The 288,358-nt window shown below is 34.5% G+C and overlaps 13 protein-coding genes and 2 long non-coding RNA genes across 28 annotated transcripts; 4 read left to right on the top strand and 11 right to left on the bottom strand.

Annotated features, from left to right (window-relative positions):
- Window positions 1–46,331: 46,331 nt before the first annotated feature.
- On the bottom strand, window positions 46,332–50,709 carry LOC110785382 (uncharacterized). The gene is made up of 2 exons (XM_021989812.2): window positions 50,303–50,709; window positions 46,332–47,064 (listed from the first exon to the last, which is right to left on the bottom strand). The coding sequence occupies exons 1-2, from the start codon at window positions 50,326–50,328 to the stop codon at window positions 46,497–46,499; spliced, it is 594 nt and encodes a 197-aa protein (XP_021845504.1). The 5' UTR covers window positions 50,329–50,709; the 3' UTR covers window positions 46,332–46,496.
- A 5,438-nt stretch (window positions 50,710–56,147) lies between these two features.
- LOC130469532 (uncharacterized mitochondrial protein AtMg00810-like) lies at window positions 56,148–57,317 on the bottom strand. The gene has a single exon (XM_056838881.1). It carries the CDS (start codon window positions 57,315–57,317, stop codon window positions 56,148–56,150), a length of 1,170 nt encoding a protein of 389 aa, XP_056694859.1.
- A 7,095-nt stretch (window positions 57,318–64,412) lies between these two features.
- Window positions 64,413–72,761, bottom strand: LOC110785406 (uncharacterized). The gene is made up of 6 exons (XM_021989835.2): window positions 72,546–72,761; window positions 70,622–71,020; window positions 68,804–69,111; window positions 68,638–68,694; window positions 65,304–65,740; window positions 64,413–65,113 (listed from the first exon to the last, which is right to left on the bottom strand). Exons 2-6 carry the CDS (start codon window positions 70,981–70,983, stop codon window positions 64,802–64,804), a joined length of 1,476 nt encoding a protein of 491 aa, XP_021845527.2. The 5' UTR covers window positions 70,984–71,020; window positions 72,546–72,761; the 3' UTR covers window positions 64,413–64,801.
- A 739-nt stretch (window positions 72,762–73,500) lies between these two features.
- LOC130470696 (uncharacterized) lies at window positions 73,501–75,683 on the bottom strand. The gene is made up of 2 exons (XR_008931422.1): window positions 75,080–75,683; window positions 73,501–73,836 (listed from the first exon to the last, which is right to left on the bottom strand). It is a non-coding gene; the product is annotated as an uncharacterized lncRNA (long non-coding RNA).
- A 787-nt stretch (window positions 75,684–76,470) lies between these two features.
- On the bottom strand, window positions 76,471–81,754 carry LOC110785407 (NADPH-dependent aldo-keto reductase, chloroplastic). Its single transcript, XM_021989836.2, has 8 exons — window positions 81,413–81,754; window positions 80,170–80,331; window positions 79,945–79,995; window positions 79,609–79,685; window positions 78,287–78,374; window positions 77,727–77,999; window positions 76,934–77,176; window positions 76,471–76,765 (listed from the first exon to the last, which is right to left on the bottom strand). The coding sequence occupies exons 2-8, from the start codon at window positions 80,299–80,301 to the stop codon at window positions 76,682–76,684; spliced, it is 948 nt and encodes a 315-aa protein (XP_021845528.1). The 5' UTR covers window positions 80,302–80,331; window positions 81,413–81,754; the 3' UTR covers window positions 76,471–76,681.
- Window positions 81,755–83,892: 2,138 nt separating this feature from the next.
- LOC110785408 (BAG-associated GRAM protein 1) lies at window positions 83,893–98,632 on the top strand. Of its 2 annotated transcripts, none has more exons than XM_021989837.2 (18): window positions 83,893–84,325; window positions 85,616–85,666; window positions 86,291–86,388; window positions 87,489–87,564; window positions 90,369–90,497; window positions 90,582–90,622; window positions 91,399–91,540; window positions 91,926–92,042; window positions 92,946–92,975; window positions 93,068–93,167; window positions 93,320–93,426; window positions 94,116–94,262; window positions 94,405–94,509; window positions 96,067–96,213; window positions 96,309–96,362; window positions 96,453–96,516; window positions 97,995–98,056; window positions 98,179–98,632. In XM_021989837.2, exons 1-18 carry the CDS (start codon window positions 84,131–84,133, stop codon window positions 98,305–98,307), a joined length of 1,794 nt encoding a protein of 597 aa, XP_021845529.1. In that variant the 5' UTR covers window positions 83,893–84,130; the 3' UTR covers window positions 98,308–98,632. The 2 variants fall into 2 exon arrangements, with proteins under 2 accessions (XP_021845529.1, XP_056695376.1); XM_056839398.1 differs by having other exon boundaries at window positions 84,187–84,325; window positions 85,597–85,666.
- A 1,056-nt stretch (window positions 98,633–99,688) lies between these two features.
- On the bottom strand, window positions 99,689–102,537 carry LOC130470695 (uncharacterized). Its single transcript, XR_008931421.1, has 5 exons — window positions 102,392–102,537; window positions 102,250–102,309; window positions 102,055–102,148; window positions 101,476–101,540; window positions 99,689–100,516 (listed from the first exon to the last, which is right to left on the bottom strand). It is a non-coding gene; the product is annotated as an uncharacterized lncRNA (long non-coding RNA).
- Window positions 102,538–125,958: 23,421 nt separating this feature from the next.
- On the top strand, window positions 125,959–126,671 carry LOC110785383 (auxin-binding protein ABP19b-like). The gene has a single exon (XM_021989813.2). It carries the CDS (start codon window positions 125,997–125,999, stop codon window positions 126,636–126,638), a length of 642 nt encoding a protein of 213 aa, XP_021845505.2. The 5' UTR covers window positions 125,959–125,996; the 3' UTR covers window positions 126,639–126,671.
- An 11,079-nt stretch (window positions 126,672–137,750) lies between these two features.
- On the bottom strand, window positions 137,751–143,358 carry LOC110800772 (uncharacterized). The gene is made up of 3 exons (XM_056839385.1): window positions 142,878–143,358; window positions 142,051–142,218; window positions 137,751–137,885 (listed from the first exon to the last, which is right to left on the bottom strand). The coding sequence occupies exons 1-2, from the start codon at window positions 143,181–143,183 to the stop codon at window positions 142,057–142,059; spliced, it is 468 nt and encodes a 155-aa protein (XP_056695363.1). The 5' UTR covers window positions 143,184–143,358; the 3' UTR covers window positions 137,751–137,885; window positions 142,051–142,056.
- On the top strand, window positions 137,780–139,426 carry LOC130469531 (uncharacterized). The gene has a single exon (XM_056838880.1). It carries the CDS (start codon window positions 137,780–137,782, stop codon window positions 139,424–139,426), a length of 1,647 nt encoding a protein of 548 aa, XP_056694858.1.
- Window positions 143,359–146,413: 3,055 nt separating the features above from the next.
- On the bottom strand, window positions 146,414–176,166 carry LOC110785409 (transcription initiation factor TFIID subunit 1). 7 transcript variants are annotated; one of them, XM_021989840.2, is made up of 22 exons: window positions 175,923–176,166; window positions 175,413–175,783; window positions 174,581–174,728; window positions 173,873–173,935; window positions 173,737–173,788; window positions 172,926–173,264; window positions 171,842–171,954; window positions 169,503–169,671; window positions 168,091–169,165; window positions 165,766–165,968; window positions 165,362–165,599; window positions 163,387–163,723; window positions 163,013–163,222; window positions 162,793–162,885; window positions 158,264–158,488; window positions 157,218–157,421; window positions 152,244–152,730; window positions 151,883–152,082; window positions 151,618–151,737; window positions 148,229–148,285; window positions 147,133–148,152; window positions 146,414–146,991 (listed from the first exon to the last, which is right to left on the bottom strand). In XM_021989840.2, the coding sequence occupies exons 3-22, from the start codon at window positions 174,725–174,727 to the stop codon at window positions 146,638–146,640; spliced, it is 5,706 nt and encodes a 1,901-aa protein (XP_021845532.1). In that variant the 5' UTR covers window position 174,728; window positions 175,413–175,783; window positions 175,923–176,166; the 3' UTR covers window positions 146,414–146,637. The 7 variants fall into 7 exon arrangements, with proteins under 7 accessions (XP_021845532.1, XP_021845535.1, XP_021845536.1 ...); XM_021989843.2 differs by having other exon boundaries at window positions 175,413–175,759; XM_021989844.2 differs by having other exon boundaries at window positions 175,413–175,744.
- Window positions 176,167–209,673: 33,507 nt separating this feature from the next.
- Window positions 209,674–214,723, bottom strand: LOC110785410 (uncharacterized). The gene is made up of 4 exons (XM_021989847.2): window positions 214,400–214,723; window positions 212,320–212,378; window positions 211,660–211,841; window positions 209,674–209,918 (listed from the first exon to the last, which is right to left on the bottom strand). Exons 1-4 carry the CDS (start codon window positions 214,566–214,568, stop codon window positions 209,849–209,851), a joined length of 480 nt encoding a protein of 159 aa, XP_021845539.1. The 5' UTR covers window positions 214,569–214,723; the 3' UTR covers window positions 209,674–209,848.
- Window positions 214,724–227,178: 12,455 nt separating this feature from the next.
- On the top strand, window positions 227,179–229,263 carry LOC110785411 (protein IRX15-LIKE). Its single transcript, XM_021989848.2, has 2 exons — window positions 227,179–227,723; window positions 228,531–229,263. Exons 1-2 carry the CDS (start codon window positions 227,236–227,238, stop codon window positions 229,027–229,029), a joined length of 987 nt encoding a protein of 328 aa, XP_021845540.1. The 5' UTR covers window positions 227,179–227,235; the 3' UTR covers window positions 229,030–229,263.
- A 3,897-nt stretch (window positions 229,264–233,160) lies between these two features.
- LOC110785413 (transcription factor bHLH153) lies at window positions 233,161–240,168 on the bottom strand. 7 transcript variants are annotated; one of them, XM_021989849.2, is made up of 6 exons: window positions 239,738–240,168; window positions 235,771–235,878; window positions 235,518–235,583; window positions 235,318–235,383; window positions 234,364–234,411; window positions 233,161–233,685 (listed from the first exon to the last, which is right to left on the bottom strand). In XM_021989849.2, exons 1-6 carry the CDS (start codon window positions 239,756–239,758, stop codon window positions 233,551–233,553), a joined length of 444 nt encoding a protein of 147 aa, XP_021845541.1. In that variant the 5' UTR covers window positions 239,759–240,168; the 3' UTR covers window positions 233,161–233,550. The 7 variants fall into 7 exon arrangements, with proteins under 7 accessions (XP_021845541.1, XP_021845544.1, XP_021845543.1 ...); XM_021989852.2 differs by having other exon boundaries at window positions 235,771–235,885; window positions 239,738–240,167; XM_021989851.2 differs by having other exon boundaries at window positions 235,771–235,888; window positions 239,738–240,160.
- Window positions 240,169–276,872: 36,704 nt separating this feature from the next.
- LOC110785414 (uncharacterized) lies at window positions 276,873–282,695 on the bottom strand. The gene is made up of 7 exons (XM_021989854.2): window positions 282,257–282,695; window positions 280,619–280,690; window positions 280,456–280,520; window positions 279,284–279,431; window positions 279,089–279,172; window positions 278,382–278,477; window positions 276,873–277,321 (listed from the first exon to the last, which is right to left on the bottom strand). The coding sequence occupies exons 1-7, from the start codon at window positions 282,518–282,520 to the stop codon at window positions 277,316–277,318; spliced, it is 735 nt and encodes a 244-aa protein (XP_021845546.1). The 5' UTR covers window positions 282,521–282,695; the 3' UTR covers window positions 276,873–277,315.
- Window positions 282,696–288,358: the final 5,663 nt, after the last annotated feature.

Genomic DNA, 288,358 nt, shown 5'->3' with positions numbered 1-288,358 from the left:
TTAAAACTATGCATATTAGTCATGTAATAAGAATCAAATGAGTCCTTAGGTTCTTTAGTTCAAAGTTGGGAGCGGAAATGTCATTTTAGCTCTAAACATGACCTATAACGACCTAATGAGCCTTAAATGTGCATAAATAGATTCGAATGAGTTTTAGAAAGTTAAAACTATGCAAATTAGTCATGTAATAAGAATCAAATGAGTCCTTAGGTTCTTTAATTCAAAGTTGGGAGCGGAAATGTCATTTTAGCTCTAAATATGACCTATAACGACCCAATGAGCCTTAAATGTGCATAAATAGATTAGAATGAGTTTTAGAAAGTTAAAACTATGCATATTAGTCATGTAATAAGAATCAAATGAGTCCTTAGGTTCTTTAGTTCAAAGTTGGGAGCGGAAATGTCATTTTAGCTCTAAATATGACCTATAACGACCCAATGAGCCTTAAATGTGCATACGTAGATTAGAATGAGTTTTAGAAAGTTAACAATATGCATATTAGTCATGTAATAAGAATCAAATGAGTCCTTAGGTTCTTTAGTTCAAAGTTGAGAGCGGAAATGTCATTTTAGCTCTAAACATGACCTATAACGACCTAATGAGCCTTAAATGTGCATAAATAGATTCGAATGAGTTTTAGAAAGTTAAAACTATGCATATTAGTCATGTAATAAGAATCAAATGAGTCCTTAGGTTCTTTAGTTCAAAGTTGGGAGCGGAAATGTCATTTTAGCTCTAAACATGACCTATAACGACCTAATGAGCCTTAAATGTGCATAAATAGATTCGAATGAGTTTTAGAAAGTTAAAACTATGCATATTAGTCATGTAATAAGAATCAAATGAGTCCTTAGGTTCTTTAATTCAACGTTGGGAGCGGAAATGTCATTTTAGCTCTATATATGACCTATAACGACCCAATGAGCCTTAAATGTGCATAAATAGATTAGAATGAGTTTTAGAAAGTTAAAACTATGCATATTAGTCATGTAATAAGAATCAAATGAATCCTTAGGTTCTTTAGTTCAAAGTTGGGAGCGGAAATGTCATTTTAGCTCTAAATATGACCTATAACGACCAATGAGCCTTAAATGTGCATAAATAGATTCGAATGAGTTTTAGAAAGTTAAAATAATGCATATTAGTCATGTAATAAGAATCAAATGAATCCTTAGGTTGTTTAGTTCAAAGTTGGGAGCGGAAATGTCATTTTAGCTCTAAATTGTGTTCTTTCACTTAGTTCTTAATGCTAAAATCAGAATAAGTGTCTATATTTTTAGATGCACAGATGTATGCTTGGATTTCATGGAAATTCCTGATAATCATCCATGTCTCAGGAACTAACACCGCCAGGTTAAATAAACATATTGTCGATCTGCTGATTCCTAGAAAGTGACAGACGTTTAAGTGAAACAATTCCAAATATTAACCAGGCAATGAAAGATAGTTTGAAGCTGCTGTTGGTTGGCTTCTTGTTCGTGAACAAGGGACCACCCATGAAGGAAGTGAATGTATTTACACTCATAGTAAACTGCAAACTGAGGCATTAGCAGTATTGAAGGGCTTAACTTATGCTAGGCAACATCAGGTGGATAACATAGTTGTTAAAACGGGCAGCAGCAAACTGGTTCAAGCTTTGAAGAATTTCCCAAATAGGCCAAATGATTACATACAGAGCAGCAACAGAAGCAAACATAGGAGAAACACACAGCAGCAAGCAGAATTGCAGCAGTCATTAATAGCATAATATTCATACACATCAATAGATTCACAGCAGCAGCAAGACCAGCATATTAGTATTCAAAGCAATAAATTAGCAAATCCAGCAGACTTGTAATTATGGAAAAATTAAAGAACTTTACCAAATCCATGAAGATATAAACGCTTCCATCTTTGTGTCTAAACAACCTAAGTAAATAAATACTCGGTTGTAAAAAACTTAGCCCATTGCTCACGAACCACATCTATTTCCTCATCGGTATAAGGCGCATTTCTTGGAGTGTAAGCCTGAAATAATTAAGTAACATGATAAGTAATGCTACTTGTAAATTAAGAATTCTACTACGTACAAGTACTAGTATTAGTAGTTCAACTAACATATGGTAAAAGAACGAACATTATCTAACCGCTCATCAGAGTTATGGTGTAACGTGACTATTTCATGCATGAACTTCATAACGTAATAGCCACACTCGCGGGCGCCGACTTGTTGAGCACACTGATTTGGAAACAAATCATAAATTATATATCCAAGTAGTTACCCAAAAAAAGTAAAGCTAATTAGTAAGCATGATACCTTGAAAAGTAATTGGACTTTTCATCGTCCCTACTGTTTCAAGATAACCCATATCTTTTTCCCCAATCGTTTCTTAACAGTAATAGCACTCAAGATATCTTGAGTTAGTGGTTACTGGATTCGAAAAAAAATCTACTCATTACTTTCTTTAGCTTCCCAAAGTTTTCATTTTACATGCAATTCTATTGGCGGTTTTGCTATCCTTCGCCGTCTATAAATTAATTAGCCTATTTCCAAAGCGTCTTCAGTACACATCTCTTCAACTTCTTTCTTTTCTTTCTCAATCTTTTTCCTTTTAAATTTTCTTCAACCATTAATGGCTAATCAAAATCATAATTAGAATGGGGGTATGCACCAAGATCATCAAAATGGGCATGCCCGGGTAATCGTAATTGTGGTCAAAACCAACCATATAGAATAGGTCCGCTAATTGAACCGCCACCAAATTTCACTATGGTGTGGAGAATCAATTTCAATTCAAGTGCAGCAGGTCGATTTGTAGGGGGTAATCCACCACCTCTTACCTTTGTTCATCATATAGTCCGATCCAAATGGATGAGATGCTTAGCACTTTTCCAGCTTGCACCTCCATTGAAGCAGAAGACAAACCCATAATGTGATCTGAAATCATCCTTGTCGGTTTGGAAACATGCGTCCGTATAGCCTTTAACAATTAATTAATCATCTCCACCATAGACCAGGAAATCATCTTTGTGCCTTTTTAGGTACTTCAGAATATTCTTGGCAGCAGTCTAATGTGCCTCTCCTGGGTCTGACTGGTATCTGCTTGTAGCACTGAGTGCATACGCAACATCCGGGCGCGTAAATATTATAGCTGAAGGAAATAATGCCCTTGGTCCAAGTATGCATTCTATGTTAAGTCTAATAAATGCGGTTCAGTATTAATTAACAAGTTAATAATTCAGTGAGATCAAGTGAGCTGAATGCCTAGCTAGAGGCCGCTTCAGTTCAAGTGGAATTAATGATATTAATCCACAGCTTACTCTTGACTGAACCCGTAGGGTCACACAAATAGTACGTAAACGGATCAAGTATTTAATGGCATTAAATACTCCATCTATGAATATTCGGAACCGACGGATCTTGGTTTCAGTGGGAGCTAAGATCGTCACAGGCAAGAAATGAATACTCCGGAAACGATGATATTGCCGGAAACGGAAATATGGATCGTATCGGAAATATAAATATTATCCAAGTCGTAGATGTTGCCGGAAACGGAAACATGGTACGTATCTGAAAATATTATCGGAAATGGAAATATTGCCAGAATCGGAAATATTGCCGGAAACGGAAATATTGTCAGAATCAGAAATATTACCGGAATCGGAAAATAATTCCGGAAACGGAAATATTAAATATTTGTTCGAAACGGAAATTAATTCCGGAATCGGAAATATTAAATATTGTTCGTATCGGAAATGAATTCCGGAATCGGAAAATTTAATCGGAAGCGCATCGTACGAATAAGCATCGGACGAGGCCTGCCGGACGAGGCCCAGCACGAAGCCAGGCCATCGCCCAGCAAGCCAAGCGCGCCGCACAAACAGCCACGCCAGGCCCAGCGCAAGGCCAGACCCAGCAGGCTGCGCAGCGCGCACAGCGCGCACAGCACGCGCAGCGCGCAGCGCGCGCGGGCGCTGCGTGGGCTGCTGCTCGCGCGCACGCATGGGGGCCCATCGTGGCTGCCGTGCGTGTGTGTGCAAGTGTTTGTGTTCGTGCACGTTTCCTAAAACATGCAGAGTTCGGTTAATGATTAAATTCCTAATTCTATTTGATAAATTAATTAAATTAGAGTTCTTGTAGGATTCTAGGTTTAATTAATTTGTATCTGAATAGGATTTCGATTCCCTTTCCATACCCCTATAAATATGAGGCTAGGGCTCACAATTTATAACAAGTTTCAAAGTATTCAAAAGTGAGTTTTTTGAGAGAAAATCAAAACACACATCTTGCTCATAAAAGTGCCGAAATTTTCTACTACCTTAAGGGCGATTCTAGTTGGTCAATCTTAAGGCGGATCCGGACGTGCTGTGGACTATCTACGGAGGGACGACACTTGGAGTCCTAAAGACTTGTTCTTGTTCGGTTCGGGCGCAGCTAGGGAGGGCACGCAACAAAGAGTATGCATCTAAATTATGCTATATGATTATGTGTAAATAATATGTTGTCCTGGGTTAATGGTTGTTTCCGCATGATCTATGTAATGTCATATGTATCATAACCTAACAGTGGTATCACGAGCCCCTTATTATTTTCATAATCTAAATTGCATGAACATGGTTAAATATTACAAATTTGCAAGAATTAAAAGGGGTGATTAATTTTCGTAATTGTTAATTAATTGCAAATTGCGTTTATTTAATTATACGTACGCAGTTTTTCGGCAGTTTCTTCGTTACTCATCCGAATTGAGTGATTTTTGTGTCAATTCCGCATGTAAAAGGCATTCTAAAATTTTGACAAAAATAATATTTTTCTGCCGAACCCAGAATTCTCAAATTCGAAGCCTAACTATGACTTTTCGAAGGTTTTAGTTTTTCGAATGCAAAATTTCGTAAATTTAAGATGTTAAATTAAATATTTGCGATTCTTGTTGATAAATCTTGAATTTTTGATTGACCTACTGCATATGTTTAACAAGTTTGAATGCCTAGTCTTGTTAATTATGCAATCTAATTTGTAATTATGATTAATTTGTTGAAAATTAGAATAATTTAGAATTAATTTGATTTTCATAATTAATTGTAATTTAATTAGAAACCTATGATTAAAAACCACCATAAAAATTGTAAATTTATGATAAATTTTAAATTTTTATGACCTAGACTTGAATCCATAACAATCGGAAATCAATTGGATAATAAATTTTCGATTTTTTCGCCCTAAAATTATGAAATTAATATTATTTATTAATTTGTCATTAATTTTAAATATAAATTTTAAATTTTTATGCGATTCGTTCATAAAACTTGCACGCACGAAGCAATGGACGCTTCGTGTTACCCTTAAGGGGTGTTGTATAATGCGGGCATGCGACGACGAGCAAGGGAGCTCGTCGCCCGTGCGGCACGAATGCGATGAGCAAGGGCGTAGTGCATGAGCACAAGGCAGCAGCCCTGCCTTGTGTCGTGTGCCACGAGCAATGGACGAATGGGCACGGGCGAAGGGCGAGCCAAGGCAGTCGCGTGTGGGCAGCAAGCGAGCTGCGCCACAACGCGCGCTGCCTCGCACAAGAGCGCGCAGCCTCGCGCGCAGCGAGCGCAAGCTCGCGTGCCACGAGCGCTGCGCCCAGCATTGCTTGCGCGTACAACGAGCGAGGACTCGCGCGCACAGCCAGCATTGCTCGCGCGCACAGCGAGCGATGTCGCGCGCCCAGCGAGCGATGTCGCGCGCGCACTGCGAGCGATAGCTCGCGTGCGATGAGCGCTGGCGCGCGCAGCGAGCACCAATGCGTGCGGAGGCTTGCGATGGGGATGCAGCAGCTATGCGACGAGCGCATGGGCTGCGCGCACATGGCCAGCAATGGCTGTGTGCGTGCGGCCCATGGGCGTGCAACGCGTAGGGTGTTTGCGTTACGATTAAAGATCGTTTTGAATGTTTAATTTGAAAATTTCAGTTCACGTAATTTTAATTAATTTTAAAATTAATAATTTAAATTATTTTCTTGGATTTTAATTTTGAATATTGTAATTATAATAAATGTTATTTATTCTAATTATTTTACTAAAATTAAAATCATGAATTAATTTAAATACGACTGAAATTAAATTAAACTTTTTGGATTCAATTATAAATTGATATGAGCTTTAAATTTTAATTAAATTTGTATGTTTCCGGTTGGACTAGAAATACATTTTTATGTTTAAAGTTAGTAAAGCATATAAATTTATTGGTTTAAGTGGGAGCGCTTTTAGTCATAAACTCTTGATTAGGTCTACAAATCCTTAAGGTTAAAACAACTTGATTAGAATTAATAAGGACTGAATAATTGGTAGATTATTGGTGCCCTTGATTAATTGCTGCAAATGTTTACGTGATGCATAATGTGTTTTACTAACCAGCTATGTGGGCCATTCATGATAATGAATGGGTGAATGGTATATATTGTATATGTACTGTTTTGCAGGTTATGGAGTGACTAGTATGGCCCAAATAGGATAGAAAATATGGTCTGCGTACCATTAATTTGAATGTAATTGGTCTAAAGTACCAAAGTTATTTTTCAATTCAAATATGGTCTGCGTACCATCAAATAGTTGTAATTAGTTATAACTTATCCTATTTGAAGAAAATGGTGCCTCCCACGGAGATTTTCAAGACGGACTTTGAAGTCAAAGCTTCAAGATGAAGTCGGGCCATACTAGATCACATTTATCTTATGCATGTTTTAAGTTATTTATTGTTTTAAATATGTCTTAAAATGCATGAGATCAAAAGCTTGATTATGTTGCATGATTAAGGATTTTAGTTCACTTAAAATCTAACCAACATAGTAAGAGCCTTAAGTTCCAAACTTAAAAATTGAGTTAAAAGGTGCCATGCCAAAATATACACTTGCTTGGATATCCTTTACATCAATCTAGTAATAGTTTTCGCTCAGCGAGGTGTTACTTATTGGTCCTAAAGGGGCAAGGTACACAAATAATTGTGAGTACATGTTAGTTTTGGTGAAACTCAACGATATAAGTAAGGAGTCCTTTTATGTCGTGGCAAATTCGATAGGTTTACCTAATAAGTTCTTAGACGTACCTATCAACCAAGAATAGTTTCTATACTATTAGCAAAAGGCTTTTGCTTACCTAAGATGTTCTAGGATTAAGTCGACAAACTGTGCTTAGTTCTTCAATGATTTTAGGATCTTGGAATCATTTTATTCACACCTGCCGGAACACATAACTTGAATAAAATGCTTAATAAACATTGAATTATGCATGTATGCTAGAATTTAAGTTTATTAAGAGAAACTGTGAATGGTTATTTATTTGTTTATTCTTTTCAATTGTAGTTTTAATATGGCAAACAACAATCAAAACATCATCATGGGTTCTGAGCTTATGGTCAAGCTGAACCTGGCAAATTTTCTTGAATGGGAAGCTAAGCTAGTTGAAATAGTCAAACTCAATCGACTTGAGTATGTACTGTCTCATCCCATGCCAAGCTACTATGCCAGAGACATGACCCCTGAGAGATTTTACGCCTGGGATGCGGATCTCAAAAAGGTTATGAGTCTCATGCTGAACAATATCCCTGATGATTGGGCTAAAAGGTTTGTAGCCTATGAACCTTTTACGCTCATCAAGAATCTGAGGGATATCTGTCGTGGAAGCACGGAGGACAGGGACCTGAACGTCCATGAGTTGATTGAATCAATGTCTGGTCTAAAGGTTAGTTCTCCCAACAGGTGTTATAGGATGGAAGTCCAAGAAACACATGTTCAGCTCCTTCGCACTAAACAGAGGGTAGGCGTCCCACTGAGGTTCCATGTGGATCTTATGCGTTCATACTTTGATCGCCTAAGTCTACTAAGAACACCAATAAGCGAAAGGATGGCAGTCTCTATCTTGCTCAATTCACTACACAGTGGGTTTGGTCGCTTCAAGCAACTATACCTAAGTGAACCAAGAGAAGAAACAGTTGCAGAATTTGTTCACCTTGTCAGAAAGGCTGAAATAATACTAGACTGTGAAGCCAAAGATTTACTCAAGGCTAGAAGGAGACCGTTCAAGAAAGGTGGAAAGTCCAAGGGCAATGCTAAATCAAAGCAGGACAAGTCCACATCAAGCTGTCTTTATTGTGATGGAATAGGCCATTACAAAAGAGAATGTCCAAAGCTAAAGGAAGATCAGAAGAACGGAACAGTCGTTCCATCTTCAGGTATTTTCGTTATAGACTGTATACTTGCTAATTCAACTTCTTGGGTATTAGATACAGGTTGTGGCTCACACTTATGTTCCAATCCACAGGGACTAAGAAGAAGTAGAAAGTTAAGCAAGGGTGAAGTCGACCTACGAGTGGGAAATGGAGCACGGATTGCTGCATTAGCCGTAGGAACTTACTATTTGTCGTTGCCCTCCGGGCTAGTTTTGGAACTGGAAGAATGTTTCCATGTTCCAAGTCTTACTAAAAACATCATTTCAGTTTCTTGCTTAGATGCTAAGGGATTTTCCTTTTTAATAAAAGACAATAGTTGTTCGTTTTATTTTAAAGAGATGTTTTATGGATCTGCTAGATTAGTCAATGGACTTTATTTATTAGATCACGACAAACAAGTATATAACATAAATACCAAAAAGGCCAAAAAGGATGATTCAGATCTTACCTATCCGTGGCATTGTCGATTAGGCCATATAAACTTGAAACGCTTAGAAAGACTTCAAAAGGAAGGAATTCTAGAACCATTTGACTTAGAGGATTATGGTAAATGAGAATCATGTTTACTTGGCAAAATGACAAAGCAACCTTTCTCTAAAGTTGGAGAAAGAGCAAATGAACTATTGGGTTTAATCCATACAGATGTATGTGGACCAATGAGTACAAATGCTAGAGGTGGTTTCAGCTACTTTATCACTTTCACTGATGACTTCAGTAGGTATGGTTATGTCTACCTAATGAAGCATAAGTCTGAATCCTTTGACAAATTCAAGGAATTTCAGAGTGAAGTAGAGAATCAATTAGGCAAGAAGATTAAGGCACTGCGGTCTGATAGAGGCGGTGAATATCTGAGCTATGAATTTGATGACCATCTGAAAGAATGTGGAATTCTATCAGAATTGACTCCTCCTGGAACACCACAATGGAACGGTGTGTCAGAACGGAGGAACAGAACCTTGCTAGACATGGTCAGGTCAATAATGGGTCAGACCGAACTTCCATTAGAATTTTGGGGACATGCACTAAATACAGCTGCACTCACTATAAATAGAGCTCCGTCTAAAGCTGTCGAAAAGACTCCATACGAATTATGGTTTGGAAAGCCTCCAAATGTGTTTTTTCTTAAGATTTGGGGATGTGAAGTATACGTCAAACGATTAATTTCAGACAAACTTCATCCAAAATCTGACAAATGTATCCTTGTGGGCTATCCAAAGGAAACAAAGGGGTATTACTTCTACAATACATCTGAGAACAAAGTGTTTGTTGCTCGAGATGGTGTCTTTTTGGAGAAGGATCACATTTCCAAAATGACAAGTGGGAGAAAAATAGACCTCGAAGAAATTCGAGTCGAACAACAAACTCTAGAGAATGCTCAAGATGACATTCAGGATGAAACTCAGAGATCTTTAGAAGAATCTGGTGAGAATCATGGTCAATCTAGAAATGTTACCCCGCGTAGATCGCAAAGATATAGATCTCAACCGGAAAGGTACTTAGGTATTTTGACGAACGAGAGCTATGACGTTCTATTACTTGAAAGTGATGAACCTGCGACTTACAAGCAAGCTATGACGAGCCCTAGCTCCAAGCAGTGGCAAGAAGCCATGCAATCTGAATTAGACTCCATGTCTGAAAACCAAGTATGGGATTTGGTCGATTTGCCAGATGGCTACCAAGCCATTGGAAGCAAATGGGTTTTCAAACTGAAGAAGGACAAGGATGGGAAACTTGAAGTTTTCAAAGCTAGATTGGTTGCAAAAGGTTACAGGCAAGTCCACGGTGTGGATTACGATGAAACCTTTTCACCAGTTGCAATGCTAAAGTCTATTCGAATAATGTTAGCAATCGCTGCATATTACGATTACGAAATATGGCAGATGGATGTCAAAACTGCTTTCTTAAACGGCGTTTTAACAGAAACTGTGTTTATGACACAGCCTGAAGGTTTTGAGGATCCAAAGAATGCTAAAAAGGTATGCAAGCTAAAGAAGTCAATCTACGGATTGAAGCAGGCATCCAGGAGCTGGAATATACGTTTTGATGAAGCAGTCAGTGACTTTGGTTTCATCAAGAACGCGGACGAATCATGTGTATACAAGAAGGTCAGTGGGAGCAAAATTGCTTTCCTAGTATTATATGTCGACGACATATTGCTTATCGGAAATGACATTCCTATGTTGAACTCTGTCAAGATTTGGCTTGGGAAATGTTTTTCGATGAAGGATCTAGGAGAAGCACAGTACATATTGGGCATCAAGATTTACAAAGATAGATCTAAAAAGATGATTGGACTTAGTCAAAGCACTTATATCAATAAGGTGCTTGATAGGTTCAAGATGGCGGACTCCAAGCGAGGCTACCTACCCATGTCTCATGGAATGACTCTAAGCAAAACTCAGTGCCCAAAAACACTTGATGAGCGTAGACGAATGAATGGGATTCCATATGCATCATTGATTGGTTCAATAATGTATGCTATGATATGTACACGCCCGGATGTTGCGTACGCACTCAGTGCTACGAGCAGATACCAGTCAGACCCAGGAGAGGCGCATTGGACTGCTGCCAAGAATATTCTGAAGTACCTGAAAAGGCACAAAGATGACTTCCTGGTCTATGGTGGAGATGATGAATTAATTGTTAAAGGCTATACGGACGCAAGTTTCCAAACCGACAAAGATGATTTTAGATCACAGTCTGGGTTTGTCTTCTGCCTCAACGGAGGAGCAGTAAGCTGGAAAAGTGCTAAGCAAAGCACCATTGCGGATTCTACAACTGAAGCGGAGTACATTGCTGCACATGAAGCAGCAAAGGAAGCTATATGGCTAAGGAAGTTCATAGGAGAACTTGGTGTAGTCCCCTCCATTAAAGGACCAATAGCCCTGTATTGTGATAATAACGGAGCTATTGCACAGGCAAAAGAGCCTAGACACCACCAGAGAGTCAAGCATGTACTTCGTAGATTTCACCTTCTACGAGAGTTCGTTGAAAGAAAAGAAGTCGAGATAAGCAAAATTGGAACTGATGACAACATATCAGATCCATTAACTAAACCTCTGCCGCAGGCGAAGCACAACTCGCACACTGCAGCTATGGGAATCAAGCATATTGGAGAATGGCTTTGATGTCTCTGTTTAATGTTTTAAAGTTTTAGAGTTTAAATCTTTGTAAAACATTATTGGTTAATCATTCACAATAAATGAAATGAATTCATTTTACCATTTAATTTGTGGTTTATTAAATGATGAGTCCCTTCAATTTGACGATATATTCAAGATAGACTGTCAGGACCAGTCCTGTGACTAAGAAATGTCTATCAAGTGAACTTGAATGTCAAAGGTTGAAAATGGTCCCTAATCGGAGTTTTCTATAAAATTGGACGCATAGAAAACGTTAGACGATTAGAATGCAAGATAACTAGTAGTTCTGTTTCTTGAACTATGTGGACATGGCAATGTCATAATCATTTGCATAGATACTTACTTTGGGAAGACTAGTATCGGACAAGACCTATGAAACTTTACTGTAAGAGATGAAAATCTGTCATGAGTAAATTTCATTAAATTATTAGACACTAAATCCTCTATACCTGAGTGATTTGAGATTACTTGTTTGAGAACTGGTTGCTTTGACGTTGACCAACCGTCGCACCGTAAAAGGAGGCTATAAAGGCAACGCTCAGGTAATCACCTATCAAACGAAGTCTAATCTCAAGATCGCAAGATTGGGATTGTCCTCCCATAAATCGGGATGAGATGCTTAAAAGTTGTGCAAGGCCACTCGGAGAGCTAGAAACTGTGAAATGCATGGCCGTGCTCGGATGAATCATAGGCTATGATTATCTGTTTATTTGATCAGTTGAACTCTGAAACCGAGGAACACCTCTGGACGTAATAAGGATGACAACTCTTACCTTATGTTCAAGAGCAAGCATCGAGCGACAAAGGAATTAGGAAATGCACACTTGTCCCTAAGGACAAGTGGGAGACTGAAGGAAATAATGCCCTTGGTCCAAGTATGCATTCTATGTTAAGTCTAATAAATGCGGTTCAGTATTAATTAACAAGTTAATAATTCAGTGAGATCAAGTGAGCTGAATGCCTAGCTAGAGGCCGCTTCAGTTCAAGTGGAATTAATGATATTAATCCACAGCTTACTCTTGACTGAACCCGTAGGGTCACACAAATAGTACGTAAACGGATCAAGTATTTAATGGCATTAAATACTCCATCTATGAATATTCGGAACCGACGGATCTTGATTTCAGTGGGAGCTAAGATCGTCACAGGCAAGAAATGAATACTCCGGAAACGATGATATTGCCGGAAACGGAAATATGGATCGTATCGGAAATATAAATATTATCCAAGTCGTAGATGTTGCCGGAAACGGAAACATGGTACGTATCGGAAAATATTATCGGAAATGGAAATATTGCCAGAATCGGAAATATTGCCGGAAACGGAAATATTGTCAGAATCGGAAATATTACCGGAATCGGAAAATAATTCCGGAAACGGAAATATTAAATATTTGTTCGAAACGGAAATTAATTCCGGAATCGGAAATATTAAATATTGTTCGTATCGGAAATGAATTCCGGAATCGGAAAATTTAATCGGAAGCGCATCGTACGAATAAGCATCGGACGAGGCCCAGCACGAAGCCAGGCCATCGCCCAACAAGCCAAGCGCGCCGCACAAACAGCCACGCCAGGCCCAGCGCAAGGCCAGGCCCAGCAGGCTGCGCAGCGCGCACAGCGCGCACAGCACGCGCAGCGCGCGCGGGCGCTGCGTGGGCTGCTGCTCGCGCGCACGCATGGGGGCCCATCGTGGCTGCCGTGCGTGTGTGTGCAAGTGTTTGTGTTCGTGCACGTTTCCTAAAACATGCAGAGTTCGGTTAATGATTAAATTCCTAATTCTATTTGATAAATTAATTAAATTAGAGTTCTTGTAGGATTCTAGGTTTAATTAATTTGTATCTGAATAGGATTTCGATTCCCTTTCCATACCCCTATAAATATGAGGCTAGGGCTCACAATTTATAACAAGTTTCAAAGTATTCAAAAGTGAGTTTTTTGAGAGAAAATCAAAACACACATCTTGCTCATAAAAGTGCCGAAATTTTCTAGTACCTTAAGGGCGATTCTAGTTGGTCAATCTTAAGGCGGATCCGGACGTGCTGTGGACTATCTACGGAGGGACGACACTTGGAGTCCTAAAGACTTGTTCTTGTTCGGTTCGGGCGCAGCTAGGGAGGGCACGCAACAAAGAGTATGCATCTAAATTATGCTATATGATTATGTGTAAATAATATGTTGTCCTGGGTTAATGGTTGTTTCCGCATGATCTATGTAATGTCATATGTATCATAACCTAACAATAGAATACATTATTGAACCAATCAATGATGCATATGGAATCCCATTCATTCGTCTATGCTCATCTAGTGTTTTTGGGCACTGAGTCTTGCTTAGAGTCATTCCATGAGACATGGGTAGGTAGCCTCGCTTGGAGTCTGCCATCTTAAACCTTTCAAGCACCTTATTGATATAAGTGCTTTGACTAAGTACAATCATCCTTTTAGATCTATCTTTGTAGATCTTGATGCCTAGTATGTACTGTGCTTCTCCTAGATCCTTCATCGAAAAGCATTTCCCAAGCCAAATCTTGACAGAGTTCAACATAGGAATGTCATTTCCGATGAGTAATATGTCGTCGACATATAATACTAGAAAAGCAGTTTTGCTCCCACTGACCTTCTTGTATACACAAGATTCGTCTGCGTTCTTGACGAAGCCAAAGTCACTGACTGCTTGATGCTTACTTCAATCCATAAATGGGTTCCTTAAGCTTGCATACGTTTTTAGCATTCTTTGGATCCTCAAAACCCTCAGGCTGTGTTATAAACACAGTTTCTGTTAAACTGCCGTTTGAGAAAGCGGTTTTGACATCCATCTGCCTTATTTCGTAATCGTAATATGCAGCGATTGCTAACATTATCAGGATAGACTTTAGCATTGCAACTGGTGAAAAGGTTTCATCGTAATCCACACCGTGGACTTGCCTGTAACCTTTTGCAACCAATCTAGATTTGAAAACTTCTAGTTTCCCATCCTTGTCCTTTTTCAGTTTGAAAACCAATTTTCTTCCTATGGCTTGGTAGCCATCTGGTAAATCGACCAAATCCCACACTTGGTTTTCAGACATGGAGTCTAATTCAGATTGCATGGCTTCTTTCCATTGCTTGGAGGTAGGGCTCGTCATAGCTTGTTTGTAAGTCGCAGGTTCATCGCTTTCCAGCAATAAAACTTCATGGCTCTCGTTCGTCAAAATACCTAAGTATCTTTCCGGTTGAGACCTATATCTCTGCGATCTACGCAGGGTTACATTTCTAGTTGGTTCTTGATTCTCACCAGATACTTCTAAAGATATTTGAGTTTCAACCTGAATGTCATCTTGAGCATTGTCTAGATCTTGTTGTTCGACTCGAATTTCTTTGAGGTCTACTTTTCTCCCACTTGTCATTTTGGAAATGTGATCTCTTTCCAAAAAGATACCATCTCGAGCAACAAACACCTTGTTCTCAGATGTATTATAGAAGTAATACCCCTTTGTTTCCTTTGGGTAGCCCACAAGGATACATTTGTCTGATTTCGGTTGAAGTTTGTCTGAAATTAATCGTTTGACGTATACTTCACACCCCCAAATCTTAAGAAAAGACACATTTGGAGACTTTCCAAACCATAACTCATATGGAGTCTTTTCGACAGCTTTAGACGGAGCTCTATTTAGTGGGAGTGCAGTTGTGTTTAGTGCACGTCCCCAAAATTCTATTGGAAGTTCGGCCTGAGCCATCATTGATCAAACCATGTCTAGCAAGCTCCTGTTCCTCCGTTCTGACACACCATTCCATTGAGGTGTTCCGGGAGGAGTCAATTCTGATAGAATTCCACATTCTTTTAGATGGTCATCAAATTCATAGCTCAGATATTCACCTCCTCTATCAGACCGCAGTGCTTTAATCTTCTTGTGTAACTGATTCTCTACTTCACTATGAAATTCCTTGAATTTGTCAAAGGACTCAGACTTATGCTTCATTAGGTAGACATAACCATATCTACTGAAGTCATCAGTGAAAGTGATAAAGTAGCTGAAACCACCTCTAGCATTTGAACTCATTGGTCCACATACATCTGTTAGGTTATGATACATATAACTGAATATAAATCATGCGGAAAAACCATTAAGGTCAGGAATCCAAATTAATTGCCACATAACGATTAGCATAATTTAGGATGCATACTCTTTGTAGCGTGCCCTCCCTTGCTGCGCCCGAACCGAACAAGAACAAGTCTTTAGGACTCCAAGTGCCGTCCCTCCGTAGAAAGTCCACAGCACGTCCGGATCCGCCTTAGGTTTGACTAACTAGAATCGCCCCAAAGGTACTATGTTTTTCTGCTATTATGAGGCAAATAAGTGACTGGATTTTATGCCTAAAATTCACTTTGAATACTTGAAAACTCGTTATGAATTGTTAGCATTAATTACCTATTTATAGGGTATGAAAAAGGTATTGGAATTCTACTAGGAAACGAATTAATTAATTTAAATTTAATTTAAACTCTATTAATTAATTTATCTAGTAGAAATAGGATTTAATCTTTAAACGAATCCTACACGATTTAGGTTTCGTACGCAAGCACAAACACACACACGAGCATGACCCGCTTGCGCGCAGGCCATGCCCGCGCAAAAGCCCACGAAGCTGCCGCAGCCTAGGCGCGCATTGGGCCTGGCTTGCGCGGGGCCTGGCGTGGCCTTCAGTTGTTTGTGAGGCGCGCCACGCTTGCTGGATGTGGGCCTGGCTTCGCGTTGGGCCTTCGTCTAGCAAGCTCGTCCGATGCTAATTCGTACGACGCGCTTCCGATTAATTTCCCGATTCCGGAATTCATTTGCGATACGAACAATATTTAACATTTCCGATTCCGGAATTAATTTCCGTTTCGAACAAATATTTAATATTTCCGTTTCCGGAATTATTTTCCGATTCCGATAATAGTTCCGATTCCGACAATATTTCCGTTTCCGGCAATATTTCAGATTCCGGCAATATTTCCATTTCCGATAATATTTTTCGACACGTACCATGTTTCCGTTTCCGGCAACATCTACGACTTGGATAATATTTATATTTCCGATACGATCCATATTTCCGTTTCCGGCAATATCATCGTTTCCGGAGTATTCATTTATTTGCCTTTGACGATCTCAGCTCCCACTGAAACCAAGATCCGTCGATTTCGAATATCCATAGATGGAGTATTTAATGCCATTAAATACTTGATCCGTTTACGTACTATTTGTGTGACCCTACGGGTTCAGTCAAGAGTAAGCTGTGGATTAATATCATTAATCCACTTGAAGTGAAGCGGCCTTCTAGCTAGGCATACAGTTCACTTGATCTCACTGAATTATTAACTTGTATAATTAATACTGAACCGCATTTATTAGACTTAGCATTGAATGCATACTTGGACCAAGGGCATTATATCCTTCAGTCTCCCACTTGTCCTTAGGGACAAGTGTGCATTTCCTAATTCCTTTGTCGCTCGATGCTTGCTCTTGAACATAAGGTAAGAGTTGTCATCCTTATTATGTCCAGAGGTGTTTCTCGGTTTTAGAGTTCAACTGATCAAATAAACAGATAATCATAGCCTATGATTCATCTGAGCACGGCCATGCATTTTACAGTTTCTAGCTCTCCGAGTGGCCTTGTACAACTTTCAGCATCTCATCCCAATTTATGGGAGGACAATCCCAATCTTGCGATCTTGAGATTAGACTTCGTTTCATAGGTGATTACCCGAGTGTTGCCTTTATAGCCTCCTTTTACGGTGCGACGGTTGACAACGTCAAAGTAAGAAGTTCTCAAACAAGTAATCTCAAATCACTCAGGTATTGAGGATTAGTGTCTAATAATTTTAATGAAATTTACTTATGACAGATTTTCATCTCTTACAGTAAAGTTTTATAGGCTGTCCGATACTAGTCTTCCCAAAGTAAGTATCTATGCAAATGATTGCGACATTGCCATGTCCACATAGTTCAAGAAACAGAACTACTAGTCATCTTGCATTCTAGTCGTCTAACGTTTTCTATGCGTCCATCTTTATAGAAAACTCCAACCAGGGACCATTTTCAACTTTTGACATTCACGTTCACTTGATAGACATTTCTTAGTCACAGGATTGGTCCTGACAGTCTATCTTGAATATATCGTCAAATTGAAGGGACTCATCATTTAATAAACCACAAATTAAATGGAAAAATGAATTCTATTCATTAATGTGAATGGTTAACCAATAATGTTTTACAAAGTATTAAACTCTAAAACATTAAAACATTAAATAAGGACATCAAACCCATTCTCCAACATGCTTGATTCCTATAGCTGCAGTGTGCGAGTTGTGCTTCGCCTGCAGCAGAGGTTTAGTTAATCGATTTGAGATGTTATCATCAGTTCCAATCGTGCTTATCTCGACTTCTTTTCTTTCAACGAACTCCCGTAGAAGGTGAAATCTACGAAGTACATGCTTGACTCTCTGGTGGTGTCTAGGCTCCTTTGCCTGTGCAATAGCTCCATTATTATCACAATACAGAGCTATTGGTCCTTTAATGGAGGGGACTACACCAAGTTCACCTATGAACTTCCTTAACCATATAGCTTCCTTTGCTGCTTCATGTGCATCAATGTACTCCGCTTTAGTTGTAGAATCTGCAATGGTGCTTTTCTTAGCACTTTTCCAGCTTACTGCACCTCCGTTGAGGCAGAAGACAAACCCAGACTGTTATCTGAAATCATCTTTGTCGGTTTGGAAACTTGCGTCCGTATAGCCTTTAACAATTAATTCATCATCTCCACCATAGACCAGGAAATCATCTTTGTGCCTTTTCAGGTACTTCAGAATATTCTTGGCAGCAGTCCAATGTGCCTCTCCCGGGTCTGACTGGTATCTGCTCGTAGCACTGAGTGCATACACAACATCCCGGCGTGTACATATCATAGCATACATTATTGAACCAATCAATGATTCATATGGAATCCCATTCATTCGTCCATGCTCATCTAGTGTTTTTGGGCACTGAGTCTTGCTTAGAGTCATTCCATGAGACATGGGTAGGTAGCCTCGTTGGAGTCTGCCATATTAAACCTTTCAAGCACCTTATTGATATAAGTGCTTTGACTGAGTCCAATCCTCTTCTTAGATCTATCTCTGTAAATCTTGATGCCCAGTATGTACTGTGCTTCTCCTAGATCCTTCATCGAAAAACATTTCCCAAGCCAAATCTTGACATAGTTTAACATAGGAATGTCATTTCCGATAAGTAATATGTCGTCGACATATAATACTAGAAAAGAAATTTTGCTCCCACTGACCTTCTTGTATACACAAGGTTCGTCTGCGTTCTTGATGAAACCAAAGCCACTGACTGCTTCATCAAAACATATATTCCAGCTCCTTGATGCTTGCTTCAATCCGTAGATTGATTTCTTAAGCTTGCATACCTTTTTAGCATTCTTTGGATCCTCAAAAGCCTCAGGTTGTGTCATAAACACAGTTTCTGTTAAAACGCTGTTTAAGAAAGCGGTTTTGACATCCATCTGCCATATTTTGTAATCGTAATATGCAGCGATTGCTAACATTATCCGAATAGACTTTAGCATTGCAACTGGTGAAAAGGTTTCATCGTAATCCACACCGTGGACTTGCCTATAACATTTTGCAACCAATCTAGCTTTGAAAACTTCAAGTTTCCCATCCTTGTCCTTTTTCAGTTTGAAAACACATTTACTTCCTATGGTTTGGTAGCCATCTGGCAAATCGACCAAATCCCAAAATTCAGATTGCATGGCTTCTTGCCATTGCTTGGAGCTATGGCTCGTCATAGCTTGTTTGTAAGTCGCAGGTTCATCACTTTCAAGTAATAGAACTTCATAGCTCTCGTTCGTCAAAATACCTAAGTACCTTTCCGGTTGAGTTCTATATCTCTGCGATCTACGCAGGGTTACATTTCTAGATGGTCCTTGATTCTCACAAGATACTTCTAAATATCTCTGAGTTTCATCCTAAATGGCATCTTGAGCATTCTCTAGAGTTTGTTGTTCGACTCGAATTTCTTCGAGGTCTACTTTTCTCCCACTTGTCATTTTGGAAATGTGTTCTCTTTCCAAAAAGATACCATCTCGAGCAAAAAACAACTTGTTCTCAGATGTATTGTAGAAGTAATACCCCTTTGTTTCCTTTGGATAGCCCACCAGGATACATTTGTCAGATTTTGGATGAAGTTTGTCTGAAATTAATCGTTTGACGTATACTTCACATCCCCAAATCTTAAGAAAAGACACTTTTGGAGGCTTTCCAAACCATAACTCATATGAAGTCTTTTCAACAGCTTTAGACGAGCTCTATTTATAGTGAATGCAGCTATATTTAGTGCATGTCCCCAAAATTCTATTGGAAGTTCGGCCTGACCCATCATTGATCTAACCATGTCTAGCAAGGTTCTATTCCTCCGTTCTGACACACCGTTCCATTGAGGTGTTCCAGGAGGAGTCAATTCTGATAGAATTCCATATTCTTTTAGATGGTCATAAAATTCATAGCTCAGATATTCACCGCCTCTGTTTGACCGCAGTGCCTTAATCTTCTTGCCTAATTGATTCTCTACTTCACTCTGAAATTCCTTGAATTTGACAAAGGATTCAGACTTATGCTTCATTAGATAGACATAACCATATCTACTGAGGTCATCAGTGAAAGTGATATAGTAGCTGAAACCACCTCTATCATTTGTACTCATTGGTCCACATACATCTGTATGGATTAAACCCAACAGTTCATTTTCTCTTTCTCTAACTTTAGAGAAAGGTTGCTTTGTCATTTTTCCAAGTAAACATGATTCGCACTTACCATAATCCTCCAAGTCAAATGGTTCTAGAATTCCTTCCTTTTGAAGTCTTTCTATGCGTTTCAAGTTAATATGGCCTAATCGTCAATGCCACAGATAGGTGAGATTTGAATCATTCTTTTTGGCCTTTTGGTATTTATTTTATAAACTTTTTTGTCGTGATCTAATAAATAAAGTTCATTGACTAATCTAGCAGATCCATAAAACATCTCTTTAAAATAAAACGAACAACTATTGTCTTTTATTAAAAAGGAAAATCCCTTAGCATCTAAGCAAGAAACAAAAATGATGTTTTTAGTAGGACTTGGAACATGGAAACAATCTTCCAGTTCCAAAACTAGCCCAGAGGGCAACGACAAATAATAAGTTCCTACAGCTAATGCACCAATCCGTGCTCCATTTCCCACTCGTAGGTCGACTTCACCCTTGCTTAACCTTCTACTTCTTCTTAGTCCCTGTGAATGGGAACATAAGTGTGAGCCACAACCTGTATCTAATACCCAAGAAGTTGAATTAGCAAGTATACAGTCTATAACGAAAATACCTGAAGATGGAACGACTGTTCCGTTCTTCTGATCTTCCTTAAGCTTCAAGCAATCTCTCTTCCAATGCCCCTTCTTCTTGCAGTAGAAGCATTCAGATTCAGAAGTGGGTTGGCTCACCTTCTTCTTTTCAGATTTGGTGCCGCCTGGTTTCTTAGTCTGGCTGGCCTTGTTTCCACCTTTCTTAGCATTCCTCTTCTTGCCAGATTTCTTGAACTTGCCCCCACGCACCATAAGCACATCTTGCTTATCACTTTTGAGCGTCTTTTCAGCGGTTTTTAGCATACCGCGAAGCTTAGTGAGCGTTTTTTCCAGACTATTCATACTGTAGTTCAGCTTGAACTGATCATACCCGCTTTGAAGAGAATGGAGGATGGTGTCTACAGCCATTTCATGAGAGAATTGCTGATCTAGCCGACTCATATTCTCAATGAGTCCAATCATTTTGAGAACATGTGGACTTACGGGCTCACCTTTCTTAAGCTTGGTCTCAAGAATTTGCCTATGAGTCTCGAATCTTTAGACTCGTGCCAGATCTTGGAACATGTTCTTTAACTCACTGATGATCGTGAAAGCATCTGAGTTTGATGAACGTTTTATGTAGATCTGCACTCATGGTTGCAAGTATTAGACATTTCACATCCTTGTTGGCATCAATCCAACGATTGAGGGCTGCCTGAGTGACCCCTTCGCCCGCGGCTTCGGGCATCGCCTCTTCCAGGACATACTCCTTTTCTTCCTGCATAAGAACTATTTGCAAGTTCCTTTGCCAGTCAAGGAAGTTTTTCCCGTTCAACTTCTCCTTTTCGAGAATTGATCGGATGTTGAATTAATTGTTGTTTGCCATTGTTAAAACTACAATTGAAAAAGAATAAACAAATAAATAACCATTCACAGTTTCTCTTAATAAAATTTAAATTCTAGCATACATGCATAATTTATCATTTATTAAGCATTTTATTCAAGTTATGTGTTCCGGCAGGTGTGAATAAAATGATTCCAAGATCCTTAAATCATTGAAGAATTAAGCACATTATGTATTTAGACTCAATTCTAAAATATTTTAGGTAAGCAAAGCCTTTGCTAATAGTCTAGAAACTACTCTTGGTTGATAGGTACGTCTAAGAACTTATAAGGTAAACCTATCCCACTTGCCACGACATAAAGGGACTCCTTACTTATATCGTTGAGTTTCACCAAAACTAACATGTACTCACAATTATTTGTGTACCTTACCCCTTTAGAATCAATAAGTAACACCTCGCTATGGCGGAAAACTATTACTAAGATTGATGTAAAGGTTATCCAAGAAAATGTTATTTTGGCATGGCACCTTTTAACTCAATTTTTAAAGTTTGGAACTTAAGGCTCTTACCAATTATTCAATCCTTATTAATTCTAATCAACTTGTTTTAACCTTAAAGGAATGTAGACCTAATCAAGAGTTTATGACAAAAAGGCTCCCACTTAAACCAATAAATTTACATGCTTTACTAATTTTAAACATAAAAATGTATTTCCTAGTCTAACCGGAAACATAGAAATTTGATTAAAATTTAAAGCTCATATAAATTTATAATTGAATCCTTTTAATTTATTTTTAGTTGAATTAAATAAATGAATTTAAATTAACTCAAGGTTTTAATTTTAGTAAAATAATTAGTATAAATTAGAATTTAAAATAATTAGATTATTCAAAATTAAATTCCGAGAAAACAATTTAAATTACGAATTTTAAAGTTAATTAAAATCGTTTCAGAACTGAAAATTCAAAATTAAATTCAAAACGCATCAATTGTAACACGACGAGATACTTGGGCTTGCGCCCAAGCCCCATCGAGTCATGAGGCATGCGCGCCCCATCGACTGATCGCTAGGCTTGCACGAGCAGGCCACACGCATCGCAGCCATGCTAGCCCACGCTGCGCGCAGCCCGCATTGCACAACGCTACTGCCCTGCTCGCTAGGCGAGGCAGCGCGCGCTGTGGCGCAGCACGCTCGCTGCCCACACGCGACTGCTCCCTTGGCACCCGCATTGCCCATCGCCCCATCGCCCATCGAGCCACACACGCCCAGCTCCCTTGCTTCGCGCGCGCCTCTTGCTTGTTGCTCGTTGCATTCGTACCGCATGGGCGACGAGCTCCTTTGCTCGTCGTCGCATGTCCGCACTATACAACACCCCTTAAGGGTAACACGTAGAGTCCTTTGCTTTGTGCGTGCAACAATTATGAGCGAATTTCATAAAAATTAAAACTTTGTAATTCAAATTTATTGACAAATTAATAAAACATATTAATTTCATAAATTTAGGGCGAAAATCGAAAATTTATTAATCAATTAATTTCCGATTATCATGGATTCAAATCTAGGTCATAAAAATTTAAAATTTATCAAAAATTAACAATTTTTATGGTGGTATTTAATCATGGATACCTAATTAAATCGTCAATTAATTATGAAAATCAAATCAATTCTAAATTATTCGAATTTCAACAAATTAATTACAATTACAAATTAGGTTTGTATAATTAAGAAGCTTAGGCATTCAAATTTCTTAAACGTATACATTTGGTCAATCAAAAATTCAAGATTTAACAACAAGAATCGCAAATATTTAAATTTAACATCTTAAAATTACAAACTTTGCATTCGAAAAACTAAAACCTCTGAAAGTCATAGTTAGGCTTCGAATTTGGGAATTCTGGGTTCGGCCGAAAAACATTATTTTTGTCAAACTTTTAGAATGCCTTTTACATGCGGAATTGACACAAAAATCATTCGATTTCGTTGAGAAACGAAGAAACTGCCGAAAAACTGCGTACATATCCTAACACTTATAAAGCCTTGAACTTCTATTACTATTCACCCAATAGTGCACTTACTATTTTGCCCTCATTTTTGTGCCTTAATATTTTTTTGTCTTATTCTTATCAATAGTGTTGGGACAATTACACTCTTGGTCATATTGCTACCATTTGTCTCCTTTTTTTTTTTTTTTCTCTTTTGCCTTTTTTTTCTCTTTTGCCTTTTTTTTCTTTTGCCTTTTTCTCTTTCTTTTGCCTTGTCTTCTCCCTTTTGCTGGCAACCCAATAACCCTTCCATCGAATTTCTCCCGTCACTCTATCTAACCTATCTTTTCTCCGCCCGCTCGTCTCTCCTATCAATGTTGCTTGTGGAATGCTACAATATCAATGACAAAAATATTGTAAACATATGTATGATTTCATATTATTAATTACATGCAAATCGAACTATAGCATCGCGTTTCTAGCATTATATTTAATGTAAATTTGTAAATGTCAGTATTTTACGTAACATTTCTGCAAATAAATTTGTATACCTTGGGGGATCGTGCGCACTAGCGCACGGTCCACCAACTAGTAATTAAATAAACACAAATTTGCAATTAATTACAATTACGAAAATTAATCACCCCTTTTAATTCCTTGCAAATTTATAAAATTTAACCATGTTAAGCAATTATTATGGAATTAATTAGAGGCTCGTGATACCACTGTTAGGTAATGATACATATAACTGAATATAAATCATGCAGAAAAACCATTAAAGCCAGGAATCCAAATTAATTGCCACATAACAATTAGCATAATTTAGGATGCATACTCTTTGTAGCGTGCCCTCCCTTGCTGCACCCGAACCGAACAAGAACATGTCTTTAGGACTCCAAGTGTCGAACCTCCGTAGAAAGTCCACAGCACGTCCGGATCCGCCTTAGGTTTGACTAACTAGAATCGCCCCAAAGGTACTATGTTTTTCGGCTATTATGAGGCAAATAAGTGACTGAATTTTATGCCTAAAATTCACTTTGAATACTTGAAAACTCGTTATAAATTGTGAGCATTAATCACCTATTTATAGGGTATGGAAAAGGTTCTACTAGGAAACAAATTAATTAATTTGAATTTAATTTAAACTCTATTAATTAATTTATCTAGTAGAAATAGGAATTTAATCTTTAAACGAATCCTACACGATTTAGGTTTCGTACGCAAGCACAAACACACACACGAGCATGACCCGCATGCGCGCAGGCCATGCCCGCGCAAAAGCCCACGAATCTGCCACAGCCTAGGCGCGCGCTGGGCCTGGCGTGGCCTTGGGCTGTTTATGAGGCGCACCACGCTTGCTGGACGTGGGCCTGGCTTCGCGTTGGGGCTTCATCTAGCAAGCTCGTCCGATGCTAATTCGTACGACGCGCTTCCGATTAATTTCCCGATTCCGGAATTCATTTCCGATACGAACAATATTTAACATTTCCGATTCCGGAATTAATTTTCGTTTCGAACAAATATTTAATATTTCCGTTTCTTGAATTATTTTCTGATTCCGATAATAGTTCCGATTTCTACAATATTTCCGTTTCCGGCAATATTTCAGATTCCGGCAATATTTCCATTTTCGATAATATTTTCTGACACGTACCATGTTTCCGTTTCCGGCAACATCTACGACTTGGATAATATTTATATTTCCGATACGATCCATATTTCCGTTTCCGGCAATATCATCGTTTCCGGAGTATTCATTTATTTGCCTTTGACGATCTCAGCTCCCACTGAAACCAAGATCCGTCGATTCCGAATATCCATAGATGGAGTACTTAATGCCATTAAATACTTGATCCGTTTACGTACTATTTTTTTGACCCTACGGGTTCAGTCAAGAGTAAGCTGTGGATTAATATCATTAATCCACTTGAACTGAAGCGGCCCTCTAGCTAGGCATACAGTTCACTTGATCTCACTGAATTATTAACTTCTATAATTAATACTGAACCGCATTTATTAGACTTAGCATTGAATGCATACTTGGACGAAGGGCATTATATCCTTCAACATCTGCATGGATTAAACCCAATGGATCAGTTGCTCTTTCTCCAACTTTAGAGAAAGGTTGCTTTGTCATTTTGCCAAGTAAGCATGATTCGCACTTACCATAATCCTCTAAGTCAAATGGTCCTAGAATTCCTTCCTTTTGAAGTTTTTCTATGCGCTTCATGTTTATATGGCCTAATCGACAATGCCACAAATAGGTGAGATATGAATCATTCTTTTTGGCCTTTTTGGTATTTATGTTATAAACTTGTTTGTCGTGATCTAGTAAATAAAGTCCATTGACTAATCTAGCAGATCCATAAAACATCTCTTTAAAATAAAACAAGCAACTATTGTCTTTTATTATAAAGGTAAATCCCTTAGCATCTAAGCAAGAAACATAAATGATGTTTTTAGTAAGACTTGGAACATGGAAACATTCTTCCAGTTCCAAAACTAGCCCAGAGGGCAACGACAAATAATAAGTTCCTACAGCTAATGCAGCAATCCTTGCTCCATTTCTCACTCGTAGGTCGACTTCACCCTTGCTTAATCTTCTACTTCTTCCTTAGTCCCTGTGAATTGGAACATAAGTATGAGCCACAACCTGTATCTAATACCCGAGAAGTTGAATTAGCAAGTATACAGTCTATAACGAAAATACCTGAAGATGGAACGAGTGTTCCTTTCTTCTGATCTTCCTTATATTTTGGACATTCTCTCTTGTAACGGCCAATTCCATCACAATAAAGACAACTTGATGTGGACTTGTCCTGCTTTGTCTTCTTTCTGGGAAATGACTCAGCATTGCCCTTGGACTTTCCACCTTTCTTTAAGGGTTTCCCTTTAGCCTTGAGTAAATCCTTGGCTTCACAGTCGAGTATTATTTCTGCCTTTTTTACTAGACGAACAAACTCTTCAACTGTTTCTTCACTCATGTATAGTTTCTTAAAGTGACCAAACCCACTGTGGAGTGAATTGAGCAAGATTGAGACTGCCATCCTTTCGCTTATTGGTGTTCCTAGTAGACTTAAGCGTTTAAATAATGAAAGCATAAAGTTCACATGAAACCTTAGTGGAACACCAACCCTTTGTTTAGTGCGAAGGACCTAAACATGTGTTTCTTGGATTGCCATCCCAAAACATCTGTTATGAGAATCAACCTTCAGGCTTGACATTGACTGGATCAACTCATGCACATTCAGGTCTCTTTCCTCCGTGTTTCTACGACAGATATCCCTCAGATTCTTGATGAGCATAAAAGGTTCGTAAGATACAAACCTCCTAGCCCAATCATCAGGGATATTGTTCAGCATGAGACTCATAACCTTCTTGAGATCTGCATCCCAGGCGGCACGTCTTTCAGGGGTTATGTCTCTGGCATAGTAGCTTGGCATGGGATTGAACAGTACATACTAAAATCAATTGAGTCTTACTACTTCAACCAGCTTAGCTTCCCATTCAAGAAAATTTGTTAGGTTCAACTTGATCATAAGTTCAGAACCCATGATGATGTTTTGATTGTTGTTTGCCATAGTTAAACTACAATTGAAAAAGAATAAACAAGTAAATAACCATTCACACTTTCTCTTAATAAACTTAAATTCTAGCATTCATGCATAATTCAATATTTATTAAGCATTTTATTCAAGTTATGTGTTCTGGAAGGTGTGAATAAAATGATTCCAAGATCCTTAAATCATTGAAGAAATAAGCACATTATGTATTTAGACTCAATTCTAAAATATTTTAGGTAAGCAAATCCTTTGCTAATAGTCTAGAAACTACTCTTGGTTGATAGGTACATCTAAGAACTTATTAGGTAAACCTATCCCATTTTCCACGCCATAAAAGGACTCCTTACTTATATCGTTGAGTTTCACCAAAACTAACATGTACTCACAATTATTTGTGTACCTTACCCCTTTAGGATCAATAAGTAACACCTCGCTATGGCGGAAAACTATTACTAAGATTGATGTAAAGGTTATCCAAGAAAGTGTTATTTTTGGCATGGCACCTTTTAATTCAATTTTTAAAGTTTGGAACTTAAGGCTCTTACTATGTTGGTTAGATTTTAAGTGAACTAAAATCCTTAATCATGCAACATAATCAAGCCATAATCTCATGCATAATTAAGACATATTTAAAGCAATAAATAACTTAAAGCATGCATAAGATATAAATGTGATCTAGTCTGGCCCGACTTCATCTTGAAGCTTCAACTTCAAACTACGTCTTGAAAATGGATTGGAAACTCCGTCTTGAATTTCACCATGGGAGGCGCCATTTTCTTCAAATAGGATAAGCTATAATTGAAACTAATTAAAACTATTTGATAGTACGAAGACCATATTTAAAATAAAAACTTGGGTGCATTAGACCAATTTTACATTCAAATTAATGGTACGCAGACCATATTTTCTATCCTATTTGGGTCATACTAGTCACTTTCCATAACCTGCAAAATAGTACATTTACAATATACCATTCACCCATTCATTTATCAATGAATGGCCCACATAGCAAGTTAGTAGAACATATTATGCATCACATAAATATTTGCAACAACTAATTAAAGCTTCCAATAATCTACAAATTATTCAATCCTTATTAGTTCTAATCGAGTTGTTTTAACCTTAAAGGAATGTAGACCTAATCAAGAGTTAATGACTAACATCTCCCACTAAAACCAAGAAATTTACATGCTTTACAAATTTTAAACATAAAATTGTATTTCCTAGTCCAACAGGAAACTTACAAATTTAATTAAAATTTAAAGCTCACATAAAATATAATTTAAATCCTTTTATTTTATTTTCAGTTGACTAAAATTAATTAATTTAAATTTTATCCAGGTTTTAATTTTAGTAAAATAATTAGTATAAATAAATTAATCAAAATTAAATTAATCAAAATTAAATTCTGAGAAAAATTAAATTACGAAATTAAACTTAATTAAAATCGTTTTCAACCGAAAAATTAAAACGAACCAACGGGCTAAGGCAAAGCCATAGGCTTGCGCCCATGCCTCGTCGAAGCCTTGTAGTAGCAGCGCCCATGGCCTGCTACTTGCGATGGTCGTAGCACAAGTGTCGAGCAGGCCACACATGGCACGCAGCAAGCATCGCTCGCTGGGACGAGCCAGGGCTCGCTGGTAGAACCAGCGCTCGCTGGAGCGTACCAGCGCTCGCTGCTCGCGCGCACGGCCTGTGTTGCTTGTTGCCTTCGTCTCGTCTCTCGCTCACAAGCGCACAACACATACCGCACAGGAGCGTAGCCCCGCACGCGTGCCCGTGCCTTGCTCGCTGCCTAGTACCGTATGGGTGACGAGCTCCCTTGCTCGTCGTCGCATGCCCGCACTATTGCAACACCCCTTAAGGGTAACACTTAGCTTCCATTGTTTCGTGCGTGCAAGATTATGAACGATATACATAAACATTGAAACTTATATAATTAAATTTATTGACAAATTAATAGCTCATATTAATTTCTTAAATTTGGGGGAAAAAATCGAAAATTTATTATTCAAATTAATTTTCGATTACATGTATTTTTAGGGATTTAAATCTAGGTCATAAAATTTTAAAACTTTTTTCAATTTCAACAAATTTTATGGTGGTTTTTAATCATAGGATCCTAATTAAATTCCTAATTAATTATGAAAATCAAAACAAATTCTAAATTATTCGAATTTCAACAAATTAATTACAATTACAAATTAGGTTGTATAATTAACAAGATTAGGCTTTAAAATTGTTAAACATATACAGTAGGTCAATCATAGATTCAAGATTTACATAAAAGATTCGCAAATATTTAATTTAACATCATAAAAATTACAAATTTTGCGTTCGAAAAACTAAAACTTCCGAAAAGTCACAGTTAGCCTTCGAATTTGGGATTTCTGGGTTCGGCGTCAAATCTTTGATTTTTGTCAAAATTTTAAAAAGTCCTTTACATGCGAAATTCACTATAAAATTATAAGGTTCTGACCATTATTGACAAAACTGCCAAAAAATCCTGCGAACATTGTAAGGGGGTCGAAAAAGCACGGGGCTAATGCGTGACCTCGTCCCTCGTGGGCGTGACGTTGTCAGATCAAGTGTAGTTAGATTTCCTGTGAGTTTACACCCAATCGACTAGTAATATAGGAGTCGTCATTCAGTTTTTAACGACAATGAGAAAAACTGACAAAACCCGGTTATCGTGACAACAAGGGAGTGCAATTATGTTCGACCACGACGGCCATAGGTTCCCTTGTGATCCCTGGTGTGGGGATCGCTCAACGTACACCCGCAGGGCAGAGATTGAGAGTTCGGGGGACTGTAACTACCGAGAGGAGTGCTCATCGATAACTCCAGAGGCAGGTTATCCTTACTAGCTCAGCATAAATAATTGAAGGGACATGCGTTTAAACTATTAAACTACTCTGAATTGATTTTAGCAATATGCAACACATAATACTAAATCGACCGTGATTATCTTATTTAGATTGATTTAAGGTGCCTAGCATGATAATTCAATTGTCCAAGGTATTATCTTATTAGGCGTGATAGATCAATCAAGTTAATAGTTTGACAATTTTATAAAAGGGTGATGAAAGCGATTAAATCATATGAGGGACACATTACAACGCACCCTTGAGAGGTGCGTCACGGTTCTCAGAAAACTAACCACTTGGCTTTGCTATCTCTCCTTTTATTTAACGAATCTCGGGTTTCCAAGCAATGTTCCAGTATTTAGGCTTAAATCATCAGCTACAAGGGGCAGGGTGCGTTCTGTTTGACTTTTGGGTCGATTGCGACAGAACGCCAGATCAATTTCGCAGCGTGAGGCTAGGCTTAAGGCTAGAGTCAATACTCAGGTTATGGAATTGTGTGTTCTGTGTTCACGTTAGTTTTTAGGCTATATTTATAGGGAAAGAGTTTGTGGAAAGATAGATCTTTTAGAATACGAATACGAAACGGATTAGGAAAAGAATCCGTCCCAGGTATTTTTGGCACCCAGCACTGGGTGTCAAAGATTTCGGCGCCCAGGGCTGGGCGTTGAAAATAGGATCTGGGCAGAATTCTTTGTCGGATTGGACTCTAGAGTACGGAGTCCATTAAGAGACTTAATCCGAGTTATTTGGTGCGTATCAATTTACGACGGAATGTGTTTGGGCCCTTTACGAACTCTAGGTTCGTTATGAGTTTAATTAATACGTTAACTCTTTTATCGAATTGCGATAGGAATAGAATTCCTTTTACAATTTCTATCTCTTTTAGGATTTATGTTGGAGTGAAACACCTATTTCTGACAGGTTTCTATCTTTTTATTCTTACTACTTTTAGCAATTACCTTTTACGGCAGCTATTATTTTTAGCAGGTTTCTATAAATGGAAGCTTTGGCTGAAATGAAAGGGTGATTTGAGATTCGTTATTTTATAATAGATGCGTTGCCAAGTGGAGATTAATGTTCTCATCATCGAACCTTCCAAGTACTGGACGGAGTGCGTCATACAAGCCATGGTGTATGTGACCTGTTTTGCGAGGGTCTCACGAGCCCCCGAGTGATAACATTTGACTTAAGGGTCATCACTTGAAGTGTTAACACATTCCTCACGTGTCATTGGAATTTGTCAAGTATAGAAACTCCCTCACTTTGTCATTGGAAGTACCTACAGATGTATAGAAACTCCCTCACTTTGTCATTGGAAGTATCTACAGATGTTTTCGAAATCAAAGCTATAAAGTGTAACCAGGCCTGGCCAAGCCCAATCATGAGGTAAAAATGTTTTTAAAGATTCTCATTTTCAGGGTTAGCTAAACGAGAAAACCCCCTTGTTTTTATAGGACGTAAAACGAAGGAAAATCCAGCACATCACTCTTTTTTGGAAAAGCGGAAAACCAATCCTTTGATTTTTGGAAAAGGGAAACCATCCTTTGATTTTTGGAAAAGGGAAACCATCTTTTGAATTTTGGAAAAAGATAAACCATCTTTTGATTTTTGGAAAAAGATAAACCATCTTTTGATTTTTGGAAAAAGATAAACCATCCTTTGATGTTTGGAAAAGGATAAACCGGGAAAAGTTATTGCTGCAATGACTAAGGACCTGCGCGGTTAGTGGCGCAGACCCCACCCGCTGAAGGTGGGCGAGCCTGTCCTGCTGAGGGTGGACGCCCCGTCCGATAGAAGTGGACGAATCTGTTTTGGTGTTTTGAAAATAAGGACCTACGCGGTTAGTGACGCAGACCCCGCCGGCTGAAGATGGCGAGCCTGTTTTGTGTTTTTAAGAAGAATTTGTTTTCTTTCGAGAGATGCTCGGATTTAGTTATAACCTGAATGTGGGTTGACAACGTGCTTAGACAAACCATTGTCTCGTGGTCATCATCTTTCATGGTTTTGAGCTAGTCTTTACGGCTCAATTTTTCCACTACTCGGGTCCTTGATTAGGGGACTATGTATAAGTATCAACGGCGACCTTTTTCTTGAGGTCGTAATCTGGTTTTATCTTTTGAGATTATCCAAACACGGGACTTCGTACAGCGTAGTCTGGGAATATTGTTTTAACTTTGCATACTCTCTTTTGAAATATATATTTTCTTTCGAGCCCCCAAGCACTCGTACTTGACGGTCATTTCTTGTCAAAGAGGTTCCTTGAGGATACGCATATTGTAATGTCCTTGATCGTGTTTGGGATCATGCTCGTAAGTGCGAGCGATCTTTGTAGTGGTGTGCTACTCTTAACAAAGTCGTGAGGTGCGACTTTCAGTAAAGAAATCGGCAATTTTCGAGTCGAATGGATATGGCAGGGCCCTATAGAAGTCAGGGTTTCTTTTGGGGCCTGGGCTCATTTTCGGCGCCCAGGCCTGGGCGTTGAAATAATTCACGCCCAGGTGGGGCGTTGAAAATATTGTTTGGGCTGGTCTTTTGATGACACAATTGGCCTCTTTTTTACTTGGAAATTCTACGTATTCTCTTCTCTTTTGTTTTTCTTTATTTTTTGGAACGTAGAATTTTATTAGAAATCACAATGAGTCAAGTGATCGTGATGGTTTCTCGAGAAGCCGTAGCCGATTGGTGGACTACGGTGTTTGTCGCTTTGGGGGCGATTATTTAAAGGAACTGCTGCTCTTAAGGCGTACAGTTATTGCAATAGTTGGGCGAGTCTATACGGCCCGAGGAACGTATCTTGAGGCGTAAGACTTTAATCGCTCTTGTTGTTATTTTGAACGTATATTTTTTACTTTTTGAACGCGTTTGTGAATGTTCGATACGTAGGATGATGATACGTATGTGCGGATAAAATGACGAGCACTTCTGGGTAAACTTCGGCAAGCAGAGAGTTTCAACGCCCAAACTGGGGCGTTAATGATTTCGGCGCCCAGCTCTGGGCGCTGAAAATGATTTCTGGCCGGGGTGATTTTTGGGCGTGTTGCTTCACATGTTTCTTGCTTTTATTTCTTTTTCTTTGTTTTGTTTTACTTTTTATTTGTCAGAAGTCAATTTTGACACTATTTCGGAAGCTTTTTGGACTGTTAGCGTGAGATGCATTTTCGTCCGGATTAATTTTTTCTATTCGTGACTCAAAACGGCTTTGAAAATGGAGTCAGGGTGCGAAAGATGTGAAGATCTTTGTGTAGGCCTTTTGGGTGGGTCGAGGTGCGTGTTGCTAATGATGTGGATAAAGGGGTTATGTTTTTTTTGAGCAACATTTGCATTGTTTGGACTTGATTTCTTTTGGGTTTCTTTGGGTCGCACGGGCTTCACCCTTACGTCTTGGAAATATGGAGGGGATGGTATGGTTTATTTTGTGGACTTCGGGAATTGGTTTCGATGTCACGATTCAAGACCGAGTGGCCTTGTTATTGGGCCTAGAGTGGGCCACTTCCTTTGCAAGTATGATCAGTGCTTATTTAATGTTAGAATAAAAGTTTTTAGGAGAAATTTTACGCCTTTATTAATTTGGAAAGTAAGGAAAACACACTGAAATAAATTAGCCTATATTCTAAGAGGTATTAGGACTATCTCTAGAGCTTTATTTTTCTATCATCTAAAGAACTACTAGGCGTTTTTCTAAAGTGCTCTCTATGGCTCAAGCCTTGGGTTTAGTCTCGTAGAACTTTAGTCCTTCGCCTGTACTCATCTTGAATTCTATTCCCTTTGCATTGACCCACTGATATGTCTTCACCCATCCGTTCTCGGTCTCTTCTGGTGTTGATGTAGGAGTGATTAACCGGGTTGGATTGAAACCTTTATCTTGCAGGGCTAGGGTGGTTATTACAGTCTCGTCCTCCATAGGCCTCGATTCGTTAAACAATGTCCATAGAGCTTGGTTGTCTAATATTTCAGTTGTTTCAGTCTTGGTGAGGTGGGGTGCCTCATCCATAGTATGACAGTCATGGAAAATCTCAAATCCGGGTTTTAGTAGGCCATTCTGAACAAAGGGTTCAGGGAAGTCGCAGCATGGGTGCCCTCGACCCAGTATTTATGGAGGGTCGGGTGTGGGACCTATGGGCCTTAGTTTTCCTTGTTTGGTTAGTCTTTGGAAGGCTTGTACTAGAGTCGACCCGAGTGGGGCAAACTTCCGGTCTCGGGTCCACCTTCCGGGGCTCCTTCGGGTTGGGGTTTCTTCTACGGCGTGGACCTCTTGGGCTTGAGGCGTGTGGCCCCTGTTGTAGGTATTACTTTTGTATGCAGGCTTGCTTTGTACTGTTTTTGTGAGGTCATCCTCGATCTTTATTCCTACATCGTAAACCCTCTTGAAGGTGTCAAGGCCCAAGTATCTAAGATGTTGTTTATAAGCTGGGTCTAGGTTGTCAATGAATTTTTGGACCAATTCAGTTTCAGGAGGCCTATTGATTAGTTGGGCCGCTTGGTCCCTCCATCTAGCGAAGTAGGTCGTGAAACCTTCATTTTTCTTTTGGAAGAGGACTTCCAGCTCGCGCATGGTGATTTGAAAATCCATGTTCGACGAGTATTGCTTGATGAAGACATTGACAAAGTCCTCCCAAGTGGGGAAGAGCTTAGGGTCCTGGTGGTAGTACCATTTGAGGGGCACAGGTTCCAAGGACAAAGGAAAGGCAGGCAGATACATGGACTTGTCCACACCTTTCAAGTTCATGGCATTCACAAAGCTCAAGAGATGATCACGGAGATTGTCCGTGGCTTTGAAATTTGGTAAGTCGGATGAACTAAACTTTTCCGGTAGTTTGCCGGGAAAAGGTTCAGGATCGAGGGAGAAATACTTTCTCCCCATAGTTTGCTGCAGAACCATTTTTTCGATCTTCTTCTCGTTATCGAGGTCATGTTTGGCTTGCGCAGCCGCTAAGGATTCGTTTTCCATTTTCAGTTGATTCATAAGTAGGGTCATTTGGGCCATTTGGTCCCGCAGCTCTTCTATGGACATGTTTGAGGGTGCGAATTGAGGTTGGGGAATCGGAGATCCTTGAAAGGGGGAGTGGCGAATGGAGCTTGGAGTTGCTAAACCTTGTGTTGGTGATGTATCTTCGAGACGTACTAACCTTTGATTTTCAGATCGACGCCAAGTGGCAGAACCGGCCGTATGCATAAGACAAGCTAAAGTTTAGGCCCAAAGTTAAGCATTACTTAGTCTAGACTTTTGACTCTTCTATCGGTTTTCTATTCTCACTCTTGTTGGTATATTTTGGCTTTTCTTTTGGTCATTCTTTAGATTTTCGAAACACTTGCCCGCGTGACATTCAAAGTTACATTAATTGGCATGCTTGGTTTTGGTGCCGAACATTGTCATCATAGGAGGCCTAATGACGACGCAAGGAGTTATTTATTTTATAAGTCGTTTTTAGAATTGAGTGCCTTTTGCATACGCCCTCGTAGAAAATTTATTACGAATTTTTTTATTGCTACGTATATTTTGTGCGTGGGCACCGAGGCTGCGGTGCCTGGCCAAAAGGCCAAGCAGAAACTTCAGCGCCCAGCAGGGGCGATGAAATAATTGGAGCCCAGCCAGGGGCGCTGAAAATGCGTCCCTGACTGGTACTCGTATTATGTTCGTCTATATTTTTTTTTTGTACATACGACTTAATTTTGCGTGCTTGCCCAATAACGTCCTTTGCGCGTTATGCAGAGTCGTGGGATCCGTTACAGGCCGTCCTGGGCGTCGCTTATTTTTGTGGCGATCGCTCGGGACTGCGGAACACGTATTTAGGTATAACTCTTTCGCCAATTGGTGTTTATGAATGTTTGGGCAACTTTTAGGGTCGTTGGTTTTCTAGCGTTATTTGTCACACACAATCACAACATAAGCACGTAATTCGCTACACATAACTAACATTACAACATGAAGCAAAATAATATGTCACGTAGTTTATGATAGGCTTCTATGGGTAATATTTGCGCCTGGCTTGGTACCGCTTCTATCGTAGATCCAACACATGCCCCGGTCGAGGTAGTGCATTCAACAGAAGAATTTCGTCCAAGAGGCCAATCACGATGTAAGCCAAGGGGGCATGCACCAATGAGAGGGACCTTACTGGGCGAGCGATTGGGTTTGGGACGGGTGTACTACTAGCGAAAAGTGCCGAGTGGACAACATTCGAAGCGTATGCACCCCCCGGTTGGCGATGGGTATCCTTAGTCCCAACTCTCGAGATGAAACATGCCAAGGGAGCCGAGATTCGTTATGCGGTTCTGTCCGTTCACATTAATATGATGATTTTCAGGTCGTCCCAACTTGATAAAGAAATAAACGCGGAGTAGGATCGTTTCACCCTTCGGCTATTTTGATTACCTACGAGCACGAGTATTTCATTAACGTTCCCCAGTGGAGTCGCCACTGTGAGGGGGTCGAAAAAGCACGGGGCTAATGCGTGACCTCGTCCCTCGTGGGCGTGACGTTGTCAGATCAAGTGTAGTTAGATTTCCTGTGAGTTTACACCCAATCGACTAGTAATATAGTAGTCGCCATTCAGTTTTTAACGACAATGAGAAAAACTGACAAAACCCGGTTATCGTGACATAAAGGGAGTGCAATTATGTTCGACCACGACGGCCATAGGTTCCCTTGTGATCCCTGGTGTGGGGATCGCTCAACGTACACTCGCAGGGCAGAGATTGAGAGTTCGGGGGACTGTAACTACCGAGAGGAGTGCTCATCGATAACTCCAGAGGCAGGTTATCCTTACTAGCTCAGCATAAATAATTGAAGGGACATGCGTTTAAACTATTAAACTACTCTGAATTGATTTTAGCAATATGCAACACATAATACTAAATCGATCGTGATTATCTTATTTAGATTGATTTAAGGTGCCTAGCATGATAATTCAATTGTCCAAGGTATTATCTTATTAGGCGTGATAGATCAATCAAGTTAATAGTTTGACAATTTTATAAAAGGGTGATGAAAACGATTAAATCATATGAGGGACACATTACAACGCACCCTTGAGAGGTGCGTCATGGTTCTCAGAAAACTAACAACTTGACTTTGCTATTTCTCCTTTTATTTAACGAATCTCGGGTTTCCAAGCAATGCTCCAGTATTTAGGCTTAAATCATCAGCTACAAGGGGCAGGGTGCGTTCTGTTCGACTTTTGGGTCGATTGCGACAGAACGCCGGATCAATTTGCAGCGTGAGGCTAGGCTTAAGGCTAGAGTCAATACTCAGGTTATGGAATTGTGTGTTCTGTGTTCACGTCGGTTTTTAGGCTATATTTATAGGGAAAGAGTTTTTGGAAAGATAGATCTTTTAGAATACGAATACGAAACGGATTAGGAAAAGAATCTGTCCTAGGTATTTTCGGCGCCCAGCACTGGGCGTCAAAGATTTTGGCGCCCAGGGCTGGGCGTTGAAAATAGGATCTGGGCAGAATTCTTTGTCAGATTGGACTCTAGAGTACGAGTCCATTAAGAGACTTAATCCGAGTTATTTGGTGCGTATCAATTTACGACGGAATGCGTCTGGGCCCTTTACGAACTCTAGGTTCGTTATGAGTTTAATTAATACGTTAACTCTTTTATCGAATTGCGATAGGAATAGAATTCCTTTTACAATTTCTATCTCTTTTAGGATTTATGTTGGAGTGAAACACCTATTTCTGACAGGTTTCTATCTTTTTATTCTTACTACTTTTAGCAATTAGCTTTTACGGCAGCTACTATTTTTAGCAGGTTTCTATAAATGGAAGCTTTGGTTGAAATTAAAGGGTGATTTGAGATTCGTTATTTTATAGGAGATGCGTTGCCAAGTGGAGATTAATGTTCTCATCATCGAACCTTCCCTTTCGGGAATGGGGACAAAAGTAGGTGTCTACAAACATATAATCAAATAATCGCACGAATTTGCAATTAATTACATACACAAAATTAATCACCCCTTTAATTCATTGCAAATTTATAAAATTTATCCATGTTAACTATAATTGATTATGGAATTAATTAGAGGCTCGTGATACCACTGTTAGGTTATGACAAATATAAATCATACTTCGTATATTTCATGCGGAAAAACCATAAAGCCAGGAATCCAAATTAATTGCCACATAGTCAATTAGCAAAATTTAGGATACATACATGTGATGTGTGCCTTCCCTAGGTGCTCGCGAACCGAACAAGAACAAGTTTACGACTCAAAATGTCGCCCCTCCATAGATAGTCCACAACACGTTCGGATCCGCCTTAGATTCAACCAACTAGGATATTCTCTAAGGTATTATGTTTATTCGGAAAGGTTAATTATTAATTTAGAAAAATTATTAAATTCCCAATTGAACTTAATCTATATGAATACTTATTGAATTGTTGTGTATAAATTGTGATTATGAACCACGTATTTATAGGGTGAAAATAACGGACTTAGATTTCTACTAGGATTCAAATAACTAAATCAATTAAGATTCTAGTTAAATTAATCCATTAGAATTTAATGTTTAATCAAACACCTAAGTGTTTCAGATTTAACAAACATTCAAATCGAGTAGGATTAGGAAAACGATGCAAGCAGTCGTCCTAGACGACCAAGGACTTGGTCGTACGAAGCCTCGCAGCCACGCAGCCCATAAGGGCGCTAGTGCTCGGCTCGGCCCAAGGCGGGGCGCTGGCAGCACGCGGCCCATCGTGGGCGCTGCTTCGCTGGGCCTGCCTTGCTCGCTGGCGCGCGCTGGGCCTGCCTTGCTCGTTGGCGCGCGCTGGGCCTGCCTTGCTGCTCGCTGGCGCGTGGGGTTCGCTAGGCGTTGGGCCTGGCTTCGTGCTGGGCCTTGCGTCTAGCAAGCTCGTCCGTCGATCGTTTCGTACGTCGCGCTTCCGATTCGTATTCTGATTCCGGAATTCATTTCCGATCCGAACAACATTTAATATTTCCGATTCCGAAATTTATTTCCGATTCCGACAATATTTCCGATTCCGACAATATTTCCGTTTCCGACAATATTTCTGATTCCGGCAATATTTCTATTTCTGATAATATTTTCCGATACGTACCATGTTTCCGTTTTCGGCAACATCTACGACTTGGATAATATTTATATTTCCGTTATGATCCATATTTCCGTCTCCGGCAATATCAACATTTCCGAAGTATTCATATTTTGCCTTTTGACGAGTTCAGCTCCCATTGGAACCGAGATCCGTCGATTCCGAATATTCATAATAGAGTATTTCATTCACTTAAATACTTGATCCGTTCACGTACTATTTGTGTGACGCTACGGGTTCAGTCAAGAGTAAGATGTGGATTAATATTATTAATTCCACTTGAACTGAAGCTGCCTCTAGCTAGGCATTCTGCTCACTTGATCTCACTGAATTATTAACTTGTTTAATTAATTAATACTGAACCGCATTTATTAGACTTAGAATTGTATGCATACGTGGACCAAGGGCATTATTTCCTCCTGGTCCTGCAGGAAGAAACTGACCACGGAGTTCAACAAATGCAGACACATTTGGGAGCTTTGATTGAGACTGTGTTCAGAACCTGCAAACTAATCTTCAACACTACTCTGATCAAGCCAATGCTACTCGAACTTCCATTCTTTCAAAGATCAACCATCTGGAGACAGTTGGGGAAACAGTAGCGGAAGAAACAGCAGCTTATGAGTCTCTTCCTCAAGCCTAAACACACTCTTGCCTACTTCTTTCCTATTTAATGATTATGGAACAATTTGTTTTTTTTTTATGTATAATTAAACTCGGGGAATCTCCCTTTTTGGCTTGGATTTTTCAACTTGCTTTGGTCAAGGTCTCAAAATTTTCTAGCTTATTTGACTATTGCTTCTCGAATTAAAATGTTGTGTGAGCAGGTACAATACTTTGAGGCTATTTTGACTTTCCAAACGTTGATCGTGGGGCACTGTGTTTGGAATATCTGTATTTTGTGCTATTCTTTTTGTTAATGCCAACAGGGGGAAAATCATTTGCAAACTTCTTAAGGCGATCAAACTTGGTTTCATGCTCACTATCTCGTGTTTTCTTTTCTATAAGTCTCTAAATTAATTAATAGTTTTATATAATTAGTAATTTTAGTATAGAAACATCATCCATTCTTAGTATATGTTAATCTCTGGTTATGAAAAGTTTGCTTGTGTTTTCATCACCAAAAAGGAGGAATATTGTTGACCCTAGTTTTGGTTGATGACAAAAAGAAAACTTCCTAATGTTATTTATTGATGGTTACAGTAAAGTGCTCGAGTTCCTGAGAGGAACTAAGGATAGCTGCTGGAGTTCCTAAGTTGGAAATGGCAATGCCGGAGCAACCAAGCTGATACAAACCAGAGGAACAATTGCATTCGGAACATTTCCATATGTGACAAAGAATGGTGAAGTACCTAAGTTATGAGTTCATCTATACTAAACGAGGAACTCACCTGTTCCGGAGTAGGAACAACTAAAGCTCCTAAGTTGAAAGCTCCAGTAAAGGGAAGACACGAAGACTAGGTAGTTTGGTACACTTAGAGTTTGTGTAAAGTATTAATATTGGTTAAAGATATATTATGGACCTTAAGGAACTTATTTAATAAAAAAAAATTATCAAATATATGGTAGCAAGTTTTAAGGAATAAAATTAAATAAAAAAACTATTGTTTTTGCTTAAATTAAATAAAGTCGGATTTTCTTTTATTCATCTCCAAGTAAAACAGTTTTACTATTCCTAAAACTTCTCCTAATATTTGGTTAAAATAACAAACTGCTTTTTTTTGGAAAATCTTGAGTGTTTGAGTTGGTCTAAGCCACATCCAGCAATTGTGGAAGTTACGTGGGAAGTAGTCTTCCCTTGTTCCTCAAGGCAAGGGACGTGGAGACCAAGGAGTATTATTGTTGGCAGTTGAGATTTGAGGGGAACAAACCCTAATGACCAATCTCTATAAAAGGATGTACGTTTTCTGATAAAATTACACAAACCTTCGAAGAGTCATTTATTTCCTAAAAACGTTTTAAAGAGTTTTCATAAAATAGTTTGTGTCCTAGTTAAATTCAAGTTCCTAAGCTCCTAATATATCTAAGCTTTATTAATACTAAGTGTTCTCATAAAAATATTGTATTTTTGAGTGTGAAAGGATTTAGTGATCCTTGTAAAGACTTAGAGTTAAGTCCGAGAGAAAGAGAGGAAGAAGAGTACATATAATCGAAGTAGAATACTGTAAGGAACTCGAGTTGTAGTATTATTGTAATTGAGGTATTACTTTAATATAAAGAGTGTTTGTGGTTTTTCCTTCTTGGTTAGTATCAAGAAATTTCCTCAATTGTTTATCTTTCGCCTCCTTGTTCTCAATTCCTTTGTTGTTTCTAAGTTCCGCAAGAAACTTCACTAAAAGTTCGAAATACAATTCAACCCCCCCCCCCCCCCCACCACCACCACTCTTGTACTTGTTTCTACTGGTATATCACAAACGCAATGTAAAATCAAGATCCTAACTTTCTAATTAGCTTTTAAGAACAAATGTTATTAGGTTATTGGTATGTCTCAATTAAAATTTAAATATATCAAAATTTTATCATTTTCCCAAAAACAAAAAGCGAAAGTGTCGTAGATTTGTTATTCCAAAGGTACTTTTTTTACGGGGAATACAATATCATTAATAATCAACCATACAATATCTACAAAGATAAACTAGATCTGTAAACAACATATTGAAATAAAAGACAATTGTTACAATCGAAGCAATATCCTAAGCACAACTCGTATTCCACCGCTTGTAGCTTGAAGCGAGCGGTGATTTTTGATGTTATCGCAGCTTTTAATTGGATCCCCTTCGCAATCTGTGCACGGATTATTCTGATTAAAGTTTATGACAAACCCCTAAATCAATACGAATCCATATTACCTTCCCAGTTATTGAAACCTAAAAAATATTATCATGCATAAATGAGAATCAAGAATCTAACTAAACTTAGAAAAACCCAGATAAATAGTGAACAACAACAAAAATAGGAAACAAAACAAGAAAAAAATCGAAATTGAAAGGAAAACAAAGAAAGAAATTCGGAAATAGTCTAATTTCTGGCCTACACGGCCAATAAAACTGAAACGAAACAAATGAGAGTGAAGAGAGGAGGGGGAAAAAAGAAACTTTTCGTCCAAGTAAAACAAGTAAACATTGCTAAAATCCAAAACGGGGTAAATGTGGTCAAAGTATATGTTGCAAATTTCCAATAAAAGAAAACAAAAGTCACTAACCGTAGTATAATAATTGAAGATCCTAACTTTTCTATTAAGCTTTTGAAAACAAATGTTATTAAGTAAAATGTTTCTATTTCCGATAATATTTTCCGATACGATCCATGTTTCCGTTTCCGGCAACATCTACCACTTGGATAACATTAATATTTCCGTTATGAACTCTATTTCCGTTTCCGGCAATATCTTCATTTTCGGAATATTCTTTACTTTGCCTTTTGACGATTTCAGCTTCCACTGGAACCGAGATTCGTCATTTCCGAATGATCATAAATAGAGTACTTAATGAATAATATATTCACTTAAATACTTGATCCGTTCACGTACTATTTGTGTGACCCTACGGGTTCAGTCAAGAGTAAGTTGTGGATTAATATTATTAATTCTACTTGAACTGAAACGGCCTCTAGCTAGGCATTCAGTTCACTTGCTCTCACTGAATTATTAACTTGTTAATTAATACTGAACCGCATTTATTAGACTTAGCATTAAATGCAAACTTGGAACAAGGGCATTATTTCCTTCACGGTGATGCTCACAGGGCATTGTTAGAGTGTAGGTTCACAATGGAAGATATTAAAGTAGTGTTGTGGTCCATTCCTAACCATAAGGCACCTGGCCTAGATGGTTCCAACAGTCAGTTTTTCAAAGCTGTATGGCACATTATTAAAGATGATTTACATAAAGTTGTAGCAGATTTCTTCACTACAGGCAAGATTCTAAAGGAACTTAATGTGACCTCAATCACTCTGATTCAAAAAGTGTCAGTCCCTGCTTCTGTTGGAGATTTCAGACCCATTGCTTGTTGCAATGTCATTTACAAATGTATCTCAAAACTCATTTGTAGTAAGTTAAGTCAGGTTCTTCCTGGTTTGTTTTCTCATAACGAAGGTGCATTTGTTTCTGGTAGGTCCATATTACACAATGTCCTCATCTGCCAAGATCTCATCAAAATGTACAACCACTCTCAAACTCAACCTTGTTGCCTAATGAAGGTGGATATTAGGAAATCTTATGACACTGTTGAATGGACCTTCATTGAGGAAGTCATGCCGGATTTAGGTTTTCCTCCCTTTTTTGTCTAACTCATTATGACTTGCCTTTCTACTACAAGATACTATATCCTAATCAATGGTGAGCCAACTGAACTTATCCAGCTAAGGAGGGATTAAGGCAAGGGGATCCCCTCTCACCCTTTCTCTTTACCCTCTGCATGGAGTATTTTTCCAGATCCATGAAAACAGTAGGACAATGTTCTGAATTTAAGTTCCACGCTAGATGTAGATCCCTATAATTGAACCACTTGTGTTTTGCTGATGATCTTTTGATGTTCTGCAAAGGTAATCTACACTTTGTTGCTCTTCTACTGGAGGGGTTTCAGGTTTTCTCCAACACCACTGGCCTCAAAGCTAACCCAAGTAAGTCTTCAGTGTACTGTTGTGGTGTTGATGAGCTCACCAAGCATGACATTGGTACAATTTCTGGCTTCTCTTTTGGCACTCTCCCCTTTAAGTACCTTGGTGTTCCTATCAGCACAAGGAAACTTCACACTGGTGAGTGTGATCATCTTGTGGATAAGATGGTTTCCTGGAGTTCAAGACACCTTATCCTTTGCAGGGAGGATTCAACTTGTTAACTCAGTTCTGATGAGCATTAGCATCTATTGGGGGCAGATTTTCATCGTCCCCAAGCCTGTTATCAAGAAGATAAATGCAGTGTGTAGAGATTATTTATGGTATGGAACCTATGATGACAGTAGGCCATGTCCTATGGCATGGCATATTCTTTGTGGTTCAAAAGCTCAAGGGGGGCTTGGTTTCCGAAATTTAGCTCATTCGACCTAAGCTGCAGTAGGAAAACTAGCTTGGGCCATAGCTCAGAAGCAAGACAACCTGTGGGTTAGGTGGGTCCATGTAGTCTATGTCAAACACGTGAGTTGGCTGGAGTATGGTCCATCTGTGGCTGCCAGTTGGGCTATGAAATATATCTGCAAGGTGAAAAAGGAATGCTCTGATAGATTACATTCCACAAATTGGCTCAATGCCCCTAGTTTCTCCATTAGGGTTGTTTATCACCAACTGTGTGATCAGCTCCCAAAGGTAAGCTGACATCCTTTTGTGTGGAATAGATTTACCCTCCCTAAGAATAGAGTCACTCTTTGGCTTGCTCTGCAGGATAAGCTTAAGACCAAAGACAGACTTTACATATATGTTGTTACCACTAATGATACTTGTGCTCTATATGGACCTGGTACTGAATCAAGTGCTCATTTATTCTTCAGCTGTCACTTTAGCAAGGAATACAGCTCCCTGGTGTTGGCTTGGCTTGGTTTTCACAATTCCAGGAACAACCTCTACATGTTTTTGAAGTGGGTACAAAGATACTGCAAAAACTCTTTCACCAGAAGAGTTACCTATGCTGTTGTAGCTTGTATAGTGTACCAGGTTTGGAAGGCTAGGAATCTAGCTATTTGGGAACAATCTGTTCCATCCATAGCTTGTACTGTCAAATGTATCCAGTATACTATTAAACATAGGATAATGAGCATCCTTAGTCAGAAAGTTAGAGCTAGAGATAGGAATTGGTTAATGTCCTTGTAACTACCTAGTCTGCTGCTCTCTTTTGAGCTCATGTGTTCCTCAGTTGGGCTTGAGGGAGTCCTTCCTAGAAGGTTTGCCTCTCTCCATTATGAGTTGTATTGTTGGTGTTAATATATGAAATAGCTTCTTCTTGCTTGCTAAAAAAAGTAAACATTGCTAAAATCCAAAATTGGGTAAATATGGTCAAAGTATATGTTGCAAATTTGCAATAAAAGAAAACAAAAGTCACTAACAGTAGTATAACAGTTGAAGATCCTAACTTTCTATTAAGCTTTCGAAAACAAATGTTATTAAGGCTCCGTTTGGTAGGGCGTAAAACGTTTTCATTGTAAAATGATTTTTCATGGAAAACGTTTTTCAAGGGAAAACACAATTCCAAACTAGTTTTCCTTTGTTTGGTACCTTAAAGGAAAATGGGAGAAGATGGAGAAGATTGAGGGGAAGAAAGGAGAGGGGGGTAAGGAGGAAAGAAACAAAAGTGGTTTCCCTCCCTTTCAAATGGAAAAGGGTTTTCCATGTTTGAGGGAGTCATAGAAAAATATTTTCCATTCCTTACCCAACCAAACAACGTAAAATGATTGAAAAAGTGAAAATCGATTTCCATGAAAATGTTTTACGCCCTACCAAACGGAGCCTAAGTAAAATGTCATTTAGAAAAAAGGTATTGGGTTGTTTCAATATAAAATTTCAATATATCAAAATTTTATCAATTTTCAAAAGAAAAAGCGAAACCATCGCTCGTAGGAGCGAAAAAACTATCCGGTCACTCAAACATCGTGATATTAGTTAGTGTTTAAGGGGTTGTGTTTTTCATAGGATTTGAATCATGTACACACTATGCATTTTCAAACTTTTGCCTCTTGCTCTTTACAAACTAAGCTATGCGTTGGATGACGAAATTGACTACTATATAAATTTATGGAATATTACGTATTACGTAGTACTTTCTCCATTTTTTTATTATTGCACCATTTGGGTTGGGCACAAGATTTAAAAATGGGGGTTAAAAGGTGATAAATGACAAATATACCCATGTGATCTAAGTACAAATGTGATTTAACACATGATGATAAGGATAGAAATGTCATTTTATGTGGATAAACTTATCAAAAAAGGAAATGGTGCAATTAATATGCAACTTCCGAAAAAGGAAAACGGTGCAATTATAAAAAAAATGGAGGAAGTATATAATTTATACTACATAGTAATAATCAAGTTATGTGTTGACTAACATAAAAGTCAAAACGGGTACAACTATTTTGGATACTATCAAGTATTTCCTCCGATTCTTTTTAGTTGCAACATTTTGCTCTTCACGTTTGCCAATACATATTAAACGATTAATATATTTAGTTACGAATAAGTAAAAAAAATAATTAAAAAAAAAATTCGCAAAATATATATTAAGATGAATCTAACAAAATCTTACATGAATATATTTTTCCTAAAGTATAGATCATCCAAAATAAACAAATTAGATTATGTGAATAGTGAAGAAAACAAAGTGTTGCGATTATTTTGAATCGGAGGAAGTGTATAACACATGAGTTGCATGCTAATAATAGTTGTTGATCATGGCAGTTCAAAATGTACAAATTAGACTAAGAGGTGAAGAAAGATATCCAAAAAAAAACATGGAAGAACACAAGATCACATGTAAGAAAGCAAAAAAAATCATCCTTCTCATTTCCCCCTTTTTGTTTAATGGGTAAATTAATCAAAGCATTCTTGATCATTTTCAGCAAGTACCATCCTACTTAGAGGGCTAGGTCCAAGCTTTTTCCTCCTTAAAGAAGCTCTTCTTCTAATAATTTCCATCTCATTTCTCCTCCTAACTTGCATCATTGCCTCCTCTTCAACTACAAATCTCCTCATTAGTACATCATCTGTCAACGATTTTCCTCGAAAGACTCTCCTTCCCTCGGTGCTATGCCTCGCGCTTGGAATCCTCCAATCTTGTGCGGCCGTTGGAGGTGGTTGTGGTGGTGGTGGAGTAAAGGGTTTTGACCTCGGGTAAGTGTAGCTTCTCCTAGGAGGAACATCAGCACTAAAGACCTCATTGTAGGAAGAAATAGGAGCACATAGGCATACTCTTGTGAAAGTAGTGGCAACTTTTAAAGAAGTGCATTTTCTAAGCTTTTGTTTGCTAGGATTTGTTGTTGTTGGATGGATTTCTGTTGATTTAATTGTTTTCCATAGTGCTGAATTCGCGGTTGTTGGTGATTTTACGATTATTTTCCACAAGGTTGTCATCTCTATGGCTTTTCGATACCAAGGCTTCCTGAAAAAAACAAGTAGAAATAGAGTAAATGAAGAAATAAAACAGTATGTAGAAATCTAACACCACGTAACAACGTTATCCTCTCAAAAGTCGAAACTTCCTTAAAAATACTGAATACACATGATAGCCCGTACTTAAATCCTACAAGGTCTTATAAGTTGTACGGAGTAACTAGGAACCTACAATAGAAATTGGAGATTGGGATTGTTAATTAATAAAACCAACAAAGTCTTATATTAGTGGTTGTAATTTGAATCAATAAATTGGCATAATTTTACAAAATAGTTTGGGTGGACCATGATGAATTTGAAATGAATTTCACAGATATTGGTGGTCGTAATGATACCTTTAATTACGACACAGATGGTCAAAACAACGAAAATCTTAAACAAAAGACGTACTTCATGCCTTATCATAATTAAATATTCATAGTATTTTACGCTTTTTCTGTTTCATAATGATGTTCTAGTTTCTAATTTATGTTGTCAATGTACATTTTATTATAATTTTAAAATTTTAAAATATAAATATATATATATATATATATATATATATATATATATATATATATATATATATATATATATATATAAAAAGTAATCAAACAAAACCTCGCGCGAATATGTTTTTTCTGCTACTACATATTGGAAAGAATTGAGAATTATTTTTTAATTATAAATTGTGTCAAAATTTTAAATTTTAACATCCCTATAGAACGAAGGGAGTAAATGACATTTTATATCGTTTATTAAAACAGTTAATTTTAATACAAACAAGGGGTAAACCGGGCCCGGCGGCCCCAAACAAAAGTACATAAGTAAACGTGGCAACGCCAGACCAAGTCACCAACCATATACTAATAGTGAAGGATGCCATTTAAACATTAGACATGACAAGTGTACCGTATAACATTATACTCGCTCTTACAAGAACTTTGAGATTGCATGTCCAAGTTTCATGTGACATCGATCACCTTAATTATTGGTAGCTTGGTTAGAAATCGATGTAAAGTTTTTAGCACATTCAATACAATTTGTTTTTTATTGTTGAAAATATTTACTACTACCTCCGTTTCAGAAAGTTCTTTACGCTTTGAAAAATGTGTCTAAAGTATAAAAACTTTGACCGTAAATTCTCACCATTATATACATCAAAATGTTACATGTAAGATCTTGTTAGATTGGTCTCGGGATGAATTTTCAAAATATCAAACTTTTATGATTTTTTCACATACGAAATTGAATCTATTAATAGTTAAATATTGCATTGGACTCCGTGCATATAGTAACTGTAAAGATCTTTTTGAAACGGAGGTAGTACTTACTTAGAAACTTGTTGTATACCATATAATTCACTTTAATTCTCGCTATTCCTTGAGGATTTTCATATACAACCGGCCTCAAAATTATTCTTTTGTCCACTTATTTACAATATATATCATACAAAATACTTGGAAGAAAATAAATTTGAATTAGGCAAAACTCCGATCATCAGCACAAATGAATTACACACATGCACTATTACGTGGACCTTTGTTCTATTATGGAGTACTTGATTGTATTTATCCATTTAGACAATACGGAGTATGTATGTGAATGTGCATCATATCATTATCAAGGTACAAGTAGGACCGACAAGCAACGGACAAATTTGAAAAATAAAAAACAATTTTGTTACATGAACTGATGTGTGACCTCCAAAAAACAAAAGATGTGTCATCACTCATCAGTGATCTCCAAAAAGTTATAGAACGTTTACTAACTGTTATTTACTGTCCTCAAAATATACCATATTATTCAACTTCATCCGAAATTAGTTATGACATAATAATTCTAACGCCTTATAATAAAGTATGTAAGAAAGAAAGATTTATTTATAATCAATCGAGGGACTCTTGTTATGCTCTGACATCACTTAATCTAGAATGACACAATTTCAGTTGAAACTAATTATCCCACATTAAAGCTAAAAAAAAGAAGTAATAGGGCGAATTGGTTACAGAAGCTGATCGTGCACCAGATTAGTCACCAATTAAGGTGTTCATTGGGAAAGAAATCGGAAATTCTTATGCAGCCTCCAAAGGTTTTTCAAGCCGTTTTATTGGAAGATATTAATAGAGGATAGTAAGGATATACTCGTAATTGTACTCATATACGATATTATGATATATATGAGTCCCGGCCTCCCAGGCACCCGGATTAGTGGACTTGTTCGGTCGAAGATGGTGCCGGAGTCCTCAGACAAGTGTAGTTAGGACTAGGAGTGGTTAGAATTGAATAATGTAGTGTAGACGTGTTGTTGCTGTTTGTTTTTGTTTTTGCTTTCTGTTTGTGTGCTTTCCCTTTCGTTGTTGCTGTTTCAGTTCTTTTTAGTTATTTTTGTTTTTTTTCCACATAGGTGGTGATTCACTCCAATTATTATCAATTGATGTTCTGATGGAACTTTGGTTATTAGACTTGTATGTCGTCAGACTCTTAATGCCGTATTAGGCGGCTGATTGAAGAATTATCGAGTAAACTAATCACAAATCATTTTTGTATGTACAATAATTGGATTTCATTAATTGAAATTAGAGATACAACACCAAGCTAGCTGCCTAACAACACCTGAAGAAACAATCATGGAAGGAAAAAACTGACACTTGTCTGGAAACAGTTTTGGTTTGGGATTAGTGACGAAAATGAAACCATAATTATCAACTGGGGTTACTGAATTTATTAGTGACGCAATCAGGGGAGGCTTGAAAATACAAAATCTACTCAATTAAGCATGATTTGTAGGAAATTAGTGGACTAAATCATCTTAATTAATCTGGTAATTCTCATGTTCAAATTTCTGATGACAGAAATGTTATTTTTGGAATGTCCAAATGAAATACACTTCTTTTTTAACGGAGTAGCGGAATCATAATGTATCCTTAACTAATTATGTGGTATGTATTATGGATTTCATGACGACAATGTGACAATTAATTCCGAATTGTGTAACTATATTCTATGGAGTATTCTAATGTGGTTGCTAACTTGCTATGTTTATGATTTTAAGTTTGTAACAAATATCATTACAAAAAGTTCAAATTTTCAAGCATTAAAATGCCAAACAAGAAAGTATTCCTTAAGTTTGAATCAGTTGTCACGCTGATAATGTAATTTAAACCGGTGATGCATGTGACACCAAACAACAAAAGCACGCAATCAACAAAGCATTATGATGGAAAGGATTAAGGGTGAGTAAGTACCTTGTTGAGGTCTTGGGATCTTGCATGAACAAAGCACCCAGAAGAAGAAAGAAGAAGCAGAGTTTGATGACAGAGCAAGTTCATTTGTTTCAGAAAACACACAAAATTAGACAAGCTAATAAGAAGTAAATAGAGAAACTTTTAACTTCAAAATTTTGAAGAATGGGTTGGCAACTTTGCAATGTGACCTTCCTTTCTTTATTCACTTTTTTTTAATAAATAAAATATTTTATAAAAAACATAAAAATAAAACAGCTTCTTTAAATTATTATGGCAGGCTCCAATGTTATTCAGAGTGATTCAAAATGGCCCGAAAGGAAAGGAAGAAAAAGTAAAGTTCTTAAACTTCTTTTTTCTTTTTTTATTACTTTTTAAAATAAAAATAAAAGGAATTATGAATGTATATTAGCAATAATACCTTGTTGAAGGTGTGGAAAGTATTCATACCCTTGGTTAGTAATCATGTTTTAGCCTATCTTTGTCCATTTATTATGATTATGGGCATGTAATTCTTCTTCTTATGATGGGACCATTGTATTTTTTTTTCTTTTCAAATATTTAATATGGTTTCCCATGTGATCATGATCATATGGTATCAAGGATAATAAACTCCTTCAAATCTTTCCTAAAACACACCTAGCTAGGCTATATTTAGTTCACCTGAATTTTATGAAAATTATTTTATTTGAACTTATTTTTATTACTCCGTAGAAAGAACTTAATTGTGTGTTTAATTTTCTGGAAAAAAAAAACTTATTTTTGATTATTTTTAAACTTATTTTATCTAAATTATCTGAACATGTTTAAACTTATCTTTTTTTTCTGAACTAAGTCAATATAAGTTAAACAAGTTAAAACAAAAAGACCCTTAGACGTAGAAAATGGTAATTGTACTCTCTCTATTCCATAATGATGTGCCAATTCAGAATGCTAACATTATTCACAATTGAGGAGAATATTCTAATTCTTTCCAATACATAAAATAAATAAATTATGTGGGGTTTTGTTTGATTCGTCTCATAATATTTTAAGAATATCAAAATTTAACTAATTTTAACTAAAGTATAATTATACTCCGTACATAAAAATGATATACGGAGTAAGCTTGTTGACAAACGTGAAAAGTAAACTGAAACATCATTATGAAACGGATGAAGTATGTGGTATTGAATTATGTCATTCGATTGATCTTTGCTTGAAGTGATCACGTAACTTGGTTATTAGTTGGATCGGTTCAATGACTATTTGAATTAGCAGTTTTCACGTCAAAGATGCATACATTTCGTAAGTATTTCCTTAAATGAACTTCACAGCTTTGATCACTACAATACTTGTTAACAAAATTCAACAGTTTACCAACTTTGATGTCTATTGGTTAGCTTACTAGTAGAGTTAGGTGGAAAACTATGCAATCTAGGGAGATTTTAGTAACTTCATGCCTATAAAAAACAGCGTGACAATATACTTAGTTTTAGAGACGGATGGAATATTAATTCACAAAAGACGAAGGAAATGTTTATGAAAAGAGTTTTTTAATAATGCTTAATTGATAAGATATCAACTACAGGTATTACAAATAATTACAAACAAGTTTCAAAAAAAAAAAAAAAAATTACAAACAAGAAACAAATCTTATCATTTTTTAATTGAAAACCTTAAATACTTCTACCCTTGATGTGTTTAGTGTAATCGCTAACTGCTATACCCGGGTACAGCCAGCTCTGGCTGTACCCTCCAAAAACGACGCGCTCATATTATTTGTTCATTCTTGTTGACTGTTTGTTCTTTTTTATTGTACTGTTTGTTCATTCTTATTGTACTGTTTGTTCTTTCTTGTTGTACTGTTTGTTCTTTCATATTGTTTTTTAAATTCATCATCAAATTTTCATAATAGTTGTATTTTTTGTTCTTTCTTCTGGAATTTTATGTTCTTTTTTATATTGTTTGTTTTTTCTTGTTTATTTATTTGTTTATAATAATCATATGGTTAATGATCATAATTAAACTCTTCATTAATCTTTTATTCTTTCTTTTTGTATTGTTTGTTCTTTCTTGTTGTACTGTTTGTTCTTTCTTGTTGTTTTTTAAATTCATTTATCAAGCTTATTGTTGTATTGTTTGTTATTTCATGTTGGATTTAAAATTCATCATAAAATTGTTCATAATTGTTGTATTGTTTGTTCTGTTTTCTGGAATTTTATGTTCTTTTTTATATTGTTTGTTCTTTTTTGTTGAATTATTTGTTCTTTCTTGTTTATTTGTTTGTTCATAATAATTATCTGCTTTATTGTTTGTTCTTTCTTGTTGTATTGTTTGTTCTTTCATGTTGGCTTTAAAATTCATCATAAAATTGTTCATAATTGTTGTATTGTTTGTTCTTTTTTCTGGAATTTTATGTTCATTTTTATATTGTTTGTTCTATTTTGTTGAATTATTTGTTCTTTCTTGTTTATTTGTTTGTTCACAATAAATATATGGTTAATGTTCATAATAAAATTGTTCACTTCATTGGTCTTTTATGTTTTTACAAGCGCCTATATTGTTTATTTCCAAATAAATAAATAAATGTTCATTTCCAAAATAGTAAATGTTCATTCCAAATAAATAAATAAATGTTCATTTCCGAAATAGTAAATGTTCAGTTCCGAAATAGTAAATGTTCATTTTTTTAGTTTATTTCCAAATAAATAAATAAATGTTCATTTCCAAAATAGTAAATGTTCATTCCAAATAAATAAATAAATGTTCATTTTCGAAATAGTAAATGTTCATTTTTGTACCAGTATTTGTTCTTTCTTGTTGTATTGTTTGTTCTTTCATGTTGGCTTTAAAATTCATCTTAAAATTGTTCATAATTGTTGTATTAGTTGTTCTTTTTTCTGGAATTTTATGTTCATTTTTATATTGTTTGTTCTATTTTGTTGAATTATTTGTTCTTTCTTGTTTATTTGTTTGTTCACAATAAATATATGGTTAATGTTCATAATAAAATTGTTCACTTCATTGGTCTTTTATGTTTTTACAAGCGCCTATATTGTTTATTTCCAAATAAATAAATAAATGTTCATTTCCAAAATAGTAAATGTTCATTCCAAATAAATAAATAAATGTTCATTTCCGAAATAGTAAATGTTCATTTTTGTAGTTTATTTCCAAATAAATAAATAAATGTTCATTTCCAAAATAGTAAATGTTCATTCCAAATAAATAAATAAATGTTCATCTCCGAAATAGTAAATGTTCATTTTTGTACCAGTATATCAATGTTCATTTTAAACAACACAAAACGACACCGTTTTGGATGGGGGTACAGCCAGCTTTGGATGTACCCGGATATAGCCAAAAATTTGCGGTGTTTAGTGTCCAACGGTCCATTTTATCTTTAAGTTTTATTTACTCTTTTAAAATTATTATCGTGCATTTTTTTAATTTGTAGTTGTATCATACATCGCATACGGATCGAGTACGTACCCTAATAATAAAGTAATCTACACGAAATATGCAACAATGATTGACCATAAACACACGCACGAAGGTGGGCTGGACACACAATTTCTTCTAAGAGATCAGATTAATACAGCTACAAAATTAATACTCCGTTTTAATTAAAAATAATAAGTAAAATGCAAGGAATTAAAAATGTAGGAGGGTAGCATAATGATTAATTTAGTTGGGTGGTTTAATAATTATTTCCACGAGTTTCAGAAAATATAAAAAGGAAAAAGGCTGATGTGCATACAAAAGGCATTATCATTGACGATGCTGGATCGATCAACGAGATCCATCAAGAGTACACTCATACAGTGCAGTTGAGTAGTACTACCATTAATTTCTAACCAAACTTCGTGACAACGATAACTGGCACTTATGTTACTCCCTAATATGCACGTCTGGGACTCATATATATATAATAATAACAATAACAATAATAATAATAATAATAATAATAAATAAATAATAATAATAATATTTTCTATTGGATAAAGATCATGACCTTCTTTTATTCATTTGTTTTACATCTTAAGTACTAACCTCGATCATTATTGAGATAGATCTACATTCTGCATGTTGTTAAATAGTGACACCAAATGCATACACTAGGTAGCAATTATGTCTTCTAAGTTAACACATGCATTTGTATACTCTAATTCTGTTCCAGAGCTGATCATGGATTGGACTGGTGGAGAAAATTCGGTCTAGCCTAATTTATGAGACATAAACCACTGATTAACGTACACACATCTTTGATCATTAATATATTTTATTGCAGAAAAAATACAATCATTTATGTACTTGATTATCTTAAGGATATCATCTTATAAAATAAAACAATATTTTTATAATAGTAGAATACTGGTTTTTTAAAAAGACCGTCAGATAAACATAGTCTAACAGTTAAGTTAGTGTGTGAAGGTATGATAGGAAACTAGCTAGAAAAATATGATCGATAATCTGTAAATTTTGTGATTTATTTTTACTTTAAAAATACAAATGTTCTGATAAATCATAAAACAAAACAACCAAATGTATTATTTCGGGGTCATGACAAAATAAAGAAAAAAGGGCCATAAATTCAAAAGTATGCCTCGTTTGAATCTTTTATGCTGATATAGTAGTTGAACTTTAGGTTTCAATAGCGAAGTTGCTCCAAAAGACAAATTTGCTTACCAAACTAACAATGACATACGAAGTATGTACTACGGAGTACATAACTAGCTTAATATTTTTAATGTTTACAAGCGAATCGTTTTCTCCAATCATTTGAAGTCACTATTATGTTTAATTACATATAACAAAAATTCCTTGGCATTTTTCCGTGACCAATTAATTCAGGGAAGACAAGTCAAAATTGATGTCAAATTAAGAGCAGGAATCATGCAAAAGGCTGTTCTATTACTAAGAAATATTGTTCATCCAATTTAATCATTTTGCCCCCCCAAAATTTAGGTTAAATCCAACACTTAGTTATATAATTATGTTACTTTTGTTGGTCAAAAGGCAAGAACAAACGTTACTTCAATTTTGATTTTGATCCTTTTGCTTTTTAAAATTTTACTACAATTATTTATGAACCCTAGAAATCATTACCCACTTGGGAAAAAGGAGCTGTTAAACTTCCAATCAAACTTCACCAAAAGATGGAGAATAGAGAAAGTAGTAAAAGTGTAAAACACTACATACCTTTAAGGACTTACGGAGTATCTGTCAGGATTAAAATCTAGGAACGAACCCAACGTAGGGTATAATGTTTTCTTTACGGGTTTACTTATATTTAGCTCCAAGGGTTACTGTAAACAGAAAATGAAGCTTATTTATCTCTTCAAACGTTTTTTATTTGAACTTCTTATACATTTTTTTTTTTTTTTAAAGGAAAGGTACACAGAAGTTAGGATGAACTTCTTATACATATAAAAACATGTGTTAACACTAGGGGTGTGCACAAATTGGTCCGGACCGGAAGCAATCGGTCCGGTTTCCGCATCGAAAAATATCATTTTACAGTCTTCAGTCCGGTCTGATCCGGTCCAAAATTCGATTTTGGATCGAACCGGTTTTTCCTTAATAAAATATAATATAAACTATCTAAAAGTTTAATTCTCTCCTTTTTATATGTTATAAATATTACTATGTTGTGAAGAGTTCGAGCAGAATATCAGAGAATTTGAGCAGAATATCAGAGAGAGAAGAAGAGAATTATATTCAGAATGTAGTAAATGAAAATGAAAACAGAATTCATTACTAGAGAAGCAAGTAGACTAGGGAATATATACAAAGACCCTAACCAACTAATAACAGAAATCAGTTATGGAAAATAGATTAAATAATAATATAAATTATGTATTTCCTATACTCCCCCCTCAAGCTGGACCTTGGATAAGAGACCAAGCTTGGCAGATAATGAATGGTGTTGAGAAGAAGGGAGAGGTTTGGTAAGCAAATCTGCTAATTGCTGAGAACTAGGAACATGAGAAGTATTGATGAAGCCAGCTTCCACCTGTTCTCTGATGTAATGCATTTCTCGTTTGAGATGTTTAGTTTTGTCATGATAAACTGGATTATGTGCAAGATGTTCAGCTGATGTATTATCACAGTAAAGAGTAACAGGCAGCTGAATATGAACTTGAAGATCTTCCAATAATCCTTGTATCCAAACCAGTTCACTAGCAGTTGCAGACATGCTTCTGTATTCTGCTTCAGCAGAAGATTTGCTCACACTCCTTTGCTTTTTAGTTTTCCAAGATATCAGATTAGAACCAAGGAAAACAGCATAGGCACTAAGTGATCTGCTGCTGTATTGACAAGAACTCCAGTCAGCATCACTGTAAGCTGAGATTTGCAAGTCAGAACTGGAAGAGTACCATAAGCCATTGTCCAAAGTTCCTTTGAGATATTTAAGAACATGAAGAGCAGCACGCAAGTGAGGTATTCTTGGAGAGTGTACAAACTGACTTAGATGTTGAACACAGTAAGACAAGTCTGGTCTTGTGATGCCCAAGTACAATAATCTTCCAACAAGCCTTCTGTAAACATCTGGTTCTTCCAGTAGATCACCAGCTTCAGTGGATAATTTCAAACCACAGGACAAAGGAGCAGGAGCAGATTCACAATCAAGCATACCAGCATCAGCAAGTATATCAGTGATATATTTTCTTTGAGAAAGAAAAATACCTTTGTCAGTTCTGTGAATTTCAATCCCCAAGAAATAGGCCAACTGACCTAGATCTTTGATTGTGAATGCCTTATCCAAAGCTGTCTTGACTTCTTGCATTTGAGTTAATGATGTTCCAGTCAACAAAATATCATCAACATAGACTAAGAGAACCAAAAACTCTCCATCTAGATTTCTTGTGAATAGAGAGTAATCCTGTGTTGATTGCTGAAATTTCAACACTTTCAGAAACTTGCTAAGCTCCTTGTTCCATTGTCTGGAAGCTTGTTTCAAGCCATAAAGAGATCTTTTAAGTCTGCAAACCTCACCTGGTTTTGCTTTGGTGTAACCAGCAGGTGGTTTCATGTACACCTCTTCATCCAGAAATCCATGCAAAAAAGCATTATTCACATCCAATTGACACAAATTTCAACCCTTAACAGCTGCTAAGGCAATAACAATTCGAACTGTAGCCAGTTTAGCAACAGGAGAGAAAGTTTGTGTGAAATCCTTGCCCTCAATTTGTTGATAACCAATATCTACCAATCTGGCTTTGTACTTGTCTATGGAGTAATCTGGATTCAGTTTTGTTCTGTACACCCATTTAGAGCCTATTGCCTTTTTGTCCTTGGGTAACAAGGTTAAATCCCAAGTATCATTGCTCTCAAGAGCAATGATTTCTTTCTCCATGGCTTGTATCCAATTGGTATCATCTTTAGCTTGATGATAGGTTTTGGGATCATTGGAAGAAAGACTTACAGAAAAGGCAAGAGAATCCCAAATATCATAACTGTCCAAAGCTAGATTTAATAACCAACTATCATCATCAAAATTATTTGTTTCTGTAGGAATAGAAGAATCAACAGAAAAGGAAAGAGAATCACTAGTCTGTGGTTCTGGTTCATCTCTGTGTGGAACATAGCTTCCAACAAAATTTTTTAAGACAACGGGAGGTTTGATAGGTCTTGTAGATTTCCTTTGAACAGGAATGGCACTCAGATTAGGAACAAGAGGAAGGGGAGAATGAGTAGAGGAGTCAGAAGTAATAGAAGTAGGCATAGATTGTGAAGAATTAGGAGAAGTGGTCTGTATGTAAGGAGTAGGAGAAGTAGGAGGAGAAATATGATCAATGTCATTTGGTGAAGTTAGGGAAATATGGGGTGAAGAATTTAGAGTAGGAGTGGATACAGTGGAAGAAGAAGTGTTTAAGATTGGTGTTTGACAAGAATTAGTGCTTAGATCAATCATAGGAGGAGAAGTAATCATTGGAATATCAGATACAGATGCTAGTTTGTAAGGAAAAACAGTCTCAAAGAATATTACATCCCTTGAAACAAACACTTTGTGTGTGTCAAGATCATATAATTTAAAAGCTTTACATCCAGCTGGATACCCAATGAACAAACACCTTTTAGTTCTTGAGTCAAATTTGTCTCTCTGAATGTGAGAATTGTGAACAAAACACAGAGAGCCAAAAACTCTGAGATTTTCATAAACAGGAGGAGTATTAAACATGATCTCAAAAGGAGTTTTCCCATTTAAGACTTTGGAAGGGATTTTGTTGATCAAATGAGTAGCAGTGAGAACACACTCTCCCCAGAATTTCTTAGGGAGACCTGCATGAAATCTTAGGGCTCTAGCAATTTCCAGCAAGCTTCTATGTTTCCTCTCAACTCTACCATTCTGTTGAGGAACATAAGGCACACTTCTTTCATGTAAAATGCCCTTGCTGGCAAACATGTTTCTACAGGATTCTTTGATTATTTCAGTGCCATTATCAGTTCTAATTTTCTTCACTAGTTGATTAAACTGAGTCTGAACCATAGAGAGGAATTCAGAGATGATTTTCTGAACTTGCAACTTGTTATGAATCAGATAAGTCCAAGTTATTCTGCTATGATCATCAACTATAGTTAAGAAATAAGAAGCTCCATCTAAATTTTTGACTTTGTATGAACCCCAAAGATCAATGTGAATCAGATCAAAACATGCAGCAGCTCTACTGTGACTCACAGAAAAAGGAAATTTATGCTGTTTGGCACTATAACAGATATCACAGTTGTATTCAGTGATTCCTTTGCAACATTCAGCATTCACAAATTTCATTTTTGACAAAGAAGGGTGACCCAATCTAGCATGTAACAAATCCAGAGTATTTCTAGCATCATCCTTAGTCTTAGAAATACTAGTGGAAGTTTTATTTGGCAATCTCATCATATGTACATCAACCATACTATCAACTGTATTGCAGCTAGGTAACTGAGAACTATTACCTTGACAGATATCAACTGGAGTTGTGACAAAATAGTAGAGTCCATTTGTCCTTTTTCCAGCACCAAGTTTCTTGGAATTAGAGGGGTCCTGGAAAATGTATCCAGTTTTGGTAAATGTTACTAGGATTCCAGTATGTTCAATCAATCTCCCAACAGACAGCAAATTATGCCTAAAACCTTTCACTAGTAGCACATTATGTAAGACCAAATCATCACTGAGGACAGTATCCCCAATTTTCTCAACTGTCATCTGAGTTCCATCAGGCAAACCAACTTTGATAGGCTGAATAAGAACTCTTATGTTGGTCAATATATTTTCATCAAAGGTCATATGATCACAAGCACCAGAATCAACAATCCATAAATGATCATGACTTAATTCAGTTGTAGTGCAGTTAAAAGAATGAGAAATAGTACCTGCATAGTTAGCATAAGAACAACTTGCTGCAGAAGTATTTGTATTCTGAGATTGTTGTCCTTTCATCACCTTCATGACTTCTTGACAAATTGCATTAAGCATTGTACTGTTAACCAAACCATTGTCTGCAGCTGTATTATCAAGAGGATCATCACCAGCATCAGTTGCAGAATTTACATTGGCAGCAAATCTAGTGTTGCTTGAGTTACTTCCTTTAGAAGCCTTGATAGAATTGTACCAATCAGGATAACCAATTATCTTGAAACATTGTTCTGCAGTATGACCTTTCCCTTTGCAATGAGTACAAAACCTATTCAACTTCTCTTTCTTAAGCTCTTTCCAATCTTTCTTTCCATGATTTCCATCATTCTTCTGGACCTGATTGCCTTTGTAAAATTGTGCAGCCATGGCACTGCTATTTAGAATGTTATGCTCAACAACAGCATTACTCACTTCCTTCTGTTTTTCAATCTGCTGAGTGATTGAAAACACTCTATTCAAATTAGGCATAGGATCCATAGCTAACACATTAGTGATGGTACTGTCAAAACCTCCATTTAAACCAAGCAAGAACTTCATCATTTTGTCCTCTTCTTCAAACTCAGCCACTTTCTTTAAAAATTGACAACTACATGTCAACATAACACCACAAGTACAAGTAGGAAAGGCTCTTAGAGTCTGCATCTCATCCCATAACTTCTTCAGTTTACTGTAATATGACACTATAGTCATATTTTCTTGAGTCAAATTCTCTATTTCCTTCTTCAATTGATAAATCAATGGACCATTAGACTGTCCAAATCTTTCAGCCAATTCAAGCCATAGGTAAGCAGCATTATCAATATAGCCAAAATCATCAGCTAAATCATGATTCATAGAGCTTAAAATCCAGCTTACTACCATAAAATCAGCTCGTTTCCACTTCAAGTAATCCTTATGATTAACAGTAGGTTTAAGCAATTCACCATTAATGAAACCTTCCTTATTCTTAGCTATTAGAGCTCTTTTAACATTCCTACTCCATCGAACAAAATTCGCACCATTAAAAAGAACAGCAACTAAACTGGAAGTAGGATTGTCTGAGTTTGCTATGAAATAAGGATCAAAATTATTGTTGTTACCTTCAGAATTTGATTGAGAACCTTCACTTTCAGTGTTTCCAATCACCATTGCAGAAGATAGTTTTAGTAAGAATCAATTTCTTCAGTTTTGTGCAAGAAATTTCGCAATCAATCGCAAGAAATTTCGCAGCAAAAATTCCAGCAAGAACTTCAGTGATCAAACACTATTAATTCTGAGAAGATCGAAGAGTAAATCTCAAATTGAGAAACCTCAATCTCTTTATCAGAGATTATTGCTCTGATACCATGAAGAGTTCGAGCAGAATATCAGAGAATTTGAGCAGAATATCAGAGAGAGAAGAAGAGAATTATATTCAGAATGTAGTAAATGAAAATGAAAACAGAATTCATTACTAGAGAAGCAAGTAGACTAGGGAATATATACAAATACCCTAACCAACTAATAACAGAAATCAGTTATGGAAAATAGATTAAATAATAATATAAATTATGTATTTCCTATATGTTGTGATATATTTTATTTTAGCTTCCAAAAAAGCCTTAAATAATTGATTTTTTATATACTTTTATAATAGTCAAAATATATATAGAAATAGGTATAGGTCTACAACGGCTCCAAACCGGTCCGGTTCGGGTTTTGGACCGATTTTTCCTGTTCGGTTCGGGTCCGGTTCAAGCATAATCTGTCCGGTCTTCAGGTCTTGAACTATCGAAATTCCGGTCTTCGGTCTGAGTCGGTCCGGTCCAGTCTGGTCCGGTCCGGGTTAGTACCGATGAACACCCTAATTACCACGTATTAGTAACAACATCAATATGAATATAGTACTCCCTCTGTCCCGTAATACTTGAACTGGTTTGACCGACTCAGAATTTAATACAAAGTAATTGACTTATTATTTAAATAGATGGTAGTTGATAGTGGGTATTTTTTTAATATAGATAAGGGATATGTGTCAACTTTTTAAAGGGGTTAAGGGGTAGGGGGTAAGGTGCATGGGGACCACAAAATGACATGTGAATGGGGTAGTTCCGTAGTTGGTATAATATTAAAAAAAAATATATCATTTATAAAAACGGTGCAAGTAATCTGGGACGGCTTTATAAGAAAAGCGGTGCAAGTATTTCGGGACAGATGGGGTAGTATTCAGAAGAACTTAGTTAAGCTCATGCCAGAGGTCCAAGTCCAGTAACGTTATTCACTTACAAAAAAAAGCGAGGAAGATATGAGGTGGTAAAAATCTGTAATCTGTAGTGACACCCAGACCCAGGCCAGCAGCTTTAAAAATGCAGCAGTGTTTATGTCAGAAATGCATGAGGTTAATAAGCTAATCAAATCTGAGTGTGAGTGTCTGAAATAAGAGCTGATGTATAGTTACATACGTCAGAAATGCAGCTCAACTTGTGGTTGGAGCCTAAACAGCAAAATAGGTAATAGTATCAAATGTGTCGTTTTTGTAATAACACTGTAACTTGGTAATTACTTCGTATTAGAGTAAGGATGCTACATTTTTCGACTTTAAGACACTCTTCCCCCCAACTTCAAAGTACATAACATGTTAATTAACCCCAGACGGATTAACCTGTGCGGGATTTCCACGGATTAACCTTAGTATGTAGGGTGGTTCTTCTTACCTACTTCCTCCGTTTCAAAATGTTTGTTACGTTTGGATTTTGGCACGTTTATTAACGTATAATTATGTTTTTTTTTTAAATTTTAAATGTTCTAGATTCCATCATAAATCTGATTCCATCTTTCCAAATTCTGACATTTATTACTCTTTTTGAATATAGTGCAAATCTGTTTTCATCTTTTATTAAAAAAATAGATCTCAATCCACTAATCATTGAAACGACCAATAAGATTGTTTTATTATCAAAATGAACCAATAATTAAAAATCACACAGATTGCTAACTTGTCATAATGTGACTTTTGGTTTCATGAGATTTATTGAGTTGAAAAGTTGGACCAATTAGAAATAAAAGTTGGCTCAAAAAATAATAATAGTAACAAGTTTATAAATAGAAATATTCTTTATGAAACACTATTAAAGGAATACGTAACAAATATTTTGAAACAGAGGGAGTACCAAACAAAAGAAACTCAAATACTGACAAATTACCCTTTTGTTTTTCAACACGTGACTGTATACTCCTATGTTTGATTTTGTTGTAAAAACAGTCAAATTTATGCAGTCATAATCTGAGGGTATTTAATAGTGAGGCACTGAATCACTGATGCTATTTAAACACCTGACAAGGGTAAATTGACCACAACTATTTTGAGATTCTCATAGTTATAAACTTTAAACCACCAACATTTCTACACTATTTAAACATTAACCAATTTTGATTGCTCACACAGTTTCTAAATAGTGTTCGTATTTGATAATTAGTCGTTAGTTGTACTTAGTTTGTATTATCTGGTTTGACTAACAAGTTAAATTAGTTCTTTTTTTATTTAATTTTTAGATAATATTAGGACAAAATTGTCATTTTACAACAGCTTCTTTAAACCTCTAACGCAAAATGGAGCCTTTTCAAAATCATCTTTTTCATTCAAAACGGTTTTCCAAATATCTCCTCACCATAAACACCTTCATTAGCCTTTTAAAATGGTCCAACATCTCCCCTAAAAGCTCTTTTCCCATAAATATTTCATAAACTAACAACTCAATTTTACGGTGTAAAAATTAGGCTTTGTTTGGTTCTCAACTAAAACAAACTTATTTTTGCTAAACTTATCTAAACATAACTTATATTAACTTTTTTTGAACTTATTTTTGCTCAAATAAGTTAAAACAAACCGATTCTTTCATTGCTTATTCACATTAGACCACTGTTTTTGTGTGTGGAGATAGCCACAAGCTAATAATGTAGATGGAATATATTCATAGAACTTGGTTACCAGAAATGTGTAACTACGTAGCAAAACTTGGCTCATAGGTCTAGTGTTTGATTTTCCTACTCCTAAGTACCTTTTCCTGAACCAAACAAACCGCGAGGGTAGAATTTGATCGGGTTCTTCTCCTTACCTTTAAAAAAGTTTAAATGCCGCTAATAGTTCTGATATCTTGTTGCGAATGTCTACGGGGAAATTCTACATTAGCAGTAAGGCTACGTTTGGTAGGGCGTAAAACGTTTTCATTGTAAAATGATTTTACATGGAAAATATTTTTTAAGGGAAAACACAATTTCAACTAGTTTTGCTTTGTTTGGTACCTTAAAAGAAAATAGGAGAAGAATGTGAAGATTGAGGGGAAAAAAGAAGAAAGAGGTAAGGAGGAAAGAAGGAAAGGTGGTTTTCCTTCCATTCAAATGAAAAAGGGTTTTCCACATTTGAGGGAGTCATGGAAAATTGTTTTTCATCCCTTACCCAACCAAACAACGTAAAATGATTGAAAAGGGGAAAATCGTTTTCCATGAAAATGTTTTACGCCCTACCAAACGGAGCCTAAATGCTACATTTTCACAATGAAGTAGAAATCAAGAGCTTTTTTCGACTGAATATTCTGGAATTAAGGAATTTGAGATCACTGAATTTACTGGCAGAGAACGGCTTGCTGTTGACACCATTATAAACCAAATTCCTATGGATTTTCAGCTACAAGAACGGCATCGAGGTATCAAACTACCATCCCCTTATTTAAGTGGTGGTATCTTATGAAAGGTGATAACTTTTTCTGAACATCCTTAAAATGCAGTATATGATTTATATCTGCACTGCTTAAAAATCCACGACATCCGAACAAAGATTACCAATGAGCAGACACAATTGGGTACGTCTTCCTACTCTTATGTCTAATTCAAAATCCTCATATACAGCTTCAAGGCCTTTTATGGATGACTAAGAACTAAAATATGAAGACAAACTACAAAAGTCGATCCTAGAGGATTATCAAACAACTTTTTTCGCCATTATCACCAGTAGAGGACAGTTGAAATGCACTAGGGAGGGTTACGCTCACCAACAGGCATACTGACTTTATACAGATATAGCTTCCAATTGCAAATTGCTATCAGCTATCAGCAACCCCGCCGTTTCCACATCTACTTATATTCAGAAGAAAAAAGAATACTCAATTGCTATCTGGCTCACCTGCAGATCTCAAGTTCCAACCTCCAGGTCCTGCCTTGCGCTCACCCCGCTTTCTCTTATTCTTAGGAACCGGGACATCTGAAGTTAAACAACACTCCAATCTTACTTTATCCTGATTCATAGCATCTACAGTCACGGCTTCAGGTACTAATGCATTGCTGGCTATGAGACTAGATATATGCTGCTCTTTATTTTCTAGGCTATGATATTCATCTACAGATTGGTCTGTTATTCCAGAAGACATGTGCCCATCTCGAATTCCCCTGTTCCGTACTTGTCTATCATCCAAAATCTGCACATCATCAATATCATCAACTTATCAAATTAAAGCTTTCGAGAAAATTGTTAGATCAGATTTAAACATATGAATGAAATGCAAGGAAAGCACTAAAGAGAAGAGAATCAACAAAACTTCAGATACATGAGCTGGTTTCCGTAAGATCAATTCTGTACTCACCAGACAATTATGAAAGAAGACTTACATTTTCACCTGACTCTAATATCGGCGGCTGATGTATTGTAACATCTGCACCAGAAAGCAAACCTACTGTGCTTTCTATTATGTCAGGAATCCCGTTTCCATAGTCTGAGACCAAGCTATCAGGCAAGTCCAGATCACCAATTTCAAAGTCCCCTAAGTCATGAGGAATATCTATGCCAGCAAAAGACATATTGTCCCCATTACCAGCTGAGAAAGCAGGGCTTTGGGAAGCACTTGTCTGAGCATCAAGAAGACTCAGATTTTCCGAGGAGGGGAACTTCACACCATTTTTTACCATCACCGTATCAAGATGGGTTCTAAGTCTCTGAACTTGAAATTGAACTGTATCAATCTGTCGAAGTATCTGCTCTATGGAATCCTCACCACCTTTTAACCAATCATCATCCATGCCAAAATCCTCATTCTTAGGATTTAAATCTGAAAGCAGCATCAGACAATGTAAAATCATATTTTCTTTCTTAAATTAGAACTTAACACAAATTTAAGATGTTCCTTTTGCTAATACAAAGATTAAGAAGTGTAAACACACTTTCAAAAAATTGCTCATGTTACATGCCAGATATGTGCAAGAAAAGTTGGTAGGTGACTTTTATCTGCACCGTGATATAAGTGTTAACAATTTTGCAAATACACCACATGAGTTACAATATGAAATGTGCAAATTGGTAGGTGAGTTTTATGACACTGTAATTTTTTTGAAAAAGACTAGCCATTGGAGGAGGGCCAGAGGGGTAGTCTGGATAATGCAAATAACTTGGTTACAATTAGCTTGAAGAGGAAGGCATCCGTTAAGTTAGAAAGTACTCATAACGAGAGAAAAATTCAGGTGTTGAATTGAAGAATACCTAAAGGACTACTTCAGGGGATTGCTAAATAGAAGAGATCAATTAGAGAAGGGATAGGAAGAAAACTATTGAGAAGTTTACTTTGCTTTATTTTAGCCTGTAATTGGGAGTGTCCACTGTCCAGCCACTCAAAAGTCTGGATTGTGGCTTCCATTTGATGATTTAGTGGCATCAAATCACAATATACTAGAGTATCAATTTTCTCCCAAATCATATTTTTCTGCCTCATTTCCATAATCCTGATTTTCTATGGTATTAGAGAATTATAGAAACATGACATGTTAGATTAGTTTAATTTTAATTGGATTTTAGAAAAGATTATTTAACGGAAGTGGAAATACTTTATGATTCAATGTTCTATTGTCGCAGTGCCTTTTATTCTTTTATTTCTTTTTTTACTGTTAGATTACTCATTCGTGACTTCTGAGAAATTTTTGGGGCAATGGCTATCAGAGTATCATGTAAAGGATAGTAGGACTGATCCCCTCTAGGAAAAAACAGAAAGACAGAGAGCAGAGAAAAGCAGAGAAGGAGAAGAGAATAGCAGCTGCGACACCCGAATTTGAACTCAGGAACAAGGATTTGCAGTTCTCCTCAATGTAGTTTAGATAGGGAAAAGAAAGTCTATTATATTGTAGGGTAAGGGTGGACTTTCAAATCCAGTTGTTCTTGAAACTCCATGTAGCTTCTTTTGAAAGACCATTCTCATAGAAGAGTCTCCTTGTCCCTAATTTCTAGCTTTCCTGTAATTACTTCATTAGCATCCTTCAAGAAAATTTTAGCCATGTGAGCGCTGATTGGTAGTGCATTTATTTCAATATCTTGCTTATTGGAAGTTGAAGTTTACTTATTTGAACTCTTTCTAACATGAAGGATATGACAACCAGAAGCCACTTTTGTATTCACTGTGACTTTTGTTTTATTACCATTGGGATATTCCTTAGTATCTGTGAGAGATGAATCCTGAGGAAATCTCAAATTTCACAATTTCAACTCCGGTAAGGGAGGGAACATAAACAAACTATATGTGTACATCATAATTCATGGCAGCCTTACTATATGGAAGCAACAAAAACAACAAAACATGAGAAGCTAAGTAAGAACGACAACACAACTGGCTAGCCACTTACTCCTACTTGTGTATTGTAGCCTTGTAGGCATTGGGAGAATTTTTAGCATCCATGATGGACAGTACAGCTTGCTAGCCACATAATGAGTCAGTGAGTGATAATAGCTCACCCAAAAGGCAACACAAACCATGCATGTCCATGTGCAAAGAACAACCAAGTATTCCTACACAGCATAAGAGCCAAAAGGGCTTCTATCTCGCCATCCATTTTCATATCCCAAGGTTTGCAATATTCCCCACGAGAAGGAAGGCATGTCTTTGAATTAAGACTCTTTTTGAACTACCTAGCACATAAAAGCCTCAATCGACTCAGTATTACAAGGAGAGCCATTATCAGGAGTTTCGATAGTAAGCGTATAACGTATTTTTAATAATTTACCAAATGTTATTATATATTCTCGTCCATCCTCACCTCAACCTCCAACAGATCAAAATAAAAGATAAAATATATACCTAGTCTAGAAAAACGAAAACCCCTAATGACACTAGGCCTTTTTCATGCAAACTACCCATTCCCCCCCCCCCCCCCCCCCCCACCCCCCCTCTCGCATCGTTTTCAATTCCTCTATTTTAAATTTTCAGTTTCACATCCCTTTCCCGTTTTAGTTGGAAGAAATCTACTCCCAAATAAAACACTGAAATGTCAAGACAAAGAAATATCACAAAAGCATGTCGAACATATGCCGTGCACACACACACACACACACACACACATAAAAAAGACACGACAACAAATTTATCAAGCCAGAGGTTAATTATCCTATTTAAATAAGGTTTCATGTAGGCCCTCTCTGTAAATAATCTATCTTAGCAAACTTGTCTCATTTAGGTTTATCATTCCATAAAACTTAACATACCCCACCTTATACTGGATCCATAGTGTTAATTGAATAAGGCTTGTACTAAAATAATGAAATAGATGAGTGTTTAAGGCTAAAACCCAACCCTTATAACTCTTGACACTGACTTGCTACACCAACCATTTTGGTCCTTGTTAAACTGCAGCTCCAAAAAATTTAAAAAACAAAATAAATAAAATAAAAATTTGGAAAGGCTGCCTAGGAGTGTTGAAGGCTCCTGCCCACCACTATATTGGCACACAAAACTTTTTAGTTCTTGCTCCTTAAAGCTCAGAACATACGAACATGTGACTAATTTCAAATTAACAAACTAACTCAACGCATAATGTGCCTCGATCGATCACCAGACAAATTGCCAACTAAGAAAACAAAGGTACATATGCAAGACATAGCATCAAGTCAAATCTTGACAACAAATCTGTCATTTCTGCTCATTGTTTATTGATGAACACAAATTTTAACTGAAGTAGGAATTCTTACCTAGATTAACATCATCATCAGCGACTGAAGTGCCATCTGGATCAGACTTTTTATTTTCTGCAATAGGCCAAATACTATCAAAACAGGTGTAGGGTGCTCAACAAGCAATCATGTGGATGATACTTAAAATTCCTAACAATACTACACTCACAAGAGAGAGCTATACCTAGATAGGAGAAAAGCTGGTGATGAGACATATAAGATGAGATATCAGTCACATTCTCCACAAGTTTCCGCTTTCTTCTTTTCATGGGCTTCTTCTTGTCTGATTGGTTGAAAAATGGAAACGATCTCGAACAAAAGTCAGATGTATATTGATGCAGTTCTAACGTTTTTGTTAGTTCATTTGCATCAAGCTCACGGGAGTATTTTAGTGCTTGCAATTCCAACTCCTTTATTCTTAGTTCCGTCCATTTGCACCTCCACATAAGTGGGCGTATAAAACTCCTCCATTGAGGTGCCAATTTTTTTTTCCTGAAATATTGTGGCAAAAGAAGTTCACATATCTGGATACTGATTGCACATGAATTTAGTACAAGACAACTAGACAAGTATAGTTCAACCAATATGTGGTTTAAAACTTTTTAGTAGAAACAGCATTATCCAACATTGAACAGACAGAAAACGAAGATAACGACAGGAATTAAATGGCACTTGATTGCTGATTCAAAAAATACTAGATAAAGAGCTGAATAGAATGTAACACAATAAACCTTATCATTCTAAAGAACAAAGGTGTCTACAGATAATTTCGATTGAGAAAATATGTCATTAATAGAACTGGCTTGATAGATGACTGAGCAGTAAGTAGCACAAGTATGACTGTATGAGATGCAGTTACATATTGACTAGAGAGAACTAGCGGAGAACAAAAGAAATGAGGAAAATGAAGCCTATGAAAAACCTCTAAAATCACCTTTCAGGAACCAAACAGATAATAACATCCAAGTAAATCGCAGTCAAATATGATATGTATTCATCGACTTCTTCTAAACAGACACTACAATCAGAAAGCACTAATTATTTGTTCTTCAATTTGAATGCAAAGTAGGTGTTTATATATGACTTGAATGTAAAGTTGGATAAGCTATAAATTACCCATTATCATGACATATTTCAAATTTTAGAGGGACTCTATCTGTCTTTCAGCACACTACAGTAGCCTAATGATTTAGGCTTGTGAGAGCAGATATGGTTATTTACTTGCAAAATTTATACAAAAAGTGATACTCACATTTAAGTTGATTTCGATAATTGGTGTTAAATGATTATTGGACTCTTGTCAAGATGGTCAATGAACACCTTTTTTATTTAATACATGTTCAGCGACCATTATGCCGCAATTCTAACAAAGATTACCTTATAGTTTGTACTTGTATAAAAATAGTAAATTTCAGCACCAAGAGAATTCCCTAAATAATCAACGCCGCAATTTAAAGAGTTCATACCCCCTTTGACAGTCTAACTGTTAAATGTTTATTGCATAATCTAGAGAGCTTATATATTCTACATAATAGTTAATGAAATTCCAAGTTGTTAATCATTAGAAAAAACCAAATTATCAAAGAGCAAAGCTGGTCTTACAAACAACAAAAAAAGACCCCTTGTCAGAGAATTAGACGCGTTTATGTAGTTAAATGGGTGGTCAGGAAAAGAGAACCTTTGATGCAGGTCTAACCATTATGAATTCCTACAACTGGTCACCGCCTTGATACAAAGCGCTATTATGGAGTACAACAACGATGACAGCACATTATAATGATCCCCGTCATCATGAGTAAAGATGCACAACCTAACAGCACTAACAGCCATACACCACTGTCGGGTGATCTCCAGTGTTAGTAAAAGCAGATAAGAATGTCATAAATCAATCCCAGGTTACTGCTTACTGCTGCCAGCAGAAAAAAATTGAAAGGACTGGCAAGGGGGAGGAAAGAGGAAAGATTTAATACCATATGTCATGTGAATGAAAACAGAATCTAACCTCATTGGGAAAACACTACTATAACTGTCAAATGTAGAAGCCAAACCACTGTCAACACGAAATTCAGACTCCACTTCAGCATCACTAGTTCCAGAAACATTCTCACTTATAGATGTAGTATCAGCAAATGAGCTGGAATTCTCAGTTGCATCTGGATCCTCAGAATCAGGCAGTCGGATGGCAGTCGAACTCGTAGTTTCAGTTATATCCACATAAACCTCGTGAGGATTTTGTGGATTGTCAAGCTTCCCATCCAAGAAAGCTTCCATTTCACGGAGGGTATCCTCATAGCTCATGCACCTCAAACTTTTACTCGGCATCCTCATAGAGCCTCTAGAATCCTTGCGTGCTACGACAGTCATAATTGCATCTGATACCTAGTACATATAGCTTCTAGACCTGTCTCAATATGGATCAAGGGGGGAAATATAAGCTTATTAGTTTCATACAGTAGTTGAATCCAAGTTTGTTAAAATTGGGATATTAACTCATACAATATGACCAAGGTACAACAAATAGAACGAATGAAAGGAATATCTGCTAGTTGATAGTTCAATTATAATAGAGATGTGAATAGGACAGACGCCTAATGCCTTATAGAACATGGCTTGCACAAACTACAACATGCATCGTATCAAACAAAAGTAGCGCATCATTCATTTATGAAAAGTCCTGCGACATAAGCACAGAAAATGACAAGCATCATTCACAGTGGATGTATACAGCTAATTTTAGTGTCCTATAAAAGCCTCATGCATGAAATATGAATTCCCTTAGTATTTGCACATGGCAACAACAAGAAGCATTAGCTAATAAGGGTTCAATCTGTTGTTAACTCACAATCAACCAACTAAAGGTATAGTTCAGCTTTAATATGGATAATGTTGAAACCAACCTAGAACATTTGGATTCTAGGCTAACCTTGCCTGTCAAAATACTAAATTGTTTGCTTCTTGGAATGTTGCAATTCACTTCAAACAAATATGTTCAGCAACAAGAAATATTAAAACCATGAAGTTCTCAGAATGGTAAGAATAACAACGAAATACAATCAGTTGCCATTTGCCACAGAAACAAAGATAAGTCAAAGGGGGATTGGATTTGAGAGGAAAGATACATTATCATTTCACGGAGTGTCAGAAATTATGAAACTACTTGGATGTTATTTCTTAACAAATGTGGTCGTACTCGACCATCAATCTTGGTATTTAATAAAATTGGATTGGCAAAACAACCAAATCGACACCGATTTTCTATCTCAACCCTGAAACAAACACATAAATTTTAAAGTCTCAAGTCAGTCATTTAAGGTTTCTTAAGAAACTAACACCTGCTCAAATAAAACCTTGTTCTACATACAAACTTATGTCAGTTTTCAATCAGATTTCTAAGGTGAGTTGACTTTAGACTGTCTGACAATCTGATTGTCTAGTATTAATAATGACAGCTATCTTACTCAAATTCTTCAAAGTTCAGTACCAATGACATTTCCTCCATGTCGCATTTTACCATAATTAGAGGAACCATATTTCATAAACCTCTGAAGCTACACCCCTCCCCCTTTAACCCACGATAAACACTAAAGGTAATTCTTCTCTGTCCCCGTTTAAAAGTCAGACTCATCTTAGTTAAATTACCATGAACAATGCAGTTTCTTGGCTCAGCTCATTCATACCCCCAATTTCAGCCAAGAAACCAATATTTTGAATTCTTTTGGTCCAACACAGCAAAGTTCTATGTCTTTATGATTTTAAAGTACAATTACGAAGTGGGTATAGACTAATTAGAAACAGAATATATTTAACAACAACAAAATTCATCTTTTGATGCATCATATCAGGCAAAATCCATCATCCACACACGAGAAAAATCGTAAAATGATAAATAGAAAAGTGAAAAAAAAGATGAGGAAAAGAAGCTATACACTGTCGTCAAGCACTGAGAATAGCAGCGGCAGAAAAGAGTAGATGGTTGAAAATCCACAATGGCAGAGGCGCCGCTGACAGAGGTGGTGATACAATAGAACACGGTGGTTTTGTTGAAGAGATTAGCTCGGGTTTAAAGAGGAGGCCGGGGGAGGCGGGAGAGGAAGGAGATGAGACCAATGCGAGTAGGAGTTTGAGGAGTGACAAAATTAATTAGGTTTTTTTTCCTTCTTATTTACTTTTCTTAAGAAATTTATTCCTTTTACCAAACTTAAATTTGCAATACTAGTCAAATAGAAAATTAGATAAAACTTTCCCTTGCTGGCTTGCTGATTGGACTTTCTTATACTTCCTCCGTCCCTCTTTGTTCTTTACGTTTTTTATTTATTGGTGTCTCGAAATATTCTTTACATTTCCTTTTATATTATCACATAAATACTTTAATATTGTATCAAAATTTGTGTCCAATGATTATTTTAACCAATTAAATTCATTAGGTCATTTAATCTTTCACACTTTTCTATTGGGATATTAAATTTTTCTCATTTTCTTAATATCAGAATTTTGACACAATCCCACTTGTATGGACCCGGTCCACGCTATAATTAGCATGGACCAGGGTATTTTTGTAAATTAACTATATCTTCATAATATAGTCATTTCTATAAGAATAACTATTTTATACAAAGAGTAATTATATGTTCTGTAAAGTAACTATATCTTCATAATAGTAACTATGAAAAAAATAATAATATAGCCATTTCGATAAGATAACTATTTTATCTAAAGAGTAACTAAATCATATAGAAAAATAATTTTAACTGTAGAATAATTACTACGAATTATATTTTAAAATAAACAATATAATATAGATGCTTTAGAGGTCATATAGTAACTTTTTCGATTATAGTTACTATTATTTCATATATTTACTGGAAAAAAAAAGTAACTATATCAAAAGTAAGAGTAATTATAACTCTTGAACAATAATTAAGAAAACATTAACTACATGAGTAGTTGTTTTTAGCTACGACATTCTAATTATTTACATCTATTCAATAAGACACATTAAACTCAAATGTTTTTGAACTAAAAAGTACTAATCGCCACGTCCAAGTCCATTCTTTACACCAACACGTCCTCTCCTTCGACGTCCACGCCCTCTCTTTTCTCTACCACGTCCTTGGTTTTCATTGTTGTCAAAATTTTCTTCTTCTTCTCCTGCTTTTGTTTTCCTTGCAGAAGTTTTCTTCGCACGACTTCAATTTTAGATGAATCATCTTTGTATTTCTGAATTAATAATATATAAACTAAGTTAATAATTTAACATTTAAGTGTGAAAAAATGACATATATAGTAACTGTGTAAAACATATAGTTTCTATTATGCATCATACAGTAACTCTTATAATTAATGATGGTAAGATATTCGTAGAATTGCAGATATAGTTATTGTTATAGTCATATAGTTACTGTCATAATAATATAGTCACTCTTATTACTAATAACATAGAGACAAAAAAAACATAAAAAAAAAAACAAAATGATAACATAGTAACTATTAAAAACATATAGTTACTATTATACATGTTATAGTATATTTTAATATTAATAATAGTCATATATTAGCAGAGTTGCATATATAGCAAACGACTAAACACTAGCTTCAACTAAACTAACTTATACCTAACATCTTTAATTTATCCTTGTAATATAATTGTTGATTTCAAGAATTGTAAGTTTCAAGTTTACGTGAAAGGAGGACAATGCGAAGGAGCAAAAGAACGATATTGTCATGCAGACGATCGGCAAGCAACCTAAATGTAGGTGAGAGAAACTTGCTAATATGAAGTTTCGGTGGGTGATTTACTCCACATTTTTGTGAATGGGTCTTTGGTTAATGTGACGACTAGTTCAGGTGTATATTTTGATTTATGATGGAGATTCAATGTTTGTGATGGATTCACCAATTTACGAAGAGGGAGAGAAGATGAGAGATACGAGTATTTACGTAAAATTAACGTTTTGGTAATGATATGATGTCATGGTTGAAATGAAAGCCAAAGTAAAATAGTATCATTAGTAAGTATAAAAATAAAAAGTGACATCATTGGTAAAAGTCAATAGTATAATGGTACCTGTAAGAATTACCCAAAAATAAATACATACAATATAATCATAGTTAGTTCTTAATACATCAAAAAAAGGATAAAGACAACTGAAAATAAAACCATACAATCATACATGTATATAAGGTATGGGGTTTAGAACCCGGGAGAGGTGAATATGAATTATACCAAACCTTTAGGTATCTAATAGAAAGAAAATTTGATATTTCAATTAAACCAAACACAAGTTATCAAGAATCAAGTTCAAATCTTATACAGCTCTGGCTTCATTCTTGATTCTAAAGACATAACACTCTTCAAAGTTCAAACCAATCACCCCCTAACTAAGTTAGTTCCTTGACCATTGATTCCTAACAAAAAAAAAAGGTATCAGATCACAACAAAATCCGACAGTATAATACCTACCTGAGGTGAGGTCTAAGGATCGGAGAAAGTGAAAGTAGGTAGGTTAAACCGCACCGTAGCCGGTGTCGCAGCTGCAGCTAGCATTAGCACTATTAGAGTCACCATTATGAGCAGGTTGAGTGCTAAGACAGCAACACATTAAACCTAACATCATCATAAACGCCCAAGCTGTTGCCAATGCTTGAATAAAGTTTATGTATTGATCTTCCATTTATCTCTCTTCACATTGATCATCTCACATCTCACATCTCACATCTCACATCTCACATCTGCTAGTGCTACATACAACATTACAATATATGTCAAATATATATTAATATAAATAAATAAATGTTAGAGTTTGCTTTTGCTTTGCATTGTTATTCTTTGAGCTGAGCTAGCTGTTTGTATGCTGATAAGGGTAGTGGGGAATATGAGTAGCGCAAGACCAGCACATGCATGCTTCAAAGAGTATGATTAATAAGGGCCAGGGCCAGGGCCAGGGCCAGCCTGTTTGTTGTCCTGTTGGGTTAAGCATGCATCATTTGACACTATACTACTCAAATGTTTGTCTGTCAATTGTGTTCAATCTTTCTGGCTTTTCAAGTACGTCAACCCTTTTTAATTAAAGATGTTTGTCTTCAAAAAAGTCAAACATGTGTTTGTAGTATGTAGTTTGAGAGGGGATGCTACGTACTATCATAAAAGTGAGTTCATGTTAAGGGTGCTTTTTATGTTACAGGCTCGTGGCACACACAGGAGTGTGTTCGGATTATCCTGGTTAAATCAAGATGTTTTAGGAATCAAAACCCTAAGATTTGATGGTTTTGCCCATCATTGAAATGAGACTATCATTACTCCTAAGTTGAGTTTCTTCATTTTTTTCATGTTTGTAGAATTGTGGCATACATAGTGGTATTTTCGGATTATTTTGGTTAAATTAAGTTTTTTAAGGAATAACGCCTATGAGATTGGATGATTTTGCTCATAATTGAAATGAGACTATCATTACTTGTAATTCAAGTTTTTTTGACACTTCATTTGTTAGTGACTAGTACTACGATCAATTATTTTTTGCTTCAAACCTCGAGTTTCAGAACTCTAGTCTCAATACTTGGTGTATAAACTAGAAAGTGGGCGAAGTTGTAAGTTTTATACGGAGTAGTGTCCAAGTTCATGTAAATGGCTGCCGTCAACTGAAAGTTTAAGTTGGAGGGAACAGGGAATGGTCCTTTCTTAACTGTTGTTGGATACGGCTGCAATTGATTGAAGTATATTAAAAAGTTCAAAATGACAGGTTGATAACATGAATTCTGTCTTTTTGATCGAATGGGATTTTTACTTTTCCTTTATAAAGCCAAGTTTTGGAATAAAATTAAAATAAATATGATCCTGATTCCTGGCACAAAAGATGCTCTTCAATCACTTGAATTCGAGACTTACTATAGAAGCATAGGGTTTTATCCATACAGACAGATGAACCTTTTTTCCTTTATGTGACAAGGAAAAGTTTGTCAATAACTCTGAATCAAAAGTTTCAAATAATCGGAGGTCCACAACGATTACTACGAGGGAAGGGAGTATTATAAGAAAAATGGTTAAATCTTAAGATCTTTACTGCCATCATATTTCACCATCCCATAGCTCCTCCACGCTTTTGTAAGGGCCAGTTTCACTAATTGCAAAATCTCCACGAAGAAGCCTCCGCTGTAATTAACAGAAGTGGCAACCATATAAATAACAAAATCACAACTGAAATACTATAGTACGGAGTACAAGATAACCCTGCAATACTAGTGTGTGTGTGTGTGTGTGTGTGTGCGCTTTCTTAATCTCTGCTTTTCTAGAGCATATAATTTTAAGAGGTTTACTGACCTGGTTAATGTTAGAAAACTTGGAGAAGAGCTCTGATGGAATTGACCAGTCAAGAATATCGAGATTCTCTCTGATACGGGACTCATTTACACTCTTAGGAAGGACACTATGACCACTCTGGATGCCCCAGCGAAGGGCTATTTGTGCAGGTGTTTTGTTAAGCTTCTCAGCTATCTCAACCACTACTTGATCCTTCAAGATATCTCCCTTCCAGTTCCCTGGAGATCCCAAGGGAGAGTAAGCCTGCCAGAAACTCATGTTTCAGATTCTCCATCCAACATATTTATGTACTGAACAAGGAATTGAAGCGAACAGCCTTGCCAAGACTTAAACAACTTTAACAGCTTGATATTAGGAATTCAAACCTAAACACAAGTTTATAGCATGCTCCATACAATTAATCAGAAGACTTGAAAAATTAGGAGATGCTAATCTCTTAATATTCTATGGTTTGAATTTCCTACAGCACATAAAATTTAAGTGGGCATCACATCAATCAACAATAAATGGGCAGTTAAATCTAAAATCTAAAGTAGTCTTCGGTTCTTGGTATTTAAGCTTGATTACAAACTTAACTCGAATTTCACTAGGAAAAACTTTAAACTCGATCAGATTCAGAAATAAATATATTGTTTTTAAAAAAGATAATGTAAGTTTGTAATTTCAGAAGTCGGCTATGGCTTATTGTTTTGGCATGAAAGGGGTAAATGAACATCTCATCATCACATAACAACGAATATATAGTACACATAATTATACATGTCGAACAAAGATGTAAGTTAGAGATAATTACAGTCAAGTGAACACCAGTAGAATTGCACAGATTGTGAAGGGCCGGTTGCTGCCATACAGGGTGGCACTCAACCTGGTTCACAGCAGGAGGAACCTTGGCATAACCAAGCAAATTTTCCAGCTTCTTGGTGGAGAAGTTGCTCACGCCAATGGCACGTGCCTGACCAGAAGCATATAAACCCTCCATTGCAGCCCATGTTTCAGGAAGGCACAACGGAACCATAGCATCGCTAATTCCCTGTGAGCCTGGTTTAGTACGAATTGGCCAGTGAATCTGCATTGCACAGTGGCACTATTCAATCAACATACTTTTCCAAGACAAGTTAGAATAACTTTTTGAAATTAACAAAATAAATTCTAATGAATGCTTATCTAGGAAATGAAGCAATTTAGAAAGTCACCCTTAGAGGAGCTACCGAGCTATGAAACATCAGACACGTGGATAAAATAGACACATTAACAGAAAGGATTTAAGTAGCCAAGTAGGTGATGAAATGACTTCGTAATCAAAATTGATTTATACTTAAATTGTCAAACAAAATTTTGAATGGTGAGGCATACAAGATACAGATCAATGTAGTCAAGCTGCAGGTCCTTGAGAGTCTTGCTCAGGGCCTTGGAGACATCTTCTGGGGCCTGATCACTGCACCTGCAGAAATCCATAACAGCCAAACTTTGCATAAGAAAACTGATTTGTGGCATTGTATGGTTGCAACCAAATAGATGGGATGCTCAAAAGTGCTCTTACAGTAACACATAGTTTGTCTTTGGAAGTTCAATTCACAGGTTTTCAATCTTTTCTTTCCTTCAGTGAAGTTCAAAGTGGGGAATGGTTGTCGTGTTCGTTTTTGGGAAGATGTTAAGAGGGGAGAACAGCCTTTATGTGTTCAATTCCCTCGGTTATTTCAGCTGTCTTCACACAGAACGCCCTCGGTTATTTCAGTTGTCTTCACTACACAATGCTCCTGTGTCTTGTTTCTATGGTGATAATGCCTGATATTTACATTGTCGTAGACAACCACATGACAGGGAGTTAGAGAAGCTTTCTTCTTTACTAGGGGTTATGGATTTCAATTAGCTAGAGTGGAGGATGCTAGAGTGTGGACCGGGGATTCAACAGGGTCTTTTCTTGTAAATCTTTTCTGGTTTACTGCCTAAGTTTCCAGCTTTTCCGTTAGCAAATTTCCTTTTGAAGGTGACAGATTAACACTAAAGACATGCTCTAAAAGCGTAGGCTAGGATGCTTACCGGATATGTGCTTGCTTTGCCGAGCTAATGACATGTTGACATGTTTTCTTACATTAAAGGATAGCGAGTTACCTTCAGATTGATTGTTTGCGCTTCATGAAGAATCTTGGGTTTTCCCTTGCAAATTTGTGTTGGAGGGTTTGGTAGGGGTAAGTAGAACAAATTGTTATGGTGCAATGTTTTCAAGGCAATTATTGGTGTGTGTGGTTGGAGAGAAACTCGAGGGTCTTTTCACGAGTTTTGACACCTTCTGAGTTGTTGTGGGACAAGGTAACATATTTAGCATCTTCATGGATAGCCGGTGAGGCTTTTAAGAATTACTAGGTTGGGGAAGTACAACTGTACAAGGAAGTTGGGGCAATCTGTAATTTAGTTTTCAGATTAACTTGTCCTCATTGTTTCTTCTCCTTTTTCCCATAATCTATTTTCTTATCAAAAAAGACAACTGAAATAGTACGAGTGATTGAATTTCATGTTGCCTACATATGATCATGTTTTAAAGACCAACAACAGTAGCAGAAATAGTAGTAGCATTAGTGAAGCTTATTTTATCAAACAAAACTCTGAGGGTTGAGCAATAGGTTGAGAAAAATAATTATTTTCTTCACATTCTTAGGGTTGAATAAAACACTTACCAGAGCTTCGATGTGATCCAGAGTTCCTCGCGTTTCACTATTCCGTTGTTGAATAACTCCTTAAGGGCCTCACCTACCTAAAAAAAACCTGAATTAGGCCTATCTAACCAGTAAAACTTGGCAGCTATACAATACTCCTCTTTCTCAAAATAAATGCCAGATTATTGTCAAAATAAAGTATATAGACTATAGAAATACAACGTCCTAAGTTATAAATTGCATTTCTGTTTCAGGAATTATGGGGTGCTAGTTCAGTATTGCTATTTGCTGGAACAATATAAGTATAAGATAAGAAAGAACTCACTTATGAAGTTATAAAACAAATGGGATATTTACCTCTGGCTCATTACCATAAACAGAAGCACAGTCGATATGTCTATAGCCGGCCTGCAAATGAAAGTATTATGGTAAAAATTCAACATTCGACTCATACAAAACAAAATCAATAAAGATCTAAACCATGACTTAAAATATAATGGTGTGTTCTAACATTATTACAATGACTTAATAGAGAAATATGTACTTCAGCTGCATAAAAGAGAGAATGGAAAACCAACAAACCTTAATAGCATGAATAACAGCTTGGCCAACTTCACCAGGAGCAGCTTTCCAGGTACCAAGACCAACTGATGGAATCTTAGTGCCTGTATTTAATTCAAAATGGGTTGGCCCATTTACAATTTCAGCAGCCATCTTTTACACTTCTTGCCTTGTCGAAATAATCTACCACAACAAGAGAACTGGAATGGTTTAGAAATATGGTGATTGCAACCAAAAGTAAAACAAACAAAAGTTACACAACATCCCCAACTTGATAATCATATAAAGACCTCTAAACAAATCCAGCAATAAATCCAATATAACACAAGGCATTGCCAGTTTGCCACCCATATGGACATATTCACATATCTATCTCCATGAAATAAATACAATGCAACGAAAAACAACGGATGACACAAATGTACAACTCAATCACAATACCAAATAACGCAAGAAAGTATTTAAGCTAATTACAAATATATAAACTCTTTATTATACAACATAAACCATCTGCAGACAATTCTTTATACTAGAAATATCTCCCCGTTAAGTGTTCCTCAAAAAAATCATCACAAACACACTTGATTCTTCAATCGTAGCACACACTGTTGACACAACACATAGCAGTAATCAAGACTCATATGTATTTAATGATCCATTGATCCTAGAATTAATGCATCTACGAAAAATTCAAACAAACCAATAGCATTAAGAGAGAGACTGACAAAAGTTATACGGAGTAACAGTCAGCTCAATAAATAGCAGACAAATAATCCTTCATTGAGAATTTGAGATCAATCTCACCCCTTATGAGCTAAGTAACAAAATCGACCAAAGAAACGATTCTGGGGCACGATCACGGACTAGGTCTAACTCCCAAATAGAATTCAAAACAACTCATCCTACTCAATTTCATACACGATCAACCAATAGGTATTAAAATAAGCAAATAACATCAGTATATAATATATTCATCACAAGACACAATTAATTACGATAATGTATGATCACTCACAAATAAGCATCAATACACACATATATTCAAGGTTTTCAGGCAAAGTCCCTCACGAATCTGCATTCTAATCTTCATTTCAAAAATAATTGGCATATGTATAATAATTGAAAGCATGACGCAAATTTTATTTTCCTGTCAAAACACAACAAAGTTTCTAAATTGATTAAGCAGAAATCAAAACAATCCAATCGAATTATGATAATCTACGAAGTGATGAAATGAAGGGATTAGGGCATAGGAGGAACAAACCGAAGGAGGAGAAGAGGAAAATGGACAGAGGTGATCCACTAGATAGCGAGGGAACGGCGGCGCACCAACAATTTGTGGAGTCGGAGACGGTGGCGCTGAGAGTAAGGCCGAGTGAAGTGGTGACGCAAAACTGAAAATAGTGTAATTGACACACCACGTCGATATTTTCCCGGGTTTGGAGGAATGACAAATTGACAAAAACGGTTTTTAGTGGGATTTCATGTGAACGTTGTTGCATACGTGGTGTAATATTAGCCGGGAATTTCGCTGGGACTTGGGAATTGGGTGCTGCCGTGCTGATCGAGTTGAAAAGTTTACGAGCAACTCAAACTTGAACTCGCCTAACTTGAACTCGCCTAACTTGAACTCGCCTCCGTCAAATTTCAATTTGGGTTGGCTTGACTCGACTAGTAAAACTAACTCTACACAATACACATTTTAGTCATTTTCTTTGGAGAAATTCCGAGTTAATATAAGTGATTGAAAAAAAATTCCAATTAAATTGCATTTTTGTAAATATTTTGCTTGAAAACAGTAAGTGGTATAATGTTAGGTGTTGACTGTATATTTGTAGTTATTGACTATATATTACTTGGCGTTGATTGTATATTACTCGTTGATGACTGTATATTTTATGACTACTAATGAATTACTAAAATGCAATATTATTTAATGGTTAGTGATTGACTGTAGATTTATAGTTGTAGATTGTTTATTAGTAGAAGCTTATTGTATAATGTTAATTGTTGACTGTATATTACATAGTTGTTGATGTATTATGAAAATACATTTATGACATATTTGATGCCATGTGGCTGAAATTAGCCCACATTTAACGGAATTTTCGTTATAAAACATCAATTATTTACGAAAATGCCATTTGATTGGAAAAAATTCCCAATTAATGGGATTAACTCGAAACGGCTCTTTCCTTTGTTTGTCAATGTATACATTGCTTTAATTCACAGGCTTCATTGAAATTGAGTATTCTCTCTATTCTTGAACAATTGCAATAATTTGACTGACACTAATTTGATCGTAATTATACGCAATTAAATATTACTATAAAACTTACAAAAATTGATATTTGAAAAAGAAAAAAATCAATATTAACGGTCCCAACTATGGTCAATTTACTTTAAAAGGTCTCAACTTTTGATTATCTCAAAACGGTCCCAACTATAGCGAGTCCTTTCCAAAAATGGTCTCTTAGTTAATATTAAGTGATATATAACTTAATTAAGACTCATAATTCTCTTGCAAATTGCAATAATCTTATATTTTAATTAAATGAAGTTAATGGAATAGTGTTATATGTTTAAATCAACTTAATTAACAGTTTACTAAGCTAAAGGATATATCATTTTGGGAAAACGCACCTCGAAGTTGGGACCACTCTAGGATAACCAAAAGTTGGGACCTTTTAAAATGAAGTGACCATAGTTGGGACTTTCAGTATTAATTTTTCCTTTGAAAAAATGTCATTAAGACTAATTCAACAACATACTCCTAGTGTCTGTCAAAAAAAAACAACATACTCCTACGTTCTGATTTAGCTTGATACTTTTGATGAATTGATATTTGTCTGATTTAGCTTGGGGGGTGTGCATTCTTCGTGTGTACATAGGTATGATTTATCTTCTTCTCTACCTTCATTCTTGTGTTTAGTTTAGTTTTTTGTGTGTTATTGCTTTCTAGAGTAGCTTTATTGTTTTACCAAGGGGTCGAGCGGAAAAGGGGGGAAAGCTCCAAAAAAAAAATCCAAAAATACGTGTTGATTGATGAGATCGAGACAATTAATTCCCTGTGCCCCTTTGATTCCAAATATTTTGATGTTTCAAGGTGATAAGACAGGTGAGCTAGAACTAATCAAAAGTTGGGTCGGATTTGGGTCGGGTCGAGGCCTTAAAAACTTGTCCATTATATCGGGTCGGGTAGGGCCAAGCTTCAGGCCGATTTTGTGTGCCTAAAACCCGCTATTTTAGGCCAAAAATAACGGGATTTTCGGGCCATTTCAGGTTGAGCCAAATTTATAACTAAAAGTGTGATTTTACATTGTCCAAAACCCGTTGAAATTTTTAAAATTCGAGTCGGGTCGGTCCTATGTTGATCAGCTCTAAGTTGACATTATGGATTGATGGTCTTTGATATGAATTATTGTTGCCACTGACCTTTAAGTATAGCTGTATATAACACACGCGTTGCATTTTGCATTATACTAGGGTCATTACAAAATGACATTAATTTAATTATAGAAAGATTTCATAAGAGTTGATTCCCTACCTTATGGGAACTTGAAAACATTATGCTAATCCACATTCTCACTCCCCCTCACCCCACGCACACCACACCACCTCCATCAAAAGCTCACACTTTTACTATATTACCCCTCTTATTATCCATTTTTTACCATCATTACAAAAACACCAAGGGCAAAATTGTCAAATAAACGGTTACATAAAAAAACCACCTCATTTTCCACGTCGGTATCTCCGACACACAAAAAGGAATTCCAATTTCTCCCTCCAAAGTCCAACCACCCTCAAATCAATTGACCCATTTTCTCTCTCCTAAAATCCTCGCATTTCATCTTCCTCCTTTTCATGGAATTTCTTCGTCAAAATCATCATCGTCGTAATCCTAAAAACCTAGAAATCGATCACTGTGAACTTTGTTTCTGACTAGATTTTACTTCTCCGGCGTGTTGTTGATTTTCCGATGGATTTTCCGGCGAGATTGATGATCCAAATGGCGTTGGATTCACTTGTTCCGTCGTTATGGGAGATTGAAGTCACCTTCGCCGCCGCTGTCTTTGTGATTGCTGCTTACTGGTACTTCACTCTTTGTGATTGCAATAGTCGTGGTTTTAGTCAGAGTCTTGATTCCGCCGATACTATTGAGGAGAGAGATAAAGTATGATTTCTTTCATCTTTTTAATTTGCGGTTTTTTTTATTTTTTATTTTGTGATTGATTATTTTAGTGTTCTAGCGAGTTCTTGAGTTACTATGTTGTTTTGTTGCTTAGTTTGATAGTGGAAATTGAATGTGTAGTAATTTTGATACTTTTCTCAATTTGGTAGTGTAGTACTTTAAACCTCTTTTATGGTGGGAGGTTGCTTTTCCTTATTTGGGTGGTTTATCGTTTTCTCTTTCTGAGTAAGTGCTCTCCTACTTCTTGTAGGATGCAAAGTAAAGGAAATGCTCATTGAATAGGATATGTTTTGGTTTCGAAGTTTGATTGCTGTGGTAGTGAATTGATTTTACTACTCAGTTTTAGTTACAGCCTCGCATTGGCTCGTGTTTTTAATCTTTGGCTCTATTGAGGTTCTTGTCTGATTTCTTAAAAGGGCTGTTTTTAATTTGTTGCTCATTGCCTACTACATCTCTGAATGATCACCAACTATTTTGACTTTTTGAATTAGTTAAGGAAGGTTAACTCGAAAACTGAAAAGGAGATACTTGCTTATATGTATCCAAATGAAATTTATTTGACAAGAACATAAAATTGATTAATGGAATGAAGACAATTGTGATGGGCATTATTAATTGCTATACCTAGGTTATGGAAGATATCAAATTTGAAACAATAGAATTACAAACGATAGGAATGGGTGGAACAATGTATAAGTTGTAAGGAGAACATTGGATATGTGAAGTTATAATTCTTTTTTTCAGTGAATCCATACATTGTGAGCTATAAGCTTGTGAAGGATGATAAGTGAAGTTTTACTGGTCTTTTTTTAAAAATATTTGTTTTAATAAAAAAAATGCCTCTTCAATTTTGGGATTATCCCCTGATTCTCAATTGGTATTTTATCCCCAGCATGGAAGGGATCTATGCGTTTGTCCTTTCTCGAGTTTGAAATGCTGATTATATGCCCTTGCATTGCATTCAAAATCATGTTGCTGCATCATTATATTTTGTATTTTGGGATTATCTCCTATATTCTGTTTGCTTTAATTAGAAAAGTTCTACTAAGACAGTGAAGTTGTAGCCTTGCGTCTAATCAACACTCATGTTTTAGCAATGTGTAGTATTCTTCTTTGGGATCTTTTCCTTGCTCTCTGTGTTTATAGAATGCCATACTTAAAGTATTCTCGGAATTATAAGCTTTATTAGGTGGCATGCTACTTTTGATGCTTGTTTGATATCCTGGAGTAATTCCACCTTTCTTGACATGCAGTTCTGCAATTATTTTGTAGATTGGCCAGCTAAAATATGATACTCATACTCAAGCAGGGTACTTGATCAAGGTATACTAATGATTCAGCAGCATTTTTTCTTGTTCGGTATGCACTGAAGAGTTACACATCTTTACTGCATTTCCTTCATCCCTGCTACTCTAGTAAAGCACATACCAAACATGAATTTTCTAGATTGGTTCAAAATGTAGGTGCTGACATGTTATAAAAAAAGGTAGACTTAGGTTGTAAACTTGTTAGTTTTTATTTTTTACGGTCAATTCGTCTTTTTTTGTGATGCAATGTTTTTTTCATGGCAAAGTTTATAGTTATATTTGAGGGAGACAGTATGACACTCTAAGCCAAAGTGTCAACCTTTATGTGAAGCTTCTTGGATATTCTGTGTTTTCTCTACTGGAAAACTAGAAACTGTTATATATATACCTGAAAATAGATCTAAGCACAATCACTTAGGAGTTATGGCCTCTGGGAATCATAAAACAAACATGTGTGCCTACAAAGTTCAAATGACTTTGGTGAAGCCATTAATGGTAGATCAGAGGAAGATTTCTGGAGATTTCTGGAGTAGACTGTGATACCCCATATCTTGTCCCGTATTCCTACTTGCAGCGAGGCATATATTTTAAATTGTTTTTCTTGTTTAAGCATCAATTTATGGAATCTACGACTCTCCAGGTTGGGCTGTTGGCAGCAAAGAATCTTATTGCTGCAAATCTGAATGGCACATCGGATCCTTATGCCATTGTTACTTGCAGTACAGAGAAAAGATTCAGGTAATCATAAGGCTTAATTTCAATAATTGATATTTTATACCTATTTTAATAGCTTAATATTTTATCATTACTGCAACATGATTTACGCTAAAATTCAACGTAGAACTATTAAGAGAACCTGCTGGAATAGTTTATGAATGGTAACATTGTTTACTAAGAAAAGTAATGTGATATGTTGGTTCAAGGTAGACTTTTCCATTGATGTTTGTTGCTTTTGTTTTCAAATATTATCATATGAGCCCCCACTTTCAGTCACAGAAAGCTACTTCATTTTCTAGAAAGTTACTTCCTTCCTGAAAACTTTTCATCTCGAGCCAGTTTCTTTGACAGCAGTAACTAGAAGCTAATACTTAGGGATTATGCAATCCATTGTCCAACTTTCTACACCCTGCTGCTTGAGAGTTACTGTATTGCTTTCAACTCCGTTCAGAGGACCACAATGGTTCATGAGTTTCCTTAATCATATATTTCCTCCAACCCATAAATATCTCAACAATTACCTTCCATAAATATTGCATCATTTCCCTATAAAGAAATCCAATATCTTCTTTCACGTTGCAAGGAATGTAGGAAGTATTTGTGTAAATGTGATATATCCATTTTACTATGTAACATTGAATCACCATAACTTGTTTTAGTTTCTTATCAATGGTTGGTCCGGTGGAGGTCAGATCTATGAACCGCACAACATATTCTGCCAAAGAGGCATTTATCATAAAATCCCTTTAATATTTGTTAACTTTAATGCATTATATCCTAATATTTACCTCACTCCAAATCGCCAAGAATGCAAGTTTTTCTGCCTTCTCAATGTGGTGTATGTTTTTAGGCTTGAAATGGAAACGTACACAGAATGGTAGTTTTGATTGGGCACTTTATTATTATTTAAATAATATTGTTATGTTATTATTCATACAAGTATACAGTTTACGTTATTTAACAGGGTTCATCTTTTATTTCAATTGTTTATGGATGCAAGAGATGACTTTTGTTGTTGCAATTTCATGGACTTCTTTATCAAGGAACAAGAAAAGCCTTGATATATTCTTGTGTCGTGCGTCTTTGTTGTTGATTTGAGTCTTTCCCTCTTCACACTGCAGTTCAATGGTTCCTGGTTCAAGAAATCCTATGTGGGGAGAAGAGTTTAACTTCGTTGTTGACCAGTTGCCCATCCAGGTAGCTTCTCTGGTGCAACTTAAATGTATACATATTTATGCATCTACAGTATTATGTGATACTTTTTTGTTCGCTATTGCTTCTGCCTCTTCATATGAAAATGGTGATCTATTTGATGAAAGTTCCTTCTCAAGATTTAACTAATTTCAAACTTTTAATTAAGATCGTCTTATGAGTATAAGACTACAATTACACGTTTTGATAAATAGTTCTACTTATAAATAGAAAATTACACTCTTATGGTCAGATACTCTGCTTAGTACTTTTTATACGAATAGTTATCTTCTAATAAATTTTTTTGTTAATAGTACAAGGCTCTTGTTCAATAGTTAGAGTTTTGGGCTAATAGTTATGATTTTGTGTAAATAGTTATAGGTTTCGTGTTAACTATTATATTTTTGTGTTAATAGTTAAGGTTTTCTTGTTAATAGCTAAGTGATATCAGCGATCTAATGAGAATAAGACGGTCTTACAAAAAACTTACTCTTAATCTATACGGAGTAATCACAATTTTCTGTGTGCTGTTTTGAGTGAACATTGCTAGATTATTTCTTTTCTTGAATCATTTTTGCTTTTTCCTTCTTTTGAACCACCTACTCCATCTCTCTCTCCAACCAGAAAAATGCAACATCAACACTTCTGCTACCTATTTTTCCAATCCAAGAAATGTCATCTCTCTTCACTATCTCAGTTATACATACCCACTTGGCATGAAATGAGCCTATACAGTCAAGTATTGGATATGATCCATTTTATGTTGTTAAACATTTGGTTACAAGACTTATTACATTATAACCATACTGATATATTCCCTTTCTATTAGGTCTGGTGATACTTGTAGCCATCCTCTCAGCTTCTAATATTCTATTTAGACCTGTTTCTAACCAACACTGAGCCACAGTAAATGTCAACTTTTCTCTTAGTAACCAGTTAAACTTTATTTCTCTACATCTTCACACAATTTGGATGTACGAAGCTGGGAAAGGGTGAACTGCAAATCATTTGGTAGACTCGATCAGGATGAATTCATTTTCAGTATTTTCAGTCTTTGTTGCTGATCCATGTTATGATCTTGAGATATTGTACTAGTTAATACTATGTGATCGGATCATTTTTGTTGGATTTTGTTAGCATAATCGCAAAGATATAAAACACCTCTCATCTAATACTTTGTTTTTGCTACACGTAAAGGCGTTGTATTGCTATTACTTGGTTCACAGTCAGACCAAGAAAACACTAGAAGAGTGTTCCAGAAACTCTATCCAGATTTCCAGAGACATGGGAAAAGATACACTTCTTAAAATTCCAACAGATTAGTGAGCTCACCAGACTCCTAATCTTGACTATGTTGGTAAAAAAGGATGTTCCAAGAAATCACCAGATCTAAATTTCCAATAAATTGGAATTTCAGTCACTGTGCAAACAAGAGAGATAAATAAGAAGAGGAATTCCATTGGGAAACGGCATCTTCTCTAATCAAGATTTATCTTTTGTGAGCCCTAACTTTATGCCTGACCATGGAAGTGAAGAAATCTGGGAGATAAATTTCCAAGGGCTGGAGCAAGACATTTTATCTCTTTCTCTTTTGCTCATACATGTCCCTGATGATTTAATGCCAAAGGGGATCAGGGTTTATTGATAAGGTGTCATCACCATTTTTATAAAAACTTTTTGGACGCCAAATTTTGGAAAACCTATATTGCCCCCTTCCTACCTCCTACAAACCTTATTTCACCCCAAAAGAGGGTGTTTTTATCTTCACCGCTTAGACCAAAATAAGTTTCTTAGGATCCTTGCTATACTATAGCAACACCACGAGGGAACATAATAGAGTTGGGTTATAAAGAGGGATACTTGATAAATATTACTAAACAGGAATAACATGTCCACTAAGAAGATTTTTTTCCCCCAGCCATCAAGGCACCTAGAAATTTATTACACCAAATGGTCTCAAAAAAATTGTTCTAGGGTTCACCCTTAACAGAATGCCTGAGTAGTTGAGACTTGAGAGTGTTGGTTTTGGGGGGTTACACACAGCAAGAGATGCAAACGGGGAAAGAAAGGAAGGTTTTTCGGGACTTCTCTAGATTAATCCAAGGCCTCGAAGGCTCAAACATCCAAAGAACAGTCAGAACAATGCATAAAGAGGCCTAGGCTTTAGGCGATGTGGGTGAAGTGCCTTAATCTGCCTAGGCGAGGCTATTTCAAAGAGGGGCACCAGGGTGCACTAGATGCATATCAGTCCTTTTTACTTAATTTTTGTTAAAAGTTTTATTAAGTGTGCCTCACTTTAACGAGGCACACCATAGTGCAACAGGATCCCTATCTCCTCGGGTTCCTTGAGCCTTTTTGTACATTGGATTAAAATATTTGACAAATTATCAGGATGGAAGATGATGTGTCATCTGCAAATGCTTGTGAGAAAAAAAAAATACCACCCTTACCCCCACCTTTAGATCCTTAAAAATGCCAACAGCTTCACCAGAAGACTACTAAGCACAATCACCTAGTAATAAATGAGGACGATATTCACCTTAGCAACCTCATTGTGCCTCAAATCACCTCCTAGGCCGTCCATTGAATTGTATCAAAAGACAAACATATAGTGGATACACATGAAATCCACTTTGTTATGGATGACTTAAGTATTAGACAATGAAATATGTGTAAATTATGTTTCTCTTTCTAATATTTCCTTATGCCCTCTCCATTCTTTTATTTTCGTGAACTCAAGTCTTCTGTTTCTTTTACTTCTTTAACCCCCCTCCTAATCATCTTATTTCCTTCTTAAACTTAATGCGCAGATTAAAGTGACAATCTATGACTGGGATATAATATGGAAAAGTGCAGTTCTTGGCTCAGTTACAGTATCTGTGGATTCCGTGGGTGATTCTGGTGCAGTATGGCATCCATTGGATAGCTCTTCAGGAATGGTATTTTCACTGAAACTTTTAATCTATATCAAATTTTTTTCAACTAGCTCTTTTAGCTTGATTCTGACAGGTTTCATTTGTCAGGTTTGTCTTGATATCAAGACTATGCTTTCAAACTCTTCCAGGTACTATTCTGGTTATGCATAAACAAGTTGGTGAACTAAGAATTCTGACTTCTGCAGTTAGATCAGGCCTGCTGAAATTAAGTCCCACATGATATTTTGGATGTCTTAATTAAACATGTTCCTTGTTAAGCTTTCGGTTTATATGTTTCTGGGTAATTATTAGGTGGACGATCAAGTTACTTTCCAGGGGATGTGGCAACAATTTAAGGGAGAAAGGATGTGATCCACCTTCATCCATAGATTGTTGCCTCATCTGCTGAACTTAATAGTTTGCTATTCTTGTTTAGAGTTTAAGAACTTCTCTATTATTGGCATGTTCGGATTGAAATTAATAGTTCTAATTATCTGTCATCAAGTCATCCGGGTACTCTTAATTTTTATAAAGGGTTAGTTTATTCAGGAGGAAGGTAGTATGTTCCAACTTTCAAGTGCTTATTTTGATTTAATAGCAAAAAACTTGCCTAATTTTGCTGATGGGCACATTAAACCTTTTATGGATGACATCATCCAATTGCCGTCCATGTCTGTAAATGTCAGAATACATTTGTTACTACCTCCATCCCACTTTATCAGGCCACATTATAATATTCGATGTTCTGAAATGTTAGGCCACTCTTCATATGTAGTATGTAAACTTTTGAATTTTTCCGTTATTACTACCTTTAGGACTTGATGCTTAAGTATCATTTTCAGATGCGGAGGGTAATTAATAATAATTCAAACTTCAACCAATTCTGTTACAGAGAAAGGTTTTTAACTGAAATTATTTTTCTTAGTGTTTTAAATGGCTATGGTGGAGGAAATGCTCGCAGGAGAGTTTCTCCGGAAAAACAAGGACCAAAAGATAAGCAAGAGGCGATGGTAGTATACCAAAAGCCTGGGCCATTGCAAATGATATTTGATCAACCGGCTGATGAGGTGAATCACTTATCAACTGTAGTACCCTCTGATACCAAAAGTACATGTAATTTGTTTTAATTGGGCTTCCCTGAAGCAAAAGCGACTCCTTGAAAATACTAACATATTGTTGTTGTTTCTCAGTAATTTCCTTCTTCAGGGTGGTTAATAAAATGCACATCTTGAAAGGGTTGCAATTAGTTTGAGTTTGATCTTAGTGATTGTTATTTTGTGGCCTTTAGTAATGTTGCTTTATTGTGTTAACTTTTATATTACCTTGAGAAACTTAAATGAGTAGTGACTGAAAGTTACAGCGTCCTCATCGTTCAAATTACATTTATGCCACTTTCAATTTCAAATTTGGTCACTGCGTGTTTCTACCTGATGTGATGATAATTTACTGCAGGCTGTTGAGCATAGTTATTCTTGCGCATTGGAGAGATCTTTTTTGTATCATGGTCGTATGTATATTTCTGCATGGCACATTTGCTTTCACTCAAATGTGTTTTCTAAGCAAATGAAGGTTAATCTTTTTCCCTCTTAAGTACTTTTTACTTAAATAGAAGATTTATTATAGTAATGGGTGATTTTTATTCCCATTTGTTACTGTAAATAGAAAGAAGGCTCTCTTGCCTGAACACCATAGACCCCAATTTCAAGTAGAAACAAAATTTAGCTCTCAATACACTTTAATAAATCACGAATCAACTCTTGTATTTTAATCAATCATAAACTAATTATCTAGTATCTTCATCAATCATATAATAATCATCTAGTAAATCTTACATGTCCCCCTTTTCATAGATTTACTTGTAAATTTGTCATAATTTGATGGTGGAAAAGAAATAGAATAGAGGGAAAAAAAAGGTGAGTGGCACACACCCTTTTCAATGATCCGGAAAACATGGTCTATTAGTTTCAGAGCTCTTTTTTATGTAATAACCAATTTGTTGCTGGAGGTTATTTGTTTTGCCAAAGTTAAAAGGCACTTAAATTCCAGGAAAAATGGGCCTATATAGCACCAGGGCTCTATTTCTAACAACCATTATGTCACTGAAGTTTTCTTGTTACCAATGTGACAAATGGCACTTTAATTCGAGAAGGATATCAGATCAGGAAAACTTATTTTATTTAGGAGATATTTGCATGAGGTAACTAACTATTATAGAACTTAAATGATAATTTCTTCTGGGTGAATTGCGTACAGTATGTTCTTTGTGGGGGACCCCTAGTCCCCTACTGATGATCTCACTCTGTGGCTCATTGTTGGTTTGGTTTGGATTATATCATGCTCAACTAAATTTAAGATTAGACATTAGAGATGCATGGTGCTATGTGACTATGCTGGTTGTATTTTGTTCGAACATACTGCTAATCCTTGTGGAAAACTTAGATTTCTCACTCCGTGTACATGTCCAATTTACAGGTGATTATTCCCTTTGAGGACATAGATGAAGTGAGTTCTCCTGTTCAATGTCTCATTATTGTCCTTTCAATGTGGATGGCATGGCGTAAAGGTTCATATAACTCATATTTTTCTCATTGTAGATTCGAAGAAGTCAGCATGCCGTAATTAACCCTGCTATCACAATCATCCTTCGGCTTGGTGCTGGTGGCTTAGGTGTACCACCTTTGGGAAGTTCAGACGGTGAGTGAGCAATTGTTTTCTAGCTAGACCTGATGACACGAATTTTTGCGTTTACTATCAACTCGGATCCTTTTGACTTCCCTAGTTGTTTGCGTCTAGCTGTTTTAGATGATTTTGTGGACAACTGGACATAATTTGTTTGTTCATTGCAGGAAGAGTTAGGTACAAATTTGCATCGTTTTGGAATAGGAATCATGCCTTGAAGATATTGCAGCGTTCTGCTAAAAACTTTCTTGTAATGCTAGAAGCTGAAAAGAAGGTTGTTTTTTGGTGAATATTTCTTTAAGTTGTGTCTCTCATTAGCTGCTGGGAATTTCCTTGCATTTACTTTGATGCAATGTTTAAGAGCTGAGTTTAGATTTAAATCACGTTTTGTGCATTTTTATAAAGTATCTAGTGCCTCACCTCTCACGATCAGTGTCTTGTTTGGATGTGTGTCAACTGTCAAGTTAGCAGTTAGACACGGAATGCCTTTTGATGTAAATTTTATCCAACTTTGAGGGTTCAAAGTGTCAAACAATAACTATTTTAGGGAAGGTAAAATGTAATTTGGAGAGTAGCTTTGCAGAGTCTCTCTCTTGGCCTTTTCTTCTACAGCTACTTTAAGAACTTGATATGATATTTGAATACCTGTACTGTTAACATTGATATAAGAGCCTCTTTGTGATGGTAGACTTTTGATTGTCCTGGTTTGGATGTAGGGGTATATGTATTAATTTTCTTCTTTTACTTTTATATTTACCGATGTAGTTATGTTGGTGTAGATTTTTAGCTCATACATTTTCTCTATCTCTTCTGTTTGGGATGCTTTTGAGTTTTGATTTTCATGAATTTGATCAAGAATTCTTTTTGCTGAATGGCTGGTTAATTAATGATTCATGTAATTTTTGCCTTCTCTTCCCAATCTATTCGAAGCCTGAATGCCATTTTCATTATCTTGATTAACAGGCTAAGGCATTGTCAGAACTTCGTGCGCACAGTAGTTCCAAACTGGCGGGTCAGCAGAAGTCTGAAAAAGTTCTTGAAGAAATCATTCCCAAGACTGATAAGTTTCAACCATTCGTCAAGGATGAGGCCCTTGTCAGTATATATAATGTATGGGACAACACATCTTTTCCAAGTGCATATCTCTTTGGTTATATTACTTGTCAAAAGATCTAAGAAATTAATATAATGGAGAAAATTCTTTTGGCTATGTGATTTTGCTAATTGTCAAATCCACTGAACTCTTTCTCAGGATAAATTTCCATGCACTGCTGAGCAATTTTTTAATTTATTGTTGAGTGATGAGTCGAACTATATAAATGAGTTTCGTTCAGCACGGAAGGATACTAATGTTATTGTAAGTCACTTTTCTGAATTAATGTTTTTGTTGTCAGTTACCGATATTAGTAGAATCATATATACATTGACTTGTCAATATGCCGTAGAGTTTAGTAAAATGTATGTTACAATGTAGTTTACTATTCTTTTCGTTAGGGAGCGATGTTCCCAGTATCTACCGCCTACTTTTTAAAGCGTTTTTCTGGACATTACTGTTTTGCAATATGATTTGCATTTGCGGATCTAATGTTCTTCCAGCGTCGATTGTGCCTGTTTATTTTGAATAAGCATGGGCTCAGGATTATGTATACTGATTAACAGTAAACATGGTGCAGTTAAACTAGGCACTGAAACATGTTGGAACTTGGAAGCGCACTGTCATTAGTGTGCCAATAAGAAACTTTCTAGAAAGAGACTTCTGGGTCATTTTAGAATCAATGCTTGAAAATGTAATTTCCTGATTCCATGCATTTTACTTATTGGGTTTAACAATTTGGCTTTGCTGGGAAATTAGTCTCTTTCTTATAATATTATCAAAGTGCAAGTATTGTTTATGTCGCAATGGTTAGGATGCTCAAAGTTGTCTTCAGGAAATTTGCTTTCATGTTTTGTCTTTTTTCCACAGCTTGGTAAGGTTCAATTTAGGGAGGAACACCCTCTTTTGGAAAGTAGCCTTTTTTGCATTAGCTAGTTGCTACCCACGTTTATTCAGTTTATGTTCACTTCACGACTCCAAGTGTCATGGTTTTATTACGGAAGTGCGTGGGATTTACATTTCAGGAGACAGTCACATATTCTAGAGTTAGAGGAGTTTAGGAAATCGTGTGATGATTGTGACCACTTGGCTGTTCAGTTAAAGGAGTGAAGTACTCCAGGGTAACTGATGGAGGATTAATCAGGAGTGTTTTCTTTTAAATCCTTCCTTCATTGTTTGGTTAGATCTCCTAAATATCCAGCCTCCCTATAGCAAATTTAATCTGGAAGGCGAAGATTTCTCTTAAGGTAAGAGATTTTTTGTGGACGTTTAGCTTTGGGATTGATCAACTCAAGTGATATTCTCCTGAATAGGCCAGGGATGGCAATCTTACATGTTTTATTAACTAGTAGTTGGCATGTACCTGCGGTATGTGGAGAGGAATTTCCGTAGCAATGTAATAAATTGAGTGTGTTCTCTGAATATAAACGAGTGGTTACAAATTCGGGGTTTGGAAGGCTGAAGGAGGACTTTCTGGAGAAAAGTTATGATGGCTATGCCCAGAATTTTCAGGAGTAGATGTTTTTAGTGACTTATTTTTTTAAAATAATTAGTTTGTTAGCATTCACATGGACTAATGTAGCTGACTAGCTGGGGTATTAAATACGAAGTATTATTTAGCTGGGCCTGACATAGAATCTGGGCTAACTAGTACTTGTAATCTTGTATTAGTTTCCTGTGTTTCTCCAAGAGGACACCTCACCTTGCTGTATTTCTTTGTATTTGGTTCTGATATTATTTTTTCCTAAATTTAAAAAGTGTATTGCGTAAACATTGGTCTGAGATTTTTTTTTTTATTTGTATCTGTTGCTCTGTTTTCAGATAGGACAGTGGCATGCGACAGATGAGTATGAGGGTTTAGTCAGAGAATTGACTTTTCGCTCTTTATGCAAGAGCCCCATGTGCCCCCCAGACACAGCAATGACAGAGTGGCAGCATGTAGTTTTATCTCCAGATAAGACAGTACTGGTGTGACTTTGTACATCATATTCCTACTTTTTCGAGATTGCTTTCGTTTTTTGCTCCTCTTATTGGACTAATAACTGTGAATCCTCTGATTCTAGGTTTTTGAAACAGTGCAACAGGCACATGATGTCCCATTCGGGTCCTATTTTGAGGTATGCATTTACACCATATTTTGTGATTGAATATTAGCATATAGCCTCAGAAAATTTTAATTGAATTCTACGTTCGGCATTGTACAATAGGTGCATTGTAAGTGGCATCTTGAAACTTGTTCCGAGTCATCTTCTACCATAGGCGTAAAAGCTGGTAATTCTTAATTTTCTTTAATGCTCCTTTTTTTTGCTGTTTCTAGCTGTGATACTGTTTAATGTGAACCTTATACAACAAATTGAATGATGTTGCTTTATACAAGTCTTCAGTGGTTGAATTTGTTACCAGATTAATTAGTTCTATATTTCCTTTATTTTCTCTTACTTTGTGTGGTTACTGGAGACATACTGACAGTTCATACTTCATATCACCCCTAACCCTGGTTTACCCTTTATCTGTTGCAGTGAATGCTTGAACTTTGTATATTCTTGGAGCTCGTCTTAGGCATAGCAGATTTTAATATAATTTCTGAATTAGACTGTTGGGGAGTAATTGAATATTTTGCCCATTATTTGTTGTAGTCTTTATCATCTGTTTCGGTAGACATTCCCCCCAAAAAAATTGTTATTTGTTTCACTTTCCAAGTTTGTTCTTGAGTTCAGTTCTCTATCTCTTTTCTAATTCTTCCAAAAACATCAAATTATACATCAGTCAGCAAGTAATTTTAAAAGCTACAACAAGAGTCTTAGAGCCTATGGGCTGTAAAACAATAGCAGTATTACACTTTAAAAAAGACTACCATAAGTAAGAGTTTTTATTCAGGTGACTGGGATTGAGCTGCTATAGCTAGTAAATATCCTCAACCAAATGCTCGACATTAAACCCAGGTTTGGTGGCTAAACAATTTTGATGCCTTCTGCCGGGCGTCTTTTCTTCATCTTTTGTTTTCAAAATCCACTCAAGTCTCTTAGATTTCCATTAAGTGAACTTGCTACTTCGGCATTCAACCAGTTTGAAGTCTTAAGTTAATTTTTAGTGACATTTAGTTGTTTTGGTCTGTTATGTTTTGCAATTTTCGGTTTCAATTATCATTGCCCAGGTTATAGCGTTAGGTTATTTGTGTAGATTCTAATGAGGGAGGAATTTATGATTTGTGTTTTATGAGCATAAAGTTACCTTTTCTACTGAACATTTTACATAGGAGTATCGAGTTATTTTTTGGGTGTTCTACACTTCAGTTGCGGTAACATTGAGGTATTAATAGTAAATGGGCTATGAAATAACAACATTTGTCTATATTCATATCAGTTTCAAAATGTGAATTTTTGCAGGAATATAGAATATATGATAGGACATGCACCTCTTTTGGCTTTTCTAATAATATGCTTTACACATAACTATTCAAGTAAAATGTTTAATGATCGAACATAACTCATAGGTTAAATACCTAACTGCTAGATTTCAGATAATATAAGGATCATGTATAATATGGATTATGGTCATGCTTTTCCAATAAAATATCTCCACCTGCACCAGTCCACCAGGGACACTTTCCCCCCCTTGTATCCACTATTCCTTCTAGAAAAGTCTTTGCTACAGCTTGACTTGCTAGGGATGATGGAATTTCTTTCATGTTAATCACTTTATCGTTGCGCAAGTATTCTACTGTTGACATTTATATCAATCTTCAATAGGTGCTCACTTTAAGAAATGGTGTATCATGTCATCGAAAATTAAGTCTGGGGCTGTGGATGAGGTACATCTCCTCCCCTTTTTATTTTTATTTTTGCTGTCTCTTGAAAAGGGAGATATCATGGTTTGATGCAGATATTCCAAGAGAAGTTTGATACTTAAAAATTTGTTATTTCTTTAATGCAGTACAAGCATGAGGTGCGGTTGATGACAGAGGCAGCTTGCTCTTACATTAAGTCTAGGAGTAGCTTCTCCATTGCAGGCAATGCAGATGATAGTGGCCAAATGTCTACTGATATACAAGAAAGTGAGTGAGTGGAAGCAACTTTACATGACTGGTTTCTTCAGTTTTGATCATATGGTGCCTTGTTTGTGCATAGTGTTTGTATTTACACCCTTGTTAATTGTTTTTCAAATGTTGTCATTGTTTTTTCAACATAAGGTTTCGTTTGAAATCGCCCTGTTTCATTAGCAATAAAGCTTAATGGTGGCGGCGGTGGTGGTTCCCCTTGTAATACCCCTTACCTTGTATGTAGTCTTAGGAATTATTATTATTATTGTTCTGTTGTATTTAGGGCTATGGTATGCTGTAATGTTAACAACTTTATCTCTTTCTCTATTCTATAAGTCTATTCTTGAAGAGTTTGGTGTCCACCTAAATTGTCTAATTGTTATAAAAGTATTTAGGGCGAGGCGAGGCTAGGCCAGGCAGCTACCTCTTATCATGTGCATGAGATTGTCATAGCAGTCAGCAACACACCCTGTTGCATTGCAAGCGGCACCATTATATTAGGCCAAGCAGCAATGCAGCACCATAGACCCCTGTTACTCTGTTGTTTATTTTTATGAATATGTTATTGAAATTGTTGAGCTTAAACAATAATTTTGTTTTTGCATTATAAGAGTGAGCTTTTGGATCTTGTACTCCCGTACATATAGAGTTAGGTGCATCGTGTATTCAAAATGCATTGTTTTGCTCATTTTAAAAGAGTTAAATGAGCAAAAAACCTTTATAGGTGTAAACGGATACAAGATGAATTTGTTTATGAATAGATTTAACTTATTTGATCGTATCTTAATTTAATTGAACTTATTCGAACTTAACTAGACTTATTTTTGCTAAAAAGAAAACTTACTTGTATGTTTTAGTTATTCGTAAAAACTAATTTTGTTATATAAGTTAAATTAAGTTTAAATAAGTAGAAACAAATCGACCCTAACAGTGGTTGACGATCAAATGACAAACTGCATAATCTTGGACCTCAAGCCTTAATACTTTTTTTTGAAAATAAATTGAAGGACCGAATTGAGTTGATACTTCGCACAAGTAAATCTTCATCTCCCAAAATCCCCTAGTGAGGGTTTGATCCTATAACCTTAAGGTTATGAAGCCTTTACTACTAGGTCAAGCCTTGTTTGTTTCAAGCCTTACTACGTAGCATGGCCAATTATAAGGGTGCGTTCTGTTCAACTTATTTGGCTTGAACTTATCTTATCTGAATTTATCTGAACTTATTGGAACTTATTGGAATTATCTGAACTTATTGAAACTTCTTGAAACTTATTATTAATAATATTAACAATAATAACAATTATAATAATAAATAATAAGTGATAAGTGATAAGTGATAAGTGATAAGTAATAAGTGATGAGTAATGAATAATAAATAATAAATAATAAATAATAAATAATAAATAATAAATAATAAATAATAAATAATAAATAATAAATAATAAATAATAAATAATAAATAATAAATAATAAATAATAAATAATAAATAATAAATAATAAATAATAAATAATAAATAATAAATAATAAATAATAAATAATAAATAATGAATAATGTGAATAGTAAATAGTAAATAGTAAATAGTAAATAGTAAATAGTAAATAGTAAATAGTAAATAGTAAATAGTAAATAGTAAATAGTAAATAACAAATAACAAATAACAAATAACAAATAACAAATAACAAATAACAAATAACAAATAACAAATAACAAATAACAAATAACAAATAATAAATAATAAATAATAAATAATAAATAATAAATAATAAATATAAATAATAACAATAAAAAATAAACAATAAATAATACTAAAGAATGGCCTTAGACTAAATAATACTACGTACTAAATAACTAGATTATATCCCGTGCACGCACGGATATTCTAAATGTAACACCCCGACAATACTCTCTTTTCTAAAATAACTTTTTAATATAATACGTAGAGAATTATCAAGGCATTATCGCCCGTGTGAAAACGTAACGGCTTATTCAGAATTTTGCAGCGGAAAACATAAAACTAACTTTTAGGTTTATAAATAATCGATTACATATTAAGTTCAAAAACCAATTAACGAAAATAAGGAAATACGAATAGTACGACAAATTTCAAGTCCAAATTAACAAACCAAATCACTTAGCAAAACAAATCTAAATACAAGCTCTCTAATCCCGATCCCAATGATGCATCATCTTCAAACCTGTAGATGGGCAACGCTTATTGATCCTTAGAGACTGCTCACCAAAGATGGGTCATCACAGGATCAATAAGGCAACACACACAAACAAAGCACGTAATCAGCAAAGCTGAGTACTACATACTAAAACAACAATAATCCTAACATGATACTATTAAACGATCAATCCTAGCATGATACTAATGAACATAAGTAAGGGCAGACAAAGCATGATAATTTGACGACCACACTTAACTAGACTAGGCTAGACTGGACTAGACTTTTGTAACAATAATATTATTTTAATTGAAATAGACAATGAACCGAGTTTTCTAGCTAGAGGCTTCACTAAGGAAGACGAGGTACGGGCGCGACTCCGTAACCTCAGTGACCTGCGATATCGAGGAACGTTTGAATAAAAATAGGACACGGTGATCAATCCGGTCCGAATAAAAGGCTACCACCATGAACCCCAACTCCTGTTTGTCCGTCACTTTAGACGTGCACAGTCTAAAGCTATTGCTACTCAGTTTCACTTTACATGATTTACAAATTGAAACCCTGTTATGACTCAACAATCACATAAGGCATACAATCCACATTCATTCACAACTGTTTTTATCTTGGAATTAAGTAAGTGATCACAAAGGCATCAAACAAGACTCATTCCAATTAAATCCAACCTTTCCTTTAATACTGATCAACCCCTCTATATGGGTATAAGGTTTCAACTTACTAAACAAGGTCCACGGCCCTCATAAAGTAGTGAAAAGCTAAAAGGGAACAACGATCAATCGATCTGAATCAATATATATAAAACAATCTAGTGTTCCCAATCAAACATGTTTGCATCAATCGTCTACTAACATGTTATTATTCTCATAATGAAATATATATGTTCAACATGTCCATCCAACAATATTAAACATGAAATTCTAACATAATCAAGTCCATCAACAAATTTCAACTTGGTTTCAACAGATAACACACATTCCAAGCACACAGGTATGTACGTACCTTGTGTAAACAAACTAATAGGCCACTTTAACACTTTCAAAAGTCGCCTAGAGAGAATTCTCCGCCTAAAACAACCAATAAAGATTCCCAATCAACTTCTAATAACTCACAACAATAACAAAGCATTCTAAATACATCCTAAACATATTTAGAACATTCCCTAACATTAAAACTTGAACATTTGATTTTCTAGCATCATAATTATTGAATTAGAGATTGAAATTCGTTGAAAACTCTTTGCAAACATCGTACTTAAATTTTCAGCAACATAAATTTGTTTAACAGCTTTTCAAACACAAAATTATCATGCTTAGAGTATAAAAATAATGGTTTAAATCATTCCTAATCATTCTACCACGATTCAACACCATTAAAAACTTAGAATTTCCGCTTTAACAAATTCCAATTCTCGTTTCACTCAAATTATGAAATCTGAAAATTAATAGTTTAGTCATACAATGTTAAAATCTGAAATAAATACATAAATCATAAAAATCATAATTTTAATTCAATTCAGCAATATTTAAATTAATACATATGATAAAAGAATTAGCTTTGGGATTTTAGGAGTAAACCGACAAGGGAGGACGACGGTGGCAGGTGGTGAGGCGCGGCCGAAGGTGACAGCACTCCTCGACGGCAGCGAGAGGGAGGGTGGCGCGGCTCGGTGGTGCTGCGCGAAAACAGAACGAGAGAGAAGGGAAGCAATCACGATACAACCGATAGGAGAGGACGAAAGAGAGAAAGAACCACGGGGAGGGGAGAGAGTGTTACCGGCGGAGGAGACCGGTGTCGGGTGGTGGCTTGGTCGCCGGCAGGAAACAATGGTGGCAGCTGTGAGAACCGAAACGGGTGAGGAGGAGAATGACAAGAAATTCGAAAGAACAAAGAACAAACAGAGGGGAGAGGGTGTTACCGTCGGCGGCGGTGAGATCAAGGCGGCGCGGCAAGGGGACGCAGCAATCGCGTGCAGGTGGTGGTGGTGCGCTGTTGGTGGTGGCTGAGCAAAGAGAGGAGCAGTTCTTAGGTTTCCTGGTTCACGTGAGTTTGGCAAGGGGAGGGTTTTGGTTTTGAGTTTTTACGTGAAATAGAAGAAGGGAAAGATTGGGTTTTGGTTTTGTTGTTTGGGATTTGCCAAGTGGGCCTAGAATTAGGATTTAGTTTTAGGATTTCAATCCAAAACCAATTAGGATCGTTTTCTAAATTCAATCGATTTTCTTAATTCGATTTCTTTTCAACGCAAAATTCTAAAATTACTTTTGATTTCATAAATTCTTAAAATATTTAAAATGCATTTGAATAAATAAATATACATTAAAACTAAACTTCACCAATGTAATTTAAATATAATTAATTATACGTAAAACTATATTAATAAACTTTATAAATATACGGGGGATTACACTAAAATTATTATTTGACCGTATTTTTAATAAAATATTTATCCACTTAAAGCTAATGCATAATTAATAAATCTTGAGCATACTCATTTAATCATCTAATATAAATTTTTTGTCCTACTTCGTATTTTATATGCTTAATACTCCGTATGGTAATAATTATTGAGTAATATATTTTACATTATTGATATACCGAATTGACTAAAATATTACCAGAGGTATATATTATTGTCATATTCTGTAATCCAATATTTTTTTTCCATACATAAACCATTTATTAAACAAAATAGAAAAATTATATTAATAAACAAAGTAGACATATTTTAGGAAATAGATTTTTGGCGGGAAAAAATTGCACCTGGAAATGACATGTGTCATTCCTGGTTTCTGTTTTAGTATAAAGTAATAGATACTAGAGAATGACCCAAAATTTTACTTCATTTTTTTTGTTAGTTCAAAAGAGGAATGGAATAGCACCTGATCGCTATTTTGTGCACCCTAAAGAATGGCCCTAGACTTTCAATAAAAAATCTGGGTTCGTACTCGGATAAAAGCTTAATGAGACGAGCCTTAAGGCAATTTGAAACTTGTTAAATAATTAACTTTAATCCCTATAAATAAAATAAAAAATTAACTTTAATAATTACTTTGACCCGTACAATGAACAAGAGCAGTATTTTATATATAAAGTGTGAAAAACATACACCACTCGACATACAATTTTTAGGTATAATAAAATATAATTTTTTTTATATTACATTCACAAATATTTGGTTAGTGTAAGATATAAATAAATAGAAAAACTTTATGTGATATTTTACCCCAGTACCTCCGTTTCTTAAAGTTCTTTACCCTTTTAAAAATGTGTCCAAAGTATGAAAACTTTGACCGTAAATTCTCGTTATTATATACGTCAAAACGTTACATGTAAGATCTTGTTAGATTGGTCTCGATATGTATTTTCAGAATATCAACTTTTTATAATTTTTTCACATACGAAATTAGATAAATTAGTAGTTAAATATTGCATTGGAGTCCGTGCAAATAGTAATTGTAAAGAACTTTAAGAAACGAAGGTAATAATATAATTATAAAATCAGCCTAAACAAAATAATAAATAGAAACACTTTATGTGATATACTCTTTTTCTGCTTAAAGGTTATTATAAAATCAGCCTAAACAAAATTCAGGAGTAACAATCAACGACAATGATAATGTGATATACAATACTCCCTCCGTATTTATTTAAGAGATACACTTGGCCGGGCACGAGTATTAAGAAAAATAATTGAATGAAATAAAGAAATAAAACAAGTGGGGTTAGGTAGATATTTTAATAAGTAAAATAAGTGGGGACCATGTCATTTTAGGGGATGTGGGGGGTGGGGGTGGGATGTAGATAGATTATTTAATTAGATGGTGGGGTTGATAAGTTACTAAAAATGGCAAGTATATCTCTTAAATAAATACGGTCGAAAAAGACAAATGTATCCCTTAAATAAATACAGAGGGAGTATAATTTAAGACGTAATCAGAGAAAAAATATAAAATACATAAAATAAAAGCATATTACCTCTTAAAATGTATGTTGACTAGTCTTATATGCACGCGATGCGTGCGAGATTATATAAAAAACTAAAAGTTGTGTTATTACAACTATTCATGCTAAATAATAGGCCAAAAAACATATATATTTAACTACTCATGCTCATGCTCTTATATGACATATATCTAATAGTGAACATGATTTAAAATTGTTGACATATATGACTCTGCTCCGTCACCGCCGCCGCTGCCACTGCTGTTGTTATTGTGGTTCTCGGTCCTGCTATTGCTGAATTCCCTTCTTGCCTTTCCATTTAAATTTAAGGGTATACCTCAAGCTCAAATTTCCTCTCATTTATTTTAATTCATCATCTTTATGGAAACCCTTTCAGTTATTTAAATCAAGTATTTTTATTTTTATTCAATTGAACAATTCAAAATATTATTTCTTTTTCTAAATGATTACAATGTAACTAAGACTTCATGGTTTGATTTGATTTGATTGATTGAGTAATATTTATAAAGTATATTATTAAGTTACTATTGAACCATATGGTTTTCAATTATAGTTATGTTTAGAAATTCAATTTGGTATAATTTGAATAAATTATGTATTATGTTCGTCTCTAAAATAAGTTTTTGAAATTCGATTGCGTTTTCTAAAAAGGAATTCAATTGGGTTGTCGTTAGTTTAAAGTAAAATGTGGAGGGTTTGTTGGAATTTAATTATAATTCGAATTCTGTGAGTAGTTATTAATCCATTCTTTTGTACATCAAGATAGATGATTGGAGAAAGGTTAAGGAGATTTGAATCGTGGATTTAAGCAGAGAGTGGTACTCAAATGAGACTTGAGATTTATGTGTGGTGATTCGAGGTACACATCGTCCAACCATCTTCAATGTTGAAATCATATTTTAAGTCTAAGTATTATGTGTATATATGTATATGTATAGATTCTGAATTGTGCTTTGCAAATTTAATTATGCTTTGGAAATTGAATCGTGTTTTGCAAATCGAATTGCGCTTTAAAAATTTAAGTTTGTTTTATGAATTGAACTATGTCTTGCAAATTGAATTGCGCTTTACGAATTTAAGTATGTTTTATGAATTGAACTATGTCTTGCAAACTGAATTGCGCTTTACGAATTTAAGTATGTTTTATGAATTGAACTATATATATGTCTCACAAATTGAATTGTAATGATTTAAGAATCTTTATTCTTCTAAATGAATATTGGTGCTATTGGGAATCCAAGTAAGAGATGGCAAGGTTGAGAGGTTTTGCGACTAGAGTAATTGAGTTCAACAAGGGTTCTTGAGTTGAATTTGGGAATAAATTAGTGTCATGGTTAATCATGAGGCATGTGAATGAGTCAAAAGGTTAAGGGTGTCTTCAATAAGAGTTAATCAAAAGTGAATACGTTAATGATCAGATAAAAGCCCTTGCATAATGGAAGTAGTCCTACATGAGTTTCTAAGGAATTCAGGTCTTAGTGTTAAACTATATAAGAGATCCTAAAGTAAGATTTAGTGGAACCAAAGACATCGCTTTTAATTGTAAGTTCTTGTTTGCAATAAAGTTTTATGTTTTCTCTCAACTGGCTCATACTTGTTTTTAATTCTTAAAGGACATATGTTTATCTTAATCAAGGGTTAATAATAAAAGGATTCTTTTAATATAGTAAATGAGAAATCTCTAAAGTATTTTAAGTGTAACAAAAGCCGAGTCTTTAATGATTCTTTAGTGATTCTTGGATGAGTCGTTTCAAGGGTTTGTAATCTTTCCTAACAAGCTATATTTATTTTGGAATTTCATAAAAGTCACATGTTTCTCCAAAAACTATGAATTATGGAACTTAAACTAGCTTTGAACAATATTAAAGTGTTTAATGAACTTAAGAGTTGAAACAATAAACTAAAGATGTTTCTGTTTTGTTTTAAGTTCTTAAAATACATATAGTTGCAAATAAGTAAATATTTGACAAGTTTTATAAAAGAAATTATTGTAAAGAATAACGATATACTTTAAAATAAATAATCAAGTTTTCATATTTTTGAAACCTATTAGTTAAGATATAACTAGTGGGCATTTGTATGAATAATAAAGTTTAGTTTGAGTAATTGAGTTTTATATAAACGTTTTTAAAACACATTTCAGGCACACTAAGCTTTTATATAATTTAACCTTTATAATTAAATCATACTACGAGGTTATTTAATATTCAATTAGACTAGCTCTCTGATGGACTGTAGTTAAGGATGTTACCCTTTTGAGGTCAAATTATGAGTTTGTTGGTTAAGAAGTTTAATCAAAGAAATAAATCAATAAGAGTGAATTCATGGGTTAACTAGATCTTTAAGATGTGAGTGGTGTAAGTTCAAAGAGTCAACGAGTCTCGAGGATGAGTTATTTATTAGTTAAGGATTTATTATGAAAAAGAAATTAAGTTGAAATATAATGAGAATGAAGCTAATACATGAGTAAGGGAATGCGAATGATATTTTGAGAATAAAATTGCATAAATTGGAATAAAATGCTTAAGTAGGGGAAAGTAGCCGTGTATGTGTTGCATAGTGCTCACATGTATCGATGATGAAAAACATTGGAAGTGAGTGCTACATCAGTAGACTCGTGGTAAATGGGCTTGACCCATAGTTCGGCGGGATAGACCCGTTAAAGCGGCTTGGCCGTAAAGCGAGTGCTACAAAAGTAGACTCGTAGAGGCGGGATAGACCCGTAATTAGGGACATGTCCTAGTTGAGTCTTGCAAGCGTATGTTTATCAGGAGGGTGACGACCCCCACCAAATAGAGACAGCTGGTTGAATAACCCCTCTCTATTCGTGTTCACTTTCCCCAACAGTAAGCTAATATGTTGTGACTGTGTAACTATTATGCTGAGTTTGAGTTGTATGTTTTGGCAACGAGTTATGAATTTCTTATGAATGTCTATAGCTGCATTTGAATTGTTCTGAGAGCTTTATGAAGAGAATTATGTCTTTGGAAATGTTGTACCAATGAGTTTCCCCTTTCAGTTAGGAATATGTGTATGTATTGAGTTCCACCTTGCGTCATAACTGATGGTTTGGGAAGAATTTATCTCTATGATTAATTGTCAAATAAGCTATGGAATGAAAACAATTAAGAGTATGAGAGTAATGAAGAATCTTAGTTGTGAGCCTATTTATGTTGATATAAATGTGAATTAAGAAACTTTGTGAGACGATAGTAAGGTGTGAAGCTTTTGCAAGTAAAACTATTGTAACGTTTTACCATGTAATGTTTTCGAAGCAAGTTTGATAAGCAAAATTGCTTTTCAAAACAAATTATAAAACTAAAACTAAAACTATTTTGAGCCACCTATCAAATGCATTTCAAGTTGGATGTGTGTACTCAGATTTCCGTTGATTTTGTTCTTTGAACCTGTCCTGGTGGGGGCAGAGTTAAAGTGTTTTGCAGGTAGCAAGAGTTAGATCTCAGTTCAGATTCAAGGTTCGTAGAGTTCTCAAATGGCCTTATGTGTCCAAGGTTGGATTGTGGATTCACCAAATGTAATTTAGTTCCTAGAGTTTGTTAATGGGCTGTATAATTTCTTCTTAAAGTTTTTTTGTTATAATTTATGGGTTATCTATCCGTATTGGAGTCATAGTTAAAGTTAAGTTTCTTTGGTTTAAGGTTAAGTGTGCTTAGAAGTAGCTCATTAAGTGTAGGTTGTTACAGTGACACCCTGGTGATGTTTTGGAATATGTTATATGTTGGAATGATGTCATTGAAGCAGGTTAAAGAGAATTTGACGTAATTTCCTAAATATTATTTTAGGTTGTCCATGTTTAGGGGAAGTGCTGCCGAATTTTTTTTTAATAACTAATTAAGTTTATGGGTCTTGATTAGTGTCTTTGAGATAGGCTAAATCGTGATTAAATCTTTGAAGTTGTTTGAAGAGTTAAAGTTTGTTTAGCAAGGTTTAAAGTTGTAATTACATTGAGTTTTGTTTAAACTAAGACTAAGTGTGTTTAGAAAGCAGCTCGTTAAGGGCGGGCTGTTACAGAAAACTTTGTTACCGAAGGTTGATAATGCATTTTCCATGCCCCGACTACGTCTATTAGACTACATAAACGTAAATTTTTTAATTTTAAATACAACATGAGCTAATTATTATAACTTTTTTTTATACGAACTACATCATTTCACCAAATTACCTATATAAGTATATATAAACCAAAATATTCTTTTAAAAAAGATGACAATCTATTACATTACATTATACTAAAATAGACACCAGGAATGACACGTGTCACTTTCTGGTGCAAAATTTTCCCGCCAAAAAATGTTTCCTAAATAATATCTTCTTTACTTTATTTGTTTTTCTACCTATTTAATTAAAATAACTATATGCCACATAATAATTTGCTAAAAATAACTTTTGGTAATATTTTAGTCAAACCGTTATACTAATAGTCGAAAATATATTTACTTAATATTTTGATCAAATATATTAGTATATCGAATATTTTGGTCAAATCGGCTTATCAAACATTTAAAATATGTACTCCGTAATATTTATTAGGACGAAAATTGTATTAGATAATTAAATGAAATATTAAAGATTTATTAATGATGCAATATTTTTAGGTAGAGAAATATTTCAGTCAAATAATTTAAGAATATCCGTGTATACACGGGACCTAATCTAGTACTCAATATTACCATAACCATTTTCACAATACTGGTTATAAGCTCGGTAACTGATCAGGAATTAATTCAAAGTACTCCGTATCAAAGCCTTAATTGCCAACTATAAAAAGTTAAAGCCCATTATAATTGCCTTAATTCTAACTCTTATCAAAACATCATCCACACTTTCCGGATTACATAATGCGTTAATTACCATAATTTCCATAATGCGTTACATTTTTAGATTACAACTAGTTAGTACCCCGGCCGATGCCCCGGATAGTAGAAAAATGGATTAATTAGATTATTATATAACTCGTTTTGAATCTAATTTAATTTGTTACATTACAATATATCTTGCTTTGAGTATGTTTTAATAAATTTTAACATGTAAGGATTACTAACTCGTAAAAGTACTGACTAATTAGTAATGCGATCGAGACTATTAATAAATAATTCAGATCATTTTTCCCATTATATTGACTTAATATAATTGTGCACGTACAAGAAACAACAAAATGAATTGTGGCGTAGTGGTTAAAATATGTCTCTAACAAATGAGAGGTCGCAGGTTCGAAACCTATAACTAACATTTTTCGTGATCAAGAAAATTATATGAGATGCATGATATGTCAAAGACGACGATGTGGCATGTCATCGATAATAGGAAGCGACATGTGGCAAGATGGCATTCCTTGCCTTGGAGTTTTAATAGTAGTATAGATGAATTTTATACATGTATGTAGAGGGTAGTTTAGTAATCCAATGGGGACACCAAAAGCGTGATTACGAAAATAACCCTCCCCTCTTGGCTTATATAATAGAGCAATATAGTTGATTGTGTGAGTGATACAACGAAAAATTGTTGATAGTCAAATTTATTTATAAGGGGGGACATGGGAGATGAGAGATTGATAGTTTATGGGAAAAAATATATAGTTTTCTTGTACTCTTTTTATTTTCTGAAGTTAAGAATTTAGGAAGACTATTAAGTTATATGTATTAATGCTTATTGATTTGTTATTATTATCCCTATGTTTTTATTTTATTTTATATCGATGTCTTTGGATTATTCTTGTGTGAACCTGGTCCACAATAATATTAGTGTGGACTCCAGGCCCGGCCCAACGAAAATGGGGGCCCTGTGCTAATATTACAAGTTGGCCCCTATAAAAAATAAAATTAATGCACCATTGTTTTTAAAATCTGCAAATAACAAGTTAAACAAAACAAAAAACGAAATATGGTCCTTGTAGAGTGAAAAAAAAACAAATAGTACTCTTATAAAGTAAGTGGAGGCCCCACTGACTTTTCCCTTCCTTGGAAAAGTAAAAGAATCAGACAAAATTTGCTTAATATGCCACCTGCTTTTACTTTCGTCCTCTTACATGTTTCCTTCTTTGCTTTTTTTGTTTTACTACCAGTTAAGAATTTCAGCAAATATTGGGCCCTCCTCAATATGAGGCCCTGTTCCATGTATCATGTTAGACATGTTAAAGGCCGGGCCTGGTGGACTCAAAACCAATAATTTTCTTTATAATAGCACTCATTTTACGTAAATAGGAACTTTATTTTTCATATAATAGCTATACTCCCTCCGTTCTTAAATATTAGTCCCCTTTTGAATTTTTCATCCGTTTCAACTCCATATTTAAATGTGAATATCTCCAAATACGGACGTTAAAGAAATATAAAAAATTAATATTGTTAAACTACACATTGAGACGAACAAAACAAGATCTCACATGAATATATTTTGAAATATGTATTGAAAAAAATTAGAAGATTCTCTTCAATTGTAAATAGTGACAAGATTCCAAAAAGGACTAATAATCAAGAACGGAGGGAGTAATAAATTAGACACCAAATTTCTTAGATATAGTAACTAGCTTTTGAATAATAGTAATCATATGCATGTTTTTGAAGTGGATTGTGACTTAGATCACATTATTTAAACACTATATGTATCAACGACACCAATTTGATATTTTTTTTTCATAATAATCCTAATAAACATGTCAAAATAAATTAGGAACAAGTTGTTAACCTTTTTTTAAATATGGTCCACAATAAATTTAGTTTGGACCAGGTCAATTTAAGAACTGGTCAGTGGGTGTCTTTTGAGTTGTCTTTTTTCTTTTCATATATAAGGGTGTCTTTTTAGTTTTCACAATTTTAAACAAGTATTATTATTTAATAACATTTTAATGAGTGTAGACACCTAATTTGTGTCTCACCAAGAGTCAAATGATGATACCACCAATAGATTTGGGCGGTTAATTTCTAAGTGCAATCTACCAGTTGTAAAGGACATAATTCAATTCAATTTCGAGCTTTCGTTCAAAACTCAAGTACAATTTCCAAAGAAAACACAATTATAATCCAAAAACATTATAATTCCAAAAATCCAACTCCAATTCATAATTCAAAGCCATACAAATTCAATCCCCAAGTTCCAATTCTATTCCAAACTTCTAATTCAAAGATACAAACCTTGGGTCCATATCCTAACTTCGGGCTCCAATTCAAGCTTAAACACATTTTCAAAATACACTTTCAAAATAAAAGTTCAATCTCAAGAAATGGATTCCACCATAATTCTCCATGGTATGTTTCCACTCAAAATCATATAAGACAAGTCAAATTCGGGCGCCAACCCCAAAATCGAGCTTCTCGGGCGCCGACCCGTAAAACCGAGTGAAACCCGTACCAATAAGCAATCCAGAGAGACTCCTAAAAATGTAACTTTCAAGACGTAAAAATTACATGCCTTAATCTGCAAGCAAAAGGACGGAGAAGGTACACAAAGCATCTTTTGTAAACCGCCAAAAGCGCAAGCGGACAAGCAGTTTTCATGTGCCAGCAGAACTTGCGCCTGGCAAGGAAGGTGCGCCCAGCGCAGCAGCTGCGACTGGAGAAGCCCCCAGATAGATTCCAAAATATTTTCCTATAAAACCCCTCTTTTTCCACGAAGAAACGGAGGCAAAATGACCCAATTCCGAGCAGCGAAGCTCTACCTATTTCGAAACTCTTCAATATTCAATCTTCAAATCCTTGAATATTCAAGCTTCAAATATTTCAATATTCAACCTACAATCTCTACAAAATACTCTCATACAAACACTCCTCAAATACAAGTTCAATGTTCTAATGTCCAAAGCAATTTGGGAGTCCAAGCTTGGAAATTAATCAACACCTAAATCTAGATAAATTTTTGAGGACTCTTCAAATCTATTTTTCTACCTTTCTTATTTCAAGTTTACTAATCCTATGATGTTCATGTGATATTCATACTCATTTAAAATAGGAAATGCATAAAAAAGAAGTAATCTTTGAGGGGATTTCATACTTGAAACCCCCCTCAAATGATCTTCCATACTCCATTTACAAGTTTCAAGTTTCATTCTTTATGCTTTGTTTTCAAAAAACACGAGTAATAAGTTGAGGCTTTCATTCTTGAAAGTGTTCCTTAAAAAAATCATCATCCAAATATTCAAAAAAACCTTAGGCCCTGTTCGGTATCGTGTTTTTATTTTTATTATTTTTTTTTTCCAGTTTTCCGTTTTATACAAAACTAAAAACCAAAATATGAAAACCACAAAAGTAGTTTCCAGCTTTTTATTGTCAGTTTTCAAATCAAATGATTACTATAAGTATGAATAATTTTTAGTTCATAATATGACTTTCAAAACCAAAATACTGAAAAATTACAGTGATACCGAACGAGTCCTTAGTTTTATACAAGTCCAACGGTGTTTGAAAAAGTGCAAACCCTTTTCCAAACAAGAACACATGAACATCAAAGTTTCATGATTCAAAATGCAATTTCTATATTCAATATTCAATGATGTTTAAATGAGATCAACTTCTGTTTAAACTAGAATCAATTTCAAGTCACGGAGCTTATTAAAAATGAGACTTTTTAGCATAGAAGTTCTAATATTTAAGAGTTTAGCCTCCTAATTTCAACATTCAAGTTCTATATTCAAGTTCAAGTTCAATATTCAAGCTTTATTTCAATGTTCGAATACAAAATTGATGATACTTTTAAATGAAAAAACTCATTTCAAAGTTAGATTCTTTCCAAGTTGAATCCATGAGGAGACAAATCACTTTTGAGGAAGTGTTTCTCGTTTGGATTTCCAACATCATTCATACAAGTTCTATTGTTGCATTTCTATTCTTTATGCTTAATTTCTTACTATATTTCTTATTTCAATATTGCAAATTTCAATTCCGCACCTATACTATTTATTCTATTTTACACGCCTAGTCCTTCTAGGCGATTTGGTTTACACCTAATCCTTTTTCTAGGTGGTGATGTATAATCTTTACATTTCAGTACTTTATTTTCTATTGTGATGCCTCCGCTCCATTTGTTATTGCTTTCATAACCTAACATGCTAAATCAACAATCTACAAAGTTCTAATCACGCTTAACAAAGAGAATTTTCGGACAACCGGACTAGGTTCCCTAAATTGGACTTAAAGCAAAGTGATCACATACAGAGTAGTAATTTCAATGTTCTAAAAATGCATGCTCACCGACCTAAACTTAGTGTCATGATTAGGATTATGCACGAAAATGATTCTTGTCTTGTGTGACCTAACTCGTCAAATCAACCAAAATAAGTGTCTCGTTCCCTTACCCGAGTCTCAATCGGTTTCTAGTCCTAGTCTTATCCCGAGTCATTTTTGGTCTTTCCAAATCGGACCCATAAACTCGTTTGGTGGCGACTCCGTCGAAACCTAATATTCGATAACCATAGGGGTTGTTTCTAGCATATCCCGCTTACTTTGGTTTCCGATTTTTTAAATGTTCTAATCAATTTCTATCACCAAGTTCAACCTTGGAATTCGACTCTCCTTTATGCGGTGGGATTGCGAAAATCAAGTCGAATCCAAGTGTTGGGTTTCTTGATTTTATTGACCAAGTTTGAGCTCTTGGCATGTCTTAAATGGGACTTATCAACGTCCCAAAACTTGCATTTACAAAATCCGAAATACGAAAGAAGCAAGACACATATACAAAAAAAAAAAAAAAAAAAAAAAACCCTACAATGAGCCAATTAAATTAAAAAGAAAAAACAAAGGAAAAAATATGGAGATGATGGAGTAGTGGACATATGTTTAGGGGTGGCAATCAGATCAGGTTGGGTCGGGTTCGTGTTCGGGTTGACTACCCCCAGACCCGAACCTGATCTATTTAAGAATTCGGGTTGAAAACCTAAACCTGAACCTGATCTGTTAATTATCGGGTCAACCTGAACCTGATCTGTTTTGACCCGAAAATTTTAAAATTTTTAAAATCACAAAAAAACCTAAATTGAACCTGCTGTTTTCAGGTTGGGTTGACCTGAACCTGCTATTTTTAGGTTGGGTTAACCTGAACCTGATCTGTTTTCAGGCCAACCCAAACAACAAATTCAAAAATCTGATCACAAATGCAATGCTGCTAACCTGTACAAACAATTTCGAAAATAATATTTTAAAATTATGCCTCTAATGGCAGCAGCTCCTGATAAGAAATACCTGAATATCTCACACAAAATATAACAAGTCTAGGAGTTAAGTTTGCACACCCTAATAAGTTGGAACGAAGTATTAAGTTTTACAGGCCAAATAAAGTTGCCTCGAAGGCACAAATTACAGAAACTAGAGTTTGTTAAAACAATAACATAACATTAGATATTGTTGGAGGAGGATGGCCGATGAGCCTCAATCGGTGGCGACATTGGCAATGGACTCTCATCACCTTCTACATTCACACTCAAATTCATGACGGATCCACACAAAGCCTCAAGTTGTGGCTCCAAAGTCACTACATTATAACAAAACACCCAAATTAATTATTAAAAGACGCAAATAGAACACGCAAATAGAGTAAGTAATAAACAATAAAATTTGATGTCTTACCCACTCCAAAAGTCCAATCCTTTAGACAAATGATCGACTCAACAGTTGTTGTACTCAATGAGCTTCTAACACAATCAAGAACACGACTTCCGGTACTAAAAACAGATTCCGAAGCAACCGTAGAAACAGGGACAGCAAGAACATCTTTGGCAAGTGTAGAAAGTATTGGATAACGTACCGCACATGTTCTCCAATGATTCAATATATCAAGCTTGTTAGCACGGGGAATAAGTGGCTCCTCATAGTACATCTGAATCTCAGATTTTACAGCCACATTTGATTGCTCATTGTACAGCTATCAAAATCCTACAAATAAATTAAACAACCAAAAGAAAAAACAGCAGTTTATACTTTAAAGAAACACATCAAAACCTAATAAACAACGTAATATTAACAAAAATAATATAAACTACAAAAGGAATAAGTTATTTACCATCAACTCATCACAATTGCCACTAGAAGCATCCACAGCACGCCCACCTTCTCCTTGGACAGCAGAACCAGAATTGTGTGATGAAGAATATGAGGCCACATAAGCCTCATATAACGTCTTAATAGCATCTTTCACCTTAGAAAACTCTACCTCAAACTCCAAACCTTCCCCATAAACCTTCTTGAAACTCCACTCAACAAATTGAATCTTGAAGCGTGGATCCAATACCACCGCAACAACCATAAAAGTATTAAATTGTGACCAATATTTCCCAAATTTTTCATTTATTTTAGTAGCCATTCTTTGCATAAACAAGTAAGAACTTCTCATTTCCTCTTTTAACAACAACCTAATCCTAAACACATTAGGAAAATATAGGTTGGCAGTAGGGTAATGGGATCCGGAAAAAGCAAGGGTTACTTCATAAAAGACTTTCAAAAACTTAAAAATCTTTTCTATTCTAACCCACTCTTCCGTTGATGGACAATTAACATATTTTGCATCAATTTTCTGAAAATGAATCAAAGCCTTTTTGTAGTACAAAGCACTCTCAAGCATAAGATAGGTGGAATTCCATCTAGTGGGGACATCTTGCTGTAAACCTTTATCAGACTTAAGTTCCACATGAGCTACACAACCTAAAAACCTTTGTTTCCTAGCTTGAGACCCCTTACAATATTTGACACTCTCCCTAACCTTAATCACAGCAGCATCAATCTCTTTTAAACCATCCTGGACAACTAAATTCAGAATATGAGCACAACACCTCACATGGAAAAAATCCCCCCACAAATCAAATCAAGCTCCCCTTTAAGATTTTCAGCAAAAACATCATTTGAGGAAGCATTATCTAAAGTAATAGAGAAGATTTTCTTTTGAATACCCCACTCCTTCAACAAACCATAAATATGATCACACAAATGAACACCCGTATGAGGAGGGGCTATGTAACTAAATTTCAGAATTCTCTTTTGCAAACACCAATGCTTATCAACATAATGGGCATTCAAAGAGATATAGCCATTAGTGGTTAAAGAAGTCCAACAATCAGAAGTGAGTGCAATTCTACCGGAAACTAAACCCAACTCTAGTTTTAGTTTCTCCTTCTCCTTCTTATACATCTTAAGAACATCATATTTGATTGTGTTTCGGGAAACAGTTTTAAAATCAGGATGCAAATAACCAAAACACCTCCTAACTCCATCATACTCTACAAACTGAAAAGGCAGATCATGTCTAACAATTGCAAGACACACCAACTCACGAAAATAATTAGCATCATAAACAGGCAGCCTATGCTCCAAACCAGATGAAGTTCTCTCTAAAATCATTTGACCAACATCACGAAATTTACTCATTTCGCAATTTTTAACATGACGAATTAAATTTCCAGTTCCTTGTTTACTATCAGCATTATAAGTTTGACCACACTTTTTGCACTTACAAAGCAGATTACCATTCTCATCAGGCACATCAAGAAAATCGAAATGCACCGAAACATTAGAAGTGAGCCTGCGTTGGCGTTTCTTACCGGTAAGAAGAACACGCGGCACAGGAGAAGCCCTCTCCTCCCCTATGTTATCCTTATGAGAATGAACCTCCTGCTCCTCTCCCTCTGATGAAAGATTTATTTGATCAGCCCCTTCAGCCATTTCACTGCAACACTAAAAAAAAACATAAAGTTAGCAAAAATCGAAAATAAATTAGAATAAAACACAATAAAATCGAAATAAACAAAAAATAAAATTGAAAAAATAAAAATTAAATCGAAAAATTAAATCGAAATTAACAAAAAATATCGAAAAATATATCTGAAATAAATAAAATCGAAAAAAACCCTAAAAAAACTAATAAATTGAAAATAAATTCAAAAAGTTTAAAAACATTAGCATAATATAATGAAATAGTTGTATGCAATTTAATGCGAGCCACTCAAGATCCGTGCAACGCACGGATATTATTAAATTTATTTACGGAGTATTATTAATTACTCGTAAATAATAATTTTATTATTGCAAAATATTTTTAATGAAATAAAATTTATTTTTATTTGTTAGGCGTTTTTTACAAAATAAAAATAAAAATGATGAATAGTAAAATCTTAAATTTGTGTAAAACACAATTAGTTAAATTAACCAAATAAACATGGTGTACGTTGTATTATGTACGTACAAAACACATATATAACTTGTTATTTTCAACATTTTCCACCTTTTTCGGAAAATTTGGAGAGAACTTATGTTTAAGAAAAATAAATTAAATTTAGGAACATTAGCAACATCCAAACTTATAAACTTCTCATTTTACGAGTTACCACATCAAAATTTGTTAATTACAACCAAAAATTTAACCGCAAATGAATGATTTTGGGTTAAGTGTACCGTGCTTCATCTAGACGAGTTGGGTAATGTATAAGATGATAGAATCAAAATCATCAATATACACAATTCTTCTTTAGTGTGTTTCGTTAGTAACATAGGAGAAGGTGATAATTGTGGAATTTGTGATGTGATACGATATGCACATTACCCAACAGAAGAACATGCAACTTTGCATGTTCTATAACAGCAACGAGCTGAGAATCTTTCACTATTTCCATTGGCATTGGCTTGTTTTTTGGTACGTTCTCTTGTTTGAGGACGAGATGAAAGTAAAATGACCAAATTACTTTCGGTGATGTGCTTTGTGTGTCAAGGCACAGAAGAAACTTTTGGAGAAAAAGGAGAAGCATTGGAGATTGAGACTCTCCAATTAACCTTTTGAGGTACGAAGATACAATCTTAACTACTCTACTATTCTATATATCATTAATTTTGTTTTAAAATTCTTAATAAATACATTGCAGATTCAAGACTGCAAAAATGTAATTAGAGAGGAAAGACAATTATGAGAAACGAAGGGTAACGTAAGATTAGCTGGAGTGGATTTGCACTTGGGACACGTAGGACTTTGTTTTACGGGTCAGCCTGTAGAAGACTTTATTCTCAAGCATATAAAGCTTTTCACAAGATTATCTAGAGATTCTGGCGGACAACGAGAAGGACTCTTACTCTTCATCACTTTCTTCAATCATCATCCTCTTCGTCCTCCTCATCGTCATAAGAGATTTATCTGCTACCCGAGTTCCCTTGCTGAGGAGTGCATTTTGCATGTTGATTTTGATAGTTTTTAAGTTCCTTTTATTTGGAATTTCATTTGTTATCTGTTTCATCTAAAAATTAGAGTTTTAATACTAATTAGCTTCAAGTGACTGACATGTAGTCAGATTTCAATCGTTTTATTCGTTTCGACTTTGTATATGGTTGATTATGAAGTTTTTAGTGTTTTTGTTAGAAACAAGCCTGATCGACTGTGTAGTTCCTGAAGTTGACTTTAAGGAAGAATTCAAAGAAATAACACATTTTTCAAACTAGTTGTTGGACCGCGTGTGGTCCTCCAAGATATTGGAATCAATTAGCAAAATGAACCGAATAAATAGGTTGAATAATTTGATGAGTAGTAATGATTTATCAAATGTTAATAATATGTTATGGTTTCTAATAATATATGCAGATAAAAGAGTATGATAATTCAATTGTTACGTAAATACATAATCCACGCTTACAAAGATATAATTCCTCTGTTTAGAAATAGTTGCACTGCTTTCACTTTATGTACTATTCATATTTTCACTTTGACTCTCTTTTCACACAAATATGAAAAATAAATATTATCCTATAAAAAAATGGTTGGATTAGTCTCAATGTCTACTTTACAATTTTCAAAAAAATTATTTTTATTAATAAATAATTAAACAAATTAACGGTCAAAGTTGTGCATTGACAAACTTGAAAGTGAAAGTGGTGCAACTATTTTCAAAAGGAAGGAAGTATAACTTATTGAAAAGAACGAAAACATGATGACTCTTAAGAACATTAATAGAAAATCAGTGAGTAAATGATTGAAAAACAATTAACCTAAACATCATGACATCAGAACTATATGATCGAGTTGTTATTAAGTAAAAAAAAAAGAACAAATGAAATTATTTTAATAATAAAATAAACATAAATAAAAACAGAGCTCGCCGTTGAAAGGTTTCAAAGGGGAGACCTCTTCGACACCATGGGAAGACCTCGAAAGCAAGTGAGCAAACACAACAATGGTGGGAAGACTTCGACGAATGTAACAGTGACAAAGCCGGTAACCCGAGCACAGGCCAAAGGCTCCCCTAGCACTCCATTAGGGGTGCGTTCTGTTCAACTTATTTGACCTGAACTGATCTGAACTGATCTGAACTTATCTGAACTTATTGGAACTTATTGAAACTTAAGTAATAAGTAATAAGTAATAAGTAATATGTAATAAATAATAAATAATAAATAATAAATAATAAATAATAAATAATAAATAATAAATAATAAATAATAAATAATAAATAATAAATAATAAATAATAAATAATAAATTAATAAATTAATAAATTAATAATTAATAAATTAATAAATTAATAAATTAATAAATTAATAAATTAATAAATTAATAAATTAATAAATTAATAAATTAATAAATTAATAAATTAATAAATTAATAAATTAATAAATTAATAAATTAATAAATTAATAAATTAATAAATTAATAAATTAATAAATTAATAAAATTAATAAATTCATAAAATTCATAAAATTAATAAAATTCATAAATTAATAAATTCATAAATTAATAAATTCATAAATTAATAAATTAGTAAATTAGTAAATTAATAAATTAATAAATTAATAAATTAATAAATTAATAAATTAATAAATTAATAAATTAATAAATTAAAAATTAAAAATTAAAAATTAATAAATTAATAAATTAATAAATTAATAAATTATAAATTAATAAATTAATAAATTAATAAATTAATAAATTAATAAATTGATAAATTGATAAATTGATAAATTGATAAATTGATAAATTGATAAATTGATAAATTGATAAATTGATAAATTGATAAATTGATAAATTGATAAATTGATAAATTGATACATTGATACATTGATACATTGATACATTGATAAATTAATAAATTAATAAATTAATAAATTAATAAATTAATAATTAATAAATTAAAAATTAATAAATTAATAAATTAATAAATTAATAAATTAATAAATTAATAAATTAATAAATTAATAAATTAATAAATTAATAAATTAATAAATTAATAAATTAATAAATTAATAAATTAATAAATTAATAAATTAATAAATTAATAAATTAATAAATTAATAAATTAATAAATTAATAAATTAATAAATTAATAAATTAATAAATTAATAAATTAATAAATTAATAAATTAATAAATTAATAAATTAATAAATTAATAAATTAATAAATTAATAAATTAATAAATTAATAAATTAATAAATTAATAAATTAATAAATTAATAAATTAATAAATTAATAAATTAATAAATTAATAAATTAATAAATTAATAAATTAATAATTAATAAATTAATAAATTAATAAATTAATAAATTAATAAATTAATAAATTAATAAATTAATAAATTAATAAATTAATAAATTAATAAATTAATAAATTAATAAATTAATAAATTAATAAATTAATAAATTAATAAATTAATAAATTAATAAATTATAAATTAATAAATTAATAAATTATAATTGATAAATGAATAAATTGATAAATTGATAAATTGATAAATTGATAAATTGATAATTGATAAATTGATAAATTGATAAATTGATAAATTGATAAATTGATAAATTGATAAATTGATAAATTGATAAATTGATAAATTGATAAATTGATAAATTGATAAATTGATAAATTGATAAATTGATAAATTGATAAATTGATAAATTGATAAATTGATAAATTGATAAATTGATAAATTGATAAATTGATAAATTGATAAATTGATAAATTGATAAATTGATAAATTGATAAATTGATAAATTGATAAATTGATAAATTGATAAATTGATAAATTGATAAATTGATAAATTGATAAATTGATAAATTGATAAATTGATAAATTGATAAATTAATAAATTAATAAATTAATAAATTAATAAATTAATAAATTAATAAATTAATAAATTAATAATTAATAATTAATAAATTAATAAATTAATAAATTAATAAATTAATAAATTAATAAATTAATAAATTAATAAATTAATAAATTAATAAATTAATAAATTAATAAATTAATAAATTAATAAATTAATAAATTAATAAATTAATAAATTAATAAATTAATAAATTAATAAATTAATAAATTAATAAATTAATAAATTAATAAATTAATAAATTAATAAATTAATAAATTAATAAATTAATAAATTAATAAATTAATAAATTAATAAATTAATAAATTAATAAATTAATAAATTAATAAATTAATAAATTAATAAATTAATAAATTAATAAATTAATAAATTAATAAATTAATAAATTAATAAATTAATAAATTAATAAATTAATAAATTAATAAATTAATAAATTAATAAATTAATAAATTAATAAATTAATAAATTAATAAATTAATAAATTAATAAATTAATAAATTAATAAATTAATAAATTAATAAATTAATAAATTAATAAATTAATAAATTAATAAATTAATAAATTAATAAATTAATAAATTAATAAATTAATAAATTAATAAATTAATAAATTAATAAATTAATAAATTAATAAATTAATAAATTAATAAATTAATAAATTAATAAATTAATAAATTAATAAATTAATAAATTAATAAATTAATAAATTAATAAATTAATAAATTAATAAATTAATAATTAATAAATTAATAAATTAATAAATTAATAAATTAATAAATTAATAATTAATAATTAATAAATTAATAAATTAATAAATTAATAAATTAATAATTAATAATTAATAAATTGATAAATTGATAAATTAATAAATTATAAATTGATAAATTGATAAATTGATAAATTGATAAATTGATAAATTGATAAATTGATAAATTGATAAATTGATAAATTGATAAATTGATAATTGATAAATTGATAAATTGATAATTGATAAATTGATAAATTGATAATTGATAAATTGATAAATTGATAAATTGATAAATTGATAAATTGATAAATTGATAAATTGATAAATTGATAAATTGATAAATTGATAATTGATAAATTGATAAATTGATAAATTGATAAATTGATAAATTGATAAATTAATAAATTAATAAATTAATAAATTAATAAATTAATAAATTAATAAATTAATAAATTAATAAATTAATAAATTAATAAATTAATAAATTAATAAATTAATAAATTAATAAATTAATAAATTAATAAATTAATAAATTAATAAATTAATAAATTAATAAATTAATAATTAATAAATTAATAAATTAATAAATTAATAAATTAATAAATTAATAAATTAATAAATTAATAAATTAATAAATTAATAAATTAATAAATTAATAAATTAATAAATTAATAAATTAATAAATTAATAAATTAATAAATTAATAAATTAATAAATTAATAAATTAATAAATTAATAAATTAATAATTAATAAATTAATAAATTAATAATTAATAAATTAATAAATTAATAAATTAATAAATTAATAAATTAATAAATTAATAAATTAATAAATTAATAAATTAATAAATTAATAAATTAATAAATTAATAAATTAATAAATTAATAAATTAATAAATTAATAAATTAATAAATTAATAATTAATAAATTAATAAATTAATAAATTAATAAATTAATAAATTAATAAATTAATAAATTAATAAATTAATAAATTAATAAATTAATAAATTAATAATTAATAAATTAATAAATTAATAAATTAATAAATTAATAAATTAATAAATTAATAAATTAATAAATTAATAAATTAATAAATTAATAAATTAATAAATTAATAAATTAATAAATTAATAAATTAATAAATTAATAAATTAATAAATTAATAAATTAATAAATTAATAAATTAATAAATTAATAAATTAATAAATTAATAAATTAATAAATAATAATTATTATTATAATTATTATATTAATAACTATTATAAAAATTATAATATTAATAATAATAAATAATAATATTATTAATATTGAAACTTATTGGAACTTATCGGAACTTATCGGAACTTATCTGAACTTATCTGAACTTATTGGAACATATTGAAACTTATTGGAACTTATTGGAACTTATCTGAACTTATTGGACCTAAAACTTATTTTTTTAAGGTGAACAGAACGCACCCTAAGAGGGTCGTCATATACACATTGGACATAAACCCTAGCCTCCGATCCATTGGTAATTTTTGAGGGGCTTCCATCGGGTTTTACCGGTGGAAAGCCTCATTTCTTTGTTTTATTGTGTTTTTTCCTTTCGTTTTTGTTTTTCTAGGTCTAATAATGTGTCCTCCTGCAGAGAGGAACAATTCTCCCTTGAAAGACAGGGTTTTTTCTCCTTCCTTTTCGAAAGGTTTTCTGCTTTTGTGTGAGTATCGAGTCGAGGGGTGTTGTTTGTGTATTTCATGGTGGAAATTGTGTTGTTTCTATGATGTATGCACTTTGAAGATCAAGATCAATCCGGAATATGAAGCAGATTCAATTTTCAAGATGACAATAACGTTTATAACGAGGTCCTCCATACAACGAAAAGATGCTTTGACATCGAAGTTATTTTATGGCTACACATATACCATGGTTCCGGAGGCGTTCTTCAGTATTTGCTCATTTAGTTATTTGGAAAAAAGAATTTGTTATTGTATTTTAGATTTGTTCTTGTTCTTGTTTAGGGAAAAATTTGATTGTAGATGCCGTATGGCTTTATTTTAATGAAAATTTTCCTTACCCGTCAAAATAAAAAATAAAAAATACACATTGGACATAAAACCTCTATAGAATTACCAAAAGGTCTTGTACGCACAAGTTGTATAATAAATTTATTGTACACCAAGATACCACGTAACTTTTATCCAATTTTTTTTTGTAAATTTTACCTAATTGGTTGTAACTTTTAATATTTTTAATTAACTATTATATTTATAAAAAAAAGGTTGATGGATAAATATTTTAAAGGGTTAAAGTTTAATTTTATACATTATCAGTGATTTTGAAAAATAAATTTTATTAAAATGAACAATTTATCACTGAAAAGTAGATAACTTTGACATATATAAAGATAACTCTTTTTTTTTTATAGAACATATATAAAGATAACTTCTAAACATTTTAAGTTAATTTTTATTTGTAAATAATAATATGTGTAAAATTACGGGGAAATTGTGGTTTAAGATAACAAAGGTGATGGTTGTAACTTGTGACTTGTGAGCATATAATTTTGTTGGATACGGAGTATTGGGTAAAAAGTTAAAAACGTATTTAATACTTTGTATATCTTAAAATTTGAAATTTTAGATATAATAAGGGGATTTTTTTTTCTCGAAAACAATATTATTTTGGCAAATTTGGTGTTCTTAATATCTTTGTAATTGATTACATCTATGTTAGTAAGGTTGACCAATCAATGAAAATAGATTGATTAAGAATTTTTCAAAGTTGAGATTTTTACTGCCAAATTACACACTGATCACATATCCTTGTAATTAATTTTAAGTTGTTTTTGACAAATTTGAGAAATCTTAAACTAACCGTTATCGCCCAACACGTCCTACATGATGAAAATTAGCAAACAGTAGAAGAACTCATGTCAGAAGCAAAAAATATATATCTTCCAAACAAAGTTGATGTAAATGAGTTGAATACAAATAACAATATATTAAAAGATAGCTATGGCCCCGTCAAAAAAAAAAGATAGTTATGACGGTATGGATTTTAAGTGTTTAACTCATTTCTCGGTGGTTTCGAGTTCTAACTTTATACGGAGTATAAAAGCATTTTTATTTTATTAAAAATATTTACAATTAAGTAGATAACGTGCAAGTTTCTAATGGCTAATGCTAGAGGGAGGGGGTACATGAATCTTTGTAATTGATCATATATTAGTAAGTTGACAATCAGTAAAAAGATTGATTAAGAATTTCTCAAACTTGACATTTTAATTCCAAATTACACTCACATATCTTTGTAATTAATTTTAAGTTGTATTTTCTCTCTCTTTTTTTTGATAAAGAACTCAAAAGGTTGACTAAGGTTTTCTCAAATTTGGAATCCTAGCTAGACGGAGATATAATTTTTTTTGGCAATAATTAATTTTAAGTTTGTAAGGTTAGATAAATTATGAAAAGTTTGACTAATTTTTTCTCAAATTTGGCAAACTATACACTAGCTATACGTTATCAAAATCAAATCATTTAAAAAAGGTAATTTTGAAAACTTAGTCAATGCATTTTCAATATGAAAATCCGGAAATAACATCACATAATTAATGAAAGATTGTAGGTTATAGAAAATATTACCCTCCTCAGTCCTCAGTATATTCTCCTAGTATATAAAGGAACACAAGTACACCACTCTAAGCACATCCAACACTCATTTCAAAGAAGAAAAAAAAAACACTCATTTGAAAACTTTCATGCAAATCATGGACGCACAAAAAGTTATCATCATCTTTTCCCTCTTTATTTCTCTATCATGTGCTACCAATGTGGTTGATTTTTGCGTAGCGGATCTCAGTTTTCCCGTTGGACCAACGGGATACCCTTGTAGAAATCCAGCTAAACTTACTGGAGATGATTTTGTTTATTCTGGTCTAACTGTTGCAGGTAACGGGTCAAACATTTTCAAACTCGCAACAAACGTAGCATTTGATGTGACATTCCCGGCTTTGAATGGTCAAGGGCTTTCCATGCTCCGAGCAGATATTGGTGTAGGTGGAGTTGTCCCACTCCACTCACATAGAGTAACGGAACTAATATATATGGTGGAAGGTACAATGATATCCGGTTTTATAAACTCGGATAACAAACCGTACTTTAAGACGTTGAATAAGGGAGATATTATGGTGATACCACAAGGATCTTACCATTTTGCCATTAACACCGGCAAAACTCCGGCAATTGCAACGGCTACATTTAGTAGTGCAAATCCAGGGATTCATGTTGTAACCACATCAATAGCTGGCAGCAACTTACGCACGGATGTTATTCAGAAGATCACTTTGTTAGATGCTAGGCAAATCCTTCAGTTGAAAAAGATCTTTGGTGGCTCCAATTAATTAATTTAGTTATTAAACATGTGCTGCTGACACACGAGTTGTATTTCATCTATTTCATTTAATAATAATAATATGATTTAAGTTGATAAACATATGTTTTTGTTTTTTTAATTACTGTGTTTTTTGATTCGGAGTATATGGATGATTATTATTACCTTAATTTCACGACATTTTCCATGCATGTACGGAGTAGTACTTGTATCGTGTAGTTTTGTGCTTCGGATTTTGGAATTTTGTACTTGGATGTTAGTGTAATCTCATTTCTTTTGTGAGTTCCTTATTCTGCAATTTAAGAGAATATATGTTTCTTAAATATTCTTGTGTTGTTCTAAAATTGATAGATGTGTCATGGATCGGAGAAGTGAGGGTTATAAATTATAATGTTGGGATGGGTTGTTGTCTGTAGAGTGTAGACTGAAACAATTACGGTAGTTTATTATACAGATTCTTATATTTTGAAAGCATCATATGGACAATACAACAGATTGGAAGGAAGCAAAAGATCATTGGTTTTGTTCCATGTACAAGGTCGACAAGGAAAGAGAACGATCTTGCAAAGATGGATGGCTGTGTTCCTCTTGTAATGGGTTTCTCTAATTTTTTTGAAAAATATTGATGTTGCCATTTTAAACTTGGTGTTACTGATTCGTCATGGGCAAAATGGTTGCTGCACTTTTCCTATCTATATAATATACTAAAAGAGAGGAAATCAATGTGGTGATGACAAATATCACTCCATAATTTGCCTCTCTTTTAATTTAAATAATATATTTTTAAATTCATCTCTATTACTCCGTACAAACAAGGTTAATTATAATATATAATTTGATCCCAAGTATAATAATGGTAACTATAATTAATGAATATAAAAAACATATATTTATGTTTCATAGTCAACGATATTAGTATCAAATGTATGTTAATTATGCACGTAGTTACCTTATATATCTCTACTCTTTAAAAGTGGGAGATAAAACACTGTAGCTTATGAACAGTATCTACATGTGTTATCTCCCACGTGTGAGTACTCCTCGGTCTTCTCTTACCCATTAGTTCATCACTACAACATCATACCATCCCTGCCTTGCCTCACCAGCGACAACAACAACATTAACACCTCTTTTTTATTTCATTTTTTGTTTTGTTTTAATTATTTTTCATTTTATTTTCTTTCTTTTATCTCACAATTAGGAGCATATATAATTATATACCCCCATTCTGGATCATGAGGGTGAAGATTAAAGCGTTACAACTTTGTTAATGCCCTGTAAAGAGGTAGTTTATTCTTGATTTGATATTGAATAAGTGTCAATTGCTCACTATCTAAGAGGCATGGTGAAATATAGAGAAATTAATAGATCTAGCTCTATATGGATTTCAAGAATAGGTTTTGGTTTGTGTTGAAGGGGTGTTAAGGGAATCCATTTACTGAGTGATGTTGAATCAATGTATTAATTGTTGTGAAATAACTCTCGAATTTATCCACATATTCCTTTAATTTGTATATAAACAACATTTGACAAGAAAATGGCTTTAAAAGCTTATTTACTTATTTATTATTCAAGTTAAAGAGTTTGAAAATGATATTTGTTGTTATGTCAAGATTAAGAATTGCTCTTTCTACTATACACAAACCATGGAATACAAATATTATTTACTACTCCCTCCATTTCTTTTTGATCTTCCTGTTTCTATAAATGTCGTTCCTATTTGATCTTCCTGTTTCTATTTTAGGACATGACTTTTTACCATAAATTTTCCCACCATCCCTTATTTAATTCATTCACATTTCTCTATTCACCCACCCAACCCCACTTTTATGATTTTTTATTACTTTCATAAAAATATCTTCTCTCTCCTTCATTTCTTTATTACTTTATTCATTTATTTATTATTTTCTCTTACACCCAATCATTACTCTTACACCCAATCATTAAAAGATTCCAGTTTCTTAATTTCCACCCAAAACTCCAAACAGGAAGATAAAAATGAAACGGAGGGAGTATATGTTAAAGTAAACTCTTTGTATTGTAACAAAGACTAATCTAGCATTATTCTATTTTAACTAAATAGATAACCAAATCCAATTTCTACACCTTTTTTTCTCCCAAAAAAATTAATAACATAACAAACGTCATAGCATTTATTGTGCAATAAGAATTAAATCAAAGTCGGTACAACTTGTCATTCCACATATTATGTAATAGTACAAAATATATATAGAGCATTAGAACAAAGTTGATACCAAAATAGTTATTCCTAAGCATACCGCGCGCAACGCATGCGGCCCCCAACCACTAGTTTGACAAAAAAAATCTCCTAACCACATGACATTTGTTAAGAAGGTGACATGTATACATGTTAACTTTTTTAATTAACACAATTCTATTGCAACTTTCATCTAATATCACGCCTAACGTAATTCTATCTAATACTCCGTATATTTGTATATTACGTATAAATTAATTAATAGATAAATTATGGTCATATTTAGCTGATTGTATTTCATGATAACAATGACTTATAAAATCTGAACATGAAATATATTTTTCCCCCTTCCCTCCTCCACTGTGGGTGATGTGATCAAGAATATATTTGTCGTGGGTGACAAGGGATGATGAATTTTAAATTGGAATCGTCTCCCTCTCTTATCATTCATCTAATTGATACTCCCTCCGTATTTAAATAGCATATACATTTGACCTGACACGAGTATTAAGGAAGAATAGTTGAATGAAATATAATAATAAAGCAAGAGGGTTTAGGGTAAATATTTTGATCAAGTAAAATAAGAGGGGATCATTAAATTTTGGATGGGTGTGGGGTGGAGGTGTATAAAATTAATTGTTTAATGTCGTAGTTGGTCATAGGGTAAATTAGATATATTATTTAACTAGATGGTGGGGTTGAAAATTTACTAAAAATGTCAAGTGTATCTCCTATTTAAATACGGCCGAAAATGCTAAGTGTATCTCCTATTTAAATACGGAGTGAGTAATAAATATATCAAGATTTTTTTCTTACTACTCAGGAGTGACTCTCGTGCGGAGAGGCTCCTAAGTATATTCTCCTTATCTTTCAAAAAAAAAAAAAAAAAAAAACCTACATATTATAATGTTTTGTTTGTTTACTTAATTACTCTGATAGACAATTGAATTGCCAAAGACTCTATAATTGAGTTTTAAAATTCAAAACTCTTTTACCAAAAAAAAAAAGTTTTGAGTCTAGAGGCGGGTTTGAGGCGGGTGTTAATACACGGGTGGGTGATGGAGTGGGAATTGGAAGGGGGGTACCGTCCCTAACATTAGTGTTGGGGATGGGGATGAGAATTTTAGGCGGGTACGGGTTGGAGACTCTGCTTCGCCTCAAAGCTATCTTAACTGAGAATAATGGTGGGGAAGGTGTTAAGTGATCAGGTAATGAGGTAGATGAGACGAGTATTAAGTGAGTATGACTATCAAAGTGAATGGTGGATGAATATTTTTATGCTTGATACAAATGTTTTTTAGGGATGAAAATAATTTTGTATATGTACCCTTATTTGTTAGGAAAATTTGTTAATATTAATCCAACCTTTGGCCGATTTTCTTTTATAAGCCCACCTATGACATATTTTTCAATAATCTCACCTTTACTACCAATTACTTTTATTGGGCCTAACCGACCGGTTACTGGATAAAAATTCAACTTTTCTAATTTATTTATTTTTAATTTACTTATTTTTCTTTTTTAAGGTTTAGAGAAGAAAGAGAAAGAGTACTGACACGTAAGGATATATTACCGCCTACGACAGGTTTATGACATGTTATAGGTCCAATAAAAATAGTTGGGTAGTAAAGGTGGGATTATTAAAAAAGTATGTCATGATTGGACTTAATAAATGAAAATCGGCCAAAGATTGGAATAATATTAACAATTTTTCCTTTTTTTTTTTATAAATAAGAAATCAAATGGAGTTACAACATGTCCATCATCGATTTTAATTACGAGAGTATCTATAAGCTATATTTTGATGATAATTTTATACCATTGTAGTTCAGATTTCATATAAATTTATATTTATATTGTACACAGTGCATAAAATTCCCGAGTATATAGATATTTTTGTTTCAATGCTAATTTTATGTCAATATGCTCAGAAGTGGGTTTATACACTTACATAAATTGGTATGTAGGTAGTGGAGTAAATAACAAAACATGTTATGATTATAGTGGTAGATATGATGAAGGAATGATGTACGTGATAATTGAATTTTATACCTAACAAAGGCAATGGGAGAAAAATGATAATGAAAATAACTATTTATCTTGTACTTTCTTTGTTTCCTTTTTAAATTGTAAAATAGATAAATGACACACAATTGAAAGAGGTTAAAAAATGATAAATGATTCATTTAAAAGTTAAGCACGAATAAGAAGTAGTTATAACATGTCCATCATTGATTTTAATTACGAACTAGAGTATCTATAAGCTATATTTTGATGATAATTTTGTACCATTGTAGTTCAGATTTCATATAAATTTATATTTATTTTATACACCGTGCATAAAATTCCCGAGTACATAGATATTGTTGTTTCAATACTAAATTTATGTCAATATGCTCAAAAGTGGGTTTATACACTTATATAAATTGGTATGTAGGTAGTGGATTAGATAACAAAATGGGTTATGATTGTAGTGGTATATATGATGATGGAATGATGTGATAATTGAATTTTATACCTAACAAAGACAACGGAAGAAAAATGAGAATGTGAATAACTATTTATCTTGTACTTTCTTTGTTTCTTTTTTAAATTGTAAAATAGATACATGACACACAATTGAAAGAGGTTAAAAAAGGATAAATTAATCATTTAAAAGTGAAACACGAATAAGAAGTAGTTGTGTGATTTAGGTTTAATTTAATTAAATTGTCCTTTAACCTTCTTTATATCCCTCCTTAAGTTGTGTATCACAAAACAATGTTGCAAATAAAAAAGAAGTACCATAAAAGAGATTGAAAAAGAAATAGAGGAAATATCATATAGTGAATTCCTTTTTAAATTTCTTTTTGGTTGTAAAACATAAATTGCTAAAAAAGATATAACAGTTCTTGATATGACCTATTATCCATATAAATTTTTTTGAAACCCCTATTTTGAATTTTTTTTTTTAATTGAAGACGAATCAAAAAAGGCCTTACATGAATACATTAAGTAGTACTCTATACTCCCTCCGTCCCGGAATACTTGACATGTTTTCCTTATCGGGCCGTCCCTTAATACTTGACCTGTTTCTAAAAATGAAAATATTCTAACAATATTATATTATTTCTCACTCCACCCCTATTAACCCACCTACCCCCTACTCCATACAAAAAATAATTAAAAATTCAACCCCTACTCTCCCCCAACCCCACCTCTTAACCCACCTCCCACTAACTACATTAAAATAATACCTCACTATCAACTACTACCTATTAAATTAAATAAGTCAATTCAAGTCCCTTAAACTCTGTGTCGGTCAAATCGGATCGAGTATTCCGGGACGGAGGGAGTATATATTATCAGTATTTTAATATATTTCATTTGGGTTGGAAACATTGAAGATTCCAAACAGATATTACAAACACTTAGAATCAGAGGGAGTATGTGTGTGTGTAGAAGATTCAACATCTCTTCATGACATAAGCCATATGACTATATGAGGCGATGGGATAAAATAAGAGAACATGGAGAAGAAAAACCTAGCTTACTCGAACCACATATCTAACTAAATTCATGTATTCACCATTAAACCTACATACGTAACAAAATGCAATTTTTTGAGAGTCCGTATTTAATTGGTAATTAATATTACCATAATAATGATTAATATATATGTTAATTTAAAGATGTCCTCTCCTACTCATTAAATTATACTCCTTGTGTAGTTTAAATCTATGTAAAACTATTATTATAATTAGTAAACCGTGCATCGCACGGGTACTATAATAGACCTTTCAAAATCTAAATATAATATTATACTATGGAATGATTCGCCCTATAATACTATACTAAATATATAAGTTATGCATCGCACGGTACTATTAAGCATCGCCCCATAATTTATACCTTTCAAAATACCTGTCAACATAATGTGACCTCAAAAAGAAAAATTGTGTATAACGAATACATGGGAATCTATCTATCTATATAATATACTAAAAGAGAGGAAATCAATGTGGTGATGACAAATGTCACTTATTGATTCGCCTCTCTTTTAATTAAAAAATTAATTAAAATTATTGGTCAAAATTACTTTGCTGTATTTAAGGAAAACATGCACAAATAAAATATTATTGATTATCATTATAAATCTTAAAGATTATGTGGATAATAAACATCCTAAAAATATTACGAAAAAATATAAATTACCAATTTTTTTTGATTCCGTGGATAATAAACATTCTAATAATATTACGAAAAAATATAAATTACCAAAAATTTCATCTACACCAGCTCGGTGAACTCATGTTGATAAACTAAAAAAATGATAACATTAGCTATGTGATTGGAAATGATTATACAAACGGAAATTATTAAGTCACATAGCTAATGTTAATGATTTCCATTCATATGATTTTCCTTGATGATAAACATAAAAAATTGATAACTTTAGCTATGTACGTGAACGGAAAAATATTTATTGTCGTCGATTAATTTTTCTACACTTATCTATCTAACTAACTGTTTATATATGTCTATACTATAATAAAATAAAGGACGTTAATGTGGTGGTGACAAATGTCACTCTATGATTCGCCTCTCTTTTAATATAAATAATTAAATTTAATATAAAAGTAATTAAACATCACATATTTTAATTACTAGATGTGATAAAATTCTCCCAAAAATAGTCCTACGTATGCTTATTCTATGGTAACAAAAACTGACATGGAAAAATCTATAAGAATAATAGATTCATCAATTATTTTTCTAAGGCCCCGTTCGATATTGTTTTTAGTTTTTAGTTTCTGTTTTTACAAAACTAAAAACCAAAATATGAAAACCAGTAAAAGTAGTTTCCAGTTTTTTGTTGTCAGTTTTCAAAATAAATATGATTACTATAACTATGACTATTTTTTAATTCATGATTGAATCTAAACCACGTGACTTTTATAACCAGAAAATCAAAAACTGAAAAGTGATAGTGATACCAAACGAGCCCTAACTTATATGGAGAATCCCTATATATGTAAAATGAATATCCTATAAATCTATATATCTATGTCTATTCTATCTATCCATGTATATTTTGTACTATACTTTTTGGCAGGACACTAACTGTTAGGCAAAGCATGTCCGTAAGAAATCTTATGTAGCCTTGACATACTCAATACCTCCATTTAATATATTCGTATATATAAATTCAATTTCTATCTATCTATCTATCTATCTATCTATCTATCTATCTATCTATCCAATTATCTATCTATATACTATATTAAAAGAGAGAGTACCTCAATGTGGTGCTAACACGTGACATTTTTTTTACTTTATATTTTTAATTTCTAAATGTATATCATTTGTACTACTTACTAAATACACAATCTATATTATTGAATGTACCGTATAAAATAATCTCTATTTACTAAATTAAAGAAACTATTTATTTTAAATATACTATTGACTTCTATTGTTTATCACAAAGATATTATGGAATATATTTATTGATAGAATATATGTAGAGTACCAGAATAATATACTCATTTGACTTCTTTATACAGTAACGAACAAGATACTTAACAAAAGTTTATTACTAAATTAATTTATGAAATACATATGCTCGATACTAGAATGTATGTTTATTTAGTTGCTCAAAAAGTATATTTTTTTAATTTTTCTTAACGTGAAGTTATAACCAAAATAAATATACTAGAGTGTATGTTTGTTCCAAATGGATATGCATGCGTACTAAGGGATACATACAGGGGCGTAGTAATTTTTTTTATGCTAATGAATAATTAGGGATTTAAATAATTCAAATTGGAATATCATTATGGAACGGGTAGAGTATAATATCATTATGGAACGGGTAGAGTATAATATAAGAATTTCAACTATTATTTACAAATTTTAATATACTTCGTATAAAATAGTATTTTTCTCCATTTATTTTCATTTGCATCAGTTCCCTAAAACAGAAAAATCACAATACTTGTAACATACTATCAATGGAAAACTATTTTGTATGATTTGACATTTGCGTAAGTGTTAAATAATGATCGAGTAACGTGGTAAAGGGTGGGGCAAGTACTAGGTGGGTATGACTATCGAAATAAAGGGTATACGAGAATAACTTTACGTTTGACACGGATGATGAAAGGGAATGGAAATAATTTTATCTACGTACCCTTTTTTTGTTTTTTTATTCTTTCAATAAAATAAGATATGGAATGGGGCAATAACGAATTAAATCCATCATTAATTTTAAAGAACGGACACTTTGTAGTTGTTTAAATGTCTTCTAAAGTCCTAACTTTGTATAGGGCTTGTGATTTTAGTGGGAATACATAATTTAATTAGAGGTAAAAATTGAAGGTTGAAAAATACATATAAATTATATTAAATAGTGATTTAATATTGAGTGTTAAGGAGGCAAAGAGGGGGTGGAGTGAAAGATGTTGAATGAATATATGAATTAAATGGTAAATTGATTTTGAATGTGGAAGATGAAGTGGAACAGACGTTATCATGTGTCGTAAAATATAGCAAACAGTTGAAGGAACAATTGAAAAAAAAAAACAAATTGATGGAGGAAAAGAGAAGATGTCACGTGTCACATATTCATTTACGGTTTTGCTTTTTTAAATACTCGGTATAAATTAGAAGACTATCTAAAGGCTCTATTTTGGTTGATTGTCTACAAATATAGTTTAGAATTCATGAAAGTTTGATATTTATATTGTGAACCGTGCATCGCACGGGTATTACACTAGTAATATATTAAAAGAGAGGAAATCAATGTGGTGATGACAAATGTCACTCATTGATTGGCCTCTCTTATAGATATAAAAAAATTATAAAAAAAATAAAATACTTAATTCTATAATTATTTTATTAATATTTACCTCAAAAATATATTTGATTCTCTTTTCCTCAAAATAATAAAAGTTTTCATTCTATATATAGGGAATATATTTTTAAATTATATATCTTTTCTATATATTTGGTAACAAATATAACCAAAATAAGATTATCTTTTTATAAAAAAGTAATCCATTATACGGAGTACGTAGGAGTATGATTTTTATAAAAATTCAAGAGTAGTCTACTTATTTGGATTTCATACTTACATAATCCGAACACAAATAAATTAGAAAATCAATCAAGTATGAATAAGAGTGTATAAAAATATTACAATACGATAATTATAAAAAGTCGTTTATATATTATATTAAAAGAGAGAAAAACGATGTGGTGATGACAAATGTCACTCATTGATCACCCTCTTTTATAGATACAAAAAAAAATTAAAAAAAAACTCCACTCTATAATTATTTAGTAACATTTACCTCAAAAATATATTTGATTCTCTTTTCCTCAAAAAAAAATCATTCTAAATATAGGGAGTATTTTTTAAAATTATATATATTTTCTATATTTGGTAACAAATATAACCAAAATAAGATTATTTTTGTGTTCAAAAAATCAATCCATTATACGGAGTACTTAGTATGATTTTTATAACAATTTAAGAGTAGTCTACTTATTTGTATTTCTTACTTACATAATTCGAACACAAATAAATTAGAAAATCAATCAAGTATGAATAAGAGGTATAAAAAAATAACAATAATACTCTAAAATATTTTAACAGCTAAATGCGTCAATTATAAAAAGTCGTTGATTGTACTATTTATTCATATATAGTGTATTTAGCAACTAAATGAGATAATTATAACCGTCATTGATTGTACTATTTTATACGTAAGTATATTTAGCAACTAAATTCGTTAATTATTATCGCCATTGATAGTAAGATATAGTTAACTTATATTCGTTATACACAATTTTTCTTTTTTGAGGGTAAATATTTTATGTCAAATAATAATTTTTTTCTTTAAATCAAAAGTGATCTTAATATAATTTTTTTGACTAAATATAACGATACAAGGAAGAAACTAAACGGAAAAAAAAAAACATAAAATCAATCATTCCCTATATAGTACATTCAAGGGCTTTATTAAGTCCAATTGTCCAAGTGATCTTAATATAATCTTGCAATAAACTAGAATATGTCATTCCCTAATCCCTATATATAACTATACTACATTCGAAATGTATTATAGTCTTACAAACTAATTAATATAGCCTTGTTCACATCCTATTAAAACTATTAGTCTAAATTTTAAAAAGTGTATCGTGTGCACGAGTCTTATACTTCCCAAGATCCATAAATTTAAAATTTTTGACCATAATTGGTAGTTTAAATATTATTAAAATAAAACATTAACTTGTGTGATCTTATTTGATTCATTTCAATGCAAATTTTTCAAATATCAAATTTTTATAATTTTTACTAATACCTAATTGATGATATTAATACTTAAAGTAGTACTCCCTCCATTTCTAAATGTTGTATCCATTTGGAATCTTGGGGGGTTTTTAAGAAAAATAGAATCTTGGTTTGTATGGGTATAAGTGTAATGATTGGGTGTAAGAGAAATGATTGTGTGTAAGAATGTGTAAGAGATTCTTTTTTAAAGATTAAAGTAAGGAGAGAGAAAATATTAAAGAATTATGGGAAAGGGGATATTTTCATTTAATTAATCAAAAATCAGAAAAAATCTGATTGAAGTGGGGACCAAAGTACATGAGGTGGATTTATTTCATCCAATGAGATTACAGCAACAGAAAAAAACGGAGGGAAAACTTCCCAAATTGGGAAAGTCCACTTCCCTTTTTACACTTTCCTCCAAAAACAGAAATTTACCAAAAAGTTTTCCCTCCAAACTTTTTCCCTCCAAACTTTATACATTTACCACCCTTTATAAATAGGGGACAATTTCTACCCAAAAACCCTCATAAATTCCAACTGTTTTAATATCAGTTACAACAACAAAAAACCAAAGGCAATAAATGCACTACAATTAATCAGCAAGGGGACATTAATGGCTTCAGATCAAGAGGAGGACGAGTTCCTCGGTTTTTCCGATGATGAAGGAGACGGGACGAACTCTGATTCAGATTATGATGATGATGAAGCAACCCAAAATGCTGTAAGTGAAGTAAATGCTCATCAAATAGGGGACTTTGAGCAAAATCAACAATTGCCAGATCTGAATGAAGTGGGACAAGAATATGCACAAGAATGTGAAGTGGGACCACAGCATACATCAGGTATATCAGATAACCACTCAGTTCCATTTTTGTTTGATTTGAACATGCCAACACAACAAGAGTTCCCACCATCTCCAATTCATCAAACAGAAACAGAGCAAAATCATCATAAGCCTAGAACCCCAAGGATTAACAACGAATTAAGGTTGGAAATCTTGTTGTTCCTTCTCTTAAGAAAAGAAAAGCATTCAGATGAACTCATTCATGGGACAAATAGGCAGGCTGTTATAAAGTTTGGTTACACAAGGAAGACAATTAGACTAATATGGCAGAGAGCATTGGCACATAAGGCAGCCATGGATTCGTATTTCTATGATAGCAAATATCACAACTGTGGGAGAAAGAGAATTCAAGTAACATATGAGTCTATAGCCTCCATAGCCATGGGGGATAGAACAACCATTATTGATCTAGCAAGGATGCTCAATTTGAGTCCCACAACAGTTTGGAGAATGGTGAAAAGAAAACAGATAAAACCACATTCAAGTCCATTGAATCCAGGCATTTCAGAAGAATGCAAGATGGCAAGGATGAAGTGGGTACTTGGTCTCTTAATGGACTACTCAATACCAAATGATCCCACATATTACAGCATGTATGATTTCATTCACATCGATGAGAAATGGTTCTATCTTACACAAAAAAGTCAAAGAGTTTATTTAGCAAACAATGAACCATTTCCACACAGGAAGGGAAAATCAAGAACTAAGATTCCAAAGTTCATGTTTATGGCAGCAGTAGCAAGGCCAAGGTGGGGACAAGATGGGCAGTGTGAGTGGGATGGGAAACTTGGTATATTTCCATTCACAGATGCAGTGGCAGCAAAGAGAACATCCAAAAATAGAGTCAAGGGGACAATTGAGACTAAACCAATCAAGTCAGTTAATCAGATTGCAACTAGGGCCATGCTAATCAACTACCTAATCCCAGCAATTAAAGAGAAATGGCCACCACATGAGGGGGAAAGGGTGATATACATCATTCAAGACAATGCAAAGGCACACATTTTGCAAAATGATCAAGAATGGCAGCAACATTACAAGCAAGATGGCTTCACATTGATATTGACTCAGCAGCCAGCAAACAGTCCAGATTGTAACATATTAGACTTGGGGTTCTTTAGGTCAATTCAATCACTAATGCACAAAAAGATGCCTAAAACAGTTGAAGATTTAAGTGGTGCTGTGACTGAGGCATATAATGAACTGCATGCAAAGACTCTATCTAATGTGTGGATGTCACTTCAATATGTTGGAAATGAAATTTTGAAACACAAGGGGGACAATGACTACCAACTCCCACACAACAAGAAAAAGATTTTAGAAGATGAGGGGAATCTGCCAGAACAAGTTAAGGCCCCAAGGTGGGCTGTGAATGAATGCAAACAACTTGTTGATGAATGGAGAGCAAATCAGTGAAGTATAGAGCAAGAACGAGAGATTACTTTTTGTGTTTTGGGAACATGTTTTAAAAATTACAAGAGCAAACAAAATGTCACTTTTGTAAGCTTGAATGAAAGCATCACATGTATTTAAAACATTTTGAAAGCAACATATCAACTGGAAGAATGAATGAATCAATTTGTTGTTGTTAATCTTTAGTTTTTGTTCATCATACTCACATATTTGTAGTTATTCATGTACATTGCATATTAACATATGATTTCAGGATTATTCAAAATCATAAGGGAACATGTACATTGCATATTAACATATGATTTCAGGATAAGTCAAAATCATAAGGCAACAATGCACCAATTTAATGAGTCAGCCATTCCTTAAACCATTAAGGGGACAACTTTATGTTTTCAAGGCAACACATGAATTCATTTTCAAGGCAAGGCAAAGCATGGGGACATGTTGTTCTCAGTTTGTATGTGTTCATCATCATTGAATCCTAAACTTTAATATCCTCCTCCCAAATGGAGTGAATGACTAACACAAACAGAAATGGGATAGAAAAGTCACTCCATTTGACAGAGGATACTAAAAGTGTAGGAAACTCAGGACATGCAAAATCACAACTCTAAACACATCAGCTTCAAAATGGAAAGAATGAATATCACATCATTTTCAGATGGAATTTATTCCCATTTTGAAACCGATGCGTCAAAAGATGTAATATTCGAGTTACTAAATCATTTCATCATTGAACAACTCAAAAAAACAAGGCCATGAGCAAGGCAGCAAAGGCAAGGTATTTACTTACAACATACTTAGAAAGTCATATGCAAAATCACTTCTCTAAACACATCGGCATCTAAGTGGAAAGAATGCATATCACATCATTTTCAGATGGAAAATCTTACCACCTAGATACCGATGCGTCAACAAAAGTAAAATTCGATATGCTTAAACCAATTCATCATTGAACAAAGCATGAAGAAGAAGGCATCAAGTACATAGAAGCAAGTACACACAACCATCTCAGAATGTCCCCAAGCATCCCTCACACAAACCCCATCCACCAACACTTAGCTCCCGAGAAGCATTATTCATGCTAATGGCGCATGAGTGTTAATGGAATATAGGGTTTGAGTGTCAGCAAATGAAAACTCATCATAGATGACTCAAAACAAATAACAAGGCAGCAATGGACAAGGCACAACAATCTCAGTTAGGTTGATTTACAGCATATATGTAGTATGTTTCTAAATTTTAACAACCTCATCACCCTTTCACAAAAGGGATTACATGATCACTTGTTTGTTTTTGAAATGAAATTTATCCCCTTTTGTAAAAGGGGACGAGGGAATATGTTAGAAACCAAAATCTAAGATAATCAACAATTACATCACAGATCACAATGATCAAACTCACACATGGGACATTAGCAAACATTAGGGTTCCAATCTCAGAGTTGTTGAATAGCATCATTGATCTATTGTATCAATATTTTCTCAACTTTAACATCCTTTTGCCGAATGGAATGATTGATATTCACTACTGATCATGTGAAATGACAATCACTCCATTAGACAAAAGGAGTTAAAGGACAAGTATTGAAACATAAATCTCAGGATATCAACCTTTAACATCATTGATTATCATTAACACCACAATCAAACATGTTGTTTAAGTGTCATGGTGGTCCTTCCAAAGGGAATTGACAAATTGTGAACTATCGCATTGGATATTTAAAAATAAGTCAATCCCCTTTGAAGGACCACCTAACTAACAAAAGTAAAACATGCATGACATCAAAATTCATCTCAGATGTCCCCAAGCATCATTGAAACAAATTCAACCTACACACACTTAGCGCCTGAGAAGCATCATCACTGATACTAATGGCAGCACGAGTGAGTGTAGGTAACTTGAATTGTTTCTCAGCATATGAAAGACTCATCATCGATGTAACTTGAAAAAACACATCAGCATATGAAAGACTCTGCATATGAAAGACTCATCATCATGTTAAATTTGGTCTCAGATGTCCCCAAGCTTCATTGAACCACACCATGTTCACAAACCATTAGCACACAAAAGCCTCATACAGCCTACGGCTGGATGCTAATGGCGCACTGTGGTTTATGAAACATGGATAGTTTCTCAGCACTGAAAGACTCATCATAGACCTCATTCAAACCCTAACATCACAGACCAAGCATTCAGGAAAGACAAACAATAAGAGGGGACTTTAATGAAACTGTTTTTTTCCAATCACATGTTAAAATTTTATTCATAAACCCATCCCATATGCTTTCACCCCTCTCAAGGCAACACTAATCAACCAGCAAACATATGACAGTTTCAACAGGCAACATTATTAAATCAGCAAGCACACAAGGCAACATTCATCAATCAACAAGGCAACATTCATCAATCAACAAGGCAACATTCATCAATCAACAAGGCAACATGTTTCAAGCAACAAGGCAATAATAGAGGACATGAATACACTCCAAACCCTATCACATCATCAACAAAACAACAACACCCCTTGCCAACAACAGATCACAGTTGTTGGCTACTCCACCTTATGTCTCCACAGCTAACCAGCAATCCAAATATAATTAAAAGAGGGTTTATAGAAGACACACTTATCTCTAAGCATCATCAACACCCTTAGGTGGCTTTTTTTTTATTTCATCTTCCTTCACGTTTGGGGACGAAACCGAACATTGCCCATCAGAAACCTCTGGACCAGCAGTTGTGTTCTCACACTCACCCACATAGTATAGGTCGAATGAATCAGAGTGATTGGGTTCCTTGCAATAAAGAGGGGACATAAAATATGTTTAATATATTTCACATCAACTTAACAAGATCAAAGAACAACATCATCAAAGTAATCATGGAATTGAACATCCAAATCAACCAAAACAGACCAACATTCATGGTATTCAACATGCAATTTAAATAAACTCATAAAAATCGAGAAAAATCAAGGGATCTCTAACATGCAATTCATGAACTTCATCATTTAACCAAAAAAATCAAGGGATCTCTGACATGCAATTCGAAAATTTATCATTTAACAAAATAAATCAAGGGATCTCTTACATGCAATTAGAAAACTTCATCATTTAACAAAAATTATCAACGAATCTCTGACATGCAATTCGAAAACTTCATCATTTAACACAAAAATCAAACATTTATGGGACATGCATGATCACAAAAAATGAACCAATGTTAAATCTAAAACAATTCACAAAAATCATCAACAAATGAAAAAAATTCATTAAAATTCACAAAAAATCTCAAAAAATCAGAACATGCAGAGTAACCCTAATTTTATTAGAAAACCTACGTTTCAACCAAAAATCACAGATTTTCTCCAAGAAACACAAAAAATCCCAAAAACAGAGTAAACCCTAATTAACTCGAAAAATCAGGAAAAAAACCCAAAAATAAGGAAATATACCTCATCAGATTCGTCTCCTCCAAAGAATCTCAGATCTGCTGGTGTGGGGACTCGATCGTCGTATTTGGACTCCACCTCTTCACCAGGCTCCACTTCCATTTTCTCAAACCAAGCTTTGAGATAATTTCGGGTACTCGTGTTCTCCTTCTGGGCCAACCTCAAATTATTCAGATACTCGCCAGAATACGAGTGCTCGTTGTTGGGACAAATGCATTTCGAGCCCCAATCACAGTTTGAGTCAGGAATTCGTTGCCCAGAAGTACCAACCGAATAAGTCGGAAGATATTTGGAGGAAGAGGATCCCATTAAGAAATTAATAAAACCCTAATAAAACTCCGATTTTATCCCCAAAAAAATTTCACCAGAGAATCGATTACCAACCGGGATTTGGGACGACAAAGGGGACAAAACTAGAGGGGATCTCACCGGAATGTCGTTCCGGTTAAAGTTTGAGAACAATTTTGAGCGAAAACCCCAAAGATCTGAGATATCTCACCAAAAAAAAACGAAGAACAGGGGCGGAGAAGGTTAGGGTTTTTAGAGAAACAGAGAGATTTCTTGAGGAGAGAGAGGGAGACAGGAGGAGAGAGGGATCCGAAGAGAATGAGGAGAGAGAGGGTGAGAGGGACGGGTTATAAGGAGAGAGAGGTGAGAGTGACGTTAGGGTTTTATTAATTTAATAAGGGAGGTGGGTGGGTTAAATGAATAAAATATTATGGGTGGGGAAAATTAGGTGGGAATATGGGTAGATTCTTTAGGTTTTTTGGTTATTAGATTGAAATATAAGGGTATTTTAGGAAAAAAAGTATGTCCAAAAATGGAAAGATTCTAAGTGGATACAACATTATGAAACGACTAAAAAGGAAACGGATACAACAAAAAGAAACGGAGGGAGTACAATGGAGAACACACGTAATGAAAAAGTGGGAAGTTTATGGAATGAAGGCGTACTGAAATGAGGGAGTACTAGACAAAAGTATTTTTTAAAAGAAAAATTATTTCTTTTAACAAATCATTTTTTGAAAATAATAAAAATCATTTATTTGAAATTATTCAATAGATAAGTGATAATTTAACTCGGAAAAAATAGATGACGAAGGTTGGAGAAAATTCTCAGTATTATATGATGAATTATTGAAAACACGAGGGTATTTGATGAATATTTGTAAACCTAAAGGGTACATGGTGAAAAAATAGTCGATGAAAAGGATATTGGGATTGGAAAAAAGAAGTCTTTATTGAGATGTGATCAATATTTACTAAAATAAATAAATATTTATTTATTTTGGTTTTAGGATGACAAGAAAATTGAATCTTCGATTTTTAAGGTCAAAATTAAATATAGAGTATGTCCTCATTTTTAGTAAGTGTCAATTTTTATTATATATTTTGAAAAATATTGACTCCTGTTCGTGGTTATTGCGAAGAGTGGGAAACCCGGCCACCGAAATATGGGACAAAAAGCTCTACTAAAGCGAAAAACATAATTAAAAGTCACATGCTTAAAAATCAGGAAAAATTGACTTTTACCACCTACAAAAATTGATAAATTATATTTTACCTCCTAAAAAACTCGATATTATATTTTACCACCTAGAAATTAAAAAAAATATTTTTATACCACCTCTTAATCGGAAAGATGGACGGAAACGTTATGCGGGCCCATTTCATTGACTATATTTTTTTTATTTCCTTCTCTTCTTCCGTGATTTACATTTATATAAGTATTTAACTATTTAAGCTACCATTTTTCTTTGCTTCCCATTAATTCACATAATTTGGTAATATTTCTCAAATAATAGAGGCATGCTTCCTTTCCTAATTTGCAAACGAGAATCAAGTTGCTTTAAGGTATGATTTTATGTCTGATATGCGTCAAAAAAAAAATCTCACATAACGTTTCTGTCCATCTTGCAGTTAAGAGGGGGTAATTTTTTTTTATTAGTTGGTAAAAAAATAAATTTTTAGTCTTTTTAAGTGGTAAAAGTCAATTTACCTAAAAATAAACAAGAAATCAAAGCTTACCATCACTAGCAAAGATGTAGATGACACCGCTAGACAAAGAGAAAAAATTAGGGGTTTTAAGGGAAGAACATTGAGGCGATGGGTTATTTTGATCGAAAGTCGGTGTTTAATTTGGAGGCCAATAATCGTACTCCATCGGTCCTAAATTAGTTTAACACTTATTAGGACACATAGTTTTAGAAGATAAGTTGTTGTTTGGTATGAAATATTATTTTATTGGAAAAATAGATGTGAAAAGAGATAGTGGGCATTATTTTATTGAAAAGTAGATGTGATAGAAGATACTGGAGTATTTTTTTTTAATTAAATGTGAGAGAGTGTGAGAGCCAAATTTTTTGGAAGTGGAAATAAATATGTATTAAAATAATTGTGGGGTCTTTTCCAAAATAGAAGTGTAAAAACTAATATGGGACGGTTAAAAGTAGAAAGTGCGAAAACTAATCTGGGACAAAGATAATTTTTGTAATGTTAGATGACCACTATTACTCACTAAAGATATAGTTTAAATCGTGTAAAATTAATGTTAAAACTTATAAGTCGTGCATCGCATGGGTGCTATACTAGTATAACACTAATCTTATACGCACGCGATGCGTGCGAATATAAGAAACAAATTTGTGTTATTATATTTAAACCTGAAATAACATGTAAAAAATATAATATAAATGCGATGTGTGCGAATACAAAAAACATATAAGGTAGATAGATCCGAACGCATGTAAACAGATTTATTAAAATGGTAAGAATTCATTTAAGGGGTTGATTGATTAAAATGTTTCTTGGCTTTCCTATTGGGTAGGTTGTTATTATATTCTCTATTTTATAAGTGTGGAGGGTATTTTAGTAATTAAAAGGGGACACCAAAAGTAAATTACTAAAATAACTTCAATTCTTCACTTATATAATATAGATACAAGTACTACTCGAACTTGTAATACATTTTTTTTTTTTTTTTTGCAAGGTAAGATGAATAGCCCTACTGGGTCGGAACCCCGCACGGGTCAGCCCGCCCGGGTTAGCAGGCTAGACACTTTGAGAGTGGGGGGAGTAATAAGGGGAACCCTCCCTCAAAGTGCCCCTAGTGGGGATTAAACCACCAACCTTTTGGTTGGAAGGTGGAATCATTTCCACTAGGCCAAGACACACTTGGTTACGAACTTGTAATACATGGCATCTTATTGTGCATGGATGTGTGTTTGTACGTGTACTATGCGTGTTGCACTCATGTGTGGGACTGTGACGTCTATAACTCTATAAGGGTGTTCTGGTGTGCCAGTGAGTGAGCAGTAGCTAGGTTGCTGCAATGTCCGACCTTGTGAGAGTATCACTGACTTTGTTGGAACTTAGAGAAAAAACAAAAAAACCAATCGAGTTTATATGAATTGTAATTCTGTACTATATGTAATGTTACCTTATTTCATTTTCAACAGAAGTTGATTTTCTTGTCACAAAATAGGTAAAAAAAAATACAAGGTAATAAATAATTTTACTTGGAGCAAATACACAATCTATTAGTACAAATTAAATCAATGCTTCTGGATAGATCTTTGAATTACAAGTATGGCAGTATGTATATTGTTGTAACTATAACATCTAAGGCTAAAAATTTACCGATCAAAATATGTACAAGCTCATACCGATCAAATTATTTACCAACAACACTTGGACCTAAGGGCAACAAAGCAAAATCGGGTGTGATTATAGTATGTACAACAACAAATGGACACTTAAATCACTAATCTTGGATACCAGACTCTGCCTCTTCTAAGTTATCAGCATTTTCATCCAAGTAATAATCGCAAAGCTCCAATAGCTGATCTGCAAGGGGTGGGATACCTGGATTTCTGCCATCATTATACATATGGGCATTATAGGCAATTTGCCAAACATCATGACGAAATTCTTGTCTGTCTTTGTACTCGAGCCTTCTAACCCTGTCTCTAATTGTCGAAAGGTCCATCGGCCGCTCAATGATGTTCAGATAGTCAGGAGCCTCTTTCTTTGATACAGGTTTTAAGAAAAGATATGACACATCCATTCTCTCTTTCAGACTTTCAACAATGCTCTCCAAAATATTAGCTAGCCCAACCTATCAATGGACAAACAGCTTTAGTTAAAGCACCATTGAAATTTGAAAACTCCTAAACAGATCAAAGATACCAGGTACCAGTTATTAAACATAAACTTTGTGGACAAAAATCAAAATGAGAACAAGAGATAAGGAAAATACCTCTCCTCCTCTACGCCGCTTAATAGGTGGGGCAAACTCCACACCATAACTCCCCAAGTCAACAACATTCTTCCTCTTAGCACTTCTTTCCCTTTCTGGCAAAAGTCTGTTATTCCTTTTTGCTGGGAAACCCTCCAAGTGGTCTTTCAAGTCAGCAGTTCTCTTTTTTTTCTTTTTCTTCTTAATAGCTTTTCTTTCTTCTTCTTCTTCTTCCCTTTCTCTACGTATATCTTCTTCATATTTTCTCAGCTCAGCCAGTCTATCTCGCTCTTCTTGCAATCTCATTTGAGACATTTCTTCTTCGTAAATCCTTCTTGCTTGTTCTTCCCTATTTCTCTCCGCGTTTCTTTTTTCTTCCTCCTCCCACATACGTTTAGCTTCTTTATTTTTCTTTCTAATTGCTTCCTCACTAAAAGACCAGCTCTCTTGCTGTCTGTTTACTCCGAATCCTGTTAATTCGATCATTTTCCTAGTCTTTCTGTAATCTGTATCAGGTCCTTCCTGACTGGAGTGGTCGAGATTTATGACTTCTTTGGGTTGTTTGATGGTGATTTTTTTATGATGATGATGTTCTTTGCCTGTTTCGCTTGGTGGCCGTATAATAACATTTAGCTTTGCAGATTCAGGCTGAACATCATCAGGCTTCATTTTGTTGCTTATAATTTTAATAACTTTAGGAGCAGATTTATTTACAGCTTCAGCTTCAGAAGTGCTTGGCTGCTCCAAAATTGGCAATGGACCAGAAGTAACTTTATCAGGAACCTTATCTGCAGTGGTATATCTAACTTTCAAAACCTTGGTCTTCGAACTAGACTTTTCCCCTTCAAGCCCTTCTACTTGAGAAGCTTTCATCACATTTTTAGTCATGAGCTTCTTAGATGTAGTCTTCGGCTGAGACTGAGTAGGGAGGTCCTGATATATAATTTTAGCTACGTCCTTTTCTTGATCTAGGTTGTTTACCTGAACTTCTGAATCCTCTCTATATTTGGGGCAGTTCTTGTTTGTCCGCATATGACCAAGCTTAAAAAAAATGGAAATTTAGTAAGTTTGTAAAAATCACAAACTATCAAATTAAAGCTTTATCTTCAGAACAAACCTTTCCACAGGCACCACAAACAAAACTATCCCGAGCTGATTTCTTTTCCTTATAGCCCTGGAAAAGAAGGAAATGAAGTACGTTAGTATGCAGCTGTATGTATAGTTAGTAGAATTCATGACTCCGTTAAGCATAATTTCTGCAAGTAACTAAGGACGTGAAGCTCAGCCTGCATATTAACATAAAATGTCCATTGACTGCATTCATATATGAACATTAAGCCCTTACCCCTGTACACTGTAAACTGTAGAAGAGAAAGTTCATGGTGGACTCATATAAAACATCATAATACGTCTAATGAGTAAAGACCTCGCCTAATTTAGTCCCAATAGCAATCATTGCATACAACCATTCGGACAAAATATCATCAGTTACCCTGTGACAATAACCACAACCTTCTTAAGATTTCAGATTTTTGTTTCACCATTACATGTCCTGTTGCGGCTTCTCAAATCTCATAGGACTCCTGCATATGCCAGATTATGGTTCTGTTCGTTTTCAGCCAAAGAAATACTTTTTTCTCCCCAATCCTCAACAAACCAAAAATAGAAACCCCCACTCCTCCACAAAACCAAAAAATGGAAAACTAGTTTTGCTGGAAAACGATTTTCATCCAAACGAAACACAACCTCAAGTTTAAGAGGGGATCATCCTTTCTATTTACCAAGTCATATATCGTGGCCCCAGAACCAGGATGCACATCCTAGTTCGTCGCATATCTTTTCATGATGCATATATGTTCTTTTTATAATACCTTTATAATAACATTCATAATTTTCACATTCTATGTACTTATTTTTATAATATCACTATGTTCATAATCTTTGAACCATATATTCATGCTGTACCAGGATATAACATTCAACCATTTACCCACCAAGAATACTTGTTTAGAGATCAAATTTCTGAGACCAAGACCAGCCTCCTTCCACGGCCTGCAGATTTTATCATACCCCCCAGATGATCTATCTTATCTTTCCTTGATTCCCGCTCTTTACCACAAGAAGTCTCTCCTAAAGCTATCAAGAATCTTAGCAACCGGAGGAGTAAGTCTCAGAGGAGACAAATAATAATAGTATAATACAGAGGGATACCTAAAATCACTGTTACCTAGATCAGGGCACATGGCGGAAAAGGTTCATTGGGGGGGGGGGGGGGGGGGGGGTTATACGTTTGAGATATATTCAATTTGCTTGTCTAATTATATCATAATCATAGGCTGTTGGGTCTTTTCTTTATTTTGTTTGAGCTTAATCTTATTACTTTAAAGTCGATCTGAGTTGGGGAAACTAGAAGCTGACCAGTTTTAAGTGGGGGAAATTTTAAATCTGTTGTTCCTGAAACTCCCTATCCCTTACTAGCCTCTATGTTACTTGGGATCTTCATTTTACCTCAAGTACCCGTGTTGGATCCTCTAACACATGGACATGCACAAATTATAATGTACACCCGGTTGTATGTAGTTCTACATGCAACCGGGTTAAAAGCACATATTTTTACGGCTTAAAAGCACATATACATACTTAAAAAGCACATTAACGATGTAAAAGCACATACTTATATATTTTTCATTTCCTTTTACTTGCAAAACTTTACTTTTCATCTGTAACAATGTGCTTTAAAACTGTAAAAAGTGCTTTTAATTTGTAAATATGTGCTTTTAAACTATAAAAATATGCTTTTGAGGGGTTAAAAGTATAAAATGAACTGGTTGCACATAGAACTACGTGCAACCGGGTGTACCTTCTACCAATTGACATGACATGGGTATGGAGACCAGACACTTCATTTTGGACTAAAATCATGATTTTCTTCACAAAATACCCGAGTCAGATACTTGTACACCCGAGTCCGAGTAACATAGACTAGCCTTAGCCTGGAACGTAAAGATCCCTGTTGGGAGAGGTGGTTCTTACTACAAATCTACAAGTGATATGTGTGTTTTTTGTAAATTACAGTGCTCTAGCTATCAAGTAGATTCATTTTCCCATTAAAGTAAACGAGGTGGATCCAACCTTTCACCAACTTCTCTTTGTTAAACATCAAGAAAGTAGGAAGAGAAAACTAAAAAGAATGAGTTGGATCTTGTAGGGCAGTAATTCTGATATCTAAGTCACCCACATCCCAGCCACCCACTCCAAACCTAAACAGAAAAACATAAGAGAAATTGGACAGGAAAGGAATTATACAAAATCGATAGTTGTGCAGCAACAACTTTACAAAGAAGGTGGTTTCAGGGAATGTACATTGCACTAGTCAATCGTACCAGTAGTTTCTCTTGACCCTCAATAAATCCCTAACGATTGAGATATTTAATTAGTTAATTATACCTTTGTTTCGCAGATATTGGGTCATTTACATGAACTACGAACCACAAATTGGCATGGACAATGCAGATGATGTTTAAGTGTGCTCACGGGTGATAAGAGCGAATTAAGTAACACTGCCAAGGTTGGACCCAAACGTACACATGCGATCACACATACGATTCGATCACGGGAAAATACAGTACCAAAAATAAAGGACACAAACTTGAACACGTGTTACACATCATAACTAACAGAACTACTTTTTCTTGGTGTTTGATATGCGAAGTGTGCCTGACACAAAACCTAGTGACCTACATGAAATTTTGTGCAACCTAGAGAGATACTACCTTCATTCCTTTTTTACCCACACATTTTGATTTTCACGCTTCCCAACGCAAAACATTGACCAGTTATCTAATTACCTATAAGTAAATTACTCCGTAAAAAAAGTCGACATTTTGAAAAATAAGTATTGAAACGAATTTAACAATGGTTCAAGTGTAGTATGTGAATAGTGCAGAAGTACGATGTCTGTAAATTACAGAATGAAAGTAGTACTAGACAAATGGTACAGAACAAATTTAAAGAAGCCCCAAAGAACGGTGCACCCCTCCTTCACCCACAAAATTCCCTCACCATGTCCTACTAAGGTTCTTACCTAGCAAGCAGAGTAAAAAGCCAGCCAATAAATCAAAAGGTCATATTGATCCTGCTATTCAAGATGTATGATTCTTGTCTAATTAATTGGTAAACCACAGGGTCCATAGCTCAGTCAGCAACCTCATTCCTAAAAGATTGCCCATGAACTAATTTACAAAACTAGGCGTCTAGGTCACATCCATTAGCCTATATACAGCCCCTCCCGTCCCCTCAACCTTACAGAATAAGCCTCACTGTTTACATAATTCACAGAAGTCAAAATGTTATCAGCCTTTTAAATGGTACTTATGAAAATACTCAACGGAAATGCATCATATCAAAACAGGGTCGATGTTAATTGTATTCCACATTAGAACTGTCAAAGGAATGTAAACATTCAAATTTTATAGGTTACGAAATGAGTAGAAGTAGCTCATATACCTTAATCCCTTCGGTCATTATTTTGATTTTTTTATTCTGTAGATCCACAGGCAAGGCTTCATTCTTTTTTGCTGCTTTTGCCTTTGTTGACATAGGTTTTTTAGAAAACAACTTTTCAACCTGACATCAAAAGGTAACAGTTACCGTCGGCCAATATTTCTCACATGATGACATAATCAAGCTTAATGACATTGGTAACAAATTTGTCGATCCAGATGCTTAGATATGCTTAGAAAGACGAAGAAATTTACTCCTGGGTCATTACCTCCTCCAGATCAGCATTCTGCTTTCCCATTATTACACCATCAGGTACAACAGGCATATCTATATGCTTCACCATGGTAAAAGGCTTCTTGACTCGCTCTGCGTTATCAAAGCCAAAACTCAACTGAGGACCTCGCATTGGTCCAAGTGCCTCTCCTCTAGGCCTTGGTTTCTTTTTTTTCTTCCACTCAGCTTCATCATCTGCACCAAATTGTCTCCATCAAATAAACATCATAAGAAACACATGAACCAGTATTTATCAAGAGTACATGTAAACCTCTACTCAAGGAAACAACACATCATCAGCAAATGGTCACAGGCAACACAGCTTGTATTCTCAGCATAAAGGACCAGAAAAATACCGTCCAAGACAATCCTGCATAATTCTGCAGCTTCGGCTGCTTCATCTTCTATTTCCTCTTCCAACCGAGCCTGAGATGTATGACGTCTCATTTTTAGCCCCTTAACTCCATCAGACTTGTGATTTTTCATCTCTAAGTTACCCTCTTCACCTTCTTCGCCTTCTTCTGCATCAAGTAAATTTTCTAGATCTCCAGCAAAAGAATCCAGATCACTATTTGCTTCAGAATCGCTCTCATTTTCGTCACCATCAGCTGCTGAAAGAGATTGAATCTGCCGATCCCAAATTTCCTGACATTTTTCTCGGGTCTGCTGTTGAAGCTGGAGAAATGACATTCTCTGTCCTCGTGCATATTTACTAATAGTTGTTGGGTCAACCTTGACTCCTGAGGCAGCTTGTTCACTAGAGAGCTTGCGAATCAATGCAATACGATGCCAACGAGACAATTTTTCGATCTGTTCCTCAGGTATGTTGAATTTCAAAAGAACCTAAGGATTGCAAAAGTTCCAAGCCTCAGACATCAAGTGATATCCCTTAATATTTCAAAAAAAAAGACAGACAGACAGACAAGCAGCAGCAAGCTTCTTATGATGCCACATACAGTGAGTGTAATATGAAATGGTAGAGTAAAATATCATTACAAAAGGAAAAAGGGTGATAATTCTGGATCGGAGTGCATCCTGAAATGAGGCCCACTAATATCTTCACACAAACAGCGTATATTATTGCACATTTCTCCCTTGAACGACTTCAAAAAGGCTACATATTCCGCGAAATCTCTAGACTGGACTAGAAAAAATCACACATAAACAAAGAGAAATGCACTGTTGTGTTGAACACAATAGAACTTGCAATATTGCAAATATATGCACAGTAGAATTCAATGGAAATTGGAATTTGAACAAACACATCAACATGCCAACAGATACTTTGAAAGCATGCTTATGTGACTGTATGTCATTTCTTTTTTTCCCTTATTTAAGGAAGAACCTATATCACCAGATGAAGTGTGCAAAGTAAGAGGACCTTATATTCTCTGAAAGCTATATATTCTTTTACAATATGCCAACAGACACTATCAAAGTATACTATTATAACTAACTTTTTGTATGTTGATTCTTCATGAAAATTAAATGATAGAATTTTTCCATACCATTTTATGGCACAAGATTGAGTATTCCAAGGTTTGCAAGGTGTGAAGTGGGAGAGAAGGATGCCACAATTGAATTTATGATCTTTAGCTATTTCCTTTTTCATAAACATAAAATAGAGTGAGATTATTAACCATCCCAAATAGAAGCTATTTTCCAAGCCCTTGTTTCAAAATCCTTTTCCTGTTTTTTGAGTGGTGCCAAATCAAGTAAAAATTCTTATACTTGGTGTATTTAAGTTCTTTCTACTTCGATTCAAAATGTCATGTTTTATACAAGTATAATAAAAAGAAAATTTGAACTTTTGACACAAACAGATTTACCCTCATTATTGACTGGTTTCTTTCATTCAAAGTGCAGTGTAAAATTGACAATAGAACCAACATTCTTACTACACCTAACTCATCCCAAGAAAGCCAAGGATAACTGCGTAAAGGAAGAAAATATGAAGAGCAAGAGATGATGAACAAAGCAACAGATTCTTCCTCCTCTTGACATAATCTACATCAACATTACAAAAATAAGCCGACAAGTATGTCCAACCTGCTAATTTCGGTCATTTAAATTCAGTCAATTTATTTTTAAAGTCGGCACATGTTCACTTCTTTGTTAGCTGAGCCAACTTCTGCAGTTCTGCCAAACTCTATCCGAAGGAAACTAAAAAGTACTTCCTCCGTTTCATTTTAGTTGAACACTTTGCTTTTCATGCTTGTCAATGGATAACTTGTAATATCTTTAATTATCGATCTCCTCAAAAAAAAAAAAATTAATTATCAATAAGTAAAAATTATAAGAAATTGATATTCGCAAAATATACATTAAGACGAATCTAACAAGACCTCACATGAATATTTTTCTCAAGTATAGTTCATCAAAATAAACAAAGTAGAGTATGTGATTAGTGCAAAAAGAAAAGTGTTGCAAGTAAAAAGAAACGGAGGAAGTATTAGATTTTAATGAACAATTGAGAGATTGTCAAAAGCCGGAATTCTGTCATCCCAAGGTGGAACTTCAAGGTTTTGGAAAGAGGATAAAGATGATAACGGACTATTCTCATGTCAGCTTTCAGGTTTGTAGCATATTAACCATTCAACATAAAAAAGCTGCACATTGCCAAAAATATAAAGCAAGGCTTAAGCTATAGACTACTATAGTACTCCCTCCGTCTCTTTTTGTTTTTTACGTTTGGTATTTTGCACGCGTTTTAACGACTAATTAATGTGCATTGAGATTATTCTAAGTTTTTCATGTGAACGAGGAAAATTACGTTTATTTATAATGTTTTCACTCTTTTCAAAATTATGATATTGGGAAAATGAGAAAAAGTTAATGTCCCTATGGAAAAGTGTGAGAGATTAAATGACCCAATAAATTTAATTGGTTAATATAATAATTGGACACAAAATTTGATAGAATATTAAATGATTTATGTGATAATATAATAGGAAATGTAAAGAACATTTTGGAACACCTAAAAAGGAAAACGTAAAAAACAAAAAGAGACGGAGGGAGTAGTATGCTTATTTTTGTCATCACCAATTTTCACCTACTACAATACATTTAAAAAAAAAAGCATTTCGACTATGGTAGCCAGCAACTTTTCAGAGAGACACAATTCCTTTTGTTTCTTTAGATATTAATGACCATGAAATCCAGCACTATCGCCACAATCTCTACGAGGTTGAGGTGGGTTACTCTAGTAATCTTGATGTAAGAGCAAATTAGAGAAATAAAAATCAGCAAGGAATGAATCCGGACCAGAACTTTGGAGTAATTAAAATTTGGAGCTGCTCAAGAAGCTGTGGTTAAAAAGCACAACAAAGTTTCTCCGAACAAAGTTTCTCAATTGAGTCTCTTAGTTGGACAAAACTGTCATTTTGGTCACTGTCCTCACGCCTTCGGGTGGCTTCCCGGAATTATTTGGCATAAAGTATGATTGACACCATATCTTTTAATTTTATCCTATTAAATAATATGCTAGTTTTGCGGTAATACTTTGATGACTTTGACCATTGACTTCTAGCATGAAATCCACAAAATTGATAATCCTAAAAAAAATTAAGAAGAATCGAGCAATTAAAATTCAGAAATACAAACCAATACCTAGTTTGGACAAACTAATGGTAAAAATTAACAAGATTTACCACATAAGTCAAAGATTAGCTTCGTATTTTGAGATGGATGCAATAATTTTAGAACTGAACTTTCCAAATATGCTTAAATAAAATAAAAGTTCCTTATGGCTTGTTTGGAATCTTGGATTTCATTTGAAATACTGGAATTGGCCAATTGACGCAAATCCACACCTTTCAAGAAATAAGGAAAAAGTAAAAAACCTTAAATTCCAAAAAGAAAATTATTTTTCAAAACCATTAATGTCTCTCTCCTTTGCTTGCACAAATCAATGCTCCCGTCGGGTTTCTTACAGATTTTCTTTTCTCCCTTCTTTCTCTCGTCAACCGCCATTGATGACCTTTCAACCTCCTTCAATTCTCTCCTCTTCACTCAATCACTCCTCGTTCTCTCTCCTTCACCCCTCTTTTGGTATCATCTTCCCTCGCTACCTCGTCAATTCGCCTCCTCTCACCACCGTCTACATCTGTTACTGGATATTTCTTTCCTCCACCACATGATTCACGTGGCACCGATAAAGGCAACAAGATTAGAAGAGTTAGGGTCTGGTTTTTCCCCAAATTCTAATGGTCTTAACAATTTGGTTTTCTCAAGTCCATTGTTGATTAATAAAATAATTCAATGAATCATCATACGAAGTACTTATTTGTTGTTAAATTAACACTTTTTTACTCGATTTGGACTGCATGTAGTTTTGTTTGATGAACAGTTGAACACCACAGTTCTTGATGTTTTTGGTATTGCATACTTTTTAATGATATGATATTTGTATATACCAAGTATTGGTATGGAATTAAAATTCTAAAGGTCAACTGAATTCCATTTTACGACCAAACAACACATTGAATTTTAAAATACAGGATTTGAAATGCTCATTTTCCCAAAGACAATAAGTATTAGGAATTAATTCCAAGATTTCAATTCCATATATTGAATCAACTACTTGAACCAGCAGACATGGCAAGACAATCTTTCTTTTATAAAGAATGAGCCAAAACTAAACACAGATACTTGGGCATCCCTTTTATCTACTAAAAGATGAAATGTTTCCTCCCTAACTATGATTCCTAAGTCTGACCAACCCAAGAGTGAATTCCATGTTTCCTAATGCAACCTTCATTCTTTTCCAAGGAATATAAGGGGAGGGTGGGGGGGGGGGGGGGGGGTGTTTAGTATCTAACTAAATGTTCGGAATCCACATAAGCCGTGAAATATTAACAGACAAAATAAAAAAATCTTCTGCAATCAATACAGATAGTGACAGTGAGAAAAAAGATCCATTGTAAAAGCACAACCTAGCGGATTGCATATAAACTAGTTTTTGGGTCCATGTAGTGCCCCGAATTATTGCATGAACAGATGTAATCTCACACGTGAGATTCATGACTGCATCTGTGTTTCTACTAAATTGTCTTTCTTATTTTGCAAATTATTATTATTTTTTTATCAAAAAGAGAACATGTAAGATGACATAGCTCAATGGATATGTTTATACTCTTCAAACACAAGGTTGTGGGTTTGATGTTCTACTCACCCTGTTTGTATGTTTATAGATATGGATGTGAAATTGTGAATGACATAGAATCGAACACTATGAATGAGGGAGAGCGCCACGTTGAGGTTGGACTGTACTAGGAATGCTATATTGTATAGATTGAGAACAAAGTAAATGGTTCAGAAAGCCTACACACCTCTCTTGCGGCCTCCATGCTCAATCTGCGAAGATCAGCATCTGTCCCTGTGACGGTAGTACCACGGGGTACAGCAGGCTTTTTCTTCACCAGGGCGTTCGATAATGGAGGCTTTGAAGCAACACGAACATAACTGAAGCCTAAACCTCGACCAGATGGATCACCAACACCAGAAATCTCCAGCCGCTCTATATTTTCTCTATCCTGATACAGAAGGGAATGTCAAAATGCAACTAAGAAAATTGTATCAGCAAAATAATTCATAACCTTCAAATCAAGCAAGAACGATCAAGATGTAGATTGCTGGACAACTGACCAAAACCAAATAAAACGTGGAGTAGATGCTAACCATGTAAAGTAAAAAAGATGGCGGACTTGACAGGCACATACATAACAATGGAAACTACAAAAGCAAAGATTTTCTGGTAACATTATGCTGTAACAGTCCTCATTTCCTGAGAAAATCAAACAAACTAAGGCAAGAACTATGACACAATGTGTGTTGGCACAATCAAGTATATGCTTAACATTCCACAAAGAAGCACGAGTACTACAGGCCAGGACCAGTAATAGATCCAAGAGTCAAGACAAGCAACCTCAACTCATAAGCTAAATGGAAAATTTTCAATTACACGTCATAGAGAACAGCTTTCCAAAAGATACTTAAAGAGCCTTACAAGTTACAAGTTCAACACCAAAACATATTTGCAAGTTGACACGTGTTCCCTACTTCCTAGTCTTCATACAGCACCCTATTTAATGAATAAAAGCATCTTTCCACTCAACCACTTTGGATAATGTGTTGTGTGGAGCTGTATCATCATGTTCAATCATCCAAATCAGAAAGGAAGATCTAAAGCCCTGCAGCAAGGACCTAAAGCAACATCCAGATAATGATGATAACTTCATACATATGTCAGAGAGAAAGAGAGACACTATACACAGTAACAAAGTATAAAACAATATTGCAAAAAATCTTCAAAAGATGCACAACAGCAACAAAGAAAAGTTGCTGAAAGCAAAATCCAATATAGTAGGTGCATTACCTGACTGGTACAAGCAACAAAATTGGCAGTTAGGTTCCATGGAGTTATCTGCAGTTCTCTCTCAATGTGTGACGCTGCAGCCAGGGCAATTGCTTCATCAGGAAGCTGATTCATTGCAGATGAAAGCGCAGCAAGCTGTGTTGGGCCTGTTAGATGAGCCAATCTTGTTATTCCAAGACGCTTAAGGCGATGAAGACCTGCCAGTAGGCTTTCATAGGTGCAAACCTGTACAATGAGAAGAATGAGATAAGGAGGCAAGCAGCTATAAGAGTTATGGAAGGAGGAAGTATAAACAGAATAGATTTCCAAGACTGAAACTACTGCATAAATTCCTGTGCGTAGATCGATCTTCTTTGAATCACTTTGCACCTAAGGTCAAGGGGCATCAAGAGAGGACGAAGTTGACCCGGAGAATATGTCAGGAAGTAGGGGACTGCCAAGGCGGACCAACTACCCCACCTGTACACTAGTGGCCAGAATGAAATCTCCTACTGATGCTACAAACTATATGCACTTCAAATGAAAGCTGAAATCCTCATGTCTACGTTTATATGCCAATTAGTCACTGCGATTTACCGAAGGAAAAGAAAGAAGCGTCTAAGTTAGGTCTTTAGCAAGAAGCTTGGCCCAGAACTCCAATAATTGAATCCTTTACGGTGCAGAACTGGAGTTGTTGGGGAGTGAGGAATGATTTCCGAGGCTGGGATGATGGTGGAAGAAAGAGTAGAAAAGGGAGAGACATTGATGGAGGGGGAGAACCAGTGGGGAACAGTAATGGCGATGGAGGATGGGGAGCAAGTGGGGAACTAGGAGATGGAAAGAGTGTGATGGCAATTGCAACAGTGGTGGTGTGGGTGGGTGGTGGTGGCTTTGAGGGTGAGGGGATGAGAAGAAGTAGAGGCAAGCTTTGAGAAGTTTTTATAATCTTGAAATTCTTTGTAGAGTGAAAGAAATTAAATATTCTAATGGGGAAAGAAATGTTCAATCCAGCTTTATGAGAACACAAATGAGTGACTGGGGTTATTTCCGCCAAAATCTAACAGATGTAGTATCATACTTCCTCTATTTTTGATTTCTCAATAAACGCATCATTTTCACTGCCCCTTGGGGGGGGGGGGGGGGGGGAAGAGGCCGCGTGAAAACGACATACTTGTCAATGAACAACTTTTTCCCATTAAATTCTGGATATTTTGTAAATAACATTGAAATTAACACAACAACAATTAACAAAATAGAAGTTATTTTTACATACTAGTAATTAAACAGGGTTTGAGTTACTATATAAAATGTAGAAAGTCAAAATGATGCATAAATGCAAAGGAGTGTCAGAACTCAGAAGATTGTTTTTCCCAATTTTTTTGGAAAAAAAAAGAGATTGACATGTAACAGATGTATCTGTTGATATAATGGTAGACCTGGTAGTTAACAAACTTTCTCAAGTAATGGAATTGATTTCTCAAATCCTTCAGCTAATTCGGCAAAACAGCAGCCCCTAAAAATCCCCCCACATACTCCGGCAAGCTCTACAACTGAATTCGCGGAAACCACCAGCCCTCACTTTCACCCTGACTCCATTAACTCACATCCACCATGAGAACCACTTTTGTTTTTGTCTATGGCATGATACATCACTAAATTTATGCCCTTAATGGTCATAATTGCTTGGACGTTTCAGGTGTGAAACCTCAGCAGCAAAAACAAAACACCAACTGCTTAAATTTAGCCTAGTGAGAAGAGGAGAGAGAAATGGAGCTCACCCAACACTATCGATCGTCGGAATCTTGATTTCCTGGATATTGAGGATAGAGTAAGAAAGAAAGATGGTTGTGCGTTGGCCAGTGGTTGGGGATAGATTTTAAGAGTAAAGAAAATGGCTATGGGTTGGGAGCTGCTGGTAGAATGATGTGTGTGGCAAGAATGAAGTGGGGTGAGGGTATTTTGTGTAATTAAATGGAAAATATACCCCTCCCAAACTTTGCCTTCTCTTCCTACAAAAGCTTTTGGGTGCCGGGTGCCCGAGTGTACAATAAAATAGGGTAACTCTTTAATCGGGTTAAACTGTAACCTGTTTTGATTATCTTTATACATTAGGAAATGATTTTTATGCGGTAAGCCAGTTATTGGGCGGCCCCGCTTTATTGGTCATCAGGTAATATGATATTAAGCTTCATATAGGTCATTGAAGCTTCATATATTTTTCAACAGAAGTACTTAATGAAATATTAAAATTTTAGATGATTGGAAATGTAATAATTTTGTGATAAATAAAAATTAATTTGATTGTTTGGTGTGCATATATTTTACCCATTGTTTAGATTCGTTTAAGCCTTTGTTTTGTGGTTTTGAAATGCAATATATTTAAGTTGGATTGATATAACTAACATACGATTATGTAGCTTAGATGATAATTCTTTCACATTATTAATGAGAGGCCATGGGTTTAAATGTTGTTGGAGACATTTTTTAAAAATGGTGGATAACTGAAATTCAGCTAAAATTCGCTTATGCCGTAGCATGTCATGTTGAGAAAATGGTGACACGTGACCGTATGACATGTCTTGCCTTGGAGTGTTAATAATATTATAGATTTTTAAAAGGATGCATGTTTGTGCTCTTTCTAAACAAGGGGTTGCATTTTCTTGTGGTGCATCTATTTTCAAATGGAAGAAGCATATCCATATGGAAAAGAGAATACAAGAGTCTCATAGTGTTTGATACGAGTATGAGATTGTCTGAATATCACATACACTTCTGCTTCAAATGTAGTGGGCAATATTTTAAAAAGAGGATAAACAATGGATAAGTGGATACACAATTACTGCATAGAGTAAAGGGACTCAAGACTTTAGAGCATGGCGTATCCTTGAAAAGCCAAAAACAAAGAAAAAACATTGGTTCCACAATGTGATTGGGTTTACCAGAAAATTCATTTGCAAGTTCAAGTTTTGAGCATTAAGCCTTTTTCTGCATTAGGACATCTCGTTACTTCTTATTGCTTGAATTCCAGGTTAGCTGGAGGAATTGTAATGGCAAAGAACTTATTCCCTAAATGGAAGACTAAAAGTTGATTCACGTTGGTGGATGACTTTTCAAACATATCTGATTCTAACCCATTGCACATCGAAAACTGTTTTATTTACTCATAGAAGGACACCAGAAAAAAGAGAGGTCCTTTGAAAGTCTTTGACCACTGCAGCCATGTTCTCTTCGGGGGGAAAAAAAAATTACTCCCACAATTTTTTTATTTTGACTTAGATAGAATATGGAGGAATACCAAGGAAGGCTCCCATGTGTTCTATGAAGCCTTCTATCGCTCTTTTACTTTAATGGGAGAAGAGACAATATTTCTTTTTTTGATGGTGTCATAAAAAGGAAAGATTTCAAACAAGCCAAACAAAAATAAAAGACTTAAATGGAAATCAAGTCAAACAAAAAGGAATGGAAAGAGTAGTATTGTATAGAATCAGTAAATATCAGTTTTAATTATCAAAATTCTGTAAACAGCATATGAGAAAACACTAGAGAATCAGCAAAAAAACAGGTCCATTCGGGAAACATCAATTTTAATCTACAGATCTCGGACTCCATCTTTAGACATAAGTTCAACCAAAAATAATAATTTCAGTGGCGTAAATCAGGGTAAGATATCAGGTTCTAAGTCTACTACATTCTACAGTAGAGAAATGTTTTTCCCCATTTCCCCTTCGATAAAGTTAATCTAAGATAGATTCAGAAATGTATGGTCTTGAGACAAGTTGTCCTTACACTAAATAATGGCACCAGGACTAGGGAAGAAGTGTCAGGTGAGGGTACAGATACGAGTGTCCGGTACGGCGATTCAAGAGGACGTGGAGACTTTGTCCAAAATATGGACACGGGTACGAGGACACAATAATATTTACATATAGAGTTATATCTTTTAAAAATATTTTTGCGAAGGAAATCCGAAATTAAAATTAACGTAGTATTAAGTTTCTATTTAAATTACTCCGTAAATTATTAATAAAGGAAAAAAAGGGAGATAGGCATAACTGGAGAGCATAGGGAAGTAAGGAACACTTAATAGGGAAAAATATTTTTAAATGCTAGTATGTTACTAAGAAGATTCCTATGAAAAGACAAAACCCCTTTATGACCAGTTTATTCTCTACCGCTGCTACATATTTTCCTCTCTTCACTGGAAAGGGATGAGAACACCGCCTAGGAATCGCCTCATTAGGGAGTAGGGAGACAAAAAATATTTCACACCTTTCTCTTCAAAGGACGTCAAATTTTAGATCTAGGGTTTCCGCAACTAAAGATCTAAGTAGCCGTGTGAAAAAGGAATACGCCGGATCTGATCCAGATTCCATACCCGCGTCAGGTCGTTTCGTGTAGACACGGGTACGTGATGAAATCTTAAGCGATTCTGGGTAACAGAGATTTTTAGTATCCTACAGTAGGATATTAGACAACTATTTCAGGCATAGATTGATATTCCAGTCAAAGGTAAGAAAATAAAATGTGAACAACGAATTGAGAAGCCTCACTGTTTCAGGTGTCACCATCCGTCTAAGCTCTTCCTCTGGTGGAATGTGGAAATTACGTCTCATAACATAATAAGACTGCCCATTTGGCCCTCTCTGGAGAATGGAAAAATACATTTTAGTAAACAAAGTACCATGAAAATCACATATCATATAAAAAAGCATAATTTAAGAGCCACTAAGGATATAATGACATGAAAATCATCAAAATTGAAAAAAGTACCTGTACATCCGCACAATGCTTCACCTTTTTCCGAAGAAAATGGTCTGCGATGTTAGGAAAATGTGCAGACAACTCATCAACGCGGATCCAAGGAAGCATTCCACGTTTTTCAGCAGTACGAAACTCACGATACATATACACCAAAAGCCTATTAATCATAAAAGTTTGAAGACCCTTGGCACCAGGAGACATAACTTCCATGTGCGGTTCCTGCAAACAACAAACAGCTAAAAAAATAAAACGAACTGGTATATTATGAAACTAAATCATTCTCCAAGCACAAGTAGATAATGGAACTAGCAAGAGAGGAAAAAATTAAGAGGATAGTGCTCATGAGAAGATAAACAGAATTCCAACACAATAAGGTAGAGCACCTGCTGACCAACAGCATGAATCTTATTGATTCGTCTAATGGATAACTTCCCCTTAGGTGATCGAACCAATAGGTAGTCAGTTGAAGCAACTTTATGAGGAAATATAGGTGCTCTATACATGTTTGTCTCAATACATGATTGACTACAACCCGGTTTTATATCTCCAAGAAAGGGGGATTTATCAGCCGGGTCAAGTGCAAGAACTGCCCCCAAACTACCATTCATATTTCGTAGTGTATCACCATTTTGATCATCTGAAGATGATTTCTGATAGTAAGTACAGAGTCTTGCACCCATTCCAACATTACCAACCAACAGAGGTCTTTCTTCACAGTACCTGCAAAATAGAAAGCTGGTCTTTAGTTCTTACCCCCCCACGCAAACATATTAATCATAGAAAAAGATGCAGCATTATACACAAGAAAAAATGGTTTGCAGTTATACTCTAATACTTTGTGCAACTTTTGGCATACTGGCAGAGTCCCACCTAAGAAGTTGCTATACCACAAGGCCCTAGTCTCAGTTCCTTTCCACCCCCCTTGTGTGCATGCATTTTATTGGGAGAGAAATAATGTTTGACTGTTCAGCGTAGCTAATTTCTGTTTAACGCAAACAAATGAAACAACAGCCTCTGCTATACAACATTAAACACCAGTTCAAAGAGCAAGCACTCTTGGACAACTGTAGCTCTACCCTCAAGGTTTCTTTCTTTCCAATTGCAAAAAGAACAGTGTTCCACAGCTTAGCACTTCAGCTGTCCAGCCTTAATCCACTTCTTCTTTTCCATGCAACATCAACATCTTTGGCTATATAAGGTTGAATCTCATCCACTTATCCCAGGAAAAGGTAAGGATCTTTAAGCCATCTTTGCCAAAAAGGGAGAACTCAAAGACAAAATAGTAATAGGTGATCAGAGAATCTTCCTCCACTTGGCACAAGCTACACCGACAATGGATGTTTCAGCCCATGATTGATGTTGCATATAATTGGTAAAGGAAACATTTCTGATGGTATGCCTATCTGTTACAACAGATTTTATAATTGTAATCTAGACTTAGCAAGATACCCATACGTACCCATTTCACAAGCAACGCGTAGCTGGTGCTATCAGCTGCTCCCTATATATACTCAAGGTTGTTGGTACTTCTAATGAAAGTTACAGATGCAACGAAGAGGAAGAAACTTATGTTAAAACCTTCTAATTAAAGTTACAGATTCAATCAAGAGGAAAAAACTTATGTTATTGTAGCTGGTTGTCGTTATTCTGGTCATTTATGATATTCCAATAGCTAGTTTCAACAATTCTTATATTTTACACTTCTTAGCTGCTTGACCAAAAAGTCAAGAAAGCAAATCATCAATTGCTTACGATTTCATCAGCCACTAATAGCCACTGGGTTGGAATAGCTGGTCCTATGGCCTTGTGGGATAAAACAGTCCAGTGGTACACAATGCTCCCATTTGGTGCAATCCAAAAGGCCAATTATTTTGTTGTTAGAATCCTTTAGAGATTAGAGAACTCCTTGTAATCTACTGATCAGGTCAAATTTTATATTACTTAATCAAAATGTCCTTATCCAAGTGAAATTAAATTTAACAACATGAAGCACCAGCCACATGAGGTTACAAGCAGAAAACTTTCAAGTAATTAGCAATCAAAATTCTCCTTTTGTGAGTGCGTTGTGGTACGTGAGCTGCTCTCATTACCAAGCCAAGTGCATTATATGGAAGAAACAGATGTAATTTCACCATGCATGCATGGCCTTATGCCAAGACCATTGTCCCATGCATAGACTTCATAAATCCTAAAGGCAGTAAACAGAAATCACTTAAAGTGTACTTTGTATATACACATGTGATAAAAGTAGTTGATAATCAAACAAGAATCAGAGATTTTTCTAGGCTAAGGTATAAATTAATGTCCTTTGAGCATGGACATAATTTTCTGAAGATATTTCTAAAGCAAGTAACTTACTCCATTAGGAAAACCTGACCATCTTTGAGTGAAAGATCAGATTTTTTCTTAAAAGCCCCAAGTGGACGCAAGGACTTGCTCTCGTTAGGAAGTTTGTGTGCAATTGGCAACAAATGTATCTTTGTACGGACAAGATGAAGCAATGAATTAGGCTGCACATTCTGTGCAGCCAGGGTCCTCTGGTCGTCAAGCTCTTTTCCCATATAGAATATTTTAATAGCTTCATTCAATTTAAAATCTGCAGAAACCCCCAAAAAAAAAAAAATACAACTCGGCATTAGCATTTCAAATTTCCAGCAACATTAATTGGATACAGATTCAGGAGCACAAGCCACCAAAAACCTCAGATAGTCCGATTCACTAAAACCTGAAACAGGCATAGATTTTGAAATTAGCTGGCTCACCGAGCTTTTTAGAAGCCTTTGCTTTTAATGAGGTAATAGTTTCTTCTGCATCCACGTTGATTTTGTTCCCTTTGCCACCCAGACTCTTCAGTATAACCCTCATAGGCCCTTGCATAGGAAGATTTTCTAGCTGTTTAGCAGCTAACTCACTGAAATTAGGATACCATGTTGCTTTTGGTCGATGAAAATTAGCAATATCCTTGCTGCAAGAGAGACGGGAAAAAACAGGTTAACAATGACTTCAAAAACTTTATGACATCAAGCACGCATAGGGAGTAAAATCAAGCATTTTCAACAGTGTGGGCTTCAACAGATGACTAATCAAGTAAAATACAGTGTGAGACATGCAGAAACAATGACCTGACATCAGAAGCAGAAATTTATGTATATACTTAAATATTGCAGACTTCAGCACCCAAAAAAATATTGATAAAGCAAATCAAGTTGTCTACTTCATTTAAGACCATGGTAACCTTCTCCGATAAAACAATTTCTTCTCAGGAAAATACACAATCTCCCTCCAATAAAAAATGTAAGTCCTTTTGGTTTTGGGACATGAAGGGGAAAGCTTGAATCACCCCGTGGTCTTGATTTGAAGGGAACACATTCAGTGTTACCCTACATTACGCTCTCTTTTGACTAGACTAAAGAATAAATCCACCACATTCCTTAATCATAAGTCTCCAACCCCCCATCCAAACCGAGCCAAAATTTACCAGTGTAGCAGTTTCTCACAATCACCTTGAACTCCTGACAGCTATTGTACCATGACCTTCCCCTCTCCCCACAACCACTACCTCCTCTATGACTAACCTCCTCATGTAATCAATCAATCAATCAGAATACCATACATCTTTATCAAGAAGCAGGTATGACAGCTGTTTGATGGGTGATGGGCCACAAATATTGTTGGAGGAGGATTGAAAGTAAAATATTACCATATCTACAGTAATGGAGAAAATTCATATGCAATGACACATGCTTCTAGAGAACGGCAGTGGTGTACATGCCTGAATATGAGGTTAGTAATGTCATATACTCATCTCATGGAGACATTTGCTTCCAACCACTCAAAGATAGTTTGCAGGGATGAAGGAAGAGAAGAAACGGAAATTAATAAAGGTTTAGGGGATTTTAGCAATCAATGTGATTCTTGGAGAGTGGCTCAAGTGACAATAGAGGCGGTGGCCACAGGATGGTGATTGTACATTGCTACGGCGGACAGCAGGAAGAGGGAGTCAATTTCAGTCTTTTATCTTATTTGAATGTATTTTACCATTATGCCTGCAGAATGGAAATCCATCACCCCACAAGAAGTGGCAGAAGCAGGACTATTTTGGGATAGTACAAATAAATAAAAAATCTCACTTTTTCTGAGGGGGGAGGGGGGGACTTCACCACTTATTTATAATTAATTTGTAAGAGTTCCATCTTTGCCTGCAAGTAGGAAGAATAAAAAATAATTTAAAATGGGTTAACCCTCCTTTCACTTGATTCCCTTTTCTCTTCAATCAAACGGCCTCTTGCATCATTTTATAAGAAGATATTTTTAATTGCGTTCTGAACTGAGATATTTTTAAACGGATTTTCACTTAAAAAACTAACACTATGAAATTAAGTTCTTATTTAACATAAAATGAGATAGGACATTATAAAGTCCAGATACTTTAAAAAGAGAGTTCATACAACGGAAGTTTCATAACCCCTCATCAAAACCCTTTCAAAGTGATATCTGATTTTCTTCAATTATTTAACTAAGTTCCATCTTTAATACTCCCTCCTATATATAAATTGTCATTTTAGCTAATTCCTTCTGGTCCAATGTGTATGTCATATTAAAACTCCCACGATATCAAATATAGCACTGTAGGTCAGTTTACAGTACCTATAAAATATTAAATGTTATTTTGCAATAACTGTGCAAAGCTATCATATGATAACTTCTTAATATGTATGGAAGTCCTAAAACACCAATAAATATGATTGGAGAGAGTATTTATGTGTCAGATTATAAAGTCCTAAAATTCATGCAAATCCCTCTTTCAATTGATGTTTCTTTCCTGGCCATTCTTTCAATGCACTTTTTAAGGTACAAATTCTTCTTTAAGTCTGACAAAAAGGTGACATCTAAGGGAAAACAGAAATTTAGTCATCACATTATACAGCAAGTCAGAGCCCAGAATCACAAAAGATTGAATAATCTGAACATTCTAACTGATGAGAAGTTTGTCAACTTAGGGGTCTAAGGCAGACACACTGCACAGCTAAGAATAAACATGAAATCAATTATAAATGACATCAGAAAAACCAAGAGAATTTTCTTACTTGCTCAGTCTAGGTTTTATAGTTTGCAGCTTCGATGCAGGGATTGAATGCAAAATTTTCACACTGTGAGCAGTTCGTTTCTTCGAAAGCGACTTTAACTGTGGTGAAGTTTTTCGTTTTGAGTAATATTTGTCATTAGCAATATTAAATCGTCCACTAGATAACATCAAATGATCAGGTATTTCGTAAACTTCAGCACCAGTGTTTCCCATTCGTGTAGTAATCACTGCCCCAGCATGAACCTGTAGATGCTCATAGTCGTTATTGTCTAAAAGTTCAAACACCATATGCTCGTCTTGAAGATCATATATTAGCTTTGGTTTCATCACTGGCTTTCCAGACTCCCATATTATATTCTTGATCCAAGATCCTTCAACTAACTCTTTGTTCTGTAACGTAAGTTGTTTAAATCGCTTCATAAAGTCAAGCTGTTCAGGCTCTTCTGATTCATTTCCCTTCCTCGTATCAGAAAGATTTGAAGACTCATTTTCCAATCTAGATTCTAATCTCAAGAGTTGAGGATGGCACAAGCTCTCTGAGCAGGCAGCACGAGCAGAATCTCTAGAACCAAATGGTTCCACGGAGAAGTTCATTAAACTACTACAACCCCCTTTATCCTTCTCATGTGGCGTAACTTTGGAGTCAGACAACTGCTCATAGGGCCTTGACATGATTTCTTTCTCTTCATGAGTAAGAGAGTCAGAATCAGGTCCAGAAAGTTCACAACTCTCTACGGTATTTGGACTCAGTGCAGGGGAGTTTCCCCAAATGATTTTATCTTCCCAGTCCTGCTGATCAAGTGAGTGAAATTCCATAGGCATGCATGACTTTCGTTCAGCAGAAAAATCAAAGGTTGAATCTTTTCTCATAGGTTCTGAACTTAGACAAGAGTCTTTCTTCTCATCATGAACAATATGCCTGTCTTCAAAATTAGAGTCATCATTCAATAATACTTCATAATGATCTTGTGTTTCTTGTAAAAGTTTACTGTCAGAAAACACTTGGCAGGTTCCTCTAAGGAATTCCTCCTCATCCTCCTCAACCATGTGTGATGCATCAAGAGTAATATACTTGTCTGAAAAGAGGAAAATATGCGCGAGTCATTGTAACACAGTAACTTCAAATGTAACATCAAATCCAGAAAAACCCACGTGCTACACAACAAGATAAACTATATTATATAATCATCATATTATTTATTGGGAAGCATAACAAGGTATGAAAGAAGCACATAGTTAATACTTCTATCCCATAGGACCAACCCCCTCCCCCCCCAACGCACACACCCACAGACATATAAATGACAGCAGAAGGGAGAGAAGGAATCATTATGAAGCCAAGGAAGAACTATCATCCCATACATAATAGTACATCAGTAATTAAATGATTAATTATAGGAAAAACAGTATTACCTTTAGGAACGGAATGCCTGTGCCCCCTCCTTCTAGCCTTTTTCAAGGGCTCACTAACACCAAAAATTTCAGAAAACTTCAAAATAACCACCCCATCTTCTACACACAAAATAGGCATCCGCGTCAAGCTTTTAGTATCAGCTGTATCATGAGAAATCACAGGTTCTTCCTGTGGAAAGTAAAACAAAATGAATCTATAGATTAGCCTATCATCTAATACTGTACTTGAAGTTCTATACCTGGAAATAAATAAAATTACGCTCTTGGAAATATCTGCATTATATGAAACCAAGAGTCAAATAAAGCATCTGGTGTACATTATTACACGCCACCACCACCATAATTCAAGCTTAGTGCTTCCAAACACAAATTAACTGACACTATAATGATATTATACTAAAAACTAGAGTAATCTCCATCAACAAGAAAGATGTAAACAGAAAAAGAAAAAAAAAAAAAAAAAAGGAAAAAGAAAAAGAAAAACTCTATAACCCCAAAACCTAAAATGAGACGCAAAAAAGGAAAAAAAAACTAAAATTATCACAAAATATTAACAACTCTTATTAATGCATTAGCTAAAAAAACCAATGCAAACTTTAACCATTAACAACTCTTATTAATGCATTAGCTAAAATTATAAAAAGTTGATATTTTGAAAATATATAACGAGACGAATCTAACAAGATCCCACATGGCTATATAATTCCTTATGTATAAATCACAAAATATTGATAAAATAGAGTGAGTGAATAGTGTAAAATTGCAAATGGTGCAATAAGATAATAACGGAGGAAGTAGTCAAGATAAGTTTCAAATTCTAAAAGTTAATTTTAGAGCCCTTTTTAAGGATAAATATGAGAAATCGAAGAACTTCTTGAGAATCCTTGGGTGGAGACAATCTTCCCCTTATCAATGAACCCCACGTGAATATTAAATTATTGGTTGACCAAAAAATAGGGATAACCAGTATGATGCCCACTAATTCAAAAAAGTGGGAAAACATTCAACCATTGTCAATTCCTATGAAATATTTTATTAAGTTAAATTTTGATGGTCATGTCATATCTCCTACTCCTGCAGCCCTGCAGGTCCTTCAGATTCTAGTGGTCAACCTATTTCTGCAAGAGCTTTTAATCCATGAAATTTTAAAAATTTGATGGCTGAAGCATCATACCGTAATGGGATCTCGTGAATTATGAATAAAAGAAGCCAAGTATAGATGAAGACAATCAAATTGATATCAACTAACGGTCCATTAAGAGATACTTGGAGCATTCGGCTTGTGTTTGATGATATGTGTTTCATGCTACACCAATTTGAAGCTATCCAAGTCCATATTTTCAAAGAAGCAAACAAAATGGATTGGTTTGCATATTAATGTCATATTCTATTAAATTAAATGCTACAAAGACTATTGCAAATAACGAATTTAAAAGGTTGTTATCGGTGATAAATTGTAGGTCTCGAAATGAATACCTCAAAGCCTTTGTAATCTTACCGTTCGTTATATTCAATAAATTAATAAACAATAAATTACGTCGTCATTTTGCAGAACAAGTGAACACCATACTCCATAGTTATCAGAAAAAGAAGCCATGTTTATAATGCTAAATAATTGATGCAGCACTAAACTGTCTATGTAACTAATTCCAAGCTCATCAGTTCCAGCAAGTGAGCTTACAGCTGTTCGGTTAGATGCTTATCCACAACCTAGTTGCTTCACTAATTTGTCGCAAACTAAAGATTCAAGCACCAAATTAAGCAGGAATAAGACCTTCAGCAAATCATTTTGAGCAGAATCAAGCTCATGATCAATAATAATTCAGCAGACTCAGCATGTGAGCGGAAAAAATAATTAGCAGCAGCTTTTTCACATAGATGTAACTAGTACAGTTTATTGTTTCCAGTTCTGTTGAAAATTTTCTTTCACAGCATCAAGACTTTGTTTAACCATTCCTTTATCTGAAATAAAATACCTATAGTCTAGAATAGCCAAGTGATGAGTAAATGACAATCAGATTCCCTTACTTAGTTAACTGAGTAATAGATGGTAGTCATTGAGCATCTGTACCAATTTGGTCATCTGCACTTTCTGCTTAATTAACTTCCAGGATTAATATAGCTAAGATGGAGTAGCAGTAACCTTAGAATATTTTACATCCTCTTTGTAATTTTCTGTCAAAAATTAAATAGCGAAAAAAATTCAAAATAGCTTAGGTATTGAGCATCAACAATAGCAATTCAAGCAATAATTAGCAATTGAACAGCCTGACTAACAAAGGAATATTTTACAATAGGAAAATAAAACACTTGAACTAAAGTGAGGTCATCACGTATACCATTTGAAATTCAGTGACACCAGTAGCAATTTCAGGCTGAACTGCACCAGGATCCATAAGTGATTCATGATAGATTTCTTGATTGACTGATGTATCATAACCAGCATTATCCACTGAAAGAGATTAGAACAGTAAGTTCCAGAAAGAAATGGATCTCATTGTGATTAAAGGAAAAGTAATGAATCGCCATCTTAAAGCATCAGGAGTCCACAACTAACATGAACAAATTCTCCTTTCTACTTATTCCAGAGAACAAACAGTTATCTTCTGGATTTCCAGTTCTCATGAATGTCAGGTCCACTATATTCCACACGAAGTTAAATGAGTAGAGATCCCAGACCTAAAGAACTAGATCCCACACAAATTTGGGACACCAACACCACCCAGGAGCCCAAAAGAACTGCAGGAATCTCTTACTTTCTTTCTCAATCTAACCATCACTTCAACGAACAACAGAGGGTATCACAACAGTTACAAGTAGTTATATTTCTGTCATGACTCATGAGGCTAGCAAATGTTTGAAAAAGGAAAACGGGGTACCACAAGCCATTATCAATAAGGCAATAAGGATTACCACACACCATCCCCGTAAGAGGCCCCTATATAGCAAATTCTTTGGAAAATCTATTTTATCTTAATTAAAAAGTTGGTGCGTGCCTAACAGGGCCTGTTGTTAGTCACTCTGCCTAACTTTTTCAGTTGTATTTTCTCTGTTGCCTGGTCAGTCCCTGTGCTAAAGGGCGCCTTGGACGGGCTTTTTAAACTAAGCTTATCTCTGGCTCAAATATTAAGAATAGTGGAATGAAAAATAGTAAGATAAAATGTGGGGTTTGAGAAAATAAAAGTACGAGAATGTTTACTTATAAAAGTAAGAGAGAATTTATTTTGAGACCATCGTTTGAGGTAAGTATGAAAAATATGAGGGAGGAGGAAATAAATAGAACTATACAAGACCAAAACTAACTTTATAAACGAGAGCAGCACATTCTATCACGTATAATTAAGTGTGCATGCCAGAGATACCAATAGATACGCTATATGACGTTTTGATTCTTGCGAGTTCCAAAAAGAAAAGAAAAAAAACCTGGTGAAGCATTTGCTTGAATCTCCAAATTGTTATCCACTAGCTCAATATTCTCATCATCCTCTGGCTTCAAAACTGGGTCTGGCACAACAGGAGTTTTAACTACAGATTCAAGGGTGACAGCATCAGATTCCTTTTCATCATCCACATCTTCATCATAATTTTCGTCATCAAAAACGAACGACTTCTGCTCCAAAGTAGCTGCTGAAACATCAGCTGTCAAATATTCTCTTTTTGGCAATAGATGATCTTCCTCGGTAGCAGTGTCTATCTCAGGACCCTCATACTGCTCATCAATATCTTCATAATCAACTGCGTCTACAGCCTTTTCATCGTAATCTGAACAGAAGCACAAGTTTCTCAATTTACAGGACACATTCAGTCCCCAGATCTCAAAACCATATGGTCAAAAGAAAAGTCCAAAGCACTGCTACTTGGGGTTATTTTAAATGAATATCAACATTTTAAAGATTATTCAATTCACTCCTTTGTAAAGAAATCAGTTGCTTTCAGATTTTCACAGTAAGACAACACTATGTTTTTGAAAGAATGTACAGCAGTACAGAATAGTATACAATGAAAAATAACAACAGGCACCTAGATCCACCATTCTGTGAACTGATCAGATCAAACTCCATAAATTGGATACATGTCTTACCAGGCCATATGCTATCCCAATTTCACAATAGATTATTGGCTACAGCTACGAACTCACACACATTCAAATCCCTTCATCTATTACCAAGAAAACAAAGACAGCTTGACCCAGTACCAAATTTATATTAAGATGAAGTTGGGATCAGTACATGACCTTCTTCAACCGCAGAAGTAGCAGCTGATGTCTGTGGGGATCTTCCTGAAAACTAGAATTGCTTGAGTATCAGAATCACGTATGAAAATATAAGGACTTTCCTTTAGATAACAAAAGGCAGAAAAGGGATTCATACATCCATGACAGTGAGAGATGGTCCCAGTTTGGTAGCCAGTGCGTCAAGATGCTCTTTTGCATCCTGCAAGAAAGTTCAATGAAAATCAACATGGGACATCTCCGGGTAAAAGATGCTATCAAGTGCCAACCAAAAACAGAAAGTAAAACACCCGTAGCTGCGAATTGTAACAAACTCCCTCTGTCCAGAATGATAAATAAATACTTCCTCCACTCCCACCCAATCCTCAGATTCCTTCCACTATGACCATCTCAATCTCACCCTAACAGCTTAACATGTCAAACAAAAATCTCAAACCAATCAACCCACGAATCATAAAAGTAAAAAAGAAATTAAAAAATCGAATATCAGGAAATTCTTGTCCAAGCTATAGATAGAGTACGTCTTTTTCAGAGTGGAAGACATGGGAGAAGCAACTTAGTCATTTCAACCATTCCTTATTTCCAAATTCTATATTTTATACACTATGTCCTTTCCATATTATCAATCAACTGTCAATCACCACCATAGAAAGCAAATATTAAAAATGCAAAAGCTAGTAAAAGACAAGCAATAAGGGAAAGTTTTCACGTATACCTATGTCAACATATCTAAATGAAAATAGTTCATGTACAAATTTAAGTAGACTATATTGCATTATTGCATCTACATAAAAATATGGAACCTTCCTTGAGAGCTTATAAACGTTAAGCGAAGCTGAAACATTACCTCATCAAGGTAATCAACTTCGAGTTCACCAGAATTGTCAACATTCCCAAACATAAATCCCAATAGCCCATTACCTCCACCAGCTTCCTCGTGTTCCTCTTCATCGTCGTCGTCAGGGAGAAATGACCCATTTCCATTGTTTTCCATCCTAACATAAACAAAACCTGAAAATTTAGGCTGAATGTTTGAAATGGCTCAACGGTATCAATAAAAGAACCTTATTTTAATAAATAAAAAAAACGAGCCTTTCGAAAACCAAAAACTACAATTATGATGTGGGTACATACCAATTAAGTAATCAACATAAAAAAAAACACCAAAACAAAGCCACAAAAAAAACCGCAGTAGCGCAGATACGGGTACAGGGACAGGAAATGGCTAATCTTCATAATCAGTCATTTCTAAGCATCTAAGCAACTTGTTTCTGCCAATCTTCAGTAATTTGTAAGCATCTAAGCAACTTGACAACTTGTAATCAGTTAATCCTTGTAAGCATAATTTCACATCAACTTCAATTTTATAGTTTCTGCCAATTTTAATAACTGAAAAGTTGACAAAATTATCAACTGAGAGGACAATGAAATTGAGATCCCCTGCTTGCTCAATAACAAATTCAACTGGGGTATTGCTTTTTAGTGTAATCATAATTTTAAAAAAAAACCTAATCAATACCCAATAATAGTTTGGCCAGATTTTTTCAGACAACCCTCATTGATTCAATGGCGACCAAGAAACCCCAAAGATTGCCGGCAGAAGTCGAGGACATAATTCTGCGCAAAATATTCTTGTATCTCTCATTGATTTAATGGAACTGGATTCCAGTATAGTTTACCTGGAATTAACTGCTGCAGGGTAGGTGCAAGATGGCCTCGTCGCTCAAGTTGTCTAACGTCCGAAGCAAACTTGCGTCCCCTTTTCTACTTCATCGTCGTTGTTGGTGGGTAGTCGAAAAGACACCGACAGAAGATATCAAATAGCTCTGGAGTTCTCAGCGAAGGCAAGGAATTGCCGTTATGATGGCAAGGGTTTTGATTGACCGGGTTTGGAATGATTTTCCGAAATGGACTTAGTATGTAATCAATCCAAGAAATTGGCGGTTTCGTATTCTAGGATTCACTTAGGTAACCCTGATATATATGTTTCCTGGTGGTATGGATGAAGCTTCTGTTAGAGACAATGCTAATCCGATGGGAGAAGAAAAACCTAATCAATGCCCAATAATAATTTGGCTTTCTTAACCAATAAAACCCAGTAAAGTAATAATTTGAGCTTGAAATTTGAGATAGAAACGAACAAATTCAACGAAAATTGAAGAAGAAAATGAGTGCAAAAGAGATCAAACCTCTTAATTTTTCTTCCCCGTGAATTTTGAAAGTGATTGAACAATATTATCACTGAAGATTACAAACTTAAACCCTAGAATTTGGGGTTTGGAAGGTGTCTGTTCGAAAGTTATTCTTTTCCGACAAATTCTGGTCGCCGGGAGGAGGTGTGCGACGTCGGTGATTGGCTGATTGCCACTGTCTCCTCGCTACCGTAATTTATCGGGTGATTTTTTTGGGAGGGAAGGGAGTTGAGAAAAGATTAGAACTGGCTTGATTATATACAGGTATTGAGGGTAATTTGGCCAACTAAATTTATAAGCAAAGTTTGGGTTTTTTTGTTTGTAATAATCCTCCGTTCCGGAAATATCGCACTGGTTAACTTTTATTTTTCCAACCATTACTTTGACTCTTAATATGTAAGTAAAAATTAAAAAAACTTAATATTTAGAAAATATATATCGATTTCAATCTAACATGATACGAATCACAAAAAATGGTCAAAGTCGTAGTGTGAATAGTGTAAAAATGAATTGTGCGATATTTTCGGAATGGAGGAAGTATATTATTACAGTTAGAGCATCTTCAATGGTAAGTTAATTGTTAAATTAGTTTGTCATGTAAATTAAGATTTTAAGCTAATTTATTTTTTAGCTAGTTTATATTCCAATGGCAAGCTAATTTACCAAACTAACTTGATATTAAATTAGGTTCACTTTTCAATTAATCATTTACTTTAAACTTTATTTTAATTAAAAACTTGCAATCCAATTGGGCAGATTTTTCTAAGCAAATTAGCTGCCAAGCTAATTTGTCAAAATCACTTCAATGGTTAAGTTAGTAGCTTGAGACTTTTGCAAATTCCAAGCAAGTCCCTAGCTACAACCATTAGAGATGTTCTTATCGGCCCAAATTAGTGAATTACTAACAAAAAAAAAAAAAAAGAGTTATCGGCCCAGAGAATGTCCTAGACAATTAAATACTTCATCCGTTCTATAATAATGTTCTACCTTTCACGTTTATCAATGCACATTTTATATTATTGTTATCTCGAATTGTATATTACTCCCTACGTCCCTTTTTTATTGCACCATGGAAAAAGTTCACTTTATTAAGAATTTTGTGTAAATAAAGTGGCCCCATGAAGAGAGATAGAGAGAGAGCAATTGTGAAAACTTATCATTTAAGGGTATGGTGCAATCTCAAAGGGACATCCCACATGAATATGTATGAAATTTTGATACTCTAGCTTAAAGTGTTCATGAAATTTTGATATTCTTAAAGTATTCATTGAGATGAATCAAAACAATACCTACCCCATATGAATACGTTTTTTCTTATACGAAATATATTGGAAATAATGTAGAAGATTGTTTTCAATTGTAAATATTGTCAACTATAAATTGAAATTTCATTGTGGACCAGAGGGGGTATGTTTGTTGGATTATAAATAAATTTATACGGAATAATAAGTTGCAACGTAATGAAAAATCGATGAAATATAAGGGTGTGTTCTATTCACCTTCACTTATTTTTCCTGAACTTATGGAAACTTATTAGAACCTGTTTTAGTTGTGATTTATACTTGAGTAACCCTTATTTTTCCTAAACATATCTTATATGGACTTATCTGAACTTTTTGTTCCTTAGATAAGTGGGAATAAGGTGACCAGAATAGAGCCTAAGTGTACAAATTTTTCGTTATTTATAATTATTAAATTTTATCATTTGAAGAAATATAAAAAAAACTTAACTTTTAGATACAACTAGGTTAGGTTCTTGCAACGCACGGATGTTAATAAGTAATTTGTTTATGTTTCGTTCTACTGTAAACAAAATTAAAAAATTTCCATTATGTAAAACAAAATCAGATTTTGTCTCTTATTAATGAAAAAATAAGAGAAAATTACCATTTATCTGAATTATAAAGTGATTAGTATGTAGTACTATTTTAGAAGTTGATTATTTCGACTAAGCTAGGAAAAAAAGAAGAAAAAAGCTTTTCAAGATCAGTTACCTGTTGCTTTTAGAATAATATATGTATTTAATTTGTACCTGATATCCTAATTTTGGATCGAGCATCTGACCCAATACCCACATTTGTCTCGATACCCTATTTTATAGATTGGATATCTGACCTAGTTTCGGATTTTCATATAATTTTATTGAACCCGCTTTTTAACGTTTGTTTACATGCATAAAATGAAATAAAACACAATACAAAATCTCTCAAATTCGTTTGGGTATGTACGTGTAGTAATACACAATTTTATTACTATTAATATTATTTTGTACTATTATTGCGATTTTTTAAATTTCACTAAGTAGGCTAATAGTATTAGGAAATTTTTTAAATAAATTGTAAAAATCAATCTTTAAATATTAGGAAAAATTAACAAAAATAATCCCAACTCTATAGGGAGCCTTCTTAAAAGAGTTTTCCACATTTAACGACCTACAATATCAGGTAATTTTATTAAATGTGGGCCCCTCTCCTTCCCTCTTCTTCCTTCCCATTTCTTCATCCTTCATTGTTCATGGATACACTGCTTTTCCTTCCTCCTCCTTCCTACTCTCAACGCCATTGTAGAGTTTCAAACAAAATGAAAATTTTATCCGCTCACGTCAATTCACAAATTAAACTCAATGTAGACACATAATTTGTGTCTCCCCTATAGTCCAATGACGATACCGCCAAAAGATTTGGGCGATTTAATTTCTAAGTGCAAGCTACCAATTGCAATTAAAGGACATAATTCAACTCAATTCCGAACATTCGTTCAAAATTCAAGTACAAATCCCAAAGCGAACACAATTCCAATCTAAAAACATTCTAATTCCAAAAATCCAACTCCGATTCATAATTCAAAGCCATATAAATTCAATCCCCAAGTTCAATTTCTATTCCGAACTTCCGATTCAAAGATACAAACCTTGGGCTCAAAGCCTAGCCTCGGGTTCCAAGTTAGGCCCAAACACATTATAAAATTTCAAAATCCAAGTTCAATATCAAGAAATGGATTCCACCATCATTCTCCGTGGCACGTTTCCACTCAAAATCATAAAAGACAAGTCAAATTCGGGCGCCAACCCCAAAACTAAGCATTTCGGGCGTCGACCCGTAAAACCGAGCGAAAACCCATACAAATCAGCAATCCCAAGAAACTTCCCAAGAAACTCATCAAAAATATCTCTTTCAAGTACATAAAAATCCATGCCTTAACCTCCAAGGAAAAGGACGGAAGGTACAAAGAGCATCTTTTGCAAACCGCCAAAACGCACAAAAGGATAAAAACAGTTGTCTTGTACCCCCTGCACTGGCGCAGGGGCAGCTCCTGGCGCTGAGGAGCCTTACACCCAGCAGGTTTTCCTATAAATTCCCCCCTTTTCCACGAACAAACGGAGGCAAAATCATTCAATTCCTAGCAGCGAAGCTCTTTCGAAACTCTCTAATATTCAATTTCCAAATCCTTCAATCTTCAAGCTTCAAATCTCTCAATATTCACCTAAAATCTCTACAAAATACTCTCATACAAATAATCCTCAAATACAAGTTCAATGTTCTAATGTCCTAATGTCCTAAGCAATTTGGGAGTCCAAGCTTGGAAATCAACCAACACCTAAATCTAGGTACATTTCCGAGGACTCTTCAAATCTAATTTTCTACCTTTCTTATTTCAAGTTTACCAATCCTATGATGTTCATACTCACTTTAACTAGGAAATGTTTCGAAGGAGTAATCTTTGAGGGGATTTCATACTTGAAACCCCCTCAAATTATCTTCCAAACTCCATTTTCTATTTACAAGTTCCAATCTTTAATGCTTATTTTCGAAAATCATGATTAGTAAATGAGATTTCACTCTTGAAAATTCTCTTTACAACAATCATCATACAAGTTTTACAAAAATCCTAGATTTAAAAATATTCAAGGATTTTTGAAGAAGTGCAATTCCTTCTTCAAACTAGAGCTCATGAACTTCAAGTTTCATGTTACATATTCAATTTCAATGTTCAATATTCAATTTTAATGTTCAAAGTTCAATGGTATTTAAATGAGAGCAAAATATCTTTAAATTATAACACTTTCAAGTCATGGAGCACATTAAAAATAAGGTCTTTTAACATGAAAGGTATAATCTTTGAGAATCAAGCCTCCTAATTTCAATATTCAAGTTCTATATTCAAGTTTTGTTTCAATAGTTAATATACAAAATCGATGATACTTTTTAATGAGAAATTCATTTTAAAGTGAGATTGTTTTACACGATTGGATTCGTAGGGGATCCAAATCACTTTTGAGTAAGTGTTCCTCAATCGGATTTTCAATATCCAAGTTATTCAATTTATATCATACAAGTTCAATGCTTTATTGCTTATTTCAATTCCACACCTTTAAATATTGCACCTTTATGTAACACCCTAATAATTCCTTGCTTTTTATAAAACATTTTCCAACTTAAAACAAAGGAATTACCAAGATATTACCGCCACCGTGATAACGGATGAGGCTATTTACCAGAATTACGCAACGGAAATAACTAACTTTCAAAACGTATTAAATAGTTAATGATCATTAAAACAACTTGGAACCATCAAGGCCATTGGATGTGACTGTTTCCATTTTGCAAATACTATAATATATTCTTTTTATTGGTGAGAGAGAGTATTGAGGCCGTGGATTCTTAGCAAGGGATGACAATTACATATGGGTGCTTATTGATTTAAATGTTAGGAAGGGAGACTCAATATGGTTTAACCTTTTAACTTGTAGAACGACACCAAGCATTAGGACCGATTCTATGGATAAGACAACTAAGACTTAGGATTTGGATTGTACTTTGGCATAGCCTAGTCTAGACTCGGATTTTATTTTTTTATTCGAACATTATATTTCCTTGAAAACTTTATTATTTTTCGAATTCTTTGCCCATGTGACATTCAAGGTTTAATTAACATGCTCGGTTTTGGTGCCGAGCATTGTCGTCGTAGGAGGCCTAACAACGACACAAAGAGTTATTTTTTTTTATATAAGTCGCTTTTGGAATCGAGTGCTTTCCTTACGTCGCAGCAACTTTTTTTTTTTACGAATGGTTTTTTTGCTACGTGTTTTCTTTTTCGCGGGCACCGAGGCTGCTGCGCCTGACCAAAAGGCCAACCAACAACTTCAGCGCCCAGCGTCGGGCGTGAGAAATTCTGGCGCCCAGTCAGGGGCGTTGAAAATGCGTCCCTGGCTGGTTCTCGTTTTCTGTTTGCGTCTACTTTTGTTTATGCGACTTCGATTTTGCGTGCTTGCCTAATAACGTCCTTACGCGTTGCGCAGCGTTTGTGGGATTCGTTACAGGCCGTCCCGAGCGTCGCTTATTTTTGGTGGCGATCGTCCGGGTTTGCGGAACACGTATTTTGGTATAACTCTTTGGCAAATTGGTTTATGAATGTTTGGGCAATTTTTAAGGTTGTTGGTTTTTCTAGGATAGTTTGTCACACACAATCATATATTTCGCTACACATAACTAACATTCCATCATGAGGCAATAATAATATGTCATGTAGTTTATGATAGGCTTCTATGGGTAGTTATTTGCGCCTGGCTTGGTACCGCTTCTATCGTAGATCCAACACATGCCCCGGTCGAGGTAGTGTCTTCAACAGACGAATTTTGCTCAAGAGGCCAACCCGCAAGTGCAAACCAAGGGGGCATGCAGGCGAGAGGGACCTAATGGGCGAGCGATTGGGTTTGGGACGGGTGTACTACTAGCGAAAGTGCCGAGTGGACAACATTCGAAGCGTATGCACCCCCCAGTTGGCGATGGGTATCCTTAGTCCGAACTCCCGAGATGAAACACCAGGGGAGCCAAGATTCGCTATGCGATTCTGTCCGTTCACATTAATATGCTGATTTTCAGGTCGTCCCAACTTGATGGGGAAATAAACGCGGGGTAGGATCATTTCACCCTTCGGCTATTTTGATTACCTACGAGCACGAGTATTTCCTTCATTATCCCCAGTGGAGTCGCCACTGTGAGGGGGTCGAAAAAGCACGAGGCTAATGCGTGACCTCGTCCCTCGTGGGTGTGACGCTTCTTTTTTGTCAAATCAAGTGTAATTGAATTTCCTGTGAGTTTACACCCAATTGACTAGTAATATAGGAGTCGCCATTCAGTTTTTAACGACAATGAGAAAAACTGACAAAACCCGGTTATCGTGACATAAAGGGAGTGCAATTATGTTTGACCACGACGGTCGTAGGTTCCCTTGTGATCCCTGGTGGTGGGGATCGCTCAACGTACACCCGCAGGGTAGAGATTGAGGGTTCGGGGGACTGTAACTACCGAGAGGAGTACTCGCTTTTCGATAACTCCAGAGACAGGATATCCTTACTAGCTCAGCATAAATAATTGAAGGGACATGCGTTAACTATTAAACTAATCTGAGTTGATTTTATCAATATGCAACATATAGTACTAGATCGAACGCGATTATCTGATTTAGATTGTTTTAAGGGACCTAGCATAATAATCCAATTTCCCAAAAATATCATATTTATTAAGCGTGATCGAACAATCAGATTTTAGTTAGTTTAACAGTTCATAAAAGGGCGAGGAAAGCAATTAAACCATGGAAAAGGGGCACATTACGACGCACCCTTGAGAGGTGCGTTACGGTTCTCAGAAAACTAACCACTTTGACTTTGCTATTTCTCCTTTTATTTAACGAATCTCAAATTATGGGACGGGATACGTTCTGTTCGATTTATGGATCGATTGCGACAGAACGCGTGATCAGTTTTGCAGCGTGAGGCTTAGGCTTAGGGGTTTAGAGTCAATACTCAGAATATAATTGTGTGTTGTTGTTGTGTTCTTTTCACGTCGAACTTAAGGGTCTATTTATAGGAAAGAGTGGCGTAGAAAGATAGATTTTCAGGAATTTGAATACGAAACGGATTAGGAAAAGAATCCGTCCCAGGTATTTTCGGGGCCCAGCTCTGGGCGTCAAAGATTTCGGCGCCCAGGGCTGGGCGTTGAAAATAGGGTGTGGCAGAATTCTTTGTCAGATTGGAATCTAGAGTACGGAGTTCATTAAGAGACTTAATCCGAGTTATTTGGTGCGTATCAATTTACGACGGAATGCGTCTGGGCCCTTTACGAACTCTAGGTTCGTTGTGAGTTTAATTAATACGTTAACTCTTTTATCGAACTGCGATAGGAATAGAATTCCTTTTACAATTTCTATCTCTTTTAGGATTTATGTTGGAGTGCAACACCTAATTCTGACAGGTTTCTATCTTTTTATTCTTACTACTTTTAACAACTACCCATTACGGCAGTTACTATTTTTAGCAGGTTTCCATAAATAGCAGGTTTCGGGTGAAATGAAAAGGGGAATTGAGATTCGTTATTTTATAGGAGATGCGTTGTCAAGTGGAAATTTACGCTTTCATCATCGAACCTTCCCTTTCGGGAATGGGGACAAAAGTAGGTGTCTACAGTTAGCCCCCACTTTGACTGAGTCTTGGAGTAAGACGATGGTCAAAGTATTAGACGGAGTGCGCCACACAAGCCATGGTGACCTGTTTTTGCGAGGGTCTCACGAGCCCCCGAGTGATAACATTTGACTTAAGGGTCATCACTTGGAGTGTCGACATATCCCTCACGTGTCATTGGGATTTGTCAACGGATAGTATAGAAACTTCCTCACTTTGTCATTGGAAGGATCTAAAGAAGTGTAGAAACTACCTCACTTTGTCATTCGGAATAGCTACAGATGTTTTCGAAATCAAAGCTATAAAGTGTAATTGGGCCTGGCCAAGCCCAACCACGAGGTGAAAATGTTTTTAAAGATTCTCATTTTCAAGGCTAGTTAAACGAGAAAACCCCCTTGTTTTTATGGGACGTAAAACGAACTAAAATCCAGCACATCGTTCTTTTTTGGAAAAACGGAAAACCAATCCTTTAATTTTTGGAAAAAAGGGAAAACCAATCACTTCATTCTTTTTTGGAAAAACGGAAAACCGATCCTTTAATTTTTGGAAAAAGGGAAAACCGATCCTTTAATTTTTGGAAAAAGGGAAAACCGATCCTTTAATTTTTGGAAAAGGGAAAACCGATCCTTTAATTTTTGGAAAAAGGGAAAACCGATCCTTTAATTTTTGGAAAAAGGGAAAACCGATCCTTTAATTTTTGGAAAAAGGGAAAACCGGAAAAAGTTATCGCTGCAGCGACTAAGGACCTGCGCGGTTAGTGGCGCAGACCCCGCCGGCTAAAGATGGCGAGCCTGTTCGCTAAGGGTGGACACCCCGTCCGATAGAAGTGGACGAATCTGTTTTGAAGTTTGTTTGCTTTTTTTTGAAAATAAGGACCTACGCGGCTTGTGACGTAGACCCCGCCGGCTAAAGATGGTGAACCTGTCCGCTAAGGGTGGACACCCCGTCCGATAGAAGTGGACGAATCTATTTGTTTGCGCTTTTTGAAAATAAGGACCTACGTGGTTTGTGACGTAGACCCCGCCGGCTGAAGATGACGAGCCTATTTTGAATTTGAAGACTTTATTTTTCGAAAACTGAGGACCTGCGCGGCTAGTGACGCAGACCCCGCCCGCTGAAGGTGGGCGAGCCCTATCCGCTAAGGGTGGACGCCCCGCTCGCTGGAGGTGAGTGAACCTGAATTCGTCTTTTTGATTTGGGATTCGCGTGCCGCGATCTTGCCTGATTGAGGTGGACAAGTCCCTATTTCATTTTTTTTCTTGTGATTTCTCTTGAGAATTTCTTTTCATTCATTCTTGCAGGAGCGAATTCTTTCGAGGGATGCTCGGATTTAGTTGCAACCTGAATGTGGGTTGACAACGTGCTTAAACGGACCATTGTCTTGTGGTCATCTTCTTTCATGGTTTTGAGCTAGTCTTTATGGCTCAATTTTGCCATTATCTGGGTCCTTGATTAGGGGACTATGTATAAGTATCAACGGCGACCTTTGTCTTGAGGTCGTAATCCGGTTTTATCTTTTGAGGTTATCCAAACACGGGACTTCGTACAGTGTAGTCTGGGAATACCGTTTTAACTTTGCACATTTTCTTTTGAAATATATATTTTCTTTCGAGCCCCCAAGCACTCGTGCTTGACGGTCATTTTTTGTCAAAGAGGTTCCTACGCATTTTGTAATGTCTTTGATCGTGTTTGGGATCGTGCTCGTAAGTGTGAGCGATCTTTGTAGTGGTGTGCTACTTTGACAAAGTCGTGAGGTGCGACTTTCGGCAATTTTCAAGTCGAATGAGTATGGCAGGGCCCACTAGAAGTTAGGGCCTTTTTTGAGCCTGGGTACATTTTCGGCGCCTAGGCCTGGGCGTTGAAATAATTCACGCCCATGGGGCGTTGAAAGTGTTGTTTTGGGCTGGTCTTTTGATGACACAGTTGGCCTTTTGTTCATTCGTTTATTTCACTTGGAAGTTCTATGTATTCTCTTTTCTTTTGTTTTTTCTTTGTTTTTAGAACGTGATGATTTTCTTGAAAAGCCGTAGCCGATTTGTGGACTACGGTGCTTGTCGCTTTGGGGCGATTATTTTAAGGAACTGTTGCTCTTAAGGCGTACAGTTATTGTGATAGTTGGGCGAGTCTATATGGCCCGAGGAACATACCTTGAGGCGTAAGACTTTGACCGCTCTTGTTGTTGTATATTTTTCCTTTTGAACGCGTTCGTAAATGCTCGATACTTAGAATGATGATATGTATGTGCGAACGAGCGTTCATAGAATGGCCGTTGTGTGCGGTCCATTAATCAGTTTGCTTGAATCATTTTTTTTTTGAGCGATGACTGATTTTGAATAGTTTGCTTAGAAGCTTGATAGGGTTCAGGCCCATTCATGATGTGGGCTCAAACATCGTACCCTTTCGATTGTTCAACATTTGCTTCGAGATTTTTTTTATTTTGCTATGGTTTTTTCGTAGCTTGGAGCCCCCAAGTATGCATGTTGGGATGCTCCCTTTTGGCGTACGATTTTTGTAGGTTCTTTCGAGAAAGATGCCTTGGGGTTCCGCTCGTGTAGGTGCGAGCTATCCCTTTCGTGGTAGGTAATATTTTGCTACTTTCAATCCTTAATGTAGAAGTCGTGTGGCTTGCATTTTGAATTTGGGCGATAAGTAGTTTTTTCCTCTTTTACACATGCTCTTGGTCGTGCCCGTGTTAGTGCAATATGCCTTACTCTCTCTCTTTAGACTTGTACCGTGGGATGGTTGAACTTATGGTGCGACGTAGGCTTGTGTGGCCTAACGGCGTGTCTTAGAACATTCCTCCAGGTGTTGGGATATTATTGTTTTTTGCATTGGAGTACTTCATCATGCCTCGTTCAGGTGTTCGAACAAGTGTAGCATCTTCTGCGTGGGTTTGCACGGCTTATTACTTCGTTCGATGCGAGGATTCATAGGTGTTTATTCCCTTTTTTCTTTTATCTGGGCAAAACTTGGCTAGCAGAAAGATTCAGCGCCCAGGCTGGGGCGTTAAAGACATCGGCGCCCAGCTCTGGGCGTTGAAAATGATTTCTGAGTATATTTTGACAGTTCTTATCCTTGATTTTTTTTTCTTTTGCTTTTGCTTTGGAACGAGGTAGACTGTGTAACGGGAGCTTATAGGGCGAGCGTTAGGTGCAGTAGTTTGATCGGAGTTTTGGTGACTCGCGATTTTCAGTTACCCTTGTTAGTGGGGTGACTTTGTATATTCTAAGTAGTGCTTTAGAATTTGGGAGGGGTTGTAGCCATTCTAAGGTTCGTTTTACACGATTAAAGCTTAGGATTGTTCCCCTATGATGTATGTATAGCATTAGCATCGAGAATTTGCGATAAAATCGTCATTTCGAGCATTTTTAGAGTGTTTTTCTCAAGCCTCCAACTGTAGCTACGGGATTGGCTTGGTGCTATAATGCTTGGCATACGTTTTTATACATTCATGGTGACATGGATCATGAATAGTTTGAACCAGACTCGTTTAGTGCGAGGTACGTTCGAGTAGTGATTTTGCTACTTCTCTTGTAAATGTCGTATTGTGCGACATTGCTATGGTCAAGGTAGTCACATGTTGAAGTGTGCCTTGACCAAAATCTAGGTGCCTTTCTTTGCCCATAATCATATTTATAAATCCTTTTGACTCACTTGCAACATCGAGATAAACGCATACTTAGCTTAAACCAACGACACTTTATTATGTTCGAAGAAGTCTTTGAAAATCATTTGAAAATTATTTAAAATCCGAGTCCTATTGTGTACAATCCGAGGTGTCCTAAGTAGGTTGACTTATAGAAGGATTCGTACAGGATTACATGAGTGAATCAAAATACTGTTACGATTTTGGAATGCTGTCTAAGGATTTGCTGGAAGCTAGGGTGCAGGTGTCAAGATATTACTTGTGCCCGTTTGGCATATGCTTTTAGGCTTTTAGGGCCATCTTTTCCAGAATTGCGGGAATATAAACCGTTTTCAAATCGACTTAGATTTACTTGGTGTATGTCTGCACAAAAGGTCAAGGTATACCTAGTTCTTTCCCTAGCTCTTTCATTTCAATTTTTATTCCCCAGTTGCCATTATGTCTTCCCATTAATGATGCTTTTAGATTTCGATTTTAGATGCCCGTGCTACATGTCTGAGTAGGCGGCTCAAGACTAAGAAATCGGCAGAAGGCCGATCTTCGTTCTAAGATAGAGCCTCTTCTCACCATGGAGAGGGCCCGTCGTGACCTTTTCAATTTCCTCCCGAAGCCCGCGAGCAGTACGAGCTCGACCGGGAAAAACAAAGAAAAAGATTCGAAGGCGGGGCGGGCGAATCTTTTTCTTTGTTTTTAGGAGTTGGCAGGCTCCCGACCCGCAGATGTAGGGATGAGTTCCGAACTGCGTTACCAAAGCGACTCCTCTTGCCGGAAGATAGGAAAGATTCTTTTTCTGCCAGTTCGAGCCCGGCGAGTCGCTCCTTTCTCGTGTGGGCAGTCTTCAATGCGAGTTGTGCGTGGAATGCCGCCTAAAATGAAGTGACTCATGGGTGTGGGGCACAATCGTGTTACTTGAGCCTTGGTTAAGTGCCAAGTTCTATTGACAATGTCTGGTTTTTTTTCAAAGGAGATCAGAAAGCATTCGAATTACCATGAACGGGTGCCCTGAGTTCGAAAGAACGATGGGGCGATGTCGTAGAACAATCTTTTTCATTGCAAGCTTACTGCCTTTATTACTTGTTGGCGATTATGACTATGTCTAGTGGTGAAAGAAGGTCTTTAAGTGAGTTAGTTCGCTTTAGGGAGGGTCAAGTCGGATACTTTAGAGGTCATGGGCGCTTGCGCTAGCCCCCATTCAATTGAGGCAAAGCGATCTTTTGAGTCTTGGCTAAGTGCCTAAGAGTGTGAGTGCTCCTTCTGGCAAGGGTATGTGCCCTTATTATTTTTCGATGTGTGCTCATTAATTTTGGCATCTTGATGACTTGGATTCTTCCTTTGACTTAAATTTTTCTTTCGACTTGGATTGCAAGTAATTAAGTTTCAATAAGGGACTTCTATTTTTATTCTTGTTTTTCTATAGGCTTTAATATTTTTGCAAATTGGTTGGACCGAATCATGGATTGCCTACGTATCCGCCTTAAATAGATTTAATTTGGAATCAGGTCTTGCGTAGTTCTTAGCCTAGAAAATGGTTTCTTAGAATGCCGATTTTAAACAAGTACGTTCTGAGGTGGAAACATATTATTTGAAACGGTAGAATAAGTGAAGTTTATTATTATTTCAATCTACTGCCTTGCCGTAAGCCAAAAAATTGTTTTTTTTTTTGATTGAGTACATGTATTTTTTCGGTGGTACGTATATCTGAATACGTGTTGTACCCCCCCAAGTGTTCGTTATTGTTCCGTGTATGTGCGGATAAAATGACGAGCACTTCTGGACAAATGTTAGCAAGCAGAGAGATTCAGCGCCCAGGCTGGGGCGCTAAAGATTTCAGCGCCCATCTGTGGGCGCTGAAAATGATTTCTGGGCGGATCTTTTTTTTGGTGCGCTAAATGCTTCTTTTTCTTTTAGACTAACTTTAGAGGCGCTTTGCAAAGTATTTTTTTTATTATTATTTTTTGTTAAGCGTTAAGTGTAGAATGTATTTTTCATTCGTCTTCTTTTTTATTCGTGACTCAAGACGGTTTGAAAGATAGGTTGAGTGAGATAGGATAATTTGTATAAGTATTAGTCAAGCATGAGGATTACATCAACCAAGGCCAATGAGTAGCATGGGGACGGCTCAAGGGTATCTCTACAGGATGTATCCAGACAAGTTATATGGTCATTATGCTAATGGTGATGTAAGAGCAGGTTTTGGAAATAATGGGTATGACGCACGTGTCAATGGCCGTACGTGGTTTGCAGTTGACAACAAGTTCAAGAACAAGAGTCGAGGTAATGGTTTCTTGGGTTATGGCAATGAGAACATGGATGGGTTAGATGAGCTGAACAGGGGCCCCAGAGCGAAGGCGTCTAAGAACATAAGGATTGGAAAGGGTAGACATCGTAGAACTTTATGATTTGGATTGGTTGACTCAATTCTCTTCCTTCGTTTAGTTGGGTAAATTTCGCACTTTGGGAGGTACGGGCTAAGTATTTCATGGCTCGCTCTTTTCGCTTTCTCTCTTTCTATTTTTTTCTTTTTGCTTGGGATTTCTCCCCAACATAAATCCTTCAAAAAATTTTATTTGGGCTAAGAGGTAGATGGTTGTGGTCTTTGAGTCACGAGGCGAGACTGAGTGAGTCTCGTTTGGTAGGCCTATAGTGGACCTTTAACTTTAGTAGGCCTAGGGTGGACCTTTAGTTTTAGTAGGCCTAGGGTGGACCTTTAAATTGTCTTACTTTGCAAGCGTATTTAGTCGTTTTTTAAAATGTGCAAATAGCATAGATTCAAAATGTTGTTTTTACCTTATTGAAATTTAACGAAAGAATTACATCGAAAATAATTTTTTTTGTTTCTTTTCAGACTTCAGTTTCTGGGATTTAATTGGAAGTTGTGATTTAGACTCGAACTTTCATTAATCTTTCTGATTATAACCCGTGTATGAATACAAGGAGGTGGCCTAGACTCAAAATGATGACGTGGCGTAAGCCTATAATACTTGACCAAGCGACTCTCAGACTTAGGCTAATTGGACCATAACTTTCGTTTGTTAACACTTTAGATTTTAACCCTTGGGTGTTCATTTGTCATGCGCCATTTTGCTTAATGTTGGCAAGGTAGTTAGTTGGGGAGATCGAATTTTTATTTTTGCAAGACTAGAATCATTAGTGCGGGTTCCCTCTTAGTGTGTATTGCCTTACCCCAATGGTAGCCTTATGGTATGCCGATTTGGGTATTTTCATGGTTGGTCATGTTGCATTCATGGAAAATCTTTTAGTCCGTACTTAGGAGTATTTAAAGGAGCGAGTGGCTCGAGAGGACTACGATAGTCGTGACCCAATGTGATCATAAGACTTGAGGCCATTAATTTTTGCTAATGGTATTGACACCTTAGGTTCACTTTGGGGGGTTGTTCGACTATGGGGGAATGATTTTCAGAATGTGACTGTTTCCATTTTGCAAATACTATAATATATTCTTTTTATTGGTGAGAGAGAGTATTGAGGCTGTGGATTCTTAGCAAGGGATGACAATTACATATGGGTGCTTATTGATTTAAATGTTAGGAAGGGAGACTCAATATGGTTTAACCTTTTAACTTGTAGAACGACACCAAGCATTAGGACCGATTCTATGGATAAGACAACTAAGACTTAGGATTTGGATTGTACTTTGGCTTAGCCTAGTCTAGACTCGGATTTTATTTTTTTATTCGAACATTATTTTTCCTTGAAAACTTTATTATTTTTCGAATTCTTTGCCCATGTGACATTCAAGGTTTAATTAACATGTTCGGTTTTGGTGCCGAGCATTGTCGACGTAGGAGGCCTAACAACGACACAAAGAGTTTTTTTTTTTTATATAAGTCGCTTTTGGAATCGAGTGCTTTCCTTACGCCCTCGCAGCAATTTTTTTTTATACGAACGGTTTTTTTGCTACGTGTTTTCTTTTTCGCGGGCACCGAGGCTGCTGCGCCTGACCAAAAGGCCAAACAACAACTTCAGCGCCCAGCGTCGGGCGTGAGAAATTCTGGCGCCCAGTCAGGGGAGTTGAATGCGTCCCTTGCTGGTTCTCGTTTTCTGTTTGCGTCTACTTTTATTTATGCGACTTCGATTTTGCGTGCTTGCCTAATAACGTCCTTACGCGCTGCACAGCGTTTGTGGGATTCGTTACAGGCCGTCCCGAGCGTCGCTTATTTTTGGTGGCGATCGTCCGGGTTTGCGGAACACGTATTTCGGTATAACTCTTTGGAAAATTGGTTTATGAATGTTTGGGCAATTTTTAAGGTCGTTGGTTTTTCTAGGATAGTTTGTCACACACAATCATATATTTCGCTACACATAACTAACATTCCATCATGAGGCAATAATAATATGTCATGTAGTTTATGATAGGCTTCTATGGGTAGTTATTTGCGCCTGGCTTGGTACCGCTTCTATCGTAGATCCAATACATGCCCCGGTCGAGGTAGTGTCTTCAACAGACGAATTTCGCTCAAGAGGCCAACCCGCAAGTGCAAGCCAAGGGGGCATGCAGGCGAGAGGGACCTAATGGGCGAGCGATTGGGTTTGGGACGGGTGTACTACTAGCGAAAGTGTCGAGTGGACAACATTCGAAGCGTATGCACCCCCCGGTTGGCGATGGGTATCCTTAGTCCCAACTCCCGAGATGAAACACCAAGGGAGCCAAGATTCGTTATGCGGTTCTGTCCGTTCACATTAATATGCTGATTTTCAGGTCGTCCCAACTTGATGGGGAAATAAACGCGGGGTAGGATCGTTTCACCCTTCGGCTATTTTGATTACCTACAAGCACGAGTATTTCCTTCACTATCCCCAGTGGAGTCGCCACTGTGAGGGGGTCGAAAAAGCACGAGGCTAATGCGTGACCTCGTCCCTCGTGGGTGTGACGCTTGTTTTTTGCCAAATCAAGTGTAATTGGATTTCCTGTGAGTTTACACCCAATTGACTAGTAATATAGGAGTCGCCATTTAGTTTTTAACGACAATGAGAAAAACTGACAAAACCCGGTTATCGTGACATAAAGGGAGTGCAATTATGTTTGACCACGACGGCCGTAGGTTCCCTTGTGATCCCTGGTGGTGGGGATCGCTCAACGTACACCCGCAGGGTAGAGATTGAGGGTTCGGGGGACTGTAACTACCGAGAGGAGTACTCGCTCTTCGATAACTCCAGAGGCAGGATATCCTTACTAGCTCAACATAAATAATTGAAGGGACATGCGTTAACTATTAAACTAATCTGAGTTGATTTTATCAATATGCAACATATAGTACTAGATCGAACGCGATTATCTGATTTAGATTGTTTTAAGGGACCTAGCATGATAATCCAATTTCCCAAAAATATCATATTTATTAAGCGTGATCGAACAATCAGATTTTAGTTAGTTTAACAGTTCATAAAAGGGCGAGGAAAGCAATTAAACCATGGAAAAGGGGCACATTACGACGCACCCTTGAGAGGTGCGTCACGGTTCTCAGAAAACTAACCACTTTGACTTTGCTATTTCTCCTTTTATTTAACGAATCTCAAATTATGGGACGGGATACGTTCTGTTCGATTTATGGATCGATTGCGACAGAACGCGTGATCAGTTTTGCAGCGTGAGGCTTAGGCTTAGGGGTTTAGAGTCAATACTCAGAATATAATTGTGTGTTGTTGTTGTGTTCTTTTCACGTCGAACTTAAGGGTTTATTTATAGGAATGAGTGGCGTAGAAAGATAGATTTTCAGGAATTTGAATACGAAACGGATTAGGAAAAGAATCTGTCCCAGGTATTTTCGGCGCCCAGCTCTGGGCGTCAAAGATTTCGGCGCCCAGGGCTGGGCGTTGAAAATAGGGTCTGGCAGAATTCTTTGTCAGATTGGACTCTAGAGTACGGAGTTCATTAAGAGACTTAATCCGAGTTATTTGGTGCGTATCAATTTACGACGGAATGCGTCTGGGCCCTTTACGAACTCTAGGTTCGTTGTGAGTTTAATTAATACGTTAACTCTTTTATCGAACTGCGATAGGAATAGAATTCCTTTTACAATTTCTATCTCTTTTAGGATTTATGTTGGAGTGCAACACCTAATTCTGACAGGTTTCTATCTTTTTATTCTTACTACTTTTAACAACTAGCCATTACGGCAGTTACTATTTTTAGCAGGTTTCCATAAATAGCGGTTTTGGGTGAAATGAAAAGGGGAATTGAGATTCGTTATTTTATAGGAGATGTGTTGTCAAGTGGAGATTTACGCTTTCATCATCGAACCTTCCCTTTCGGGAATGGGGACAAAAGTAGGTGTCTACAATAACATGCAAACAATTAAACAATTAAACAATGACACTTCATTTGAATCCTTTAGAACTTGTGATCAAACATAGGACTCAAGTGAAATTACTCCCATTGTTACTTCTCAAAAACACTGTTTGAGATAACCCGACATTGCCTATTAACAAGCCGGGTGTGACCTTAGCACGAATAGTCCTTAGTTCAATTCACATAAACTCACTAAACGTATTCTACACTTGCGGTAGAATAAACAATGCACTGCGGCAATATTCAATAGGCTCATTGTATGCTAGCTAGACATCCCGTACTATAGCATAATCATAATAACTTGCATGCGCAACACTCATACATGCATACCAATTTGAACAACATGCTTGACATAATTCGACGATTATAAAAGTCCATAACATGATAGTTAAACAGAATCTATAAAGTATAAATCAATTCACAACATGCTCGTTCACATAGATTTAATAATAATTCCCACATGCTTGTTCACACATCAAACATGAATTCCCAACACATAAGTTCACATGATTCGCATTCGATACACTTCATAAAGTCCTCAAGGGATGGGTGGTCACCCTAGTCTTGTACATACCTGGAATACCTAAGTGCGGGGGCCACTGTGCGAATCACGACTCAAAGCTAGAAATCAACTCCTATAAACAAAATGGAGAAACTTAATTATTATCCATGTTTACTAAATAACCAGCAACTATTTAAGATTCTAAAACCTTTGTTTTAATTAGAAATTAGTCGTTCTTTAACAATCTAATAGTCTCAACTGGTCAATTAAAGTCCTAGTACCAAAAACATTTACTCTTGGCCTTTAAAATCATTAAAAATCAACACTTTACGGCCTTATATTAAATCTGAAAATTAAGTTTGATTCCCATAATTTAAATCATCATTATATTATGTAAATCAATTGCCTATACAGTTGGAATTAAAACTTTAGTAATAAACAATCATAAAAACTATGTTTTGGTAATAAAAATTGACACTTTATTATTTTATTAAATATGAAAATAATAACTCTTCTAATTAAAATCAACTCATGATTCAAATACGAAAAACATCATAATGCGGTGTTCATAACCGTTCCCAACAATTTAAATAAGGTTAAAAGTATACGGAGTATGAACGATCAACAACAACAACACACACAACACGATTGTGTTGCGTGTGGGCAGCGGCACAAGGCAGCAGCGACGAGCAAGGCTCGGGGCTGGGCTGTGCACGGACGAAAGCAAAATAGAGAGGAAAGAAAAAGTGAAGTACTGCAGCAGGAATTTATAACGCACATAACTTTTAATCTATAACTCGGAATCAATCGATTTTTGAGGCAAAGTTCAAGAAATTTTCGATATCTACAACTTTGAAGAAGAAACTATTTTCTGAAAACGAAAGGAAGTAGGAGAAAAAAGGCCGAAAAGAAGTTCGACGAAAGAAAAATTTAGGTTTAGGGTTTTACTTTTATGTTTAATGAATAATAGTGAGGGATTTTGAGGGTGAGCACCTATATTTATAGGTTTAGGAAACTCAAGGATGGGATAGGCTTTAGGATTCCCTTTTGGGTTTCATTAAACATAAGATGGGCTTGCTTAATTTGTTTGGACTTGAACTTGGAATTGGATTGGGGTTAGATTAATTAAAAATCGTTTTACTTTTGAAACCCAATTAAATTCCCAACATGAAATAATAAATTCTTTTTGTAATTAATTAAAATAATAAATATTCTAATTAATTAAAAATACATTTAAATAATATTTAAATTCGATTTAAATCTAAAAATCATAAAAGTGCTTTATAAAATAATAAAATATATTTATAAATACAGAAAAATACGAGGTATTACATTTCAATTTCGCACTTACTATTTATGCAACTTTGCTTGCCTAGTCCTTCTAGGAAATGTGGTTTACACCTAGTCCTTTGTTCTAGGTGGTGATGTATAACTTTTATTAATTATGCACTTTATTTTCTATTGTAATGATGCTTTACTTGTTTATTGTTTCCATCACCCAACATGCTAAATCAACAAAATACAAGTTCTAATCACGCTTAACAAAGATAATTTTTGGACAACCGGTTTAGGTTCCCTAGATTTGACTTAAAGTACGTGAAGTGACCGCTTTCAAAGTTAGCAATTTCAATGTTCTAATTATGCATGCTCACCCACCTAAACATAGTGACATGATAGGATTATACCCGAAAATGATGCTTGTATTGTATGAACCTCTTGCAAATTTACTCAAATAAGTGTTTCGTTCCCTTATCCGAGTTTCAATCGATTTCAATTGGTCCAATACTTTATCCGAGTCATATTTGGTCTTTCCAAACCGGACCCGGAAACTTGTTTGGTGGCGACTCCATCAATGTTCAAATTTCCGAAAGCCGTTGGGGTATTTTACGCATTTTCCTATATTTTGAACTTTGATTTTCTATGTTCAAATTCAATTACATCACTTGTGTGAACCCTAGAATTTGGCTCCCCTTTTAAGGGTGGGATTGAGAAGATCAAGTCAAATCTAGCTTATCACACTCTTGAAAAACTGAACAAGTTAGAGCCTTTGGTGAGTCTTAAACAAGATTCATCAAACACTCATAACTTACATACAAAATTCAAATTACAAGCTATACGAAATACGAAAAATACCACTACCAAAAAAAACCCCCCACACTCACCCTTCTTAAAATCTCCAGACCCTAACCTCACTCACCCAAAATTTGTTGTAGAGCTACAATTCCTCACCTAGTTAAACATTTTACAATAGAAAAATAAGAAATTCCACAATCTAAAAACACATTTCATCCAAAATTCACTCCAAAGCTAGAATTCACATACGATCGTTTCTTCCTCATCTGCAAAGGTTAGGAACGCTTCCGCATAAATAAGATCGTATGGTCCAAACCTTACCTCATGGCAGTCGTCGATTGGCTCGAGAATAAGCCCTCCTCCGATGGGTCCCACGAGGATTTGGAGAGCTTGGCGAAGGATGTGGAGAGCTACATTAGGGATGTGATTAGGTTGAGCAATAGTTTGAATGGGAAGGAGGAGAAGGAGGTTGAGAAATCATTTGAATGGGAAGGAGGACAAGGAGGTTCAGTATTATGGGGTCGTTGATTTTTTGTTTTGTGTTCTTCAATGGGTGCTAAATGAGCTTACTTTAATTTTTTTTTTTTTGTGTTTGTTGTTGAGTGCGTGATTGATTTGGCAAAAAGTTAGGGGCATGATATATGGTGAAGTGTTTGCCGAATTCGCGGGAGCTTGGCTATGGTGAATGTGGGGGGAAATGCCAAATTTTTTTGTTGTAAGTATTGATTTTAAAGGTAACCGGTAAGGTCGGACTGTTATGAGAAGGGTATTATGATAGTTAAGATTATTCTGGATTAACTATAGTTCAGATTAAAAATGGAAGACCGCCAATAGTTGAGATTATTAATGTTAATTTTTCCTAAAAATTATGTGTGCCCTATATAGTCATAATTCTAATCTAAGTTAGTGAAATTATTATTTTCTTAAGAAATTGTAATATTTATCTTTTTCATATTATATTATTAACATAGTAAGTTAGTCATCTTATTTCAGCTAATTTATGTAATATGTTATATGTATAGTATATGTAATCTTTTCCTAATGTAATCTCTTTTTGTTCGTAATATATGTGATATATATTTACCTAATGTACATATTCGTTTTTTTATTCTCTCCATATGAATATCAATATCAAACATTGTGACTAAAATAAACTACGAGAAGCACCAAGAGATGACACATGTCATTCTTGGTGTGTCTTTTAATATATAGTAAGGGGTCGTTTGGTTGATCAAAGGGAAAGAGAATGACATCGAAAAGGGAAAGAAGGAGAAAGGAAACAAAATGTGATTGATACAAAATGTTGTTTGTTTTAATATACCACCACTATACTGGTCTCAACATTCACCACCACCTTCTCCCAACTTTATCCCCATCCCCCGCTGCCACGCTTTCCCTAAGATGTCACCGGTGCCCCCTTTCCCAACGACTTTGACGATGACCCTTCCCCTCCGATTCTCCAGCGTCCCCCTTCCCCTCACCTCACGGTATTTTTCACCACTCTCCTCCCTCTCTCAGATCTGTTGGTTTGGTGAAGGTTGCCATAGGAGTGACTTGAATACTTTTGGGGTGGTTGGGCTTTTATTAGGGGTAAGGTGGGCAATTTTTGTGATGTTTGGGCTGGTGAGTTGGTTTTTCAGGGGTGGTTATAGCTGATGTGTCACTTTCTCAAAGAATGATAATATATATAAGGCTTTTACCTATTTTTTGAGATTATTTTTATAACGAAAAATAGGTTATCTGAGATGGTAAGGCTTTTACCTTGTAAGACAAAGATTTTATCTATTTTTTGATCTCACAAAACTCTTATCCTAATAAACAACACGTACTAGACTAAATTCGAAAAACACAACTACATCAAATATCAACAAACCGGCACTAACTACACTTAAACAATGTAGTTTTGTTAAAATAATAACAAAGACGGAAATTAAAAAAGAGAAACTTCGAGAAACCTATACCTGATCTTGAGCTCAGACTGCAAAATTGTGGGTTTTGGACATAATTTTTAGGCCCAAAACCGACCTGGATTTTTTTTTTTTTTGGTTTTGTGTAACTCAAAACTATAATTTTAGTTATAATTTTAGCCCAACTCAAATCTCACAAACACACGAACAGTAAAAGTCTAATTTAATATCAGATATTGATCAATCTCACACATGAAAGTGAAAGTCTAAGTTCATATCCGATAATGATCAATCTCACGCAAACGAACAATAAAACCGCTAACTCGCTTACACAAACTATCAAATACTCATCAGACAGATTAACATCAAAACAACAATCCTAAACCCAAACCAAAAATAATGGACAAACAAAGTTTGAAATAGAAGATTGAAACATGACCTTCCTCCAAAAACATGCTAATTAACCATCAACTTGAACCAAACAAATCAAATAGCTTTGTTCTTACCAAGGGACATACTTAAATGAATTTACTATTGAGCAAAATGAAGCTTAGGGTCATTCCGATTATTCTAAACCCACCTTTTTCAAACGTATTTGTATCATGTTTGAATTAACCACTTTCAGTCAGGAGAGATTGCATAACCAAGCCTTAAGTTCCAGTTATCTCCAGAACCAGACAAAATTCTTATAGCTGGTCAATTGGAAACTCGTCATAGTTCATATTTTATTCAACCAGTGTCAATTCATCTTGGAGATATAGCTCAACTATCAAATATTCAAATACCATAAATTCCCATCTATAGAACTATGTGTCAACATTAACATTTATTAGCTTCACATAAGATTTCACAAGAATAAACTAAAATCGATTTAAGTATAAACTAGATTGGCATCAGATTTAAGTAGAGTAGTTTGAGGAGTTGGCCAGTGAAAGTAAGATAAGTCAATCCCATAGCTAAAGCAAGATTACCCAACACTCTTGTTGTTGTGCCATCATCTCATCATACAAAAAAGCAGTAATAAAAAAAGACCCCATCCACCCCTAACAAAAACAAAAAAGAATCAATTATAAACTAACAATATAATTGAACTAGAAAAACCACAAATATCAAACCCTATTTTGTAAATTCATACAATATTAGAACATTAGCCTAAATTCTCTGCATAATCAACTCATTATGCTCAACTAATTGAAGAGAAACTGAATTTTAAGACCAAGCAAAACAAGAATCAATTATAAACTAACTGATGAGTGACATTTATGTCGCTCATAGGGTAGTAATTTAGGCATAATTTGAGACGTTTTATTCTATTTTTAATATTTTTTATCTCTATTTTTCTTACTTTCTTATTTTGAATGTTTATAACTTAATTTAATGTAATTAGCCTTTTTTATATTAGTTTTTAGGATTTATTTTCTTAATTTATCTATTTTTCTTTACTTCGTTAATTTTATAGGTAATTCTATTAATTGGTTTATTTTCGTTATTAATTTCTATTTCTTTTAAGTCACTCTCGTTTTTTATTATTTATTTTCGTTTTATTTTTTTATATTTTGTTTCTCCCCTAGCCTTTTATTTATTTTTGTGTAGGTACCCCGAGTGGCCAGTGCAAATTCGAAGTCTTAGGGCGCGAGTAGTTTCAAGGCCGAGCAAATTATGATCTACGGTCAAGAAAAGTCAACTCTTACTCAATCAACAAGAATGCAAGCTGCAGCCCCTATCTCCTAACCTATACCACCCCTCAAACTTATCCTACACCACCTCCTTCTCCCTCACAGTAACAACAAAGCCTCTATTATCTCATGGCTCCATTGCAACACCACCTCAACAACCATCACCAATTCCAATCCACCATACTCCCAGCACGCAGCCCCGGCATACCTTCATCAACCGTCACCAATTACCCCCAAAACCCAGCAAAAATACAATCAAAATCAATCAAAATCGAACCCAGAAAACAGAGCAAAACAGAGTAATTGGTTCGTCCGAACCCGTAACGGAGTTCGACCGAACCGAAAATTTAGAGTTACTGATTGTATGAGGTTCAGTCGAACCTCAATGGAGTTCGCCCAAACCGACAAAAGTTCGCCCGAACATCACAAGTGTTCGTCCGAACCTATTTAGCGCTCAATTTGGTACGGAATTAATGATTGCACGTGACGGTGGTGATGCCCGCCTCTAGGATTTCCGCCGTGCAATCTCGATTGAACGGTTGTGGTTGATTGATGATGAGCGACGAGATGATGGTTGGTGGTTGTTGATCGACGGTGAGGGGGGTGACTAGGGGAGATAGCAGCAGCAAGATAGACGATGATGATAGCTGATGATGGCTGAGAACTTCGATTTTGGAAGGGAGCACGAGAAAGAGTGCGAAGCAGGGGATCAAAACCCCATTAATTGGGAAGCTGCGAGGAAGAAGACGAAAGAGGAGTGATGGGGCTGATTAGTTTGATTAGGGGGATCTGATTCCAATTGTGGGGGTTTTCGTTTTTTTTGTTTTTACTTTCTTATTTTTGTTTTTCCTTTTATCTTCCTTTTCTTTTTCTCTTTTCTTTTAATTCCTTTTTAGTTTCAGATTTTCTTTTCTTTTCTTTTCCTTTTAATTATAGTAGTATAAAATACCTATTTTTAGTTCAACTTGGGGAGGGATGTAAATAATTAGAACAAGTTTAGGGTTTTAGTTAGTTTTTGGAGAAAGAAAGTGAGAGAAACATGGGTTGAAATGGATTTTGAAGAATCAAAGATGGGGAACTTGATGATTTGGAGATTTCCATCATTTAATCAATGAGATTTTCTTTACTCTTCTCTCTTCATTTATTGTCTTATTTATTGTTTTATATGTTTCTTTGATTAGATTAGTTTCATGTTTAGTTTTATAATTTAATCTTTAAATTAGTTGTTGTTTTGCTTAGTATCATGTTATTAGTTGTTAAAGTCTTTAAATTTAGTGTTTTTATGTTGATTGAGTAGTGTATTGGTTAGGGTTTGGGTGAAAACCTAACAATGATTGATTTGGGTAAATGAGTTTGAATTTGGTGATGTTGCATGATTAAATTATTGTTTGTTTGAGCATACTCAAACTTTGTTGTATGAAAATTAGCTACTTGTGTATGACTTAGATTTTGGGGTAGTTGACTTTAGGAAAATCGAGGGATCGTGACCTAAGTTGACTATTGTTTGGTTTGTGCTTAACCGTGACCTAGGGTAGTTGTGTGTAGGGCGGGAGTTCGCATTTGACTATTCTAAGAATTGATCCAAGGCGGGAGTCATTTGGGGATCTATTTCTAACCAACGTCTCATTCATGTTTTGCTTGTGCATCATCGTTCTTAATTGTTGCTCATATACTCGTTTCATTATTGTTGGTGTTTGATCTCATTTCTTGACCATGTTTTTCCCTTGGTAGTTAGTTTAGTTGATTTAGTTTTAGTTAGTTAGTTGACTTTCCAAAACCCCGTTTCGGCCTAGCTTATCGTTTGATTAGCATAGATTAGCGCACCTTAGTCCTTGTGGATTCCGACCCTTGCTTACCGCTTTACTTGTGTTTAGTGGTTAGTTTAGGTAATTTGTTTGATTAGGAGAGACTAGTAAACGACCTAGTTTTCCCCTTGATCACTAACCTTGACAGATTGCGTGAAACAGAGTCGGAGATAGGAAAGGCGACGGTCGGGGGAAACTACGTACTATGGAAGAGGAGGCGAGGAAGGTGGTGGTGGTGGTGGAGCCGCGCGGTGAGGAGCAGTGCGAACTCGCCGGCAGATGCGTTGGAATAGAGATTTGAAGGGATTGTAGATCTTATCTGTTTGGCGGTGAGGAGATGTGTTTTAATTGTTTTAAATTTTGTGAACACCTGTTGAAGCGAACAAACAAAAGCCCGCCCCTTTAGACTAGTGTCTATTGAGGCGGGCAATCTAAAGCCCCCTTCAACAGGTTCTATAGAAGCGAACACCAAAAAAGCCCGCCCCAACCTGTTAGTAAAACATTTGACCCGCGTTGACTAAGTGGTTATTGAGGCCCACTTATATATGCCCCCCTCAACAAGGGGGCTACAACAGGGGTTTTTCCACTAGTGAAAATAGCGTTCTTGGACACAAAAAATTGGCACGAAATGTTGAAAAGGCCGGGTCCGACATGGTGGGCTGAATTTTTTGGTAGGGGTCCATCCCGAACCCGGTTAGGCCCGCCTTTTGACCAGGTCACAAAAGCCTAACTCCCAGAGAAACATGACCAGCCTAAAGAACCTAAAGTTTGTAAATCGTATGTTGGATGCTTTAATCTTTTCGTTTACCTTGTTAGCATCCAACACACAACGTTGACCTTTTCTTATATGATTCTCGCATGAATATAATGAATGTGAGAATCGTTGGTTTAGGTGAACTTTGATAACAGTATTTAATTTCTTTCAATCTTTCTCGGGTAGTTAATTTAAAGGGAATAAACTTGTAACTCTTAACTATGACAATAGTTAATTTATTTCATCTTATTATAAGATTATAACTTTTATTTAAGAAATTAGTTACTCCGTATATTATTACTCAACTCAAATGTCCTGAAAAGCGAAAGGCTCAACCAAAAGAATTGTGTCTAGAAACTTACAGTCGAATCCATTGTTCCACTATGAAGTAGGGATGGAAATCCAATCCGAATCCGATCCGAGTTCGACCCGCTTCGAAGAAAAAAGTCCAATCCGAATCCAAAAATAGAAACTCCGAATCCGATTAAAAAAACTCGAGTCTGAATGGGAGCTGGGTCGGACCCGGATCTTATTCAGGGTCCGACGAACTATACTCGAATCTGAGTCCGAACAGATATTAAAAAAAACGGATTTTTCATGAAATGCCCCTGAGGTTTGCTTTAATGCACCAAATACCCCTAAACTTTCCAGAATGCACCAAATACCCCTGAGGTTTAAAACAATAACACAAAATGCCCCTAATGAGTATTTTCCGTCTATTCCGTTAAGTCTCTGTTAGCATGAAATTACTTTTTTGCCCTTACTCAACCAATTTCTCTACTAATTATAATACTAACCTTTAATTATATTAATTAAATCCAAAAATTTAATTAACTACTGTTATTTAATATGAAAAAAACCCAATTTTTTCCCCTGGGATCTTCTTCCTTCACGCAATTTCTGGGCTCTTCTTCTTCCTTCACGCCATCAATTATCATCTTGTTCTTTTTCTTCTTCTTCCACCATCATCATCCCTAACTAAAACCCTATTTCATTAACTTGCCCTTGGTCGGTCCTTTCTCTCTCCTCAACGTCACTTTCCTTCAATTCTTTCATCCCTCCTAAAAAAAATCACCATTTTCTCTCTCCTCAAGCTACAACAATGGTGGATTTGCAATCCGTTTTATTACCGAATAACAGCAACATCAACAACGACACTTCATTAATCTGGGTTTTCAAATTGATTTTTTTACAAATATTTTGTTTGGAAGAATTGATTTTTTTTTTTTTTTTTTTTTGCAATTACCCCCATTTGATATTTTTGGGGTTTTCATTAATCTGGGTTTTCGAAGATGGAAGAAAGGTGGATTGTTTATAGGAAGGGGCAAGATTGTTGAAATGGCGGTGGAGCGCCGCCATCGCTTGCATGTTAGTCGGAGGTTTTTTAGATCACCATGGAGCAATTTAGCAATTGATCTCACTATTTCAACATGGAATGTTGGAACAGCTTGTCTTTGGCCGTTTACTCCTCATCTCAATCTTTTTTCAGTTAAGCAAGTTATGCGGTTCGTGCTCTTTGCGTCATCAATTGTTCAATACAGTTTCAGTAATGGCGGCTGGGGCGCCATTCTCACTGATCTTTATGCTCGCAAGGTTTATATTTGGAACATTTAGTTCATTTGTTTTCATTTTTTTGGGTGTTACTTTTAATTGTGAAATTTGTTGTCTTTGGTGCTGAAATTAGGGTATTCATGAATCAATTATTTGATTGAGAATGCTGGCAATTATTTATTTTGATTGAGGTGGGGATTAACAATGAAGTTTGAGAAAGAAAAGAGAAAGAGAAAGTGACAGAGAAAGAGAAAGATAAAGATAAAGGGAAAAAAAGGGGAAAAAATAATAATTTAATGTTAACGGAAAAGTTAACGGAATAGACGGAAAATACTCATTAAGGGCATTCTGTGTTATTGTTTAAAACCTCGGGGGTATTTGGTGCATTCTGGAAAGTTTAGGGGTATTTGGTGCATTAATTCAAACTCATGGGCATTTCATGAAAAATCCGTAAAAAAAATGATGCGTCCTTTTTGGGCATGTGGTACATATTTGGGATACATATAAGATTATCAAACCCTTATTTTCACACTCCTCCACGCCGCTACTACTTCCACTCTACTCTCTTCTCCTCTTTCTCTCTCCTCTAAAGATCTACTCCTCTCTCCTCTAAAGATCTAATGCGTAGTATATTTCCTCTTATTTTCTTATAGGTACTTATACATCCTTGTCTTTATACAGATAAGATTATCAAACCTTTATTTTCACACTCCTTCCACGCCGCTACTGCTTCCACTCTACTCTCTTATCCTCTTTCTCTCTCCTCTAAAGATCTACTCCTCTTTCTCTCTCCTCTAAATATCTACTCCTCTCTCCTCTAAAGATCCAATACGTAGTATATTTTCCCTTATTTTCTTATTGGTACTTACACATCCTTGTCTTTATACCTTCCAAGCTTAATCATGGAGTCTGTTATTTTCATCAATTTCCGGGTTCAATAGCGGTCGAAGATACTTTAACGGCGAAGGGTGATTCACCACCACAATCAAGTGTAGATCTAGCTTACATGCCTGTGGAGAAATCATAAATCTTAACCCGTATTTAATTTAATAACTAATTTTTCTGACTTCCAACTTATTCGATTTTAGAATTTTTGCATTGTAATTTACAACCATCAGATGTAATAGGAACTGATGTATTTGTACTTGAATTTTGAAAGTGACTATGTGTTTGAATGGACTAATAAAGTAATGAAATGGGTTTGTTGAATTGTAGATATAATCCTATAATTTTTTTTATGGAAGGACATAAGATAGATGCTTTTTTTCTTCTTATTAATCGGATTCGATATGGAGGTGGAGGTCCGACCATCTGAGTGTCGGATTTGGATGTAGAGGATTTGGACTCGGATTCAGATTCGAATATGTGAATTTAAAGTCCGATTACTAAACAGATCGAATTTGGTGTTTGTATAGTCCGACCCGAATCTAATTCATTGACATTCCTACTATGAAGTGGTGTTTGTTTAGGCCTTTAATTTTGTTATTTTCATTTTTATAAAATGAGTTCAGCATAAATAAATAAACGATTTTTTCATAAAATGCTCCAAAGGTTTCGCGTAACGCACATTTTCAAAAAACATAACATACCCCCTATTTTCAACATAACATACCCCCTATTTTTTAAAAATGCATCAAATACACAAAATTTTAACGGAAGTTTAACGTCGTTTGTTTTAATGATATTTTAAACCTAAATAACCTTAACCTAATTAACTCATTTTCTTTTATTTTCCCCTTTTATTTTCTCTCTCATTTCTTATTATCTTGTCTTTCCCCTGTTACTTTTTCTGGAAGCTCTTCAAGCTTCCATGTGTTCAAAATCTATCAGCTCGAGTGAAATTGAATTCCTAAGTTAACCAAAAATTGTGGAAAAGTAGGTGAGATAGAAAGATTAATTAAACTCAACGAATGGTGATTTTTATTATTTTGGTCTTCTTATTCTAATTTGCTTGTGATTTGGGTTTAAATTTTGGGTTTTAGTTAATTTTAGAGAGGAGAGAGAAGATTGAAGATGGAGTTGGTGTACTAGCAGCCACCAAGATGAAAATATCGGGTCGGGTCAATGTGGCCATTGTGGAGCAAATCATCGCGGAAGAGTTCCGATACTCCTAAACACAAAATCCAATCCTCCATTTTCCGATATTCGTTGTTTAAACACATCGAATATCTCTGCAGTTTTGACTTCGATTTCCCCATTTCTTCTACTACCAACACTACGTATACCACCCTGACTCTATTTTAATAATTAGGATAAATAGATAATTAGCACTAATTTTTAAATCAGATTTATTTAGAGTTAATAATTAGGATAAATTAGCAATAATGACTAACGGCGTTAAACTTCCTTTAAAAATTAGGGTATTTGATGCATTTTTAAAAAAAATAGGGGTATATTATTTTTTTAAAACATGAGGGGTATTTGGTGCGTTCAGCGAAACCTCAGGGGCATTTCATTAAAAATTATTTAAAAATTGATTAGTTTAATAAGGACTTGATGAATGGTATTTTTCTTACACTCAGTATACACTTTAGCCTTCTAGGCCATCTTAGGATGTTTTGGATGTAAAAATAGGTGTGATTTCATAAATTTTCTTTTATTTTCTTTAATTGACTTGTATTTTGGTCACATACTACTCACTTGCACTTTCAACCTATTAGGTCTTTGGGCTTTGGCCATCTAATGATTTTGTGTTAAACTTTGCACATATTTTCTATGTGTTATTTATTAGTCTTTTTTTAAGGTACAAAACATCGGGATGCATAAGAGACGAGTAAAGCTTTATAAATGCCAATAATAGTCGTATAATTTAGAAGAAAAAACTAAGGAAAAAGGAATCATCCACATGTCCAATCAAAGTCATGCACTATTTAATTAAATATAGTTAAGTACAAGAAGCAACCAAAAAGTATGAAGTACGCATAAAACAAGCGATTCTTTTATTTTAATTTTTAATCACAAGGCAGAGCGCTCCAACGAGTTCCAGAACATTTCATTTTCATTCCTTTTCAATCATACTTCCTCCGTCTTTTAATACTCGCAACGTTTGTTATTTTCACGCATGCCGATGCACAACTTTGATCAATTATATCTTAAATTCTCTTTATGTAAAAATTATAAAAAGTTGATATTTTGAAAATACACATTGAGACGAATCTAACAAGATCCCACGTGACTATATTTTATCTAATATAAAAAACACTACGAATAGTCAAAGTAGATTATATGAATAGTGACAAAATTCCAAACGTTGCGACTATTAAAAGACGGAGGAAGTATAATTCAACATAGCTCCATATATAGTGATAAATTCTTGTGTCGATTGGAGCCCGAACCTATTCTTATAGCCGCAGAGTGGATCAAATGCTACTCTAGGAAAAACAGCCTCCCTAGATGCATGATCTCAACCCTCTGCGCCTTGAACAGAAGCTCAAACGAAGACCCCTCATTTATCATACTCCCAGATATTCTCTTCAACTCGTTATTCTTCCTTAGTCTTACCATTCATATCCATTTTCACCTTACTTTGGCAACTAAGAAACTCCTTCTTATCTCGAGTCTTGCTAGTCTGCTTCTTCAGAACCTTCTTTTTCTTTTCAGCTCAACTTCGAGCTTTAGCAAGTAACTACAGAAAGCTTGTATATCAGTTGTGATTGAATCAGTATGCACTGCATAGTCTTCTGTAAGAAACATCTGTGTGAACCATTTTTCTTGGCTTAGATAAATTTCATAGGACCAACACCAATAGATAAAAAGGGTAAAATTCTCAACTAAATCATTTTAATTAAAATTAAACACACTATTTACTTTTACCACCTAAAAAAATTGACAAATTATTTTTTACCACCTAATAAAATAGAAATTGTATTTTATCACATAAAAATGGTTTTTTTGAGCACATTTTAGTGGCAAGATGGACGAAAACGTTATGTAGGGCCCCTTTTTGACACAAATCAAACATAAATCATACCTTAAACCAACTTGATTTTCCTTTGCAAATCTGGAAAAGAATTAATATGCCTCTATCAATTTGAGAAATATTACCAAATTATGTGAATTAATGGGGAAGAAAGGAAATAATAGCTTATATACATGGAAATTGTGGGATAAGAGGAGGAAATCCAAAATATAGACGTTTTTATGTGGTAAAATACAATTTCTACTTTTTTTTGGTGGTAAAACACAACTTGTCTATTTTTGTAGGTGGTAAAAGTCAAAACTTAAAAAATTAAAATCCCCAAAATTACCCGAAATTACCCTCTTTTTTAAAAAAATATTAAAAATCCAAAATGACCAACCCTGGAAAAAATAATCTCAAAATGAAATCCCGATTAATTTTGTTAATTTTCAAGATCTTTTTTTAAAAAATGGGTAAATTCGGGAAAATTTTGGGAACTCATTTTTTGGACTTTAAGTATTATTAATTAGTTAAAATGATTAAATTCTAATTGAGGGTTAATTATGATGTCACTGATGGAGTAATTGGTCGGAATATGGACTAAGGTAACAATTGACATTAATTGCTATGAAGGTAGGTATGTAGTAATTGACAACTTTTAAACACCTAGATAGTAATTGACAAACTTCCTAACAACCTAGGTGGCAATTGGCAAATTTTCCTATATTAAAATCTAATGTTGTAGGGTAAGTCACAATACATAATTCCGTAATATAGACTTTTCATAATTCTTACGAATAGAAAATTAAAAATATTTAATGGTCAAATGATGTATTGGCAAGTATGTCGGTCCAAGTGATGCATTTTTTTAATAAAAAGAGGGAGTATCAAGTTTAACACAATTTTTTTAAACTATTAAACTAAAGGAAAATTTGACTTTTAACACCTAAAAAGAATTTGATAAATTGTGTCTTACCGATAAGAGGTGGTAAAAAAAATTATTTTATTTTTAGGTGGTAAAAAATAATTTGTCAATTTTTTAGGTGGTAAAAATTAATTTACCCTAAATTAAAAAAAAGAATTGCAAATTTTGGTTTCTTAAAAGTCAATGTATGCATGACACATCGTGAGGGCTTTTCACTTTTGCTTGGATGATGAAAGAGCGTGTTTAACAAACACCTAACATTGAATTTTAAATTAGTTCAATATTATACAACGTGTATTTTTTTTCTCTCTCATCAACTAAGCTAGACCAAGTATTTGATCTTTCATAATGTTTTCATGAAATTATTCTCTCTTGGCCTCCATCTCTCTCTTCTTTTTTTCCTCTCTCATATTACTTTTAAATATCTTAATAGATTAATAATCTTCTAGTATAAGCATTTGGATGTTTTTTTATGTTTTTTTTGTTGTGTAACCAAGATGTCTATCACCGACAGTAATGACTAACTCTCCCACCCCGCATGCTCCAATTAAGGGTAAAGAGTTGGCTAAAGAACTTTTCTCATTCCCAAAGGTTGGGATCAAACCACCAACCAATTGGTTAAGAGACAAAGTGAACAAGCACCAAAAGTATAAGACCTAAATTCATTTAGAGGTTGCTAAACATACTTTTAGGCAATTTGGTTGGATAATAGGCTCTTATAACATGCTTTTACACGGTCTCAACCGCCCAATCTGGAGTACCTAAGTCCAATTTTCAACAAACATAGGTTTTTAGTACTCTTAATTTTCGAGTGAAAAAACAAGGGTTAATTAAACTGAGGATAATAGGCTCTTAGTTTGATTTGATTTGATTTCAGGGTACCTATGACATACAAGAAGACCTTAAAGAGGTGCGGGGACTTGGGCAGTGAGGAAGTAATTTCGGCACGCTGTGAAACACATCACAGGGGCATTTCTGTAAATAAATTGAATTTCAATGGTACACGTTTTAATCGTAATGGTACATGTTTTTATCGTAATGGTACATGTTTTTGTCGTAATGGTACTCCGTTTAATGAAATGGTACTTTCTTTTTAATGAACGGTACACAAAATGCCCTGTGATGTACATCACTGCATGTCGAAATTCCGCTCCCGCAGTGAGGAAGTATGCGCTCGGTTACCATTGAGACTGCAAAAATAAAAAGGGGTCCTCCAAAGCCAAACAAGAACTGGAGAAACCATTTTTCAGAGAAGAATTCAACTTATAGTACACTTCAAATTAGATATAAGATCGGTTATCATACAAAGAAATCGATCCATCTAGGAACATCAAGATCATTATACATTGAAAAAAAAACATCACGTATAATTGGTTCATTTGGTAAGGGCACAAAAACATCAGTAACATCACCCCATTTAGCTAGAAGCAGATTTGAGCTTGCCCCGTAGAAACTGCAGGATGTGCTCACGTTTCCAGTTGTCAATTCTACAACCAAACAAACATAAAATCATTACGACATTACACAACACGCAATAGAAAGTCTAGATTAAAAAAAAAAAGAATCTCTAATATCAAAATAAGTCTAGTTAACTTCGAGAGTTCAACACTAAATTATGCATTTACAAGTTTAACACTGGAGTCCCTCTTTATTACTTCGTATTACAAAGCTTTCAGGGCGGGAGGTGCCAACAATTACCACGTCATAGATGTGTTGCGCTTGGTTTTATCGTGGAATTTGACTAGAAGTCTAAGAGGGAGCCAACCAAGCCACAAAATCATAAGCTAGACCCAGCGTCCCCACTCAATCTAAATTTTGAATCATTACCCAAACTAACTCCTTCTAAATGATAACAGTAAACCAAATACGAAGTACTACAGTTGTTAACTTGAATCATTCGAGCATGATGGTATAATTATTACCAATGATAAAAGGGTGATTTTATTTTCTTTCAAGTCTTCCTTTATTTTTACGAGAAGGATTCTTTCTACTCCGTGAATTCTATGGAAATGGTACCACCAAATCATAAAGTTCACATACTTGGTGCACGCATACTAAATGGAGGAGAACCAAAAACTATAGAGCAATATGATCCTACATTGAGAATAAAAGCAAGAGCATTTGCTGAATTTCCAAACAATTGTCCGTCAAATAAGCAATTGTACATGGATTCAAAACAACCTCTTTTCCATTGAAGTGTTAAGGCAGCATAATCCCTCTCTTCCCACCCAATAGGCCAATACTATAATTTCTCTGGCAGCATTGTTGTCTTGTAACCCACCAAATAGATTTGTCAAATATAAAGGCGTACATAAAATAAATTTGTTGTTCTACCTTTTTTGTAATTCCTGTCCCAGACGGGAAAGGAAAATCACTTTGAAACAAAGTCTAATAGTCGAAAATCAGAAGGCTTAAAGCTCAACAAAGAAAAATGTATAGTGAAATGTTAGACCCAAGAGGCAAAGACTACATTTGGAATCCAGCCTATTCTTTAACCTAGATGAAAAACAACTTCTGATAACCCATTGCAGAATAATCATCATTTTTTCATAGCTTATAGCCTTATATTATCTCTTGACACATACGTTGTTTTTGCTAGTTAAGGATAAAGGTAACCAAAGTAAACACAAATAGAAAAGAATAGCCGCAAATTCAGCCAAGTACAAATGACTATAGTTCTATATACAACCCAGGTTTCTCAACAAGGGGACCATACTTAGTACCTAGTACTCAAACTACAGTTCTCGAGCACATAATAGCAGAATCACTGTATAGCCTGCATCTGCAACAGTGAAACACAAAGACAGGCAATGCAGCAAACACATGCCAAAACTACAGCCATTTTTATGGTAATATCTAAAAGAAAAAGTCTAAAAGGGGAGATTTTGTGATGCATAAAAAACCTATTTAGGCCAAGTTTAGCTACTACCAAAATTTTTAGGTTTTCCTTTCTCTTCCCCTTCAAACAAGAAGATCCAGGCCTATTGTTTGACATTCGGCAAACTGTACATGCAAGTCGAGTTCTCAACAATCTCTTTTTTTATTATTACTTCTTTTTCTCTTAGCCTTTACTTTTACCAGTAGGTCAGGGTTTAAACGTGCACTGATTAGTAACTTTAATGTTCCCAGGCATCCTATGTGTTGAGCACGTAAACTACTGGCCCAGACATCTCTACAAGGATCAGGCTCACATTAGCTAAAAGTCCAAAGAAATGAAGAATAACTGACCTAATTGTTTCAGCATGTTCACCGTTGTCATCCAGCATAATCATCTTCGGTGGCGAGTTGAAAGAATATTGAACTTTGACCGAAGGAAACTTGTCGTTCTCTTCTTCTATAAAACCAACAACCTCGGGATAGAAGACCAGTTTCCTCATGCAGACCTCCAACAATGCACCAGCATAGGTAATCTGTAATAGTCATAATTCTTGAAGAAGTTAGTAACCTTATAGCAGTAACTATTTTTTTACTGTAAAAAACGCAGGTAAAAAATATGGGAAAAAAGAGAGAAGTGGTGATCATCTGTGTTCTCATTTTTAGCAGAACTCTAGTGGAATAAAGAGATGCAAGACAAGAAAACAAAGGGTACATAATATAGAAGCCCAAAATGTTAGGAAATATATCAATTAAACTAAATATTTCTTCATTGAGTAAAGATTTCTTCTAGGACTAGTAATCAGACTCCTCTAAAAGTCCAAATTGTGCGTAACAAAGTTGCAACAATATACATTCTGAGGTACAAGTGGGTGCAAAATTTCATATACCTGGAAGAACAGTTTTAAACATAAACTCTCAGGTAATAAAGTTCAGACTCATAAGATGTTAAGACCTTCCAAAATATAGTGTTATGAGTTGGAAGTTCAATAGAATTTCTGTAAAAGAATATACCTTGCTCATTGAATCATCAGAATCCTCCACACAGCACTTTAAGCAGTCAGATGCCAATTCTGAAACACATATCATAAGCACCAACATTATTCATGGTTCTTGATGTCAATTCCTCACATTAAACACAGAACATGTACAAAAATGGAAAGATGTTCAGATCTAAACACCAGATAAGTTTGTCACTAAAAACAGCTGCAAGGAGGACAAGCAACCAAAGATAAAGAGATATCCCTGATCAGTAGGGGTGGTAAGGGATCTCGCAGCAGGGAGTGCATAATTGCATAGTAACTTCTGCAGACAATCTCTTGCCATGCAGAACTTAATTTCTTTCCTATTCAACCTCTCAAAAGTCTTTTGACTGCTTAGGGGTAGAACTATGTTAATGTCTGTTGCTATACATTGGATGGGGGTTCTTGTTGTCACAACACTTAGCTTCATTTTTCACACAAATAAAGGAGACAATTTCTAAGTTATTCATGATAAGAAGGCATAATCTTTTCCGTTACGTTGCAAATGTATTCCTATCTGACATGAAATAAAACAGTGATCAATAGGTATTCTCTTGAATAATGCTTGTCTTCCAAACTCCCCTCATAAACCAAACACCTTTTCCACTTCAGAGGGTTTGGCTCCTTGAATGCATCATCTCAATTAGAAATTTCACTGGTCTACAAAAGAATACATAGAGAGGTCTGAGGTCCAGGTTTGTCTTTAAGCATAAGGCAAAATATTTTCTCCTTGAATGCTGGATTGGTTATTTGAGGTTCTTTCATAAACTCGCAACTAAGACGGAAGACAAAACAACACAAAGAAGAATATGACGTATATCTTGATTCAGCCATGTATAGATGGTTGTTTTATAACATGATGTAAAAATTACCAAAACATTCCCAGCTTAAAGATTTCCTATACCTGAACTATGCTTTTATGTGGCGGATACAATATGGCTTTGACTTACTTTCTCAGTAGAAATCCCCATTCATTTCAGCTAATATAAACGATGAGAACATCCTGATTTTATGAAGACTCGACAAATGTAAAAGCTTTCTCCTAGCCAGCTGACAAGATTTACATGTCAGTGTGGCAAACTGTGGATGTAGATGCTCAGACTCATGTCTATCAAGTGAGGTACTTTGCATAACTAGTTAGACACTCAATCATATGTTACACTCATTATTTTAATTTATTAGCTTCTCTCCTACTAACAAAATTCAACTCAATATTTCAGAGATATATCAAATTTCTCACATAATCGCCATGCCATAATTTTTAATCTGTACTTGTATATTTCATTCAAAAGAAGAAGATAGACAATGAACTCACAAACGAACACAGTCAAAAGCACGGATTGAGAAATTTCCAATCAACGACCAATCAATTGATTAAAATGTTAATGGATACTTCCGCGACATCTAACATTATTCATGCTAATTTCATAAAACATGATGTCTTGATAAGTCCTTCAACAAAATAAATGGAAAATAAGAGAAACGAAAGTGGGGATAATGCGATTTCCTTCAAGTACCTTCCTTATTAGTTATTACTCTGTAACAGAAACCAAACTAACACATTACCATGTACCAAATGGGCCATTATGGTGAACTCATTAAAAACGATTTAGCTAAACTCCTTTCTCCAGAAATGACCAACAAATTTCAATCGCCATAGTCTCTCCATCTAAAAACAAGCCACTCATTCAACTTTGATTCACACAGTTCGATCTCTCACTTATCCAACACATTAACAGTCTTCAAATCAAACCATATCGAAACAACAAGGGTTCAAATGAATCATAGATATTAACACTTGTTAAAGCTCGCACCTATCTCATCTATATACTCATAACTTCAAAATCACGCCAACTAAAATTGCAACCAATTGATAATGAAATTACACCCAACTTCTTCAATTAATTACACTTTTATGTAATTGTATCACTCATATCAGTGCAACCTGCAACTCTAATTCATGCAACTCTAATTCATACAATTCCAAGGAAATGAAAAATTACAATAAACAACAAAAAAAAAAAAAAACTAAGCAATAGAATTAGGGGAAAACGGAAGAGGAGGAGAGAGACCTTGGTCTTTGACATACTCAGACAAAGTTTTACAGTCGGAGCAGAGAGAAAGACCCGTGAATCCCAAATTCTCGCAATCTTTTGAGCTTAGCTGTTGTCCATGACAGACTGCCGCCATTGTTAAGATCAAGGTCGCATAGATCGCCATATTCTCCATCTTTCTGTTCATTTAGTTTGGATTTCTCAATCGATAACACAGTAGGGGGTTTTCAATATTTTGATAGTGTGATCAATTGGCTGAATCCTGTTTGGGACAGTCGACGGACCACGGTCATCGCCTCCACGGTGATGGGTCAATGTAAAGATGGCAATGGGCCTGGTCCGACCGGCACGGGTACGAAATGACACGGTCCTGCACGAGCTCGAAGTCGTTGGAAAAGTTTGGACCTCTTTTGTAAGAAAAAATTGCGACAAGGCAAGACACAACGAGGTTGTTTTTTTGCATATCAGATATGTACCAACTAAAAGACAAATAGCTAAAAGACAAGAAAGGAAGTATCATTCATGTAAAAAAAAGTACCATTCTGTAAAAAAAAGTATCATTCTGTAAAAAAAAAAGTATCATTTTTGTTTAAAAAAGTACCATTTAATTTCTTTTTGTCTTTTTTTCCTATTTTGTCTTTTGTTCTGATATGTATTTGCCCATACATATCTGATATGTGCTTGTACTTCCTCAGACACAACACGATCCGGTACGATAAAACATATTAAATTGACTAAAATTAGGCTTAGGCGCCAAGGTCGACATGTGGGCTTGGGCTTCTTTTTGTAATTTTTGACACGGCCTACGACATGGGCTTGGGTTGTGCTTGCTTTTGAAATTTTCAGCCTGGCATGAAACAACTGGGCTTGGCGTGAATCAGACCGTTCAGGCCCAAGGCACGTGGGATCGACAGAGATCCACAACCATACTCGGATGGGTAATAATTAATGGTTGCATAGGTATGCATCTATCTCTAGATGCGTATGAGCTAAAACACACTACATTATACATACCTATTTTCTTTCTCCTCTAACCTCTCCCCATTTTCTGTATCATCAAACCACATTTTATTTCTCTCACCATTTTCTCTTTCATCAAAAACTCCACATTCTCTTTCATCAAACTACTATTTTCTCTCATCAAATTACATTTTATCTTCTTTAAACCTCTAATTTGACTCCGATGGATTTCACAGTGACGGTTACTCATGCGATTCCGTCGAATTTCTAGTCGGATTCGTCGAATTTTTGGTCAGATCTGTCGAATTTTTGGTCGGATATGTCGAATTTATGTCAGATCTGTCGATTTTCTGGTCGAATCTGTCGAACTTCTGACCGATTCCGGCGAATTTTTGATCAGATCCGTCGAATATCTCTCTCCTCTCTTTACGCCAATCCACTAGTAGAAAAAACCCCTGTTGCAACCCCCTTGTTGCAGCGAACATGTAATAATACGCTTCAACAACCATTAGGTCAACGCGGGTCAAACTTTATAAAGGGTTGTTGCAGCGTACAAATTAATTGCCCGCAGCAAGAGAGTTTTTTGCAGCGTACAAAGTAAAAGCCCCCTGCAATAGCCCATTTATTTTGCAGCGTACAGATAAAAGCCCCCTGCAATCATGTAAATTTTTTTCGCTGCAAAGCTAATTAAGAAAAACATTTCATCTCAAACCTAAGGACCAAATTCGAGAACCATATCCACGCTCAGTACTCCCTCTTCTTCCCTCAGCTTTCCCTGCGTAAAGCCATTTCTAACACCGCGTACTCTCTCACCTCCTCATTCTTCTTCTTCTTCATCTGCTCTCTTTCTCTCTCCTAAATCCCTTCTTTCTCCGCCATATTCCCCCAATTCCGAGGTCCTTTTCGTGAATTCTCCCCCGTTTTCTCGCTGCGGTTTCTTCCCCAGGTAACTCCCATTTCGACGCTTTTTTCTGAATCCCCCCTTTTTTGTTCTAAGTTTTCTCTAATTCGTGGTTTTTTGGGGTTTTTTGGGGGTTTTTTGCAAGTAATTGTTGAAATTGGGTGACAATTCGTCTTGGTTTTTGTGAAAATTTGCTTTGATTAGGTTCTTGTTGTTCAACCCTAATTTGATTCGCTTTTCTGTTGTTGCTGCAAATTTCCCTACCTTATTTCTTTAATAATCGACATGTGTTGGTTATGAAGCCTATTACAGATCTTAATTACTGTTTTATTTATTTATTTTTGTGAAATTTGGGCTAATTCTTTCAATTGGGTTGCTATTATATTTATCAAATGAGAAATTAATTGGTGTTGGAAAGTTAGCAAATCTTTTGGCAAGAAAGTTGTTGAATTATGATTTTTTCAGATTTGATTAGTCTTTTGTGACGTAGGTGCAGAAAACTTTACTAGAGATTGTGATTTTCCATTTCTATGTAAGCAAGTTTTAGCTTGTAATTGAGGTTTCTGTTGTTTGACGATTGTAATTTTTCAATTCAATGATTATAAAGTGTGAACAAGAATTTGAGTGGTTGTAGAAAGTGAGTGACTTTTCATTGCGAAAGAAGTTACCTCAGTATGAATTCTTGTAATTATGATTAGTCTAACCCGGAACGTGGGCAAAAAATTTCCTGATAAATGTGACTTTACCTTTCAGTTTATGCTGAGGGTTTTCTTGTTTGCATAATACTTGGTGTGGTTTTTCATTGGATACTCATTTTAGGAATATATGTAATGCTTTCTGTCATGGTTGGCTATATCCTAGTAGGCAATTCTTGTTAAATTGAAGAGTCTATTTGCATATTTAGAGTCATTTTTGCTTTTGTTGTTCTGAAGTTACTCCCTTGGTCAATGTTTTAGGCGGTGAGTATGTCACAGCTATATTTGCGAAAGTAACTTTCCCTTCTCAAGTAAAACGTTGAAGGATAGTAAAGTAGTCCTATGATAATGTTACTTGGTTCATGGGCTGGACCCCAGACCTTGTTACCGATTGCTGCAGTGATTCTAGTGAATCACAGGCCCAACGTGAACCTAACTTGCTGAAGGCCACGGCTCAGTTCATTAACTCAGATGATCCACACTGTCTCTTCCTTGGTGACTTACCATCCATTCAATTGAATCTTTTCTCATGACTCAACGGTGGAAATCTAGAAAGACAGTCGAGGAGGGAATTTGTGGTCCTAGCCTGTGATTCAAGTTTAGTTATTTTTATTCTTGATTCTATTACAGGTGCATGATTTGTTGCAATGCAGTAATGTGATTCCTTTTTGTAGTTTCTGATGGTTTAGAGTGAAGTGGTTCCATTTGACTTGATTTGCTTAAGTGACCTTCTTATGGTGCTCTCAAGGACATGACACTGACTTGATTTTAGATCAATAGTGGGTTTCCAGCTGCTGTGTTGGATAGAAGTTTTAAACTAAATCTCAAAGTGCGCCAAAAAGAACGTTTTTTAACCTTAAGTATAAATATACAATATTCTGACATCTTAAAGTTTGATGTGTCGCGGTAAGCTGACTGCCTTGATCCTGACTCCTGAGCACCATTTTTGTCAGGGACTTCAGCAAGTTCAATGTTCTTTTTTAAATATTTTTTATCTCTTGAGTTTTTTTTCTCTATGAGGGTTGGCCCAGTTAGCTGTGTACAGGTGTACTTCTCCCGACTCTTGTTTCTTCAATCTTCTGAATTGTCTGAGTGTACCTTTTTTCTTTTGAAACAATTTATCTCCCCCCCCCCCCATCAGAGTTTTATGGTACAGGGGTGTAAGTCAGTAACTCGGTATAAGCTTTTCTCATGTCATTATTACGTAGCATCATTATAATATATTATACTGCAGTTTTAGTGTCATTTTTGGGTTAGTTGGTTAGAGGTAAAACTGTATTTACTTGGCCTGCACAGATCCTGCCAATGGAATAAATGTATACATGCTTGAGTTGTTGCTGTTTTATTTTATTTTAAAGACAAGGAAACAAAAAGCAGGCCTTCCTATATCTGGAATAAACTAGAGCTGTTGCTGTTGTCAATGGCTTCTTAAACTTCTTTTTTTGTTTAGCAATTTCAATTTTGGCGATTCTTTGTTTTAATGGTCACTGTTATATATGTTATTCTGTAGAATCCTGTTTGATGCCAATGTGGATCATTCTTATTATGACGGTCTGCTCTGGACACTACGGTATGCCGTACATATAAGTATCACTTAATTCTTGAATCTTCTATAACTTCTGCCTTAGATTTATTTCTGCAACATATCTTCTTAATTTGTTTGGTTCCGACTTCTATTTTTTTCTCCCTACATGAAGGAGCTTACATCAACTCTCGATGCAGCTTGTGCCCCTAGTGATCTGGATTGATCTGCAGCAATACCTGAACTCAATGTTGTTTATGGTAGAGTGAGCAGGCGCAAGGTCCCAATCTGAAAGTTGTGGCAGCTAAGCTGGCTACTGATCTGCACGTACTGATCTGCACATCAGTTACTTGCATTTTCCATAATGAGATGCAACTAGGATAACCAACAATTTGGGCTGCTGTCTGACGGGTTTTCCTCCTCACAGGAACATTGAATACTGGTGAGCATGTCCATCAGTCTCTAAATATTTGCTCAGAGTTGTTCCAGATAACTTTTTCAGCATTTTGATTTACAAAAGATATACTCCGTATTAATTTTAGGATTTGCTTAGCGTGTATCTACAGGGGAGCTTGGTGCTGCTCGGGCAAACCAAGACAATGCAGACACAAAAGACTTAAAAGAGCAGGTATTTACAGTTGTTGACTTCCTTATAGTTAACTTACTGTCTCTGAAGTTTGAACTGACAGTTGAAACATGTGATCACTCTGTTCTGTGCTAGGTTTCCAACCTCAAAGCAGCTTTAGCCAAGAAGGAAGAAGAAATGGAGAACCTTTCTCGTCCATTAACCAGCACTCCATAAACAATCTGGTAAACTGATTGGCTTAAATTATCGAGTATCTAGATGAACCACTGAACATACTTGACCAGATTGATTTTATGACCCCTTTGTGTTTTGCTGTTTTGGTTATTTGTCATGCATGTTTGTCAATTTTAAAATGCTTGGTATGTTCCCTTGCAAATATTTATGTGGAGTTCATTGTTTGAACTTTAGCCAAATTTAGAGTTTATGCAATAACCTGTAATGTTATTAAAAGTTTATAAATGTAGAAAACAGAAGAATTAAGAGAATTGTTTAGGGAGAGATAGTAGAGACGTATGGAGAGAGAAAGTAAATAATTAATACAATCCCGTATTACATCTTACACCCTAGCTGCCTTAAGCTGTAACAAACCCAGATTATGTTACATGAGGTGAGATTATAATCTAATATTGCAACACTTAATCAATAAAGTCTGGCCAAACAAGATTGACAAGAATCCAAAAGAAGCAATAGGAGAAATAGTAAATTAATCAATAATTGAAAGCAATAAAGTCAACCCCTTTCATGTATTCATGTATCCCTTAAAACCATATAATTAGACTACTCACACATATTTAAAGAAATTAAAGACATTGAATAATTGATCATGATATTAATAGAAGACAAATTAGGGTTTAATGAATAACGAAGAACAATAATTAAACAATCTAAAAGCATAAAACGAAGAAAAGACAAAAATGAAAATAATACCTGAAACTTGATTAATGAAAAGAGTTGTCAAAAACAAGAAACATATTAACTTCATAAGACTCATTCCAATCTATTTATGCACCTATAAGGCTCATTGGGTCGTTATAGGTCATATTTAGGCTAAAATGACATTTTCGCTCTCAACTCTGAACTTAAGAACATAAGGACTCATTTTAAACTTATTATATGATTAATATGCTTAGTTTAAGTTTCTAAGACTTATTCTAATCTATTTATGCACATTTAATGCTTGTTTGATTGTTATAGGTCATATTTAGGCTAAAATGGTATTTTCGCTCCCAACTTTGAACTTAAGAACCTAATGACTCATTTTAAACTTATTATATGATTAATATGCTTAGTTTTAAGTTTCTAAAACTTATTCTAATCTATTTATGCACATTAATGCTTGTTTGATCGTTATAGGTCATATTTAGGCTAAAATGACATTTTTGATCCCAACTTTGAACTTAAGAACCTAAGGACTCATTTTAAACTTATTATACGATTAATATGCTTAGTTTTAAGTTTCTAAGACTTATTCTAATCTATTTATGCACATTTAATGCTTGTTTGATCGTTATAGGTCATATTTAGGCTAAAATGAGTCATTTTCGCTCCCAACTTTAAAATAAAGAACCTAAGGACTCATTTTAAACTTATTACATGTTTAATATGCATAATTTTAACTTTATAAGACTCGTTCCAATCTATTTATGCACCTTTAAGGCTCATTGGGTCGTTATAGGTCATATTTAGGCTAAAATGACATTTTTGCTCTCAACTCTGAACTTAAGAACCTAAGGACTCATTTTAAACTTATTATATGATTAATATGCTTAGTTTAAGTTTCTAAGACTTATTCTAATCTATTTATGCACATTTAATGCTTGTTTGATCGTTATAGGTCATATTTAGGCTAAAATGACATTTTCGCTCCCAACTTTGAACTTAAGAACCTAAGGACTCATTTTAAACTTATTCTATGATTGATATGCTTAGTTTTAAGTTTCTAAGACTTATTCTAATCTATTTATGCACATTTAATGTTTGTTTGATCGTTATAGGTCATATTTAGGCTAAAATGAGACATTTTCGCTCCCAACTTTAAAATAAAGAACCTAAGGACTCATTTTACACTTATTACATGTTTAATATGCATAATTTTAACTTTATAAGACTCGTTCCAATCTATTTATGCACCTTTAAGGCTCATTGGGTCGTTATAGGTCATATTTAGGCTAAAATGATATTTTCGCTCTCAACTCTGAACTTAAGAACCTAAGGACTCATTTTAAACTTATTCTATGATTGATATGCTTAGTTTTAAGTTTCTAAGACTTATTCTAATCTATTTATGCACATTTAATGTTTGTTTGATCGTTATAGGTCATATTTAGGCTAAAATGAGACATTTTCGCTCCCAACTTTAAAATAAAGAACCTAAGGACTCATTTTAAACTTATTACATGTTTAATATGCATAATTTTAACTTTATAAGACTCGTTCCAATCTATTTATGCACCTTTAAGGCTCATTGGGTCGCTATAGGTCATATTTATGCTAAAATGACATTTTCGCTCCCAACTTTGAACTAAAAAACCTAAGGACTCATTTTAGACTATTAGGAAATTGTCATTAGTTGCTTGAATGTTAAAATGTGATATTTAATTTGTATTTAAACTAATGTTTAATTGAAATTTCTGTTTTTGTAAAGGTCTACACTCCAAGGAATGCGCCTTATGCTAGTGAGGAAATTGATGTGGTTCGTGAGCAATGGACGAAGTTTTTTACCACCAAGTATTTATTATTGACCTGAGGGCGCTTGATCGAGTTGGTTTAGATGTTATAGAACAATCTTTTATGTTAAAATGTATGCGTACGTTGAAATTGGAACGTAAATATATTTAAATGTATCGGTATGTGCACTTTTGGTTTTGGGAAATATACAAAACTCCAGTTGTTGTTTTTATATTTGTTATACAGGTTGCGTTATTCTATTATTGTTTTGACAGGTTTCTATATTTGGTGCAAGGCACTCTAGGTATCCCTAAACAAGATTAGAATTTTCCCGCTAAAATTGCTTTGTTGCAGCGTACATATATATTGTACGCTGCAACAAGGGAAAAAAATTTCGCAAAATTCCAGACTTGTTGCAGCGTACAAATATATGTACGCTGTAAAAAGTTGAGTTTTTTGCAGCTTACATATATATGTACGCTACAACAAGTCCAAAATTTTGCCAATTTTTTGGCACTTGTTGCAGCGTACATACATATGTACGCTGCAAAAAACCACTTTTTGCAGCGAACATTGTACGCTGCAACAAGTTCAGACTTGTTGCAGGTCCCCCAGTTGCAGCATACGATGTACGCTGCAACAGGGGTCTAAAAGCCCGCTGCAATAAGGGTTTTTTCTACTAGTGATCCATGCTTATTTGTATTAAATTCGTGAGTTTCCTTTGTAAATTGATCGTTAATTTGCATTTATTCAAGGTTCATTTGATGCGAATTCGTGTTTAATAATTTGTTAGTTTCGTCACCAAATTTGCTTGTGATTTTAATTTACATATTGTCGTTAATTGATTTCGTGGTTGGAGATGTTCAAATTAATATATGCAGATGTTCAAATTAATGTATGTTGATGTTCATTTTTTTTGAACAATAATTTTATGCTGCGGTTTTAGATCTATCATCGTTCATGTTTAATTTATAAATTTCGATATTCATAATTGTAGAATGAACTACATTTGGTAACTTGATATTGTGTTGTTGTTGTTGTTGGTATTGTTGTTGGGATTGTTGTTCGTGGTGGTTGTGGTAGTTATTGCTGAATATTAATTCTGAATTTGTTATATTCAGTTTATAATTTATCATGTTCAACTTATAAAAGATGATGTTCACAAATAATAACACTTTTGTGTGATGTTTAGTTTTTCAACTCTCGTGTTAAACTTATAAAGAATCATGTTCAACTCAATTCAACTTATAAAGCTGATACGTTCAACACTTTGGTGTGATGTTGTTCTACGAAATTTAACTTATAAAACTAATATATGTTCAATACTTTTGTGTGATGTTCAGTTTCTCAAGTTTCATGTTCAACTTATAAAGAATTATGTACAACTAAATTTAACCTATAAAACTATGACATCTTCAACAATTTGAGTGATGTTCAGTTTCTCTAGTCTTATGTTCAACTTATATAGAATCATGTTCAACTAAAAGGCAAGCAACAACATTAATAATAAAAATAAAAATAAAAAAAGCAGTATACCATCAAACAACGAGCCAAAAGCATTCTTTAAAACAAATGTTCATTATTCTTTACTAAAAGATCATGTTCATATTTTATAAGCAGGTGTTCATTATCTTTACTAAAATATAAAGATTGGCACTTTCTAAATATTGTCATGTTCAGTTTATAATTCATCATGTTCAACTTATAAAAGAAGATGTTTTAATTTATAAAAGATGATGTTCACAAATAAGAACACTTTTGAGTGATGTTCAAATTTTCAAATCTTATGTTCAACTTATACAAAATCATGTTCAACTAAATTCAACTTATAAAAAACTATTATATGTTCAATACTTTTTTGTGATGTTCAATTTCTCAGTCTCATGTTCAACTTATAAAGAATTATGTACAGAATCATGTTCAACTAAAAGGCAAGTAGCAACAGTAATAAGCAGATGTTCATTATTCTTTACTAAAATATCAAAATTGGCACTTTCTAAATATTGTCATGTTCAGTTTATAACTCATCATGTGCAACTTATAAAAGATGATGTTCAATTTATAAAAGATGATGTTCACAAATAAGAACAATTTTGTGTGATGTTCAGTTTCTCTAGTCTCGTGTTCAACTTATAACGAATCATGTTCAAATAAATTCAACTTATAAAACTATCATATGTTCATGAATAAGAACACTTTGTGTGATGTTCAGTTTCTCAAGTTTTATGTTCAATTTATACAGAACAATGTTCAACTAACAACATTATGATTTTCATGCAGGAAAGAAAAGGTTAATATGAATGCGCCAACAAAAGAAAAAAAACCGATTTAGAAATGGAAGATGTGGTATTAAGAGAGGCTGCAAGAATTGAAGGCAAAAACAACAAGAAAAGAATCTGAAAATAAGGAAGCTAATATAAATAGAAAAAAGACCGGTGTAGCGAAAAAGTGGAAGCCGAAAGCAAGGAAGCGGAAAATTTAGAAGCATATAGAAATAGAACTAAAATAGAAAAAGCATATAGAAAATAGTTGACATGTTCATTTTTTGAACATGAATTTTCATTAAGTTAATTTAAATGTCCATTTGTTTGTTTCTTATGTGTGCTTGCAACTTACTCAAATAATGAGATTTTTTTTGGGGAAAACAAGCGTTATACAAAATCTAGAAAAAGAAAATTAAAATGAAAAATTAAAAATTAAAAATTAAAAACTTTAAAAAAAAGAGGAAACAGAATAGTGCACTAAAAAAGGAAGGCTGAAAGTGCTAAAACAAAGCATTTGAAGCTCATATGCATGCAAAATTGCATGCATAGCTATGCAGCCAAAAATTTGGGCTCTGATGGGAACTAGAGTCGAGACGAGTTATTTTGGTTCATTATTGTCTTCCGATTCCTTGATTATATGGCATGGCACGTTATTCTTGATTGAAATTATATCGTCCATTTCGTTTATAAGTTTTTGTTAACAAATCTTATGCAAATTTATTAAGAGTAAATCAATTAAGATAGATTTTGTTATCCAATATTTATCAATCAATTAGTTTAAGTTTTTAATTTTTTTTGAGGGAAGTTTAAGTTTTAAATTATTAGACATTTACATAGAATATATGACCGGCATATAATGCTTACACTCCGTAACAAGGTTCGGCATTGTCGGAGATTATCTCCGGTTAAACATGCAAGGCCTTGTTTTTTGTTGTTGTTGAATTTCAGCTTTTTTAATCAGCTTGGTAGCATTTATTACTTATTAGTTACAGGGTTACTTGTTATTGATGAGTGTTACTTATTACTTATTATTTGTCATTTATGTTCAGTTTAATCAAATAAAGCTCAAAGGACAGGTTTTAGCATCTTTATAATTTCTTTCTTAAAATAATATACATAGTACAAAGTGTCAAAGTATCTTGGTAATTAATTACTCTACAAAAGACCGCCTTAGTGTATAATTTAAGCAATGGAACCAATTAGTTAAAAAATGAAACTAATTAGTTAAGCACTAGAACCAAATAGTTAAGCACTGAATCTAATTAGTTAAGCAATGAAACCAATTAGTTAAGTAATCAAAATGATCTTTTCGATAAGGCGGTATTACACAAAAGTTGCCGATTGGTAATAAGTTTTGTTTCTTTTTGTTACTTGAATAGTCATGTAATTTACATCACTAGTATCTTAGGGACTAACTTATTAATGCTAAGCGATATGCTAATTAAGACGGTGACACATGTCCTGGCCAATATGGAAAGAACAATGCCTATCTCCAAAACTTAGCATTTCATCCCTTCTCCTCCGTTGGAAGAGTGCTTCTCTGATAATTCGTCCATTTGTTTGTTAACTAACTTGAAACAATCCCTAATTTGGAGTAAGTTTGAAGAGTAAACATTTTCTTACAAAGAAATTAAATAAGTGAGTAAAAAACATGTGTAAAATTTCATTAAAATGATGAAATTATTAGTTTGGTGTAATATTGAGTGGGACCCTCCAACAACTGAAGCTTCCTATTGGCCTATCTGTTTGCTGGTTCCTAGTACACATCTTGACCATGACTAGCTAGCTTCACATTTTTGTTTCAGGCAATGCAGCTCGCCAGCTCCGTAGGTTACAAATTTACAATATTACACATTTAATTTTACACCCGTTCTCAAATTATTTTGAAGTCACAGATTTTGTTTTTGTTGCTTTTTATACTTAATTAAAAGTATCAATAATAAAAACAAATCTAACATGTCTATTATACACTTGAACGTATCTAGATTAGATATCGGAAAATTAACGAAATTTTACTCACTTAATGGCTAAAAAGTACCCGTAGTTTTTTTTTTTTAAAAACCATTATAAGTGTATCTGATTTTAGTTATAGTCAGATGTACGTAAGAATTTGTGGCACTGCACATTAAAGATGAAAGATGATAGACTATTGTTTGAGGACCCATGGAGTAGCAATAGCTAGAGAATGTGTTGTTATATACTAATACGAGAAGTGTTAAATGAAACTGTCTCACAATAACTTATTACGAAATATCAAATAGGAATATTAAAGAGATACTCCATACGAAGTATACACTAAAATTAAAATGACACACTAAATCATAAGTAAAAACCACCCAGATCCTACACTGTGTTATTTAATTATCAATTGTGATACCATTATATACGGGTTAGAGTTGAACCAGGTAGGACCGTAGGAGATGGGTAATCTCAAGGACATAATCACATTACCACCTTTGATGGGGAACATAGATGTGTTAAAATCCGAGTATTGAGAGAAAATCCACCAATTTACTACGGAGTATTAGTAATATGATGACGATTTATAAAATAGAGTGCCAACATTTTTAAGCTTCACCTGCAACTCCCTCTCCTAAATCAGCAAGCATACATTGACCTAAAATCAGAGAGAGCAACACCGGATGACCGGAATCACATCCCAAACCGAACAACATCATTCACAAATCACTACAAGGATGATATATAGTAGATGGATAATGTACAAATAAAACAATATTTTTTTTAGAGGGAATAAACAAAACAAATTAAATCGATGATAATAATTTTACTTTTTGCGTGATTGAGCCAGAAGGAAATTATAAATTACAAATAAAGGGATAGTGATCCGAATTTGTGATTAATTACTGTACACTTATACTCGATTTTAACCGCTAAACCAAGACATTATTGGTACATCAACAATAAATAGAGTAGACGCTGATTTTCTTCTACCGTAAAGAATCCACATCATTAACTACAAATAGTTCAACGTGGTCAATTAGAATTGGCTTTGAACATAATTAATTAATCAATCAACCACTATTATAAACAATTCACATTCCATTAAAATGTCACATTCATTTTCTAGCTCTCTTACCCATCTTTTCCACTCCAAGTTTCTCCAACCCCCCTAAAATAATATTTTATTTATGACAAACTTCCTACCTTTTTTCTCCTTTATTTATACCCTTAATCCTTTCACCATTTCCCAAAAATAAATAGAAACACAATAATTCCATCTACTATTATTCTTATTATTATGTTCCTATCTTTCAATTCTTTGCATGCAAAAATGAAGAACAACAACACAAACAACACAAAACTAATCCTCCTACACCCCTACATTCTTAAACAAGGTAGCTCAAATAGACTATGGTTCTTAGCCTTGATCACTCTATTCACCCTAATTTTTCTCCTCACACTCATCTACACTCGTGACTCGTTGTCGCCCTCCTCGAACTCGACTTCCTCCACCACCTCCGTTGGTGGTGTCGCTTCTTCTGCGGCCGTGTTGGGTGGAGTGCACACGAATGCTTTACCAAAGAATGTGGTGAACACGCTTCTACACTACTCCTCTAATGCTAATACTACTGCCAAAATGGACCTTTCGGATACTAAGTCCATATCTGATGTACTACGAAGGTGTCCTTCTCCTTGCAATTTTCTTGTTTTTGGTCTCACACATGAAACTTTGTTATGGCGGTCTCTTAACAGCCTTGGTAGAACCGTTTTCATCGACGAGAACAGGTAACTAACTCATTCATTGTCATTTTTTGTTTTCAATTTTTTATTTTTACGAAACTAAAAACCAAATGCGAAAACCATAAGAAAATATAGTTTTCAGTTTTTTTTTCCATTTTTCAAAATCTAATATAAATTGACTTTTTTTTTTATACTATACCTAGTACATACTACATACATCTTATAATATTATACATTCGTTTTAAAATTATCTTTATGGTTACTATTTGCACAAATATTAAGACAAAAATAGTGAAAGTGTGTGAAGAGTTGGGTGTATATAATAAATTACACAAATTCTTATTTACATGGGGTGTACGATAAATATTGCCGAAATTAAAGTTGACGTAAAATGTTTAAAAGTTACCCTTATATATGTAAAAGTTATCTACTTTTTAGTAATAAAATTTTTCATTCAAAAACTTTCAAGTTCAAAATAGAATAAAGTACAATGTAAGAATCATAGACTTAAACGAAAAGTGTAGAGTATAAAGATCATTTTGAAACGGGTAGTACTGCATGCATAAATCATGTATGTCTAGATTAAACGTACAATTTCCCTTCAATATTAAAGGTTAAACGTACAATTAACTTCTTAATTAGTCGAAAACGAGTATGCTAATGAGGCTTATATGTTATATTATTTGCGTTACTTACTTTTTTTCGTGACAATGTGACATACTCCGTAGACCGTAGTTGAGTCATGTTAATAATAGACAGGTAAAGTGTAAAGAACAAAAAGAAAGAAACTAAATTAGCTTATATATGATTCACAAAAATTGTACGTGTAAATGAATAACGACGGAATGGCAGGTATTATGCAGCATATATAGAGGAAAAACACCCAGAAATCGAAGCGTACGACACACAATACACAACAAAGCAAAGCGAGTACAAAGAGTTGATATCCTCCGTAAAAGAACAAGCTCAAAATGAGTGTAAACCAGTACAAAACTTGCTATTTTCTGAGTGCAAATTAGGCATCAATGACTTGCCAAACCAAATTTACGACATCGACTGGGATGTAATCCTAGTCGACGGCCCTCGAGGTCATTGGGACTCCGCCCCGGGGAGGATGTCGACGATCTTCACCTCCGCCGTGTTGGCAAGAAACAAGAAGGCTGCCACGGCCAAGAGTGGGAAGACACATATTTTTGTGCATGATTATAACTTGGATCCTCAAAGGGTTTCAAGTGAGGAGTTTTTGTGTAAGGAAAATTTGGTTGAAAATAATGGGATGCTTGCTCATTTTGTGTTGGAGAGGATGGATGAAAACTGTTTTGACTTTTGCCATTCTAAGAAATCTTCCTAGTTCTTTTTTCTTCATTTTTTTTTATGAGGTTCATAATTAAATTGGGTTGATTTGTTTTTTTTTTTTTTCAAGAGATTTCACATGTAAATCTTGGATGTTTAGTGAAAATGTAAACGGTTTGATCATGCAATTTGGCCCCGGCCCTAAGGATTAGATTAATATTTGTTCTTATTTATGAACAATTTTCCCCTAAACAAAGGGCTTGCAAAAATTTTAAATTTGATTTTGTTGATTATTGTGTTTCTTGCATGGATGTTGTCTACAAGAAGCCATAAAAACAACAAACTGAGATTTGATCCCAAATCTAATATGCTAGCATCATAGCGGTATGCGGTTATTATTTACATCGGTAAACCTTCAGATTTTTGCTGTTGTTGTTGTTGTTGGGCGTAGAGAGAGTCACAAAGGACAAGTCGTTAAATGGTATTTAGACGGGATTTAATCATTGTATTGAATACGAAGTACCATCTTTTAAAGACTTTACCCACTGAGTTAGTTGAACTCAAAAGATAAAGCTAAAATAGCTAGTATTTCTCACGGGTAAGATGTCGACTTTTTTTGTGCGATCGTTGCTTTGAGCCTAACTAGCAACAGCGTACGATTGTTGTATTGCTTAAAAAATGAATTTATGGTATTGTTTCACCAATTATGTTAACCTAATGCACTGCTGCACTAGTACTGGTAATTCTTTTCGAATGAAGTTTTGGCCTACCGGCAAAGATTGAGATAATGTGTACGATAAGTTACACACTCACATGTTCGATTCCTTCATTCACATTTGTAGCTTGTAATGCCCACATGACTCATTCGCACCAAAAAAAAAAAAGGGGCCAATTAAGTTGTCATAATTAGGACTCAAACGTGATAGTAACAAGAAGAAAGTCAATTAATTCAATCAGTGATTAGAATTTTCAGTTAACATTAAATAAAAATAGATAATTATCAAATACAGAAATGCTGGAAAATAAAAATAGCATGACTTAATAAGATTGTTTTGTTGTAACGGCAAAGTGAAGGAACCAAACATAGATGTGTACTTGAAACCAGCAAAACCTTGACTTATTGACACTTTCCAAGTAGTTGCAAGGTCCTCCTCATCAACAACAATACTTTCCTAACTTATTATCTACTTTTAAGTTAACTCAATCTAGAGAATTGGATAATCATACTCACGGTTCGAGAAGTGTTCGGATCAGAAGGTATGGGAGTTGTTCAAATTTTTACCAAAAATCTTGTGTACGAGATTGAAGACACAACAACATTTCTTAGGGAAGTTTGAGGCTCGGCTAAACGCACATCTGAATTAGTTGGAGTCTAGTAGGCTCTACATTACTGAATGAGATACTCTCTAACAAAAACAAAAATATACTTAAGGATGGATATACATTTGGTACACTTTTAAGGATTTACCCTTCATCACCTCTTGAGGTATATATTCAACCAAATTTCTAGGATTAAAAGTATAGTGCATATTTGTATTACATGATGATAACATATTCTAATTTATAGAGTACCAAATATACTGCCAAATTATCAATGGTATTTTGTCAAATATTATGTAATCTCGTATCATTCTCATTAATCACACACGTATATATAGTACAACTTAGTTACCTAAACCCTAGGTACACATTAGGTAGCATACCATAGTTAGGACTCTACAGAATATTCACAGAATAATATCTAATATCTTAACATCCCCCCTCAAGGTGGAGCATGTAGATCTCGAATGCCCATCTTGTTCGGAAAAAACTCAAATTGCGCTTTCCCCAACGCTTTGGTGAAAATATCTGCTAACTGAACCTTCGTCGACACGTACGACGGACTGATGATCCCTTCCTTGATTGCATCTCGAATAAAATGACAATCTGACTCGATGTGTTTTGTCCTTTCATGGAACACCGGATTCTGTGCAATATGCAACGCAGACTGACTGTCGCAATACATCCTCATGCCTTGGTCGTGTGTCACCCCCAAGTCGCGTAGTAGTTGTTTCAACCACTTCAACTCACACGTCAGACCTGCCATCGGTCGATACAAAACACCCAGTCGACGAAGGGGTGTCGTCGCTTGTGAGGGAGGAGCAACAACATGATACACCCAGTCGAGTGGAATCAAACGTCGTCTCACCAACGACATGTGTCGATGAGACGACGGGTAGTGATGAGAGTGACACTTGGCAGTGTGGGGAGGATACGGAGTTAGGAAGGGGGAAGCGCGTCGTATGTGTCGACGAAGGTTACGGAAACTTCGCACGCTTCCCCCTTCCTAACTCCGTATCCTCCACACACTTCCTTGTCTCACTCTCGTCACTACCCGTCGTCTCCTCTTCACCTGTCGGTGAGGAGACGACGTCTGAATCCACTCGACTAGGTGTTTCATGTTGTAGCGGATTATATTAACTGATTTGACTAGCGGTTTCGTATTAGCTTGTTTGACTAACTGATTGTATTAGCTGATTACATAAAAGTGTTTGGTAAATAACGGATTGCAATAGCTGTTTGATTGTGTAAAATGACTAATAAGGACATTATGTATTTTTCATGAATAAGAATAATTTTTTTATTTGAATTTACAAAATGGTATAAATACATATACTAATATACTTGTATATTAGTTTCTTATTTGTTTAACATTTTCCTCTTAATAAGATGTGAAAATACTATAAATCTTAACAAATAAATAAAAATAAATCCTTAAGATCCACATGCATTGATGCACAGCCTCTACGAGACACATACACCAATTTTTTTGGAACATTAATATCACTATTATTACAAATTAATAATGCAAAAAGGAAAATTAAAAAAATGATACCCTCATTCCTAAGCCCATATTCCTAGTCAAGTTCACTCTTCACACAAACTACCAGACCCCCTTTTATTGTTTATTTGTTTTCTCATTTTCTTCAAAAAGTTCCTTTTAGCTCTTTAGTTCCTCCATCTGCCATTGTCATCCTTTTTTTTTTTTTTGAGGGAAAACGGCTTTGGCCGTTAGTTTCTATTATTAATTAAACAAAAATCAGCTGCTAAGACATCCTCTACGATACTTGGACAACCTCCTATCCACACTCGTGTAGTGAACTCGAGTGGGCTAAGATGAGCCATAGTATGAGCCACTAAATTGGCTTCTCTAAAAACATGAGCAAACAAAATAGAATCAAAATAACTACTAATAATTCGTATTTCTCTAATAATCATACCCAAATATGAGCCATCTTCTTGCTTCCCGTTCACCAAATTAACGACTTGCAGACAATCACTTTCTACGACCACTTTGTTAGCACTACATTGTATCGTCATTTTTAACCCTAGTACTATCTGCCATTGTCATCCTGGTCCTCCTCCATATGACCGATCATGAATTGAATCAACATGCAACATAGAGCTGAGGTAGATGAAGCAATATTACGCTGGTTACTTTTTTCCCCCTCAATTTATCTAATCATTTGAGTTATCATTTTTAATTGTAATAATTTTTATACTGAGTTTTTCCCATTCCGTGTGGGAATTGGAGATGCCTGACAATGAGAAATTTGGTACTCGTCTTATTTAGGGAAATTAATCTGATATGTGTGTTTTTTAAGAGAAATCAATTTTGCATATTTTTTTAGGGAAATTAACTGGTATTTCCTTGAGGGAAATGGGAAATTGGGCGGTTTTTTTAGTGTTGGGCATATATTGAAACCTCTATTTGCTAAACGCTGGGATGAGCAGCGTCTCCAATTTAGGGGATTTGGGCGAATCAACTAACCAAAAACGCTACTTACCAAACAGATGCAATCAGCGGATTTCAATGGTCAAATCCTCTAACTTGGCTGAATCCTCTAGTTTTAGCTCAAACCGCTGAGTAGCAAACGCAGCCCAAGAAACAACATACTGTTTCTCGGTCACACATTAGGGACACATCTTCATTAACCATCTCTAAGTAGTAGAGATAGCGTCAAAGGCCAAATCATATAAAAGGGATTTGATCTCAAAGGTAAGACCGGCCCCAAGACTTGACTTGAAGAAACTAAACTACGGAGTAGTAAACATCCACCTAATATACCACAACAATATACAAGCACACTTGATTAATTCCACTTTTATGTTAATTGAATTACTATATCAGAATATAGAAGCACTAACATAAACCATAATTATGTTCCGTATATTTATTATTCAAGGTGAAACCTTTAACCGGGTATTTTAAGTGAAATCCCAAAGGTTTTCCAATTCATCTGCACAGGTTATATCAGGCCATCAACAAACCTTTTTATATAGAATTCTTACAATAATCCCATTACATTAACCTAGTAACATAAAAGATTACGAGGCCGCAAGTGTTGCTTCTCCACTTTGGTCCAGGACTGTTGTACAGTAAAAAAAGAAGCTGGAGAGCGTGAATCGGGCGAGAACTAAAGCTGCAAAACGTTTAGTTTCCGAGCCGTTGCATTATATAATCTGAATTCTGAAAGATGATTAGCATTGCAAGTAGGGGTAGTAATTGGTCGTTAAACAGCACGTATATTTGTGGATACTAGAATCTTGGGGATCCGGTTTTAATGGGTGCCCAAATATCTGCACCATTGCTACCAGCCAATCCAGCAGTACACTCTATTGGTACAAGACACAATCCTTTGCTTCTTAAGTTATAATGTACTGCTTCCTGAAACTCAAAATATCAATACAGAATCTACCAATCAGTATTCAGTATTCAGTATTCAGTATTCAGTATTCAGTATTCAGTATTCACTTTAAGCATCCGGTAACAGGACAAACTAGAATTCTATGTCAAGTACCCCACTTTTAAATTAAATTATATGCCAAGGAAGTCAACAAGCAGGTACCCGAGTAACTACACATAGTCAAAAGTTTGAGATGTTAATATTCATTCAATAATGACTAGCAACTTTCAACAATATTATTATTCACTCAAGACTTGAAATTCATCAAAATAGTATACTGTCTTAACCACCAAACTAGTTCTCAATTCTCATACTCAGCTCTCACTCGACCAGAAAAACAATTCTGTTTGGTTCTGAAACATATCAGATCAGATAAACTGTATGTCAAATTTTGATTTTTTTCCCAGAAAATAACACTTTTCTAGTTGTATATCAGCAAACACAACAAAACCAGATGTATGAGCCGAGCCAGAGAAGAAAAGCTAATATCCTCTTCCAACTGCATACATAATATATGCCTATGATAGAACTCACTCTACTCTACTCTACTCTACTCTACTCTACTCTACTCTACTTGTGGAGGATGACAATAATATACCCCAGAAAAAGAATTCACCAGTATAAATAATTAAATAATATGAGTAAACATTTACATGGGTACTCACCTCTATATTAGTTACTGGTGTATTGTGGAGGTATGGAGCACTCAAAACCTACAAGTACCAACATAACCTTATGTCAGAGGAGCATGAATCAATAATATGTGGGAAAGTTCATGTAGTTGACAACAAGAGCTTTCTCCGAAATGTTGCTCCATTAAACAAAACATTCTCATACAAATCAAACAAAATTTCAACGTAGAGTTGTATGTTTAGTGATGTAATTTTGACGGATGATTAAATCATAACCACGATAGGAAACGAGATTACAACCTCAATAGTAAAAGTATTATACTTATATATCCAACATACATTTGACATTTGCGGTTTTCCTGAGTAATAGAGGTATTAATATTATTTCCACCAACTCAGAGAAGGGGTTATCATGACTCATGTTCATTCATTCATTATCATTACCCCATTGCCTCAAAGAGGCTCCCGCAAGAAGCGGGGTAAGGGGGGTCGGACGTACACAACCTTACCCCTGGAATTGCAGAGAGGTTGTTTTCAATTGACCCAAAAGCGATAATGGGACGACCATCTTCTACTTCATGGAAAGGAAGCGAAGAGGTTTTTAGAGCCATTTTGGTTTAGTCCATTACATCCACAACCAAAAGAACAAATGAATCTTAGGCTCCATCGGAAATGGACATCTTATCATGACTCATGTACTCCAACAAAATTAAGATCAATTCCCCAACGCCTTAAGGCAATGTTAGTGATAGATAAGTTGACTCAACCCATCTTACAAGTTACAACTTACAAATATAAAAACTATTAAAAAAACTAGTATATTGTATTCCTTTCTTAATCAGGAACAAAATAGCATGATCTCTTGAGTTGTAAAACAGAAGAAAAAGGTGTACCCAACTAAAAAAACAGAAATGACTGATCTTGATTTCTTAATCAGGAACATAATATCATCATAAACACCTTACAGAACAGAGAAGAATGGCATACCTTCACTTGCTCATGCAGGAATCTGATGTATTCCATCGCCTCAAACAGGACAGAAGCTGTATCAGTCTGCATCACAAATTTACACAGAAAATATAAGAAAAATTAGAAAAAACATTCTTACTACAACAACTCTTACATACAAATGCTCTCCACCGCCTCCCGGCCCCAAAAAAGAAGGAACACCAACATGGTGCCCATACCTTGCCATACGGGGAAACAAGCTGTTGAAGTGTTGTTATCTTTTCACCAAGTTTCTCTTTTCTTTCCTGCATCAATAAATCATTTTTTAAATGCTACATAATTAAGCTAACCAGTTTTCCCTCCACAGCCCACCAAAGCTAACCCAAAAACACTAAATGCAGGAAAAATTAAAAACATTATATAGGTTCTATAGCATAATTGTCAAAATTAAACACATGAGAAAGTGTGTGAATATGAACATCAAGAACAAACCTTGCTAGACATTGATAGATCAACCTTTTGTCGCTTGGCTTCAATTGATGTGAAATTGTCCTGATCAATAGGCCTAACAGTTCTTTTAAGTTCGGTCATTTCACTGCTCTAAACTCTCCTAGCACAAGCATATACAATAATGACATTAATCAGTACAACAGAAGTACGCGGATAAACAGGCATATATCGCATTGTAAACATTTATTTACTTGCCACAACATGTTACGGAGTAATAAACTACTCCGTATCTGTCACTTTAAAATACCAATTCAATGAAAATTCACACTCTAAAATACAAATATAAATTATTAGTTGACGTTGTATACCAATGCAATTACTAATAAATCCTTATTCGAAAAATTCAATAACAAATGGAGTAATACTCAATATATGCATATATGATACCTAGTCCAGAAACCATAGGTAGCTCCAATAAGAAAAGGCAGAATAACAAAAGGTACTCAAAACTTATTCATCGGAATTCGGAAAGAAGCAAAATCACTACCTCAACTCAAACATACATTTTTTAATGTGATTATGAGTGATCAGAGTACATGGACCAAGTCATGCATGCTTCATCACACAAATACTCCAAATAAACAATCAGGACTGTATCTAAGAAATTTTCAGCATTCTCCATATTTTAATTAACTTCCTAGATTACGCGTAACACAAGTTAGTTCAGCTATATATTAAATAACTACTTGAAGGAGCACATTAACCAAGCATGCCATATGTAGAATCAAGAGCAAAGCAGAATAATATACCACGGGATTGATTAAATCAACACACATAGGGATTATTTTTTTAAGAGAGTTCATTTAACAGGCTACAACTACTACCAATCTACCATGTTATCCGTAATCAAGTGATCACGAGATCTCGTATGCTCAAACTGCAAGCATTCCATGTTTACAAACATCGAATATATAGAACATCCACAAAATTCACGACCCAGAACAGCATCTCAGAAGTAAAACGTACAATTGCCTATTTAAAAAACAAAAATGACATAGGAATCGTTTTAGGCAGAATGCAGCCATTCTTACTTGCATATTTTTATTTGCAAAATGTCTTCACACGAGTCATGATAATCCATTATGACAAAACCATGCTAACCGATACATATAATAATACAGTGGCTCATATTATATATTAATATACAATGAACTAGGAACAAAGCAATCTAGTCAAAGATCAACTTCAGCAAATTTGCTGACACCACCTAATGATATATTGATTACTGTGGATTAACAAATCCTAATACATACAAAGAATATTAATTGTATGGACTCATATATCGACAATGATAACAATTAGTAAGCAGGGACACAAAATCAACCAAACACATTTCCTCTTTTGCGGTTAGTATTCAAGACAAACCTCAACTAATTCTTTACAATATTAACACATAAAAGCAGACAATTAATTAAGTTGTAGATATCCATCATGACTATGCAAACGACAATAAACGCGTCTCAACCATATTTTTAAAAAAACAAGAACATTTGTTTACGTACTTGATTGTCCTAATCCGTGCTCAAAACTACTACATTGATGTCCTATAAGATATGCTAATTGGATAAAATTATGAATCAGCTGTTATTGGCTATATACTCTTGTTTAGTTCTAGTTCGAGTTCAGGACCACTAAAACCTCCCATCAAGGACCTATCAGAAACTTCCAAGAACAATCAATGAAACCTAAAGTATGCAGATAACAAACTCAAACTCACTACTATAATGTGCTGAAAAACAAAATTATAGCAAGGAATTTCAGTTCACTGTTAAATGGGTTTATTATAGTCATGCATGTATATTAAAAGAGCGAAAATGATAAAGGTCGCAACATGCGACCTTTAAGCTGTGTCACAATGATGATATGGCATGATTATGTGTCATGATTTAAATTGGAAACTAAAATATTTAACTTAAATATCATATTATACATGTTTCAAAAAAAGTAGGAAAATCTTAATATTCTAATTTATTTCCTTCTTTATATCGACTACCTTATTTACATATTTTCATAGTAAAAATATTGCATTGATAGTAAAAATATTATGAGGACTCATAACCTAAGTGGCGCATATATGTACCAATTAAACTCTGACACGTAAGATTGCGACAACTAAATGTTGTCGCAACTTGCGACCTTTATCATCACAAGAAAACTAAGGTTATAAGAGCACCAACTCTGTCTCTGGTGAGTAGTACCAAATCAATGAAATTACGAATTCGGTCATCTACCTCAATCACTACCGATGATTCCCACCTCGCCGTCCCACCTTGCTTGGGTTGTGCTTTCAAGGGATTGTTTGGTTTGGTGTAAAACGTTTTCTTGGAAGATAATTTTTCCTTTTCAATCATTTTACGTTTGTATGTTGTTTGTTATGACAAGTGGTGTAAAACAATTTCCAACAACTCTCTAAAGGGCGGAAATCACCTTTTTTAACTTTGCATCTTTTACCTCAACTTCTCCATTCCCATGAATCCTCACCCATCCACTCTTGTTTTCATTTTTTTCTATAAATTTGTTTGTAAGTAACCAAAGTTACCAAACAAAGGAGAATTATTTTGGAATTTTGTTTTTCCTTGAAAAATGTATTCAATGGGAAATCATTTATCATTGAAAAAGTTTTCCGCCAATAAGTCCCAAAAAACAAAAATATCAATAACTCCAAGTGCAATCACAACTACAAGTGCATATTGTTAGAGGATCTACACCAGACCACCTATCCTAACAGTTTCCTAAGATGAATGTAATCCAAAAACATCACCAAATTAGTGGGTCCCACAATTTGATGACTGTTTTGGCATATTGATGGGCAACAATGGTCAAAGAATGAATGTGGAAAAAAGTAGGGTAATAATTATCGCTGCGAGTACTATTCTCCTTACACACAAGTTCATACTATTAACTATACTCCCATAAATAATTACATGCATGCTTCAAAGCTCAATTATAAACCATTTTCATGTCTTTTAAGTTTTAATTCATTTCCTTAAAACGATCTTCAATCAAATGCGACTTATTATTTAGGAGTCCGGATCCTCTAGAGTTTTAATAAAACTCTACAAGGTAGAGTTGTATCTAAACCATACATTTTAAAATCAATGGCTCATGTTGATGAGAAAATATAAGGGAAATTTAAAAAAAATAATATATGAACCATTGATTTTTCATTCAATGGTTGATATGCTCAAACTCTACGAGTTATTTTAGAACTCTAGAGGATCCAAAACCATTATTTAGGTACGAAAATACTTTCTCTGTATTTATTTAAGGGATACACTTGTATTTTTCGACCGTATTTATTTAAGAGATACATTTGCCATTTTTAGTAACTTATCAACCCAACCATCTAATTAAATAATATATCTACACCTCACTCCCACCTCCACTCCCTAAAATGACATGGTCCCCACTTGTTTTTCTTATTAAAATATCTACTCAACCACAATTATTTTATTACTTTATTTCATTCAATTCTTTTTCTTAATACGCGTATTCGGCCAAGTATATCTCTTAAATAAATAAAGAGGGAGTAATAGTGATGTTCAATTCAGAATAATACTCGTACCGATTAGATTAGAATATGTGACTATTGAGTATTGATCCCGAAAAAACAGGAATTCGATCACATGTGTAAGAAAAGATTCACTTGTCATGCAGATATGATCTCGGACATCATAGCAAATATATTACAAGTACATAAAAGTAAAAAACCAAACTCATTTTCATTTTCATTTTCATTTTCATTTTCATTTTCATTTTATTATTATTAATTAATTCAGAAATTTTCCATTAATTAATTACAAAGGAAAAAAAAGGAACATGTAGTACTTCATTAATATGCATGAGACGAATATCCAATACCCTTATTAACTCACATAAACCATAATAAAGAAATCGAGGCTCGAAACATAATAATAGCGAGATAGATGATTAAAAGAAAAGAACTTACAGAGAAAACCAGAGTCTGCATTTCAAAAACTTCTGTTTGAGTTTCTTGAATTTGCTCTCAATTTCTTCTTTAAAAACAGGGCATAAAAACCGCCAAATAAACCAAAAGAATTAGGTGAGCTACAAAGTTGTAGCAATAACTCAAGCCTACAAATTAAAGTTCGAAACCTTTTTTCAGTTAACTCTTCGGAATTTATTGCCCAAAATAAACTAACTTTTGAGTTTTTTTTTCCAAGTTTTAGATTTCTGGGTTCCACCCAAATTAATTAAAATGGGAGAAAATAAGTAAAATTATGAGTAATTTGATAAATTTAATTAGTTAAAAAAATTGGGTTTTTGAGATTTTTTTTTTGATGAGATTTATAGGAAGAAAGAAAAATTGGGAAGGTTTTGGGTTTAGTGGGAGTAGCTTTTATAGTAAGTTAAAAAACAAAAATTAAGAAAAAAGAAAAGGAAGAGAAAAGGGAATTTTGTGGATAAATGACAGCTAATTTCCAACCATGTAAAGTGGTTATGAGGAATTGATTGATTAAAAATAATATTAAATAAATTTTACTCCGTATACTTTTAATAAAAAAAACTCTTGGTATGGAATGGTGAAGTCATGTGATTTTGACTAAAGCCTTATTCTATTCGACAGTCAGGTGAAAAAAACGATAAATTTGGATAAGATAAATTCAGAAAAAATAAATTTTATTTTAGATATTTTCGCATACAAATAAGTTTAGTTCAGATGAATAAAAAGTTTCAGATAAATAAGTTCAAATAAGTTAAGTCAAATAAGATAAATTCATAAAATATAAGTTTAAACTAAATAAGTCGAATAGAACAATATCTAATTTTATTGAATTTAAAAATGACTATATTTTTTTTTCAGATAATAAGTTCAGATAAATTAATTCAAATAAAATAATTTTTGACAAAATAAGTCGAATAAAATGGCATATAATCTCGTTGAATTTGAATATGACCATATTTTTGGTGTGTTGTGAGAAAAGGACTTGTTTAGATGTCATACGCGCTACCTTGCTTGCTGGCTGCCTTGCGCCCTTCCTCCTTTACTCCGTATCATCAAACTTCAAATCTAATTTTGTCCCAATTTTTTTCTTCTCATTTTTTGTCTTTGTAATAAATTCCTTTCACTTTGTTTGCTTGAAAACTCTCCACCTTGATTCTTGAGTTGAAATACTTAAAAAATTAAGTTTGAAACTCGAAGGGTTAAGGATTACTACTCTTTCTTAAAAAATGGTTTTAAATTAGTACTTCATAACTAAAAATGGAGTCACGTATTCTTTCTTAGATGGTGGGATGGAAAAATAACTAAAAATAAAAGTGTGACTCCTAATAAAACACGGCCGAAAATGGTAAATGTGACTCCTAATAAAATACGGCGGGAGTATACCATAATTGGATGTTCCTATTTGTTTGTCTCATAGGAGTACCTTATTTAGTTTGTGATCTGCACATGTCTCTCCTCAAACACTATAATTTAATGTAAAAGAAATAGTTACCTACCCATTTGTTTTTTTTATTATTGTACTCAATTCTTAATAAAATACTTTTTTCCTATGGGGCAATCTTTTAGGAACGGAGTAGTATATTAAACTCACTTTTCTACTTTTATCTTAATATTTGTGCAAATAATAACCGTAAATGTTTTATAAAACAAAGGTAGTATTATATTTCATATGTTCTTACTTAAATGACACAATTATTTAGTCACTTTTGTCAATGCACGATTTCAAACTTTAATATCATCAATTATGGATAAGAAAAAATTATAAAAAGTTGATAGTTAAAAAATATTTATTAAGACGAATCGACTATGTTTTTTCTTAAGTATAATGACAAAAGGAAGTCAAAGGAACTAATGTGGATAGTGTCCAAAACCCAATTGTATCATGTAAATTAGAATGGAAGAAGTACTTCATAATTAGTTTTGTAATTATAAAACCACTGGCATTACTTATGTACCTAACTATTAATAAGAAAATTCATAATTGTTCACTCAAAAACTATAACTTATTCACCTCAAAAATCTATTTCCCCCTCGAATCTGTTCTAACCAAACACCCCTATAACTATTTACCCAACACTATAACTTAAAACGATAACCTTATGGATTATACTAACCTATTTTTTTTATTAAAAAAATATGATTAACTAAGCATTGCTTTTCGTAAATAAGAGTGTAACTCTGGCCAAAAAATATAATTATAGCCTTATACTAATATTCTAATAAGACATTCTGAATCAATAGTTTGTAAAAATGAAATAGTGGTAAACTCGTGTGATTTATCTAAATTATTAAAGTAAAGTGGTGAAGAATGAGGGTTGATTAAAAGGTCACTTGATCCATCTTATGCATTAGGCATTTTAGACCATTGATCTCGCTTGATTAAATTTCATCCATTAAATTTCCCTAATCAAAATCTCAACATTCACGATTAATCATTAATTATGCAATTAAATCTTCAATCAAAATCTTAACATATATTATTATGAAGGTATATAGGGAGAAAAGGGGAGAGAGGAAGAGAGAAACTGACGGTTATAATCTTATTTCACGTACACATCATATGTACACATACGTACATTATATAGGATAAGGATGTCGAGGGTATAATGGGCATCTACAATACAATATATTTATAACACTCCCCCTTGGATGTCCATTATCTAAAACAATACAATGGAACTATAATGTACATGAGATGATGCCTCATTAAAAACCTTTCTAAGAAAACCCTGTGGGATAAAAACTTAGTGAAGGAAAAAAGAGTACAACACTCATCATAATACGCTTGGGATGTTGCCTCATTAAAAACCTTACCAGAAAAACCCAATGGGACAAAACCATGGTTAAGGGAAAAATAGTGCAACGCGTATTTTCTCCCCCTGATTAATACATCACTTGAGATCTCTAAGTTCAATGAATATAATATTGTTGATAACTTTTCAAATGTATCAACATGTAGCTCCTTGAAATTTGATTCTCCCCCATTTGACTTGAATTTTCAAATCTTCACTTGTATGCACTATGTGAGTATTTATATCACCAAACTTTTGAAAATAATACCTGAAATAATAATATACTTTCTTCTACATAATATTACAAAATGTATCCTTTCACATTGGACATATATATAACCTTCTTCTGGAGGTTAGAAATAGTAGTAATCGTCAATGTTGATCAAAATTTCTCTAGTCATACTTTCATGACAATACATGATAAATAATAATATCATTGTCCAACTTAGGGTATAATGTAATTTATGGTTCTTCTGGACCATAAAATAAAACTCAATGTAAGGACATTACATACTTTTATCTTAAAATTTTGAATCAACTCATATTCGTACAAGAATTTTTCCGTGAATAAATTAATATGTATATTTCGTAATTTTAAAGTATTCAAACTACTGGTTGAGAACTTGAGATGACATTTCAAAAACACTCTTCAAAGTTTTGATAATATGTCATCAATAAAAGGGCACGATGTTTAAGAACAATATGTATAAGTTCTTCAGGAACTTTTCTTATTTGCATGATTCATAACATGCTATTAAATCAACATTATATATATACTTCTTTCGCAACTACTCGCCCATTGGAGTAAGAAACTCCTCTTATAATACTCATAAAGTTGCAAATTCGTCTTACCTTTCTTTGGATGCATATTCATATACGACATCATAATAGTTTTCAAAACATGTAATATGAAATTATAACTGGATAATCTACATCATACCATGTACATAAAAACAAACTAAATGTATGATGAATGATACATTTACCTATTAACTACACATGTATATGAATGTAAGACTCAAATGCAAAACACTGTACATTGTGGATATTTCAAATCCATAACTTTTTGGACTTCAGGTCCATGAGCTCATTTGATCATTATAATGATGTCTACATCGAAATAGACATAGATTTACGATCCCATATTCAATCCATTATTTCTCGCATATGCATTATATTTCGGTTCCATCATCTACCGGTATCATCAAAATTATTCAACATATACTTTGCATGCTTTTAATCTTAGTTTTATGATTACTCCCTGATATTACGAATATTAATTTAGATTAACAAACCTCAAATCCTAAATTTTCGAATTAATTTCAAAAGTGGTTTAAAAATAAAACTAAGCTAATAAACATACTTAACACCAAATTGAAAGCTGCTGAAAATTTTGGGCTATTACACGATACCACCCTTAAAATAAGTTTCGTCCTCGAAACTAATTGGAAAACATGTAGCTTTAGATAATGAGAAGAGTTTATATTCACTTTAAACCATTTTCGTAAATCATAAGTTTCGATAGTAGGTAAAATATCAGTCTCCTACTAAGAATTATTTTAAGATCGGATAAACTAGAACTTGAAATTATAGAGACAATTCCGTATACGAGGACTTAGCAATTCCGGATAAATATAGAGGAAAAATTTTAGATAAGACTTATACAAAAAAACTTGATTAAGACCAAGTAAGGGTCATGGGTTTACATTTTGGAGAACTACTCAAAAGAATTAAGGTTAAAAATGGATAGAAAACCTTATCGAAACCAAATAAGGAAAGACATCTTCACATCTTCATGATCAGAATTTGTCCAAGGAATAGAATTATTGACGCTTAGAACAAATTGAATGGGAAGAAGTTACTAAAGGAAATAATGCCATGATGCCAAATCCTATGAACCATGTATAGATACTAGGGGTTTAAATGTGGAAGAATCTCAACTACTAAGAGTGCTTGAATAGAAGCGGAATTATATAGGAAGAAGTTAAACAACAAAGTGCAAACAAAAATTCGGAAAATGCTTGGTTAAAACGATTTAAATACTCTTTATAAAAGTTTATTTCAAAGAATTTCAAAAGGAATCTTAGAGTTACTATTAAGACAATGACAAGTATATATATTAGACTCGCACAAATGGATCAACACCTCTATCCATTACAACTTATACTATTTCTCTAATCCCAATACCCACCTTGTATCTCCATGACTTAAATCTCTTAAATTTGATCTATGTATACTTGACTTTTACATCTGAATAATTGAAACAAACAACCAAAAGACGTACAAACACATGGCAAGTAAACAGCAACAAATAAACAATTAAACAAATCAAAAAGTCTAATCCTCCAACTCGTACTATAATCCCAATTTTAATTCCTAATAGTTCCTATCACAATATATACCAAATCAATACGCGAAACCTTCATAGTATATATACTTTTCAAATGATATTTCTATATCAACCTTAAATCTTCAATGACCATTCCACGGACAAAACACATCATTCTAACCCTCGTTCCAAAGTTCCATTTCATATTCTTAATAGAATACTTCGAGATCCAAAAATCAAAATCCCTAGGATTTGAATTTTTCAAAACATGACTTCCCATAATTCAAGCAGACAACAGCTTCGAGTTGTTAATTCATATTCCTCAATTTAATTACTCAAATCTCAACGCTTTGCATATCCAATATATCATTTACGTGCAAATGTGAAGCCCTCTATACCTGATATCACAACTACTAGCGAATCATCCCAAAAGGCAGTTCATACATTTCTTGACTCCTAAACGACCCAATATATAATCCCCAAATCACATGCCATGATATGAGGATCATAGCAAACCCAAAATCAACCTCGGCTCTGGTACCACAGGTTGCTGCGTGCGTTGGCGTGGCAATGGACTTTTAGTTAACAAATCCAATTATCAAAATTACGAAAATAATTAAAGTAAGGCGATTTTATAAATTTCACAAAATCCAATTCATGAAAATAATTAATTTAGGATAACTTTATTCCAAAATTATGAACTAATCCAATCAAAAATATTTTCGAACACTCAGATAAAAGAATCCAACAATATAATCCATTCCAAATAATTAGATTTCAGATTTTTATCAAAATTATGGTTTAGGTGAACGATTAAAATTAACGAATCCAATCAAAATTTTAATCTCAAAATTTTTAAATGAGTCATTTACAAATGAAAACATTGTCCCTTATTGAACTAAGCATAATTTCCGATCTAAACAACCAATCCAATTAATTTTTGACCACAAATCATTAATTATTAGGATTTATGATTAATTATGAAGCACCAATCAAATTAAATTACATCATAAAATTATAAACAAACAGTAGGACAATCCACAATAAATTATTCGTTGATTTTCCATCATAATTGATTTGTAAAGCTCGAATTATTCAAGAATTAATAATCTCGGGAGTAAAAACCCTCGGAAAAACAACTTTCCAAGCAGAATTTGCGATTTTTCGGGCAGGGTCCAATTTTTTTTTTTTTTTTTGAGCATTTTATAGAATGTCGTTTCCACCAAGAAAACACTAAGGAATCAATCAAATCCGGTAATTTTCAAAATTCCTGCATTTTTTCTACGAATCCATCCATATTAATTCAAGAAAATACATTAAATTATACTTAAAACATGTAGCTCGTGATACCACAGTGGGGATTTATTCTAATCTAATTAACTAAGCGGAAAACAATCCCGAATCCAGAATCTCATGTAAAAGTATAAAGTAAACGTAACATATATTTGATGCGTGTACTCGTCACGAACGCGAACGAGAACTATATGTGTAGTTCCTCTACAGTAGTCCACCAGCACGTTCGGATCCACCTTGATACCGTTAGCTTAGAACTTTCTCAAGGTATTTGGCTATTGAATAAATTAGATCACACTAGTGTTTTTCACCAGAGGAAAAACTCTAATTAGGGTTGCAAGTGTGAAAATGTGTGTTTGGAAAAACACATTTAGGGTTTAGTAAGCGTTACTAGCCAAAGGCACAAGGTTGGCCTTGACCGACCACACGCGTGCAAGTAGCTAGCCCACCGCACAACCACATGGCCCAGCATTCCATGGGCCTTGCTATTGCCCAGTGTTGTTGCTTGGTGTTGCTATTGAGCGCATCGTAGCGCGCGCGCCCAAGTGTCAGCCATGGGTCGCAGCCTGCTGCTGCGTATAGCAGTGCTACATCAGTACAGCGCCCGTGGGCCTTGCGCGCTTGTGCACTTGGCTCGTGGGCTGGCAACACTTGTTTGCGGCTCGCACGCGTGCCTATGGCGCATAATTCATCGTATAGTACTTGATGATCCAATATCTTACGATGCGATGATTTGTGCGGCCAAGCCCACGACATAAGCAATACGATATACGATTATGATCAAACGACTTATCTTATATACTCCCTCCATCCCAAATTACTCGTTACACTTACCTTTGAACAAAGTTTTAGGTGATAAGTGGTTGCTTGGTGTGAGGGGGTCGAAAAAGCACGAGGCTAATGCGTGACCTCGTCCCTCGTGGGTGTGACGATTCTTTTTATTCAATCAAGTGTAATTGGATTTCCTGTGAGTTTACACCCAATTGACTAGTAATATAGGAGTCGCCATTCAGTTTTTAACGACAATGAGAAAAACTGACAAAACCCGGTTATCGTGACATAAAGGGAGTGCAATTATGTTTGACCACGACGGCCGTAGGTTCCCTTGTGATCCCTGGTGTGGGGATCTCTCAACATACACCCGCAAGGTAGAGATTGAGGGTTCGGGGGACTGTAACTACCGAGAGGAGTACTTCGCTCGTCGATAACTCCAGAGGCAGGATATCCTTACTAGCTCAGCATAAATAATTGAAGGGACATGCGTTAACTATTAAACTAATCTGAATTGATTTTAGCAATATGCAACATATAATACTAATTCGATCGTGATTATCTGATTTAAATAGCATTAAGGGACCTAGCATGATAATCCGATTTCCCAAAAATATTATATTTGTTAGGCGTGATAGAACAATCAGATTAGGTTAGTTTAACAGTTCATAAAAAGGGCGAGGAAAGCAGTTAAATCATCGAGAAGGGACACATTACGACGCACCCTTGAGAGGTGCGTCACGGTTCTCAAAAAACTAACCACTTTGACTTTGCTATTTCTCCTTTTTATTTAACGAATCTCAATTATGGGACAGGATACGTTATGTTCGATTTATGGATCAATAGCGACAGAACGCGTGAACAATTTCGCAGCGAGAGGCTTAGGCTAAGGGTTGGAGTCAATACTCAGAATATAATTATGTGTTGTGTGTGTTTTTCACGTCGAACTTAGGGGTCTATTTATAGGAAATAGTGGCGTAAAAAGATAGATTTTCAGGAATTTGAATACGAAACGGATGAGGAAAAGAATCCGTCCCAGATATTTTCGGCGCCCAGCTCTGGGCGCTAAAGATTTCGGCGCCCAGGGCTGGGCGTTGAAAATAGGGTCTGGGCAGAATTCTTTGTCAGATTGGACTCTAGAGTACGGAGTCCATTAAGAGCCTTAATCCGAGTTATTTGGTGCGTATTAACCTTGTGACGGAATGCGTCGGGCCCGTTACGAACTCTAGGCTCGTTAGGATTTTAATTAATACGTGACTCTTATTTTTGAATCATATTAGGAATAGGATTCTCTCGTAATCTCTATCTCATTTAGGGTTTATGTTGGAGTGCAACACCTAATTCTGACAGGTTTCTATCTTTTTATTCTTACTACTTTTAGCAACTACCCTTTACATCAGTTACCATTTTTAGCAGGTTTCCATAAATAGCAGGTTTCGGGTGAAATGAAAAGGGGAATTGAGATTCGTTATTTTATAGGAGATGCGTTTTCAAGTGGAGATTTACGCTTTCATCATCGAACCTTTCCCTTTCGGGAATGGGGACAAAAGTAGGTGTCTACACTTGGTTAAATATCAATTGTTATTTTATTGAAAAAATAGATGTGATATGAGTTAGTGGGGGTATTTTTCTAATTGAATGAGAGAGGGTGTGGGGAAAGAAAAAATTAGTGGGAACTGGAAGAGAGAGACAATATAATAATTGTGAGGTCATTCCAAATTTAGAAGTGTAACAACTTATCTGGGACATACAAAAAAGGAAAGTGTAATAAGTAATCTGGGACGGAGGGAGTATGTGTTTATCCGATCTAAATTTACGATTAGCTATTAAATAAATTTCAGATTCATTTAATCTGGCGTTCCGTTGTATATCTTTGGTGTGACCTTGTAGGTTCAGACAAGAGTAAGTTGTGAGCTCAATAAGGATTAAAACTCACTGATCGGAAGCAAAAGCATTGCTCCAGCTAGTTGTTCCGATCACTTGATCTCACTTAATTAATTATTCCGACAGCTAATCTAATTTTTGGTATTAACCAATGCACCTTGGCTGAAGGACACATTTCCTTTGGTATTTCTGTCCTTCTCTCTGTTCTTTTTTTACTCAATATCAATTTTTTTGACATAACCTACATGATGCAATAAGATTGTTGGAATGGAGGAAATGTCTCTCTTTCCGCTACCCAAAAGTTAATTAGGTACTACACCCATTTTCAGATTCAATTAGAAAAATGTTTCACTATCTTTTATCACATCTACTTTTCAATAAAATAATGCCCTACTTAATCATTTCACATATACTCTATTTTTATATATATAGAATAATATTCCGTATTTGATAAGCAAACAACAACTTATTTCCTAAAACTTTATGCTCTTATAAAGTTATTAAGTGTAAAAACTAATTTGGAATGGAAAAAGTATTTGATAATCAACCAACAACTTATCTTTTAAAACTTTATGTTTTAAGTGTCAAAACTAAATGTGGGACTGAGTGAAATTCGTTTATTATGGTAAGAGACAGATCTAAAATCTATACTTACCTAGTATTTAAAAAGGAAAATCATAGATGATTAGATGACACGTGTCACCTCCATATTTCATCCATAATTTTTTTTCTCTTTAATATTTCATTTTGTTGTTTGTTATTGATATTTTACAGCTTCAACACCTCTTTCACTCCATCTTTCTCATTCGACATCAATCACCATTTAATTCATATATTCATACAACCTCTTCCACTTCATCCCCCTCTTTAACACTCAATATTAATTTACCATCTAATTTATACGAAATATATATTTTTCCAACTTTCAAATACCACCTCTATATAAATCATATATTCTCACTAAAACCACAAACCATCAATAAAATTAGCATTTTAAAATAAGACATAACAACCAATATATAATTAAACATTTATTAAACGAAATAAAAAACTAATTAAGTTACAAGTCTTATAACCCGACCTAAATAGAAAATCAATCCAAACTTGAACTTAAATACGGAGAACTCCTTAATTTAACAACCCGATTATTACCGTGGGTGATTGGACCAACCCCAACAGGCCAACAGTGAAAAGGTAAGTGAAGTGAATTTGGCGGGAAAACGAAAAAATAGACGGGTCAGCTTTCTGGAGATTCAGGTGAGCAGTTGTTAAAGTGGGACCCAATATCTTCTACTTTCTCCATTCTTATTTACATGACACAATTGTACTTTCGACACTATTCACACATGTTCCTTTGACTTACTTTTGTGATTTATACATAAGAAAAAACATAGTCGTGTGGGATCTTATTAGATTCGTCTCAATAAATATTTTTTAAATATCAACTTTATATAATTTTTTCTTATCCATAATAAAAGATATTAACGTTTGAAATCGTACATTGACAAACGTGCCTAAATAATTGTGTCATTTAAAAAAGAATAGAGGAAGTATATCTCAGCCACATCCCCCAGTTGGCCAGTTTTGATTCTGTTAGCCTTTCCCATATTTGTTCCATTTCAGAACACACCTCTCGCTTATAAACTCCCACGTGATTCTGTATGACGTGCTACTACGAATGACGACTCTACAAGCTCTACTACCAATTATCCGGTACGGAAATACTTCGTATTATTCTTTAGTTCCAAAAATAATTGTTACTCTTGACTCTCTTACTTTAGTAAATAACAATAAAATATCTACTCATTAGTTTAGGGTCCGTGCAATGCACAGTTACTACTAAAATAATTTTTTATTATTTTAATAATTATTAAATAAAAGACTTTTGATATTAGGAAAACGTGAAAATAAAAATATATATGAAAAGTTGTGTAAAAAAATATTTAAATGAACTAAATTTGTATATTACGAGTACAAAACAAAGTTAAGGATTATAGTTGTGTACTTAAATGTAGATCGATCTAACAAAGTTAACCAAACTCGAATGACTGACCCGACCAAGACTAATTTTCAAAAAGACCCGAGCATAACTGAGTTAGTCAAATGTAATATAATTTGAATTGAGTATAACTTTGATAAATGGACTTCTAATGTTAGTCTATTACCATGTATTATTATTATTTAATTATCATTCGTACTTACCATGTATTATATTATTGCCAGTAGACTAACATTAGAATTCCATTCAGCTTAAATTTGTTATCAGATTAATAAGTTATACTAATACAGAAATAAAATCAAATCATAAAGGAAAAAATAATATTGATTCAGCTTTCCTCCAATATTATTGTGTAATAACATTTATGGTAATTGAATTATATTTTTGTTTCATTTTATCTTAGTTTCCTTAAGAAGGTAATGTAATTTTTTTTAAAAAAAAATTAAATGTTTTGGCGGGAAAAAAATGCATCGGGAAGTGACACGTGTCATTTATGGTGTCTGTTTTAGTATAAGGTAATAGATTCCGTCTCAAATATAGTACGGAGTATCAGTTTGACTAAAACACAGGAATTAAGGAAAAGAATAACATATATAAGGAGTAGTAAACAATAATTATTTGTACTTTCAAGAAAATGGTACATAATAAATGGGCTTCAAAAAGACAAAAATCAAACAAATGGGTTGAACAAAGTCAATAAGTACAATTTTCAAAGTAAAAATTCTGACTTTTTAAAAACAATATTGGAATTACAATTTGTACATGAGGTTATTATGGGTAAAAATTAATTGTTTTAATGAAAATAGACATAACATTTACGGATACCATTTTAGGAAAACATGCACTATATTTTGGGACAGGGGAGTATTATATATATTAGAGCATTGTTAACCATGAGGATTTTTTTGCACTTGGGGAGAAATAAGGGGAGAAAGCCAAAAACTAAAAAGACACCAGTAATGACACGTGTCACTTCTTGTTGAAAAACTTTCCGACCAAATTTTATTTTCTTTTTTATTCATTTATTTGTTTCTATGTTAAAAAAAAAATTTGTTTCAATAACTTTTATGGAAAAGATATACGGAGTAATATATTTGATTAAAACTTTATAAATCTTTTGAAAATCTGTCAAAATCATTTGTACTCCATAAAAAATAGTCAAATTATAATTTTATAAATATTCGTACGTGTATTGGACTTAATCTAGTAAAAAAATAAAATTGTGTTTGTTATGAGTTGAACTCAAAACCAACTGCATTCAAAGCTTTATCACATCACCTTTTTTCGTTAATGTAGAGAGAATTTTACAGTATTTATTTTCATTAAATAATATATAACCGTTTTTTAAATCTTGGGGGTGATTGTCCCTACCTCCACCCTAGCTCTGCCACCGCACCAAGGCTAATGATGGACTATGGCGGACGGCCGATTGTGCTAGTATTAGGGTTTATGAATCACTCATCAGGTAATGTAATTATTATACTTTTTATTATATGTTCCCTCCATCTCTAAAAGATTACTCCAAAGTCCAAACCACATATTTCATTGTATTACTCCGTAAGAAAGAAGACAAAAGAAAAGTAGGTAGGTTTTATCCCTCCATCTCTAAAAGTTAGTCTTTTGTTTTTGCTAATTTAAATATTTCGTAATGAAGTGTGAGATAAAGAATGTGAGGACTAACCACCACATATTATACTCCCTCCGTATTTTAAAAAGAGATAAACTTTGATCGACACATAGTTTTAGAAAAATGAGTTGAATTTATTAAAATAAAATGAAAGTGGGGTATTGAGTGAATTGTTTATTATAGTAAAATACAAACTTTTGTAAAAGACGGTCTTACAGGAAAGACCGCCTTGTTGTCAACTAGACTGCCACACAAGCTGCCACATAAATTGCTGACGTCAGCATCAATAAAAGAAAATATATATAACATTTTTATGTTTTATTTTCATTTTCACTTTCATTTCTTTCAAACATTTTCTCTCTCTTCCTCCTTCATTAGATTAGGGTTTTGCGCTGATTAGGGTTTTCATTCTCTCTCTTCGCCGCCGTCGTTTATCATCTACCACCAGCAACTTCTCGCCGCCGTCGTTGAGCATTTGCCGCCAGCAACTTCTCGCCACCGCCGTGAAGGAAATAATGCCCTTGGTCCAAGTATGCATTCTATGTTAAGTCTAATAAATGCGGTTCAGTATTAATTAACAAGTTAATAATTCAGTGAGATCAAGTGAGCTGAATGCCTAGCTAGAGGCCGCTTCAGTTCAAGTGGAATTAATGATATTAATCCACAGCTTACTCTTGACTGAACCCGTAGGGTCACACAAATAGTACGTAAACGGATCAAGTATTTAATGGCATTAAATACTCCATCTATGAATATTCGGAACCGACAGATCTTGGTTTCAGTGGGAGCTAAGATCGTCACAGGCAAGAAATGAATACTCCGGAAACGATGATATTGCCGGAAACGGAAATATGGATCGTATCGGAAATATAAATATTATCCAAGTCGTAGATGTTGCCGGAAACGGAAACATGGTACGTATCGGAAAATATTATCGGAAATGGAAATATTACCAGAATCGGAAATATTGCCGGAAACGGAAATATTGTCAGAATCGGAAATATTACCGGAATCGGAAAATAATTCCGGAAACGGAAATATTAAATATTTGTTCGAAACGGAAATTAATTCCGGAATCGGAAATGTTAAATATTGTTCGTATCGGAAATGAATTCCGGAATCGGAAATTTAATCGGAAGCGTATCGTACGAATAAGCATCGGACGAGGCCTGCCGGACGAGGGCCCAGCACGAAGCCAGGCCATCGCCCAGCAAGCCAAGCGCGCCACACAAACAGCCACGCCAGGCCCAGCGCAAGGCCAGGACCAGCAGGCCGTGGCAGCGCGCACAGCGCGCGCAGCGCGCGCGGGTGCTTGCGTGGGCTTGTGGCTCGCGCAGGCCTCGCTGCGTGGGCTGCTGCTCGCACGCACGCATGGGCGGCCCATCGAGGCTGCCGTGTGTGTGTGCGTAAGTGTTTGTGTTCGTGCACGTTTCCTAAAACGTGCAGAGTTCGATTAATGATTAAATTCCTAATTCTATTTGATAAATTAATTAAAATTAGAGTTCTTGTAGGATTCTAGGTTTAATTAATTTGTATCTGAATAGGATTTCGATTCCCTTTCCATACTCCTATAAATATGAGGCTAGGGCTCACAATTTATAACAAGTTTCAAAGTATTCAAAGTGAGTTTTTGAGAGAAAAATTCAGCCACACATCTTGCTCAAAAGTGCCGAAAATTCTAGTACCTTAAGGGCGATTCTAGTTGGTCAATCTTAAGGCGGATCCGGACGTGCTGTGGACTATCTACGGAGGGACGACACTTGGAGTCCTAAAGACTTGTTCTTGTTCGGTTCGGGCGCAGCTAGGGAGGGCACGCAACAAAGAGTATGCATCTAAATTATGCTATATGATTATGTGTAAATAATATGTAATCTTGGGTTAATGGTTGTTTCAGCATGATTTATGTAATATCATATGTATCATAACCTAACAGTGGTATCACGAGCCCCTTATTATTTTCATAATCTAAATTGCATGAACATGGTTAAATATTACAAATTTGCAAGAATTAAAAGGGGTGATTAATTTTCGTAATTGTTAATTAATTGCAAATTGCGTTTATTTAATTATACGTACGCAGTTTTTCGGCAGTTTCTTCGTTACTCATCCGAATTGAGTGATTTTTGTGTCAATTCCGCATGTAAAAGGCATTCTAAAATTTTGACAAAAATAGTATTTTTCTGCCGAACCCAGAATTCTCAAATTCGAAGCCCAACTATGACTTTTCGAAGGTTTTAGTTTTTCGAATGCAAAATTTCGTAAATTTAAGATGTTAAATTAAATATTTGCGATTCTTGTTGATAAATCTTGAATTTTTGATTGACCTACTGCATATGTTTAACAAGTTTGAATGCCTAGTCTTGTTAATTATGCAATCTAATTTGTAATTATGATTAATTTGTTGAAAATTAGAATAATTTAGAATTAATTTGATTTTCATAATTAATTGTAATTTAATTAGAAACCTATGATTAAAAACCACCATAAAAATTGTAAATTTATGATAAATTTTAAATTTTTATGACCTAGACTTGAATCCATAACAATCGGAAATCAATTGGATAATAAATTTTCGATTTTTTCGCCCTAAAATTATGAAATTAATATTATTTATTAATTTGTAATTAATTTTAAATATAAATTTTAAATTTTTATGCGATTCGTTCATAAAACTTGCACGCACGAAGCAATGGACGCTTCGTGTTACCCTTAAGGGGTGTTGTATAATGCGGGCATGCGACGACGAGCAAGGGAGCTCGTCGCCCGTGCGGCACGAATGCAATGAGCAAGGGCGTAGTGCACGAGCACAAGGCAGCAGCCCTGCCTTGTGTCGTGGGCCACGAGCAATGGACGAATGGGCATGGGCGAAGGGCGAACCAAGGCAGTCGCGTGTGGGCAGCAAGCGAGCTGCGCCACAACGCGCACTGCCTCGCGCAAGCGCGCGCAGCCTCGCGCGCAGCGAGCGCAAGCTCGCGTGCCACGAGCGCTGCGCCCAGCGTTGCTCGCGCGCACAGCGAGCGATGGCTCGCGCGCCCAGCGAGCGATGTCGCGCGCCCAGCGAGCGATGGCTCGCGCGCAGCGAGCGCTGGCGAGCGCGCACAGCGAGCGATGGCTCGCGTGCGACGAGCGCTGGTGCGCGCGCAGCAAGCACCACAGCGTGCGATGGCTTGCGATGGAGATGCAGCAGCTATGCGACGAGCGCATGGGCTGCGCGCACATGGCCAGCGATGGCTGTGTGCGTGCGGCCCATGGGCGTGTAATGCGTAGGGTGTTTGCGTTACGATTAGATCGTTTTGAATGTTTAATTTGAAAATTTCAGTTCACGTAATTTTAATTAATTTTAAAATTAATAATTTAAATTATTTTCTTGGATTTTAATTTTGAATATTGTAATTATAATAAATGTTATTTATTCTAATTATTTTACTAAAATTAAAATCATGAATTAATTTAAATAACGACTGAAATTAAATTAAACTTTTTGGATTCAATTATAAATTTATATGAGCTTTAAATTTTAATTAAATTTGTATGTTTCCGGTTAGACTAGAAATACATTTTAATGTTTAAAATTAGTAAAGCATATGAATTTATTGGTTTAAGTGGGAGCGCTTTTTAGTCATAAACTCTTGATTAGGTCTACAAATCCTTAAGGTTAAAACAACTTGATTAGAATTAATAAGGACTGAATAATTGGTAGATTATTGGTGCCCTTGATTAATTGCTGCAAATGTTTACGTGATGCATAATGTGTTTTACTAACCAGCTATGTGGGCCATTCATGATAATGAATGGGTGAATGGTATATATTGTATATGTACTGTTTTGCAGGTTATGAAGTGACTAGTATGGCCCAAATAGGATAGAAAATATGGTCTGCGTACCATTAATTTGAATGTAATTGGTCTAAAGTACCAAAGTTGTTTTTCAATTCAAATATGGTCTGCGTACCATCAAATAGTTGTAATTAGTCTTAATTATAGCTTATCCTATTTAAAAAAAATGGTGCCTCCCACGGAGATTTTCAAGACGGACTTTGAAGTCAAAGCTTCAAGATGAAGTCGGGCCATACTAGATCACATTTATCTTATGCATGCTTTAAGTTATTTATTGTTTTAAATATGTCTTAAAATGCATGAGATCAAAAGCTTGATTATGTTGCATGATTAAGGATTTTAGTTCACTTAAAATCTAACCAACATAGTAAGAGCCTTAAGTTCCAAACTTAAAAATTGAGTTAAAAGGTGCCATGCCAAAATATACACTTGCTTGGATATCCTTTACATCAATCTAGTAATAGTTTTCGCTCAGCGAGGTGTTACTTATTGGTCCTAAAGGGGCAAGGTACACAAATAATTGTGAGTACATGTTAGTTTTGGTGAAACTCAACGATATAAGTAAGGAGTCCTTTTATGTCGTGGCAAATTCGATAGGTTTACCTAATAAGTTCTTAGACGTACCTATCAACCAAGAATAGTTTTTAGACTATTAGCAAAAGGCTTTTGCTTACCTAAGATGTTCTAGGATTAAGTCGACAAACTGTGCTTAGTTCTTCAATGATTTTAGGATCTTGGAATCATTTATTCACACCTGCCGGAACAATAAATTCGAATAAAATGCTAATAACTTGTTTGAATTGCATGGTTGCTTTAATTTCAAGTTATTATTCATGATAAATGTTTAGACTTTGCATGCTTCAATGTATGTTTTAATTATTGTTTATAATTAAATATCTTGCACTGCAGTAAATCCTTTTAGAAAGGTAACAGTAAATTTCCTCGATTGGTAGTGAATCCAAGAACGATTCACGGAAAAGAGAGAAAGTGAGCAATTTACAATGTACGTTTCTTATATCGACCTTTATGGTTGTTTTCGAATATCAAAATCGAATGGCAAACCAATTGGTGCTTGTGAATTCAAAATACAATGTAGTTTTGAGATCATAAAGCATTGAGTTTAAACGCTCAGCCTTACCAATGGTTAACAACCTAATATCTTTGTCCATTTAATTCTCGAATGAGTCTAGTCACTAGACATTCGAATAGATCGATACTTAGAGAACTTTAGAAGCTTCTGGTAAGATCATCTGGTTGAACCAAAATATTCAACATAAATTAAAATGGAAAAGAACCTTGTTGGTGACATTGGACATGTCTAACAAAGTATAAAAGTCAACACTAAAGAATTCAATTCTTAAGACTATAAGAAAGGGTACAAGAAATAGGAAAACAAAGGAACATATGAAAGGAATTTACGATTCCGTTTCTACCTATAAGTTTATGTTTAAAGAGGAGTGACCTAGCAATCAAACTTCCTTGGTATCATATACCGCTTGAGGTTCTTACTTCGGTAATAACTCAAACAATGGAAGCTAGGATACACTAATGACCTACAAGTGGGAAATGAAGCATGGCAATGCTACATTAGTTGTAGGGTCATCTAGTTTGTTTTAAGTCCTTTCAAAGGCTGGAACTTAATGGCTATTTTGTTCCATAATCAACATACCTAAATTTCTGTTTTCAAACACAGAAAGACTCACATTCAAGAAAAAACAAATACAATGTTTGTTTGTTTATTTGAATGAAATGGTCAATTACAGGTTGAGTCAATATGCTTGATTAAAACAAACAACTCTTTAAAGAACTTTACTAAGTTCAAATCAACCCCTTTATTTGAGTTCCACTAATCTTTGGCATTGTTGCTTAGACCATATCAACAAGTTAACATTCAAAAAGCTCTATTTTGATGGACTTTTGAAAGTTAATTGATTTCTAGATCATTTTAAGACAACTAGTCTTACTTGTTGAAAGTAACAAAAGATATGAACTATTGTTAGAACGCCTAGACAATAGAGTTCAAAGCTAAAGAAAGATTTTATAACTTTATTATTTCACACAGATTTGAGTGAATATAGGTTTATTTACTCAATGTGATATAAGTTTGAATCTGTTTGGCTAGTTCAAAGATTCAGAAGTATAAAATCCACTTGGCAAGAAATCATAAAGATCTAGGTTAGATCATGTTGATGATTACTTGAGACCAAATATGATCATCAATGATTGTGTGTTGTAATTTCACAATCTAGGTCCATAAGATATGGCATATCTTAGTTGGAATAATCGAAGTCAATTAGTACTTGATTCGATCAATGATGAATCATAAAGAATTTTCCTATAATTTCTAAAACAAAATGCTCAACTACCACCAAACTAAACCAAATTCGTCAAAGCTATTGAAAAGTAATTTCAGGATATCTTTTCAATTATATATATCTAAAGAGTTGCTAAACTCAGTGGGAGCTTAGTGTTTGTTATTCAACAAACTAAGGCCCAAGTCTAGATATATGTTTCATTGTGATTTATTCAAATGAGACACAAGGGTATTGTTTCTACCACGAATTTTTGAGAACATAATGTTTGTTTGCTCGAAATAATGTCCTTTTGGAGATTCGTTTCCAAAATGACAAGTGGGAGAAAATAGACCTCGAAAGCCTTCGAGGCGAACAACAAACATAAACGGACATTCCGGAGGCTTTTCGAAGTGCTTCAGAAAATCCGAACTTATTCTTTAAAGACTTTAGAAGTGGCTTTAAAGAATAGACATCTCTTAGAAGACTTTACAAGTGCTTCAAGGAGAACAGAATATTCAAAGGACTTTCAAGTGGCTATTGATATTCTATTGTTTGATGTTCTATACCCTAGTAGGCATAGAGTTCAAGTCACTGGAACTATAGATTCTTCTATTAGATAGTGAAGAAACATGGAGTTCAGGTCACTGAAAACTATGCAATTCTTCTATTAGATAGTGAAGAAACCTACAACTTGCAGTCAAACTATTATCATGTAGATTAATGAGTTTGTGACTTGTAAGAAAGCTATGACGAAACCCAGATTCCCTAAAATGGTTAGAGGCCATATATAGACTCAAATATTTTAAATGGTTAGAGGCCATAAAACATACTCAATGTTTTGATGACAAAAATGAAATTTTGTTGATTTGCAAGAATAGTTTCACACCTATTGGTTGCAAGTTTGTTTTAAGGATAAAAACCATCAAACATGGAATTGTGTTCACACACAAAGCTAGATTAGTTGCTAAAGGTTACAAGCAAATTCATGGCATGGATTGTGTTGAAACCTCATGCAAAATCGTAATGCTTAAGTCTATAATTCAAGCAATGATTGCATATTGGTACATATGGCAATTGGATGACAAAACGTATTCCTCAATCAAATGTTGGAATAAACTATGTACATGGTATGTCATAGGATTTGTGGATCCAAATAAATGCTTGAAAAGGAAAGCTAGCTTATGAAATCTAAGTCCAGATTTAAGCAAGCAATTGGGAATTAGAACTGTATTTTAGTGAAGCTAATAAGTATTTTAGTTTCATAAAATATACATAATTCTTATAGATATATAAGAAGTTTAGTGGGAGTACTTAAAACTTAATTGGTCCTATGTGTATTACACACATATCTCTCTATTGTGAAATAACATTCAAATGCTAATGACTTAGATTTGAAATTATTCATCAATGATGGACCATGGCGAAACTTAGTACATACTGGGTATTAAGATCTATTTACAAAGATCTTATGATATTGTTTTGGATTAAGTAATGGCATTTACTAAATCAAACACGAAAGTCTCCATTGGAGATATTCGACCCATGTGAATAAATATAAGTAAAAGATGTTTGAACTATGTATAAGCATTTATTAAGTTAAACATCAAAGGATCTAAATAAGATTCTTAACCTATATTATATGTCAAAGAATTTAGCTGAATTTAGTATCTACTGAAACTAGATAAGCTAAAGTTACATGAATAGAATTCAATTGGGAATTATTCTGCAAAAGAATTTATCATGTATGATATAATATGAGGATCGCCAAAAATGTATCGTATGACTTTAGCCATGACGAACATATACCAATCTCTATTGATCTAAGTGAAGATCAACTAGATTGAGATCAAGAACACTTATGGTACTTGAAAAGGTACATAGGAATAGTTCTTGATTCAAGGAAATAAAGATATGCTAAATATTGATGCTACACGCATAAACACTGGCAAAGGATCAAGCAAGACCCTTTGGAGTTAATCATTGATAAGGACGAGCTATAGAGCATCGTGTTTTGAAATGGCAACATGGATTGGAGACCATGAGTTGTTGCGTGGGAAATTAAAATAATAATTTCTATGTTCTAAGATATAGTTGGAGAATCTTCCACATATCTATGAACTGCCTGGATAGGTAAATCCAAACAAAGCATCACTAGCAACCTATACAGTTGAAGTAAAAGTAATTATTGCCTAAGAAGCAATAAAACAGGGTTGTTTAAAGTTCTTCACTGAACTTGGGTAGATCACCTATCTGCTGGCTTGATGGTTCTTCATTGAAAAATGCGTAGAACCACTCTTGAAGCAAGAAAAACGTCTGCTAACTTGATGGTTCTTCATTGAAAAATGAGTAAAACCACCATCGAAGTAAGAAAGACTAGATCACATAATAAACAAACTCGAAAAGATCTTATCATCATATCTCGAAGAACATTCGATGAAAAGGATATTAAGATTGGCAAAGCATGATAACTAAACCTATGCAACAAGTGAGAAGCAACACTCACGTTGTAGCACTGGAAATCAAGCATAGCTTTGAATTCCATGAATTGTTTTAGAAGATGGGTTTGAGGCCCATGGTTATAAAACATTGGGGTTGAACATTTATCATATATGAAATGTGTTTTCATATTCCATTTAATCTTGGTTTAGTATTAAATGATGAGTCCCTTCAATTTGACGATATATTCAAGATAGACTGTCAGGACCAGTCCTGTGACTAAGAAATGTCTATCAAGTGAACTTGAATGTCAAAGGTTGAAAATGGTCCCTAGTCGGAGTTTTCTATAAAATTGGACGCATAGAAAACGTTAGACGACTAGAATGCAAGATGACTAGTAGTTCTGTTTCTTGAACTATGTGGACATGGCAATGTCATAATCATTTGCATAGATACTTACTTTGGGAAGACTAGTATCGGACAAGACCTATGAAACTTTACTGTAAGAGATGAAAATCTGTCATGAGTAAATTTCATTAAATTATTAGACACTAAATCCTCAATACCTGAGTGATTTGAGATTACTTGTTTGAGAACTGGTTGCTTTGACGTTGACCAACCGTCGCACCGTAAAAGGAGGCTATAAAGGCAACGCTCAGGTAATCACCTATCAAACGAAGTCTAATCTCAAGATCGCAAGATTGGGATTGTCCTCCCATAAATCGGGATGAGATGCTTAAAAGTTGTACAAGGCCACTCGGAGAGCTAGAAACTGTGAAATGCATGGCCGTGCTCGGATGAATCATAGGCTATGATTATCTGTTTATTTGATCAGTTGAACTCTGAAACCGAGGAACACCTCTGGACGTAATAAGGATGACAACTCTTACCTTATGTTCAAGAGCAAGTATCGAGCGACAAAGGAATTAGGAAATGCACACTTGTCCCTAAGGACAAGTGGGAGACTGAAGGAAATAATGCCCTTGGTCCAAGTATGCATTCTATGTTAAGTCTAATAAATGCGGTTCAGTATTAATTAACAAGTTAATAATTCAGTGAGATCAAGTGAGCTGAATGCCTAGCTAGAGGCCGCTTCAGTTCAAGTGGAATTAATGATATTAATCCACAGCTTACTCTTGACTGAACCCGTAGGGTCACACAAATAGTACGTAAACGGATCAAGTATTTAATGGCATTAAATACTCCATCTATGAATATTCGGAACCGACAGATCTTGGTTTCAGTGGGAGCTAAGATCGTCACAGGCAAGAAATGAATACTCCGGAAACGATGATATTGCCGGAAACGGAAATATGGATCGTATCGGAAATATAAATATTATCCAAGTCGTAGATGTTGCCGGAAACGGAAACATGGTACGTATCGGAAAATATTATCGGAAATGGAAATATTACCAGAATCGGAAATATTGCCGGAAACGGAAATATTGTCAGAATCGGAAATATTACCGGAATCGGAAAATAATTCCGGAAACGGAAATATTAAATATTTGTTCGAAACGGAAATTAATTCCGGAATCGGAAATGTTAAATATTGTTCGTATCGGAAATGAATTCCGGAATCGGAAATTTAATCGGAAGCGTATCGTACGAATAAGCATCGGACGAGGCCTGCCGGACGAGGGCCCAGCACGAAGCCAGGCCATCGCCCAGCAAGCCAAGCGCGCCACACAAACAGCCACGCCAGGCCCAGCGCAAGGCCAGGACCAGCAGGCCGTGGCAGCGCGCACAGCGCGCGCAGCGCGCGCGGGTGCTTGCGTGGGCTTGTGGCTCGCGCAGGCCTCGCTGCGTGGGCTGCTGCTCGCACGCACGCATGGGCGGCCCATCGAGGCTGCCGTGTGTGTGTGCGTAAGTGTTTGTGTTCGTGCACGTTTCCTAAAACGTGCAGAGTTCGGTTAATGATTAAATTCCTAATTCTATTTGATAAATTAATTAAAATTAGAGTTCTTGTAGGATTCTAGGTTTAATTAATTTGTATCTGAATAGGATTTCGATTCCCTTTCCATACCCCTATAAATATGAGGCTAGGGCTCACAATTTATAACAAGTTTCAAAGTATTCAAAGTGAGTTTTTGAGAGAAAAATTCAGCCACACATCTTGCTCAAAAGTGCCGAAAATTCTAGTACCTTAAGGGCGATTCTAGTTGGTCAATCTTAAGGCGGATCCGGACGTGCTGTGGACTATCTACGGAGGGACGACACTTGGAGTCCTAAAGACTTGTTCTTGTTCGGTTCGGGCGCAGCTAGGGAGGGCACGCAACAAAGAGTATGCATCTAAATTATGCTATATGATTATGTGTAAATAATATGTAATCCTGGGTTAATGGTTGTTTCCGCATGATTTATGTAATATCATATGTATCATAACCTAACACGCCGTTGCTCTCCTCTGGTACTCATCTCTGCCGTAGCCATCAACTCCTCTCATGGCGTCGCCGACAACTTTCATCCTTTTCCTCCTCGTCGCCGACTACTTCCTCTATTTTCTCTCTCCTCTTTATCTCTATTCCACTTTCAATCTGTAGAACACCGTGCGCTGCTGCTAGTACCTTGGCGCCGCTAATACCTCGTCGCCGTCGTCTCGACCTTGTCGTCTTCTTCATCGGAATAGGTAACTCTTCCATCTCTCTCCTCCATTATCCGTCCTCTCTCCTCCGTTATTCTTTAATTGTTTTAGGTTTTACATTTTTCAGTTTTTTTAATTAATTTTGTTGATTTTAGAATTTAAATTTAATTTTTTCCGATGAAGCGAATTGATGTGAAACGCCTAAGACCTTGTTCGAAGGGAGCGGAGATGACATTCTACGGTGGTAGCCGGCGAACGAAGGAGATGCAGCGGCGAAGGAAGGAGATCGTGTGACTTGGATTTATGGTCGATGTTCGATTGATTTTTTCAATCGATTTAGGTTTTTGACTTTTTAGGCCTTGTCGCCGCTCTAATTGAGAAACAAATCGAAGGCGTTTATTCCGTCGGTGAAGGCCAGATCTAGTTGATACGGGTTTGAATAAAATTGTTTTGCTTTGCTTTGATTTCAATTTTGTTTGATCATTCAAATGTTAATCGAATATGTTTTGTGGTTTGATTTTGGTTTCGATTTTGTGTTTTGATTTAATTTGATTGTGTCGTTACATATGCGTAGGCGAGGCTTCTTCGTTGGAGATGAGCTAGTGGAGGTCAAGGACGAGGAGGCGGAGGAGGAGTATTCGATGGCGGTGATAGTGGAGGCCTTCGCTGCTGCCGGTGAAGATTTGAGGAGAAATTAGGTCAACTCTTGCGACAGAATCGCTGCAAACTGCAGATTTTAGTTGTTTTAGTTTCGTTTTAGTTTTAGTTCAGAATCGTAATGTTTTAGTTACACTTTTTTTGTATTTAGTTAAGAATAATTATGTTTTAGTTTTAGTTAAAATTCTGAAATAATGGTCTTCTTAGTAGAATTGCTGGACTGATTTTCTATGTTTTAGTTATGATTTTTTAAGTTTTAGTCACGATTTTTTGGGTTTTAGTTAAGGTTTTTTGAGTTTTAGTTACGTATTTTTGACTTTCTATTCAGGGCTTTAGTTATGATTTTTTGAGTTTTAGTTATTATTTTACCAGTTTAAGTTACGATTTTCTTGGTTTTAGTTAAGATTTTTTGAGTTTTAGTTATGTATTTTTGAGTTTCAGATAACGAATTTCAGAGTTTTAGTTAAGATACAAAATTTTAAGCATTGAAACCAATTAGTTAAGCAATTGAATTAATTAGTTAAAAAATTAAACTAATAAGTTAAGCTTCGGAACCAATTAGTTAAACAATGTAATAAATTAGTTAAGTAATGTAACATATTAGTTAAACCATGCAACTGATTAGTGAAGTACTGAAACCAATTAGTGAAGCACTGGAAGCAATTAGTTATGCACTAGATTTAATTAATTTAATTAACCACTGGAATTAATTAGTTAAAGCTTCAATTAGTTAAGTAACGAAACTAATTAGTGAAGCACTGAAATCAATTAGTTAAGCAATGAACCAATTAGTTAAGCACTGAAACCAATTAGTTAAGCAATGAAATCAATTAGTTAAGCATTGCAATTAATTAGTTAAGATTTTATGAGTTTTAGTTAATAATAACTTTTTTTTAAACTTAATAACTATTCGACTCATAAGTTTAACTATTTGTTTTTATACCTTAACTATTTTGTTATTCAATTAGTTATGATTTTATTACTTTTAGTTATGTTTTACACTAGTTTAGTTAGTACCCCAAAAAAAATTGAAAATTTTAATTTTGAAAAAAAAATAAATTGGAATCGAAAAAAAATTTAAGCCTGAAATACAATTAGTTAAGCCTGAAATACAATTAGTTAAGCTTAAAGTCCAATTAGTTAAGCTTAAAGTCCAATTAGTTAAATCTGAAGTCCAATTAGTTAAGCCTGGAAATCCAATTAATTAAGCCTGGAAAAAAAAAAAATTCAAAATTTTTTTTAAAAAATAATTTGAATAAAAATAATAATAATTTAAGCCTGAAATCAAATTAGTTAAGCCTGAAATCCAAGTAGTTAAGCTTGAAGTCCAATTAGTTAAGTCTGAAATCCAATTAGTTAAGCCTGAAAAAAAAAATCAAAAATAAAAAAATCGAAAAAAAAAAATTTCAAAAAAATTTTTGAATTTTTTTTTTGAAAATTTTACATGCTGACGTCAGCATGACGTCAGCACATGCGCCAACATGGCTGCCAACGGGGCTGCCAGCAAGACTGCCAACAAGGCGGTCTTTCCTGTGAGGCGGTCTCACACAAAAGTTTCTCATAGTAAAATGATGATGAGAGTAAGTGTAAGGACCACAAGCAAAAAAGAAATATGGAGTAATATAATTGAAAGTGGGGACCAAAACATGTCAAAAAAGGAAAGTGTATCTCTTTTTAAAATACGATTGTTTAAGAAAAATGTATCTCTTTTTAAAATATAGAGGGAATAATGGAATGAAACAAACTCAAATGACGGGTCAAAAGGGAAATTTGTGCAATTTGTATTGCCCTTATAGCTCTTTCGCATAAAAAATAATGATCATAATTAATATTGTATATTACACTATTGGAGCAAATTTTTTTTATCTTTTTTTAGGTAAGAAGAAGGAAACTTATTGAACCAACACCTAGCACAGATTAATCAATCTAGCTACGCAGGTTTCGCTTAAGTCACTCCCAAACATTATTGCAATTATGTATTGCTATTAGAGTACTATATAACCGGCTATCAGACGAGCAATACTACCGAGTACCGATTAGATAAAACTGTTGTCGCCAAAACCAAGAATAGAAACTACTGTGTTTAATAACGTAGGTAGCAACGAGAAGTATTCCAAATCCAAACATAAAATTTGCTGAAAATACAAAGTTCTTTTTCATACAATAAGATTAGGGAGTCGGAGTAGAGCCCACGAATCTGTTTTTTTGGAGCAGAGGATGCTAAAATTAAAACGATGTGTTTTCGTTCATTGTAAAGTCGATAGTCTCTGCTCTTCTAGGACCCCAACGCGCTTTCCTTCTTTGTTTTTTACTCTTCGTCCGACTCCCGTCTACTACGAGGTTGTTTTTTCGCATATTAGATATGTGTGTTAGACATACATATCAACTAAAAGACAAAATAGGAAGTACTATTTTGCAAAAAAAAAAAAAGTACTATTTTGTTAAAAAAAATACTTTCTCCATTTTTTTTTAATTGCACCATCTGAGATTTCACGCTTGCCAATGCACTATTTTAACCACTAATATCTCTCATTATACATTTTGAAAAATTATAAAAATTTGAAAATTTGAAAGTATATTTCGAAACGAATCTAACAAGATCCCACATAAATATATTTTTCCTTGCATATAAATCACAAAAAATAACTATTTAAGAATGTGTGAATAGTGCTAAAACCAAGATGGTGCAATTATTAAAAAATTGAGGAAGTATCATTCTGTAAAAAAAGTATCATTTTTGTTTTAAAAAATACCATTTAATTTCTTTTTTGTCCTTTTTCCTATTTTGTCTTTAGCTATGATATGTATTTGCAAACACATATCTGATATCCGAAAATACTTCCTCGTCTCCTACCCTTTTCTTGAGGAGTGACACACCGCTGATAGACAGCGGCTAAAAAACTAATATCTAGGAGCAAATTAGCATTTTTGCGTAATATTTTGAAAAGTCAAACAAAGTAACTAAAATGTTAATGTAAACGTAGAAAAAATCAATAGTAACCAAGTAATCAATAACGGCTTAATACAACAATGACAATATATATTCCAATCAAGATATTCTAGATTATTAAACGGTTATTCCAACACCCTACCATTATGAAAAACCTAATAGTATCCAACTTCATCATTATTAGCATCCAAGAAATGAGATATAAACTAACTTATAAATTATAATGCATACCAAAAAGACATCAACAACATCACCAAAGAAAAATTTCAACGCAACACTGACAGTATTTATACAAACGCTAATAATATATGGCAACACTTTTACTCATTCACTTGAGTAGGCCCCACCATTTTAGTATGGACTTTGGTGATCGTTGTTGGACAACGATTTATCATCGAGTGCGTCGAGGCGGATATCGGGCATGCAACAACAAACACATATCAACTAAAAGACAAACAGCTAAAAGACAAAAAAGGAAGTACCATTCATGTAAAAAAAGTACCATTCTAATACCATTCTGTAAAAAAAAGTACCATTTGTGTTTAGGAAAGTACCATTTAATTTTTTTTTGTCCTTTTTCCTATTTTGTCTTATGTTCTGATATGTATTTGGACACACATATCAGATATGTGTTTTTACTTCCTCTTTATCATCCCTCCCCTTTCCAACTTCTATGTATTAACACTCTTTTTTATAAGCATCCGACTGTACATGTCTAGGTTTTCTTTTATATGAAGTATTTGAGCTTTTATACTATTCACCTATAATTCTAAAATTGTTTAACCGACCATGTTGTGACGTACAACTGTCAATTCTCAACCCGAACTATTGAACTCGTTGTGTTAGTCTGATCGTTTAGAATACGAACAGTTAATAATCCGCGAGCTGAACTCGAAACCCGGTCCGAACCGATTATGTTTAACTTGAACCCGAATCGACCCGAAAATATTAACTCGGTTAAAATCGAAACCCGTTAACAAATCGTTATGCAGCAACCCAATTTGTTTCAACCCGAACTGAATGGATCTAAATCCCGTTAATGACCCGCTCCGTTTCAATCCGAATCGTTTCAACTCGAGGAAACCTCGTTTAATCTGATCTGTTTGCAACCCGAACTGTTTCAACCTTTAAAATATTTAATCCGAACCGTTTACAACTCGTAGTCCGTTTAATCCGAACTGTTTAAAACTCTGTAACCCGCGCGTTTAATCCTGCTACTAATGTTTTTTAAAAGTTAGTTATCGTCTTTTCCCCTTATTAAGGCCTCAATATTACGGAGTATATTTTTAAACTATTGAAAGTTGTGCTTTTAGTAATTAATAACCTGATATTATGATTTTATAATTTGGAACCGAATTGAACTGACCCAAAGTACAACCCGCTACTGATTTATCCACACTGTATGAACACAAACCGATAAGAACCGAAATGATAAGAATCCAAATCGATAAAAACCAGATTCCGGTGTAACTCGGCTAAACCTATTCAACCCGACCCATTTCAGACCGTTATCCGATAAACCAGACCCGATCATTATCCGATATGACTCCGACATGAACCTGTGCTTAATCAACCCGAACCGATCTAACTCGTTAATTTTCGTACCCGAACTGACTCGACCAGCAACAAAATGAACTCGTTTCAACCCGAGCAAGGAACCCGATCTAAATTCGGTCCGTTTGTCTGAATTAACACTCCTAATTGTGATTCGTATGTAAGAATATTATTAATAGGAGTAGTTATGTTCAACATCTAGCTTAATAGACCCATGAGAATGGAGAGGCAACACACAGTTATGTTTTTATAAACACATCACAAAGGTACGCTGGTAATTTTGCATCACATAAAACGTCATTTTTGCAATAAAAGCACTATTGTTCTATATACCATTGTTCTTATTTTATACGGAGTATCAAATTTTCCTTTTCCATACCATTTTGACATGTTATGTATTTGGTAATACATCACTGTTATGGATTTTTACTTCCTCTGGTTACCTTGGTATCATAAGACATAATCTATCATTAAGAGGAAGTATGTTCGCATAAGAGTTATGTAATACCAGTTACATAACACAGTAAAAGGACAAAATAGAAAAAGATAAAAACTTTTTGCTGTCAACTTTTTGTTTTTAAATAATATTTTTATGATTATTTTTTGGATTGATTATGAATACGAAAAAATAAAGGAATGGTACAAAACATTGGAACAATGATATTTTTCTTAAAAGAAATGATACTTTTTTATAAGAAATGATACCTTTTTTAAATAAAAAGAAATGATACTTTCTCTCTCTACTTTATCACTTTCTCTTTCTACTTTTGTCTCCTTTTCTCTCTACTTTTTTCTAGCTCCTTCTATCTCTACTTCTTTTTTTCTCCTTCTCTTTTTGTTTTTGGTGTTATGTTGTGATTGTTGTTTTTGTCTTTTATTTCTTGTCCTTTTCCTCTTGCCCTTTTTTAATTTTGTCTTTTTGCATCTGTATGTAATTGACATACATAACAGTATGTCGCTACGCCTCCCTCCTATCACTAGCCAACCCAATCCCCAAAATCATCTTTTTCTACAATTAATATGAAAAATATAATAAGAATAATGTTATACTCTACCTTATTTTCATCTGTTTTAGGAATAACTAGTCCAAATAAATTCATAAAAGAAGGTTATATGAAAAATAAAAGCCACTTCGTATATTCGTAGTACTTAAGTATAATTTGGAACTAAAATAAATATAAATTAGATGAATATAACACGTTATAAATTAAATCCTTTATACATTAGAATTTATAAGTAGCGATTAATCCTATACTTAGTACATCTCTCAATTCCTAAATGCAACCCAAATTGGAAAATTCCATCACTAGGGTTGTAAGCATGGTTGTTAACTCTCAATCCAGATCTTACGATCTTACGACTCTATGATCCAAAACACGCCATCAATTTGGATCTTAGGTAGGATATTAATGTGTGTAGGATCTTACGATCCTACCTCGATAAATGTTTTGAGTGGTAGGATCTTAGTACGATCCTACAATTTGACCGAATGATCCGATCCAGCATACAATATTTCAAGATAGAAAATTATTTTTTTATTACTAAATAGGTTATTCTCACATATATATCATTAGAAATATCATACTTTTCTATCAATAAATTAATTTCTTATAAAAAAAATATCATTTTTATTGAAAAAGTAAGAATTGAAATGCATATAATTTTATCAATTAAGACTTGAAGTTGTTCATAACTAAAATCTTAATTTCAACAACCTTGCGCACATCTTATCATTTGCACTTGATCTACCCTAGTATTGATCTTATGTGAGCAAAAACTGATCTTTAAGTATTAAGATTACTTGAATACATAATTTACATTGATTTTAATAATATAAACATTATTTTTACTATTTAGTAGGATCTTACGATCCTACAACCCGCTTCTACCTATCCGATCCTACCCCTTCATCGATCCAAGGTAGGATCCTAATCCTGATAATATTGGTTGCAAGTGAAACCCTTATCAACTTAGATAAGTTACCCTTTAGTTTTTGCGATTCCGATGAAGTACTCAGTCTACCGCAATCACAATTGCTTTATAAGTTCATATTTTGATTCATATATTAGGGTGAGAATAAAGATGGCGAGAGGGAGAAAAAGAATAGTAGAGTAGAACAGAAAAGGGGGCCACCATTAAGTAAACACTTCTTATTTACAAGTACAATAAATATTGTACACCGGAATATAGTTAACTTAATATATGTGTAAAATTTATCTATGTGTTATTGATAAAAATTTTCATTTTAATAAAAATTACTTATTCAAAATCAATGTTAATGTATAAAATTAATCATTTAAACATTTAAAATGTTTATCTATCATTTTTTTTTAATAATATATACACCTCCCGTCTCTAAATGTTCTTCTTGGTTTGACATTTTTTATCTCACAAAAAGATTCCAAACAGGAAGAACAAAAAGTGAAGGAGGGGGCATATTAAAATATAGGATTTTTTTTGTATTTACTACCTCAAAAATACACCCCTTTTGTATTTACTACCTTATGAAAAATTTATTTAAAATTACTACCTTAAAGTTCCAATTTTGTTTTGTATTTACTACCACTTTACTTTTTTCTCATTTAATTATTGAGATATCTCTTTCGTTTCTTAATCATTTTAATTGATTCAAAACTCATTCTTCTCATATATGTGTAAGAATTCCATAGGCATTTTGCTTTTAACATTTGGTAAAAGGTATGAAGAATTAAATATTATTTGTAAAATTTTAAAATATTTAAGAATTATCAAATGAATTGTTTTGAAATGTCGTTCTCAATGAAATCCCTATAGAAAAAGGAAAATAATGCACGTTGAATCACTTTAAACGATTAAGAAACGAAAAAGATATCATAATTTTAGAATGAGAAAACAGTAAGTGGTAGTAAATAATAAAAATGGAAATTTAAGGTAGTAATTTAAAATAAAAGTTTCATAAGTCAATAAATACAAAAGTGATGTATTTTTAAGATAGTAAATACTAAAAATTACAAAAATTACAAAAAAATTTAGGTAAAAGTTACAAAAAAACCTAATTAAAAGTTATACTGATATACAATGAATTCATTGTACACCTTATTATAAGACCTTTTGTTAAATAAATTAGTATACCCCCCTTATGGAAAAGTTTGTCGGAATCTAGTCAGAGATAAGTTATAAGTATAGTAGTCATAGATAGACTTGGTTATTGGACAGGGTAGTCCAATGGATATAGGGATAGGGTCAAGTTAATAGGGCTTTTATTGGGCAGGGCTTTTATTGGACAAGGCTTTTATTGGACAGAGTCATTATAGGGTCAAACTTATACTACAATTATTTTGAAAATTAAAATAGTAATGATACAAAAAATTACGTGTATAGCTTCGTATTTACTTGTACTTGCACATGGCTCTTTTGTTTTTCATTTTTCATTGCTCGTTTATTGACCCGCCCACTAATGACCCGCTATTGACCCGCGACCCGCTTTTGACCCGTCCATTATCGACCCGCTAAAAATGACCCTTTCAATACCCGACCCTCTTTTGACCCACACCGACCCTGACCTGCCCCGCCCAATAACCAGGTGTAGTCATAGATAAGTTATAAGTATAGTGGTAGATTTAAAATTACGTTAATGACTTTTGATGATTAAACTTTTACTATATGGTCGTTACTCTTTAGTGTCAATATGATTAAGCAACAACTAATTGATATTTCGTTAAACATAGAATCTTTTCATGTTGGATGTCTTTGGTCATATCTTATGATTTAAAATATGAAAACTATAAATAATTAATAATTGATATACATGCAACATAACATATTATGACAATTCTGACTCCACGGAATTTTTCTTTTATGAGATAAAACTATTCTAACTTACGTGCATTTTTACCATAAAAAAAATATAGATGACTGGCGGGTTTTTAGTAGGTTACCCTATTTTTTTTTTTCTTTTAAAGAATTATTTAGAAGGCATTTATTGCGAGCTTATCGAAATTAAATCAATACTGCCTAGATTAGTCTCCAGTATATGCTGAGAACCCATAAAAATTACTAACAAATATGTATATTGTGAGTACATTAAAGAAAATAAGAGATAATAGCATAATAATAATAATCATCTTTTATAAGTTTGAGCAGCTACTCCTACCTTAAATAATTAGTATGAATTTATCTGAACTTATTTTATCTAAAAATAATTTATTTTTTTTTTTCTGAAATAAACTTATTTGCTTGTGAAAATGTAGGAAAAAAAATTATTTTTTCTGAATTTATCTTAGTTGAACTTTTCTGGACTTATTTTGTATGAAATAAGTCAAAATAAGTCGAACAGAGCCTTATTAGCAATTAAGTAGCAACATATAATTAGTGAACGGCTTTAGACATATACTCCCTCCGTCCCATGATATAGTGTTTGTTTTCCATTTTGGGTGTCCCTAAATGATGTACCTACTTTGACAATTTCCTATTTAATCAATTGATTTTTGCCCAACTTACCCTTATCAAACAATTTAAATACCCAATTTTCCACTTTTAGCTACTCCGTACAAAACATACTCACATAATTAATGTTTGTACCATGAAAAATTGTGTTGTTGATTATCTTATTCAACAGTCACCCCCTCTCCTTCATACCTTTATTGTTTTTTGTTCCAAAAATAAAATAAAATGTTAACTTTTCTAGAAAAGTATAACAACATTAACCGTAATAATGTCATTTTTCAACTTCTTTATGCCCCGTAAAAAATATCAAACGGAGGTAGTAGTAGCTAGCTAAAGTCAAATTAGTCAAGAAGTGACGATAATCAAGGCACAAAACATGGATGACCAAAATTTATACTTCCTCCATTCTCATTTACTCCCTCCGTATTTATTTAAGGGATACACTTGATCGGGCACGGGTATTAAGAAGAAGAATTGAATGAAATAAAGTAATAAAACACGTGGGATTGGGTAGATATTTTAATAATTAACACAAGTGGGGACCATCTCATTTTAGGGGGTGGGGGTGGGGGTGGGGTGTAGATAGATTATTTAATTAGATAGTGGGGTTGATAAGTTACTAAAAATGGAAAGTGTATATCTTAAATAAATACGACCGGAAAAAGGAGCGATTTCCTTCAATATTGCATAAAGATCCAATAATTCCCTAAATACGTTACTTTTTAAGTTATTTCCCACCATACCGTCCACGTAAGCAAGGGAGAAAGAGAAGTAATTTTTTTTTTCCGGTTCAGCATTGAACCGCCATATGAGATAACGGTTTCGTTTTAAAGCAAACCGCCATCTCAGATGGCGGTTCAATGTTATAAACCGCTATCCCATATAGCGGTTTGCATTAAAACAAAACCGCTATCTCAGATGGCGGTTTACTTAATTGTAAATTATTTTTAATATGAATTACAGTTTAAACAGAAATATAATTTAGAAGTAACCTCTTGTGACATCAATTGTGTCTGTAGCTCAGTGGATAGAGTGGATTGTTTTTACGTAGGAGGTCATGGGTTCGAATCCTACCTGATGTGTTTATTTCTTTTTAACCATTTATTAATATTAATTATAAACATTTCCAAATTTAACTTATCAACATTAGTGTTTGTAGCTCAGTGGATAGTGTATTTGTTTCCTAAACAGAAGGTCGTGGGTTCGACCCCTAGCTGATGCGGTTTTTTTTTTTTTTTTTTTTTACCATTTATAAATAGTACGTGATTATAAACCGCTATCTCAGATAGCGGTTTACTTAAGTCAACCGCTACCTGAGATAGCGGTTTAGTGTCGCTTGGTTGAAAAAAAAAAAGACCGGTTTTAATGCTGACGTGGACGGTATGGTGGGAATTAAGTTAAAAGTGGCGCATTTTGGGAATTTGACGTTCTTTACACAATATTGAAGGAAATCGCTCCGGAAAAAGCAAATGTATCCCTTAAATAAATACAGAGGGAGTACATGACACAATTGTACTTTCGACACTATTCACACATGTTCCTTTGACTTACTTTTGTGATTTATACATAGGAAAAAACATAGTCGTGTGGGATCTTATTAGATTCGTCTCAATAAATATTTTTTAAATATTAACTTTTTATAATTTTTTCTTATCCATAATAAAAGATATTAACGTTTGAAATCGTGCATTGACAAACATGCCTAAATAATTGTGTCATTTAAAAAATAATAGAGAAAGTATGACGCGGGACGATAGGGACTTCCAGGAAAGGAACTTGCTTAAGCAACACAAAACAAGGACTTACAGGAAAGGAACTAATTTCACTTTTTTTTTTCATAGTTCAGGTGTTTATGAAAATAATATATAACCGGAAATACGATTAGGAATTAGAACTGAAGTTTGTGGATACATAACCGGAACATGTCAGGTGATAAAATTGAGAACCTATTCCAATAGATTTCAGTTTCAAAAAAAAGTTCAAGTTTTTGGACCCAAAATCTATTGGGTTCTATAATTCTATTATTCTATTTCAATACCTGTTGAGTGTTGACTTGTCGCCAATATCGGGTACCCAGACCCAAAACCATTTTAAAATATTTTTTAAGCGGAAAACATAAACAAAAAATAAAATAAAAGTAATAAAAAATAATAATTTAAGCTCAAATCATAAAAACAATCCAACACAAATCGTAATAGATACTAATTGAGGTTGACATGAGTGGTAAGGGTCTCTTGCTCTTTCAAGGTCTCGGGTTCAAGTCTTAGGTATGAAAAAAACTTCAATTAGGAGGGATGCTGCCCTTCGAAGTACCCATACAAACTCCCACGGGAGATTAATCCACTCACCGAAAGCAATAGGAACTCGTGTTAGTAGAACAAAAAAAACAAAGCGTAATAGATTATTAAAGTAGGGATAATTTTTTTTAAATTTACAAAATAAAAGAGTACCCTAATTCGTAATCTTCGCAACAAGTTCCAAAAGTGATGTTTGGTTGCAAGTAAATAGAGGGGGAAGTGTGACTTCCTATGAAGTGCACATTTTCCATGTTTGGTTGATATTATATAGGTAAAATGGGAGAAGTAGCTTACCCACTCTCCCCTTGGTAAGTCACAATTCCCATGTCAATTCCTAAGAAGAGTGAATATCTTGTGCCAACAAACAAGTGTAAACAACTTCCTAAGAATTTTACAAGGGAAGTAACTTCCCAAGAAAATAAACTTCCCATGGAAATTCAATTCCTATGTAAAAGCATTTAGTAGTAGTGTTTGAAGAGGAAGTCTTTGTCACAAGTGACTTGTGTCCATATGGACACAAGTGAGTACCAATACAGAATTTGGAATACCAATACAGAATATGTTAGTACCAATACAAATTATGCGAATACCAATAACACAATAAGACTTGTATTGGTGGTACTTCTAAACAATTTTGCATTTTGGTACTGACATATTATGTGTTGGTACTCAAGATAGTTGTATTTGGGTCACTTGTGTCCATGGACATAAGCCACTTGAGGTTTAGAAACCCTCTTGAATGGTATTAATAATGATGTTTTTTATTCACTTGATATGATTTTCATTTTTTTATTGACTTCTTTCAAAAGAGGCAAGAGCCGGTGAATCGTAAATCAAAAAATATAAATTAATTAAATATAAAAACTTTCTATTCTATTATGGAACATATATACCAATATGCATGGATCATACATTTCCTTCCACTTTCGGTTCCCTTGTTAATAGGAGCTGGACTTTTATTTTTTCCGACGGCAACAAAAAATCTTCGGCGTATATGAACTTTTTCTAGTATTTCGTTGTTAAGTATAGTTATGATTTTTTTGATGAAGCTGATTATTCAACAAATAAATATAACTACAAGTTGTCAATTTAAAGTGAAATAAAAACACCAGTACATACTAGTTAGGCAGTAGGCAGCTCAACAGGTAAAAAGTTGACAAATTCGTAAAAATCTAAGTGAATAAAGAAAACCATCAACATATTTCTTCCTGAATTTTAACGATTGGCAGAGCTAGTAATTCTGGAATATAAGAGTATACAAGTATGCATTGTACTTGGTATATTATGTTGATGATGGGCTAATATTGTCTAATACTGCAAAGTGGCGAAGCAGCTGAAACTTGCTTTTTCTACAGATGGTGTTGGACTTGTTGATGCATGATACAAGTAGGAAATAAACATAAGCATCACATTTCAAGACCACATATTTTCTTTTCAATTTTGAATCGGCCGCTTTGGGCATTTCCAAATTTTCATTATAGTACACCACCAGATCGACTTTCCGATGATGCACATTTTCTGCAACATTTACAAAGAATCCCGAATTTTTCGGATGTCCTCGAAAGATCGACATGAAAAAAGTGAGAGGACAATCAAGAGAGAGAGCTTAATAACCTAATGCACTCGAGTTTCACATTTACACTTAGTTTGAGTGCTGTCCTACATACTTCAGGATGAGAAACCCGGGTATGGTATCCTGCTAAAAACAGGTAGCGAAATCTTAGTGGTGCTGCTATGTAGCGAGAGAAGCAACAGTTGTATGCCGTTTGATACCTCTTGAGCAAAATCATCTGAATTCGAACATTGATTACTCTCGTCAATGTTGATGGCTCAGACCTGAAACCAGAAAAGAAAACTTAGCAATTAACACAAACAATTCAGCCTAAACTAAGCCTATACACAGTTGCAATCACGAGTCTCCCAGGACAACAAAGCAAAGAACGCTAATTAATTCTGGTTTTCTTATTTTAATTCAGCGAAATAATCACATTGTAAGGAAGATGCAAGATGCAAATGTTTAAAGTCTTTCTCCTTCTGATTTGTCACTAAATGCAAAAGCAAAATCTTAAATGACAGAAACCAGGGACAAGAACTCAAAGCAAGGAACACAAGGGTGCTTTGAAGAACTCATTTCAAAGCTAAGGTTCACTTAAAGTTGATGAGAAAAATAAATACAATCTATCATCCACTACACATGCAGTTCTACCATCTGATGAAAAAAATATCCAACTCCGACATAGAAAATTTATGCTGCTCCTATTAACAATTCCTTATCACTTAGATGTCCGCCATCCCATTATTCAAGCCTACCCTCCAACTCCATCAGTTTGTGGATCTTTCAATCAGACAAATTTTGAACCTCCAATTAAGTCTCAACACTGTCACAAAAATCCCTATTTGTTTCCAAGCATCTAGAGTACAATATAAAAACCAACTTGAACATATATGTCAGTTTCATCCATAAATGATGTAAAAGTGGACAGAATCCCAAATCAACTGCAAAGAAAACAACTCCATTCAATCTCAGCACCTAATAACATGACAACTTCTAAACTCCCTTATTCTTCAAATCCCAGCAGCTTATTATTGACGAGACAGCTTCAAGCTAAGTGCAGATTAATCAACACGGAGATTAAACTGTCAAACTAAAGTGCTAATCTTTTTTTGCAAGGAAGAACAGGATAATATCTAGTGTCAGATTTTTTAAAAAAAAAACAAATACATCGAATATTGAAATAATTTACTTCTTCGGAATTATGACCAACATGTAGCAGGATATATGGTTTAAAGAACTATTCAGTATATGTATCTCACATTGCCATAATAGTAAACAGAGTAAATGGTAAAGATAGGAAGCTTCAACCAAAAGACTTAAAAGAATCAATAAGCAACTAACCTGTCGCCTCCTCCTGGTGTACAAAATATACCATGAGCGAGCCAGGACATAGCATGGAAGAAGAAAGCCAGCAAGCTGAAGGAACGAAACTTCAAACTGCATTGCGTTACCCAATGTTAACAACATTTCTCTTGGATGTCATACAGAAATTAACAACATATACTTGTTTCTCTTTGCCATGCATGATAGTTATCATAAAGCACAGTTGTTATGGAAAAGAATACAGCCAAACTCATTTGCCTTATCAGTAAAACATTCTATGAGAATTTAGTGGAAAATATATACGTGCATAACATTCTTTTCCAGAAATCTGGAACGTTTTCAGAATTGAAGATCAATCCTTTTGATATTGGAACATTGATTAAGTACTGTGTACAAGGTAACGTGGCCAGTGTCAGGGTTTTAGTTTTTACAGCAACCCACCCCACCCCCAACAAAGAAATTAAAGAGATCACACAAAATCAGACTCATCTTAGTTGCAAGAATATTTCAGTGCTCCACAGCAAACAAGAAGCTTTTAAAATTAAATACAGCATTAAACTTGAGAATGATAAAACGGGATTCTCTGTAGATGAAGAGTTGCTTTGTCATGCAAAAACAAAATGAGAGACAAACAAAAATGTCCCCACAATATCAAAATGAGAGACAGACAAAAATGTCCCCACAGTATCAAAATAAGGATGACACGGTCATCTTGCTGAACTTACATGAAACAATGTCAAATATCCCTGCATCAGCCCAAAATCTCTTGTGATCATTAGCACTTGATGGATTAGCAGGACAAACATCAACTGCAAAAAAAAAAAGTAAACAACATGAGTATCTCAATGTTTATGAAATTAAAAGTTCGAAATAGGTAATTGGCTAAAAAGGAAAAAATAACATTGAATTTGAGGACATACTATTATAGCTATTGAGCGTAAATATGTGACATTGCCAGCATTTGCAACAGCATAGTCATCATAGTCTGATTCCAGTAATTGACGCTCGGCAGCAGCTAAAGCCAAAAGATGGTGGTCACGGATACCAAAATGATGACCCCAAGCTTGACTGCAAAAACAGATACACCGAGCAAACTATTAAGAGATTGATGCAGCAGTAATTCACAGCAATATAGATCAAGCTCTCACAAAGCAATAAGATAACAAATTGCAGAAAATAGTTTGAAATGGTAGCTTTCATAAGTCAGGCTTTAATTCCTATCATTGTAGTTCACAACAGACAGCACAAATCTGCAAGAAAATGTTATAAAAAAGTGTATTTTGCTGCATCCAACTGCAGGACAAAAGAGCTCAAGAAGCCAATGGACCATGGCTATCATTCACTTACAAAAAGTTTGTATAGCTTACACTTCATGAATTCAACTAGTCAGGGTCACAAGAATCCTCGTTCAATTATGATTTGTGTTTAAGACATGGACCTCCAGAAGTCCAGAATGATAAACACTCTATTATTAAAAAACACAACCACCAGAAAATGGCTTTCTAGTTCTACCCCATCTCAAAGATTCACCTCAACTGGAACTGGCTTGGGTCGTGGGGCCGAGAAACAAAAAACATTTAATGGAGTAACGGACCCAGTAAAACATTAAAGCCTTCATTGTAACTTAGAAGATGCTAGAGATAAGTGTCACTCTCCCCAAGGCCATAGCCATAGTTTAGATAGGAGTATAGGACCACATCACATAGAACCGTCACTGATTCATCAGGTACTTGTTACCTTATAATCTTCGTGATGTTAACATTAGTCTAGAATGTGTTGACTTCATGACACAGTCAAAAGTTCCAGCTTTCAAGAGACAACACATGCCAAATGTATGTCCAAAAGAAGTAATGGCACCCGCTGTTTTATGAAACTCCCAACTTGGCTAAAATAGTGTTATAATTGCTGTTGAAGAACAACTGCTTTATGTAGTACATTCATCTAGTATACAAAGAGGAAATTCAGCCTGATTTACTTATAGCTTCTTTTAACTTTTGACCTGAGAAACCCTTTTAAGAGAAGATATAACTAAACAATAGAGCGAAAAAAAGAATCAGGCCACTTGAATAAAGTCTCCAGAGTTCAGTATTACCTAAGATCAACTGACATGACATCCGGGACGGGTTTTGGTGGGAGTGTATAGTTGGGTGTAAACACCTGCAACACAGGATGATCCGAATAGTCCTTTTAATCATCATTCTTTTTGCCTCGAGTAAAAATTAGCTAGAAAATACAAAATGATCAGGAATGCTGACCTGATTGCATATCTCACAGGTGATATCGCCTTTTTTGTTGCACCATTTCTGAATGCACTTCCTATGAGCAAACTGTTAACCAAAGACCACTTAATTTAGCAACTACAAAAATCTGACACAAAATCAAAAACTATATACTCCAAGAAATCAGCAAAAAAATAAAATGAAATCGGTTACGGAGTACATTATATTTGGATAACAACTTTAGATGATAAAAGACGATAAATGAAAAGAGAAGGAAAATGCGGAAAATCAAGTTCTTCCAAGAGAGACAAAAAGGAAAAAGTATTTTGTTTCCTTCCAAATCTTTCTAATTAAAGGTTTGGTTTGTTAAAAATGTATGGAAATGGATCCTCAATATTCCGGGAGTAATTCTAAGAAACTGTCTTTCATTTACAAATGGAAAACACGTAGTTTTTCGACCTTTAATTTGATTTCATACATTATTTGATCACATTGTCTTTCAATCCCATCAAAACATACCTAATATACTAATGTTTCCACAAGAAACTGATTCACATGAAAACTTCCTCTAATCCATTTGCCTCGGATCCCCAACTCAACTGATTGGATCCCTCACTCTCCCTCCCCTCGAAATCCCGTCATCCAAACATAATGCAAGTGTTGTGGGAAACAATTAATCATGATTTCCAAGATCAGCAAACAAGTCATAATGGTATATAGGTGATCCACAAATCAAATTGATATAAACATACTCAAATGATAACAATCACTTTAAGGGGACATTATTAGAACATGGAAGATTCACACAGAAGAAAGAATGCCTTCATCCTCATGCTTTTAAAAAGCTACTTCCATTATTAAACAAACATGAGACCATCACTCATCACGGACTAACCTTGTTATCTAATCCACAACTTGTTTTTAATCATATCATCTACAACTTGTCAACTCTCAACAACTATGCATTAAAAATAACATGAATAAAAAGGGGCAAATTCTTTTTAATGTTAAAACTAAACGATATTGCTAAAAAGAACTTTGTTGTGTTGCGTTGAAATCAACTCAGTCACTCCCTCAAAAAAAAAAAAAAAAAAAAAAAAAAAATCGAACTCATTCACTGAAATACAGACTCGGAAGTAGCTCAATAAAAAAAAATACCCAAAGGTAAATAAAAAGAACCAGACTCCCCAAATAAATTAACCATAACAATAAAAACCCTTAATTTCTGGTTAGAAAGGCCAAATTTTTCAAACAATGAGAAAATACTTCGTAATAATTAGTGAACTAAATGTTCTTCTCACTTGACAAAAAAAGCTGGAATTTTTCTTTTAAAAAACATCAAATTAAGGGGGGAAATCCCATATTTATAATAAAAAGAAAACAGAAACAAATTAAATTTGATATCAATTTCTAAATAAATTGACAACAAAAGTATAAAAAACCTCCATGAAATTTGGATAAAAAAAATGAAGTGATAAATAATTAGAGAACACTCAAAGTACTCCGTACCAATCAACAAGCTGAAAAGTAACCCACAAAAAAATTAACAAAAATACAATTCTAAGCAACTTTTTATATCATCAAAAGTAGATAAGAACAGAAATACAACTTCTAATTTAAAATATTAAAAATTAATTTGAAAAATGAAGGGGAGGAAGAAGAAAAAGGAGAGACCTTCAAAGTACCATTACAAGCGCAAGGAGATTCCAAAGAAGTATCATCATCTTCTTCTTGACAAATCCTACACTCTTTCTGAAGCAAACAGCTTAATGATGAACAACAACTACTCATATTTTTCTGATTATTATTATTTTCAATTTGATTTATTTTCTGATCGATAATTTGATGAACCCCAGAAACCCCATCTTCTGTAGATGAAGATTGCAAACAAGCTGAAGCTAGTATTCTATCTACACATACCATAAAATCATTCACCATTTTTTTGAATTTTTTTTGAAGAGAATAAACAGGGGAATTTAGTGGAGAAAAACAGGGGAGAAAGCAGGGGAAATGAAGTGGGGATGTTTGGATTATATAAAAAAATAAAATTAAAAAAAGAGAGAAAAAGAATGGTGCTATAAAAAGAAGGGAGTGGGTGGTGTGGGAGGCGGAATTTACGAAAGTGGGTGGGTTTTTATTTAATTTTATTTGAATTTTGTTAAATTTTTACAGCTTTTGGGGAGGTGTAAAAATAAAATATCTATAGCCTATAGGGGATTTTTATTTTTTACCTTTTTGTGGATAGGAAAGAAATCAAGTTAAACGTTTAGGAAGAGCCAATTTAACTTATTTTTATATACGTTAGAGCATGACCAGTCTCAAGTCTTAAAACTTGTATTTACACTAATATAAACCTGGTCCACAATAACTTAGCATGGACCAGCGCAACGGAGTAATTTGTATGGGCAACATGTGTAACTGTCACGTGACAGTTATTTTGTGATTTTAAATAGTAACTATATGCGTATTACAGTAACTATGTGTTTTAAAGAGTTACTCTGTGTTTTAAAGAGTTTCAATGCGATATGTGTCTAGCCCACTTTAAATACGTTTTAAACTTTTTTTATTTTTCAAAATTTCAGATCTACATTCTGTTCATTTCTCTTTCATTTCTCTCTCTTCATTTTCTCTCTCTTCATTTTCTATCTATGCTTTACAAAATTTAGCTCAAATTTCTAGGTTTTTTTCGATTTTCTTCGTAATTATCTTATAATTCTTACAATTGGATCTATTAGATGAGGAAAAATTGGAGGAAGTAGTAGATCAAGAAGGAGGTTCGTCGTTGCCGAAATCGAATCGAAGAATTTGCGCTCGCCTACAAATCTTCGCAAGAATTTTTAGAGATCACATCTCGGTTTGTTGTTTTTTAAAGAATTTTAAGTCTATTTTTATTTAAAATTGAAAATATTTGTTGTTTTGGAGAAATTAATGTTTGTGTTTTACCGAAATATCGTTTTTACTTCGCGAATTCGATTAGTGACTTCACGATTTTAAATAGTAACTATATGAGTAATACAGTAACTATATGGTTTAAAGAGGTACTATGTGATTTTAATGGTTACTATATGTGTATAATAGTTACTATATTATTTTAATGGTTACTATATGTGTACAATAGTTACTATATGTGTACAATAGTTATTATTTTGTTGAGTGATTTGAAATGTTTGTTGTTTTGTTGACATTAGGGTTAGTGTTTCACATAGTTAGTATATAAATGATATAGTCACCTTTAATTTATATTGCGAATAGTGTTTTTAATAGTCACTGAAATATTCGTTGTGTTTATGTTAGTAGTTTTTTTTAGAGTAACTTTATTTTTTAAAAAGTTACTATAACTTTAAAACAGTAACTATGTGTTTAAAATATTTACTATATTTTTTTAGAAAGTTATTATAAGTTTAAAACAGTAACTATGTGTTTAAGATAGTTATTATGTTATGAACAGTTTATAGTGACTTTTTGATAAATAATACTTACTATACGATTGCATTATGTACTATGTTATTTAGAATATGTTTTTGTCCGCTTCTTAGATAGTGACTATATGATTATAATGGTTACTATATGTGTACAATAATTACTATAGTATAATAATAGTCACTATATGTTTTATATAGTTACTATATGGTTTATATAGTAACTATATATTTGAAATAGGTATTATGTTTATTTTATCATGATTTGTTACCATGTGTTTATTTTGTTCTTTTTATGTTCTTTTTATTTGTCTCTATGTTATTAGTAATAAGAGTGACTATATTATTATGACAGTAACTATATGACTATAACAATAACTATATATGCATTTCTGCGAATATCTTACCATCATTAGTTCTAAGAGTTACTGTATGATGTATAATAGAAACTATATGTTTTACATAGTTACTATGTCATTTTTCACACGTAAATGTTAAATTATTAACTTAGTTTATATATTATTAATACAGAATACAAAGATGATTCATCTATAATTGAAGTCATGCGAAAAATAACTTCTGCAAGGAAAACAAAAGCAGGAGAAGAAAAAGAAAAAGAAGAAGAAGAAGAAGAAGAAGAAGAAGAAGAAGAAGAAGAAGAAGAAAATGTTGACCACAATGAAAACCGAGGACGTGGTAGAAAAAAGAGAGGACGCGGGCGTCGAAGGAGAGGACGTGTTGGTGTAAACAAGGGACGTGGACGTAGCGATTAGCACTTTTTAGTTCAAAAACATTTGAGTTTAATGTGTCTTATTGAATAGATGTAAATAATTAGAATGTTGTAGCTAAAAACAACTAATCATGTAGTTAATGTTTTCTTAATTATTGTTCAAGAGTTATAATTACTCTTACTTTTGATATAGTCACTCTTTTTTATTTCAGTAATTATATGAAATAATAGTAACTATAATCGAAAAATTTACTATATGACCTCTAAAGCATCTATATTATATTGTTTATTTTAAAATATAATTCGTAGTAATTGTTCTACAGTTAAAATTACTTTTCTATATGATTTAGTTACTATTTAGATAGAATAGTTATTGTTATCGAAATGGCTATATTATTATTTTTTCATGGTTACTATTATGAAGATATAGTTACTTTACAGAACATATAGTTACTCTTTGGATAAAATAGTTATTCTTATCGAAATGACTATATTTTTTTCATAGTTACTATTATGAAGATATAGTTACTTTACAGAACATATAGTTTCTAATTTTTTATATTATATTGTTTATTTTAAAATATAATTCGTAGTAATTGTTCTACAGTTAAAATTACTTTTCTATATGATGTAGTTAGTCTTTGGAAAGAATAGTTATTCTTATTGAAATGACTATATTATTATTTATTCATAGTTACTACTATGAGGATATAGTTAGTTTACCGAGCATATACTTACTCTTTGGATATAATAGTTATTTATATCGAAATGACTATACATTTTTATATATATAGTTACTATTATGAAGATATAGTTACTTTACAGAACATATAGTTTCTATAATTTACTCTTTTTGTCAACAAGAATGAATATATAATTAATCTTATTTTTGAAATAGTTACTCTTTTAATGTTGATAACATTAATTATATGATTATAATAGTAACTACATAATAAAAAGAGTTATTAATAGTGACTATATCATGCATAATAGCAACTATATGTTTGAAATAGTTACTATGCGTATTATTATGTTCTTAATTTGTATGTTATTTTTTCTACTCTATATTATTAGTAATAATTAAGAGTAACTATATTACGAAGACAATAACTAAATGATTATAACACTAACTATGTCTGGAACTCTGTGACTATATGACCATCAATAATAGTAATAGTAAATATATCATATATAATAGTAACTATATGTTTGAAATAGTTACTATGTGTAGTATTATGTTCTTTATATGTTCTCTTTTCTACTCTATATTATTAGTAATAACAATTACTATATTATGACGACAGTAACTATATGACTATAACAATAACTATGTTTGCAACTCTGCAAGTGGACATCATTAATAGTAAGAGTAACTATATCATTATAATAGTAACTATATGTTTTAAATAGTTACTGTGTATTTTTATGTTATTTTTTTTCTACTATATATTATTAGTAATAACATTTACTATATTATGACGAAAATAACTATATGACTACAAAAATAACTATGTTCGTAACTCTGCAAGTGGATGACCATCATTAATAGTAAGATTTACTATATCATGTATAATACTAACTATATATTTTAAATATTTACTACTCCATGTTTAATCACCAGATACGCCTCTATGGAGAGGCCTTGACATTTTTGTGCGTAGTTTATCCTATAAAGGCAGCTTTTAGCAGATCTCATTAACAACTTCAGTCATAGACTATAAACAAATTAAGTCAAAATTATTTCTTTTACCCGCGACAAAACAAAGTGGAGTTGAGATTCTGATGCTTATTGTAGATGAAACAATAATTGTGAATGATTTATCCATTTAGGTGTGCTTATCACTTCCGTAACCAACTTAAACATGAAGCTTCACCGACACACTGCACTTCACCGGCGATGGTAGAATCTTCGCCGGATAATTGAATCAACGACAACATCGTCGTCACTATTGAGAGGCTCACTGTCATCGTCATCATCGTCGAAATTGTCATCGTTGGAGATAGGTTGGTCCTCTTTGGAAGCCATGGGAAAAGGGAGGAAAGAGAAAATGGAAGGGTGGTGTGATGTGAAGGTGGAGAAAGAAGGGGAAGGATGTGGGTTAGGTCACGTGAAACCCTACTGATTCATTGCTACTAATTTACGAAAACACCCTGGTCCATGCTAATTTTAGTGTGGACCGGGTCCATGCAAGTGGGATTGTAAAACTTGAGTTGGGCTGATATGATATATGACTCATTTAGTCTTTAAGATAAAATAGGAAATTTGTACCATTGAAGTGAGTGATTCTTGACAAAGTCTTAAATTGTATCTTGAAAAACTAAGATTCAACTTAATACTCAATATATGAGTTGAATAAAATAATAAAATAATATATTACATAAATTTATAAGTCAGGGGTGAATAGCTAAATTTGATTGAATCTTAATGAGTCTTAACACTAATATAATTATTAAATATTAGTGAAATGATGACATGTCATGTGAGAAAAGTCTTAAAATTAGACCCTCTTGATCTTGCTCTTACGGAGTACTCCCTCCGTCCCGGAATACTTGACCTGTTTTCCTTATCGGGCCGTCCCTTAATACTTGACCTGTTTCTAAAAATGGAAATATTCTAACAATATTATATTATATCTCAATCCACCCCTATTAACTCACCTACCCCCTACTCCATACAAAAAGTAATTAAAAATTCAACCCCTACTCTCCCCCAACCCCACCTCTTAACCCACCTCCCACTAACTACATTAAAATAATACCCCACTATCAACTACTACCTATTAAATTAAATAAGTCAATTCAAATTCCTTAAACTCTGTGCCGGTCAAACCGGGTCGAGTATTCCGGGACGGAGAGAGTATTTGTTAGTGCACTTAATGAGAGAAACGAGGGGTCAAAAGACGAAAAGCAAAACGACATAGAAATTCCGTTTTTTGCTAAAATAATACTTCCTCCGATCATGAATACTGACAACGTTTGTCATTTTCACGCATGCCAATGCATAATTTAGATCATGAATATCTTAAATTCTTTTCAAGCAAAAATTATAAAAAGTTGATATTTTGAAAATACGTATTGAGACGAATCTAACAAGATCATGCATGACTATGTTTTATTTGACATATAAATCACCAATAATAATCAAAGTGAAATATGTAAATGATGTGAAAATATCAAACGTTACGAGTATTTATGAACAGAAGAAGTACGAAATAGTATGCTACTCCGTACTGGATTAGCCTTTCAGAACGTGATTGATCAAGACATAATCCAAATTTGATTTGGAAGAAGGAGGGTCCAACAAGTGACCTGAAAAGCTGAGGTATTCTTGATTTGGATTTGACCACTTTGATATTGGAGAGCACTGTTTACATGGTATGGATATGGTTTGTGTGTGTGTGGCAGTTGCTCATTAGTTGTTGTTCATCTACAAAGTGTGCACAAGGTTACGTTTTGAGTTGCTAGCAAATGTTGTTTTGGACTCTCTTTTTTCAGATTCTTTTTTTTTTCCTCCTTGTTTAGTTTAGTAAGTTAAATTGAGTTGGATTTATTTATAGTTTAGTTTAGTTTAGATCGTGTTCACTTATTTTTATATATTTCATAAAAAATAAGTTCAGCTAAAGAAAA

The sequence above is a fragment of the Spinacia oleracea genome, chromosome 3, assembly GCF_020520425.1.
Source record: "Spinacia oleracea cultivar Varoflay chromosome 3, BTI_SOV_V1, whole genome shotgun sequence".
Classification (NCBI taxonomy): Eukaryota; Viridiplantae; Streptophyta; class Magnoliopsida; order Caryophyllales; family Amaranthaceae; genus Spinacia; species Spinacia oleracea.
This window is presented reverse-complemented; position numbering and strand designations above follow the sequence as displayed.

What these genes read in the sequence shown, in the direction of transcription:
- LOC110785382 (XM_021989812.2), bottom strand. Translation starts at nt 50,328, where the DNA reads ATGCAAGATCCCAAGACCTCAACAAG. An exon ending in GATCCCAAGACCTCAACAAG is followed by an intron (nt 47,065 to 50,302) that starts GTACTTACTCAC and finishes TGTTTTTTTCAG; the next exon opens with GAAGCCTTGGTATCGAAAAG.
- LOC130469532 (XM_056838881.1), bottom strand. Translation starts at nt 57,317, where the DNA reads ATGAAACCACCTGCTGGTTACACCAAAGCAAAACCAGGTGAGGTTTGC.
- LOC110785406 (XM_021989835.2), bottom strand. Translation starts at nt 70,983, where the DNA reads ATGACTGTCGTAGCACGCAAGGATTCTAGAGGCTCTATGAGGATGCCG. An exon ending in AGTAGTGTTTTCCCAATGAG is followed by an intron (nt 69,112 to 70,621) that starts GTTAGATTCTGT and finishes ACAATATTTCAG; the next exon opens with GAAAAAAAAATTGGCACCTC. An exon ending in TGATGATGATGTTAATCTAG is followed by an intron (nt 65,741 to 68,637) that starts GTAAGAATTCCT and finishes TGCTGCTTTCAG; the next exon opens with ATTTAAATCCTAAGAATGAG.
- LOC110785407 (XM_021989836.2), bottom strand. Translation starts at nt 80,301, where the DNA reads ATGGCTGCTGAAATTGTAAATGGGCCAACCCATTTTGAATTAAATACA. An exon ending in TTTATGGTAATGAGCCAGAG is followed by an intron (nt 79,686 to 79,944) that starts GTAAATATCCCA and finishes GGTTTTTTTTAG; the next exon opens with GTAGGTGAGGCCCTTAAGGA. An exon ending in ACTACATTGATCTGTATCTT is followed by an intron (nt 78,000 to 78,286) that starts GTATGCCTCACC and finishes TGTGCAATGCAG; the next exon opens with ATTCACTGGCCAATTCGTAC.
- LOC110785408 (XM_021989837.2), top strand. Translation starts at nt 84,131, where the DNA reads ATGGATTTTCCGGCGAGATTGATGATCCAAATGGCGTTGGATTCACTT. An exon ending in TGTTTTCTAAGCAAATGAAG is followed by an intron (nt 92,043 to 92,945) that starts GTTAATCTTTTT and finishes TCCAATTTACAG; the next exon opens with GTGATTATTCCCTTTGAGGA. An exon ending in TACCATAGGCGTAAAAGCTG is followed by an intron (nt 96,517 to 97,994) that starts GTAATTCTTAAT and finishes AATCTTCAATAG; the next exon opens with GTGCTCACTTTAAGAAATGG.
- LOC110785383 (XM_021989813.2), top strand. Translation starts at nt 125,997, where the DNA reads ATGCAAATCATGGACGCACAAAAAGTTATCATCATCTTTTCCCTCTTT.
- LOC130469531 (XM_056838880.1), top strand. Translation starts at nt 137,780, where the DNA reads ATGGCTTCAGATCAAGAGGAGGACGAGTTCCTCGGTTTTTCCGATGAT.
- LOC110800772 (XM_056839385.1), bottom strand. Translation starts at nt 143,183, where the DNA reads ATGGGATCCTCTTCCTCCAAATATCTTCCGACTTATTCGGTTGGTACT. An exon ending in GAGGAGACGAATCTGATGAG is followed by an intron (nt 142,219 to 142,877) that starts GTATATTTCCTT and finishes CTTTATTGCAAG; the next exon opens with GAACCCAATCACTCTGATTC.
- LOC110785409 (XM_021989842.2), bottom strand. Translation starts at nt 174,727, where the DNA reads ATGGAAAACAATGGAAATGGGTCATTTCTCCCTGACGACGACGATGAA. An exon ending in CAGGCATTCCGTTCCTAAAG is followed by an intron (nt 169,166 to 169,502) that starts GTAATACTGTTT and finishes TCCTCTTTTCAG; the next exon opens with ACAAGTATATTACTCTTGAT. An exon ending in TTCATGCTGTTGGTCAGCAG is followed by an intron (nt 163,223 to 163,386) that starts GTGCTCTACCTT and finishes TGTTGTTTGCAG; the next exon opens with GAACCGCACATGGAAGTTAT.
- LOC110785410 (XM_021989847.2), bottom strand. Translation starts at nt 214,568, where the DNA reads ATGAACAGAAAGATGGAGAATATGGCGATCTATGCGACCTTGATCTTA. An exon ending in TGAGTATGTCAAAGACCAAG is followed by an intron (nt 212,379 to 214,399) that starts GTCTCTCTCCTC and finishes TATGTGTTTCAG; the next exon opens with AATTGGCATCTGACTGCTTA. An exon ending in GAACATGCTGAAACAATTAG is followed by an intron (nt 209,919 to 211,659) that starts GTCAGTTATTCT and finishes GTTTGGTTGTAG; the next exon opens with AATTGACAACTGGAAACGTG.
- LOC110785411 (XM_021989848.2), top strand. Translation starts at nt 227,236, where the DNA reads ATGTTCCTATCTTTCAATTCTTTGCATGCAAAAATGAAGAACAACAAC. An exon ending in GTTTTCATCGACGAGAACAG is followed by an intron (nt 227,724 to 228,530) that starts GTAACTAACTCA and finishes ACGGAATGGCAG; the next exon opens with GTATTATGCAGCATATATAG.
- LOC110785413 (XM_056839363.1), bottom strand. Translation starts at nt 238,139, where the DNA reads ATGATTGAAAAGGAAAAATTATCTTCCAAGAAAACGTTTTACACCAAA. An exon ending in TTGTTTCCCCGTATGGCAAG is followed by an intron (nt 235,384 to 235,517) that starts GTATGGGCACCA and finishes TTTGTGATGCAG; the next exon opens with ACTGATACAGCTTCTGTCCT. An exon ending in CACCAGTAACTAATATAGAG is followed by an intron (nt 233,686 to 234,363) that starts GTGAGTACCCAT and finishes TGATATTTTGAG; the next exon opens with TTTCAGGAAGCAGTACATTA.
- LOC110785414 (XM_021989854.2), bottom strand. Translation starts at nt 282,520, where the DNA reads ATGGTGAATGATTTTATGGTATGTGTAGATAGAATACTAGCTTCAGCT. An exon ending in CTTGTAATGGTACTTTGAAG is followed by an intron (nt 280,691 to 282,256) that starts GTCTCTCCTTTT and finishes TTTGGTTAACAG; the next exon opens with TTTGCTCATAGGAAGTGCAT. An exon ending in GATATTTGACATTGTTTCAT is followed by an intron (nt 278,478 to 279,088) that starts GTAAGTTCAGCA and finishes AACGCAATGCAG; the next exon opens with TTTGAAGTTTCGTTCCTTCA.